The sequence below is a fragment of the Ptychodera flava genome, chromosome 4 (genome assembly GCF_041260155.1).
Source record: "Ptychodera flava strain L36383 chromosome 4, AS_Pfla_20210202, whole genome shotgun sequence".
Taxonomy (NCBI): domain Eukaryota; kingdom Metazoa; phylum Hemichordata; class Enteropneusta; family Ptychoderidae; genus Ptychodera; species Ptychodera flava.
Window position 1 is genome coordinate 2003816 of NC_091931.1, and position 249335 is coordinate 2253150.

Genomic DNA, 249335 nt, shown 5'->3' on the forward strand with positions numbered 1-249335 from the left:
TTCTCAAGATAGCATTATGGGTATTTTCGAGCCATTTATTCATAATGGTTTTATATCACTTTCTAGTGATTTTTCTTCAGCTACCCCTGTCAAAATTTTAAGAGATACCGGGGCTTCCCAGTCTCTTTTGTTGGCAGATACCCTGCCGTTTTCTGAAAAGTCATTTTCAGGTTCTAAAGTTCTTATTAAGGGGGTAGATTGTAATGACTACATTCCTGTTCCTCTCCATAATGTCTATTTGTCTTCGGACTTTGTTTCTGGACCTGTGGCTTTAGGTGTTAGGCCTTTTTTGCCTTTTGAAGGGATTCACCTTCTTCTTGGAAACGACCTTGCTGGGGACAAGGTCATTACTAATCCACTTGTGACTGATAATCCTAGTTTAGATCAGGATCCAGAGCCAATTGAACAAGAGATACCCGATTTATTTCCTTCATGTGCCATTACTCGAGCCATGTCCAAGAAAACTTCTGAGAATCAAAATACTCTCAAAAATAATGTCACAGATGTTGACTTAAATGACACCTTTCTCAGTCAGGTGTTTGACACGATCATTCCGTTATCCGTCGTGGATTTGAAACTTCCAGTAAAACTTCTGCTGACCAAAGTCAGACATTTTCTAGATCAAATCTCATTGCAGAACAACACAAAGACCCAGATGTTTTGTCTTTGTTTGACAGGGTAGATGATGAAGGTAAAACTTCAGATAGCTCTGTTTCCTATTATACAAAATCTGGTATTCTCATGCGTAAATGGAGACCTCCAGACGTTTTGGTTGATGACGATTGGGCTATAAAACATCAAATTGTGGTTCCAAAGCCCTACCGTGCTGAAATATTGCGCCTGGCCCATGAAACCCCTGGACTGGTCACTTAGGAGTCAGGAAAACTTATCATAAAATTCTCAGTCACTTTTATTGGCCTAATCTCAGGCAGGATGTAACACATTTCTGTAAAACTTGTCACACATGTCAAATGGTAGGAAAGCCGAATCAAACCATTCCAAAGGCCCCTTTACAGCCAATTCCTGCATTTCAAGAACCATTTAGTAGGATACTAATAGACTGTGTTGGGCCCCTACCAAAAACAAGATCAGGAAATGAGTACATGTTGACAATTATGTGTACATCAACTCGGTTCCCAGAAGCCATACCACTGAGAAATATAAAGACAAAGACTATAGTGAGAGCTTTAGTCAAATTTTTCACTTTATTTGGCCTACCTAAATGTGTCCAGTCCGATCAAGGCTCCAACTTTATGTCTGGTATTTTTCAACAAGTAATGGATCAGCTAGGCATTAAACAGTATAGGTCATCCGCCTATCATCCAGAAAGTCAGGGTGCTCTTGAGCGATTTCATCAAACTTTGAAAAACATGATTAGGACCTACTGTTTTGACACAGAGAAACAGTGGGATGAAGGAATTCATTTTTTGCTCTTTGCTGTTAGAGAGTCAATTCAAGAGTCTCTTGGTTTTAGCCCATTTGAGCTTGTATTTGGACATACAGTCCGTGGCCCACTTAAGCTCGTTAAGAGAAATTCCTATCAGACGATGATGATTGTCTGAATATTTTGCAATATGTGTCAGATTTTCGTACGAAACTCTCTAAAGCATGTGAATTAGCCAGAGTAAATCTTGAGTCATCTCAGCAGTCAATGAAAACCAAATATGATAAAGGCACCCCTCAAAACGGAAGTTTGAACCAGGTCAAAAAGTTCTTGTTCTACTTCCAATTCCTGGCAAACCACTCCATGCTCGTTACTTTGGGCCATACCTAATTGATAAGAAATTGAGTGATTTAAATTACATCATAATAACACCTGACAGGCGAAAACAAAAACAGCTATGTCACATAAATATGCTTAAGCCATATTTGGATAGGGATAATCCTACTATAACTCAGCCTGTCAGTGCAGTCAGTTCAAACCATTATGAAGATAGTGATACTGAAACTGACTTGAGTGAAAATACTCTAAACTCAAAGCTGGGCTCGGTCAAGCTTCAGAACTCAGAAATCCTGGAGAAGCTGGAGTCTACAAAGTTGGCACACCTCCAGCCAGAACAACAACAACAGGTGAAAGAACTGATCCACGAATATAAACACCTGTTTTGATATTTTCCAACGAGAACAAACAACATCTATCACGACGATCATGTTGGGGACAGAAAGCCTATAAAACAACATCCATACAGACTGATCCAACAAAAGCGAAATATCTCCAGGAAGAAGTCAAATACCTGCTGGACAATGACTTTATTGAACCCAGTCAAAGTAACTGGAGTTCGCCGTGCATACTTGTTCCCAAATCAGATCACAGTTATCGTATGTGCACGGACTTTAGGAAGGTCAACACTTTAACAAAGACAGACACTTTCCCAATCCCGAGGATTGATGACTGCATCGACCGAGTGGGAAAAGCCAAGTATGTGACGAAATTTGACCTACTGAAGGGATTTTGGCAAGTCCCTCTGACGGATCGTGCTCGTGAAATATCCGCCTTTGTTACACCAGACGGATTGTTCCAGTACAAGGTGATGCCATTCGGAATGAAGAACTCTCCGGCAACGTTCCAACGGATGATCAACGACGTCATATCCGGGCTAGACGGGTGTGCAGCCTACGTTGACGACGTCGTCCTGTATAGTGACACCTGGGAGGAACACATCAAGCTCATGCGGAAGTTCTTTGAGAGACTGAGCAAAGCAATGTTGACTGTCAACCTTGCCAAATCTGAGTTTGGTTGGGCAAGGGTAACTTACCTCGGACATACTGTAGGACAGGGTGAGGTAAAACCTGTTGATGCTAAAATCAGTGCCATTTCAAGTTTTCCCATACCAAACTGCAAACGACAACTGATGCGCTTTCTCGGTATGGCTGGTTACTACAGAAAATTCTGTCCAAATTTCTCCACAATTACTGAGCCTTTGACTAACTTACTTAAAAAGAAAGTAAAGTTTGTTTGGTCAGAGCAATGCCAACAGGCATTTGATACACTTAAAGCCATACTGCAAAGTGCCCCAGTGTTGTCTGCACCAGATTTCACTTTGCCATTCAAATTAGCTGTGGATGCTAGTGATACGGCTGCTGGCGCTGTGTTATTGCAAGAGGATAGTCATGGGATAGATCATCCTGTTTGCTATTTTTCACGCAAATTTAACAAATCCCAGGGAAACTACTCTACAATTGAAAAAGAGTGTTTATCTTTGATATTAGCTTTACAGCATTTTGAAGTTTATGTTACTTCTTCAAATCAGCCAATAGTGGTTTATATTGATCACAACCCTCTTGTTTTTCTGCAGAAATTTAAAGGCAAAAATCAGAGATTGCTAAGATGGAGTTTAATGTTACAGGAGTTTAATCTTGACATTAGACATATCAAGGCAGAGACAATTTAATTGCAGACTGTCTCTCTCGTATTTAGAGTTTATTGTTGTTCACTTTCAAGAAATTTTATTGTTGTTCACTTTCAAGAAACTTTACTTTAGAGTAAAACAAAATTTGAGTACTTAAATCCTTTTCAAGATTACATTTGTAAAAGAAAGATTTTTCTTTGAAAAATTTTCTTTTTTTGAAGAGGGGGTGTGTTATGTAGGTCATTCCCCCCACACTCATCATGACCTGAGTTCAATTAGTCTAGAACATTCTCAAGGTCACTGCCCTTGATGACCTCACAACCTTGAATTCAATTAGTCATGTTTGGAATGTTCTGGAAAGTTGATTAGTTGTGTAAGGGAGATAATTTTAGAACAGTAATTAGCATGTCAATAAAAGTTCTAGATTGTTCTTATATGCCTTTATAAAAGGGACGTGCTCAGCTTCCAGTCAGACTTTTGGGATCGTGTCTCTTGTGTGTTACTAAACTCCAGCAGTAGTCATTCTCAAGACTTTTCAAGACCTTCACTGCCAACGCTGGATTTATACTGTGGACTTTGTGCAACTACAAGCCTGCAAGCCGAAGGACTGTTCATTCATCCGACTGACTGTTACAACTCTGAGACTGGAGCTTTGCCGTCCCAGCTGAGATAAGTAGTCTGTACACTTTTAAAGCTTGTACTCTATCCCTGACTTAGCAATTAGTTTTATTTTCGTAATAAATTTTGTTTAAACGTTAACTGCTGAGTTTCACCCTTTTGTTCGTTTTCTCTGCACGTAACAAATGTTAAAAAATGTTCATGTATTTCATTCACTTTGAAAAAAAACCGTCAAAATATTTCCTTACAGATGTGCTAAGCAAACTATCTTGACTCGCATCAACTTTGTAAAAGACCTTGGTGTATTTTTAACAAGTAAACTTAACTGGAGTATGCACATTAACCATGTTGTTTCAAAGGCTTTTAAAATGTTTGGATTTATCAAGCGTTCTTGTAAATATTTTAATGGCATCAAAGTTTTAAAAACATTGTATGTCTCCTACGTCAGAAACCACGTTGCTCACCCGTCTGGTCCCCTCATCAATTATATTTAATAAGAAATTAGAAAGAGTCCAAATAAAATTTATCAAGTATCTTTGTTTCAGTTCATCGATGGCTTACTCAAGGGCTCTGTATAGTAACCTATGTTATGAATTTCGCCTTCCCACATTGGAGAACAGGCGAAAATTTTTAGACACTCTTTTTCTTTATAAAATCCTTCACTCAGTTTATAGTGTACCAGATGTTCTTGCACAGATTCATTTTAACGTTCCTGCTTTTACATTGCGTCGTGCTGTTCTTTTTAGACCAGTGTCAGCACGTACGAATATCTTGAAACACTCATTTTTATCACGATCTCAGACATATTTTAATTCTATCTGTAACAAGCAAAATTTAGATATTTTTAATAACTTCAGTAATTTTCGTCATGGATTATGTAAGATCCTTTTTTCTGAATAATTACTTTTATCTGGATGTATTTCTGTGTATCTTTCGCTTTATTGCTGTTTTTTGGTTTTTTCTTATGTGAATTCTCCTGTCTGTTTGTTTACGTTGTAACTGTTATATACTTTTCGTTTTTGTATTATATTTTTATTTTCAAACGAACCTGTTATTGGGGCAACCTGTTGGTTCGAGATTAAATAAATTCGAGATTAAATAAAATTTCATAATCTTAAATTGAAGGCAATGAAAGCTCTTTTCAGCCTTCGTAAGGGCCTTCAGAATAGGTCACTTTCTGTAAAAGTTGCATTATCACTCTTTGATAGTTTAATTGTTCCTATTATGACATATGGCTGTGAAATATGGGGACATGAAATTAATGACAAATGTAACTTTCTCAATGATGTTAGTATATCTTATTATAGATTTATCCTGGGAGTCTCTAAACATGCACCGTCTAATGGTGTTGTTGGAGAGCTGGGTAGATATCCAATTCACTTTATGGTGATAAAGCACATGCTCAAATACTGGCATAGATTAGTTTTATCAGATGACATCTTACTGAGATCTGCTTATACATCCAGGTTGAATTCAGATTGGTCTAATTATATACAAAGCATTTTGAACTCTTACAGTGGGAGTGATATATGGTCTTGTGTTTGCAATATCAATTCCACAGTTAATAATGTATATGATAGTTTATGTGAAATGTATGAACAAACATGGCTGAGAAACATTCATAATGATACAAGGAAGTGTGGAATGCAGAGGAATAAGCTCCGAACTTACAGACTATTTAAGACAAAATTTGAATTTGAAAGTTACTTGCTAGATATAAGATCTTTTACCTATAGGAGGTGGCTGACAAAACTAAGAATTTCGGATCACAACCTACAAATAGAACTGGGTAGAAGGTCAATTCCAAAAGTTCCTGCAAATGAAAGATTCTGCAAGCATTGTAAGTCTTTAGTTGGATCAATTTCACTTTGTAATAGAATGTCCAAAATACAGAGCTTATCGAAATAGTCTATTTTCATCCACTAGTTTGTATAATCCTGGCTTTCTTGATTTGAATGATAGAGAAAAGTTCATGTATATCTTTACTCACGAAAACAAACTACCTCTTGCCAAATTTATTTCTTGTACGTTAGTTCCTCCCCCAGCAGCAGCTTCATCAAGTGTTTGCTGAGTTTTGTAATTTTTGCCTTACCACACTCCTTGAGTGTGTTGTTGAGCAATAAAGTTAAGTAAAGTAAAGTATTAATGAGCTTATTATTTTGTTTTTCTCACTGTTTTCTCTATCAGTTCCTCTCCTTTTCTTCATCACAGTCCCTCTATGGATACAGGGACTGTGTCTTCACGCTCTGACTGATCGGAGAAGATAAGCATCTTTACTGAAGCTTACCAGGCTACCCTCGTTGAACAAGGTTTAATAAAATAAAATAAAATAAAATAAAATAGTAATAGCCTAACCTAGCCTCTTGACTCTATTTATTTTACACCCCGTGGATTTATCAGGGATTTTATGGGGTGGTCAACATCGCGAAAGATAGGAAAGGTTACTAACATCTCTATCTGGGATGTTTTCACACCAGAGTCAGGAGATCTGAATAATCATGCATCTGTTGTCACTGATTATATCAATTTTTGTACAGATTCCATAGTGTCTACAAAGTCTGTTTTAGTTTATCCCAATTCAAAACCATGGGTTACTTCAAATATCAAATTCTTACTTAAACAGAAACAATCAGCATTCCGATCAAGAGATAGACAACAAATTCTACGGGCAAATAGATCAGTACGTACAGAAATCAAGGAAGCAAAACATAAATTCAGGAAGAAGGTTGAAAGTGAGTTTAGTAACATGAATTCAAGGAAAGCTTTTCAGTATTTGAAAAAGATGTCCGGTCAAAGCGTCTAGAATCAACATCATCTTTATCTGATCCACAATCATTGGCTTCAGATCTTAATATGTTTTACACCAGGTTTGACAAAAAAGACTTTTCTGCAGAATGTAACAGAAGGTTGACCTCCTGTCCACTTCCACTTCAAATGACATAGTCATTACTGCTTGTGATGTACGGCGCCAGCTGAAAGGTACGAAACCGCGCAAAGCCCCGGGCCCAGACGGTGTTACTGGTCGGGTGCTGAGGGCGTGCGCTGATGAACTTGGTCCTGTGTTTCAGAATTTATTTCAGCGTTCCATTGACACTGGCACTATCCCTAAAATTTGGAAAACGTCGACAATCGTACCCGTTCCCAAAATTTCATCACCTTCTGAATTAAATCACTATAGACCAGTAGCCCTCACATCTCTCATTATGAAATGTTTTGAAAGGTTGATCCTGTCAAATCTCCTCCCCCATGCACGTTCAATCAAAACTGGACCCAAATCAGTTTGCATATCAACGCAAAAGAGGTACAGATGACGCAGTCGCTTGCCTTCTCCATAAATTGTTAGAACATCTTGATAAAGCTGGTAACTATGCCAAGATTTTATTCATTGATTTCAGTTCTGCTTTTAACACTATTCAGCGACATATTATGATAGATAAATTAATGAAGTTCGATGTTCCATCTTCAATCATTCACTGGGTTTATAATTTCCTAACTGACAGACCACAATGTGTAAGGGTTGGACAGTGTAAATCTACGATGATTTCTACAAACACTGGTGCCCCACAAGGATGTGTTTTACGTCCGTTCTTGTTTATTTTGTATACAAATGATTGCCAAAGTAGTTCTCCAACTAGCCCATTTTTCAAATTTTCAGATGATGCAGCTGTACTTGCTCTCCTTAGTGACTTAAACTCGAAAATTGATTACATAAAATCGGTTAAATATTTTTCTGATTGGTGTAGCTCGAATTTCCTAGAGCTAAATGTATCAAAGACGAAAGAGCCTAGGGACAGTTCAGTTTTTACGGCCGGGGGGCCGGCAAAATCCAGGGGGGGGGATCATCGTAATTTTGGAATCCGCAAAGGGGGGGTCATCACTTTTTCACTAGTAGGAAAGGGGGGGTCACCACATTTTCAAAAACATGATACCAACAATATAGTTCACTTTATGCCATGGCCATGATCGACCCTCTTTACCGGCGGGCCGCCTTTGGCGGCCCACTACAATAAATATACTTTATGTATTACTAATGACCCTCTTAATGGGCGGACGCCTTTGGCGGCCAACTCCAATTAGGTTTACTTCATGCAATGGCCATGATCGACCCTCTTTACCGGCGGCCCACCTTTGGTGGCCCACTAGAATAAAGTTGACTTTACGTAATGGCCCATGACCCTCTTAACCAGAGGGCTGCCTTTGGCGAACCACTCCAATAAAGTTTACTTTATACAATGTCCATGGACATAAGTTGTCTATGGAAATGACGTTTCAATGGATTTTGCTGAGAAGTTTGTGCACTGGCATCTCTGCTACACGAATAAAGTGCGCCGCGTACTGGAGTTCAAATCCAAACCGTGCGGGTAAATTTGACATATGGGTTTTGGTTATTTTTCAGCTGGGGGGGGGGGGGTCATCAAATTTTTCGTCTGACGAAGGGGGGGGGGTCATCTTTTTTTCACGAAAAATGTAGGGGGGTCTATATTTTTTTGAACACCGGCAACAAGATTTTGCCGGCCCCCCCCAGGCCGTAAAAACTGAACGGTCCCTTACAACGACTTTCGTCAGGTTACTGACCATGTGACCCATTTTGTATTGACGGAGAACCTGTTGAACAGGTGACCTTCTTCAAGTACTTTGGCGTAATTCTCGACAATAACTTTCATTTAGTCATCATACAACAGCCCTTCAAAAGAAATGTCAGCAGAGGTTGCACGTGCTTTGAAGGCTGCGTTCCTTTGATGTGGATTCACAACTGTTACTCTTACTATATCGGAGTATTATTGAACCACTTATGACTTCTGCTACTTTTCGTTGCTCTCTACAGTAAATCGCATTAAGTTGTTAAAAGTCTCGCAAACAGCTGTTACGATAATTGGTAGACCCACTCCGTCCCTGACAGTGCTCACGGATAGTGCAATACTGCGCAAAGCACGAGCAATCAACAGTTGCTGACGTAAAGCATCTTTTGTATTCCTCTTTTGAATTATTGCCTTCAGGAAGGAGATTTCGCTACTTGAAGTGTAATCAATTAAGGTTCAGCAAGAGCTTTGTTCCAACAGCCATCAAGAGATTCAATCTCTGAAGTGTATTTTTTCGTGTGTTTGCTGAATTAGTCTGTGTTTTGTTTTGTTTTGTTTTGTTTTTGTTTTTATGTCTGTCTGGTTGTTATTTCTCCGGGTTATTTCTATCCTCGGAGCTGTAAGGTGATTATCCTTTTTAGGACAATAAAGTATAATAATAATAATAATAATAATAATAATAATAATAATATCTTTGCAATGTTGACCAACCCTTGATAAGTCCACGGATTAACATAATTAGTCGTGTTGACTAATTAATTACAAGATGTGTATATGAGAGATAAACATCCTTGAATGGGGTGTGAAATAAATAAAGAGTCAAGAGGCTAGGTTAGTCATTTATTTTTACTACGATCAGTCAGAGCATGAAGAAAAGGAGAGGAACTTATAGAGAAAACTGAGAAAAACTCAATATTAAGCTTATTAATAGTGTGTGGGCCGCCTGTGACCACACCAAGCCCTGCTGTGTTAAGGGACCGAGCACAATTAACGACAGGGGGCGGAAGAGACAATAGGGGGGCCACGAAAAAAAAAGAGTGTTCTTGGGGTGGGCCATGAAAATTCCAGGGAAGGTAAGGGGTGGGCCACCAAATTTTTTACACCATGACAGACCGAGAATATTTTTCAGCATTTTTGTTCCTTGTTGAAGCTGGAGTTCCTTGTTAAACTTCTTGTAGCATGATGAAATACCAAGTCTTAAACCTCACAATGCAGTTATGTGTAAAATGAGCAATATTATTATTGAAAATTGACTTCATTTGTCAACAATAATAATGGTTGGTAATGATACAGAGGCTAGGTTGAAACTGGTTATTTCATCATGCTATAGGAAGAACTAGAATACGTAGTGGACAGACAGGAAAAAAATACTGAAAAAAAAGGAGAAAAAAAATGGCATTAAGGTAGAACGCACCTCAGGGACAGAAATTTGGGCCTTCAAATTTTATCAATTTTCTTCTGACCTACCACTTGTGGGGGCTCATTTTGAAGCTCTCGGGGAAAGAAAGGTTTTCATGGTCTTAGTTTTTTGAAAGTCAAAAATTTTATTTTTTCCCGTAGAGTTAATACAGGGATGGTGGCCATTTTGAATTTCAAATATCGAGAAATCGCAAGTTATTTCTCTCTCCAGTTCCAAAGTTTGCATGGTAACCCCTGATTTTTATTCTTGCTTTGGTAAGAGAATGGTTGAAAGTTTCACTGAGGAAAGTTTGAGCAAAAGTTTAAGTCTTTCACTTTCGAGGTGCATATTACCTTAATGGGTCTTTCATAGTTAGCCAATGAAGGACTATTCCAATGGCAGACTGTCATTACAGTGGAGTAACATTGAATATCTTGGGTAGTCATAGAAAGGCAGACACTGGGTTGTGGAAAGTGCATTGAAATCACAATGGTCATGTTATACATTTTTCCCCAACATCTGAAAACATCATACAGATACTCAGTTGAAGTAAAGCATAGACATACCGGTATATGAAATGCTAAACATGCATACCAGCAAACAGACTCAAAAATAATTATGCAGTTCAGTTCAGTCTTCTCAGTGACAAAATTGTCCTAAAATTCTTACTCTTTGCTTTATCATACTTTGGAAATTAAAAAGACAATGCATTCATTCTATATACCATGGGTAATATGTACATGACCCCTGTGTGACCATTTGTTCGGATGACTTTTGAGTAAAGGGTTAATTTAAAACTCTATTAAACTGAAGGGAGAAAGTTACATGGAATTTTGCTCATAAAAACACTTATCTTTAGGATTGTGCAGGAATCTGTCAAAAATGTCCTCCAAATGTCTTTTGTTTTCAGGGTATTCAAACTAAACACACAACACACCGCATAATAACTGAACATTCTTATATAGGGCTGGTTAAAGGTACAGTAGCTAAATTTCTTAATTTCCCTGGTATTTAGTCTCGGTATAAATTGACAGTTATTGTTCAACTCCCTAAAATATGTGGCATTGTCCAGTGTTCAGCATAGTGACAGCATACTATACATGTTCTTGATAGTCTAGATTAAAAGTCACAATATTTCAATCATAACAGAGCAATTTGCACACATTGTAATAACAAGCTGAACACTACGTATTTAAGCAATGTTTTGAGGAGTTGAAAAAGAAATTTAAATTTAACCCTTTCAGGCCAGATACCCTATATATAGGGAATTAAATTTTGGTACGTTCCCAGAAAGTCAGGCCTGAAAGGGTTATTAAAAAAGAGAAAAACACACTGAAAATTGTTCAAAAGATATAGCCACTGTCCCTGTAAAGGGAGCAGTGACACCAACCATTTCCAGTCCATTCTGTATGCAAAATATGTACAAAATGAATAGTTTTGTACATGTAATAGCCCAGTATTTTCCCCAGAGCAATACAGAGTGGCAGCCACCGCTCTGTAGGTGTTACAAGTAGTAAAGCTTGAACATATGTTATTTTGTTTGTTTATTATTTATATATTTATTTGTTTACTATTTATTTCAAGAATGCAAGAATGCTGTTTTCACTAAAGCATATATTAAAAGTTATAAGGATTATATATATGTGTACAACTTTGTACCTATGTAATCTTTCTTTTTTGGGGTGGGGGGCCACAAAAATTTTGTTGCCGGTGATGGGGGGGGGGCACTAAAATTTTTGCTGGTGTTAGGGGGGGCCTGTAAAAAATATATGCATCACATATTTTCGGCTGACTCGCAGCGTGTTTGCAAGGTTATATCTGATTGGTCGATTGTCACTATTCACAGCCACTTAGGGAGTCTATTTGTATTGTTTTCATTATATTGGTAAGATTCAGCCACCCAATTGGATAACAGCTTCGAAATCGCTGCGAGTCGGCCCCATAGTTTCTCTTCAAGCCCCCCCCCCCCTCCGGTCGTTAATTGTGCTCATTCCCTAATGTCGTAAAAAATCGCTGATACGCGCCGATTAAGGGTGGACCATTTGATATCAATAGAAAGTGATTGCAAACGAAAAAATACAAATACTATACATCTCATGTATCCGATATATATCAGAGATTTCATCACATTATAGGTCTGGTAAAATCTGACTTCCAAGGGCTGACTCTAACTTCAATAGTAGACAATACTAGATTTTATCAAATCGGGGTATTAAAATATCCGATATATATCGGAGATGTCCCCACCTTACAGGTCTACATAACCCAAAATCTGAAATATCTCTTAAATATTTTTCAAAACCAAACTTGGTCTTGAAGATTCTAAAGTGCGCAATTTGTTACCACTTCCATTCTTCCTTGAATCATTGAAAAGGGTTCTCTTCCAAGTTTCTAAGTATTGATTTCCATACTCATGTTTTAACTTCTTACATAACTGAGAATAAGAATTTACTCTAAATGTATTGAAAACATGACTGTGATCGTAAACTTCCGGAAAAATGATGGACATATTTTGCCCACGGAGAATTGATTTGTATATTTTCTTTGAGTGCATTTTTAAAAAAATGGTCTCATGGTAAATTATTTAATCTACACCAATATCTTATCACAGACATATTGAGCTTAATTTTACACGGGAATCTGCCTAGCTCAGATCTAATACCCTTAAAAGGGGTGCGCTTACTTACTCCTAAAATAAACTTGAAATATGATATACAAAGACTTTCAAGGCAGTTATCAACACTTGTAATTTCTGTCCCCATATTTCAGAACAATATGAAAGCATTGGGACAATCAAACAATCAAAATGTTTTAAACACAACTTTGGTTTCAGCATATTTTTCAAACAATATAGACTTTTTAATTTTGAATAAAGCTTTCATTGCCTTATTTTTAAGATTAATCTCATTTTGTTTGAACTTTCCATTAGGTGTAAAAACAACACCAACATATGTGTACTGATTCACTGCTTCAATCACACTTTTCTCAATAAAAAATTGCTGATTCCTTATGAAATGGTTAACCCTATTAAATATCATTTTTTTGTCTTATTGATATTGATTGAAAGGCCCCATATTTTACTGTAAGCATGCAACTTATCTAAACAATTTTGTAAATCATCAGCTGATTTTGACATAAGTATCAAATCATCTGCATATAATATACAATTTAACTTCTGATCTCCAATTTCGATAGGAGAATCAGAAATACCACCAAACTCGTATGTGTGGAAGATCATTTAGGAAAATATTAAACAATATTGGTGATATATTGCAACCTTGTTTCATACCACATGAGGAAATAAACCCATCTGAAATACCACTGGACAGTTTCATTTTGTACTGAGTATCATCATAAATAGACTTAACAACATTGTAAAAGCTACCAGATATACCCAACCTCTGCATTTCTCCAAACACAATCAAATGGTCTTCTAAAGTCTACAAATGCCATGTAAAGATTGTTTGATGAATTTTTCAATCTTTTCATGGAGAACATCTTATCAATGGTATTCTTTAACAGAAAACACAGTCTGACGTTCATCTGTTTTTTCAAAAACCAAACTGGAAAGGAGAAAAAAGATTATTATCCTCAAGTAATAAGCCTCCTATTCATCACTGATGTAAAAAGTTTTGAGAAAGAACTTGAAAGGGCAAATGGTCTATAGTTATTCAGATCACACTTAAACACTCTTTCTGTACATAATTTACCATAATTTTTGTTCTATTCTCAGCTGGTCGTGAGGAACTTTTTGTGACAATAAGAATAGAAACTGAATCTTTTGTTTTATTTGTGGGATTGATTGAATAGCCGGTGTGCCTTTGATGACGTTTTAATAGTTTGGGTGTACTGTCTGTAAAAACGTCTGTGGCTGCGTTTATTTTGTTGCGCTGCACAACAGAGAGTCCACGCTGACTCCGTTTTCGCTGTATGCTAACTTGACCCTCAGCCGGTTCCATTCCAGCTGTGAATCAGAAATATGTGTAAAACGTGTTGAACAGTGGACAACTTTCAACTTGATCTCTACTACATTTATCTACAAACATTATGGTAGGACCATGAGCTAGTTTATGAGCAACACCCATTTAATCATTGGCCAATCATGAGACGAACATTTGGACTGATTGACTTTCAAAGGGACACCAGTGACATCATCTCTCCTGGATTCACTTTCAAATGAGCTGCTTTTTATTCTACGGTGCTAAAAGTGGACCTCGAGGCTAAACGGAGTAAGGGACACGTTATCTTTCGAATGTAGCCAGTCGCCACATCAAATATCGACAGTTGGCATTAAAAAAAAATTGTTTTTAAAATGTTACCAAATGGGAGTGCCACTTTAAAGACTGCCCTAAAGAGGCCGCAGGTCTTTTATCAGTTTTATCTCCTGGTAAATTGACTGTGTAAGGAGAACAAGGGACTAAAATCAACAACCATTTATCCAAGAACCAGGGATTGAGGACTGCCCTTTATTGCAAATATCATAGATAAAGGATTTTATGAAATTCCTACTTCTGGTGAGCATACATGGAGCACAGAGGTATTTCTGTGAATACTACAGAACGTGAATGTATTTGCATGTGTGTAAACAATGAGGAAAACCATGGTTATGCTCCTCTCCAGATGGATGAACTGTGGTACAACTGATGTGTTGGTTTTGATTTGCGTTCATGGCATCCCAGAATATTACAAGTAGTGGATGATAATGTACTACCTCTAAAATCAATGACCTCAGTACTTTTGTGGCAGTAATATCTTATGGTCCAGTTGACTTGGGAATAAGGTGGAGGGTCCAGTTGACTTGGGAATAAGGTGGAGGGTCCAGTTGACTTGGGAATAAGGTGGAGGGTCCAGTTGACTTGGGAATAAGGTGGAGGGTCCAGTTGACTTGGGAATAAGGTGGAGGGTCCAGTTGACCTGGGAATAAGGTGGAGGGTCCAGTTGACTTACCATTGGTAATTTACCGGGAAAGCGGCTCCCACCTGAGCTATTAAATCATATGTGTTAAGTTTGTGTTGTTAGGTAATATACAGATCTGTGTAGTAAATTTTTAATGTGACTTTGTGCATGGTTTGTACAAGCATGAAAACCTGAGACGACTCAGGTCAAGCCAGGGATATCCAGACCCCTAGTCAACATGTGTACGTCCAATTTTTATACACATGCCAAACCGTTCTGGCAATTAAGATCATAATCATATTTACAGCCAATTGTTGACGAACTTTTGCCATATTTAGGGAAATACTATTAAATATTTCTTTTGTTTGTATTCATAGTTCCAGTTGTACATGTCTGCACTATGAAAGATATTTCTTGATATTGTGGACACAACCAAGCTTGCCAGTGCTTAAGGCATGGATGTTGAGTTAAACACTATTGTGGGAGGGGTGTTTGTCACTTTTGCTGAAACTGCACTTTCTTATAACTAAACTTGTTTAATTTAGAGAATGTATCTAAAATAGCTGGTATTCTGTGTCACTTGCAATTTCATGTGAACAAAGGAAAATGACACCCCTGCATGATCTCTTGAGTACGTACATGTTTGTGAAGAAGAGTTTCTTTGTCTCGTCTTTTATTTTTTGGCTTTGTCTTTTGTTGTTGTGTTTAAAGAATTGTCGTTCATTCTGTTATTTTCGTGTAATCACCTCTCCTGTATTGTCATATTAGAAGTCCACCGATAAAGAACAATACTTTCTGGTAAATGTCGATTTTGTTGTTGCACGTGTGAGCACACCTCAGGATACTTTGACTCTTGTCAAATAGTTTTATTGTAGTAAAGTTATCACAGGATAGTTAAGGGACTGGTCAGTTTCTTCAACCAGGGGGTGTGGGGTGGATAATTTTTTGCTGACATCAAATGTACATGGAAGTTATTTGACTTTGTTAAAAATTGAGAATGTTTTGTGACAGCTCTTTTAAATTGTTCTAACTTTCATAATCGTGACAAAATTTGTGAAAGTAATGATAATTTCAAGTGATATTCATGTGGGTGTTTTTTTGCAGAAGTGGTCCATTGTTGATAGTATCACTGTACTAGGGCCCATACCCACATAAATAGTGATCAGCCTATTCAAGAAATATAATTTCATTGAAGTAACTATAAATTGACAATGACTGCATAATATTGTTATACTACCATCTCACAACCAGTTTAGAAATTCACACCCTTTGAAAAGCTGGTCATTGTCAGTTTAAGTTGGTTGTAGTCCATTCAAGACTCAAATATTTCTTCTGTACCATAAAAATATGTTCTTGATTCTAACTCAATCCACATGAGAAACAACAGGCCAAAAGCTTTTCTGAGGAATAGTTGACATACCAGTTATAGTTGTGCTATGATGATTTTTTTTTGTAATGTCAGAAAAAAATTTTGGAATTTTGAAAGAAATAAAATTGCTTATATTTTGCCATATCTCTCATGAGTTACAACCATACATGTATATCACAAAAGGGCCATGAAAGTCACAGAGTTAATCAAAGAAGGTGGTCATCTGATGTCTGGCATCTGTTGTCTTAACTTTTTGCATTCAAAGATGCTTCTTGAAAACAGCCAGTCCAATTACTTTGGTTTTAGTATACAGTTCCCTAGGGATAACAAACCCCTTCAGGCCTGACTTTCTTGTAACTTGTAAGAGCTACCCCTACATATAGGGGTGTAGTTCTGCAACGGTTATTCCAGTTTTGTCTGAATATTATGATGAAATACACAGTATATTATGATGGAATCTGTAATTTTGTTTTTTTTGAGATTTTTTCAAAAACCATCTTCTGTGAAAACATTTATCCATAGTTACTTTACTTAATTTGTGCATGTTAGTGAACAAAATACCAATCCTATACATTTTCACTCTTTTAAAACACAAAAGGGAGAGGACTGGACATCTCAGTACATGATGATTACATTGGTCCTGCATGAAGGGGTATCAAGGTGATACGCATGGCAGCTTACAGTTCACAATTGTATTAATGGTAAACTGTTCACAGTGAAAGGATGATATATCCTCTATCCAAAACGTATGTCACATCTAAATATATGTTCTGAGTAAACATACACTGTATGTGGCATTAAAGATAACATTTAAATATGTGTCCACGCATACTGAGATAAATGAAACAAAGTTCTAGAGTTATACATTTTACAGCATGTTGGTTGTATTGGTTTAACATCTTCAGGTGTAAACAGCTGTTCATAATGTATCTGCATATATAAGTATAAATGAACTGAATTTACATTAAAGGAGCAAAAACACTTGGCAATTACCAGCACACAGGAAAAAGCAATCAGTTTCATTTGCTATGATGTTATCTTAATATCCCTGCAAATGGAGTGACAAGCATAAAGTATGACTGCATCATTTTGTCAGCTGGCAATCTCATCACTTAAATAGAATACAAATCTTTCTGAGATGATGTCATGGCAACTGATCCTTGTAAATGGAGTGACAGTTGCAAAATTTATTGGTTACCTCCAGTGGGAACTAATGAAACAACACGTTGGACATCATTTTCTATAAACCATCAACTGTGAGGATCTTTCAATCAGGGGTTAAAATGTAGGAGCCATTGCTGTGGAGACTTCTAAAATAAAATAAACAAAAGCACTATACCATTCAACTCAGTTTGTGATGTAAGTAGGCATTTAGTTACGTTTGTAAAAATTATCAGACTTTATTGCATTGGATCAAAAACAAATCATTCCATAAGTTATCCTTCTGCTTACTCTCAATGAGATTGGTCAAATATCACAAACACAGGCATAATGTATCAAAAGGTAACAGGAGCACGCACTCTTACATACATCAAGTTAATTGGAGATAAAATAATATGTCCCTTTGATCTATCAAATGGTTAAAAAATTCATAATGATTGTTTCACCCAAGAGATATGTACACAAGTACGCACTAACACGCGCACTTCTTTAATATAAAATAGGTATGCACTGAAAATCGAATGCAAGGATGCAGCAACTCTCAAACAAAAGAATTTACATATTTGTCACATGATCTCATTTACATTTCTTACTTCACTTTGAATGCCCCTAAAAATAGAATAAACAGTATTTTACACTGGTTTGCCAATGTGGCTAAACGGTACACATTGAACACACCAACAGAATGCATGTTAAAATGACTGTAGCAACAGCATCCATCCACAGTTGTGAGTGCTTGCAAGTGTTGTGTACACCTCGGTATCATGCACAGCTACTTTAGTGGTATACGGAGGAAACCAGAATTAAATTATTTCCAGTACTGCATGAAGTCTATGACAGGTATTTGAATGGTTTAGGTGCAATCAATGTCAACAATATTTTTGGGGATTTCACAGAATCTGTACACAAGTCTCTGTCCATCGACTTTGGAAAGGATTCCTCTCTGGTAGTAGTATCTGTGAAGAAAAGCACATACACAACAAGAAAAAGGTCTTAATTATACTTCCACAGTGATGTTTTACGAAAAACTCCCCTGGAAATGATCTCCTTCTCTTTTATTAAATGATTTACAGTTTATGTTAATAATGACATCTTGAAAACACAAATAATTGATAGCAATGAGAAACGGGAAAATAGTGTCCATGACACATGGCACAAGACCACTAATTTACTTCCGGGTTCGTTACCCACGAAGATAGTTCGGAAGAAAAATAGTGCAGACCTTGAAGTTTTGATATCTGCATGGATGCTTGTTTAGTTTGAACTTTAACGTCAAGAATTTTTGTAAAGATATTTTTTCTGCCTGAATCAAAATGCAGACTGTTGTGAATAATGGCTGAAGCATTTGTTGGTAATATGAGGAGTTCTAGGGCTAACAGAAATAACAATAAGCCTGAATTTGTCAAAAACACCACTGAGGGCGCTACTTTCATCGCTATCTCAAAATTTCCGTGGACTTGCCCACACGAAAAATTAATCAGTAGTCAAGCTGACATTGACCTAACACCTGTTAAGAGGATTCATGCCGCTGAATGTTTTAAAATAGGAAAATCGAGCTCAACGCTACTGTGGTGGCCTATGGGAAATTAATTAGTGGTCTTGTGCAACATGTGGCAAATTTACCATATACTGGTGTATAACTTCTATTGTATCAGACATCTTTGTGATCAGTTCCAAACACAAAGCGAAGCCCTGATAAGGAGCCTGTTGGTTGATGTGCACATAATGAGTTCATGACAAGTATACTGTTAATGGTTTTGCTGCAATTGCTCTACACTTCCTGCATCAGAAGCTGTGGATTCTTAAATCTCTTGCATCAAAAGAAGAAAGAAATATGGTACATCTCACCTCAGTGCCCTTCCCATGGTTTCATAGTTCATGTCCGGTTTGTTTTTGTGTTTTCCCCACAGGCGAGACACAGCTTTTGAATCAACCAGTTTAAATATACCCTTTTCTCTTTGTGTCCATTTAATATACCTTGGGCAAGTTTCTTTATTTTGGAGAAGTTCTAACAGGAATTCCCACAAATAAGTTGTGTGACCTGTAAAAGTAATTAAAGATAAATAAGTTTTAGTAAAACATTTTCAAAAATCCTTTGAATCAGTAGACAGGCTTATACTCATACACAAGAATGCCAGGTAGATTTTAAAGGGATACAGTCATCGGAACTGCGTTCAAAGGTTGTATGGCATCCATACGATCAAGGCAAACATTGTACTCAAGGTACAATGGTGATTGATGAAAGTTAAAGGGACAAAGTCAGCCGTTTTTCATGAATACTGAATAAATGGGTAACCATGCGTGTATTCGACCCCGGTTTTAGACAAGATACACGAAACCATCACCAAAATGAACTAATGGCCATGACCATTAATTCATTTTTGTGATGGTTTCATTTAATTTGTTAAAAATCAGGGTCAAATATATGCATGGTCACCCATTCATTCAGTATCTTTCAACATGTCAAACAGTATAAATAGTATCTCGTATTAAACAAAATTCACGAAAAAATGGCCGACTTTATGCGCATGCTCTATTGACTAAAAAACAATAGCAAGGGGGCTTCAATATAAACATCACTGAGCTCACCTGTACCTGCCATGGCATCGGCACTTTCCAAGCCGTGATGCTGTACATTTCCCAATGCATATTAGTTTACGCAGTTGTGATTTTTTTTACCCAAGGCATTTAAGAACTATTTGGCGTAAAATACACAGGATTTTGCATTAAGGGAAATACTGATAATTATAAAACGAAGTAACATACTCTCTTTGTTTCTCCTTCCTATCCTGACTAGTGGTGGGTCAACCGGAGACTCTGGCCTTGTTTTTGGTTTTCGGCCTGTAACAGAACATAGTACAGTGACATAACAGATATATGAACAAACCATAAATAATGGTATGTTATAATATTTAGGAATTGTGAACATAATATATAGCAGATCTATACAGAAGAAATTTACAAAAGAAAACACTACCATTTTATGAACAGATCTGGTTTGTTTTACACACTGCTACAGTGTTTCCACTGCCGCTCGCCAGACAGCACCGGATATGAACTGTAAATGCTCACGTGTTTCATTATATATTGCAGTTATGTGTAAATTTGAACCTTGGCCACATGTTTGCAACTTCATTGAAAGTATTATGATCAACATAATGAACAATATTCACCACAGATTAACTCTATAGGTCATTAAGTATTCAAATACGCAATTAGCTGAAATAGAAATAATTAATTTCTTTGTCACTGTATCACCTCTTTATATAGCAAGTGTAATTGCCTCTTGTCAAGTCCTTCAAATTATATATTCCAAACTTTGAAAGCTCATTAGATATGCAAACTATAAATTAGCTGACATGAAAACTTAAATTCGAAATGACTTCAAATATTGGTATAACCTGGTATAAACATCAATGTACATAGCATGTTATGCCAACTTTGATCAAATAAATCCAAGTATGTATCCCTAATTAGGAAAGCTCATTAAATACACAAATTAGGAATTGGCTGAAGCAAAAATGCTTAATGCCTTTCAATAATGTTAGCCTATTCATAATGGTATCTTTAATGTACATAGCAAGTTTCATCAATTTTGGTCATGTAAATTCAAATATATATCCCTTATTTCAAAAATTCATTAAATATGCAAATTAGGAGCTGCATGAAGTAAAAATGCTTAATGACTTTCAATAACATTGTATCATAGTATCTTTAATGTACATAGCCAGTTTCGTCAACTTTGGTCTAGTCAATACAGATAAATATCCCTGATTATGAAAGTTCATTAAATATGCAAATAAGGAATTGGCTAAAGTTCAAATGCTTAATGACTTTCAATAATGTTCTTTCATAGTATCTTTAATGTACACAGCCAGTTTCGTCAACTTTGGTCTAGTCAATACAGATAAATATCCCTGATTATGAAAGTTCATTAAATATGCAAATTAGGAATTGGCTGAAGTAAAATGCTTAATGACTTTCAATAATGTTCTTTCATAGTATCTTTAATGTACATAGCCAGTTTCGTCAACTTTGGTCTCGTCAATTCAGATAAATACCCCTAATTAGGAAAGTTCATAAAATATGCAAATTAGGAATTGGCTGAAGTAAAAATGCTTAATGACATTTAATAATGTTCTATCATAGTATCTTTAATGTACATAGCAAGTTTCATCAATTTTGGTTATGTAAATTCAAATATATATCCTTAATTTCGAAAGGTCATTAAATATGCAAATGACGATTTGGATGCAGTAAACATAGGGCCAAAGTCCCTGAAGCTACTATAGACATGGAAATAAAATTAAGTATTTCCTGACTGTATGAAATTATCTCACTAATGTCATCCTAGGGACTTGTAAACCAAATATTAAAGCTGTCTGACCAGCAGTTTTGAAAAAACAAGCGACTCAACAGTTGACAGAGCTCTGCTGTGTTATGTAGAGAATAACCTTTTGTGACACATGTATTGATGAAGAAGGTGGATATAAAGAATCTTAAACTGGTTATCTTTTATCAGTATTTTCATCCTATTAACCAAGCACATTTTAACTTTCAAATCAACATTGTAAGTAAGTTCTGTTGAATAAGTTGAGACTACGTACTCAGAGAAAGCACACTGAAGAGACAAATGTTTGAAACTTAAGAAGTTCAAGGTCATCGAAAGCATTATAAGGAATCATGTAACGCTTTCATTGCACTGTTTACACAGATTGCATAATTGCTATAAATAGCACATGAGGAATCTTACAGCCCAGCTTTACCATAAAAACCCTATCACTTTGACCACTCTCTTAATTGACCACTCTATTTTTTTCCTCAAAAAGTAATTTTGTTTTATCCTTACCAAGTCAACCATAAATGGAAATTAGAACTTTCTCTGTCTCTATTTATTTGACCACCCTATCATGACAAACTATTATGAGCAATTTCTTTTAGATAACATACAGGGCACAATAAATGACGGTTCAGAATATGTCAAAGTTGGGATTCAGGAAAGTTGCCTTTACATGTTTTAATCCTCCAAGATGGTAAGCATTTCACTATGAACTGTCAAAAAAGTTTAGCTTTCTGATAATTCTACAGTAAAATTATTTTGGCTATGATGATTTCCTAATTAATTCAATTATTTAAAATCATATTAATTATTTTTTTCTGGTGAATTGATAGGGTTTATACAGTACAAGAATTACATACAATGTAAGTCAAATTTTGACCAAAAATGACAAAAAATTCCTTAAAAATACACATTTGCATATTTCATCACAATTTGAACAAATCTAAATTGGGTTATCCCTAAGGACCTGTATACCAAATAACAAAGCTGTCTGACCAGCGGTTATGAAGAAGAAGATTTTTTACCAAAAATGCCTTTTTTGGCATTAATTTGCCTATTTTCAACAATATCAAAAAATTGAAAAAAACAGTTTCTCAAAATCATATTTTTCATCTACACAACAAATATCAAATCAGTAAGTACTGCGGTTCTCAAGATATTTGAGTGGACAAACGGACGGACATACATACATACATACATACAGACTGACGCCGGACGGATACCCATCCCAATAGCTTCTATAGACTATAGTCTATAGTAGCTAAAAATGCTAAATGACTTTCAATAATGTTAAATCATAGTATCTTCAATATAGATACCAAGTTTCATCAATTTTGATTGAGTAAATTCAGATATATACCCCTAATTAGCAAATTTCATTAAATATGCAAATAAGTAATTATCTTTCACGTCACCCCTTAAAAACTTTCACAGCTGATATATCTTGATGCGATCCACATGAAAAACATGTACAAGTTGTAGTTTCATTTGACATATACATTTGTCATTTCAAAATGTGGAATAAAGCAATACTCACCTCGTTTACCAGGAACTTTTTTTGATTTTGTGAAAGGTGTTAAAATATCTGTTGAGCTTTGAGTACTTGTACTGCTTGTTACAGGTACTTCTTCTGTTGAACTTTCTAGATGAACAATATGTTCCACCGTTCCATTATCAACAAGAAGTTTTGGAAGCTGAATGACATCTGCAATGAATACATTATCATAATTTTACATGACTTTACTTTAATCTTTATGACCCTGATATGGTTTAGCGGACCGAGCTTGGATGGGGGAAGGGTCCAAGCAAGAGGGGGCCTGAACACTGTATGATTAAGGTCCACAACTATCAGGGCAGTAAAGGTTTTATACCTTATGGAATGACAAATACGTAGTTAAATAATATTCTGCAAAGTTATATATCAAATATTTATTGTCATTTGTGTCAATTTTTCAGAAAAACAATAGCTGCATCCCATAGATGATGTAATTTGTTTAACTCACAACGTAATGTAAATGTACCACCCAAAGTAAGGTAAATAGTGGGTTGCACGAAGAACAACAGCAGGATGTAAATTGTTCTATTAAAATTATATTGAACACAAAGGTAATTCAGAAGTAATAAGTGACATTATAAGCTTATGAGCGTCGACACCAGCGTATATCACTGCCCTTTCCGTACACGAAGGCAAAAAGCATTACACGCCCACCCATGGTCCCACTTTGACATCGTTCAACAATATCATCCAAAATTTGGAAACAATTTATCCACGATTTTACGATTGTAGCAGCATAACCTACACAGCAGTTGGCCGGCAGCTGGAGCTTCGACGACCTGCATGGTGCTGTGCACGGTATCTATATCCTCAAGACGGTATTCTAACCACAAACCACGGTCCTTAAAAACGCGCGAGATCAATAGTTTTCACATGTCAAGCAATGTCGTAATTTACACTGAAGGGACAAAAAACTTCAAAATTGATATGGCATGGATGTTCTAACGTAAATGCACCATTCTGTGGAGGGTCTAGTTGATTGTCTATCGCGTTTTCTTGCAAACAGCTTAACGGTATGTACGCAGTCGGCAGGCCGGTGGGGCATCGACTTCCCGGTTCTACCTCCATGGTGCACGGTAACTATATCACCGAGAAGGTATTCTCATCACAAACGTACGATCAGTAGTTTTTTACACTGACAGGACAAAAAGCTTCAAAATTGATCGAGCATTGTCTATCGTATTTGCTTTGACCTCCCGGTTCAACCTGCATGGTGCACGGTATCTGTCCCCAAGAGGACTTCCTCACCACAAACGCAAGATCGATAGTTTTTACAGGTCCACTACACTGACGACAAAAACACTTCAAAATTGATCGAGCATAGAAGTTCTAATGTGAATGCATTATTGTCTATCGCATTTCCATGTAGGCCAATACACAGCACACGTACGCTCTAACTGTCATTTTATTATTATTTCATGTACACAACACTCTCGTGTTTCCTTCTCGAGGTAATTTCGTGGTGGCAGTAAATATACGTGGCACAGTGTGATCACGTGGTGTGACAAAATAGTTTTACGAAAGCTGTTGACGGAAGTGACGTCACTTCTGCCTCTCCCAACTCTATAAGCTTCCTCAGTTACATAACTTTGTCGCTAAAAATTAAAAAATATAGTTTCTCATAATCATATTTTTCATCTACACAACAAATATCAAATCAGTAAGTACTACGGTTCTCAAGATATTTGAGTGGACGGACGAATCACAAACGGACATACATACATACATACATACAGACTGACGGCGGACGGATACCCATCCCAATAGCTTAGTAGCTAAATATACACAAAACTGGTGATAATGCATTAAGCCCCATTGGAAGCCGATTAATGCACTCCCATTTCAAAAATGAAGGCAAACAGGTAAACATACCAGGTCTCATTGCAACTTGAGGTGTTGCACAGGGTGGTACAAAGGGAACATTTGTCAGTGCTGCTGCAAGATATAAAAGAAAATGATAGAAGATAATTCATAGGTAGGATATATGAATTAGCCAAAAAAATAGCACCAATGTGTGACTGACATAATAAATGAGCCTGTTGATTTGGTATGTTGTTATTCTTAGCAGATGGCTTGATGAAGTTTAGAAGTGAATAAAGGGTAGGTCTTGTTGAAATGCCGTTTATTACAACCAACGAATGAAAATGTTATCAGAGGCAAGAAAAATCATCCACAACACAATCCTGTAAATGGCATTAAGACATGAAAAGAATAGGAAAAGAACACCGGAAACCTACACACAAAATCTAAAATCTATTCAAGAGGCCGACATCACAGGCCCCCGAAATAATTGATGCAGCCAACAAGCGTGCAAATTTATATTTTTTCAAACACAGTCATGTGACATGATATGCAACTACTTATTTGGGAGCTCATATGTTAACAATTTGGTAATGGGCAAGCCACATTACAGTACTATTTTAACGTTAAAAGAAACATTTTATGGCAGCAGCAGGCTAATCCTAACTCTAACTGCCTCAACACATTACCAATCTTTTACCTGAAAAAAGGAGTTACATGTACAACACATTGTAAGCACTTCTCCAACACCATATGAATGTCTTCTACCGTACTTACCTCTTCAATTCAAAATTCACAAAATTCTCTGACAGCCTATAATCTGAGTATAAACAGTGAACTTCAAAAGTTATACAACATGGGGCCCGGGAGCACCGACATCCTGTGTAACTCCTTAGTGTTTATTATTTGCCATAAATAGGGAGTTCAGAAACCAATATGGCTTCCATACAAATTTATGCACACTGTAAAAAAATGTCAATTTTCAAAGACGTTTTATAGCAACTCTGGTCATTATTGTGCTTTCAATTTACAATATTTCTTTGAAGAAAGCAAATCTACACTGAATTCGCGCTAAAAATAGGGCGTACGTGTCGTTTTGAAGTCTCACTCCCGGTGAAAAATTGCCCAATGGCTTGCGGTGCTATACGATTGTACAGCACGGCACTGTCTGGTTGCGGGGTGCCTGATATAAAACGGGAAAAGCGGAGGGGAAGCCAATCCGCTAAGAGTTTTTAAACCATGCTTAGATGACAGCCAATGAGATAAGCTGTAAGATGATACCTGTTTAATATAGATAAGGCGGCTGTAGCTGTGGGTAAATTGAGGTCAGTTTTTTGCTGATTGATTTCAGATTCATAGGCGGTACGTACATTCATATGTACTTTTTTAAACAAACAATTTTGAAAAAATTGGCATTTTAATTATCATTTGAGTCAACTCCTGTTCATTTTAATTGACGAGTTACCCTTCTGAATCGAATTAAAAAAATTCTGCCAATGGCACTGGGACATAATGACTGCCTGGTATTATTGGCATTTATCAACAACCCCATTCACTGTGAATTAGACAGACCATGGAGTTGATGTACAACATATAGCTAAAAGACTTATTTCACATTGTGAGATGGAAATGAACTTGCTGACTTTGGAGAGGCATCACTTGAGGTGAAAATTGATCACTACGGACAGGTCAGAGAAGTAGACAATGGTGAACGCACTGACCCAGTGATACATAAATGCAAGTGTGTGCCAAATATCCACAATTCAAACTCATGCTAAATGGGCTCTGACTTCATCAATGTCTGCATTATGTTGTTTAACGAGTATCGCAAAATATTTCCAGCAATATCTGAACTTGCTGCCATAGCCCCCCATCATTCCGGTGTCATTGGTTCCATGCGAGCGCAAATTCAGCAGCAAAAATTGAATAAAGACGTCAAAACGTAGTCGGCTAGATGAAGACGTTATCGATGATCTGATGATGATAACGATCGAGGGGCCAGCTGCTGGCAATTTTGATTTTCCACGTGCAATTGATGGATTTTGATGTCAGAAACAAAGATGGAAATAAACACTTGTCATGACATTGCGCATCTACCTTTTTATCACCTGAGTGAGAGTGTTACCACGAACATTTTGATTTGCAGCGCTATACAAATTTGTTTATTTGCATGATTTATTATTAACACATTTTGTGTAGTCTCATGTGACGTTTTCAGCCTGCTTTGCCCAGTTTGTGTTTAGACAAAATGATCGGTAAAATTAACTTTAACATCCACATATACTAACATACAGATGCCACAGACTCACCATATGAGCCTTTTTGGTATTTACACATATCCCAAAAAAGAGCTAAAAATGCATTGAAACATACCTTGTATTTTGGCATCATCAATTGGACCTTGAATTATTACTGTTGTATGTTCCTCTGTTGATATTCCACTGTCAGCAGGACTTGATGCAGGTGACCCTGGAAATGACAGAAAATAGTGTTACTTACACTGGACTTCCACTTACTAAAAATTAATTTGTATTTTATATCGAGTTCATTAAGTGTCATACAAATCAGCATTCTTAACAGAACCTAGAATTCTATTAGGGGGTAATCTGTTGTATCTTTTTAGCAAAAGTCAAACTATAGGAGTTTTGTTGTGATTTGAGGGTCTTTGAGGATTTGAGGTCTCCAACTTAGGTACTGGACGTCATCTTTAGGAACATGCATATCAACTTCTATAGCAATGAGACAAGCAGATCCTAAATACATAAGCAAACGTCAACAACAAAAAATAGCCAGAGAAGGATTGATAAAAAGAAAATAGCGCCAATGGCACTTGATCACAACTGGCACATTGTGAAACTACTCATAATTAATGAGGTACAATATGTGGCGTCATGCGGTGTCCCATCATACCATATATGAAGGGTGTAGCACTTGTGGTTACTGAGTTATGGACAAATATGTATATTTCAGGTCAAATGTCACTGAGGTCATGTGCATTTTGTCAAAAAAAATTGAATTGCTAAGTCATCCCTATATACCAAAAATCAGACCTAGCTCTATTGGCTCGCTCAAAATTAGATATGCACATAATTAATGAGGTACAATAGTGGCGTCATAAGGTGTCCCATCATACCATATATGAAGGGTGTAGCACTTGTGGTTACTGAGTTATGGACAAATATGTATATTTGAGGTCAAAGGTCACCGAGGTCACGGGAGATTTTGTCAAATATTTTATATATCTGCGTGAACGGAGGGACATGACCCAATCTATAAGGCCCTGGACTTCATCCATGGGGACTAAAAACTGTGTCACTGAATCCTTTTTGCAATATGAATATGATGACAAACTAAATTTTTATTTTACTTGCCCTTATACATGGGATTCTATAGACAGCTGATTATACATGGTAGTCTATGGTGGTGTAAACTAAAAAGTCCTCTAACATGGCCAAATCGACGTGCATCTGTATGGGGTAGGGTACTATCCTTGTGCAAAGTTTGAAAGAAATTGACCTGGGCATGTCTGAGATATCTGCGTGAACAGACGGACGGATGCACACACGGACGCAGGCACGCACACACGGACATGACCAAACCTATAAGTCCCCCCGGACGGTGTCCGTGGAGACTAATTAGACAGACCACGAAGTCAATGAGCAACATACAGCTGAAAGACTATTTTTCACATTGCGATTTTAAGCCCATTTTTATGAGAAAAGGGACATGTATATGTATATGGAGAAAACAGAAGAAGACATATTTGTAAATTGTTTGTTAAGTGACAATCATATATGCATCTCTTGAAATTTTGTGGTTATAAGGTATAACAGTAGTGTAAGAATAATGAGGTTAGAATAAGTTAGTAAGCTATTAAGTTGACAGTAATTAAGATTACAAAATTATACACTAAGCTGAGGAAATCTGAATGAAATAAATGTTGAAAAGTAGCAAAGTCATGGTCATCTTTTGTCTAATACCTTGTGTAAGTTCATGAACTTTACATAAATCTTGCTATAGATTTGTTGCTAATGGGCAATAACTGTGTTTCAGATCATTTGAGAGCAATCCATCCATGACAGGTTTAAATTGTTATATACTTCTATTTAAAGGAGAGAAACATCTCAAATAATTTTTTCCCTGTAATTTCCTGTGAGAACACATGGACATGCGTAGGACTCTATGCTGGTGCTACCTTGCAACTTGTCATGGCATTGTATAACCTGTTCACCCAATTTCCTGTAGACAGGTCCACACTCACCATTGATAACAATGGGTTTGGGCCATACCATGGTAGTGAAAGACTGTAACATGTGAGGTCATGGATACTTAATCTCAGGAATGTCAAAGTCTGTATATTGACTCAAGGATGTTACATAACAAATGATTAGGGTCATCTCAAAAGTGAGAATCTAAACTATGAAATATGTTTTTTTTTATTGCTTTTGATACCCAAAAGACCATAGAAATCTCTTATACTTTGAATCAGCCATCCTGCATATTTCTAACATTCATCAAAACCTCATTTCTGTTCCACAACTCATAAAACAGTCCACAATGCAGGATTGGTGTACATTCCAAAACTACATATATGAAAGACCCCTAAAATCAATTAGTTAAAAAGGGGGTTAGAAATTTCCCAAAACTATATAACCTCCGCTCCGTTTGGCTCCATTTTTCCGAATTGGAACCTTGGAACCAGTCTATGTATCGGTACCAAATATCAACGCAGTCTGTTCAGCAGTTTTTGACTTTTTGTCGTTTACGGAAATGGACGACATCAAACACCGGTTGAAACCACCTCTATATCACAACTTCCAGTTGTGATAAAAAGGTGGGAGTAGGGGAAAAAATGTACAAGGGATCTGGTAAAAAAGTAATGCTACCTTATCAATCTTCTAGACCCTACCCCTTCCTGAATATCAAATGTTCCACCCCTTGGTATTACATAAGGCCAGATGGCAGGAAATGTATTTACAACCTTGGGTATTTTTTTAATTAATGCTATGAGTGCTATCATTTGAATGTAAATAGCACTTAAGTTAGTTACAGATAGTGAAATGCCTTCCATTGTGGGGGTGATTACGACATCTGGAATTATCCTGGGTCCAAATTTCTGAACAGTTCTTGTGTGTTTTACATGGAAAAGTTGTAAAAATTGGTCCGCAATGAATAAATACACCTCAGCTTTGTTTTCTGAATCAAATTTTCCTACAAATTGATAACAAATATAACAAAATTTTGTTCACAGCCTTCGAAACTGTGTCACAACATATCCTGGGTTGGTGTAGGTCTCTGAGCATGAGTTGGGCGTGTACGGATAGACATTGTATACCGGTGTTCTGCCATCTATACTCGTTGCCATCTACACTCCGTTTGATCTTTGACACATACACTGGAATCTCACTTAATTGTTATGCAAATAAAATGTCGCATTCAATCTATACTCTGCCCTGGACACGGCTCAAGGAAATCACGAGGAAACATCTTTTACAAGTTCAATTTGCGATCAACGGGCTGACTTGCGCAAACAGAACCTTGAAAATGGCAGGAAGATTTTGGCTAACCAACCAGAGATGCATATAGTTTCACTCAACATTAAATTCAATTGCTATCGATCTATACGCCATTGATATTTATACATTTTAATCTTGACGAGAAAGAAGTTTTGAAAGGTACACAATGAATTCTGAACTGAATTCATTTGATCTAAGGCTGACTGATTTTCATCATTCACTGTTTTGATTCAGAACAATGAAAACTTCACTGAGGTTTATTTTTATAATAAGTTAAAAAACAGATTTCTTTGTTCATTATATTTCATGAGGATTCAATTTATTTTAGACAATAAGTTTGACTATGACTCAACAAATCGAGGGCTAGTATAGTCTATGGCCAGTAGAAATGGTTGCAGGGAGTAAAGATGGCAATGGATGGAGTATAGATGGTAGAGTATAGATGGCAAGTGTGTTGCCATCTATACTCCATTACTGTCTACATGTATACTTAATTGCTATCTATACTCCATTACTATTTATATTTATTACCATGACAAGAGGGAGGTTTTTGAAAGGTACACAATGGATTCTAAACTGAATTCATTTGATCTCAGGCAAATTTTTTAAATTCACATACTGTTTTGATTCAGAACAATGAAAACTTCAATGAGGGTGTTTTTTTTTATAATAAATGAAAAAAAAACAAACTGAGAAGAGACTTCTTGGGGCTAGTACATTATTTTTTGTTCATTATCTTTCACAAGGATTCAATTCATTTTGGACAGTAAGTTTGACAATGACTCAACAAATCGAGGGCTAGTATAGTGTATGGCCAGAAATGGTTGCAGGGAGTATAAATTGCAATGGATGGAGTATAGATGGCAGGAGTATAGTGGCATGTGTACATGCCATTTATACTCCATTGCTATCTATACTCTTTTGCTGCCTATACTTTGTCATCTATACTCAATTGCTACCATATATGATAGGTTCCTAACTGAATTTCTGATACGGAGCTTCATTGTAAAAGCTGCATTGACATATTTTTAATATACCAGGGACAGAGAATAAAGACGGTCACTGCCGTGAGTTAACGGAATCATTGACAAAGTCTGTCAGTCAGCGACTTTGGTAAATGGATGCTTGGAGTACAGATGGCAATTGCTTTCTATAATCAAGATTACAGACGACTAGAAACAATGCCTTTCACCTCAGGCATTTTGCAAGAAAAAATGTTAGAAATGAATCTGAAATTCTAATCTGTATTAGTTCATTATGGAGATAAAACAAAAAACAAAAAAAACAATGAAAACATGACAACACAAAAAGACTACCAAACTTCACAATGTGATTTCACACAAAAATATCACCGATCAATCAATCGCCAGTAAGCTTATCCCTTTTCCTGCCGAGCGCCCCTGTCCGTTATCCTGCCAAGTCGGTCAAAACCGGCCCCCTTTTCGTGTCTACAGAAGATAGGCTCTCCTGCACGCTTTCCTGCCAGGCATTTGGCGGGAAAATACCGCATTTTCGGGGTACGATTACCGACCATATACGTGTTAGACTTCAAAAATTTTTGCATGCCCGTATAGAGGGGCAACCGCTGATGAGGTTGTGTCCAGAAAATGACGAGGTCACGGGCGTTGTTTGCCCCGGGGGACGTGCACTTTTATGCCCTTTTCTAGCTTACTTTCGCGGAAGTAAAGCTCGTTCGCCGGCACGCACGGCCACACCGGGGAAACGTCACCTCTCTCGTGGGTTAGTAGAAGACCCAGGGGTTAGTGCTATGGGTGCGGCAGCACGCTCAAACCTGTCCTGTTTCCCCTGGGTTGTGTCACTTGGCCACGTACTTTGAACGACTTGGAAGAGTCGCACATTGCAGTCTGCTTTGACGTAGTGTCAACGACATAGTTCCGCCATTGAAGGAAGGCGTGTGCGTAGTTTGGCCAGTTCAGTGAACACTTAGCTCGTTAGTGTTACCGTTTCCTAACACGTTAGTGGTGCAGTTGTTACTAAGGTGCAGTTTTGTACCACCTTAGCTCTGGACAGTGCAACTGCTCTATGCACTAACCCCAACGACAGATGGTTGGTACAACGTCTACGTCGCACGAGCACAGCCTCCGTTGGGCTGTGCCCCTCCCACGTGATACAACGCACGTTCATCCATTACTATAGCGTCCTTACGGATCTGCCAAAAACGAAAGTGGGGGTAAAACAAAACAAACGAAAATATGCGATCCATAGATAGTATTTTATTCGGGAATAATTTACATTATGCCGAACAATAAATCTCGGAGTCTGTCTCGACGTCCAAGTGCATGGTCCGTGTTTCAAAAATTACAATCGGGGTGGCAGATCCGTGTTTCAAAAATTATAATAGGGGGAATTGTACAAAATAATCCGTCTAAACAAAACAAAACGAAAATATGCGATCCATAGATAGTATTTTATTCGGGAATAATTTACATTATGCCGAATAATAAATCTCAGAGTCTGTCTCGACGTCCGAGTGCATGGTCCGTGTTACAAAGATTACAATCGGGGGATTGTACAAAATAATCCGTGTTTCAATTTACAATCAGCGGGATCGTAAAGCACAAACAAACGGCACAACCGTGCTCAAAATGTGATCATGGTCCGTGTTAAGAATACAGTCAAGCCACTGTTAGGCGAAGCTGTCCCCTGTCCGTTATTTACGTCGGGTTCTCTTGCTGATGGGTGTCGTCGGGGCTGTGTGAGTAGAGGTCTGCACGCCAATGCTCCTCTTACCTCGTAGCATCATGCGATGATGAAAAGCCGCAAAACACTCGCCCTCGTGAAGATGAACCCCGCACAGACTACATCCTTTGGACGTCTCAGACAGTCGTCCGCTCGCAGTGGTCTTACCCTCTCTGCTACATACTTTACAGCATTTCTGCCGCCCCTCCAAACGGCTGACAACGTGCATCGGCTGATTTTGTGGATTGATGTACGAGGCAAGAGAAACAGTGGCCTCGACCTCTCTCACACTGGGCTGCGATCGCCCACAATAACCGCCAATGAGTTGTTTCCCGACACGCAGATGAAACATCTTATGGGTCAGCTTACTATCAGGGTGTACATGCTTGAAGCATATATATGCATTTACCAGGGCAACATCAATCAGGTAACATGCCAGATATGTCCACCATCTGTGGTTCTTGCGCCCAGTGTGAAAGTACTTGCGCTTCTGGTTGGCTCGGTCGACGCCTCCCATGTACCGGCGATAATTATACAGCGACAGAGGCACTTGTCGCCGCTCGTCTCCCTCCCCCACTGGCACGCACTCCAAGGGTGGATAGACCGTATTCAAGATCAGCACCTGAGCGTTACTATCCTGATAAGCAGTGATGTTAAGACGAGAGTCCGTTCTGGTCGTGGCTTTCATATCCCCAACAGACAGAGGAAGGCGCTTCCTCTTACCCGGCGGAATTAATTGAGGGGGCATGGTGCGACGATTACGGCGGTTAAAACTCCCGACCATGTAGATCCCGGTCTCCATCAGCTCTCTAGCAGTAACGACCGTGCTAAACAGGCTATCACAGAATAGGCTGTGATTATATCCACAGAATGGCTGGACCAGCTCCATCGTAATTCTTTTTCACCACACCTCGCTCCTGCCGTCTCCCATCAGTCCGATCCCGATATTTCACACCTAGGTACGGTGCAAAGTTAGCTATGTATGCAGTGGTGGAGTCGCACAGCTGCCATATCTTGAAACCGTCTCGATCGGGCTTATGCGGTAATCTCTGCTTAAATTTAGAACGGCCCTTAAATCGCACCATGCCCTCGTCGATGGAGATCTCTCTACCCATCTTATAATTATTTACGCACCGGTCAACTATGGGCTCCATCCATGGATTGATTTTATACAGGGGATCCTCCTGACACCGACGTCGGCGGCGTGCCTCATCAGGATCACGACGTGGATCGTTCTCTGGGTCTGCCAGATGAAAGTATCGCATAAGCTGCTGAAAGCGACTGCGGGTAATCACAGTAGAAATACCCTGGTTTCTCAGAAAGGGATCGCTAGACCAATAATCCTCCACTGATGATTTACGGTCGATACCCATACAGACTAAGACGCCAATGAACGCCTGCACCTCTCGGTAGTCAGCGTTACGCCAGTATTTATCTATTTTCCTAGCGATATGTCGCTGGTGGAATTTGGCGTATTTATTAGTCTCGTCCTTGGCCAATCTGATCAGTGTAGCTGGAATAAACTTAAAAAAGTAATCGAGCTCACGGGCGTGGCTGGGCAAGGTGAAAGTCGGTCCTCTCTCATGGTCAAAATCGGTCTCCTCAAATATATTAGCATCGGTAGTCTCCGACATACGCCAGACAGGAGGTGTGTCGTCCTCCGCCAACACAGCAGCAACGTCATCATCGTCGTCAGAGCTTGCCTCACCTACATACTGCCTGTCATAAAAGTCATCGTCCTCTGCCGCATCCTCGTCAACCTCCGAGTCGGACTCAGCGGTGATATCACCGTCGTCTGGGCGTCTGGGCCTGAACTCGCCCGTAGCGGCATCAAGGATCATATCTGGCTCAAAATCAGGTGGGCTATCCTGATAACGAACCCTCCGCACTATCTTTTTCGGCGGGGACATCGCAGCACACGAAACTATGGCAGGAGCGGGCTCGGCAGCCTCTGCTGATGACGAGGACTCAAGCTCTTTCGCACTGGGCACAGGAACCTCTCCTGACGCAGGATGAGGGCTCATAGTAGCAACAGGTGGTGTCTCTCCCGGAGCAGCCGGGGGAGAACCAATGGCATCAGCCGTCTCATTACTCACTGTCTCACTAGCAGCAGCAGACGTAGTCTGTGCAGGTGAAGTATCTCCCACAAGAGCAGATGTAGTCTCTGCAGGTGAAGTAGTCTCTCCCGGAGCAGCCGGGTGAGAACCACTGGCAACCGGTGACCCGTCATCATCCTCATCGGCAGAACGATCGCTCTTACGTTTACGCTTACCACTGGGTTTTTCAGCCGGAGATGGCTTCGCCTTACGGGAGCGTTTCTTGCCCGACTTCTTAGAACGTTTACTAGGGACATCACAACGATCGCTACCACTACCGCCCGGAGACTCTGCATCTTTGAGCTTCAGTTGTCTGCTCGCCTTCAGAAAACTTTTGCGGTCCGTCAAGCTCATGTCTGGAACAGTGTCGACAGACTAGCAGGTCCCTCCCTTTTAAAGCCACAGGGAACAAAGCCCTGGACATGATTGGACGCAGGGGTGTTAATATATGCATCCACCTGTTATTATAATGGACCTACGGCAATCAGTCCACCAACCGGCGCTGACATTCCTACCCGTCATGTAAATTGCCTGTCCGCACCATTTGATATGCTAATAATACTCATTTGCGATGCAAATCCCTCGAGCACTTAGCATAACATAGTCAATGTCATTAGCATCTCAACTTGACATTCCGTCCAGCTGGGTACGTGGCATGCGCACCTGCCACCCAAGGACGTTGGCCCAAGCCCATGTTTAGTACGGGTGGGAAACCCGTATCTTTAACCTCATGTCCCTTCTAAGTACGCCTGCGCAGGGCGTATTGTCATCCAAGTCGGTGACAAGCCAACCCGACAGATTGCCCATTAAGCAGTAATGGACTGGCCGTCTCGTTCTTGTACGGCAACGAACAGTGCTTCAGCGGCTTGTTTAGGTCATAACCGTCGCCTGCCGAGCGGCTTACCCAACTAAGGCGGTCAAAGATGAAGGATGCCAAAATTGTCAACGGCTGTCTCGGCCTCGTCCGTTGGGTAAACATGGCTCCTTCAAATAACGTTGCCAGCACGTCTACGTCATCAGCGGTGATGACGACCCGTCATTGACGCCCGAGTGCGTAAAACTCGGAATATACCGACAGGTACCTCTACCTGAGTCGGTCATACTACGGTATAAACCAAACACAGGTCTGCCAACTCCCGTTAGACTCGGCCGTTAGCCGAACTTCACAGGGACAACATAGGCGTAACAAGTCGGTGAACAACGGTTCACGCACCTAACCGCAGCCGCCAAGTCGGTGAACAATGGTATCAAATTTTGAGGCCATGTTCCTGAATGGCAAGGCTGAGGCGGTGTGTTTCGTTGCACGGCTTGAACGTCTAGAGCCAAGTGCAGCCGACAACGTCCGACATCTGAGTGGGTAGTCTTTTCGAGAAGGTAACAAGTCGGTTAAAAGCGGTGGTTACCCTTCACAAATGTCGCTCAAGTCCGTTCGGATCAGTTCCATGTCAGGGACTAATCAAGCCGAGTCCGTCAAATCCGTCCGCACTTCCCGTCAATCAGGACCAGTCCGTGATTTTCGTCTCGCACCATTGGCAAAAAATTGCACCGCCAGCTGAGGCGGTCTTAGGCGGTTGCCTTCGAGAAAGCCGAGTCCGTCAAATCCGTCCGCACTTCCCGTCAATCAGGACCAAGTCCGTGATTTTCGTCTCGCACCATTGGCAAAAAATTGCACCGCCAGCTGAGGCGGTCTTAGGCGGTTGCCTTACAGATTAGCGTTGCCGAGACGGTCAATTTCGGCCGCAATCTATGTAGTGCCTCAGAGCCAAGTTACCCCAAACTCCGCTAGAATACGTCAACGTGCTAACCTGCCAAGTACGCTACTCGTCCCCCCAAAAAAAACCAGTCCCCCACCGGGGTGGGGGACTGGCTGGGTAGCTTCCGCACCTTTCCCTGTCGTTGGACTCTCTGTGAACCCATTTCGAGAGCAAACGCCGTTCCTCGCCCAAAACCTGTCCTCGAACGACCCCTAGCGCGAGCAAGGGTTTGCTACACGTAGTTCCGTCGACTAGGCAGGAAAGGGGGTACCAAAAAGTAGCCCGATTTCCACCGCCTTGGCAGGATAACGGCCGTGGCTGCTCAGATTCTAGCTACACCGAATTTCAAGCGGATTTTCACCGACTTGGCAGGAAAAGGGTTATAGCTACGGGACCCGGACCACTACTCATGCACTGTACACCCTGTGAAGTTCGTACATAGAGATCCGATCCAGAAGACTGGTGAGATTAGGTGTGCACAGTGCAGTGGGTTCTGCAATGAAATTAAATATTTTATCTATCCTGCAATGAAATCAAACATTGTATCTCCAGTTGCAATTTCTTTAACATTGGGAAAACGATCTTTTTTTCTGTAAATAAAAGTGGAGTATAGATGGCAAAAGAGCATAGATGGCACTTTACAATGCCATCAACACTCACACTGGCAGTTATTTGCATAACAATTAAGTGATATGCCAGCGTATGTGTCAAAGGTCATACAGAGTGTAGATGGCATCGAGTATAGATGGCAGAACAGAGGCATGGCGTTTTAAGGGTTAATCCCCATTGCTACTAATGATTGGGGTAATCCTGCAGGCATGGCAGTAATCTAGTATTTGTGGTAATACTTTTTCTTTTAATATATTGATTATGACATGGTGTTGTAATTGCTGTTTGCACCAACAAATCTTAGCAAATACTTACATTTTGCTGAAATTCAACTCTAACCAGTCATTGACTGACCATAGGGACTTACAACCATAAGAATGGGAAATTAAAATCACATATTTGACAATGTTTGATTGTGCCAATGAAATGAAAACGCAACAACATTTTCTTCCTTTGGCATGGACTCTATTAGCGCTGCTCATTGGTCACCTCTGTAAATGCAAATTCTTGGAAACAGAAGTGGCAAAATATCCCCTTGCCTAACTCACCATAGGTGAAACCAATTTTTATCTCGACAAAGTGGTACAACAAGGATAAAATACTTAGACATTCATAAACACCATACTGGCATGAGAGTTTTGACGTCAGCATGCATATGTGTATGGGCAGTCTCACAGGAATGACTGACTATAAATAGCATATTTCCAAACTCCACTTGTAACGTCAATGGTTGTAGTTGGACTGACTCTCTTCACAACACTAAATAGCTGAACATTGTATATAGTGAGTTCAGAACAACATTATCACACATAAAAACAAGCAAACAAGTCCTTGTAAGCAGTGTTCATACAAACCTTGATTGAGTGGAAATGGTTTTTCTTCACCATTAGTTGTTGGTGAGATGTCAAGCAAGGCTTGTGCTGCCAGAAATGTATTCCCCTTCTCATTATTGTTATCTGTCCTCTTATTGGGTTCATATCTGACATCTTTACCATCACAAGCTGATGCTGATGGGAAAGAGAAGAACACAAGAACAAAGAACACAATTAATTCATTTTCGCGATGATTTCATATATCGCGTCTAAAATCGGGGTTGAATAAGTGCATGGTCACCCATTCATTCTGTATCTTTCAACATGTCAAACAATATATATAGTATCTCGTATCAAACGAAATTTATCAAAAAATGGCCAACTTTGTCCCTTTAATGGCCAAGAATGATTAAACTTAGCTCGGTTATTTAAACAATCTTTTTGAGATTGGGGACTGGGCCGAGTCGTTTTGTCTGTGGCTTCTCCACTAGTAACCCTGGGTTCCATCGGGGCGAACTTCGAGGCCGCGTTTGTGTGTACTGTGACACTTCTAAGTTCTATGGCCTCTCTAACCGCTGCCATGGTGCCACCTGTAGAAAAAGCAGCAAACGCGCTGCTCTTTGCTGCACTCACTTTTCGAATGCGGAAGAGCACCTGAGCAGTTGAGCATATATCTACCACAAATACACAGGTAAAATGCTCAAAATTTTCACCCCTCCCCTGCAATCTCCCCCTGGGGTGTCCTATTTCATTTTCAAATAGTTTTATCTTGTTAAAACAAATTGAAATACCTCTCAGATTGTATCAGATTGCATCATTGCACACATAAACGTTTCAAAATTGTCAATGCAAGAGGGGGACATCTCGCGTTCTCCCCCTGTACTTTCAAATTCTCCCCCTGAGAGATATCCTAATGAAAACCCTGATTGATGCCAGAGTTCTCTGTTTGGTACACAGTCACTTGTGATTTTGAGAGGTCAAATGGCCCTATCTTCCGGTAGGTACAACATGACCATCCGATGTCACATCATTAAATCATGGGACTGAAATGCTAAAATCATAACCGATGTCAAACATTCTTGCGCTATATTCACCGCACATGTGGTTTTGGAGAAATCAAGAGCAATATGGGAGTGCAGATTGACAGCACAGATCAAGAGTGCAGATCAAAATGTGCAAGCACAAGATGGGGGTGCAGACTATTGATTTCTGACCTCTCACATAGCTCCCTATTGTCCCTTTTGGCCATTGTTCATCGATTACTGTCAAGTCTCCTGGTTTTCCATGTGTTGCTGCCTGGTCTGATCTTGTGTACAAGTACATAAGAGTCACATCTATCTCTGTCACTGTCACTACAGGTATGAATTGTCAGTGACACTGCCCATGGGCAGTAATAGGGTAGAAGCTATATAAATTTTGATAATTTTAACAAGATTTTTGTTCAGTTTATAAACTGTGTTCTTCTACTACTCCCAAACAGTATATTGCAGTGTCCAGTATTCAGCCTGCCAACACAGCCTGTGCACACGTACTGTGCATTTGTGTCACTGACAAATAACTTTGTCTCTGCTCTTATTCAATTATGAACAACTTGTTTTACATAAATATACAAAGGCTTTGTTGACAAATGGAATAGTGTGTGTTTCAGCATGCTGTCGGGAGACAGTAAGAAACATGTTGTAGGGAGACAGCAAGAAACTGTATTTGATACATTGCAAAGAAACGCTGAAAACAACAGATGCAGTTTCTGTCCCTTTACAAGGTCTCCTTGTTGTTCTTCTTATGAAAGTTCATCTGCACTCATACTATTTTAGATTTTTTCAAAATAGAGGTCAAGAAATGTGATAACATGGTTCCAGATTTTGTTTTAATTATTACAACGGTGACACGAAAACTGTTGGATGACAAAAAATGTTCATATTTCATTGAATTACCTACCAAAGTTATGATGGAATCTGAAAAAGTAAAAAAATAAGGGCCCAAAATATTTTCAGATCCCCATACATACGTAGAGCAAAACCTTCAAGTCCCCCCCATACCCCCAGAATTTTTAAATCCCCCTCACCAGTATTAAATTTTGTAAATGCAGTGTTAGGCAATTGTCACGTGCAGAGTCGGCTTTCAAGTTTACACTGTCATGACCATTTTATTACTGCCCGGGCAACTTCAATTCTTTTTTACGGTGACCGTTCAGTGCAACAATGTACGACACGCGTGTGCAAGACGGAGTAAATATTGCGCTTTTGCGTCACCAGTATGCTCTTTTGAGTTGTTTTGCTGTGCAATATTCACAACCTAGTTTCAATCTATTTGAATTTTATATTTTAAAAGCCAAGCACTCTTCTCCTTAATGCCATATAGAAATAGATTTTGAAGCGAAAACCAGCATTTAGTAACAGTCTTCATCACAATTCGCTCGCGTGAATACTAAATAGAGTACAACACTCTATTGGGTGCTACCGACTTGGACAGGGGACACTATTACTTCCTGGTTCAACATCTGCGGGCTTCAGCTTTCTTTTTCACTGTACAATGGCATAAGGATTTTTGTTACAATATGCCATAAGACTACGCGTTTTGCACTGCCACCACAAAGAAAAGATCTTGGTTATTTCACTGTTGAACCCACAGGTGTCCGGAGTTGCCGGTGTACATGCATAGAGAGAGATTGGAAGGTGTGACACGGTTTTGCCCTCCGGAATGAAAGTGACAATAAAAATCCATGTATATCAACACATGCAGTCAAAAAACTACCTTCCTCCGACAGATAAATACCTTTGACGTTTAATGTCCAACCCTGAGACGTGTTAATCGTTATTTAGTATCTCTTTTGGCCCTGAATTCCTGGTTTACGTACATCCTCAGGCTGTTACGTACGGCAGCCATTTGGATAACTACATTCTTTCCCATAGTGCAGTGCGGGTTCATTTGCATTCCACATGAACCCGTGACCCCGCAACCGCTAAATTTAATGAGGCGCGTTTTGCCGGTCCCTGCCTGGCCAAGAATAAAAATATTGTGGCCCTGGTCGACAGCATTGCGTATTTTGGTCTCCATCGCAAGATTTCGACACATCTGCATAGACCACGACTCCTATTCCCGCGATCACGTTTGTTTTGATCGTGCAAAGGTCACGAGTTCATCACTTTTGCGCGCTGAACCATGGGTAATTTGTCTTGTTCCAAATGGCTGCCGTACGTAACAGCCTGAGGATGTACGTAAACCAGGAATTCAGGGCCAAAAGAGATACTAAATAACGATTAACACGTCTCAGGGTTGGACATTAAACGTCAAAGGTATTTATCTGTCGGAGGAAGGTAGTTTTTTGACTGCATGTGTTGATATACATGGATTTTTATTGTCATTTTCATTCCGGAGGGCAAAACCGTGTCACACCTTCCAATCTCTCTCTATGCATGTACACCGGCAACTCCGGACACCTGTGGTTGAACCTGAGCTTCTAGAAACAAGACACATGAAAGCCCTTACCTTCGAAAGAACGCGCAAAATCACTTCCTGGTTTGAAATGAACACACACACACACACACATTTTGTGATCTGGCAGTCGAAAATTTTGTGGATAAAAACCAAAATATTGCTATGTACTAGAAATGTAAGACTACACTATATTTCTAGTGTATATCACACATACCGGCTTCAAGAAGCAGATCCAAACTCTTCTTGCCACTTTGAGGACTCGTTTCAGAAGCCATCTTTAGCAGTGCAAAATATCGTCCAGGTATTATACCGCCAGGACGGTGATAAAGCCGGAAATAATTTACATAGTTACCAACAATCATGTTAACGTGAATGTGATTGGCTACTTGCAAACCCTGCACGAAAGGCAAACCACAGTCCCTCAATGGGTGGAGGGAGGTTGAGCAACCAAAGCTTCTAAATACTTGAAAAATTGAAAGATTGTGCCAATCGAAGAAAAGTGTAATGTCTACAATCATCAACGATCATGCGACCTTTGTGAGGGTAATGCTTGAAATCTTGTCTTGCCGTCAAGACCAACACAAGCCAATCACGCAGCGTCTGACTGACGACGCAATGTTCTTTTTTATTCTTCTGGAATGTAGTCCGGTAGGAACCGACAACGAACTGGGCAAGAGTAAAGGCACGCCTGAAAATCCCAATGTTCATAATGATAGTCCCCGTTTTTAAAAAAATAATCACGGCTTTGTTGAACAACTCTTCCAATCAATGTGGAGGTTGGACACCAGGAAGCGCCTCGGAGTGATACATTTGTTATGAGGTTCGTGCAACATAACTCGCGTGGTTCATTTCAGGTCGCGTTTGACTTGTAAACACGACAGTACCGGAACCCTCGACAAAGCGATGTAACTTCGAAGTGGGATAAACTCTACAGCTAATCACGGTGGAGTGACTGTCTTTGAACGCATTGCATTTTCAAACTGAACTGACTTCAAACGCATATAAAGTCAGCTGAACGCATTATTTTGATGGATCCCATTTTCGAATGAACGGACTTCAGCTATGTGTGTGACGTCCATGCTTTAGCGTACAACTGACCATTACATCCATGAACTGACATACTAGTCTGATAGTGAAATGCATGAATGGACGGAGGATTTAATTTTGAACGTTTTCCGTTTTCGAATTGAAACTGATATCAAACGTACACTGTACGTATCACAGGCATTCGACTCAATGCAGGCAAACCGTCACTGATGCAACCAGTAAAATTGTATTCGTATTTGGTTGCATCATTCAATCAATCAATCAATCAATCAATCTTTATTATACTCAACTCACACTAGCAGAGAGTGTGGTATGGTACATTCCAAAATTGGACAAAGTACAAAACTGAACACTTTCGAGAGGACAACAAAGTATCCAAGTTGTACAATAAGCAAACTGTTTAATGGTTTGATGGTTTGCTTGCATTGAGTCGAATGCCTGTGGTACATATATACGGTATAGCTCGGTAAGATGCATGGAGGAAGGGCGATATTAAAGCTCGAGTCGAGTCAATGGGGATGTGCAGTGTAGCCAATCTGCGAAAAAAAGTTCTAGGGTGACTCAAGCTAAAAGACATGGACTTTAGGGAGTGTTCAGAATTTACTCCGGGGGGGGGGGGGGGGGGTTGGAGGATTTTCTGTTTTCCGGTGAATTTTTTCCGTGCCCCCTGCCCTGGTAAATTATGGAGAAAATTTATGCCCCCCTCATATTTCCAGGTTTTTTTTCCATGCCCGCCCACCCCCCCACCCCCAATATATGCTTGCATGCTTACATTCAAAGCCATATAAAGTCTTACAAGCTCATCACACTTGCAGGAACAATGCGCAATGGTCATTCAATGAATGATATGACAAAACATTTCAGAATTACAATTAAGTGGCCATAAAAAGCTCATGTGTTCACAAATTGTGGTACACTGTTAAGTCTGTCAAAATTCCTGTTTGATAGCTTTAAAAAGAGAGAATTTGTAACAAAATATGCAATGAATATCCCTTTTGTGTATTTTAGATGTACTGTAAATAGCCTGCATGTATTCTTTCTTTCCCAAATGATGTCTGTTGTCACTATTTGTTTTCATCAATTGTATAAAGTTAATTGTTAAATATGAATATTTCTTTCCCTGTGTCCTCTATAAATGATCCATTTTATAGCCCTTTTCTCGATTATTTTGACAATTACTTTGTCCCAGATGTTGTTATATCAGTGGTCTATATCAAACACTTCGTTTGTAAATGTTGCCAAGTACTCAGAGGAAGAAATAATACATGAATGATATACAAAGTAGGGTGTGTTCACTGACTAGACAAGTTGTCTCACTTTTTTCAGTAGTACTCTCCCATAGGTGGAAATTAATTGCAAAACTTGGCAAATGTTTGACTGTGGCAGGTACAGACTTTTAAAGGGACAAAGTCGCCCATTTTTTCGTGATTTTTTAAGCTCCCATTTGCCATACATATATGGCAATTGAGAGGTTATATGGTTGAAAAAAGTCTGTATGTGAGATGTCTGTCTGTACGTATGTATGGATGGATGTCTGTCCGTCAAACGCAAAAACTCACGAACTGCTGCACGGATTAAGCTGATTTTTGGTGTAGTGATGCCATATATGGTGTAGATGTGCCATTGTTAAAATGAACTTTTTAATCTCATAGATATGCAAATGAGGTAGAAAAACCGGCGAAAATGGTCAAAAATCAATAACTCAGGAACTACTCATCTGATCATTGTTATATTTGGTTTTTAGGTACCTTGGGCCCAACTCATTTAAACATATAGCTTTGATGTCAATATTTGATGCTTTTTATTTTTAATGAATTTTCTTTTTTGCCATTTTAGTAAAAAATCTTTTTCTCTAAAACCAATGGTCAGATTGCTTTAAAATTTAGCGTGCAGGTGCCTTGTGATAACCCAAAATAGAATTCATCAAAACTATGGCAAAATTTGCATATCTGTATTTTTGGGCAATTTTTGCCATTTTTAATAAAAAAAAACTTCTTTGAAACTGTGTATGCCATTACTTTCTAATTGGGTGAGCAGGTTCCTGAGTGACCTAAAGATGACTCGGTCAACTCAAGGCGAAATTTGCAAATTTTGAGGTACTTTTTGCCTTGCTTTCAAATTTTTTACGCATGTGAAATGTAGTAGGTCATTCATTCATTGTCAAGTACTGCCTGTGTGAATGAGCAGATTATGATTGTGCTGTTCCAGGCTGAGGTGTTATTTATAGGAATGATGCAATGTTAGACAGTCATTGATGTTTTAACTGATGTATGTTACATTGTATGTAACTCTTGTACTGTATAAACCCTATCAATTCACCCAGAAAAAAATAATTAATATGATTTTAAATACTTGAATTAGGAAATCAACAAAGCCATAATAATTTTAGCGTAGAATTATTAGAAAGATCAACTTTTTTGGCAGTTCATAGTGAAATGCTTACCATCTTGGATGATTAAGGTAGCTACATACCTTTTAGACACTTTCAGATTTTTATTTTTTTCTCAATTGAACACGTCCCAAACCCAAATAAAGTATACAAACGGTGTCTGGGATTTTCTTTATATGCCTTTGTTAATTTTTAATGCGCTCTTAAAGGTGTTAGATGAAGGTGCTTTTCAAGGAATTTTAATTATCACGCTATATTATTTGAATGGAGCCTCCGGGAAAAAATCGCAGACACGGTTTTGAGGGATATTGTCAAGGCTTGTCAATGAAGAAATTCTAACCGGAAATCTTGCAGCGTGTTTGCATAAGGCGGGAAAAACCGGTTTTTGGAAGGTTCAGCAAAACGCTTGTCACGTGACTCTTATGCAAATAATGACCGTGTACTGTGCTTAATCGGATAGCTCTATATCAGGGCTTTCAGAAAATGTATACTTTATTGGGGTTTGGGATGTGTTCAATTGAGAAAAAAAATAAACATAGGGCCAAAGTCCCTGAAGCTACTATAGACATGGATACAAAATTAAGTATTTCCTTACTGTATGAAATTATCTCACTAAGGTCATCCTACGGACAAGTAAACTAAATATTAAAGCTGTCTGACCAGCGGTTTTGAAAGAACAAGCAACTCAACAGTTGACAGAGCTCTGTTGAGTTATGTAGAGAATAACCTTTTGTGACACATGTATTGATGAAGAAGGTGGATATCTTTGATTAACATTGTAAGTTCTGTTTAATAAGTGAACTGTACATACTCAGAGAAAGCACACTGAAGAGACAAAGGTTTGAAACTTAAGAAGTTCAAGGTCATCAAAAGCATTATAAGGAATCATGTTACACTTTCATTGCACTGTTTACACAGATTGCATAATTGCTATAAATAGCACATGAGGAATCTTTATACAGCCCAGCTTTACCATAAAAACCCTATCACTTTGACCACTCTTTTAATTGACCACTCTATTTTTTTCCTCAAAAGTAATTTTATTTTATCCTTACCAAGTCAACCATAAATGGAAATTAGAACTTTCTCTATCTCTATCTCTATCTCTATTGACTATTTTGAGCAATTTCTTTTAGATAACATACAGGGCACAATAAATGACGGTTCAGAATATGTCAAAGTTGGGATTCAGAAAGTTGCCTTTACATGTTTTAATCCTCCAAGATGGTAAGCATTTCACTATGAACTGTCAAAAAAAGTTGAACTTTCTGATAATTCTACACTAAAATTATTTTGGCTTTGAAGATTTCCTAATTAATTCAATTATTTAAAATCATATTAATTATTTTTTTCTGGGTGAATTGATAGGGTTTATACAGTACAAGAATTACATACAATGTAAGTCAAATTTTGACCAAAAATGACAAAAAAATTCCTTAAAAATACAGATTTGCATATTTCATCACAATTTGAACAAGTCTAAGTTGGGTTACCCCTAGGGACCTGTATACCAAATAACAAAGCTGTCTAACCAGCGGTTATGAAGAAGAAAATTTTTTACCAAAAACACCTTTTTTGGCATTAATTTGCCTATTTTCAACAATATCAAAAAATTAAAAAAAATAGTTTCTCAAAATCGTATTTTTCATCTACACAACAAATATCAAATCAGTAAGTACTGCGGTTCTCAAGATATTTGAGTGGACGGACGCCTCACAAACGGACATACATACATACATACATACATACATACATACATACATACAGACTGACGACGGACGCCGGACGGATACCCATCCCAATAGCTTCTATAGACTATAGTCTATAGTAGCTAAAAATCTGAAAGTGTCTAAAAGGTATGTAGCTACCTTAAAACATGTAAAGGCAACTTTCCTGAATCCCAACTTTGACATATTCTGTACTCTCATGTATTGTTCTCTGTATGTGATCTAAAAGAAATAGTTTGTCATGATAGGTTGGTAAAATAAATAGAGATGGTCAACTTAGTACATGTAGTAAGGAGAAAATAAAATTACTTTTTGAGGAAGAAAATAGAGTGGTCAATTAAAAGAGTGGTCAAAGTGATTGGGTTTTTATGGTAGAGCTGGGCTATAAGATTCCTCATATTCTATTTGTAGCAATTATGCAATCTGTGTAATCAGTGTAATGAAAGTGCTTAATACATGATTCCTTATAATGCTTTTGACGACATTGAATTTCTTAAGTTGCAAACATTTGTCTCTTCAGTGTGCTTTCTCTGAGTACCTACAGGCTCAACTTATTCAACAGAACTTACTTGCAATGTTAATTTGAGAGTTAAAATGTGCTTGGTAAATAGGATGAAAATACTGAAAAAAATAACCAGCTGAAGATTCTTTATAACCGGACAGATATGCTGTTTTTTTTATGACGTAATCTTGATAAGCAAGGCATGTTTAATTAGAATGTAATTAAGTCTTGTTTATATTATTATAAGCAGTAGTATCAAGTTGAACAAGCTGATATTGATAGGTTGGTCGGCTGTTGGACGTTAAAAGCTGTAAAAATAAAATGTATGTATGTATGCATGCCTATCTGTCTGTCTGTCTGTCTGTACGTACGTATGTATGTATGTATGTATGTATGTATGTATGTATGTATGTATGTATGTATGTATGTATGTATGTATGTTAGTTAGTATGTGCGGATGTATGTCCGTCACATTAAGAACTCCTAAACGACAGCACCTACCATCTTAGTATTTGGTGGACAGTTGCATCCAGGGGTGGAGATGTGAATTTGTTGAAATGAACATGTCAAAGTCAAAAATATGCAAATGAAGGAAAAAAAGGAAAAATCCTGCAAATTGCTAAAACTCTGTAACCACCGGACAGATTTGGTTGAAACTTGGTATGCAGGCTGTTTATAGTGACTTTAGTTACATTTCTTTAAATTGTGGTGAAATTTTGAAAGTTGTATTTTTTGGGCGATTTTCCCGTTTTTTTTTTTGGTCAAAAACTCTTCTTTTCTGAAAGCACTCATCCCATTGCCTTGAAAACTTGTATGTATGATCCCAGGGGTTGACCTTTGTCAGATTTGTTCAAATTGTGGTGAAATTTTCATATTTGTATTTTTGGGGCAATTTTTGCCATTTTTTGTCAAAAAATCATTTTCTCCCAAAGTATTTGTTGGATTGCTTTAAAACATGATAGTCTTGATCCTAGGGTTGTTTTCTGTCAGATGTGTAAAAGTTATTATGAGTTGGAGCATTTCATATTGCTGGGGGATAAGATTAATTTGGACTTGCAATGGAATTTTCTTAGTAATCAACCTGTAAGAATGCAATGTCATGTGTGTACTAGTACTCAGTATCTCTGTAAAATGGGAGCACAGTGTCATTGACACTATTTTTTGATACGAGATACTACTTATATTGTTTGACATGTTGAAAGATACTGATTGAATGGGTGACCATGCATATATTTGACCCAGGTTTTAGACACGATACATGAAAGCATCACGAAAATGAATTAATGGTCATGACTATTAATTCATTTTTGCCATGGTTTCATTTAATTTGTCTAAAACCGGGGTTGAATATATGCATAGTCACCCATTAATTCAGTCAACATGTCAAACAATATAAGTAGTATCTCGAATCAAACAAAATTCATGAAAAAATGGGCGACTTTGTCCCTTTAAGGTAAACTACCCAATACGAAGAGTATTGTCATTTTCTAGAAATCACACATGTTGTAGCTTGTAAAATAGCTGTTCCCAATATACTTTTTGAGATAATTTACATTCAATTATCCATTACCTGGTATAACCCATGATTTTGAGCTCTCACATGACTTTATTGCAAATTTGGCCTGTTCAAAGAAAACAATAGCCATGGTGGGTAAAAATATTATTTCATTACACTGTTGGTTCTTAAGTAATTTCTACATGTAGTATTTCCGATAGAAACATCATGTATGAAGTTACTCATCCCATAACAAAGATGCCACCTTATTTAATGTAATGAAAATTGTGAAAAAATGCTGAGTCTGCACTTTTGCATCAGTGATTTTTCAATGAAAAACATACAATTACGATTCTCTGTAAAATTCCTGCACAGTAACTAACATGGTATTTCTTTTATATTTTTCAACAAAGCACCTTTCAGTGGATCATTTGTGAAAGTTCTATGAAATTGACAATATTCCTAGTATGTTTTCTGACATTTCTACATGTATACAATCCTATGCAATGACTAATTTTGGATAGCCCCTGGGTAATCTTCTACCTTATGCCAAGAAAAATCGCTATTTGCATCAAAACTTGAACTATTTATCTCATTGCAAGGCGAAACCAGTCATTTTATACTTTCATTCTGGGGTACCATGCAAATCCTATCTGTACTTTTGACAGTGCAACTTGTGTAAATAAACATGACTAAAAGTAAGTTTTCTCACTAATACACATGATACACACAAAAGACAAGCACATAATTCAGTTAGAAACGGTTGGCGCACATAGTAATTGGCGAAGTGATATCTATCTTTGAAGTTTAATGGTACACAATTTGCAGGTCTCCAGATATTTATGGAAAGTGAGATGTTACATGCACGAGTCCAGCATACATTTTCATCTGATGATGTTGAATAACTTGCAGACTCACGGTGAAAATTGGGGAAACCCAACTCGTATTTTCTGTTCTCTTTTTTTTTTTCAAATTTGGTTGCCATAAAACAAAGCGGCTCCCACTGAAAGCAACAATCCTGAGGAATATTTCAGAACCTTTGTTGAACAGAACACCTTATCCATAACATGAATTCAGATATTTCTGCTAGTTCCATTCACAATTCAATGTTCGTAAGTGCAGATAATCCAGGATACTTCAAAGTTCACATTTTGTCAGCAGTAAATATTTTTTCAAAGTTGATAGAGCATGCATATTTAACATTTTTTACAAACTGTAAAATATTCGTGAAGCGCATATTTTCAGATGACAGGAAACAAAATATGTTAATTTGTTTTTAGCCTTTTCTGCCAGCTGTCAATGAGAAATCCTTGATCACACAAATTAGAATGAATTGGATTTTAAAGTATGAGTATAATTACATTATGAGTGAGCCTAGCCACAATTCTCCTTGATTCATACACACTGAGAACACTTCTTGAACTACAGGGGGGAGAGCTCAAGAGGGGGGATGTGCCCCCTCTCAAAGGGGGGGTTTAGGGGGTTCCCCCTAGAAAATTTTGAGATTTTATGGCTTTTATACAGCTATTTTGTGGCTTTCCAGATGCTTTTCAATGCATTTCAGGAGCTAAATTTATTCAGCATTTTATCAAGTTAGTTATTTTTGTGTAAAATCATTGAAACACAAACAGTGAAACAAAAATCCAAGGAGAGCAAGTACCAAATAGCGACTGAGGAAGAGACCGCACACTGGTTTTTAGACTTGGTTCAAGTCGGTAAATTTTAAAAAAATAAAATCATTTATAATAGTTTCTCTTGTGTCTCTCCTATTTCGTACAAACCTATCCGGAATTTGGCAGCTCACGCCAGGTTTTCCCAGCGATTGAATGCGTCACGTTTGAGTCTGCGCAGTAGTGAGTTAGTTTCTGCCGGATTCACCGACTTGGACTTCTTGCAAAGTACAGGCGGTGAGACGGACTGTGTACACAGTGACGTAGAGCAAATACAAAATGATTGACAGTCCCCGCCGTTATTCTGGCAAATAAGAAGAACGCTTGCTAATAAACCTCTGCATGCATTAAAAAGTTTGTTGTCATCTCCGTGCAAAGCTAGACATCGAGTACGTTTTATATCTGGGCGAATAATGGCATCAAGTTCGTACATCAACCGCGTTTTACAACTGATCGGTCGACCACCGCTAATCATGCGAGATTACCAAAGAAAGCTTGTTGAGAGTTACATTGAGGGAAAAGATGTGTTCGTCTGCGCACCAACCGGCAGCGGAAAATCACTGACATACGAAGTCGCTCCACATTGTTTTGATTTCCATCGCTTTGGGCACGTAATTGCTGCAGTACAGTAGCTCGAGGTTTTGCCTGGGTATTTGGGTCGGACGGCAAAACCAGCTGGTAGCTCGAGCTACTGTACTGCAGCAAGGCACGTAAGAGAACAGGCTACAACTGTAAGGACGGTGTCTTTTTCCATCCTTGAATAACCGGCCACGATTTTCGCATTTTGTAACATGGGCCCCACAAACAACACAGATATTTTCACGCGTTTTCGATGATAGAACAGAGGTCGTGCTGACTTTTGTGGGAGTGATCGCACTCGACATTTTGTCAACGACGCCATGTGAGTTTTATGCACGTCTTGTTTGGGTCAATTGGTAACTCCTCCCAATGTGTAAAATTTAGTGATGTCATCTTATGAATAATATATGAGTAAAGAAAACGTCATCTCATGAATAATTTATAGCAACGCAAACCCTGCAAGAAAGCCAAGTCTGTGATTCCGGGTGAAACTCCGCTGTATAGCGTTCACTCCACTCATCGCGTTCACCCTACTCATCGCGTCCACTCACGCGCGCGTTTCACATGAAAGCAAAATACAAATCATTGCGTTCACTCCACTCAAACATTCAAAAATCACAGACTTGAACCAAGTCTAACTGGTTTTGAAAAGTAGCGTCAAAGGATCACGCAGTCATTTGACAGCCAAGTTATGGCTACATCTTGCCATGGCTTATATCTACATCAAGATCAACACACACAAAAACGAACATATAACACACCGAACGACACAAATAATATAGGCGATGTGTAGAGCCACTTTCCCTTTATTGCATTTAATAAAAATAATATGAATCGACCAGTAAAAATTATCTCATGTGATCAGTATAGTATACAACAACACTGGAGTAAATTTGTTGAACCAAACTTAGAGGCAAGACACTGAGGCCATGCTTGAAAGTGAACTGTACAGTCACAGTCACCATGAGCACAGCATGAAACAAATTAGAAACAGGTAAAAAGTCCAAGATTTTTTCAACTTCGTATTGAATGTTAAAAATATGAGTATTTTATGACTTATTCGACTCACTATTCAAGATAAAATGTCATTTACCAAATTAGTTGTACCCTTGGTGATTGATTGTTTCTCTCGCTGCTCGATCGCCAGAAATGACTACATACGTTCTCTACCATATACTAGCCTCATGGCATTATACGGTCGACCCATTAAGTTGACTTCTTAAATCCGAGATTGTACAGTGTACACTTGGTGTGCAAAGATCTGCATAACGTATACTCTTGATCTGCACTATATACGCTACGCAGGTCAACGTATTGAAATGTTCCATATACAAAGATATATATTAGTTACACAATCAATAGTGTGTTCCATATACGGTACATCAATATACATAAACATAGGGCCAAGGTCCCTGAAGCTACTATAGACATGGATACAAAATTAAGTATTTCCTGACTGTATGAAATTATCTCACTAAGGTCATCCTAGGGACATGTAAACCAAATATTAAAGCTGTCTGACCAGCGGTTTGGAAAAAACAAGCGACTCAATAGTTGACAGAGCTCTGCTGTGTTATGTAGAGAATAACCTTTTGTGACACATGTATTGATGAAGAAGGTGAATATCTTTGATAGCTCATTTCAGGATGGCCTGACCAAAAATGGAAAAAAATTCCGTAAAAATACAGATTTGCATATTTCATCAGACAATATTAGTCTATAATAGCAAATAAACGAGAGTTAATTACATTCTAACATTTTAACTTTCAAATTAACATTGTAATTAAGTTCTGTTGAATAAGTTGAGACTGTACGTACTCAGAGAAAGCACACTGAAGAGACAAATGTTTGAAACTTAAGAAGTTCAAGGTCATCAAAAGCATTATAAGGAATCATGTTACACTTTCATTGCACTGTTTACACAGATTGCATAATTGCTATAAATAGCACATGAGGAATCTTACAGCCCAGCTTTACCATAAAAACCCTATCACTTTGACCACTCTTTTAATTGACCACTCTATTTTTTTCCTCAAAAAGTAATCTTATTTTATCCTTACCAAGTCAACCATAAATGGAAATAAGAACTTTCTCTATCTCTATTTATTTGACCACCCTATTATGACAAACTATTATGAGCAATTTCTTTTAGATAACATAAATGGTGGTTCAGAATATATAAAAGTTGGGATTCAGGAAAGTTGCCTTTACATGTTTTAATCCTCAATTCACTATGAACTGTCAAAAAAAGTTGAACTTTCTGATAATTCCACACTAAAATTATTTTGGCTTTGATGATTTCCTAATTAATTCAATTATTTAAAATCATATTAATTATTTTTTTCTGGGTGAATTGATAGGGTTTATACAGTACAAGAATTACATACAATGTAAGTCAAACTTTGACCAAAAATGACAAAAAAATTCCTTAAAAATACACATTTGCATATTTCATCAAAATTTGAACAAATCTAAGTTGGGTTATCCCTAGGGACCTGTATACCAAATAACAAAGCTGTCTGACCAGCGGTTATGAAGAAGAAGATTTTTTACCAAAAACACCTTTTTTGGCATTAATTTGCCTATTTTCAACAATATCAAAAAATTAAAAAAAATTATTTCTCAAAATCATATTTTTCATCTACACAACAAATATCAAATCAGTAAGTACTGCAGTTCTCAAGATATTTGAGTGGACGGACGCCTCACAAACGGACATACATACATACATACATACATACATACATACATACATACATACATACAGACTGACGACGGACGCCGGACGGATACCCATCCCAATAGCTTCTATAGACTATAGTCTATAGTAGCTAAATATACTGAAAGTGCATCAAGCATTTTGTCCAGGCAATGACTGCTTATACTTTAGTATGATGCTGATTGCTGGTAATTTGTTGCTTCTCCTGAGAGTCATGTCCACTAGATTGTTTGTTTGTGAATCAGATTTCAGAAGTAATGCTATGTTTGATTTATAATATTATCATGCATATCAATTGGGACCCTGGTCAACAGTATGCAAATATCTCAGCTAGCTTCAGAGGCTCAACTGACCCAGCCTAGCCAGGTGCTTGCAGGCCTCCTGCAGAAGTAGAAAATTTTGCATATTCTTCATATTTCCCATCGATACAATACATACTGTGACAAAACAATCTCAGAGGAAAGTTTTTAAAGAATGTTGTTTTGGGCATGTCATAGACACTTTAACTTGCAAATCCTCCATCCCAGTATGTGAAAAAGAGTATATCAGTATCAGGCAAAAAAAGGCACAAGGGATTATCGATATTCTAATTCCAAGATGACAGTCAATAACACAATGGCCAGTCCATTTGTGTAAATATACCGGTAATTGAAAGTCACGGAAAAATTCAAGAGTTGTACTCAAAATATATGTCATAACAAAGTTTTAGATGGGCGAAGTCAACTGAAAGCCATGTTCGATAATAGGGACCGTGGTGCATTTGGTTGCAGGTGAATGATGGATTAGTATTTCCATTCCTTGTTTTTATAAAATAGTAGCCCGAACCCTACCGTCAATTATGTCGTATCGCTGATTTAAAATACAACAATTCACTGTGGGCAAAATGGCCTCTATTTTGTTCACTCAACGTGTGACAATTTTTTGCCACGTCATATGCTGAATGAGCGTAAAGAGAGCCAAATCAAGCTTCCGCGTAACGTTGAAAACTTCGCCGAATTTCCTAGCCGCACAGCTAAATATTCAGGAAAGAGTTGCAGATTCCATTTCCTCATATGTTCCTCTGTCCATTATGATATTTTGGCAATAATTTCATGAACAAAATAATTTCTTAAAATACCGAAGCGAAAAAACTGTCAGCAAAAATAGGTGAAAACACAGCCAACAGCAAAAATGATCGTAAACTCGTCATTTCATAAAAATAAGAGGGAAATTTAAAAAACTAAAACCATAGAGTTTTAGTTGACCTTCATGAGATGCTTTACTCTCAAATATTGTGAGAAATAACAGCGAAATGAAAAATTTGATCTGGCGGGTTTTTTCAGATGTATTTTTCATTTTACAATGTGCCGAATAAGCTCGATTCCCATAGAAAACAATGGCGTTTATGTGTGTCTAATCGACCGAACAGATTGCACACTTCTCGCCGGTTCAAATTTTTCAATTCTGAACCAATGATGATGAAAATTGGCACAGTGATCCTTTGACTTATAAGCAAAAATCGCATCATTTTAGATTTTTGAATTTCTTTGTAAAATTTGTTTTATTGCCATTCTATTTATTCTGATCACTGAAATATACTGTTACCATCAATAATATGGCGATCTGACGGCGTTTACATGTGCAGAACAAGGGTCTGAAATTGATGCAAATAAATCAGCAAGTGTCTCCTAAATTGTACAGACCAAATACCTGTCAAGTTGTTGTCTTTTATACAAAATTTGGGTGAATATGAATCATGAACATCGTAGTAAATTAGTAAAAATAACATGAAATGGAGGCGAACTGGTGTAGAGTCTCCACTGTGAACGTGTAGTGAACGTCATCGATCAATATTCTTTTGTTGGAAATTGATACAATGTTGTGTTGCATACCCGCGGATCGCATGGCGCCAAACTTGTCCAAAGAGCACCAAAATACGATGAGACATAAAAGTATCACCAATACTAAACAATCTGTCTTCGATTCAATTTGAGTGGAAGAAAACAACAGATACGTTGATTTTTATGGTACATACGTCGTACGGGCTGTCATGGAAAAATTCATGACGTAACCTGAAAATACAAGCGACAGGCGAGCAGATTTCGATCGATATTTTATTGAAATGAAATTGATACAATGTTCGCTGTCGTCACTAAAAGACTAGCAACCAGCCCCAAGCGTTGTCCTGCTGGGGGCGCTGTACTGAGCTATTTAGGGCCTTTTTTGCCCATAGTGATTATTACAACAGGTACATTGTAATAATTACACATCTGTCAAACACATTTCTGAAAATCTCCTCATTTAACTACTTGAGAACACATTAGAACTTATTAGAACAAATCTTACCATTTTGTTTGAAATCAGACCCTTTTTTGTCACTATCATCTGCTGTCACTTCCACTTCTTGTGCTACATCAACATAATTTGGAATGATTTCATCATGACGGTTTAAATCTGTAAATGGTACAGATGGACTGACTTCTACAATGACAGCTGGACCATTCTACAAACAAAACAAAGGTACGTCATGGCTTTATAAAAACAGCATCAAGGACACTATGCTCACATATTCTTTGAATTGGTCCATTTAAAGGGATATAGTTGTCGGAACTGCGCTCAAAGGTCGTATGGGACCCATACGACCCATGGCAACAATGTATCCAAGGCACAATGGTGATTGATGACAGTTAAAACATGTTTGTCATAATCTATCATCGTATAATTTAAATGTTGCAGCTATGATGATGAGATGTATCTTGATATCATGCATGAAATACATTGTTTGTAAACAAGAAACTTGCACAGGCGCAGTTCCTACAACTATGTCCCTTTAAGAGATGCAAATTAGGTCTGCAACTTGGGTACTGGAGGTCAACTTTAGCATGCATGTAAACTTCTATAGCAATGGGACAAGCAGATCCTACATACCGGTACATACCGGTAAGAAAATTTCAATAAACAAAAATTAGCCAGAGAAGGCTTGACAAAAAGAAAAGGTGGAAGAGTGGGGAAAAATAATGTACAAAGGATCAAGTAAAAAAAGATTAATGCTACCTTGTCAATCTTCTAGACCCCCCACCCAAGGTATATCAAATGTTCCATCCCTTGGTATTGACCATGTTTACATAAAGAGCTACAATGGCCAGCTGGCGGGAAATGTAAAATACGTAATCTATTTACAACCTTGATACTCTTAAACATGATGCTTGCACTAATGGCCCCATATACTGGGATTTTTTTAATTAATGCTATCTGTGCTATCATTTGAATGTAAACAGCACTTAAGTTTACGCAGTTACAGATAGTAAAATGCCTTCCACTGTGGGGGTTGATTATGATATCTGGAATTATCATAGATCCAAAGTTCTTATCAGTTCTTGTGTCTTACATGGTAAAGTTTAAAAAATACCATCAACGAGGCTTTAGTTTCTCCAATGTGTGGCGAGGTCAGGTAATTGGTTGTTGGCATGGAGTTTTTGGCAAATAGTTGATGATGCAGCTGCATGAGGTTGGATAATGGACCCAAAGAATGACTAAATATGTGAATGATCAATTAGAAAATTTTAATCTAAAGTAAACTGCCTAAAGATAGTTAAATGTGGAAATAAGTTAAATAGTGCAAAAATAAGAAATAACAATCGGGAAATACCAGTAGTAATGACGCACTTCCCTACTGACCTTAGTGCATGTGAAATGCAAAAGATGATGTTTGTAAAGGAAATGTATACCAAGTGAACATTTTAAGTCACAATTAAATTTGTTTCAAGTAATTTCAAAAGATTGCTTTAAAAATGATCAAAAATACTTATCTGGTCAAAATTGGTTCAGTCATTCAAAAGTTAAGAAGATTTTTGCGTTTGTAAAACCTCACGGCTGATAAAGGTCATAGTATTGAAAAAAAAATAAAAGTGATGCAATTACTGTTTTTAATAGGCATATTTCCTTGAAATACACAAGCCTGTAAAGATATATGCTCAAAGTGTTTTAAAGTAATTTCTTTTCAAAAAATAATTTAATCTGTGACCAAAGGAAGTTCATTCTTTGAGTTTAACATATTCAAACATTGCAGTTTGTTCAATGTTGTGCAGTGGAAAATTTAAAAAATAGTGATAATGTCACTGGTTGCTCCCATATACCGGTAGATATCAAAACAAGCTAAAAATGTATTGAACATGGAGTAAATGACACTTTGACCACAGATGATTACTTTTGACAAGCCAGAATGAGTGTACGTAAATTTTAATAGCTTCTATTGACCTTAGGTCATGATATTCATATTGAGATGCATTTGAACAAAATTTTGATACACCCTATGGACAGTGTGCGAAACTCACCAAAATCTCTCTGGCCAAGCAGGCCAGCAACTTTAAACCAGATATGGACTGAAAATGGTCACATGTTTCATTATATATAATGCAGTTTGTGTACATTTTAACTTTTGCCACATGTTTGCAACTACTTTGAAAGTGTTCATAATCAACATCATGAACAATGTTCACCACATCATCATCAGATATGCGAATTATACATTACCTGACATGGAAATGCGAAATGACTTTCAATATTGTTTTACCTGGTATGACCAAGGTACATAGCATGTTTCACCAACTTTGATCAAGTAAATCCCGGTATATATCCCCAATTAGGAAAGTTCATTTAATATGCAAATTAGGAATTGGCTGAAAAAAATGCTAAATGATTTGAATAATGTAATCATAGTGTTTTCAATGTACATAGCAAGTTTCATCAACTTTGGTCAGTCAATCAAGATATATATCCTTAATTAGAAAATTTCATTAAATATGCAAATTAGGAATTTGCTGACTTAAAAATTGTTTAACAACTTTTAATAATGTTATATCATATAATCTTTAATGTACATAGCAAGTTTCATCAACTTTGGTCCAGTAAATTCAGATAAATATCCCTAATTAGAGAAATTCATTAAACATGCAAATTCCGAATTGCCTGTGAAAGAAAAAAGCTTAATGACTTTGACTATTGTTGTATCATAGTACCGGTATCTTCAATGTACGTAGCACGTTTCGTCAACTTTGGTTGAGTCAATTCAGATAAATATCCCTAATTAGGAAAGTTCATTAAATATGCAAAATTAGGAATTGGCTGAAAAAGTGCTAAATGATTTGAATAATGTAATCATAGTGTATTTAATGTAAATAGCAAGTTTCATCAACTTTGGTGGAGTCAATCGAGATACATATCTCTAATTAGAAAAGTTCATTAAATATGCAAATTAGGAATTGCCTAAAGTAAAAATGCTGAATTACTTCCAATTATGTTATATCATAGTATCTTCAATGTACATTGCAAGTTTCATCAACTTTGGTCGAGTCGATTCAGTTAAATATCCCTAATTAGGAAACTTCATTAAATATACAAATTAGGAATTACCTAAAGAAAAAACAGTGACATTATGTTCGCTCTTATATAGTTACCAATCAAGCCAAAAATTGTATGAAACATGGACATACATTGTATTAGATACATAAAGACAGAAATAAAATACACTGCATGGTTAATTGGACGCAAAAAATATATCAGGGGTGAACCATTTGATGAAGAGGGTGTCCGGAAGATTGATAAGGTACATTATCTTTTTTATCCGATCCATTGTACATTCTTTTTTCCCCACTCTCCCACCTTTTCTTTTTGTCAAACCTTCTTTGGCTAATTTTTGTATCGACATTTGTTTGGAATTTTTTTCAAAATCTGCCAAGAACCCCCCCCCCCCCCCCCACCACTCTATAAACATTGAAAACATTTTCGAATACATTTGTTGGAACCAAACTTGCTAAAATCACCTCAGCTAAGTTTTCTAATGATTTTCTACCGCATTTCAACACCAAATACAGTTTACCATATCAAATGCTTACTAAATCACCACATTATATACTCTTAGTTCCAGTAGGTATAAAAGTACCAAAAAAAATCTTAAAAATACAAAATGAAAGATGTCCAAGTAAAATTGACAGTTTCGCAAAGTTACCCGAAAAATTCCAAATTCCAGATTTCAACCTAATTTCAATATATCAAAAACCCTAAGAACATGTTCACTAAATATCAAAGCAATAAGACTGGTAAATTTTGAGAAACAAAGTTTTTGACCAAAAATGAGAAATATTGCCCCAAAAAATACAAAATTGCAGATTTCATCCTACTTTCAATATATCTTATTAACATAAACCCTAGAAACCTGTACATTAGATATCAAAGCTACCAGATCAGTAGTTTTAGGAGAAAAATTTTTTGACCAAAAAAGGCAAACATTTCCCCCAAAAATATAAAAAATTGCCAGTTTCAACATAACTTCAATACATCATATCTACATTAATCTTAGATACCTGTATACCAAATATTCAAGCTATCAAATCAGTAGTTTTTGGATAAAAATTTGTTTTATAAAAAATTTGGAAAATTGCCCAAAAATTACAAATATGACAATATCAATACAATTTGTACAAGCGTGACTGAGGTCATCCTGAGGAAAATGAATATAAACTTTCAGAGCAATCAGAGAAGGGATTTCAAAGAACAAGATTTTTTTACTAAAAATTTTTGCACACATAATTAAGAACACCTATAGGAATCTGCATACTAAGTTTCAACCAAATCTGACCAATGCTTACTGACTAGCAATTTGCAGGATTTTTCCTTTTTTCCCCTCATTTGCATATTTTTGGCACTGACATGTTCATTTGAACAAATTCACATCTCCACCCCTACGTGCACCTGTACACCAAATACTAAGACAGTAGGTGCTACAGTTTAGGAGTTTTTGACGTGGACGGACATACATACATACATACAGACGACATTTTGCCACCTTATAAGAATACCTCCCATTTGCATACTATGCATATATGGGAGCTAAAAATGCTTAATAACTTCCAATAATGTTATATCATAGTATCTTCAATGTACATAGCAAGTTTCGTCAACTTTGGTCAAGTCAATTCAGAGAAATATCCCTCATTAGGAATGTTCTTAAATTTGCAAATTAGGAATTATATTTAATGTCATCCCATAATACCTTTCACAGCTGATATAACTTGATGTGATCAACATTTGTAGCAAATCTTATCAACTTGTGTCCAGTTGTTCTCAAAGTATATCCGTTTTTTCTGAAATCATTAATTATGCAAATGAGCAAAGAGTATTAAAGCCACACCCACCAAAAACTAATCAGTTCTTGCCATTATGATTCTGATCCAATGCGCTGTTCTTGACATATGGCATCAACAGATAGACATCGCAGTGACATTAGCTCACGTGTGTGATCACATGAGCTAAAAATAGCATCAATGACACTGTGCTAATATTTGGTTTCATGTGGCAAGCCAGAGTGAGTGTATACACGATATTTAATTTCTTTTATAGACCTTTAGCTTGTGACATTCATAGTCAAGTGCATTTTAAAACAAGTCATCGTTGATGACACAGTCCCCACTTGATAATGGGTACTTCAATTACAGATCCTCAGAGAGGATAGAGTCCTCTTCATTAGGTCTGTGATTAAAATACTTTGATACAGATGACACTCAATGGCCAAGAATGAGTTCCATGGTGATGAAAACATAAAACCAATGTAGGCCACTAGCCTAAAGGAAATGAGTCAACTGGGAATTAGTTGACAGGATGTTGCAAAACATTTTTTCATACTATCCTAACACTAATAGATTATCACCGGTACCAGATTTCATAAAGTTTAATGCAGTATTTACAACACTATGAGATCAACATCTGTGTCCAGTTTCATCAAATTTGATGTTGTATTTGTGGATATATCACTCTAATTAGGAAAGTTCATTACATATGCAATAACAAATTAATTAAAATGACACTGATAAATGTCTTTTGCACTGTAAAAGCAATGTGAGCTTTACATCTGTACAAAGTTTCATGAAATTTAATGCAGTATTTCTTGACATATCAGCCTAATTATGAAACTTCAATAATTGACATGATACTGCTACATGACGTGAAACAAATTGACGAGCATGTATGAAATATGTCAATCTCCTCGTACCAACTTTGAATGATACTGGTGGAAATATGTCTGAGTTATGGCTCAGTACATGAGAAAATCGTAACAAAATCGCCGCCACGCAGCGATATTTGATCTTACTGTTTAAAAAATCATCACATATATGTATGACATAAGTCAATGTCCAGGTACAAACTTTGAATAAAATCAGTTGAGACTTGCCAGAGTGATGGCTCTCGACATGAAAAAGACCATAACAAAATTGCCACCATGTGGCTATATCCGACCATATCGAGAAACAAATCGAAGTACATATGTATACTATAAGTCAATGTCCTTGTACCAACTTTGAATAAATTTGCTTGATACATGTCTGAGTTATGGTTCAGGACATGGAAAATCGTAAAAAGATTGCCACACGGCAGCCATATTGGATCGTATCACAAAACAAATCAAATGACATAGGTCAATGTCCTTGTACCACCTTTGAATAAAATCTTTTGAGATATGCCGGAATTATGGCTCTGTATACGAAAAAAATCGTAACAAAATGGCCTCACAGCAGCCATATTGGATCATATCACAAAACAAATTGACGCGCATATCCATGACATTGTTCAATGTCCTTGTACCAACTTTGAATAAAATCGGTTGAAACATGTCTGAGTTATGGCTCTGTACATGAAAAAATCATAACAAAATGGCCACCTGGTGGCCATATTGGATCGTATCACAAAACAAATCGACGTGCATATCTCTGACATTGGTCAATGTCCTTGTACCAACTTTGAATAAAATTGGTTGAGATATGCCTGAGTTAATTATGGCTCTGTACATGAAAAAATCGTAACAAAATGGCCGCCTGGCGGCCATATTGAATCGTATCACAAAACAAATTGACGTGCATATCTATGACATTGGTCAATGTCCTTGTACCAACTTTGAATAAAATCGGTCGAAACATGCCTGAGTTATGACTCTGTACATGAAAAAATCGTAATAAAATGGCCGCCTGGCGGCCATATTGGATTGTATCAGAAAACAAATCAACGTGCATCTGTATGACATATGAAGTAATCGTTGTACCAAGTTTGAATGAAATCTCTCCAGGCATCTCTGAGATATCTGCGTGAACGGACGGACGGACGGACGGATGGACGGACATGACCAAACCTATAAGTCCCCCCGGACGGTGTCCGTGGGGACTAAAAATGTTGATGCACTGTCCATTGAAATATGAAACAGTTGCTTTTGCAACTGTTGATCACACACACTTATGAAATCCCATGCAACCCAGAATATCATAATTACACTCAGTGTGACAGTTTTCGGACAGGGTAGTGAATTTCCCAAAGTCATTTCGTAAATCACCAGCAATACGAAATCTTATTACCATACCTTTCGAAACTTTATTGTGGTTATCCTCAAACTCAGTTGACACGACGGGAGTGGTATTTCAGGGTCAAAGTTGCCAAAGTTTTGACCCCATGTTGAAGGCGTAATAATCGGACTTCAATCCCAGAAATCGGACATCATGTTTGGAATGTGATTAGGAGCTAAGTATTGATAATTTGAAACTTCAAACCACCGATTTTTAATTTCGATGTGTTTAGAAAACTGTATATAAGAATATTTTATGATAATTAGTTATGTTTAATCCATGGACGACTCAACTATATTTCGACGTGTATAGCGCTTAGATATCGGACACGGGCGATCTCTTTGTGTGTTGCTTTCGGCACCTTGTATCGTACGGTGTGGCTAACTTCGCTAAGTTTGTTCAGTGAGTATTACTTATAATTGTTTCCATTGCATATTTTGTTTGTATTAGAATCGCACAGGCATTATTTAATAAAAATAGTGAGTATATTTCATCGTATGGAATTATTTACCTGTCAAGTTTTTACGCAGTAAGTCACTTACTACGTTTACATATGCTAAATATTGTCTGTCCGAAAACTTGTACACTTCTTACGTTCATTAAATATACTTTTTTTTCCTCGAAACAACTCCGCAGTTTTCATTAAAACTACATGCAATCGTAGCGAACAATGGAAAGAATATTTTGAAAATCATTATTCTCCCCCACATTCAAAATTCATTGCTTAATCAGGACTTCAGTCAAAATTTCAGTTACTTTGACCTGACGGCAGTATGTTGATAGTATCACTGACGCGGTGTCAGATGACAATTTGTGACCGCCACTCGTAGCGAACCCAATAGCTTCTACCAAAAAAAAACTATCGAAAACGGGACAACAGTGTCACCTGACTTAATATGAGGTCACATGACCTGTAAAACGCTATCGATGCGGAGCGAAGTGAGCGTAACTAACAGCATGTCACTAAATGTCCGAAAACTGAGGTCGTCCGAAAACTGTCACACTGAGTGTAGTGATACAATCTGCCATACCAAAGTAAAGGTGTCCTCTTATAATATTGTGTTGCATAGAATTCATGTAGACATGCAATATTTGGTCTCTCTAAGGTCTATGGTTGCACAATAGGAGATGTTAAAGGTACATGTAACAAATTACTAACATGTATTAATGTGGTAATGATGTTGCCACACCTTCATGATAATGGTATATCCGAAACTGCTACCAAGTAATAACACTAGTTTAACAGTATTATAGACAAATGAGAAACTAAGTACAAATCCATATATACTTTATATACTTATGCTTTTTATTGTCTCTCAGGGTTCCTGTTTTTTTAATGTGTGTTTGTAATCTGATTGTACTTTCTTGTAGTTTGGTTTTGTACTTTTTTTTGGTGTACTGTGTAGCTTTTTTGATTCTATGGACGGTCCTTGTACCTGTCTGAAATAAAGTTTAATAATAATAATAATAATACCAAGGAGCCTGTTACATAACAAATGGTATGTGCATCTAGGTAGACCAAATTTAAAAGCATCAAACCAGGGGTTTGTATAGAAGCCATTACTTGACTTACACCGACAAAAATTCCATAAATTATACAATATGACAATGGAAAGAAACAACCACCTTTCAAACCAAATTTCCAAGCATTTTTTTCATACAAAATCTTCATATTTACATCTACAGATGTAAGAATACGGTGTTTAGTAACCTGACCTTGTTGGATTTTAGCAGCAAAGTTTACTGTCTATAGAGATAAAAAAACATACAGTGTTATCTGCATGTCTATGACGTCACGCATTTCATGACCGACAACCATGCGTCTGCTCAAATTTGGTGTAATTGTTTTGCATCTTTGGGTCAATAAATGCACAAAAAGTCATACTTTCAACAAATTTTCCTTAGCATCGATTGCCTAGATACTTGAATCCTTCCGTGTCGCCTTAATACCCAAGGAAACAGGTATAATCATGGATGTACACAAATATTGTACAAAAAAATGTGTACATCCATGGTTTGACTGCATTTAGCTTGTCCCATAGTGACGGAGCACACATGGCATGCCAAATAGTGACTGAATTTCAGGTCCTAGGCTTTGGTAGTCCGTGTGGGCTACCATGCCATTTCATGGATTTTGGTAGCCCCAGAGAAAAGTTAGTGTTTGGACGCTGGACTACCGCTAATTTCGAACCCTGAATGACCAAACTTGTCACAATGCCAAGGGCAATCCTCAAAATATGAGAGAAAAGATTCAGTTTCTATGTCTGAAGAAAGAAATGAAATTTTGATTGCCTTCCGAATGACCTGTGAAGACTCAATGTTCATAACTTTTACAGGACCACATACAAAACGGTTCTTTTCAGGACCACCAATCACGGCAAAGAAAAAATGCTGTTTCTTGCATGTTCATTACATGTGTCTCATAGTGTACGTTGTATGTTGCTGTGTATGCATATGTTTTTGTACATAACAGTAATTTTAGTGATATTAGTCAGTACGCTTTTTGTTAGTTGTGCTCCGGAGGGATCAAGATCGCCAAGTCTGCAATTTGAATTTTAGTAATCATGATTGTCAGCATACATTTAACATTTAACATTTAGAACAGAGGTCAAATGAGCATTCTAGAACCACACTTTGTGGAAATATGCGTTCTCTGTATTAAATAACAGTGTTTTTCAACGTTTTTTTCGACATAAAGGCAGTCGCTATATATATTCATTCACAGGTGTCATGTATGAGATTGGATGGAAATTAACACTGTTCACACATTGAATATCTGGATATCTCGGAGCAAATTGAGTGCGTCTTACCCATAGCGTGGCTTTTTCACATTTGCATAGTCTTACCATAATCCCCCTTTTATAGGGGACTTTGGCATTTAAAGGTAAAAGCGAAACTACAGGCATTTTAAAGAGAATGATGACTAGCAGCGTACAAGCAGGCACGACATGATCTTAATAAAACAATTTTAAGTCCCCTAAACAACACTACCAAAACAAACTTGAGAGTCAGTTTAAAGAAAGAGACTCCTGGCGTGTGTTGCAAGGTATAGAGGCAGTAACCTCATACAGGAAGAAATCACACATGTACTCTTCCAGGTTTTCAGATAGTTAACATACAAAAGACAATGTTCAATGCACGTACCATTGACTCCGAGTCTGTCATATTGACGCTGTCTTCATGTGAAGTCTGCATGCTTACACACCTCTTCAAAAGGTCTGGGACTCAACACTCTTGTACTTTTGTCATTTAAGGTTCCAATAAACGTGAATTCAGTTCAGATAAAATATCTTGTTTCCCTTATAAAACAATAACAAAGCTAGATGAATATTGACTCAAACTAGTATTTTCTATTTAGTCAATTCAAAAACACTAATTGTACACCTGAGCATTTGTTTTAACAGGAACTTTGCATCCCCTATTAAAGCCAAATTATTGTAAATCTATGCAAATATAAAAAAGTCATCACTGATGATACAGTCCCCACTTGTTAATGGGTACTTTGATTACAAGTCCTTGGGGAGGATAGAGCCGGATTCATTAATTGGATCAGTGATTAAAGATGCGTTGCATGGTGGTGATAACGTAAAACCAATGTGGGCTGCCACCCTAATACGTCGGTTTTGAGTTGTCAGAAAATACAAGTATTTTTAATATTGGTCGCATGGGGGCGCTCGAGATTTTGCAAATGTGGGGGCTAAAATTTCAGTCATGGAGGGAAGTCGCAACATCGCGCGTGAAGACGTCTGCAAAATGAACATGAAAGAGCTACGAGAATTTTTAAAAGCAAGGAAGATAGAATTCCTCCTTCCAAAGCTAAAAACGCTGAGTTGGTAGAGCTTGCTGAGAAATCAATTGACCTTGGATTAGAAACTAATGTAAAAAAAGTGAAAGAGACTCCCCAGCTTACTATCCAAAATGTTGTTTGTGTCGAGTTTGTGTTTGATTCGTTTCGAATATGTGTTCCTACATTCTTATCCGATTGTCTGTGTTAATAAAAATGTTTGTTTCACTTCGGATATAAGTAGGGAAGTTTGGATTTGTGTGTACAGTAATGTTTTTTTTGTGTGGGGAAAGATTATGGCGAGACGCAGCTGGGCCTATCGTGTGACAAAGTTGATAGAGTGGCCCTTTGACGCTTGCGTTTCGAAACCCGAGTGTGGTTTCTCATCAGTCGCAGTGTAGATTCTTTCCTTAGTTTGTGTTTGTGAAAATTTATTTTAATGCATTTTAGTGATTGCTCTTCGAGTAGCGAGGTAATTCAAGTTCCGGTATTACTTGCGTTGGCGAGACGCCGACATCAAGACTGTTACTGTTTCGTTTAACACTAGGGGAGTACGTTGGTTGATCTGAAAGAATTATGCTTGTCGCCCCAGTTTTACTCGAATATGTCGCTCACGCTTAGGTTTTGGCGATGTGTCCATCAAATGCGGCCAAAAATCACATGAAACGAGCGTTTTTGAAGCAAATTAAGTACCAGGTATGAATTTTGAGAATGATAGGGTACTATCGACGTTTACATGATAGACAAACTTTAAAAGTAGTAGTAATACTACTACTTTTCACAGTCGAACGTCGAAGATGACATGGTGGCATATATATAGGAAATAGCCTTTTGATTTCCTGACTTTCTTTTTCTCAGGCATCTGTACACATGTCTATGGGGCGCTAGTGTGAGAGCGGAATAAATCACAAATAACTGTGGAAACGGCTAGGTACCCAGCTAAATTCACGTTGTATCATCCTTATCCATGTCGATCTCAGGCGTTTCTCTTTCTCTTTGAAGCTGCATTTGAGAATAATAGGGAACGATCGACGGTTACATGATATACGAACTTGCTTCAACAGAAGCAGATGAAAGTAGACTAAACTTAGGTTAGGGATACGGAGTCTGTGTTATCGCAATATACGCAGACTGGAGTCCAGAAAGTAGCCTTCACTTCCGGTTAAAGTAAGAGAGCCCCTAGTGGCGAAAGCTTAAAATCACTCTAATTTGGAAAGTTCATTAAATATGTGAATTAAAAATTAATTAACATATGACACTGCTAAGTGTCTTTATTCAGTGTCACTTTGATATTTTGTGTGAAGGTTTCTGGGGGCTTAGGACCTGGACAACAGTCTTTTTTCATTTCAATGATTAAGCCAAAAATATGCAAATTAGGTAAAATAAGTATTTATTAAAGACATAATCCCCACAAAATATAAATTTTGTCAGTGTAACCATAGTGAAAGTGCGGAAATGCGTTTGTAAATGAACTTTCAAGTCACAAGTCGAGTAGTGGGTGATAGTCACAAGTGTCTGTACACACTTTGTTAGGATACAAGTGTTGAAATATGCTGAAACTGCCTCGTACTCATTTGAGTAAATGAGATCGGAACAATTGGCTATGGAGGATGCTTCGACAGGAAGGGTGAGCAGTGAGACTACAGTGGACTTGAAGTTGTATAAATAGAGGTTAGTAATTAGGATGTACCAAATCAGTTATTGAAATATTTGGTATAGAGGGAACCGAAGAAAAAAATCAAATGTGGCTGCAGAAGGAGCTTGACATACTGTACAATTTTGCAGATTACTTGGACAGGAGGGGTTGGAAGTGAGACAACAGTAGACATCAAGTTATCATACATGGCATGACTGTTTTCCTACTGACGTTCCGAAATTAGCGATGAAATCAACTGAAATCGACCTTGCTTGCTCCTCGCTGTACTCGTAATAAGTTGGTTGCTAAGGAGTGGTCATAATTTCAATATATCACATTTAGTTCATCTATAGGAACCTGTATACAAAATTTCAAAGCTATCAGACCAGTACTTTTTGAGAAACCAATTTTTTGACCATTTTTGGCAAAAATAGCCCCAAAATTACAAAATTGTAGATGTCATCATAATTGAAATATATTTTGCTCGTACCTATAAACTAACCTGAATACAATATATAAAAAAGCCGTCAAGGACAGTGTGCTCACATTTGGTTTGAATTGGTCCATGCGAGAAATATTTAAACCAGGAAAAACAAGAATGTCAAAAGCAAATAAGGTCTCCAACTTAGGTACTGGAGGTCATCTTTAGGAAAATGCATATCAACTTCTATAGCAATGAGACAAGCAGATCCTAAATACATAAGCAAATGTCAACAACAAAAAATAGACAGAGAAGGCTTGATAAAAAGAAAAGGTGGGAGTGGGTAAAAAAATGTACAAGGGATCTGGTAAAAAAGTAATGCTACCATACTTCATTAATCTTCTAGACCCTACCCCCTCCTGAAAATCAAATGTTCCATCCCTCGGTATTACATAACGCCAGATGACAGGAAATATATTTACAACCTTGGGGAGTTTTTAATTAATGCCATGAGTGTTATCATTCTAATGTAAACAGCACTTAAGTTAGTTACAGATAGTGAAATGCCTTCCACTGTGGGCGGTGATTACAACATCTGGAATTATCCTGGATCCAAATTTCTCATCAGTTCTTGTATGTCTTACATAGAAAAGTTGCAAAAATTGGTCTGCAATGAAAAAATTCACCTCAGCTTTGTTTTCTGGATCAAAATTTCCTACAAATTGATACCAAATATGACAAAATTATGTTCACAGCCTTCAAAACTGTCTCACAACATATCCCGGGTTGGTGTAGGTCATTTAAGGTCACAAACTGAGAAAATTACCTTAAATATACAAATTTGGGGGTTTCCCAACACTTTGAGCAAAAAATTTGTCTACTAACATCCCTGGGGACTTTATACCAAATTACAAAGCTATCAAACAAGTAATTTTGAGAACAAGTTTTCTTGACCAAAAATGACAATATTGTCTTAAAAATACAAATTTGTATATTTCAGGACAATTTCCACATATCTAACTATTGTCATCTCTGTACGTCTGTGTACCAAATATAAAAGCTGTCAGTCCAGGGGTTTTAAAAAGAAAACACTGTTTAAGATTTTTTGACCAAAAATGACAAAATTGCACCAAAATAGTAATTTTTTCCAATTTCGTCATAATTTCAACAAATTAGAAGAGTAACACCCTCGCAAAGATCCAACTCAAATTTGAGAGCTATTGGGCTGGCGTTTCAGAGAAGAAGAATTTTTACTGAAAATGAGAAAAATCACCAAAAATTCAGCAAAAATACAAAATTAAGGATATCTTTACAATATTCATAAAACTGTATAAGGTTCACCTAAGGTACTTGCGCAAAAATTTTCAAAGCAATCAAAACAGCAGTTCTTGAGTTATTAATTCTTGACCATTTTCACATTTTGTAAGCTCATTTGCATAATTTTGGCAATGCAGACTTCATTTGAACAAAATCCCATCTATAGCCCAGGATGCATCCACACACCAAATACCAAGCTGAAATGTGCAGCGGTTTGCGTGTTTTTGATGTTGACGGACATACTGTACGTACATACATACATACATACATACATACATACATACATACACACATACATACAGACGCCATCGACTTCAGCTTATACGATAAACTCACATTGGTATAACCAAATGTGAGCTAAAAAAGCTGTCAGACAAGCGGTTTGATGAAAAAATTATTTGACCAAAAACGACAAAAAATTGCCTTAAAAATAAAAATTTGCATATTTCTGCACAATTTGAACAAATCTGCAATAGATCATCTCTGGGGACCTATGTACCAAACCGTGACAGATTTTTTTTCCATATCACTGTGCCTTCACTGTCAGGCAAAATTTCAATTCACAACAGTAGCGAATGAAGTCCAAAAACACCTTCGCCAAATATGATTCTAATTTGCATGTGCAAATGTGCCTCTCACTCAGTGTGCAAAACTCATGCAAAATCTCTACTGGCCAGGCGGGCCAGCACCTACACAACAAATATCAAATCTTGCAAGTACTGCGGCTCTCAAGATATTTGAGTGGACGGACATCCTCACAAACGGACATACATACATACATACATACCGGTACATACCGGGTACATACATACATACATAAATACATACAGACTGATGACAGATGCCGGACGGATACCCATTCCAATAGCTTCTATAGACTATAGTCTATAGTAGCTAACCAGAAAAACAAGAATGACAAAAGCAAATAAGGTCTCAAACTTATGTACTGGAAGGTCATCTTTAGGAACATTCATATCAACTTCTAACGCAAGGGGACAAGCAGATCCTACATACATTAGCAAATGTCAAAAACAAGCGACCTAGCGGCCGATATAGCTCCGCTGTGTTTATGTACAGAATAACTATTTTTGACACATGTTGATGAAGAAGGTGGAAATCTTTGATAACTCAATGCAGTGGCCAGAAAATGTGGCTAAAATAAGCTGCAAAAATACAAAATTGAAGATTTCATCATACTTTGAATATATCACATCCGATCATCCCTAAGAACATGTCAACCAAAGCTATCTGATGAGTAGTTTTTTGAGAATAAAATATTCTGACCAAAATGGCAACAATTGCCCCCCAAAAATAAAAATTGCAGATTTCATCATAATTTCAAAATATCACACTTAGTTATACAAAATTCCAAAGCTGTTAGACCAGTTCTTTTTGAGAAACGCATTTTTTTACCAAAAACGGGAAAAATTGCCCCAAAAATTCAAAATTGCAGATGTCATCATTATTTCCGTAAATATCATTTAGTTCATCTATGGAAACCTGTATACCAAATTTCAAAGCTATCAGATAAGTAGTTTTGGAAATACACATTTTTTGACCAAAAATGGCAAAAATTGCCCCAAAAATACAAAATTACAGATTTCATCAGAAATTCAATATATATTACTAAGCTTATCTGTAGAAACCTGTATACCAAATTTCAAAGCTATCAGACCAGTACTTTTTGAGAAACACATTTTTTGACCAAAAATGGCAAAAATTGCCCCAAAATTACAAAATTGCAGATTTCATCATTATTTCCACAAATATCATTTAGTTCATCTGTAGAAACCTCTATACCAAATTTCAAAGCTATCAGATGAGTAGTTTTGGAAATACACATTTTTTGACCAAAAATGGCAAAAATTGCCCCAAAAATACAAAATTACAGATTTCATCAGAAATTCAATATATATTACTTAGTTCATCTATAGAAACCTGTATACCAAATTTCAAAACTATCAGACCAGTACTTTTTGAGAAATACATTTTTTGACCAAAAATGGCAAAAATTGCCTTAAAAATGCAAATTTGCATATTTCTGCACAATTTGAAAAAATCTGAAATAGATCATCCCTAGGGACATATGTACCAAATATAAAAGCTATCTGACCAGTAGTTTTGAAGAAGAAGATTTTTAAAGATTTTTTTACCAAAAATGACAAAAATTGCCTTAAAAATACAAATATGCAAATTTCACCACCATTTGAAAAAATCCGATTTAAGTCAGCCTAAGCAAACTGCATATCAAATTTCAAAGCAATCGAACGAGCGGTTTCAGAGAAGAAGATTTTTTTACCAAAAACACAAAAAAAATGCCCCAAAAATACAAATATGCAAATATCACCATGATTTGAACAAACTGAAGTAAGGTCACCCCAAGTGAACTGCATATAAAATTTCAAAGCAATTGGACTTGTGGTTTCAGAGGAGAAGGCAATTGTTGACGGACGACGACGGACGACGGACGCCGGACGCCGGACGCCGACGGACGCCGACGGATAATCAACCTATTTGATAAGCTCCGCGTCGCTGTCAGCGGAGCTAAAAAAAACAGATATGAACTGGAAATGCTCACGTGTTTTATTATATATTGCAGTTATGTGTAAATTTGAACCTTTGCAACATGTTTTCAACTTCACTGAAAGTATTATGATCACCATAATGAACAATAATCATTGCCGATTAATTCTAAAGGTCATGAAGTATACAAATATGTAATTAGCTGAAATAAAAATATTAAAGTTCTTCGACTGCTGTCATTGTATCACCATTTTATATAGCAAGTGTAATTACCGTTGGCCAAGTCCTTCAAGCCATATATGCCGAGCTGTGAAAGCTCATTAGATATGCAAATTAAAAATGCTTAATGATTGTCAATAATGTTGTATCATGGTATCTGCAATATATGTAGCAAGTTCTGTCAACTTTGGTCAAGTCAATTCAGATATATATCTCTAATTAGGAAAGTTCATTAAATATGCAAATTAGGAATTGGCTGAAGAGAAAAGGCTAAATGACTTTCAATGATATTGTATTATAGTGTCTTTAATGTACATAGCAAGTTTCATCAATTTTGATCAAGTAAATTCAGATAAATATCCCTAATTATGAAAATTCATTTAATATGCAAATTAGGAATTGGCTGAAGTAAAAATGTCTTTTGACTTTCAATAATGTTATATCACAGCATCTTTGATGTATAAAGCAAGTTTCAACAACTACAATCAAGTCAATTCAGATATATATCCCTAATTGGGAAAGTTCATTAAATATGCAAATTCGGAATTGGCTGAAGTAAAAATGCTTAAAGACTTTCAAAAATGTTGTATTATATTAGCTCCAAATACATGTAGCAAGTTTCATCAACGTTGGTCCAGTCAATTCAAATATATATCCCTAATTAGCAAAGTTCATTAAATATGCAAATTAGGAATTGGCTAAAGTTAAAACGCTTAATGACTTTCAATAATGTTAAATAATTGTATCTTTAATATACATACAATTTGGTCAATTTTGATCGAGTCAAATCAGACATATATCTCTAATTAGGAAAGTTCATTAAATATGCAAATTGGCAACTACTAGTATCTTTCATGTCACCCCTTAATGGTTCCCAATGCTGATATATCTTGGTGTGATCAACATTTGTAGCAAATCTCATCAAATTGTGTGCAGTCGTTTTTAATGTATATCCGTTTTTTCTAAAATCATTAATTATGCAAATGAGCAAAAAGTATGCAAGCCACACCCACTAAAAACTAATCAGTTCTTGCCATTTGCTAACTGAATATATGTACCAGAATTGATTCTGATCTGACTAGCCGTTTTCGAGATATCGGACCAACAGACAGACAGACAGACAGACACACAGACAGACTGACAGACAGACAGACAGACAGACATCACTGCGACATATGCTCACGTGTGTAAACACGTGAGCAAATCAGTCAGAGAAGGCTTGACAAAAAGAAAAGGTGGGAGGGTAAAAAAATAAATTGGCAGAAAAAATGTACAAAGTATCTGCATGGTAAAAAAGTAATGCTACCTAATCAGTCTTCTAGACCTACCCCCTCCTGAACATCAAATGTTCCACCCCATGGTATTTAGCATGTTTAGGCCAAAGTACTGGTAAGTAAATTCTTTGTTTTGCATCCACTCAAAATCCTAAAAGGTACGCGGGCAAGCGGCTATAAAACACACACAGAAAATTTAACACAAAATCTGTTTGCCTTTATTGGACAATTTTTCTCAAACCACATGAATACTCCTATCAAAGTGTGACACACTGTATGATCACTGTATGCATTTTCATAACAAATGGATCAAAATAAACAGTCATTCTTTGACGTTTGCTTTTTATCTTATTAGTTTTAGATTTCTTTCTTGTGCATTCAAAGTGTCCACATGTCAATACCATTGCACAGCAACTTGACAGCCTTGACAGTTTGAGGAATGGGTACACTACAACAGTATACAGTAGCGGTCTTTTGTCCTCAAGTTCTTGTACGTTTTTTTCAAGTTTCTTGTAATGCCTATGCTCTGATGGAATGTCATATATAGTTTTGGTGAAAGGTGTCTATTTGAAAGAAAACACCAAACAGAAATGGTAACTTGTAGCCTCTGCATTCAATTTTAGAAAGATGGGGCACCAGAGAGAAGAAGAAATTGATGATATAATTGACAAAAGTATTCCCTGTAGCTTCCTCAGGACCATCCGTGAAACCAGCACTTTCCCTACCATCAAATAAAAGAAAGCATTTCGCAATTGTCAGTCTCCACACACAGACTCATCAGACCCAAATTTAGGTGGAAGCTTCACATCTATATTCCTCGCACTTTCAAATCCCAGATTGATTGAAAAGATGAAGTATCATGGCACAAATGGAAATATTCTACAGTGGGTCAAAAAGCATGATTGACAAATACAAAACAGCGAGGAGAAGTCATAAATGGAGCATCTTCTGAATGGAGCATACATCACAAGTGGTGTCCCAAAGGGCTCAGTTCTTGGACCAGTACTCTTTCTAATCTACATCAATCATACTGCCGGTGAAATTACCGGTAGCTCTGAACTAAACAATTTACTGACAATACCAAGACATATCATCCCTTGCGAAATTGCATTGATCCTGAAATTTGACAAGCTGATTTGGATAAGCTACAAAAAATGAGTGAACACTGGTGGATGCATATTGGCTACAACAACCCCTTCAATAAAATACTCTGAATGAACAATGTTTCACTGGGATGTACAACTGAAGAAAATGACATGGGCGATCTACTTCATTCTACCTTAAAACCTTCAAGCAAATGTGATCACTTTGCAAAAAAAGCAAACAGAATGTTGATCTCATCAAACAATCATTGTCGATCAAATAAAAAAAATGTCATTCTTCGTCTTTACAAGCAACTTGTGAGACTACAACTCAAACATGCAGTACAAGCTTGGTCACCATGGCTACAAAAGGACATAAAAATCTTAGCACGGCAAATAATACCTAAACTCCAACACTACAATTATCAAAATAGACTTAACCTCTTCACCCCAAATTCCCTGTAAACAGGTCCACAATCACCATTGATAACAATGGGATCGGGCCAAACCATGGTGGTGAAAGGGTTAAACAGCTTGGTTTAATAAGACTTGAACAAAGAAGAATTCGCGGCGACACTTCAATGCTAGAATTAGTTATCAAAGGCCATGATCACTGTAACCTTTCACTTGAGTTAGCAGCCGACTCTAGAACTTGAGGACACTAGCTGTCCCAAACTTCATAAACTAACCGTTCGACTTAACACAAGAAAGTACTTTTTTCACTTTACGGGAAGGCTCCATTAACTTAGCAATACCCGACTTCCCTATGAGGATCAAGTTCACAAACCTGCCTTTTCTACAATGGCACTACAATGGCACCAGCTGGATTAGATAAACATAACAATGGAACATTAACACCTTGAGGGATTAAAAGTCTTCTGTTGGTCAGGCAAGGACTCGGGTTTCAGGTACCATGCAAGTTAATGCAGTCTTCCCCTAATGAGCAAGAGTTGTGGACATCTGGAATAAATTACCAGCCGATGTCATTAATGCAGAAAGTGTGACCTCCTTCAAGAGCAGCTACGACCGCCTACTACAAGTTTGTACTTTCACAGAGTGATTCTTATATACTTTCCCATACCCAAACTGAACAAAAAAGTACGTAAAGGCCTTTCGTTTACAGGACTGATCACTGGTTTATTTTTTGTTTCAAGTTAACCTAAAAGACCAATTAACTAGGATAGCAGGGGTTTCATTAAGTTTTGAAGTAGGGGGCCAGGATGGAAAAGTAGGCGGCTTGCAGCTGCCATGACCTCGCTGGGGGAGGGTCTGGGAGGCCTAAGGCCGGAAACCCTGAAAAATGAGCTGAAATTCACTTCTTACAGCTCACAGTCACTTGAATTTCTAGTATTTTCAGGAGAATTGTCAGGAGTGTTCTGGGGCAATTTGTGTTCATATCATAAAAGCCATTTTCCTGGGAGATTAGGCCTAAATATGATAATTTATAATTAAAAATGATAAAATGTGGTAATGTTGACGATATTTTGAACAAAGGAAACTGAAGTTTTTAGAGCCTCTATGCTTTTAGGAGGTATTAAACTATAATAAATCACTATTAGTAATGATATAAATTTGATATGTAGGTGATATTAAACAAGTCATTGTTAACGACATAGTCCCCGCTCGCATTTCATGTTGTATGCAATGGGAGAGTTTATGATGGATTGGTGGCATGGTGGTGGGGTTGTTGGATGTGGGTTATATGATTCTTGGGGGAGCTTGAGCTTGGACATTTATTTGTTTGTAATGAATTGAAAATCAGATTCTCTATTGATGTCAGCATGTATAAATGATGTGGAAGTTTTGAATTCTCTACGCAAATTATGATAGTCAGGCTATGAAGAGAAACAGATGTAATTTCGAAAGGTACGGTTTCAAGTGGTTCGTCTGTTATTGTGCAAACCAAATGTTGTAAATGATTACCAAGCCCAGTCAAAGAGTCAACAATAACTAGCATCGCATGTCCATTGTAGTGTAGATAGCCTTCATCATTTCTGCTATGAGAATCAAATACATAGAAAAAAACATTCTGCTTAGATAATGACATGCCATATTCTTTGATGAGAAGGATTGCCTGTGTGGATGTCTGAAAAGCAGTGTGGAGAGCAGAGTATAATGTATAAATGATATTATTGATTGTAGAGAAGTTATCCCCAAAATAACCCAACATGGGGCAGAGGTTGGATCACAAGCCAAATACCACTGTCCAAATAAAAGCTTGTTTTCAAATCTGTTGCCTGTAAATGTGCACATGAATCTCTACAATGCCTGTGTGGATACAATTTGTCATACAATGACTTTCCTACATAAAGAATTGAAATAATACCAGTTCTGTTCCAAAAACACATGTCAAAATTTTTTAAATCGCTTTAGAAATGACTGAGAAATGGCTGGTTACAGATGATGGATGGACATGACTTCAGATTCGGATTAAGAAAATACGAGCCTGAATACCAGATGTCAAGGGTAATTTTGGATTCAGATTCAAAGGATGTAGCTCTGAATAGCCAAAAAGTGAATATTTGATGGTCAAATTTGATTTTTTGTGAAAAAAGTGGCGTGCATTGAGTGGTCATAGGGTACTATACTAAGGCCAAGTTGTTCTAAATTCGCTTTAAAAATGACTGAGATATCATTGGAGACGGATGCACGGACAGACAGACGGGACCTAATCTACTAGTCCCCTGCGCTGCGCGCACGGGGACTAATTATACAGTGTTACATCTAGGCAGGGGGATAGGGGATTCCCTCTCTGTTGAAATGTTGGCACCCCAATTAATTTTGTCAAGGGGGACCACTCCCCCGTCCCCCATGTGCCAGTCACACCTTAGAGGTACAAGTAGAACACATAAACTGGTGAAATGCCCCCCCCCCCCCATTTTCTGGTAAAGGGGGAAAATCCCCCTTGTTGATGCTACCCTGGATGAAACACTCATATTTTAAGCACAGTAAATGAGAAACTTTTCATTAATGTATAATGTTATGCTTAAAATTAAGAACCCTGATGTTTTGTATGGAAATCTGTAGATGATGAACTTTTTATACCATCGGGGAGGCAAAAGGATAATTTATATAACAACAAGTCATTGACAATGACATAGTCCCCACTTGTAATAGGAGTATTAGTCTTGAGGGGGTAGGGAAATGAGGTCATTAAGAAGTATCACTAAAGTGTATATGTTCAGATCTATGGACACATAGGTCTATGCCATTGTTCCCAATTTGAAACAAGAGGCATGTCTAAGTTATGGTTCTAAATCGGGAAAAAAGATCAAACCTCTAGCTGTATTGGCCAGCCAAGAAATACATATGTGCATAATAAATGAGGTACAAGATGTGACATCTTAAGGTCTATTATCCTATCAAAATTGAAGCGTAAAGAACTTGTGGTTACTGAGTTATGCATATATATGCATATTCAAGGTCATAGGTCATCAAGGTCACGTGACATTTGAGAAAAAAACATTGTATGCTAATTAATCCATATATGCCAAAATTCAGACCTCTAGCTCTATTGGCTTGCCCACAATTATATATGGGCATAATTAACGAGGTAAAGCATGTGTTGTCATAAGGTCTCCCATCCTACTAAATATAAAGGACATAGCACTTGTGGTTACTTATTTATTGACATAATCGTGTATTTTAGGTAAAAGGTTATCGAGGTCACATGACATTTTGTCAAAAAATTTCTATCCTATAGTCTATCCCTACATACTAAAAATCATACATTTACCTCTGTTGGCTTGCTCAAAATTAGATATGCACATAATTAATGAGGTACAATATGTGGCGTCATAAGGTGTCCAATCATGCCATATATGAAGGGTGTAGCACTTGTGGTTACTGAGTTATGGACAAATATGTATATTTGAGGTCAAAGGTCACCAAGGTCACGTGACATTTTGTCAAAAAAATTGTATTGCTAAGTTATCCCTATATACCAAAAATCAGACCTCTAGCTCTATTCGCTCACTCAAAATTAGATATGTGCATAATTAATGAGGTACAATATGTGGCTTCATAAGGTGTCCCATCATACCAAATATGAAGGGTGTAGCACTTGTGGTTACTGAGTTTTGGACAAATATGTATATTTGAGGTCAAAGGTCATTTAGGTCACATTAATTTTTTTCAAAATAATTGTATTGCTAAGTTATCCCTATATACCAAAAATCAGACCTCCAGCTCTATTGGCTCGCTCAAACTTAGATATGCGCATAATTAATGAGGTACAATATGTGGCGTCATAAGGTGTCCCATCATACCAAATATGAAGAGTGTAGCACTTGTGGTTACTGAGTTATGCACAAATATGTATATTTGAGGTCAAAGGTCATTGAGATCACTTGACATTTTGTCAAAAAAATTGTATTGCTAAGTTATCCCTACATACCAAAAATCAGACCTCTGGCTCTATTGGCTCGCTCAAAATTAGATATGCACATAATTAATGAGGTACAATATGTGGTGTCATAAGATGTCCCATCATACCAAATATGAAGGGTGTAGCATTAGTGATTACTGAGTTATGGACAAATGTGTATATTTGAGGTTAAAGGTCACCAAGGTCACGTGATATTTTGTCAAAAAAATTGTATTGCTAAGTTATTCCTATATACCAAAAATCAGACCTCCAGCTCTATTGGCTCGCTCAAAATTAGATATGCACATAATTAATGAGGTACAATATGTGGCGTCATAGGGTGTCCCATCATACCATATATGAAAGGTTTACCACTTGTGGTTACTGAGTTATGGACAAATATGTATATTCGAGGTCAAAGGTCACCGAGGTCACATGACATTTTTTCAAAGTGTCTGAGATATTTGCGTGAACGGATGGACTCACGTGGATGGACTCACGGACTGACATGACCCAATCTATGAGCCCCCTGGACTTTATCTGTGGGGACTGAAAACTGTGTCACTGCATCCTTTTTGCAATATGAATACGATGAGAAACTAAATTTTTATTTTTCTTGGCCTTATACATGGGAGTATATGTACTGCCTTATACATGGGAGTCTATGGACTTCCTTATACATGGGAGTCTATGGACTTCCTTATACATGGGAGTCTATGGACTGCCTTATACATGGGAGTCTATGGACTGCCTTATACATGGGAGTCTATGGTCTGCCTTATACATGGGAGTCTATGGTCTGCCTTATACATGGGAGTCTATGGTCTGCCTTATACATGGGAGTCTATGGAGGTGAAAACTAAAAAGTCCTCTACCACGGCCAAATTTGATCGCATTGTGAAACAAATCGACGTGCATCTGTATGAGGTATGGTACTATCCTTGTACCAAGTTTGAACGAAATCGCTCCAGGCGTCTCTGAGATATCTGCGTGAACGGACGGACGCACGGACGGACGGACGCACGGACGGACGCACGGACGCACGGACATGACCAAACCTATAAGTCCCCCCGGACGGTGTCCGTGGGGACTAATAACCATTTATTTTATTTACTCCGATCAGTAAGAGCATGAAGAAAGGAGAGAAAATGATAGAGAAACAGTGTGAAAATCTCAGTAATACTTTATGGGTCGCCTGTGCTTATACATGGGAATCTATGGACTGCCTTATACATGGGGGTCTATGGAGGTGAAAACTAGTGTGAAAATCTCAGTAATACTTTATGGGTCGCCTGTGCTTATACATGGGAGTCTATGGACTGCCTTATACATGGGGGTCTATGGAGGTGAAAACTAGTGTGAAAATCTCAGTAATACTTTATGGGTCGCCTGTGCTTATACATGGGAATCTATGGACTGCCTTATACATGGGGGTCTATGGAGGTGAAAACTGTGTGAAAATCTCAGTAATACTTTATGGGTCGCCTGTGCTTATACATGGGAGTCTATGGAGGTGAAAACTAAAAAGTCCTCTAACATGGCTAAATTTGATCGCATTGTGAAACAAATCTTCGTGCATCTGTATGAGGTAGGGTACTATCCTTGAACCAAGTTTGAACAAAATCGCTCCAGGCGTCTATGAGATATCTGGGTGAACGGACGGACGCACGCACGCACACACGGACGCACGGACATGACCAAACCTATAAGTCCCCCGGACGGTGTCCGTGGGAACTAATAATGATAAAAATTAATAATCATTACCATATTTCCCAAATAGAATCAAAGACCCTCAAGGTTATTTGACTATATGGGTATGCAAAGTAAGAACCTTGATATAGGATATGAAAATTTGTACGTTCAGAAGCTCACATTTGCATTTAACCTGACGATCGCTTTTGAAGTGAATTAAGAGGTCTGGTCGTATTTCAACCACTCTGGGCGACATTCGTATTGGCGTTGATAGATACATATCATACGTACAGCTGGTTATATACCTTTACATTTACGCCTCCCGCAGTGCAACGCATGTCGGCTTACTAAAATTCGAACTGTAATCGGGAAGTTTTTTCGTGAGAAAAAATCAGGTCATTGCATGCCTTCGAAAACAGTTTAAACCAGGTAATTATCATTCTCTTGTTTCTTGGTCCACTTCAAAACTGAAGATAGTACAGCGAAGTTTGGCCTTGCGATAGCTTCCGTCTTCATTTGTTCATCGACCATTTTGAGTTGAGCTAACGACGGCCGACAGTTGTAGTATGCACGTTTTCATAGGCGTATATAAAGGTCATCACATAGGAATCAGCAATTCAGGTAGCCAATAGCATCGTCCGTTGCAATTCCGATTTTTATTGAGGCAGTATAGCAAGATCGTGCTGCATAGTAGTACAAGGCGATCGTAGTAGTTGCTCGTCTTCTAAATTTTGTTTCACATAAAAGCAGTTGAAAAGTTTGATTACAGAGCTTGTGAAACTTGTCCGTATCATTTCAGAAGGTAAAAAATGTTCAAATTTTCCGAAAAAGTAGCCGGCGAAATCTTGAGAAGTAACCAGTCAATTTCACCGGCTGCCAGCTCTTAATGAAACCCCTGGGATAGGCCTCAACACTTTCCTATTTTTCCGTCTGCCATACTCTCTGAGTCGTGGTACCAAAGTCCAATCGGCCGACTGAATATCTCTGTTCAAGTCCAGATTGCTTGCAATGACCATGCCTTCAAGTTGCCGTGCAAAGGTTTCCTGTTTTTTGACTTTGATTATTTCCCTCCTTTCATCCATTTTTTATCATGACGACAAAGTCATAACAGGCAAAGCCACAACAGACAGCGAGAACGTGAGGCCCCGGCGTGAGGTTGAGAGTATTGACAGGTGTAAATGTAAAGAGAGTACTGTTTTACGTCACTGCATGGTCCATTAGTGAAATCTGACTGCAGTAAAGGAGTGTTTTGTCGCAAAGTTAAAGCCAAGACTTATTTTTGCGACAAAATAGCGCCATCAACAGCGAAATTTTGAAAGGAAAGTTTGTGTTTTTTTCCGAAAAATCTCCAAAAACCTAGGCTCGCGCGGACGCAAAACAAAGAATTTACTTACTTTGGCCTTACTTTAAAGAGCTACATTGCCAAGATGGCAGGAAATGGATCGATTTACAACCTTGGGGGTTTTTTAATTAATGCTGTGAGGGCATGCTACCATTGGAATGTAAACATTACTTAATTTAGTTACAGATAGTGAAATGCCTTCCATTGTGGGGGTGATTATGACATCTGGAATTATCCTGGATCCAAATTTCTCATCAGTTCTTGTGTGTCTTACATGGAAAGTTGCAAAATTCGCCTGAAATGAAAACTTTAACCTCAGCTTTGTTTTCTGGATCAAATTTCAGTACAAATTGATACCAAATATGACAAAATTATGTTCACAGCCTTAACCACAGTCTCACAACATATCCTGGGTTGGTATAGGTCATTTAAGGTCATAGACTTTGAGCAGAAGATAATATCCTTTACAGGACTTTTATACCACATTACAAAGCTATCAGACAAGTGGTTTTTTGAGAATAAGTTTTTTTGACCAATAATGACAAAATTGTTTTAAAAATGTTTTCTTGACCGAAAATGACAAAATTGTCTTAAAAATGCAAATTTGCAGATTTCTGGACAATTTCCATACATCCAACTATTGCCATCCATGGGCATCTGTACACCAAATATATAAGCTGTCTGTCCGAAACTTTTAAAGGAAAAATATTTTTTACGATATTTTTACCAAAAATGACAAAAATTTCCCCCAAAACGGTAATTTCGCCAATTTTGTCATAATTTCTACAAATAAAAAGGTTAACACCCTAACAAATATCACACCCAAATTTGAGAGCAATTGGGCCTGTGGTTTAAGAGAAGCAGAATTTTTATTTAAAATGGGAAAAATAACCAAAAAAATTCAGCAAAAATACAAAATTCAAGATATCTTCACAATATTCATACAACTGTATAAGGTCCACCTAAGGTACTTGAACACCAATTTTCAAAGCAATCAAAACAGTAGTTCTTGATTATTAATTTTTGACCTTTTCACATTTTTTAAGCTCATTTGCATAATTTGGGCAATGCAAACTTCATTTGAACAAAATCCCATCATATCCCACAATGCATCAACACACCAAATGCCAAGCTAAAAAGTGCCGCGGTTTGCGAGTTTTTGATGTTGATTGACATACTGTACGTACATGCATCCAACATACATACACACATACATACATACAGATGCCACCGACTTTAGCTTATACGATAACCTCACATTGGTATACCAAATGTGAGCTAAAAATGAGCTAAAATAAGTCAAAATGTTACTTTAAAAATTAAATTCTGCTTAACTATGCAACTCACATCCTCCAAAACCTACTCAGATCTAGTTTACATCCTAAAGATTCTGTGTACCTAATTATGTGACATTTGATGAAGACATTTGAGAGATAATATCGATGGCACAAACACACACACAGACATACCCGATATTAAAGACACGCATACTGACTAACACACCTCAACCTATGACATAGGCCCACTTTAACAGTCTACAGCAAAACGAATACAAAGTCTGAAAGAACTGGGGTTCTCAAAACACTTGAGTGGACAGATCTTCAACGGACATACATACATTTACCCCTATACATACATAGAGATAGACAACGGACAACGAATGGATACCAGTCCCACCAGCTTGTATAGATTAGAGTCTATAGTAGCTAAACAAATTAAATGTCTTCAATAATGTTATATTGTAGTATCTTCAATGTACATAGCACATTTTGTCAAGTTCAATTAAGCCAATCAAGATACCGGTACATATCCCTAATTTGGAAAGTTCATTGAATATGCAAATAAGTAATCAGATGTTCTAAAGATTTAAGTAAGGTTATTCCTTGGGACCTGCGTACCAAATATTAAAAACTTTCTGACTAGCAGATGAGATTTGTTGACCAAAAAGTCGATGAACACCCTCATCAGAAACACACATACCAGGGCTCGAAATTAGCAGTAGTCCTGCATCCACAGACTACCAACTTTTTCCTGGGGCTACCAAAATACATGAAATGGTAGCCCACACAAGACTACTAAAGCCTGCAACATGAAATTCAGTCAGTACTTGGCCTGCCATCGATCACTTTTGGATGAGCTACACACTGTAAATGCAGTAAAATCCACAGAAAGGCAAGATTTTGACTTAATACGCAAATTACAATTGTGACCTCATGGTGGTACTTTGCAACAAAGTATCAATATGTCTGAATTGATGTTCTCGGATGACAGGCACAGAAAATGACGGCCAATGAAAATGCATTTTCACTGCATTTTGACCATAATGTATCAATAACAATTACACAGATATTAGGCTTGTTCACATTGGCAACCCAACTGAATTTGGGCCGACGCAAAATAATTGTCCTTTGGGATTAAATTTGGTCCGTGTCCACACCTACCGGTACCAGAATTAGGGCCGACGTAACTTTACCTTCCTTTGTGACCTCTGACCTGTCAAAGTTCAAAAGGGCGCATTTGAATATGGTATGCTGTTTCTACTGTTCATGATTTTCCTGTGTTTTTACGCACAAGAAGGGCAAATATGACTACCACTCACCCTTTTAATCATCGGAGAGATCTTCACCATTTATTGGATGAGCATATGGTGTATATAAGACTGCGGTGGAGAAATAACCAGTGCGCGGCATTTTTGACATGCCTCTCTAGTCTATTACGTGCACTGTGGAATCGAATGACATGGTCTCGTTTGCGGAACAAAGGTTGGTGGGAAGTTCAGCGTACATGGGATGATATTAAATGTAAAGACTGGATTGAAAACTTTCGATAGGTGTAAACTTTAGTTTCAAACGTCGTTTGTTTTTTGCGAATAGGGTGACTAGTTCAACTTCGATCCATAGCGGAGGCCTGGTCAACTGGGACCAGGGCCGACGTAACGTGTCCACACTGGCGATTTGCGTCGGACCAAATTTTGCGTCGGCCCTGAGTCGGCCCTGAACCCCCCCTTCTAACCGGGACCAAACTGAGTCGGCCCAGGGCTGACTCAGCGTGTCCACATTGGTTTTTTACGTCGGCCCCGGCCCTGGTCGGGACCTGGGCCGACGCAAAGTCGTCAATCTGAACGTACCAATTATGCCTCCTCCCTAGCCCATCTGTTTTTAGCCCCACTGCAGTATGTTTCACGTGCTTGACGTGTTGACTTGACGGAGCAGAAAGATGTCTCAACCAACGGGGGTAACAACATTTTGATAGGTTATTTTTACTTACAAAATGAGGATTTTTTTCGTCAAAAATATTCAAGTGAGGGAATGAAAACTGTAAAGCTATATCTGTTTTAATTTGTGCTTTCTTGCAAGTTATATTACTGTTCCAATTATAAGGCCAACTTGAATTATAAGGATTTAAGTTAACATATACTATCACCTTGGTAATGTTTGTATTAGGCAATTATTATTATGGCAATGCTGGCGTGATTGATCAGACCACGGAGGTGTAAATCAGACTAACATTCCCCTAAGCTGGAGAACCTTACCAAAGACAACTACATATACGGTACATGCATTGTGAACCACTGATCTCACGTGGATATGGCAGAAACACACAAACCTGAAGGAGAAGATGCACTAGAATACCCATCTCAAATATGTTTCAGAGAGTTGTTGAATAGGGCCATGAATTTGCAGCAGCTTTTTTTACTAATATCATTATAACTCTGAGTGGGCAAACCTGGATTTTATCCAGCTTTTTCATCTCTACCTCCATGCTTTCATGGAGCGTTTGCTCTTAACTTATGCAGTCTGTAATTGTGTTTCTGGCTGGAATACGGCAAACTCTCTGTCGGTTCATAAGGTTTGGGTGACACACAAAAATTGGAGCATTTTTTGATATGCTATATTACGAATAATGCCCACCCTAATACATTACTTTTTAGCAACAAAATCTTCCATGGTCTTTCATATAGTTCTGCCAAACAAAGAGTTTAATTACTGTTCACTCTCTATCATGATGCCTTTCTCACTATTCTAAGTCGACTCAACAACAGATCATAGACCATTACTGCAGGTGTAAGTTCGTAATACAACAACTTAAAAGTACTACAATGCCTGGGGTAATTATCTATGTCAGCCATGATAACAGCAGAGCTCTGTTTATGGAATTACCTCATATGCCAAACCATTGCTATTGACATGTATTGCTACAGTGGTATTATCAAAAACTGAAACAGAACTAATGTTTAAGTGGAAGGTGAATTCACTAATAGGAAAACCAGGGATTGAGTCTTGCTTCTATAATCAAACTCAATAGATTCTGTTTTCTGTTTGTATAAAACATTACTTAAGTTTCATGCGTCCTGCTATCCACACACACATACACACACACACACACTCACACAATTGTTCCCAAACACTTTGTACAAAAAACACTTTGCAGCATACCACCTCATCCAATACAATTTGGCACTAAAACCATCTCGCACCAAAACAACCTTGTACCACAACCTCTTCACCCAGGAATCATGTTGCCGAAAAACCATTTCATGCCTGAAACTATCACCAACCAGTATACTAAGAGCTGAAACCACTTACTGCCATCAAAGTTTTCAAAACGTAACTTTCATCCCAGGACTTACAGTCTTGAAAGTGCACACATTTTTAGATGATGTCGTGCAATTCTGAAATTAGCACCTGAGTTGTAGCATTTGGTAGTTAATGTTTTCTTATTTCTACAATAAAAGAATAAATGGTTCGTAGTAGCCATAATGTCCTGAAACAGTAATGCTTCCAAGTTGCAGGTAAAAATAACGCCGTGCATTGTTGTTCTAGTTTGTACTAGTTCAAATGGTACCAATTACTTGGGGCAAAGTGATTTCAGTACGAGGTGGTAGTCTTGGGCCAGTGTTCTAAGTGTCTCGACCCCTGTGTGTGTGTGTGTGTGTGTGTGTATTAACTCACTTCGGAAAATAACTGTCAAAAACTGTTCTCTTACAATCAGGGATTCTCGGAGTTCAACAGTGGCTTCATGGGGGAGGGGTCGCCCTTTTTTTACTTTGGTGATCAAGGGGGGGTCACCATGTTTTTGAAATGCCCCAATGTGGGGGGGGGGGGGGGGGGAAGGGCGGACAGTGTGTTTTGAATTTCGCTCATACTTGCCTAAACTGCATCGTGCCAGCCACGAATTTCATCATTCAGCTGCATTTTTCAGTGTGCCCTTTGGGTGTGTAACTTTAATAATCATGCATTTTTTTTCAGCGTGCCCTTCAGGTTCATGACTTTAATATATCAGATATATATATATATATATATATATATATATATATATATATATATATATATCAGAGATATCAGTATGTTTAATATTTAAAATATAGCCCAAAATTATATCTATATATCTCTATATATTGAATTTATATTCCATATTCTACCTTTTGTTTTACCTTTGTCACACGCAGTTGGGGTGTCACCCTGTTTTCAAAATTTGGAATAGGGGTCAACCTGTTTTCTAAATTTGGGATGGGGGTCAGCCACCTTTTGACATCGGCAAAACATAATCCACCACCCCCTCCCCCAGGCCGAAGAGTCTGACCAGCCCTAATTCTCAATTAGAAGAATACGTACGTACTACGTGGGTCGGAGGTTTGCTCGCCGTCCGACCAACATACCCATGCAAAATGTCGAGCCATGGCACTGCAGCTATCCTTCGTGATACGTGTGCAGCGTATAATAGTTAAACAACACAAGCGACTGTGCTTGCACGTAGTCAAGTTTGTTCTGCAGCCTACAGGGTAAACCTTGGTATAAAGCCGTCATCCGTGCCGATAAAAATACTATACACACGGCACATTGTGACGGTAACGTGAAAGCACGGTATAAATTGTTGTACCCTTAGAAGTTTTGTTCGCTTTCGCTATGATCGCGCACTGTCATATCATTTGGAACGCCCATTCTCTGTGTGTACCTTGTTTATATCATCGAGGAACGGGAAGCCATGTTTATAGTAACTGAAGATTGGCAAGTTTTTTGCTGGTCAACTAAGTCGTCGAACATTATCAAAACACCAATATGGGTACAAACACGTACAACCTTATGCCGTTGGTCAATAATGCGATGATGGAAGGAGGGAATACTCGTACCTTTATGCAATGAACTCCACTCCTTTAATTCTATTATACATATACTGGGTGTTCATAAACGTAATTTATGCATGTACACTCTTCTTGAATCAGCTGATCAATATTCGCTCTGGTAGACGGTGACGCCCTGTCAGTCCTTCAAGCTCACTGGTTGTTGACATACTCAATCTACAGTGGACTTGCACAAACTCCGTTTTGCAATCGAAACTTACCGTTGAAAACCTTAGATCCGAGCCCAATTAGATGTTGTGTGCTGTCCTTAAAACATCAAAGTTAGGTGACGACGCTGCGTCAAAACTAGCTGAAATACACGGGGCAATCCTTCTGTTGTCCAATCAGAGGTGCTGATTCTCTGTTAGTCCTGAATTTCCTAGCTATAGTAGCGTCATCACACGTAAAGGACAGAACAATGTCACCATATACGAGGATCTGTCTCAGTTCGTACGTTCATTGGTCACTGTGCATGGGCGTCATTTAACCTTACGCGAGAAGGTTATCGCGTGTATCATGCTCGGCACTCAAGCGACACACCTTCGAAGAATCAAACCTACAAAAATGTTAATGTCTTTGGTAATTTCTTTATACCGTTGTTATTGCGAAATGAGCTGAATAACTCAACAACATGACATGGCGATCGCGAAGAAGAAATACTGGTGTGTAGTAGATTTGAAAGAGTATAAAATTTAATTCTTGTATTTTGTCTCCCTCGCACACAAGTGGTCCCATGGTGTAATGGTTAGCACTCTGGACTCTGAATCCAGCGATCCGAGTTCAAATCTCGGTGGGACCTCGCACCTCCTGTTTTCCCGGACTGCCTTATCAATTTTACGGCAGCCCAAAAGCTCCGTTTACATGTCATTTTTGGCTGCTATAGATCGCGATCGCACGCTATTGAAATCTGTATCCGTCTGGAATCAGTCTTTATATGTATGTCGATTGTAGATGTCCGTCTATGTTGAAAACCGCACAGAACTATATCTTCCCCTTTTCTACCGCTGGCTGCGCTACACTCACGAAACACAGGGCAGGGTCCGGGAAGCAGACTGCCAACAAGTGCCGCTGCGCGGAGGTGCGATATCACAGCTAAATTCGCTCCATGCAAGTTTTATTGTCCTGTTATGTCTTTGCCGTTTGGCATCGCACTTCACACATTCTACAGCAACATTTGTAGTCGAGCAGAACCCCTTTTTGCCGAGAATTATACCTATTGATTCATTTGACATTTGGCACCTTTCTTCACACATTCTAAGTAATCCCGAATTTTGCAGTCACGAGCAGTAATTAGTAGGACCCTCTATTACACATTTACAGCAGCACTAGTTGAACCAGTGCGTAGTTCAACTTAGGCAAACCATGGAGGAGTTTCTTTCGACCTCCATGGGCAAACGCACCGGGCAAACGCACTGTACTGTACAATGTGCATGAAGTTGAAACCGTTCCCATGCAGGCTTTCTTGAACTAGTACGTTGTTGAACTTAGTTAAGAGCGTTGAGAAGACAGAATATATGACTTTTTGAACTTGCACTTAGTTGTAATTGGCAAACGTGTTTAACGCATTCTCGCGAACCAGACCATGATTTCCGCTCCGCTGACCTTGTACCTACCACCGTCCCTCCACCCACCACCCACGCAAGAATCAAGCGTGGGCGCTAAGCTGTTGCCGTAAAGAGGCATGTGATTTACGACGATGACTTCCCTAAATGTATAATGGTATAGTCCGCTAGGTACTTCCGTAGCAGCATACACGATAATGTCCGCGTTTGCTTCTGCGATTCAGTATTGAGTCCTGCTCTCTAGCCCAGTGTGATCACGCCAAGGAAGGCAGCATCTGCAACTATGGCACGAAATTGGTGGTTGATTGCTGGACTGATATCACTTACAGGAGGTGCTCTGTATCCGATCATTATTGCCCCGATGATAAATCCAACACGATGGCGTAAGTATGCCTTTGCTCAAGCGGGCCTAGCCTAGAATCCTATTCCGAGAATCTTATTCCGTCCGCTCGCCTCCGTACCTCCGACCCAGGTACGGAGGCAAGCGGACGGAATAGGATTCTAGGCTAAAGCGGGCCGTGCGCCGGCCCGGTTTCTGTCGTTTTGGCCGTGTCATGTGTGTAGTGTATGTTGGCGCACATCCCCATGGGCTACAATTCTTGTAAGTTGTAGCTGTGTTTACATGCCTCGCCTCGTATTATCATAGGGGACCTAGACATCTGGTTGTTATTGTTGTGTGTATTGTTGTTTATGTTTATTAGTCGTGTTGTTGTTGTTGTTGACCAATAAAATTCAACGAACATAACTGTTGTGTTGTTGTTAATGTTTCAAATGTAATGTAGATGTCATAAGAAACTCTACAAGGACACTCCCCTGCCCAATATCAGAACAGCCCAGAATATGAACACAAGCTGACTTTTATGCGCTTTTCCTGTAATTAGTGAGATATCCAGTGTATTTTGCACAGCAAAATCTGCCTATGTGATCAACTACTACAGACTGGTGGGAGCTGAAAGTTGTCTGCTGGTGTCAAATCCGTTTTTTGGCAAGTTTTTTAATGATTTGATATCATAAACTCACACATTTTATGCAAATATTTGTCTTAAACTTTTTACATATAGTCATAATACTTATTAAAAGGTTATTTTATTTTGACTTTGTAATTGTCTTGAAATTGAATGTATTTGGCATTGTTGTTTTTCTGCATGCATTGGGCATTAAAAAAAAAAACATTTTTTTTGCAAAAATACAAGTATTTGTGTCCAAAAGTGTACATGCCCAATTTCAGAACAAAATTAGTGACGTAAATCTTAGAATGCAGGTACTAGGTAAGATTTTCAAATTTTCTAATAAAACATTTGTACACAACAAGAAGTGGTGATAAATTAACATTTTGAAGTAAAATAAAAACAGACACCCAATGCAACTTAGTAACTTACTGTATATCGTGCATTAATGTTTCAAGAAAATTAAAATGCGTAAGAGAGGAGGGGTCAATTGACATGAAATTCATGAATATAACTTACAGCTAATGGAGCTTTACAAATTGTCAAACATTGCCTGTCTCTTTTGTTAAATAAATATCAAATCTAGGGGGTTCGTTCCATGCTCATATTAGAATTTTATAATGAAATATCTATAAGCGAGAAAGCAGATTGGAAATGGTGCAATTTGATGTCAACTTTGCTGTGTTTCCTCTGCCACTCTCAAATTCGTAAAATTACTAATTTTTTAGATGATTTACTAATTTTTTTCATTGTTGATTCGTAAATGTACGAAAGCAAGGAAGCAGCTAGTTGATTGAGAGCTGAAGGCCCACAAACCTCAAAATAGTTCTGTCTAAGCACATGTTGTACTTAATTGGAATTTGATTGAATGATATTCCGTATTGGAACGGTTAAGTTTACTTATGAATTTCAAAATTTACGAAAAGTTTCAATACCCAATTCGTAAATTTACTAAAAAATTTCAGAAGCCAGAGGAAACACAGCTTTGGTTGCAATAAATTACCAAAACATTCTCTAGTTTTTGGTGTTCCTTTATTGGGCATCTTGTTCCATTACTGGGCAACTGTAGATGTCAGAATAATTAGGGCCCTCACTTTAACAACCTGTGAAGAAGGGTTCATACCCTACCCTCATGACAGTACATACCCTGAGTAACATTCCCAGTATGGAAAACATGTGGTTGATTGCCACAGGTAAATGATACTAGAAGGAGCATCAGTATCATTACTTGGCCCGATACAACTCTCTGCTAACGTACACTCTATGAAGAGGGAGTGTACGTTGGCAGAGAGTTGCATCAGGTCAATGATGGTGTCGTTGTAGCGTTTCTTATGACATCTACTTTACGTTTGAAACATTAACAACAACACAACAGTTATGCTTATTGGTCAACAACAACAACAACAACAACATGACTAACAAACATAAACAACAATACAAACAACAACAACAACCAGATGTCTGGGTCCCCTATGGTATTATCGACTGTCGCACTCTCCATAGGATTCAATGGTAACTCGTCAATGACGAGTATAGCATCACTTGACTGAAAGTGAACCGGAACTAATGTCAACTTGACAACTTTTGGATGTAAAACTGTTGAAATCTCATGTTTAGGAAATCCGATTTTAGGAAAATTGATAAACAGCATATCAGTAGCTTTAAAAGGCATTTCTGGCGATCCTTGGGATCGCCTTTAAGAGTCTGTAAGAAGATTATGGAGGTGTGATAGCCTTTTGTTTTCCATTGAAATTATAATCTTGTTGGTAAATTTTCTGATGAGACAATCTGGCGCCAACGAATACCTTTAAAAAGGTATACAGTCACCTGTAATCTAAATATGCCCATATATGGTCAAAGGAGCATTCCTTGGTATTCAATACGCCCATGTGAGGGCGCTGTTTTTGAAAAGCAGCCACCCACTTAAAATCTGTGATTGGTTAGACTTTTTCTTTCCATGGTAAATGTGGCAGAATTGGAACAGGTGGGAGTATACCTTTCAATGTATCACTGCGCCATTCGATGATGAAAACTTCCATTTTTAACAGATTTTTGTCAAAGATGGAAATAAAGCATTTGATGAGCATTTGCCAATAAAACTTCATATTTTTGGTGAAAACTGTGTAAAAGGAGCATGTACCGGTAATAAAAATGTTATAGCCCAAACAAGGAAGTATGTATACCCTCACAGGGCAGGAGACCACTTGCCCTCCTTACATCGCGCAAATGGTCACCTACCGTCAGGCACATAGTCCCATGTTTGGGCTATAATATATAACATCACAGCGGTGTTAGTGGCGTCTATCGAACGTGCTTGGGTCAAGGGTGACCCTTGACTTGAGTGCGTTTGATAGACATCACAAGCACTGCTGTGATATCACAGCTACAATTCTTGCAGATACTGAGCTAGCCTGTGGGCATATTATAATATGTACATCATACGTGTTTGATTGAAAATGGGGTCAGTTTGTGTCCATCAGTGTGTCCCTCCATGACAGAGCACGGTTACTCTAAATATGACAAATATGGCCAAATATGACACCTTGGTCACTCAAACGATTAGCGACAGCATTCACAGCTTTGACTTATTACAGTGATTCATATCATTTCATACAATATGTAGACAATTTTGGGACCAATCCTGACGGGTGTAGCATGCTAGCGGGGTATGTTTACCCATTCTGGTACAATTTCTATCAAACTTCACCTTTACAAGGTTCATTTAATTTTCTATTTTGTAATAGTATGTGCCATATGGCCCGCAGACTTAGAATAAATTGAAGACAAAAATAGCATATAAGACAAAACTAAATTAATTTATCATCAGCTCTTATGATTATTCATATATAGAAGACATCCAGAAGGAAACAAGAAAGAGTATTAACCAAGAAGATATTCAACCAGTTGGTAAGTTTCAGGCATCCGTCCTGTCATGTAAAGTTGCTTTTTTATCCATAAACTATTTCTTGGTGAAGTTGGTCATAGTTCCTACTGAAGGAGAATTAAGTTACATCTGATGTTTTTAGGGCTTGTTGTTTAATGATTTGTCATGTTGATCAAGACAAACTGAGATACTTGTCCTTTTTAGCTACTACTATAGACTGCAGTCTATAGAAGCTATTGGGATGGGTATCCATGTGGCATCAGTAGTCAGTCTGTATGTATGATAACTAAACAGTGTTCTCCCTGAATAAGGTAACAGAGGCGTGGCACCCCCTTGTAAATTCCGAGCGCCCCCTTACCAGAAATGAAAAAGATTTATTTTTTTGAAAAATAAAACAATAAAATGTACGGGGGGAAAAAAAGTTGACAGTGATTTACAAAATGCAAGCATGAGCGTCGATCCTGCAGGCTGCAAACGTAATTGTCATCGATCTTGCAAATCTTGTGAGTTTGTGATGTCATCTGAGATCATAAGCCCAAGTGCAACTCATCGATGGCAGCCATATTTGCATGGCAATGGCTGTAACGTTAGCCACGGTCCCTCCATAGGGACCATGCGTTAGGTAACCAACTCAGCTGAGTAAACATGCAAAGGAGCTTGAGGGTAACCAAGGACAGCAGAGTACACTGAAGTTTTTATAGGAGGTTAGAATTTCGCTTATGTATTCCTTGCCAAAGCAAAACAACCTATTTTAGACTCGGCCGGACGTGTACGTGTATCATCAGGCTGAGAATACGAAAGCTTAAGTGTTATGGTGATAATTTTGACATCAATGAATAAATGTATGTCTGTCGCTATGTTTTTGTTTTCAAAAATTGGTAATCTTCATTTAAATCAGTGAACTGGAATAAAAGTTATGGAATACTGTCTCAGATTTCTTTTCTTTCAAGTTTTTTATACGAAAAAAATCTGAAAAAATACTCCCCAAGTGTCATCAAATAACACCATTTTAATCTCTGTTTTTCAAAAGCTCCAAGAGCAGGAGGGGGGCACCCCCTCCCCTCTGCAACCGCTTACGCGGTTGCTTGTGGTGCTTGCCACCACATCTTTTGCCTCTTGTAAAACAATCCTAGGGAGAACACTGTGTATGTATGTATGTCAGTTTGTGAGGATGTCCATCCACTCAAATAGTTTGAGAACTGCAGTACTTACAGACCTGATCTGTGTTAGTCCCCACAGACACCGTCCGGGGGGACTTATAGGTTTGATCATGTCCGTGCGTGCATCTGTCCGTCCGTCCGTCTGTCCGTCCGTTCACGCAGATATCTCAGAGATGCCAGGAGCGATTTCATTCAAACTTAATACAAGGATTACTTCATATGTCATACATATGCATGTCATTTGGTTTTGTGATACAATCCAATATGGCTGCCAGGCGGCCATTTTATTACGATTTTTTCATGTACAGAGCCATAACTCAGACATGTTTCAACCCATTATATTAGCTCCGCTGTCAGCGACGCGGAGCTTATCAAATAGGTTGATTTTCCGTCGTCGTCCGTCGTCCGTCGTCGTCGTCCGTCAACAATTGCCTTCTCCTCTGAAACCGCAAGTCCAATTGCTTTGAAATTTTATATGCAGTTCACTTGGGGTGACCTCACTTAAGTTTGTTCAAATTGTGGTGATATTTGCATATTTGTGTTTTTGGGGCATTTTCTGTTGTTTTTGGTAAAAAAATCTTCTTCTCTGAAACCGCTTGTCCGATTGCTTCTAAATTCAATATGCAGTTTACTTAGGGTGACTACAGTCAGATTTGTTCAAATCGTGGTGAAATTTGCATATTTGTATTTTGAAGGTAATTTTTGTCATTTTTGGTAAAAACATCTTTAAAATCTTCTTCTTCAAAACTACAAGTCAGATAGCTTTGATATTTGGTACATATGTCCCTAGGGATGATCTATTTCAGATTTGTTCAAATTGTGCAGAAATATGCAAATTTGCATTTTTAAGACAATTTTTGCCATTTTTGGTCAAAAAATGTTTTTTTCAAAAAGTACTGGTCTGATAGTTTTGAAATTTGGTATACAGGTTTCTATAGATGAACTTAGTAATATATATTGAATTTCTGATGAAATCTGTAATTTTGTATTTTTGGGGCAATTTTTGCCATTTTTGGTCAAAAAATGTGTATTTCCAAAACTGCTCATCTGATAGCTTTGAAATTTGGTATACAGGTTCCTACAGATAAACTTAATGATATTTATTGAAATTATGATGAAATCTGCAATTTTGTAATTTTGGGTTAATTTTTTCCATTTTTGGTCAAAAAATGTGTATTTCCAAAACTACTCATCTGATAGCTTTGCAATTTGGTATACAGGTTCCTACAGATCACCTTAATGATATTTATTGAAATTATGATGAAATCAGTAATTTTGTAATTTTGGGGCAACTTTTGCCATTTTTGGTCAAAAGTGTGTACCTCAAAAAGTACTGTTCTGATAGCTTTAAATTTGGTATACAGGTTTCTACAGATGAGCTAAGTAATATATATTGAATTCTGATGAAATCTGTAATTTTGTATTTTTGGGGCAATGTTGCCATTTTTGGTCAGAAAATTTCATTCTCAAAAAACTACTCTTCGGATAGCTTTGGTTGACATGTTCTTAGGGATGATCCGATGCGATATATTCAAAGTATGATGAAATTGTGTATTTTTGCAGCTTATTTTAGCCACTTTTTTCTGGCCATTGCATTGAGCTATCAAAGATTTCAACCTTCTTCATCAACATGTGTCAAAAATAGTTACTCTCTACATAAACACAGCGGAGCTATATCGGCCGCTAGGTCGCTTGTTCAAAGTTGGTATAAGGACATTAACCAATGTCATAGATATGCATATCAATTTGTTTTGTGATCGATCCAATATGGCTGCCATGCGGCCATTTATAACATGATGACCGTAGGTCATTATGTTATTAGTCTTCACAGACACCGTCCGGGGGGACTTATAAGTTTGGTCATGTCCGTGCGTGCGTCTATGCGTGCGTCTGTCCGTCTGTCCGTCTAGGCAGATATCTCAGAGATGTCCAGAAGAATTTCATTCAAACTCGCTACAAGGATTACTTCATATGTCATACAGATGCACGTCGATTTGTTTTGTGATACGATCCAATATGGCTGCCAGGGGGCCATTTTATTACAATTTTTTTCATGTACAGAGCCATTATTCAGGCATGTTTCAACCAACTTTATTCAAAGTTGGTACAAGGACATTCACCAATGGCATAGATATGCACATCAATTTGTTTTGTGATACGATCCAAACTGGCTGCCGTACGGCCATTTCGTTTCGATTTTTTCATGTACAGAGCCATAAGTCAGGCATATCTCAACCGATTTTATTCAAACTTGGTACAAGGACATTGACCTATGTCATTCATATGCACTTCAATTTGTTTTGTGATACGATCCAATATGGGCGCCAGGCGGCCATTTTGTTACGATTTTTTCATGTAGAGAGCCATAACTCAGGCATGTTTCAAACGATTTTATTCAAAGTTGGTACAAGGACATTGACCAATGTCATAGATATGCATGTCAATTTGTTTTGTGATACGATCCAATATGGCTGTCAGGCGGCCATTTTGTTACAATTTTTTCATGTACATGTACATATACAGGCAAATGTCAACCGATTTTATTCAAACTTGGTACAAGGACAATGACCTATGTCATACATATGCACATCAATTTGTTTTGTGATACGATCCAATATGGCTGCCGTGCGGCCATTTATAACATGATGACCGTAGGTCATTATGTTATTAGTCCCCACAGACACCGTCCGGGGGGACTGATAAGTTTGGTCATGTCTGTGCGTGCGTCTATGCGTGCGTCTGTGCATCCGTCCGTCCGTCCGTTCACGCAGATATCTCAGAGATGTCCAGAGCGATTTCATTCAAACTTGGTACAAGGATTACTTCATATGTCATACAGATGCACGTTGATTTGTTTTGTGATACAATCCAATATGGCTGCCAGGGGGCCATTTTATTACAATTTTTTTCATGTACAGAGCCATTACTCAGGCATATCTCAATTGATTTTATTCAAAGTTGTTACAAGGACATTGACCAATGTCATAGATATGCATGTCAATTTGTTTTGTGATACGATCCAATATGGTTGTCAGGCGGCCATTTTGTTACAATTTTTTCCATGTACATGTACATATACAGGCAAATGTCAACCGATTTTATTCAAACTTGGTACAAGGACATTGACCTATGTCATACATATGCACATCAATTTGTTTTGTGATACGATCAAATATGGCTGCCAGGCGGCCATTTTATTACGAGTTTTTCATGTACAGAGCCATTACTCAGGCATGTTTCAACCGATTTTATTCAAAGTTGGTACAAGGACATTGACCAATGTCATAGCTATGCCTATCAATTTGTTTTGTGATACAAGCCAATATGGCCGCCATGCAGCCATTTTTTTCAATTTTTTCATGTACAAAGCCATAACTCAGGCATATCTCAACCGATTTTATTCAAAGTTGGTACAAGGAGATTGACCTATGTCATATATATGCACATCGATTGTTTTGTGATACGATCCAATATGGTCGCTGTGTGGCCATTTTATTATGATTTTTTCATGTCCTGAACCATAACTCAGACATGTATCAAGCGAATTTATTCAAAAGTATTTTTATCACAGACCTAATGAAGAGGACTCTATCCTCTCTGAGGACCTGCAATCAAAATACCCATTAACAAGTGGGGACTGTGTCATCAACGATGACTTGTTAAGATGGGGTTGAGTGGGATGTCGGACAGTGAATATTTTCCGTAAACAACAAAAAGTCAAAAACTGCTGAACAGACTGTGTTGATATTTGGTACAGATGTTTAGACTAATGTCAAGGTCCGATTCCGAAAAATGGTGCCAAACAGATCAGTGGTTAGATAGATATGGGAAATTGTTGACCCCCTTTTTCAACTAATTGATTTTAGGGGCCTTCCATATGTGTATTTTTGGAATGTACACCAATCCTGCATTTTGGACTGTTTTATGAGTTATGGAACAGAAATGTGCATTAGATGAATGCTAGAAACATGGAGGATGCACTGAATGGAAGTATCTGAGATTTCCATGCTCTTTTGGGCATCAAAAGCGATGAAAAAAAACATATTTCATACTTTAGATTCTCACATTTGAGATGACTTTAGGCATTTTTAAAGGAAACATCCTTAAGTCAATAAGCTGACTTTAACATTCCAGAGATTAAGTATCCACACCTCACATGTTACAGTCTTTACTCTTTAATATGCAACCCTTTCACCACCATGGTATGGCCCAAACGCATTGTTATCAATGGTGAGTGTGGACCTGTCTACAGGGAAATGGGGGTGAACAGGTTAGACAATGACATTACAAGTTTTAGGTTAGTATCAAGCTAGCACCAGCACAGAGTCCTGAGCATCTGTCCGTGTGTTCTCACAGGAAATTACAGGGAAAAAAAACTTATTTGAGAAGTTTCTCTCCTTTAAATAGAAGTATATTACAATTTAAATCTGTCATGGATGGATTGCTCTCAAATGATCTGAAACACAGTTATCTGTTTTTCGGTTTTTGATATTGTTGAAAATAAGCCGTTTTTGGTGAAAAACTTTCTTCACAACCGCTGGTAAGACAGTTTTGATATTTGGTCTACAGGTCCCTTGGGATGACCTTATATAGATTTATTCAAATTTTGATAACATATGCAAATTTGTATTTTTGAGGGAATTATTATTTTTGGTCATAAAATCTTTAACAATCTTCTCAACTGCTGGTCAGAAAGTTTTGATATTTGGGATATAGGTCCCTTAGGATGACTGTTTCAGACTTGTTCAAATTGTGGAGAAATATGCAAATTTGTATTTTTAAGGCAATTTTTGTCAGTTTTAGTCAAAATTTTTTTTCACAAAAGAGCTTTCTTATAGCTTTGATATTTGGTATACAGCTTCATAGGGATGATCAAAATGTGATATATTTAAACTAAATATGATGAAATCTACAATTTTGTAATCTTGGGGCAATGTTTGCCATTTTAGTCAAAAATTAGTTTCTCAAAAGCTTGTCTAACACCTTTGATGTTTGGTATACAGGTTCCTCAGGGTTACCTTAGCATGATATATTGAAATTGAGATAAACTCTTCAATTTTGTGTTTTTGGTTCAATTTTTGCCAATTTTGGTAACAATCTTTGTTTCTCAAACGTTTCTCATCTGATAGCTTTGATATTTGGTATACAGGTTTCTAGGGTTTATCTTAATGCATTATTTTGAAATTATGATGAAATCTTGATTACAGCTAGTTTTGCAATTTTTGTTCAGGCCATCCTGAAATGAGCTATGACAGATATCCACCTTCTTCATCAACATGTGTCACAAATAGTTATTATCAAAAACCCCAATTACTGAAAGATACTGCGATCAGTGTAACACCAACAGTATTGAAGATGAAACACACTTTTTATTAGTCTGTCAGCAATACAAAGTCCAAAGAAAGAACTTTTTCAGTAAAATAAATTTCCCAAACGACGATACTGAAAATCAGCTTATTTCTCTACTAACAAAACAAGAGTTATCTTTTAATGAACAACTTGCAGATTATATTTTTACTTTATATAAACAAAGAAATACCTAGTTATATTTATTATTAGCTACTGTTATTATACTGTAATACTTTATCTTTATTGAAGAAAATTTTAATTTATTCTTGTGTCACACTTTCATTGCCACAAATGTGATGTGAATCCTATATTTACAAGCAAGCAATAAAAATATTATTATTATTATACCTACATTCATGTGCCTGTGTAAAGCTATGGGAGAAAGCACCCTCAGATCTGTGCATTTTTTTTACGTATCACGCCCCAGCCTGGTGCCCAAATATGAGCAATCGCATGCATTTCTGAACTATCTGGATTCTGGTTACTATGTGCGTTGCTATCCGCAAACGTTCCACTCGTACACAAAGCCAGCGCGAGATTAGGAAAACGTCTGCTCACTCAGAGCGTAGTTTCCCGTGGTGACAGTGAAGCCGCAGAGGTGACATCGGCTTTTATTTCTAAATTCATAGTGAAATCCTGTGTATACTAAGTGCGTCCCTGTTCAGTATAAATTACCAGAAACTGACATCATGCCTTTGTCCTTCTTACACCTCAATTTCAGCCTTGATCTCTGTTGGTCACGTTATAATACGGATGTTGCTTTGCGCGTTCTAGAATTCTGCAGGTAAACAAATGACGTCATTATGTATGTCAATCCGCGATGGGAAGCGGCCATCATATTTATGAAACATAGGGCCAAAGTCCCTGAAGCTACTATAGACATGGATACAAAATTAAGTATTTCCTTACTGTATGAAATTATCTCACTAAGGTCATCCTACGGACAAGTAAACTAAATATTAAAGCTGTCTGACCAGCGGTTTTGAAAGAACAAGCAACTCAACAGTTGACAGAGCTCTGTTGAGTTATGTAGAGAATAACCTTTTGTGACACATGTATTGATGAAGAAGGTGGATATCTTTGATTAACATTGTGAGTTCTGTTTAATAAGTTGAGACTGTACATACTCAGAGAAAGCACACTGAAGAGACAAAGGTTTGAAACTTAAGAAGTTCAAGGTCATCAAAAGCATTATAAGGAATCATGTTACACTTTCATTGCACTGTTTACACAGATTGCATAATTGCTATAAATAGCACATGAGGAATCTTTATACAGCCCAGCTTTACCATAAAAACCCTATCACTTTGACCACTCTTTTAATTGACCACTCTATTTTTTTCCTCAAAAAGTAACTTTATTTTATCCTTACCAAGTCAACCATAAATGGAAATTAGAACTTTCTCTATCTCTATCTCTATCTCTATCTCTATTGACTATTTTGAGCAATTTCTTTTAGATAACATACAGGGCACAATAAATGACGGTTCAGAATATGTCAAAGTTGGGATTCAGGAAAGTTGCCTTTACATGTTTTAATCCTCCAAGATGGTAAGCATTTCACTATGAACTGTCAAAAAAAGTTGAACTTTCTGATAATTCTACACTAAAATTATTTTGGCTTTGATGATTTCCTAATTAATTCAATTATTTAAAATCATATTAATTATTTTTTTCTGGGTGAATTGATAGGGTTTATACAGTACAAGAATTACATACAATGTAAGTCAAATTTTGACCAAAATGACAAAAAAAATTCCTTAAAAATACAGATTTGCATATTTCATCACAATTTGAACAAGTCTAAGTTGGGTTACCCCTAGGGACCTGTATACCAAATAACAAAGCTGTCTGACCAGCGGTTATGAAGAAGAAGATTTTTTACCAAAAACACCTTTTTTGGCATTAATTTGCCTATTTTCAACAATATCAAAAAATTAAAAAAAATAGTTTCTCAAAATCGTATTTTTCATCTACACAACAAATATCAAATCAGTAAGTACTGCGGTTCTCAAGATATTTGAGTGGACGGACGCCTCACAAACGGACATACATACATACATACATACATACATACATACATACATACATACATACATACATACATACAGACTGACGACGGACGCCGGACGGATACCCATCCCAATAGCTTCTATAGACTATAGTCTATAGTAGCTAAAAACTGACACAAATGGTGATGAATATTTGATATTTTGATATTTTGATTTTTATCCCCTAAACAATGTTGAATATTATGTAAACTACATATTATCATTCCATAAGTTATATGATAAAACCTTTACGGCCCTGATACGGTTTTTGCGGCCCTTGGTCGTATGGCGTACAGGCCCTCGCACGCTCGGGCCCTTCCGCTGTACAACCTCGGGCCGCAAAAGCCGTATCAGGGCCTTAAAGATTATTCTCTACATAACACAATGGAGCTCTATCAGCTGTTAGGTCGCTTGTTTCTTCAAAACCGCTGGTCAGACAGCTTTATATTAGGTATACAGGTCCCGTAGGATGACCTTAGTGAGATAATTTCATGAGGTGAAAGACGTGATTTTGTCTCCACGTTTATAGCTACTTCAGAGACATTGGCCCTATATGTTAGCTCTGCTGTCAGTGACATGGATCTTGTCTAATAGGCAGATGTCTGGCGTTGTCTGTCGTTCGGCATCCGTCAACCTCAATTTTCAAAGCATCTTCAAAATGGCCTGTCCGATTTCTTTAATATTTAGAGTACAGGTCTCCAAGGATGACCTTAATTAGACTTTGATGAAATGTGCAATTTTATTTTTGAGATTAATTTTGCTAATTCGGGGCAAAAATCTTCTCCTTGATGGCTGATCCAACAGCTCCAATATTTTGTATACAGGCCCCCAGGGTGACCTTATTAGGTTTCTTCAAAATTGTGATGAAATATGCAAATTTGTATTTTAAAGCAATTTTGGTCATTTTTGGTCAAAAAATCTTCAAAATCTTCTTCAAAACTTTGGGTCAGATAGCTTTGATATTTGGGATATAGGTCCCGAGGGATGACCCCTTTCAGGTTTATTCAAATTGTGCAGAAATTTGCAAAGTTGTCAGCATGCCTGATAGTTTTTGACAAATAAATTTTTTCACGGAAAATTGCAAAAAGATTGTACCGAAGTACAAAATTGTAGATTTTACCATAATTTGAATATATCACATTTTGATCGTCCCTATGAACCTGTGTATCAAATATCAAAGCTGTCAGACAAGCCGTTTTGGTGAAATAATTTTTGACCAAAAATGACAAAAATAGCCTGTGAAAAACTATATTCATGTACCTTGCATCGTGCATGGTGGTATATTAAGACTGCACCAAGATTATGAATAGAGTTTGAATGGCTGTTTAATATTAAAGTCACCTATCCTAAAGGCTTAACAGTTCTGTTTCATGAGATACATACCATAACACAGTTAAGTACATCATCTGGTTTCTTACAAATAGCATAGACTAAGCAGACTTTTGAAACTATTTATTGTCTTATACTGTACCTTTTGTGGTTTTGCATCATTTTCAGGTCTTAAAGTGTGGTCAGATCCATTTGATCGGAAGAAGGAATAACATATGCCTCTTATCAGCTGTCCTGTCCCGAGTTACAGCAGTTGTGAAGACTTGTGAACTTGAATATGAAGTCCAATGAGATATCTCTTTTGGACGTCAGTGTCCATAGTGGAACAAGAACTGTCTGTGAGATTTCCACAAAGAACTTTGAAATTGCATTTTCAGTTTCAAGAACTTATAAAGTTTAAGGTTAGATATCACAAAAGAGATAGCCTACAAAATCAATGAGACTTTTACAGAATTAGACGTCCTCAATATGTTGGCTTGCTGTTGTCCTAACTGAATACATGGATGGTATAAAACAAGCAAACTCTCACTTTGATAAAGATGTGATTATGTAACACAGTACAATAAATTACCCACAATTCTGTTTGACTTGTACCAATGACGTTGGTTTTCTTTTAACTTTTTCAATTCTGCATGAAAGCAATAATGTTAAGCCTCTAGATAATTATATCTATAAAAGCTTAGATATATCATATAAATTTCAAAGAAACTGTTAAATAACCATAAAAGTCACATTCTGCAGGTACTATAAAGGTAACACTTTTGAGAAGTCAGTCATGACAAACTGAAGGGGTCACTCTTTTAGAAAAGTCAGCATGTAAATTTCTTTTGTCCTTTCTATTTGGAAAAAAATTCATTTCATGGGTGGGGGGGTGGTTTGGATGGGGTGGGGGGGTTGCTGGTCCCCCCTTGACAAATTAATTGGGGTGCCAACATTAGAACAGAAGGGGAATCCCCAATCATCTGACTAGATGTAACACTATCATCTACAATATCACATTTATATCATTAATAATAGTGCATTATTATAGTTTACCTCCTAAAAGCATGGAGGTTCTTAGATTCTAAGACTTTAGTTTTCTTTGTTGAAAATATCAACATTACCACATTTTATCATTTTTAATTATGAATTATCATTAGGCCTAATCTCCGAGGAAAATGGCTTTTGTGATATGAAAACAAATTGTCCTGGAACACTGCAGACAATTCTGATCCTGAAAATACTGGAAATTCAAGTGACTGAGCTGTGAAAAGTGAATTTTAGCTCATTAGGGTTTTCGGCCTTCGGCCAGGAGGGGGAACACCCTCTCTCGGACCCTCCCCCAATGACGACCGCTTTGTAGTCATGGCAGCTGCAAGCCGTGTACTTTATCATTCTGGCCCCCTATTTCAAAACTTAATGAAACCCCTGTTAGGTCAAGTTAATCCAGGTGTATCATGAATTAGGAAAGATGAAATATTCAAATTAGGAATTTGCTTAAGTAAAATGCTTAAAGCCGCAATAGCTGTGAATTTTATGTATTTTTTTCATGATTATATTTTCAAATCAAAATTGGTTCGTCTAAATATGCTTTCTGAAGGACGTGTATAGAAATATCACTGCTCGCTGATTTGAACCATGACTTCACATTTTACAGGTTAAATACAGGTTAAATAATAAACGGGTGCCACACTCATGAAATGGCGCACCCATGGAAAAGTACAAAAATGCAGTATTTCCTGCACATACACATCTTGATCATACAAAAAACAAGCATAATGCCACTTATTTGAATGCACAACACGTGATGGGCAACATTTTGTTGTTGTAATCTTTATTTTCCTTGTCATATGACTAGTTTTTGAAAACAAAGGGAAATCTAAAATGATGTTAAAACACTTGAATTTACATGCCACTTTCGACACATGACAGTCTTATACACTTTTTCAGTCTTTAATGGGTTTTATTCAAAGAAAACTCTTGGAAAAAGGATATTTTGAGATCGGTTTATTACATCTTCGCAGCTACTGTGGATATAATGACTTTCAATAATGTTTTATCATAGTGTCTTCAATGTACATAGCAAGTTTCATCAAGTTTTGTCGAGTCAATCAAGATACATAACCCTAATTAGGAAACTTCATTAAATATGCAAATTAGGAATTAGCTACAGTAAAAATCAAACATAGGGCCAAAGTCCCTGAAGCTACTATAGACATGGATACAAAATTAAGTATTTCCTGACTGTATGAAATTATCTCACTAAGGTCATCCTAGGGACTTGTAAACCAATTATTAAAGCTGTCTGACCAGCAGTTTTGAAAAAAGAAGCAACCCAACAGTCGACAGAGCTCTGCTGTGTTATGTAGAGATTAACGTTTTGTGACACATGTATTGATGAAGAAGGTGGATATCTTTGATAGCTCATTTCAGGATGGCCTGACCAAAAATGGAAAAAAAATTCCTTAAAAATACAGATTTGCATATTTCATCACAATTTTAACAAATCTAAGTTGGGTTATCCCTAGGGACCTGTATACCAAATAACAAAGCTGTCTGACCAGTGGTTATGAAGAAGAAGATTTTTTACCAAAAACGCCTTTTTGGCGCTACTTTTGAATATTTTCAACAATATCAAAAAATTAATAAAAGTAGTTTCTCAAAATCATATATTTTATCTACACAACAAATATCAAATCAGTAAGTCCTTAGGCAACTTCACTGGCTTCCGGTATCCTATCGCATTGTCTTCAAGCTTTTGCTCCTAACCTATAAAGCCCTAAATGGACTCTCCCCACTATACATCAGGAATTTAATCACACCTCATTCTTCATCACGCATTCTCCGTTCATCTGATCAATTTCTTCTGCACACACCTAGATGGAAGATGACTTCTTACGGTCGCCGCTCCTTTTCTTCAGCAGCTCGAGTTCTTTGGAATTCTCTACCCATTGACATTAAAACCTCCGCTAACATTAACATTTTCAAAAGACGCTTAAAAAGTTACATGTTTCAGAGAGCCTTTTTATGAACTCTTAGCGCCACTGAGCATTGGTATTTACCTTTGGATATTTGGCGCTTTATAAATTTGTTAGATAGATAGAGATAGATAGTAAGTACTGCTGTTCTCAAGATAATTGAGTGGATGGACGCCTCACAAACGGACATACATACATACATACATACATACAGACTGACGACAGACGCCGGACAGATACCCATCCCAATAGCTTCTATAGACTATAGTCTATAGAAGCTAAAAATGACTTTCAATAATATTGTATCATAGTATCCTCCATGAACATAGCAAGTTTGGTCAAGGCAATCCTAATTAGGAAAGTTCATCAAATATGCATATACTCTAAGCAATTAATTTTTATGTCACATCCTTATGTTTTTCACGGCGGATAAATCCTTGTGTGATCAATATTTGTAGCAAATCTCATCCAATTCTGTGCAAGCCACACCCATCAAAAACTAATCAGTTCTTGCCATTTTCAAACTGAATCTATGTACCAGATTTGATTCTGATCCAATAAGCTGTTCTTGAGATATCGCAGACAGACGTTGTTGCGACATTAGCCAATGTGAAATTTGCAATTTTGTATTTTGTGAGCAATTTTTGACCAAAAAATGTTTCTCAAAAAGTACTGGTCTGATAGCTTTAAAATTTGGTATACAGGTTCCTACAGATGAACTGAATGTGACATGTTGAAATTATGATGAAATCTGTAAGTTGGTATTTTTGGGGCAATTTTTGCCATTTTTCGTCTGGCCACTGAAATGAGCTATCAAAGATTTTCACCTTCATCAACACATGTCAAAAATTGATGTGTCAAAAATAGTTATTCTCTTACACAGCAAAGCCATGTCAGCCGCTAGGTCGCTTATTCTTAATCATGGTCCATATGCAGCCACCTATGACTGCACTGTGATGGCAAACAATGTACAAAGTAAGATTTTAAAGTTGAAGAAAACTTTGCATCATGTTAACATTTGATTAATTGAATTTGGTTTTCGAACAAGCTTAAATCATTTTTAAGCAGAAACAATTCAATATTCATATCTGAATACTTTGGACAACCATACCAAAATAAGTTATGATCAACAGTCAAACAATTAGACAAGCATACCCCAATCATGTGATGATCAACAGATAAACATTTACATAACTTTACCCAAATCATGTGATTATCAACATTCAAATAATTAGACAACCATACAGCAATCACGTAATGATCAACAATCAAATGACTGATCACTAATCGATTAGCATGCAACAAAGTTAATCATAGCATTCAAAGAAACCACAAGATAAAAGTATTATTATATGCTTTATTTCGACAAACAATGAGTTATAAAAGTTGGAGATCAGCATTTAGGAATGTGCTGCATACTGAATATCTTGTAAACAACATATTGACTGCTATAGCTGTCGTCGATCTAGGATGGTGAAGGTCATGGCATCAGTTATTCCTTCATAGAAATATTTGCTTATCGATTGTTAATTGCTCAAAAATTAGCAATTTAGATCTGATGAAAATTCAAACAAAAATCTCCTCATAGAGTGTTGCCCTCTAAGGCAGTCAATCTAGAGGGTTCAGCATGGCCTGTAGAACAAGATTGCTGTTCAAACAGCCGATCACCAAACTCCATTTTCCCATAAATATTCTCAAAAAATACCAAAATCTGTCATTTTTATAATAAAGTACGAGATAATTTCATTGTTTTCCATTTGTATTGCATACGAAAACTTTCAAAACATCTCCCACTTTGACCATGTCAGCAAGCAAACCTTATTAAATATTCAGCATAAAATTGGTAACCCGTTTCACCAAAGAGGCTGCGTAAATTACTGGAAATTTCTGCAGTTAGGCTAAATGATTTCATTATTTTAGTGCTTATATAATACTGAAATAAGTTAAAAGGGTATGGATGGATCTTTAGTGCTTACGCAACACTTTGCTCAGTCAGGCAACACAGCACTTACTTTAGGCAACTTATCACTGAGTTAAGGAATATGTTGCATAGTAAGATGACACAAAGAGGTAACTCTTGTCAATGTACCGAGTATATCCACATGGTGCTGTACGGGTTAAAGCTGATGCATGGCGTTTGTAATTAGGGGAGGGAGTAAGAGCTCATTTGATTATGCAAATGTCAAAACCAGACAAGGAGCAATATTGTTAGAAATGCAGTAGAACTGAAAGACCAGTGAGTCACTAAAATTGAGTTGTACCATAGACAGTAGAGGCAGGAAGACCAATCAACTGTCTATGGTTGTACAATAAAAGAATTTCAAAAGAAACACTTTGTGATTTTACCATTGGATTAAAATTGATGCAATACATATTTTAGCTATAAGGAGTGCAGTGGCATGTGGAATTAATTGGAACATGTATAATGACATGGACAAACTACCCTGTTCAGAACTCTAGTTACAAGTGCAAATCAAATGATCTGCATGAAACATCCACTGGCAGGTGACCACAAGCAATTTATTGACGCATATTGGTACAATCAATTTGCTCCATGATCTATGATACAAGCACAGTCAAGGGAGAATGAAGGCAGCAATTTTGAGGAATGTCCAGGATGTTTGGACAATGTTACACAAACATGGCCCCTCAACATCACAAAAGTATCTTGATGACATCATGAAGATATAAATGTGAAGAGAGAACACACTTTTACCGTTGTAACATGTCAAGCATCATTCTATGTGAAAAATATATTCTACCACGTTGCTAAGCAAATTCACTGTGAGCTGAACTCTTATTAATGAACATTCTGGGTGATGTCAACAGTATCTCGGATAATTCAGAACATATTGGTATAGGCATAATGCTGACATCATTGATTTTTCCATTTCACACAGTAACTTTTGCTTTGAGGGGGAGGGAGGGTGTCTCAACTGAATCGAAGGAAATACATTTGTCATGCTTCAGCTTTAATTATTGATGGTCCCTCGTAGCCAGGTCAACAGATCAACAGTTTACGTATGTACAAAACCTATTGACATAAATATACAACATTTCGTGGTTTTTCTGATCAAATTTGAAAAAGTACAGCAGCATAATGAAAAGGTCTTCCCTTTTTGTACAAGATCACAATAATTATAAAACTGTAGAACTTGAACCTGATACTTTCTGACATTTATCTTGATTTAGTTGTAAAGTGTGTTGTCTATTCTGGAGGACATTACATCCTGTGATATATGTCCAATCTTCATAAAACTGTGTACGGAATGCTCTGGTAGCTTGTTATTCACATCCTCTATGCCAGTGAACAGGACGAATCTTTAGGTTGGTGTTGCTGTAGAAATAACAAAAAAAACCCACATGTAACAGCTTTTTACTAATGTTATCAACTCTATTTGCCAACCAGATGTGTACTGAATGTGCTCACGTGTTTTACAACAGGTTCATTAATAAGTAGTACGCTTAACAGAACAATCAGATATCTGTTATATCATTATATGAAGCAGGTTTCATCATCAATTTTTGCCAAGTACTCTCAGAGTTAAATCACTTATTACAAAACTTTATTTAATATGTAAATGAGCTGTTCATTAACTTCACACTGCACACATGCATGGGACAATTAGTAATCTAGCAGATCAACGTACGTAGCACATTTCATCAAATTTAATGCTGTATTTTAGAGTAATACCACTAATTACAAAGTTCATTAAATATACAAATGAGCCCCTTGATGAAGTTGACACTACTCAGTGCTTCTCGCGACAATTAGATATTTATCGGATCAATATCTGTAGCTGATTTTATCAAATTTGGTGCCATAATTTCAGAGTTATATCACTAATTACAAGTTCATATGCAAAAGAACCCTCCACTAACTTCACACTACTAAATGCTTTACAACATGGTCAGATATCTGTCGGATCAGTATCCAAAAATGCACACACAGTGAAATGTTGATAATGGTTCTACTCCGGAATAAACAGGATGCGATGCGTTCTACAGACTCAGTACGCCCAAATAATCACGTGATGCCGGTACAAACAAGCTCACATGTGTACTAACGCGTATGGAAATACACGTACGTCTAAGCGCGTTTACGCACATGGCTTTGTTTGTACCGTGGTCGATTCGAATTCCAGGTTTGGCCTATTGACCAATTGCTTCCAGTGTTACCTGCCGATGTCTTTGTCTTTGCCTTTGCCTCTCTTCTTCTTCACTAGCTGCAAGTGCTTGTGCTAAGGCTAAATCTTCTTCTTCTTGCAAAGAAGAGCTGCAATAATTTACAATTTTGGTACATTATACCCAAGATCAAAAAAGTCGGTATTATTTTCACTCTTCACAGCAAGGAATCCGAACTTTGTAAATATTTTTCTCAAGTTTGTATACATATCTATGTTTGACAAGATTTTTGTAATGTGATTTCAGATTTTAGGGTTGATATCTGAATTTTCGAAGATTGTTGCAAATAGATATACTGTTTATGAGTACACTTACCTATCTGCTCTTGTTGAATTTCTTACATGGTTATTTTTTTCAGAATCAGCCAAAGACATTTGTAGGGCCCTTGACATAGCTTCATCTTCTGACTGTTTCCATAGCAGAACATCACAGAATGCAAATATTAGAAAAACAGAAAAACACATCTTGGAAAAGCTTTCTGGAGTGTGTGAACTTATTGTAAGATTGTAAATTTAAACATTGCCTTCTAAGTACTCTATGTATGCATTGTAGTGAGTTGAAGACAGAGATGGATTTTCACATGTTTGTTATATCATCAACCAACTAGATTCAAATCTGGTGTATCAGAATAGAGATCCTTTAAACCATGGACCAACAACTGAATGTGAACAAAAGTCCATCTACATTCTTACATGTCTCAACACAACAGACACAAAGGTTTAGTCTACAGGTTTTGTAATAGATGGACATACATATTCACACACATACCGGTACTGATGTACACACACACATACATGTACATGCATACAGGGTGTTAATGATGTGTTGAGGATGTTACCATAAGCTCAAACTGGTAACAAATACAGCAAAAAAATCTAATAAGAAATTCAAATTGCTAAGCAACGGTTGCTGAGGGCAATTTCCAAAATCAATCAAATGCAAAGTTTTCATGGTTTTCTTTGCATAATAAAGATTTACAGACCCATACAATTCTAAAAGATGCTGGTTTGTCGCACGATTGGTCAGTGACGTTACACATATACAAATTTTCACAGCTCTACTTTAAAACGTTTCAGCTCCTACAAATTTGCACAAAATTTTCCAAAATTTCAGAATGTAACACTTGAGATACCTGTTTAGAGCCCCTGGTATGGATTAGGTTATCTGTTCAGCTACAAACGATTTTTAAACAGGAAAATATCTACTGTGTCATTTTGTGAAATTTTGAAGGGTTTACGGCGTTATCTCATAAACAGTCCGCAATTTTTAGATATGCATGCTTATCTATATTATCATCTATGACTTCAATAATCCTACCAAAAATCGGCTTAATTGGTTTACAATTGAGAGAGTTGAAAGATTTTGTGCATTTTCAAAATACCAGGAGTCAAAAAAAAAAAATCCATAGAAAACAACTGAATGGTAAGATTTTGCACATGCAAAAGTGCACGTTTGGAATGTTGCCAGCGATAGCAACCAACGCACGCTTTGAATCCTTTGGTATCGCCTTAACCCTTTCACCCTCAGTTCTCTGTATACAGGTCCAACTTTACCATAGAAAACAATGGATTTGGGACACACCATGGTGGTGAAAGGGTTAAAGTTCCTTGTATCACAAGTATAAACTAACATGCCAATGATGGCATGTTATACTATCCTAGCATCAAATTCTAGCAAAATGGGTCACAGTGGAGCACAGTGATATGATGCATAGACAAGTCTTTGTGACACTCAATCTATAAGTGTCCACTTTGCAGGAACAGATGAGCCAATAATGTTGCTGGCTAGACTATTAGAATAGGTTTGATCAAAATGATGAAAATATTCACAATTTTGCTAAGTTTATATTATCATTTAGATTAATTTATAAGAGTACATCCCTTTCAGAAATTTGTACTGATTTTTTTATCAGACAATGCAAGAAGTTGATTCAATACATAAAGCATTGATTTTTCAAATGAGAGTGCATTAACAGTTATTCCCTCTTGTTATTCCTTGGAATTATGCCGTTACAAAACAGTTTTGTTCCCAACATGATTAACTGCTGTACCTTTAACTACAGTTTTAAGGGCTCTTGCCTTTACCTATACAGATTTTCAAGTACTGGGTAAAGGCAAGTGCTCACATAAACCACAGCTACAAGTAGTTACCAGCAATTGCCATACACTGCAAGATGACCAAAGATTTTTGCACTAAGATACTGATAGAGAACTTGCTGATACAGTATGCTGCTCTTTGTTGTAAGTAAAACCAATAAATAAACATGATTACTTACCATCCCTGCTTGTAATGAATAGACAGTATTGACTTGATGTGTACGTCTCTGTTCTCTCTCTCGTCTTTCCCTGAAAGCCATTACATGCAGAGTGATTATAAAACTTCATCTCATTGAAATTTAAAGTAGCAATATTGGTCAGAATTGACCTTTATGTTTCAGCAATTTAACGGTACAGAAAAATCCGTACCCATTTCATTTGCAAATTTGACAAAAGACTGGCCCCATTAAGTCGCCTGACTTTTCAATATCATTGGTCTGTAAACTGTGACCATGTACAGAACTTTCTGTTTTGACTAACAGATTGGTATGTGTTTATCCTATACTATGGTATACCTGTGCAATGCAACTTTTGACTTACTGGTAGGATTTTTGGATGATTGCTATTAATTAATAATAATAATAATAATAATAATAATAATAATAATAATAATAATAATTTATTTCTCATATTCTTGAAAAAGACAATAATTTGTACACATTGAAGCGTTACAATGAGAAAAGGACTGAAAAATAGTTGCTCTAGGCACTAATCGAGTTCAGCCCCAAACTCAAGAAAGATTGATGTACAGTTTTTTAAATATGGCGACTGTTCCGATATATCACAGTGACATTACAGAAAGTTAATGTACTAGGCATGAAGCCTTGGAAAAAATACATTAATTAACAAGTGCTATGTGCAGAATCTTAGAGTCAAACATTCAGTTGATATATGCATACCTGTTCTCAAGATTTTGAGGATACCAGATATTTTATCATTCAGACAGACAGAGACAGATGTACATATATACATACATAATGAACGTACACACACTTAAGGAAGTATGCACCTCGAAAGAGAAAGACTTCAATTTTTGCTCTAACTTTCCTCAGGGAATTTCAATCATTCTCTTTCAAAATCAAGAATAAAAATAGGGGGTCACCGTGCAAATTTTGGTACTAGAGAAACAAATTACCCACAATTTACCGATATTAAAAATTCAAAATGGCCGCCATCCCTGTGTGAACTCTATGGAGAAAAATAAAAATTTTCGAATTTCAAAAAACTAAGCTGGTGAAGTTTTCTTTCACCAAGAGCTTTAAAATGAACCCCACCACATGTAGTATATCAGAAGAGAATTGTAAAAGTTTGAGAGTCCGAATGTCTGTCCCTGAGGTGCATTCTACCTTAACGTCTATCTTTCTGTACGCACAGAAAGACATGACAGACATGGATCCCATGAGCTCCCGTTGGTATTTCTATGTATATCACATGGAAGCTAATAATATTCTTATTCACCTACCAGGAAAGTCCAGATGTAATGTGCATTACTTACCTGTCTAAGTCAGCAGGTTTGATCGAAGGAGACTGCTTTCCTGTATGCATTGCTAAACCAGCTTTTCTGAGTTGTCCACTGCTGTTTCCCATTTGAGCACGCTTAATTGCAGCAGCTCTATAATTTAAATCATATTAATTTTTATTAGATTGTGTAATCCAAAAAATACCATCCCTTAAGGCAGTGTGCTTCTAGTTGAACAATATGTGAAAATGCAATAAATATTGAAGTCCTTATCTCACACATTTTGCTATATCTAAACTGGAGAGCATATTGTGTAGCAATATTCATTATTTCCAAAAAGACATTTGTATTTTGATCCTATAAAGTGGTGCAAAATGAAACTCAGCCAGAAAATAACTTTTTTTTCTTGCCATGTATTCCTGACATGGCATGATGCCCCATGTGGTTCAACTCAAGAAGCACGAGCCAACACACTCACAGCCAAAGTAAAAAATCTTAAGTTTGATATCACTTCAGTGAAAATATTGCATAGCTTACGATTGTAACAACACAAACATCTAAGGATTTAGTGTCTAATGTGATTTTCTAATAGATATATGGATTTTAGTAAAAGTGGCAACACTTTACATGTTTCACATTGAAAAGATTGGCAACATGCCACCGAGTCCACAGTGATTTATTTTGTCATGCCGGCAGTACTGGAAGGTTTTAAAGGATATCAACAATGGAAAAAGGGCTTTGAAAAAACAACTGGACATGAAGAAAGGTGTTGTTCCTTCTATTTTAGGTGTAGTCCAGCCATTGTTTCTGGGAACATAACAGTCTGTCATACTATCAAGCTTTGTCCTCCATGGGGACTAAAAGTCACATGGAGCTTGTCCATACAGTATTATCCAGCATGTACACCAAACCATGTGCCTTGCATGGGTTGTAGAAAACTGCCAATTTTTTTATGCAATCGTCCACTGAGATGGATATGTGACCCAATACACCTTTATGTTGCTATGTGGCTTACCGCTGTACACCATGGACTATATTTACCTGGGCTTTGACAAACTTTTTCATGGAGCAAAGTTACGTGAGGTGCTCATGGAACAAGTGGGAGTGCACCCTGCTATAGCTGTGGAAATTCACTGTACTATAATGGTATACCATTACCAACCTTTTTGTAACATATCATGAATGAATTCTCTTGACTATATTTTTTGTGAGACTTTTTTCACTTGGCATTTTTAAAATGAGCACTTTTCGCTGAAACAGGACAAATTGGCTGTGACCAGCAACCAATGACATGATGACGATTCATTTTTCTGCTACAACAGGCAATGCATGTCAGGTCTGCTAGCAATATTTATAGTCAGTCATTCTCGTGAAAGTGCCCATAATCATATGCATGTGACATCAAAACTTGCACTGGACTAGGACCGGTCAGTGTTGTAGCCAGGATGCACCCTTGCAAAAATGTCCACAAAACAGAACTAGTTGTCCCGCAATGTATTCATTGCTTTGACTGAGTTTATGCGTGATGTAGGATTGCAAGGGTGTATGTGTGAAAGGGTTGTGGTTATTGAACCCCTCTTAAGGTAGTATGCACCCCGAAAGTGAAAGACTTAAACTTAAAATTGCTCTAACTTTCCTCAAGGAATCTTTCAATCATTCTCTTTCAAAATCAAGAATAAAAAATGGGGGGTCACCGTGCAAATTTTGGTACTAGAGAAACCAATTACCTAAGATTTACCGATGTTACAAATTCAAAATGGCCACCATCCCTGTGTTAACTCTATGGAGAAAAATAAAAAATTTTGAATTTCGAAAAACTAAGCTAGTGAAAAGTTTTCTTTCACCAAGAGTAAGTGGTATATCAAAAGAGAATTGTAAAAGTTTGAGAGTCCGATTGTCTGTCCTCGAGGTGCGTTCTACCTTAAGAGTGGAGATTCAACCACGCTGTTTTGACTGCTAGGTGACTAAGGTGCTGTACAATGTGTTTGAAACTGACTGAGATTATCCTGAATTACATATGGCAACCAGAAGCTAGGGAGTACAGACTAAGTATTGCTCCACCAGAACCTGTTAGCCTTGTAATAATTTGAATGAATGTCTTTATATGATTGAGAAATAGCCCCATTCAGAGACATGAACATGATTATGCAAAGAAAGCCAAATGCACAACTTGCCTCAGTACTATCAGCATATATACATAAATGATCAATATCTTACCCTGCACTGGATACCAGCCTACCACTGTAAGAAACAAAGACAAAGAAACGGTTACTGTACATTAAAACTTTATAATAACATTTTCTGTCCCATTGAAAGTTCATGTGAGAAAATACAGTGCACAGACTAAATATTATGTCTGAATTAGAGATATTATTGCATAAACATTGTCTTTATACAATTGTTGACAATTTAAGGTGAACTTTACACAAAATTACCAAGGAGAAGGACCTTTGATTCCTAACTAAAGATGCTTTTGCAAAAATTGATAATAATATTCTTTATATTAAAATATTGCTTATTTCAGAATGATCTGAATATATATGAATGAAAACATCTGGCAACCAAATTTCCAGTAAATTTAGCAAGTTTTTAACAATATCTGTGAAAATGATTTTTGACAAAGTAAAATTATATGGTTCATTAGAAAATATGACCAGTAGTTCCTGAGTTCCAGGGGTTTACAATTTTCAAATCTTTATACCTCATTTGCATTTTTTGGGACATTCAATATTAAAAAACTCATAATCTCAAACAAAAATGTGTCTAATCACTAAGCTCTACCAGATATGAACTGAAAATGCTCCAATGTTTCAGTATCTGTTGCACTTGTCTTTAAATTGATACTTTCATCTGACATTATTGCCATGAAGTTGTAACTTCATTAAAACTTGTTATAATCAACATCACTAGCAATATTCATTATTTATCATACACCCATGCCCATATCGCCTCATCCTAGTGACATTTACCATAAAATATCGGCCGTGATATTTCACGGTAAACGTCGAGATATGCACGATAAACGTCATCGTTTTTGAAGTATTCCCAAACTACATTTTTTGCAATTTGATGGTAAACAACGTAAACAAACAAAAATGACTGCCGCTCTCTGCCTGCAAAGCGATGTCGCGAACGTAAAAATTTGAAGGGCTTTGAGGAACACAGATATTTCGGGTTGCTAAATACAGAAATAATACGTTGAGTTTGTAATGATTTGCCATGACTTTGGTAAATGAACATTTAAATGACAAGAGTTTGGCTCAATACTTTTAACTTACCTGCCCTGGAAACCTTCACATTTATGATCTTGTTGATGACGATGTTTTAGACAGAAATTTAAACGGCAGGAGTCACAAACCACTGGAATAAGCTGAAAATAACAAAGACTATGTAAAACGAAAACCATTTCACAATGATTTAATGAAGAGTCTTTGTTTTTAGCCAAACAATTACAGGCCTGTGCCAGCATCAGATTGTCTCGCAGGGAAAGCTACTTATTAGATTACAATTTCAATGGAAAACAAAAGGCAATGACACTCCATAATCCTCTTAAAGACTAAAACAAACTTGATCCCAGGGATCAAGTCCCTGGCCTTTAAGCAACTTATCTAGTACATTTAAGTACATTGATTATGCACATATGGATTTTGTTCAGGTTTTGGAAGTAACGTGGCTTGATCAGATTGCAGGATTATTTTTCCATATCTGAGATATGCAGGCAGATATATGATCATGTAGTAAATTGAATTAAAGCTTAATGAGACTTACACTGCAGAGTTTAAAAATTACCACAATAGCAATGTTATTCAAATTGAACAATATGTGAAAACACTATCAACCATCGTATCTACCTACCTATCTGCCTAACAAATTTATATAGCACCCAATATCTAAATTTAAACAATGCTCAGTGGTGCTTTGAGTGATAATGAAAATGCTCTCTGAAATATGTACATTTTTGAGTGTCTTTACAAAGTGTTGACATTGGGAGAGCTTTTTACGTCCAAGGCTAGAGATTTCCAAAGGGCAGGAATTGAAGAGGAGAGTGAATGTAGGAAGTCAGATTCCATCTGGCTATGAAAAAGCCACTTTTCCGGTCACAAATGTGCAGGGCATAAACAACGTTGATAAGTTCTTGGGAGTAGGCTGACATGCAGATAAAGACTATGGCTTACTCTGACAGTTTTCTTAGTAAAGTTGTACTTCAAAGCTAACATTTCAGATCTGATCTTGACAATTCTTTCCCTTTCATATGCTTACCTCTCTTTGCTTGCATCCTTTTACAGAACATTTATTGGCATATGCTTTACGTTTTTTTTTAGCAGGATCAGACTGACAGTCTCTATCAATATGATCAGATACTTTTATGTCGGGTGGTTCTCCTCGTGTCACAGGAACTGGTTGATTGCAAAGAGGACAAACTGGCACCTGTACATCCTACATAAAAGAGATGAGAACCATCATACCATTAAGCCAAGAAAATAAAAAGTTTGTTTCTCATCCTTGCACGTGTCAATTCTGACCCACCATGTCAATCTTTTTTTCTGCTCATGAGGAAATAAATTTAAAAACCCACAAAAATATGCTTTGATAGTGCATAACACAGTGCTATATAAAACAGAACTGCAAACAAAATAAATGGCACTAACATTGCATTCAGAACTGTACACATATGTCACTGTTATATTAAGCTGTCAAAACTGTGCACTGCTACACTAAAAGTCAAACCACAGAACTGTTGCTATACAGAAATATTAAAGCAACACTGCTGTGCATTTATCTCTGCTTGCAGTCCTATGTCGTTGTCATGTTTTTAGCACGTTCTTGTAGGTTGAAGAATAAAAATAAATTGAGAAGGAAAAAAACCCATGTCACCGCATCATTTTTTCAATAGCTCTAGGATGAGAAACAAACTTTTTATTTTCCTAATGGCCTTAGACCTGTTTTTTATAGATATAATAGAGAGACCTACAATGAAAAATATTGCCATAAAAATACAATATCATAATGCAACATTGCAAAGACCCTGCAAACAAAATTCAAGCACACTCAGAGTGTACACTCAGACTCCCCGGCAAATGCAAAAGTAACGTTATTTCTTCTAAACTTTCTGTGCAGTTTTTCATGTGTTCTTACCTTGTGACCTTTATTTTTTTCATGAATTTAGTTTCTATCAATATAAACTGCAAAAAACTCATTATTTTCTCAAATTTTAACTGGAGCTGTAGCCATTCTAACCACCTTACGTAGAGTGTGCTAACAAATTCAAAGAGATGCTTGACAGGTTATATTTCAGTTGCACCTGTAGGTAAAAATTTATACGACAATCTATGAATGTGTCTGATTAATTTGTGTATAATGATAGATATATGCACATACCTTTCTGTAGGAAGATTCACAATTGTGAGACTTGTATGTGATATGGTCTTTACTGTAGAGGAGAAAACAAATACATTTCAGCAATGTGAAATGATGGCTCTAAAGCCAGGGGCATTTTTTCAAATATGAAAAAAATTATCACATTTGCATGTACATGTCAATATATATATATCCCACGGCCACTTTATGGCAGTTACAGTACAGTAGTACGAGTACTTGGGAGGTTAACAGGAAAAGCAGCCATTTTTTGGATCTCAGTCTGATATTAAAAAGTCTGAGGCGAGGAGTGGTGAAGACATTTACCTAACTTGGACCTCAAAAGTTGCTACTTTTCCCCATTAACCTCAAAATACTCATACCATTACAAATTGACACTGCAAATTTGGCAAGGTTTGGAAGGCATTTCAGAACAAGCCACCTAGTGCCCAATTGAGCTCTGCGGTGTTTTAAAGAGAAAAACTTTCTGACAATGACAAAGTCCCCACTTGTAATTGGGAATTAGTCAGTGAAAGTTACTAAATCGTATGATCCACTTGAAAAAAGAAATTTGGGTACCAAAGACTAATCTGTGACTGATGCCCATTCTGGATTGTTCTGTAAACAAATATAAATAGTATGAATGGCATAGTCAAGGCAAGTCCTTTTACAAAGTTGGACGGAACGTACTGGTTCTTGAAATATCAAAATTCAACTACATGTAATCTGAAAGAAACTGGTTCAGGCAGTTCTAAGTAAACAAAAAAATAGTGACAATGTCACTATTTGCTCCCATATAGTTATTAAAAAAATAGTGTCAATGACACTGTGCTCCCATTTTTCAGAGATACTTAGTACTAATACACACATGACATTGCATTCTTAAAGGTTGATTACTGAGAAAATTCCATTGCAGGTCCAAATTAATCTTATACCCCAGCAATATGAAATGCTCCATCTCATAATGACTTTTACCCATCTGACAGAAAACAACCCTAGGATCAAGACTCATGTTTAAAAGCAATCCAACAAATACTTTAGGAGAAAATTATTTTTTGACAAAAAATGGGAAAAATTGCCCCAAAAATACAAATATGAAAATTTCACCACAATTTGAACATATCTGACAAAGGCCAACCCTAGGATCATACATACAAGTTTTAAATGCGATGGGATGAGCGCTTTCAGAAAAGAAGATTTTTTGACCAAAAAAAAAGGAAAATCACCCCAAAAATACAACTTTCGACATTTCATCACAATTTGAAGAAATGTAACTAAAGTCACTATAAAGAGCCTGCATACCAAGTTTCAACCAAATCTGGCCAGTGGTTACAGAGTTTTAGCAATTTGCAGGATTTTTCCTTTTTTCCCCCTCATTTGCATATTTTTTACTTTGACATGTTCATTTCAACAAATTCACATCTCCACCCCTGGGTGCACCTGTCCACCAAATACTAAGATGGTAGATGCTGCGGTTTAGGAGTTTTTAATGTGGACGGACATACATCCACACATACTAACTAACATACATACATGCATACATACATACATACATACATACATGCATACATACATACATTTATTTTTACAACTTTAAACCTCCAACAGCCGACCAACCTATCAATATCAGTTTGTTCAACTTGATTCTACTGCTTATAATAATATAAACAAGAGTTAATTACATTCTAATTAAAGTAAACATGCCTTGCTTATCAAGATTAAGTCATAAAAAAACAGCATATCTGTCAGGTTATAGAGAATCTTCAGCTGGTTATCTTTATCAGTATTTTCATCCTATTAGGCCAAATAAAAAAATATGTGCTGTTCCGATTACATGGTTTTCAAAAATAGGGTAGGTAGGTAGGGAATTTTTTTTTTTCAATTTTTTTTTATTCCTCAATGTGCATTTTGTACGCGTTCAAACAAACTATCAGTAAATAATTTCCTCATGAAACACACTCAAATTGAATATCAAACTATTAAAATAAAATAAAATCGCGTGATTTCATGTGTTTCATGTTTTTTCATATAGTTATGTTTACTTCCTGGTTTATGAAGCTCAAAAAAGTCTAGGGTCGGAGGATAAAATTGGGGTAGGTCGGGTAATCGGAACAGCACATATTTTTTATTTTGGCCTTAACCAAGCACATTCTAACTCTCAAATTAACATTGCAAATAAGTTCTGTTGAATAAGTTGAGCCTGTGGGTACTCAGAGAAAGCACATCGAAGAGACAAATGTTTGCAACTTAAGAAGTTCAAGGTCATCAAAAGCATTATAAGGAATCCTGTAACAATTTCATTGCACTGTTTACACAGATTGCATAATTGCTATAAATAGCACATGAGGAATCTTACAGCCCAGCTTTACCATAAAAACCCTATCACTTTGACCACTCTTTTAATTGACCACTCTATTTTTTTCCTCAAAAAGTAAACTAAGTCGACCATAAATGGAAATTGGAACTTTCTCTATCTCTATTTATTTCACCAACCTATCATGACAAACTATTATGAGCAATTTCTTTTAGATAACATACAGAGAACAACACATGACAGTAGAGAATATGTCAAAGTTGGGATTCAGAAAGTTGTCTTTACATGTTTTCATCATCCAAGATGGTAAGCTTTTCACTATGAACTGTGAAAAAAGTTGAACTTTCTAATAATTCTACACTAAAATTATTTTGGCTTTGTTGATTTCCTAATTAATTCAATTATTTAAAATCATATTAATTATTTTTTCTGGGTGAATTGATAGGGTTTATATAGTACAAGAGTTACAAACAATGTAGGTCAAATTCAGTTAAAATATCAATTACCGTCTAACATTGCATCATTCCTATAAATAACACCTCAGCCTGGAACAGCACAATCATAATCTGCTCATTCACACAGGCAGTACTTGACTTTGAATGAATGACCTACTACATTTCACCTGTGTACCAAATTTGAAAGCATGGCAAAAAGTACCACAAAATTTGCAAATTTCGCCTGAGTTCACCGAGTCATCTTCAGGTCACTCCTAGGAACCTGCACATCCAATTAGAAAGTAATGGCATACACAGTTTCAAAGAAGATTTTTTAACCAAAAATGGCAAAAATTGCCCAAAAATAAAATATGCAAATTTTGCCATAATTTTGATGAATTCTATTTTGAGTTATCACAAGGCACCTGCACGCCAAATTTTAAAGCGATCCAACCATTGGTTTAAGAGAAAAAGATTTTTTACTAAAATGGCAAAAAAAGAAAGAAAAAATTCATTAAAAATAGAAAGCATCAAATATTGACATCAAATCTATATGTTTGAATGAGTTGGGCCTAAGGTACCTAAAAACAAAATATGACAATGATCAGATGAGTAGTTCCTGAGTTATTGATTTTTGACCATTTTGGCCTTTTTTCTACCTCATTTGCATATCTATGGGACTAAGAAGTTCATTTTAACAACGGCACATCTACATCATATATGGCATCATTACACCAAAAATCAGCTTAATACGTGCAGCGGTTTTTGAGTTTTTGCGTTGGACGGACAGACATCCATACATACATACATACATACATACATACATACATACAGACAGACATCTCACATACAGACTTTTTTCAACCATATAACCTCCCAATTGCCATATATGTATGGCAAATGGGAGCTAATAAAACAACAATTGTGAAACATACATGCATACAGACTGACATACACAGACTGGCACAGAGTGATGACATTGGCCCCAAAGTGTGCCTTGGCTCATGGAGAGTGATAAATATATAACAAACAGCTGAATGTAATGATAAAATGGTATTTGATTAGTTTCTTGTCCTTTTCTACATGTATAGACAAATAAGTCACAGGCACACAGCAAACTTTTCAGGGTTAGACCATTTGATATCGGGGGAGGGGGGTGTCTTGAAGATTGATGAGGTACATTATTTTTTTAATCCAATCCACATTATTTTTTCCCACACTCTCACCTTTTCGTTTTGTCAAACCTTCTCTGCCTGACTTTTTTATTGACATTTGCTTGGAATTTTTTTGAAAATCTGCCAGCACCCCCCCACCCCCCCTACCCCCCACCCCCGGCCATCAAATGTCCACCCCTTGGTATTGTTTGATCATGTTTGCATAAAGAGATACAATGACCAGATGGCAGGAAGTGTGTGAACTATTTACAACCTTGGTACTTTTAAACATTTAAATAATATTGGAATATATTTGTTGGAAATAAAACCTGCTAAAATCACCTGGCATGGAGTTGTTGGCAAATAGTTGATGATGTAGGGGCATGAGGTGGGATATGGACCCAAAGAACCCAAAAGATGATTAAATATATAAATCAGAAAAATTCTATGCTACAGTATAAACTGCCTAAAGGTAGTTCGTCATGCAAAGAAGTTAAATAATTCAGAAATAAGAAATAACAAAATGTTATATGACTTTCAATAATGTCGGATCATAGTATCTTTAATGTACAAAGCAAAGTTTGTCAACTTTGGTCAAGTCAATTCAGATAAATATCCGTAATTAGGAAAATTCATGCAAAAAAAGTAATTTGCTAAAGGGGAATGACTTTCAATAATGTTGTATCATAGTATCTTTAATGCACATAGCAAGTTTCGTCAAATTTGTGGAGTCAATACAAATAAATATCCCTACTTACGAAAGTTCATTCAATATACAAATAAGGAATTGGCTGAAGTAAAAAAGCTTAATGACATTCAATAATGTTGCTTATAGTATGTTCACTATATGTAGCAAGATTTATCAACTTTGGTCGAGTCAATTCAGATATATCACAAATTAGGAAAGTTTATTAAATATGCAAATAAGGAATTGGCTGAGGTAAAACTGCTTAATGATTTTCAATCATGTTAAATTATAGTATTTTCAATATACATACCAAGTTTCGTCAATTTCGATCCAGTCAAATCAGATATACATCCCTAATTAGGAAAATTTATTAAATATGCAAATAAGCCATTATATTTCATGTCACCCCTTAATATCTTTCACAGAAGATATAGTTTGGTGTGATCAAAATTTGTAGCAAATCTCATCAAATCATGTGAAGTCATTCTCAATTTACATCCGTTTTTTCTATAATCATTAATTATGCAAATGAGCAAAAAGCAACCATGCCATACCCACCACAAACTAATCAGTTCTTGCCATTTGCAAATTTGCAAACTGAATGTACCAAAATGTACCAGATTTGATTCTGATCTTATGAGTTGTTTTTGAGATATTAAGCACAAAGACAGACACACAGACAGGCATCGCTGCGACATTTGCTTAAGTGTGTGAACATGTGAGCTAAAAGTGATTCATTGACAAGTAGTAAGTACTAGACAGGATGTTGCAAAACATTTTTCTTCCATTAGAACACTGACAGATTATCACCTGTACCACATTTCATACAATTTGATGCAGTGCTTCTGGGCATTCACCCTAAAGACAAAAACTCACTATGTACGCAAATTAGCAATTAATTCAATTGACACTGCTAAGTGTCACCGAATTGTATTACAGCACTGTGAGATCAACATCTATACCAATTATCAAACTTAATGCAGTACATGTATTTCTGGACATATCACTAAAATCAGGAAAATTTCATTAATTATGCAAATTAAAAATGTAACATAGATCAAAATTGAACTTACCAAAATATCTGTTGGCATGAATCACATTTCATTGGAAGAAAGTCTGTTGAGAAAATACAAATTAAGATCCAATCAATATTACAAGCAATGGCAAAATCTATGCACTAAGAAGCCATGTTTATAAAACACGGTGACATCACATGTAAATAGTGAGATACAAACCTACACATAAAGGCTATCAAGATCATGCCATCTGAAATGTGCCTAAATGCACTGATTGTAAATGTTCTAACATCACCAACACAAAAATTCCATGAGTATTAATATTTTTTTATATGATTACTTGTCTTTCATGGCTATGCTAGTGCTGTTTAGTATGCTGCATTTCAGAACAAACACTGCCTTTATTAGCTTCACTGTCTGGAACCGCAGGTCCAATTACTTTGAAATTTGATCTGCACTTATGTTAGGGTGACTTCACTCAGATTTGATCAAATCGTCATGAAATTTGCATATTTGTAGTTTTAAGGCAATTTTTGTCATTTTTGGTCAAAAAAAATCTTTAAAAATCTTCTTCTTCAAAACTACAAGTCAGAGAGCTTTGATACTTGGTACAGAAGTCCCCAGGGTTAATCTATTTCAGATATATTCAAATTGTGCAGAAATACGTAAATTTGTATTTTTAAAGAAATTTTTGTCATTTTTAGTCAAAAAATTTGAACTGCTTGTCTGACAGCTTTGATATTAAGTCTGTCAGTACTGCAGTTCTCCAGACATTTGAGTGGACGGACATGCTCACAAACGGACATACATACATAGTATCCACACTTAAATACATACATACAGACTGAAGCAGGACAGATACCCATCCCAATAGCTTCTATAGACTATAGTCTAGTATAGTAGCTAGAAATTGCGACAAAATGGCTGCCCTGTGGCCATATTGGATGGTATTGCAAAATAAATTGGCATGCATAGGTATGGCACAGTACTATATCTTTACACTCAGTTTGAAAAAAAAAATCAGATCAGGGGTGACAGACAAATCGCTGCTGATGGACGGACAGTCGGGACCCAATCTATGAGTCCCCGCCGCACTGCGTCCGTGGGGACTAAAAAACCTTCAAAACTGATCCAGCATGGACATTCTTACGTAAATGCATCATTGTCTGTTGCATTTTCATGTAAGCTAAGACACATACATGTACACTCTAACTTCCACACAACACAATCTCTCCTTTCTTTCTCGAGGTATTTTCCTGGTGGTAGTCATCACGTAACATCATGTGATCACGTGGTGTGACAGATTTGTTTTACGGAAGCTGTTAACGGAAATGACGTCACTTTTGCCTTCTCCAGTCGAGTTATGTAACTTCGTCGCCAAAAATATTTAGTGAAGAGACAATGATCATCGTAGATGGGTAAATAGCTGAGTTGTGAGAAATAATGTTCCAGTTACAGAGTGTTAATCGCGATGTTCTTTTGTTTGCAAAGCTGGTTTTCGCCCAAGTGCTCATGGGTTCATAAAGGTGCGGGATTGCTGGATAGCCAAAATAGCCAGCTTTGACATATTTAGCAGCTATTCATCTACGAGGGTTTACAGCAATGACTCAAGGGATAATTAGCAGCTATTCAGCTATTATGTTTGGGACCTAATAACGGAAACTTAATAGCTGCTTGGGGGCTGTTGAGCAGCTATTCAGCTATTCTGCTATGATACCAAAATCCTTGGCTATTCAGCTATTCAAGCTAATAGCCATTTTTAGCCGCTATTAGCCAATGTTAGCTGGCTATCAGTTATTTTCTTATCAATCTTATTCATGCAAAAACACTGTCATGTTTTCCCGTATTAATTATCGCCTTGCCTGGAAACATATATTCTCATCATTACAATTTGTATGTGTATTTTCTGACTTTTTTATAACATTTTCAACATTTGCTTACGAACTTTTAAACTTGAGAAGTCTTGCAATGTCTTACAGTGCGATTACTATTGCAATGCAGCACCTGTTTGTCGATATCTTTCTTATTTACACCAATTATTCCCCCTGCCGATCCAATAAGTGATCTCGCAACTGCGCTTCCGCTTTTCCACATGAACTTACTGGTCAGCAGTTCTTTGTCTACCTGTGTAATCAGTCATTCATGTTTGTCGCCGGGATTAGTAGTTAAAACCTGTAAAGTGGGCATAAGCATTACCAATTCTCATGTACAGCGTGATCTTTTGGCGTGATTCTACCCTTCGCTTATAACTTATAGACAATAAACAAAATAATTACCATGTTCACCATTTCCTCCGTACAGCCCCACTCGACAAGAAATGCACAATGCAATTAGGTATTTCTAAAGTAACCTGACATATGATATTAATTTCTTGGTTCTACCATGGAGTAGTAGAGAGCATCTTTTATTTAATACAGAGGCCAAGCCAAAACTACAGCTTTTCGTCCAAACGGTTACGCTTGTGTAACTTCCTATGTTTACAGTAAGTACTTGTCAGTTGTGGGAAGTCTTCCACAAACAATTTTTGTGTTCAGCTGCAAACTGACATGCATATTTCATAAGTCTTTGAGCAAAACACAACGCAAAACCCGTCACGGATATTTAATAAAGCCTCTGCGTGAATGTCGGTACATGTAATCACATGAAACTTTTTCAGACACAAGCAATCGCATGAAACCTTTTCAAACCGAGACTAAACTGACTATAACTACTCTAGCGTTCAACAAGCCACATGACTTAATATATTTTCTTGGTTAGCTACAAATCGCAGGATTCGTCTGATCATTTCGTTTTACAATAAAATGTTTCATGCCAGTGAATGAAATCCTCAATACGTACAATTTGTCATTTCTTTAGCTCCAAATGCAGAAAAAATGCCATGTGCTGTGGTTAGTGGAAACTTACACCTGCATGAAAGACAATATTTTCCATAGAACTTAATACTACGTTCTTGGTTCTACAATATTTATTCAGTATATTTATGAGATGTCTAATTCTTTGTACACCTAAAGTGAAAGTCACGCTCATAACGTCCTTTGTGAGTAGTTGTCAGGCCTTTTCAGACGTGTCAACTGCTTAGCTGCTGGCCAGCTAATAGCTGGCTAATAACAGCTAATAACCGCTAAAAACGGCTAATAGCTTGAATAGCTCAATAGCCAGCCAATTCAGACCGGGGGAGTTTTTAGCTGGTAGCCAGCTAATAGCTAGCTAAGAGTGGCTATTAGTGGCTAAAAACGGCTAATAACTTGAATAGCTCAATAGCCAGCCCATTCAAACCTCGGGAGTTGTTAGCTGGTAGCCAGCTAATAGCTGGCTAAAGAGTGGCTAAAAACGGCCAATAGCTTGAATAGCTCAATAGCCAGCCCATTCTGACCTCGGGAGTTGTTAGCTGGTAGCCAGCTAATAGCTGGCTAATAACAGCTAATAACGGCTAAAAACGGCTAATAGCTTGAATAGCTCAATAGCCAGCCCATTCCAACCTCGGGGGTTGTTAGCTGGTAGCCAGCTAATAGCTGGCTAATAACAGCTAATAGCTGCTAAAAACGGCTAATAGCTTGAATAGCTCAATAGCCAGCCCATTCAGACCGCGGGAGTTTTTAGCTGGTAGCCAGCTAACAGCTAGCTAAGAGCAGCTATTAGCGGCTAAAAACGGCTAATTGCTTGAATAGCTCAATAGCCAGCCCTACAATAATCATTTATTTTTAGCTGAATAGGTACCTACTACGGTCATTAGCAGCTAAAAGTGTCCTGTGGAAATTAATAATAGCTGAAATAGCCACAAACAGCTAAATATAAGCTATTCTTATGGCTAACGTAGCTATTAGCTACCTAGCTATTTAGGGGGCTATTCAGCTATCCAGCAATCCCGCACGGTACTCCATGGATTGAATGAAATTCAAAATGGCGGTGGATACGAACGCTTCCCTTGCATATAGAGAGAAAAGTAGGCTTTGCGTAAGTTTACAAGCGCTGCTTAGCACATCGTGTACCTAGGCGAGGTGAGTGTGCTCTAAAACGAAGATTAATGTAAGTTTTGGATTCAAATTCGGCTGTTTTCGGCGGAGAAACTGCGCGCTGCCAATCCGAGGCGCTACCAGCGGTTTGTCTATAGCAGTCAGCTGGGCTGCCTGTGGTGGAAGGCCGTATAATTATTGCCCAGACCCTATCCGTCGCTTACGGCCTCCGCGTCGGAGGCTTGGAGGCCGTAAGCGACGTATAGGGTCTAGGCAAGTTCAATTTTAACGCCGGTAACACACAGCCCTGTCACGCAGAGTTACATGTACTACTGATAGTTTTCCGGCAGCCATCATGGACGCCGTACCACAACACACGTACGTCCACGATGAAAGAGTCACCAAGAGGATCTCGCTCGGGATTTTGCGGACAAAAATATTTTCTTCTTAGGTCGATTATGGAATATATTGCAACCTGTCTCTTCCGCACACTTTCACAAACAATCACATCAACTCCCATGAATGAATCTATTCTTTCGGCAGATTAAACCATTTTCTCGAGGATCTACGATTGAACTTACCAAGCTGTTTGCAAGTTGGCTCACAGCAGTGTTTTCCTAAATCTGGAAATTCCATATTTGTTCTGTCGACTATTGAATGATCGAATGTGTCGTACGAGGGTATGAGTCCTATCACACGGTACAAATAAATATGTGCTGCGGGAGCGTCGTCCGAGGTTGTCTAAAATATCTCCAGCGGAAATGACTAGCACTAATCGCAGGTTATGAGCTACAATGACGTCATAGCCTGGGCGGAGTTTGTCCATGCAAATTTTTCTGTAACTGCTAGCATGCTGTGACGACAGGCCTGCTGTGACGACACGCAACTCCAAACCTTTTTTGCAGGGTCACAGTGACATAGTCATTTTACGTGTGTAAAGGCGTCACCATTGACCTTTCAATTGCCTCTGTAAAGGGCGTCTATGACCCTTTGGCTTTCATGATCCGTGGATGTGTTTGTTGATGTCCTGTCATAGGGTATTCAGTACACTCAGTGTGACAGTTTTCGGACGACCTCAGTTTTCGGACATTTAGTGACATGCTGTTAGTTACACTCACTTCGCTCCGTATCGATAGCGTTTTACAGGTCATGTGACCTCATATTAAGTCAGGTGATACTGTTGTCCCGTTTTCGATAGTTTTTTTGGTAGAAGCTATTGAGTTCGCTACGAGCGGCGGTCACAAATTGTCGTCTGATACCGCGTCAGTGATACTGTCAACATACTGCCGTCAGGTCAAAGTAACTGAAATTTTGACTAAAGTCCTGATTTAGCATTGAATTTTGAATGTGGGGTAGAATAATTATTTGAAAATATTCTTTCCATTGTTCGCTACGATTGCATGTAGTTTTAACGAAAACTGCGCAGTTGTTTCAAGAAAAAAAGTAGATTTAATGAACGTAAGAAGTGTAGTAGTTTTCGGACAGACAATAATTAGCATGTGTAAACGTAGTAAAAACTTGGAAAACTTGACAGGTAAATAATTCCATACGATGAAATATACTCGCTATTTTTATTAAGTAATGCCTGTGCGATTCTAATACAAACAAAATATGCAACGGAAACAATTATAAGTAATACTCACTGAACAAACTTAGCGAAGTTCAAGTTAGCCACACCGTACGATACAAGGTGCCGAAAGCAACACATACAGAGACAGCTCGTGTCCGATATCTAAGCGCTATACACGTCGAAATATAGTTGAGTCGTCCATGGATTAAACATAACTAATTATCATGAAATATTCTTTTATATACAGTTTTCTAAACACATCGAAATTAAAAATCAGTGGTTTGAAGTTTCAAATTATCAATACTTAGCTCCTAATCACATTCCAAACACGACGTCCGATTTCTGGGATTGCAGTCCGATTATTACGCCTTCGACATGGGGTCAAAACTTTGGCAACTTTGACCCTGCAATACCACTCCCGTCGTGTCAACGGAGTTTGAGGATAACCACAATAAAGTTTCGAAAGGTATGGTAATAAGATTTCGTATTGCTGGTCATTTACGAAACGACTTTGGGCGAAATTCACCACCCTGTCCGAAAACTGTCACAATGAGTGTAGTCATTAATGATAATAAAGAAATACGAAAAATATTATTATGGAAAATATGAAAATAATTGAATTAATATGAAAAATATGAAAATTATTGTTGTTAATGTTGTTGTAATGTTGTTAATGTTGTATGAAAATTATTGTTGTTAATGTCATCATCATCATCATTATGAAGCACCATCGGCGATGTTGATAGACACAGCGCTGCGACATTGAAGTGCCGGCGATGCCAAACAAGCCTTATTTTGTGGGCAGGGCTGACAGTCCCCCAACTACATTTTTGAGAAACGCGATTAATTTTTTGCATCCCCGACAATTTTTTTTTTTTATCATAATGAACATAGAATGAGCATATGTGAGATAGGATAAGCAAAATGCTATAGTTTTTGCAATTTGAAAATTATTCTTTCATTTCACCTTAAGTTAGAATGCGCCTAGCTCGGGGACATATATTAAGACTCTCAAACTTTTACAATTCTTTTCTGATATACAACTTGTGGGGGCTCATTTTAAAGCTCTTGGTGTAAGAAAACTTTTTATTGGCTTAGTTTTTCCAAATTCGAAAATTTTATTTTTCTATGTAGAGTTAACACAGGGATGGCCACCATTTTGAATTTTAAATATCTGTAGATCTTGGGTTATCTAGTACCAAAATGTGCATGGTGACACCCGATTTATACTCTTGATTTTGAAAGAGAATGGTTGAAAGATTTCTTAAGGAAAGTTTGAGAAAAAGTTTAAGTGGTTCACTTTCGAGGCGCATACCACCTTAAACACACAGCGTTTGAACTAAGTGCTAAGAACTTGTAACTTAATCCTGAGAATCAGATATTAAAATGCGAGGTTACTGAATATTATGAAATACAAACGTCTCGGTGTTTTGATTATCATCTAAAGAGATTGAAACTTGGAACACATTTTTACTTATCATTCCATCAGACGCAGTCGGGAATAATCGGATCTGACGGTGGTGAAGCTGACGCTGTTAGAATCACCCTTGAAACTCATTTTTGCGTGACCCCAAGGCTGAGAACGAGGATGTGGATGACGCCAACTTTATGCTCGTTTATAGCTATCTAACGCATGACGCTAACCACAGTCTCCCCGTAGGTGGAGGAACTGGACGCTAACTTTATGCTAGTCTGGCAGAGACCCTGCGATTCGCGTTCTTCCCTGTTGGAACACGCGCGCGCCCTTCAGAGACGCGACGCGAATCCCAGGGTCTGGACGTTCTTGCAAGCGACCGGTCGGATTTCTGCCTGATCCGGGTACTTTATAGAACTCCACACATCCGTTAATCAAAACAAAAATGACAGGTAGCATAGTCAAATAAAATTAAATATGAAAAATAAAAACATACAGCGTATATAGGTCTACCAGCTACTAGTATATATTCTCTCCGCCCAGTTAGATCGGTGTTTCTTTTGAAGTCACAACCCTTATGAATATTCATATCCTACCTATCCTGGTTCCCAGACACTTCGCACCAAAACCACTTCGCACCATACCATCTCGTCCCATACCATTTCGCACCAAAACCACTTCGCATCAAAACAACCTCGTACCAAAACCACTTCGCCCCAAAAGTCATGTCCCCAAACCACTTTGCCCGAAACTTATCGCTAACTGCTAAAGCTGAAAATAACCACCTTTCTGTCATCCTGGGACTGAAATCTTGAAAGTGTACGCATTTCGCGAAATTGACATCGTGCAATTCCGCGCAAGGCACCTGAGTTGTAGCATTTGCGTGTTTCTATTTTCTTATTCTATCGTTTATGGTTTCATGCAACAATAAATGGTTCGTGATAGCCAAAATGTCCTAACACATTAATGCTTCCAAGTTGCAGGTAAAAACAACCTTGTGATACGTCGTAACATCGTTGTTTCAGGACGAGTTGACGGTACTATACTTTGGGCGAAGTGGTTTTAGTACGATGTGGTACTTGGGGCGAAGTGGGGTTGGGCGAAGTAGTACTTGGGACGAGGTGGTTTTGGTACGAAATGGTTTTGGGACGAAGTTGTGTGGGGCGAACTGGTTTTGGTGCGAAGTGTCTGGACCCCGTCGCTGTGTCTGGCAGCGCGTGCTCACAGCTGCACAGCCTTCGAATGCAGACCCATCGCGGCGCGCACAAAACAAGGCACAGCGACTGTGGAGAGTCTAACTTTATGCTTACAACAAGTACGACGATCAGAAAGACACCATGGATGTGAGCACAGTCCCTGCATGATGCATGAAGTAAATAATATTTTATTGCTTGCTTGAAAATAAAGGAGTAACATCACATTTATGGCAATAAAAATGTAATATAAAAAGAAGTTCAAACTTTAAAGATAAAGTAATACAGTATAATAATAATAGTTAACAATAAATTCAACTAGGTATTTCTTTGTTTATATTATGAAAAATACAATCTGCAAATTGTTCATTAAAGACCAGTATTTGTAACTTTTAACAATTTTTTCATATTTTTGATTAAAATGACATCCTCAGTATGTGAAAGTAGACCATAATTAATACTGAATCGCATGGTTTGCATGCCCAGCCCGCCTCACGATTAACAGTAAAAGGAGTGAAAAATGACTTCTTGTCCGGACCAGAAGTCAGCTTTGTTGACACACGAAACGAAACGTAATCACACCACCGCGCATGCTCAACCACATCTACGCAAGTTTTACTGTGGCGTCCGTAGAAACCATACGTTCTTCGAAAAGGTCTGGTCCATCGAACGGAGACTCAGCTAAAAACGCGCGAAAGTTGGGTGAAATACCGGAAAGATATAAATATGTAAGTGTTTACAGATTGTTCCGACTATAATGAGCCGTGCAAACAAACGTCTTGAACAGATAAACTAACGACGGAGGCAGTCGATTGTAAGCTTCATGCAAGGCACTGCACGTTGTGACCGATGGTACGGAGATCAAGTTTGCTGAATGAATTGAGAGAGAAAAACATATATGAATAAAAATTCAGCACTTCACCATTGTAATCATTGAACTAGTCGTTTCTTCCATTATTGAGTAATAATGAAAATTTCGTTGAAAATAAATGGCGGGACTGATTCTGCTCCGTCTACTCAAACGAAGTTTTGTGTACGGCCGGCTACGCTGCAGGCAACACAGCCTATCAACTTCGCATATCGTTGCCGTACGGCGTAATTGAAAACGCTCAGAAAGGAAAAATTATATCTTGAATGCAGTACAAAAGTCTTACTTATTAAATTTAAAAGTATTTCAAAATAATATCGAACGTAACGGGTATATAATCCTCACAAGGACTACAGTAGTACAACAAGTATCGGCTAGCTGCGATGCGATGGAAGTTCAAACCCCGTTCAAACACAAGAGAGATCCCGGCCTCACTGCAAAGTCGTCCCCTGCGCACCCGGCCCGACAGCAAACTAACCTCTTGGTTTGATTCTGTTGTTTATATTTTTGTATAAAATTCATGATACATATCTGACTTTCACAACTGTACAATTTGCTCAGGCTGTAGTCTACAGACGAGCGGAGGGAGCTAGGCAGGCCCCAAATTTGCATGGACAATGCCCGGGACAATTATAGACGCAGCTCGATGAGAAAGTCATTCACATAAACCTAAATGAAGTGATCAATACAAAACTTTTAAACATCACTGATTCTGAAAATTTATGATCAACGGTTCTGACCTACGGAATTTATACTGCGACGTTGTTTTTGTGTGTTTGGCCAGCTACTAGACCTGTAAGGCTGTACTACATGGAGGTAGTAGACTGCACAAGTGCAGCGGGGCCGGGCCGAGATTGGTGTGGGGCCTGCAGCAAGGTAAAATTGACAGCGTCCATTGCAGAATGCCCGCGTGTTATCCTTTGTCGTTTGGGAGGAAATTTACCGCTGTATTCAGAATGCCTTTTTACCAGTATAAAAGATCAGTAACTGATGCATCAAGAGCCAAGAGTCTGTAAATTTCTTAGCAGTAGCTCCATTGTTTTTTTCTAAATTTTCGCTGAGATACAGCCGTGCGTATACTGGTCCCGATCATTCTGACTCAGGCGTTCACAGCTGTTTAGGGAGCCGTCATTATTTACGATCTGGGGGTCGTAGGAATTACATTAGAAACTCCGAAATTTTGAGTCGCACCCCAGCCAACCATGATGACTTTGAGTACCCCCCCCCCTCTAACAGAAAGTTTGCTTACCTGAGCCCATGTAATAATATGTAGATATAAAAGCTCACCTAATAAGCAGTCTCCGACCATATAGTATTGTTAAATTTGGATGGGTAGCATGTCATTATGGTATGGTTAAATGTCCAAATGGTTGTTGAACTCAAGTCAAATAAAATATACATTTCTATGATAATATAAAGGATGAATTCACAACAGTTCAGTTTTGTCCTAGATCCAGTGCACTTATAGTGATATCTGTCGAGAACATTTCTCCATGACACAGCCTCTCCTTCCAACCCTGGTAACGACTGCAGAAAACTACTGTGTGACATCATCATCACCACTGTTGATCCTCATCTTTAATGTCGCTGCTGGTGCCATTGCGTACATGAACAACGATATCATTCTCATCGTCACTATCTTCTCTTTCATGATAAGTATTGCTAGTAGTAGCACCTACTTGTAGTTTTTTGCCTTGCTTCATCTAGTTGATATTTATTTGTACTGTTAGAGTATTTATTTTCTTTTTATTTAATATGTATCAGAGTAAAACATATATAATCAACTAATCATTATGTCATTGAGGACAGAGTAAGACAAAGAAAAAACATTTTGAGCACCCCCTTATAACTTTCAAATTTTGAATGACCCCCAGGTCGTAAATACTGACGGTTCCCTTACTTGCCGCCAAAGGCCATCGCGTTCACTGCATTCGACAGCCTACCATACATTGCCAAACTATGTTGCTTCGATTTCGCAATCACCTTGCCGCTAAAGCGACAATCAGCTAAAATTTATTACTTCAAGTTACTCAATTAGACAGAAGTGAGCCAAGTGTATATAGTGTCGTCTTGATTTTACATCGGTACCCGGAGTTCTAAGTGACCAACTGCAGGGTCGGTGCACTGCCGACTGCAGTTTGAATAATTCGTATATAACGCACACGGTACCAGAATAGAATGTTAGCCTCCTCTGCCAAAGTTCTGTATCCTCTGAAACACAGTAGCAGTACGTATTTGAACGGAGAAGAACAAAATAAAACCATTCGCAGGTCATTCAGCCGGCGACCATGGGCGATTACCCGGGCAGTGGCGTGGCATGGCAAGGCCCCAGGAATGTTGCAGGCTCGATGATGTCATCAGTATCGGCGTTCTCGATCACGTGCACAGCCTACAAATTGTCAACAAACCCGCGCGGCAATCCAACTCGATCGGGCAATATCTAGCGTTTGTATGTCACTACAGGAGCACAAATTTGGCTTATTTCTTTACTGAACAACATTTTACGATGGATGTAAGAGAATAATATGTAATTTCGAACATAAAAAAAGGTTAAAAGTTACAAATACTGGGGCTTTAAAAGACAACTCTTGTTTTGTTAGTAGTCAGAGTATGGTGCACCAATTCTTTCAAAATTATTTTAAATATTTGTTTAGGATCCAGAACAACAATTGCTGTGATTAATAAAAATTGAGGGGGTCATCCAAGGTAAAAACTCGCTATGGGTAAATAAAAATGGAGGGGTTCTGTGGTAAATAGAGAAAAAAATCACTGGGGTTGATAGAATAAGGAAGGGTACATCTACGGTGTGCCGATTGTTTCAAAATTATTTTAAATATTTGTGAGGATCCAGAAAAAAATCGCGGGGGGGTTAAAAAAAGAAATGGGGGGGGGGGAATCGCTAGGTGTAAATAAACAGGGAGAGGGTACTGTGGTAGATAGAGAAAAATCACAGGGGTTAATAAAAGGGGGTGCATCCTGCAAAAAAAAATATTGGGGTATTGAAAAAAACGAAGGGGGGGGGGGTAACATCCAAAGAAAAATCACTGGGACGGAGGTTATCACCATTCACTTTGGCAAAAATACGAGTGTACCGTGATGCAAAACTTTTCAGTAGCTTTACGAATGTCAGAAAAACAGAAGAGACATAAAAGGATACTTTTAGTTACTCCATCTATGTGATGTGAGAACATTATTAATATGATATTTCATATATTGTCGACCTCCACAAGTACAATATAGGTTGTGATATAACATTTTACATATAGTATAACATTATGACATTAAACCACTATAGGGTCTCCACCTCTTTAATGTCAAATAAATAAAAGTAACAGACATGAAATTTGGTAGATTTTCAATAAATTTAGATATAACTGAACCAGATTACAGTTTTCTACGATAATAAATCTGAGTGCAAAAAAACGAAATTAGCGGAGAACATGCAAAAACCCAGTAGCTTTATATTTCACCAATGTGTTCATGAGCATAATTAACATTCTCAGCATCTGTGACAGAAACAGTCTCTTTATTCATTATATGATCAACATTCCACATTTCATCCAGTACCTTCAACATTCCATTACGAATAGAAAACAATTTGGTATTAGCTTCTGCTCCAAGACGATACCTTGCTAGTTTAAAGGCAAGTGAAATTGCATGGATGGGTAGACACAGTGGATGACGCTTTGGATAGAATGGGAATACAGTCTCTCTCAATTCCTTGGTCTCAGGAAGACATATAGGAGCCTTTTGAAGTGCATTTGATATCGGTGTGCCAGGTTTCATCTAGTGGTGGACAAAAACCAAATGAAAATGTTAAGGTCTCCACGTAAATTCCAGGTGGCAAATTATTCATATTATATACAAAGTAATTCTAGTTATTTCTATTGTTTCCACACTACAGTATATCCGATTGTATATTTTTGTTATAAAATAATAATTACTGCTGTAAAGTCCTATAAAATTTCCACAAAAGGATAGCGAAGTACACATTCAATCAGATTTTAAGTTCTTCTGTTTCAAAATCAGATGTACTTGAGAATGAAAGAGGTAGCATGAATTGTGGTCCATAATATTTTTGAAGTTTAATGAAATGGAAATAGCTCACCCAGAATGGACATTGAGTATATGGGTTAAATTGGAAAGGATCATCCTCAGGTAAACACATCCTATATTCAGTTGCCATGCTACGGTTGAAATCACTCTTTTCCATCAAACAATCAACTTCACCATCTTCTTCTTCCTCTTCAACACAAAAATATGTTATTTTGAAAAAGAGAAAGTCATATATTTAATTATGATTATTAGAGAAATTGAAATATTTCTATTTTGGGAGAATTTTTCGGATTTTTGGTCAAAACAATCTTCTTCCCTGAAAACCACTAGTTCGATTGCTTTAATACTTGGTATACATGTTCCTTGGGGGTAAACTTTGAGTTTATTCAGATTGTAGTGATAGGCTTGTATATTCAAGATGCAGCAAGAGTGGTAATTCATCTGAGAAAGTATGATGGTGTTACTGACCCGCTGATCCAAGTGCACTGGCTTCCAGTAAAGGCCAGGGTTAATTTCAAAATTATCTTGCAGGTCTTTAGGGCTCTAAATGGTATGGCACCACAGTATATTTGTGACTTGGTAGAAAGAGTCAATGTTAATAAGTATAATCTGCCGATAAATTCCGGTATGAATCTTGTTGTATCAAGATCTTTCAACAAGTATAATGATCGTGCATTTGCAGTCTGTTGTCCAAGGTTATGGAACTCACTCCCACTTGAATTAAAGTGCATAACAGAAATTCAACCTTTTAAATCAAAATTGAAAACATTTTTTTTAAACAATTTTATCAACTGCACTGATTAATTTTTATTATTATTGGACATTTTATGAGATTTTTGTTTAAATCTTGTTTTGTATTTTTATTGAATGCAATACTTTTTATTGTTTTACTTGATGTAAAGCGCTTTTGAATATTTTATTGCAGAAAAAGTGCTATAGAAATATATTAAACATTAAGGTTCCAAGACAAGAAATTGACCTTTTTAATCTAACAATTCTCTGGTGGTTAATAAGCTCATAACCCTCCTAAATTATACATTTTCTGAAAGCCTAGATATAGGGGAACAATTTGGTAACTACAGTGTCACCATTGTTTACATAACTATCACATGACAGGTAATTTGCATAACTTCAAAAATCAGTTTCAAAAATCATGGGGTCACCATGCCCAAGTTGATTTTCTAAATTTTCACATTCTTATTGTAAAATAACACAAAAGTAAACCTTTTAACAGTAATGACTCTGACAAAAAAATGTGCGACTGGATGGAATTATTTATTTTCTACCAAATTTGCCATTATTACACCCAAAAGTTTTAGACGTTAAAACGTTTATTTTATGGAATATTTGAACCTTCCAGTTTTGTCATTTTTGAGCAGAATATAAGTCATATATGTCTGGTACTTTTGAAAAAAATATTTTTTGGTAGGTCACTGTATTCAGTTTTTCACAATGACAATTTGGCAAGATGTAGCCAGGAAATTTCACAATTTGCATACTCTCTCATGATCATCATTTTGTGTGCTCTTCAGCAGGTGCCATTGACCTGGCCAGAGTTGGATTAACTCAAGTCAGCTTAGACTGATTAAATCCAAAAAGTCCACTGATGCATTCGAAAATGAATCAATTTCAGAACTTGTCTTATAGGAATATTGCTCTACAAACTACTTATGACAGGAAGTGTCGACATCTGCCAGTAGAACTGTCAAACACATGTTTATTTTTTCTTTCCATGCATCCCTAATAAGTATGCAGCTATATGGTAATGGGGGGACTTGAAAAAGTTGGATTATATAAACTGGGGAGACTTGAAAATTTTTTAGGGTAGAGAGATCTGAAAAAAAAGGATTTCAATCACATTTCCTCCAGCCCCCTTACTGTTAATTGTAAACACAGCCTGTGTGGTTTCCTTAAAATATTACTGCTTGATGAATTACCAAATATTAAATATTACTGCTTGATGAATTACCAAATATTGTTTACATTAATGCTATGTAACACAATATTGCAAGAGGACACCTTTAATTTGGTAGATTTTCTCACTAATCTTGATGTATCAGGCAGACTGGTATACACACGGTGCTCATCTATTGCAACTGTTACCAAGGGACTGCTCAGTTTCTTTGGCCTAATTAAGTTGGGGAGGGGGGTGTCACTCTGTTTTTGACTTTGGTGATGGGGGTCACCATGTTTTTGAAATACCCAATGGGGGGTCTGAAATGTGTTTTGGAATTTTGACACTCGCTCATACTTTCATTTATGACTGTTAAAAATAATAGACAACAAAAGGCAGTTTTTGTCATTGCGTTTTCATGGTTTCAAATTGGTAAAAGAAAAGATCCTCTCAAACACTGGACTGCGTACATCAGATTTGGTTACGAATTATAAAAATAGATATGGCTTCTCAGGAGATGTAACTGGATAGCCGGCAAGTTTAAACACCCATCAAAGTTTTCTGTCTTTGATATTAATGATTGACATCCAGAGAGAGAGAGAGAGAGAGAGAGAGAGACAGAGAGAGACAGAGAGAGAGAGAGACACTGAATTATTGAATTTATATTCCACCTTTTGTTTTACCTTTGTTCTGGGGTCATCCTGTTTTGAAAACTTGGAATAGGGGGTCAGCCACTTTTTGACTTCAGCAAAAAAATAATCCACCCTCCCCCATGCCCCCCCAGGCAGAAGAAACTGACTTATCCCAAACCATTACATGCTTCACCTTGGTATTTGATGGATGGCCATAGGTGCATCAAAATGTGTTCAATAATGCCTGTGACTTCATGAATATTACAAGCTTGCCCATAGAATCTATTGAAAATTGTATGTACACTCACTCTGGCCTGCTATGTCTCAGCAAATGTGAGCAAAGTGTCATTGATGCCATTTTTACGAAATACACTGTCCATATACTAACAAATTTACTATTTATTTTAAATATACTGGCCATACATATACTATATGTCATTTGAGTGTATTAGTGACACAACCACAATGGCATCCAGTAATGCAAAAGTAGGATAAATACATCAATTTGTAGACTGAAAAGAGCCCCAAGCCACCATGCCAATTTTTCCCATCAAACTACGGAAGTGTTTTTCAAATAACTGGACTCAATTGCAGCAGCCCACTGGTCATGTTTGTGGTCATATCTGCAGCCTCACTTGAGCATACACTTGCGTTCAGGCGATCATCAAATAGAAAGTGTACCTGTGATTGAAGCTTCAAATAGATGACAGAGGTTCAAAACATGATCACAATATAATTTGGTGAAGAAATGAGTAAAAGTCTACATTCAATTCATACCCTGGACCTGTTTGGAATTTCCTATTAACATCTAAGTATAATTGTTAGCGAAGCTAGAACCTGCTTCTAATGTTAAAAGTCAATAAGGTCAGATGAAATTGATTATACATGAGAATACAAGCAGGATAAAAGTTTTGAATAGATTTTGAAAAGTTTTCAAATCTAAAATTTGAATCTGTTCTCACCTTCTTCAAAAGCTTTATTTATACTGGAGGTTAACCATATCAATAATATGCACAAAACGGTTGAAATTTTTGCCCTCATGTTTGAAATGATGTACAATACAGAGTTATATGGCAAACCTATGGTAAGGTAGAAAGATGGCAACAATAATGCATATTAGTAGCAAAATACATGTACACAGCTATGACAATGACAGTAAGATCGAGGTGATATTAAAGTGGTGAATATCAAGTGGGTCAGTCCAACCACAGTCCAAATGTGGAATTTGCAGCGGGTAATTGTAGATGATGGAAACATGAGGTGTGATAAATAGTTGACAAGACCATCCATCCTATAGGAATTAACAAAAAAGACTGGTAGTTAACACTTACCTCACCTGTTAAGGGGCCCCACCATTCATCTGAAACCTAGGGAGCTTTTTTCCATATAGCCTTTGATTAAGGTCGTCCGTGTACATCCGAAAGGTTAGGAAGAATAAATATCTATTGTATAGTAGCAGATGGGTCTTGTCAACTATTTTTCACGCCTCATGATATTAATGTCAATCAATTCAAGATCATCCGAAGTCAAAGTGATTTATAGTCTGATTAGGCTGGGACATATCTCTCACAGATCTTGACGATGCAACATCCCATCTATACCTTTACAAAGAAGTGTTCACTATGTGTGTGCTGTGTGTGTGTGCAAATATATATATCAGATATATATATATATATATATATATATATATATATATATATATATATATATATATATATATATATATATATATATATATATATACCTTTTACAGAGTCAGTTGTGCAACATATGGCTGAAAGACTATTTTTCAAATTGAGAAAGAAGAAAGCATAATGGTAAATGGTTTGTTGAGTGACAAAATCGTGTATGCATCTCTTGGAAAATTTGGGGTTATAAGGTAACAGTAGTGTGAGAGTAATGAGGTTACCGTTAGAGTTAGTAGCAAAGCTAAGTTGACAGTAATTAAAATAACAAAATTATACACTAAGCTAAGGAAATCTGAGAAATAAATGTTGAATGTAGCATATTGAAGCTACAATAGGAATAAACTGAAATTACAGCTAAAAGTTTGGTAGAAGGCTACCACAGGAATTGGTCAATACCATGGTGGCGGAAATTTTTGTATCCTAAAGCCAATCTTGCCTGCCACCCTCATTACAAAAGGCTTTAAATAAGTCAGTTTAATTGATGGGGTATTGCTTAACGTTTTGCATCCTATTATAACACTGACAGGCTCAGGTTATCACCTGTACCATTTTCGTAAAGTTATACAAAGTAAAATTATTGCATTGCATGTGCGATAACTTTCCCTGTAGACTGAACACTTTCGCCGTAGACTGAACATTGGTTATGGTGTCACTTGTATATTTTGGCATAGATTGTGAACTCGATAAGGGTTTCCAGAGGGTTGTTTACATAAGCAGATTTCAATGTGTAAAATATGATTTTATTAAACATAATCATAATTTATAGATAATCATAATTATAACAACAATGGGGTTTCCAGAAGGTATTTACACAAAATAGACGACGTTGTTTGTAAAAAAGCAAGATTTTATTATTCTGTAACACTCATATTTATAATTTATCAATATTCATAATTAATTTTTGATCATAACTGGAAATATCAACACAAATAATGTCTTATTAGCCTGTGGACATATATGATATAGGTATTGATGTAAGGACTTCCGATACAGCCAATGATGACAATACTGTATCTGGTTGTATCCATGACTACCAATATTATACACTGGTGAAATCTTTAAACTTAAAGCAGAAAGAAATATTCCATCATGTTCTAAAATCAGTCAAGACGAACAAAGATCCTTTACCTATATTTATCACAGGGGTGCTTGTACGGGAAAATCTGTTGTAATAAAAGCAATTTATCAAGCTTTATATCGATATCTATGTTCAACTGGCTGGAGAGAATCCTTATGACTGTAGATTATGGTTGTGTGCACCAACGGGAAAAGCAGCATATAATATCAATGGAAGTACAATACATTCAGCATTCAAAGTACCAGCGAATCAAGGTTACAAATACAAAGCACTAGACAGCTACCAACTGAACACACTAAGAGCTAAATATCGAAAACCTATCAGTTCTTATCATAGATGAAATCAGCATGGTTGGACATCAACTCTTCAATTTCATTAATTTGCGCCTTCAACAAATTAAAGGCAACAATCTATTATTTGGTGATGTTTCATTGATAACTGTTGGTGACTTTTATCAACTAAAGCCTGTCATGGATGGCTGGATATTCAGCGACTTAACAAGAGAGTATGGACCACTAGTAACAAACTTATGGCAGGAATATTTCATTATGCATGAATTATTAAACTGAAATCATGAGACAAAAGGATGATTTACAATTTGCACAACTACTCAATCGACTCAGAGAAGGAAACCACACAGATCAAGACATAGCTGAGTTGGAGCAACATTCTGTTCATCCAAGTAATCGAACATACGACAATAAATCAGCCCTCCATTTGTACACTAACAATGATAAGGTACTAGTAAATAATATTTGAAAATGCTACTACATGCAAACTTTTAAAAGATCCTTGCAATGGATACAGTTATTGGTGACGTGTCACAGAAAATAAAAGCACAAACATTTCCTCCCTATATATTTTTCAATTCAGGATATCGGAAGGACATACCAACATGGTCAGCTGAAACAATGCCATGAAGAACTATGACAATGGCAGACTTGTCTGATCAGGCTGAAGTCACTCTCTGGGGTCCACTCTGCTATGATACCGAATTAAAAACCGGACAAGTTATCATGGTATCCATTGTAAGGACATCACCAAGATATAATAGGATCAACAACAACAACCAGATGTCTGGATACCCTGTGGGTATATCGAACGACAAGTTCCTTCTACAAATCTTGTTGAAATATCCGCTGACGAGTACAGCGGTGAATATGACGTTTTCGGAAAATGCACCGAAATCGGAATACTAAGAAGACAAGATGTGTTCAAAAGTGTTGAACTGGCTGTATTTGATATTTAACTGCATGAGACAATCCAAATTAAGAAATTTAACACAATTTCACATCAATTGGATTTGTACTTGTAGAGATATTTCTCTGTGATGAAAATGTTCAGATCTTTCTCAATTGCATATTTTGGGGACACATCTCCACACCCCAGATGATAAGGTGATGCATGCAGTGGTAATACATTAATCAACATTTAAGCTCAGATCTCAAACTCAAAAAGGACTAAAGTTGTTGAAAATGAAAACAGCATATTGAATTTAACAAATAGAGAAAATCCAAAGCAATAATGAGCACAAAAATGTTTATGCCCGGAATTCTACATGTTCATTGTATCTAACGAACATAAGCTTACCCATAATAAACACATTTTGCATACATTGACATTGTGAATTCATCAAAAGAGAAATCATTATGAATTTCATGTTCGACGAGAGTATAGGAATTACAACATACATAAAAGGTTTCGAAAAAACATTAACAGGGTACGATAATTAAGCCAACTAGTGAGCGATACTTCAAAAAAAAAAAGAAAGAAAGAAAGAAAGAAAACGGACGTATCAAGGCAAAAATAGAAAGTTGGGCGAGTTGGTATCGGGTGAGTTGGAATAGGGCGAGTTGGTTCTGGGCGGGTTTGAAAAAGTGCGAGTTGGCTGGTACCCGCAAAGTTGAGGATACATTTGCAGAAATCGGCTATAGAAGGGGAGAGAGAGAGAGAGAGAGAGAGAGAGAGAGAGAGAGATTTACTGCGGAGAAAAGTGCAGGCCGTGACTGTTACTGGGAAAACGATACAGATCGAGAGTATTACGTAAAATATGTTAGAGAATATTTGTGTAGCTTGGAGGTGCACAAGTATATTTGTGTAACTTAGAGGTGCAGATATGGCGCGGAAAATTGGGAGTTCGAATATTGGCCTTATACGCGCCATAGTGCAGAAGACGAAACGCATGACTTTTACCTTTCTTCTTGATTTGAGTTCTCAAATGTCACACCATGACGTGAATTCCATGCGTTCTTCTGCCAGACCAGGCACAGCTAACGCCCCTGTGTGTGCTTTTCTGGAGCTCTTTCTTTATATTTACATCGAAGTGAGTGCGTGACAATAAATGTAATCGCGCTGAAAGTTGAAAAAGTTTATGAGCTCGTATTTGTAATGAAAACTGGCTAAGTTTTATGAAATATCCTATCTATACCGTACAAATTATATACATTGGCAGAGGCGTTCGCGTGACTCTAGTAACATTAAGTACGCATGAAAAGACTCATATCTAAAATAGGATATTTGAAGAGCGCCTGTCCAACACGATTTGTTAAATGTCAATTCTGTCTGTAATTTTTTTCTTTTTCAAACCAGTTGCACTGCGACTAATTTGCGCTTAACATACATAGTAATATAGAAGTGAGCAGTTGACATCAATTGTTTCCCCTTTCGCACCTTGATAATTTCAGTTATTTTGTATAGTTTATCCTATGAAAATGTGCCTTCATTTTAGTAGGTTGGTGTACCTTTCAACTCTATAGCTCAAACAGCACTGCCACGTAGTCATGGCAACCATAATTTTATCAATAAATCGTTCTGGGGAAGCTTTGAATTACAATAAAGGGAAATCCTCTATACAAAGATCGGCTTTAGATGAAATATTATTTGCTTGAAACTTGGGCAATATTCACAGACTTACATATTGTACTGTACAACTACCCATTTGGAATAAGTTCATCATGCTTGAAGAGGACGTTCCGTGATGAATACAAGTATACAGACAGGGTACTTAAATTCGACAGATCTGTCACTGAAATATTCATTGTAAGCTTTCCAGCTTCGATAACGAATAATTCATAGTTACAGCTTGATTTGGCAGATATTTTAATCAAAGTTGACCGGTGTTGAATGCATGCAGGGTATACTTTCACCCATTAATTTCATCAGGTGGCACTGCATGTGATGTCTATCACAGTCACTCGTGGATGGAAAGACTGTGTGTCAATATCGTTCTTTTTTAATATTCATGAGTAATTTTCATCTCATCTGTATTACGTGAGATGAACCAATCTTTTTGAGATTGGGGATTTGGCCGATCGGTTTTGTCTGTGGTTTCTCCGCTAGGTGACTGGGTACCGTATGTTGTGAGTTCAAACGATCGACATCACAGTATTTATTAATGAAATAATAAAGACTACCTTTTAAAGAATTGGCGTAACGGGTTTGATGATGTCTGTCTTCGATATCGGGTGAGTATCAAACTACAAGTTCATTTTAATCACAGGATGATTGACTTCAATAATTAACAAGACTTCCATACTCTGACTCATCGCCGGTCCCTCTTTGTCACCTTTCTCTATCATCTGCGTCTTCATATTCAGGGACCGTAGCCTGCGGAGTGGGGGTGCAGATGCCTCTCTCCCAATTTTCCACACTGTCAATATGTAAATCTATTTAAAAATCCCAAATCCTGGCCGAGCAAGGTTATGCCCCTTGGCGATTTTGTTAGGCTACGGCTCTGCAGTCCGTCGCATCGACGGACATGCTGACAATAAAAAATGCTGCCACTGTGCGGGAAAAATTGCCGCCATACCCATTTCCTCCAGTCGCCCTCCCCCCACGCAAATCAAATGGTTTCCCCCTTAGTTAGGGGCCCAAGCCTATGAACTGGGCCCCTATTGTTTTTGTAGGCGATAATTATTTAGGGCCCAAACCTTGGGCATCTATTGTATTTATTGCGATTCAACTTTCTTCTTCATTCTCTTCTTCTTCTTCTTCTTCCGTCACTTTTTTGCCATCACAGATCTCAAAAATCGTTGCGCGCAGCCTTTTCAAAATTTCATGGCTGAGGTGTCTGCCATCTTGGATTCAAACTTTGTATTCTGCCTAATTTGCTTAAACTTGAGCAATCACTAAGCTGTTAACATCTTTTTTAGGCCATAGTACTGAGATGCCATATGCCAAATTTGGCGGCACATGGCATGTACATGTACCAGTTCATGTGGGTTCTCTCGTTATTCTTCATTTGCCTGCGTTTTGTGCCCTCTGGAGCCTTTCCAGGGTCAACTATTCAATAGTGGTTATTGGTCCCCTCGTGGAATGACTAAAGTTACGGATATCTTTTTGCGAAAACAACATTGACAAGCGAAGCTCCAAATTCGGATCTAGCACTAAAACGTTTACTACCCGGACACTCGATGCTGATACGCCACCAACAACATAACGACATTCGAAGATGCCAACGTTATCAACCTCGTTGTGCACATATCAGATTATTATCTGTATATTGTTGGCTTGCGATGAGTGCAGTAAATCTGTTAGAAATAACCAAAAGGGAATCTGCTGTGACGAATGCAACAGGTGGCTTCGTCTGTCCTGCATAAACATGGAGACTGATGAAAAAAATACTTAATTCATCGCAATCTATTAACCTAAGGGAACAAAATAGACAGAATCAAAATAGTTACCTGTGATGTACTCAGGAGAGAACAGAAAAGCATGGAAACTCAGAGAAACTCATTTGGAAACTATTCAAAATATAGATAGTGACAGTAACATATTAGACTCAGAGCTTTTTGCCGAGGAAGATGATGATGATGTTGTAATCCATGAAATTGGCAATAGCATAAGTGATGAAGAACTTCTTGAACCTGCCGAGACAGTATACCGTACAATGTATGCAAGTTCTTGAAGAAGAGCAGGATCTTGGAAAAAATCTCTTTTCTACTGATGTTACATTGTATCTCTGCACCGGTAATGGCCAGCAGTCTCATTCAAAATTGGATCGATACTTACTCATGCAATGGGGGCAATGGGCAGGGGGTTCACTTATTTTGATTGATGCACAGGAAGAATATGCCAACGGCGGCATTTTTGAAAACAGAATCTTTGAAAACAGAATTATATTGTCTTTGGAACTGCTACGTACGGCGGCATTTTTGAATGGGTATCTATAGAAGCAGAAATCTCTACTCAGAAGCATGAATGAACAATGATATGCGTTTCGAAGATTAGCAAATAATTATCTATCTATCTGTGGTGGGGGCCGTGTAACGCCCGAAACACACAGCGCGGCACGCAGGACTAGATATCCACTAGCTCTACAGTTGCATGTATATCTTCGACTTGCTCAGCATGAAATTAATGAGTGTAAATTTCAGAATAGAATGATTTTCTGCAGTTTATAGAAATGTGGAAAATTGTCTTGGCATGACGTCGCTGTCAGCCAATAGCTGCAAGATTAACAATTTTTTGGCGGTGCTATATGTTTATAAATATAAATTTGTAGTTTTGCCATAAGTCAAGCAGTGCCACTCTGTGAAATTTTGTTGATTTGAACCAGTTGTTTTCCATTTCGTTTCTGTATTTATTTTCAATCAGTTTTTGTTTGTTTGTTTATATAATAAGAAATCCCGATCCATTGGCACATCTAGCATGCAAACGGGTTCAGGTTTCCAGAGGTTTCTTTCCTATTTTCCATGTAGGTTTTTTATCTCTGGTTTTTCCTGAGCGGCTATGTGCATTTAGGCTTTTTCATACTTCCTGTTTTGAGTATGTTGCTTTGTATTCAAGTTTAGTTTACTCTCAGTATTTTTTTCAACCTGTTTACAAGTCTTTCGCTGTTACAGTCTCCTCGTCTTCGGCCTTGTACAACCCTATTTATTGCGTCATATTTGTATTCATTTAGTCTAGATAGACGATTAGTTTGTTGTTCATCGATGGAGATATTCCGTACCCGTGTAATGCAGCATAACTACTCGCCTAGCTTTTTTACTCTCGTTGGGTGCGACAACCACCCCATACCGCATATTATCGCTGTTGTGTATCATCTAATTATAAATTCTCGAAGTTCAGTAGAGATTGAACAATTATATGCGTTTCGAAGATAAGCATATAATTACTATCTATTCGTTACATTAAAGAGAATTCCTTTGATTGACGCTTGTGTCACCAGGTGTTGAATGCATATATATTGGTGTAAAGGTTTTTTGTCTTCAGTCTCGGTCGAAACGCCACGATGTCCACACAAGTATTTATTTTTTATGTGTATATTCTCTAAATCTTGTGATGCAGCTTTATAGATCTTGTAAGTCAGTTGCGTTGACAATGCTGTAACTAAATATAGCTGCTAAATAAATAAATAATAAATATATATATATATATATATATATATATATATATATATATATATATATATATATAAATATAGCTGCACGCGTGCGACTTTCGGACATATATGCTGAAATTCGGACACATTTTGTTGTTGTATGCGCGGCTGTTGTTGCAGCTTGTAGTCTCAGTCATCAATTCATACGGATAAGTGTGACGCTAAATAACCATTCTAACACTCGCAGCTTTTCTTTTTGTCGTTTATACGGAAAATGCGGAGAAATGTTTATTTATGCAGATTAATGAAGAGAATAGTGATGTCATTTGCGATCAGCGCTATTTATTGATGTCCACATGGCCATATGCTATGTTGAAAAGCAAACTGCAAATTCGATCTAAAATCTTATTTTTTGAGTATTTAATTTTTATTTGCGTGGTCTATTGAGATCCCCCTAACGTAAATGATGGACATCTCGAAACAGCCAATCAGATTGAACCAAACAGTGACAAGGGGACGATTGACATATCACTTACATATTTCAACAAAGTTATACTTTTCTTTGTCAATTACAATCCATGGCACATTTAGGCCAACCAATACATCAATTTGCACCTTCAAAAAAGAAAATCGAAATGGAGTTAATTTTCAAAATGGTTTCATCATCTTGATTATTAACTTTTAGGCCCATTTTTAAATTTAAATTCTTTGGTCTGAGATTGAAATATAGAAAATAGGCGTGTACTGCGGTGAGGACGGCACTTTGAGACTGCATCAAATGTGATGAAACTTGGTACATTGATCTCATAGTGTTGTAAGTACAATTCAATGACACTTAACAGTATTGCTTACATTAATTGTTAATTCGCATTTACATGATGAATTTTTGTTTTTAGGGTGAATGTCCATAAGCATTCATTGCATTAGACTTTATGAAATATGGTAAAAGTGATAATCTGTCAGTGTTATGATAGGATGCAAAAATGTTTGGCAACATCCTGTCGATTAATTACTAATTGACTCACTAAGTGACCTTTTGGCAACATACATTGGTTTTATGTTTTCACCAACATGGAACTGTGTCATCAACGAGGACTTGTTTAACAAGGTAACATGAGAATGCCTGCATATCAGCAAGCGTGGAGTGTTTGGATCTGGTGGTGGTGTCATTTGTTCTGACTACAATGTTCAAACTTCATGAACTTTCGTAGAGTTGATTTTTTGGTGGTCGGCTGATGTTGTTCTATAACTTCATAAGATTTCTTCAGTTCACCAGGAAAAGTGGTTTCATTTTTACTATAGAAAATTTATGTATCAATAGTAAAATTTAGATGTATGATTGAACAAGGATATCAGGCCCCAACACTTTACAGTACTCTAAATGTGTGTTCAGACTTGCTGTCACAACTCTGACCTGGGAATTTTCTGAGTTTGCTGAAACAAACGTCGCTCTACCACAAATTTGTTAAAGGGACTGCAAAAGACCTGGCGAGGACGTTAAACAAATTTTATGCAGTAAAAGAGGGCAGGAGCTGAATAATTTTTTCAGTATTTGTTGCTGTATTTTAGCGTGATATGCTCAGTATTGATTCAGTTTGTCAGCCTGATGACACTTGAGAAGTAGTGCCATTTTTTGTGTCCAGTGAAGTCTTTTAACTGTTTTGTGTGGTTTGTTCCACATTTACAAGTGAGCTGACAAAATGGAAAATTGAGCATTTCATCAAACTAGTGCAGAAAGTCAAACAATGAATTAATTTAATCATAAAGTGTTTCCAATAGTGTTCCCCGGAACAATCCACCCATAGCACTCTGAAAAGAATATCAGTCAAGCTTTTAATATGCTGAACTGTGAAAGCTCATTACATATGCAAATTATAATTTGACTGATATGAAAATGCAAAATATCTTTTACTTTATAACTTTATCTTGAGATAAGAAATGGGGGTTTGCTGTCTCATTTTTTAATGGAGTGGTTGCGTCATTTTGATCACATATTTCAGGATGGCCTGACCAAAAATGGCAAAAATAGCTGCAAAATTACACAATTGAATAAAAGATCATCCGATCCCTTTGAACCTGACCCAGTGGAAGTGAGATCTCGCTTCTACTGTCTATGATTTAAAGCTATCAGACAAGTAGTTTTCGAGAATCAAATTTTTTGACCAAAAATGGCAAAATTGCCAGGCAGTGTGTCATATCTCAAAGTTCATTCTAGATTCTGCATAAATGAAAAAAAAAGAAAATACTAAAATGGCATGATGAGGTAACAATAAACTGCATTGCAATAATGGCTATGAGGAGTTCCCAAACATAACAAAGGACAAACAAAATTCAGCCTTCCTATAAGTTAGAATCTTATCGGCAATACATAGATCGACAGCTGCACAAATTGAGATTTTCTAACATGTCTATAAAATTTCAGCTCAATCCAAAATCTGTAGTTCTTGAGAAATCCTACACAAGGACCCACATACACAAAGGTAGATGGACGCTTACACCCGTATATGTAAACAAAGGAACAACAAACTGATTTTTTACCAAAAAGTGCAGATCGCGATTTCAGGTTTGTTACTAAATAAAGCTGAAAGCATGCAACATTAGACACCGCTGCCTGAAATTCTGGCAAATTTTATTATTGCATGTGTGGCTGTTGTTGCAGCTTGCAGTCTGAGCCATAGGTTCATGTGAACAAGCGTGACTTTTTAGCATCCATTGCAACACTAACAGGTTTCATTTTCGTCGTTCTTGCGGAAAATTCGGACATTTAAAATTGCACATTAGTGCAAGAAAAATGATGTTATTTGTGATCAGTGCTCACAGTGAGTTGTCTTCAGTGTAGAAACGATGAGTTACGGATCTAATTGCATGCACACACATACTACATACAAATACATGACATATGGACTTGGTAGGATTCGTTCATAGAGAACCAACTAACACAACTGCTGGTACACAGAGTTTAAGAATAGCAAAAATCAAGACAACTGCAAAGGAGAAGAGTTACACTATAAAGTCTGTATTGCAGATGTACATACGCCACATCCTCTTCCATTTCGTACAAAGTTAACTCTTCCATTTCTTATAAAGTTAACACTGATTAAAAACTCTACTGAGAAAGTTGGAAGACACATACAGTAATGGTCTTGCAGATAAGTAAAGTCACATCAAATATGGTCATCATCTGTTTTTAGTCATGATAAGAACAAACAAGGATTGAAATCATATGTGTAGCATACACTTTAGACAGCTAATACTGCACCTAGCTGTATGATCTTACAATAAAACGCAATAAAACTTATGTATTAAATTTACAAATCATGCACTCAGAATCACTGTTACAGTCTTATTAAAACAGGACAAAGATACTCCATTTTTGTATACTCTCAACATCATACAGAAGGCTGGTATACAAACAACAATGGACTATGAATTTCCTAAGGAAACAAATACTTTTACATGGAACAGAAAGGTTACAGAGAAAATGTATATCTGTACAATGTTGAGAATGCTAAGGCACTACATGAAGGCACAGTGGTTTTTCATATTTAACATTTTCTAAATATAATTCTTCCCTTATGCATAATTGCCTAAAATAACAACACGGCATATTTGAATAATACCGTCAAGGACACTATGTGCTCACATTCGGTTTGAATTGGTCCATTCAAGAAATATTTAAACCAGAAAAACAAGAATGACAAAATCAAATAAGGTCTGCAACTTAGGTACTGGAGGTCAACTTTAAAAACATGCATATCAACTTTTATAGCAAAGGGACAAGCAGACCCTACATACATAAACAAATGTCAATTAAAAAAATCAACCACAGAAAGTTTGACAAAAAGAAAAGGTGGGAGTGGGAAAAAATAATGTTTACATAAAGAGCTGCAATGGCCAGATGGCAGGAAATGTATTTACAACCTTGGGGTTTTTTTAATTAAATGCTATAAATGCTATCATTTGAATGTAAACAGCACGTAAGTTAGTTACACATGGTGAAATGCTTTCCACTGTGGGGAGGGGGGTGATTATGACATCTGGAATTATCCTGGATTGAAATTTCTTATCAGTTCATGTGTGTCTTACATGGAAAAGTTGTAAACATTGGTCCAAAATGAAAAAAATTAATCTCAGCTTTGTTTTCTGGATCAAATTTCACTACGAATTGATACCAAATATGACAAAATTATGTTCGTGGCCTTAACCACTATCTCACAACATGTCCTGGGATGGCATAGGTCATTTAAGGTCACAGACTGAGAAAATTACCTAAACTATACAAATTTAGGGTTTCCCAACACTTTGAGCAGAAGATAACATCCTTCAGGACTTTTACACCAAATTACAAAGCTATCAGACAAGTAGTTTTTGAGAACAAGTTTTCTTGACCGAAAATGACAAAATTGTTTTAAAAATGTTTTCTTGACCAAAAATGACAAAATTGTCTTAAAAATACAAATTTGCATATTTCTGGACAATTTCCACATATCCAACTATTGTCATCCCTGGGCAACTGTACACCAAATATAAAAGCTGTCTGTCCAACAGTTTTAAAGAAAAATATTTTTTACGATTTTTTGACCAAAAAGGACAAAAATTGCCCTAGAACGGTAATTTTGCCAACTCTATTGTAATTTCAACAAATTTGAAGGGTAACATTCTTGCAAATATCCACCCTAAATTTCAGAGTAATTGGGCCACGATTTCAGAGAAGAAGAATTTTTACCTAAAATCAGAAAAATAACCAAAAAATTCAGCAAAAATACAAAATTAAGGATATCTTCACAATATACATATAACTGTATAAGGTCCATCTAAGGTACTTGCCCACTAATTTTCAAAGCAATCAAATCAGTGGTTTTTGAGTTATTAATTTTTGACCATTTTCATATTTTTTAAGCTCATTTGCATAATTTTGGCAACGCAAACTTCATTTGAACAAAATTCCATCTACTGCTAAGGATGCATCCACACACCAAATACCAAGCTAAAAAGTGTAGTGGTTTGTGAGTTTTTGATGTTGACGGACAGTACTATACATACATACATACGAACATACATACATACATACATACATACATACATACGAACATACATACATACACAGACACATACATACAGACACCACCAACTTCAGCTTATATGATAAGCTCACATTGGTATAGCAAATGTGAGCTAAAAATTCACAGTATAAATGGACAATAAAATGCACAAAATTTCTTATCTTATGAGTTGTGTCTGAAATACATATTTTATGACACAAGACAAAATCTTTCTATTCTTACAACTGACTAAATTATAATGGCAACCCTCTGGTAAATTTTATGACAATTTTTTAAGCAAGAAACTTATCATAATGTAATATTGCTGATTCTTGTATCAATTATGATTTCATGAAAATGTTTTGACTTAAAAAGAACAAAGTCATTGAACCACACTTCTGTCATTTATGAACTCTGGAAGACATGATTTGCCCAAGGTTCTCACTGATGTGTAGTTATAAACACAATTTCGCTGTTCTACTATATGTTCATATGTTCAGCAGTGAGATTTTGACACCGATTGTTATCAACAGGTATTCTGTGTTATGGTACCATAAGATAAAACTGAAGTATTTATGTTGGTGTATGTATTTCAGAATTATTGACTACACAGTAAAGAAGGGATTTTTAACAGGGAACAGTTACCATCTCTTGTGAAAATACCTCAAAGTATTTGAGCTGAATTTCATCATGTAGTTTTTAATTCTATTCTGAAAAAGAGATTGTGCTTTACTGTCTTGCTATCAGATGCATGTCAAACTCTGTCAAATCATAAAATGCTCAACAAAGTTGAGAAAAAAACAGGTCTAGAAAAAGTATTTCTGACAAAGCAAAACTCATATGACATTGTCTGCACTGACTAAAAAGTCAACAATAACCTCCAAGTAAATAATGATCACAAAATATTTACGCATACGATTCCTATACACTTAATATTCTGCAACACAATAAGATTGGAACAAAAATGCAGACAGACAGACAAATTTCTACATTACAACGCTCAGACATGGTGTCATCGCGTTAAAGCCTCTGGGTGGATAATAATTAAGATAAAGTGAGATAGAAAATTTTGTTTAGAAATCAAATATGAACTACATTTACTGATGCGTATTTGGAAGTTTGTTTCTTCCAAATAATTTTTTTGCAGATGAATTCAAAACTTTCCTTTGGAAGACACTGGGAATATAAAAGGAGTTTTCCATGAGTTTTCAAAAACTTTCAAGGTAAGGAGATCCACAATGGACAATTTGTATCTTGTGGTAACATAGTCAATATGTTTTGCAAAAATGTTTTACTATGCAAAAGCGTCCAGCTGATGGTCTGAATAGTCCTCAGATAGAAGATGCTCCAATTTTTTGTGCAGGCGGCGGAATGGAGGGCGCTGTTCAGGTTTCTGTATAACAGAAGATAAAAGAATTGTAAGAGACAAGATCATTACGTAGGGGTTTGTACACAAATTACCAATCACTTTCTGTTAATATTGATATTTGTGGCTGCACCAGGGCTTTGTGCTTACTTGTATACTGTCTTCCCACATGTCATGTCTGCAATTATATTTGATTAATTCAAAGTGGAACAAGGTTTTTGACACCTGCACGTCAACAGTAAGTCTATTTAATGATATCTAATTTGTGATGCATCCCACTGCAATCATTTAAGTAAGGTGGGACACAAACACACATGGTGGGACATAAACACACATGGTGGGCACATAATTATCTTATACTTATAGGTGCCACTAAGTTTAAACTGTAGAACTTTAGGATCAATGATACAGAGTAGAAGTTCAGGGCCAATGATACAGAGTAGAAGTTCAGGGCCAATGATACAGAGTAGAACTTCAGGGCCAATGATACAGAGTAGAACTTCAGGGCCAATGATACAAACTGTAGAACTTCAGGGAATCAAGGTTGCTAGTTATTAATTTTAATAAAAAATTATGAAAATTATTAATATTACTTTAATAAAAGTATGAACATTATCATCATTACCCCCAAAATACAAAATTGCAGATTTCATCATAATTTCAATAAATATTAATTAGTTCATCTATACAAACCTGTATACCAAATTTCAAAGCTATCAGATGAGTAGTTTTGGATATACACATTTTTTGACCAAAAATGGCAAAAATTGCCCCCAAAATACAAAATTACAGATTTCATCAGAAATTCAATATATATTACTTAGCCCATCTATAGAAACCTGTATACCAAATTTCAAAGCTATCAGACCTGCACTTTTTGAGAAACACATTTTTTGACCAAAAATTGCAAAAATCGCCCCAAAATTACAAAATTGCAATTATCATCATAATTTCAAAAAATATCATTAAGTTTATCTGTAGGAATCTGTATACAAAATTGCAAAGCTATCAGATGAGCAGTTTTGGAAATACACATTTTTTGACCAAAAATGGCAAAAATTGCCCCCAAAATACAAAATTACAGATTTCATCAGAAATTCAATATTTATTACTTAGTTCATCAATACAAACCTATATACCAAATTTCAAAACTATCAGATGAGTACTTTTTGAGAAATTCATTTTTTTACCAAAAATGACAAAAATTGCCTTAAAAATACAAATATGCAAATTTCACCACAATTTGAACAAATCTGACTGAAGTCACCCTAAGTCAACTGCATATCAAATTTCAAAGCAATCGAACGAGCGATTTCAGAGAAGGGTAGATTTTTTTACCAACAAGTCATCGTTGATGACACAGTCCCCACTTGTTAATGGGTGCTTTGATTACAGGTCCTCAGAGAGGATAGAGTCCTCTTCATTAGGTCTGTGATAAAAATACTTTTGAATAAATTCGCTTGATACATGTCTGAGTTGTAGTTCAGGACATGAAAAAATCGTAATAAAATGGCCACATGGTGGCCATATTGGATCGAATCACAAAACAAATCAATGTGCATATGTATGACATAGGTCAAAGTCCTTGTACCAACTTTGATTAAAATCGGTTGAAATATGCCTGAGTTACGGCTTTGTACATGAAAAAATCATAACAAAATGGCCGCACAGCAGCCATATTGGATTGTATCACAAAACAAATTAAGATGCATATGTATGACATTGGTCAATCTCCTTGTACCAACTTTGAATAAATTTGCTTGATACATGTCTGAGTTATGGTTCTGGATATGAAAAAACGTAATAAAATGGCCACATGGCGGCCATATTGGATCGTATCACAAAATAAGTCAATGTGCATGTTTATGACATAGGTCGATGTCCTTGTACCAAGTTTGAATAAAATTGGTTGAGATATGCCTGAGTTATGGCTCTGTACATGATAAATCGTAACTAAATGGCCGCACGGCGGCCATATTGGATCTTATCACAAAACAAATTGATGTGCATAGCTATGACATTGGTCAATGTCCTTGTACCAACTTTGAAAAAAATCTGTAGAAACATGCCTGAGTAATGGCTCTGTACATGAAAAAAATCGTAATAAAATGGCTGCCTGGCGGCCATATTGGATCGTATCACAAAACAAATTGATGTGCATATGTCTGATATAGGTCAATGTCCTTGTACCAAGTTTGAATAAAATCGGTTGAGATATGCCTGAGTTATGGCTCTGTACATGAAAAAATCGTAACAAAATGGCCGCACGGCGGCCATATTGGATCGTATCACAACAAGAATTGACGTGCATATCTATGACATTGGTCAATGTCCTTGTACCAACTTTGAATAAAATCAGTTGAAACATGCCTGAATTATGGCTCCTAAGAACATGTCAACCAAAGCTATCTGATGAGTAGTTTTTTGGAGATTAAAATTTTCTTACCAAAAATGGCAACAATTGCCCCAAAAATTCAAAATTGCAGATTTCATCATAATTTCAATAAATATTATTTAGTCCATCTATAGAAACCTCTATATTAAATTTCAAAGCTATCAAATGAGTCGTTTTGGAAATACACGTTTTTTAACCAAAAATGGCAAAAATTGCCCCAAAAATACAAAATTACAGATTTCATCAGAAATTCAATATATATTACTTAGCTCATCTGTAGAAACCTGTATACCAAATTTCAAAGCTATAAGACTAGTACTTTTTGAGAAAGACATTTTTTGACCAAAAATGGCAAAAATTGCCCCAAAATTACAAAATCGCAGATTTCATCATAATTTCAATAAATAAGATTAAGGTGATCTGTAGGAACCTGTATACCAAATTGCAAAGCTATCAGATGAGTAGTTTTGGAAATACACATTAGTATTTTTATTTCAACTAATTACATATTTGTACTTAATGACCTTTTAGAATTAATCTGTGGTGAATATTGTTCATGATGTTGATCATAACACTTTCAATGAAGTTGAAAACATGTGGCAAAGGTTCAACACGTGAGCATTTACAGTTCATATCTGGTCTTTGTGATGTGTGTTGGCGTTGGATCTGGTCTGGCATGTTAATAAAGAATTGACCAAGAGACTATTCTGTGTCAGCGTTTCAATACAAACTATACATCTTGAGGTCCAATGATTCAAACTGTAGAGCACAAAGGTCAATAACCAATTCTGTAAAGCTTGAAAGACAGATGATCCAAATTGTACAGTATGAGATAATGATACCATTTGTAGAGCTAGAGGGCAAATCATTTAACTTTGACGAGTACCTTTAAGCACAGGAAGATTCTTTGTACCAAACGGGAATACTTTTACTAAACTAAAGATACTAAAATACTGAAGGAAACATTAAGTTAACATTATACAATTATACAATCAATCAGAGAATTCTATGTTCAATATTTTCATCTTGGTAAATATGGTGTAGGTAGACAAATTAAGATTTTGAAATCAAAATGATCAAAAACTTTAAAGATTGTTGCATTTCATTTGTATTATAAAGACATCATTACCCAATGAGCAAAATATAAAGGAAAGTATTTACCTCTTTCCAGCATTCACTCATTATTTGGTAAACATTTTGTGGACAAGCATTTGGTTTCTCTAAACGATATCCTCTGTGTGTCACCTGTGTCACGACTTCAACATTACTCATGCTAGGATATGGCATCTTCCCCGCTGTGAAAACCTCCCACATTAGTATACCTAAAGTGAAAGATAATTCCAAAATTGAATTCCGTGTGTGGGGGAAGATGGATTATATAACAAAATAAATTGACATGCATATGTAAGACAGAATGAATTATCCTTGTACAAAGTTTAAGGACATTAGTCCTGGCATGTCTGAGATATCTGTGTGCATGCACATACACAGAGTCAAATCTATACAATCCCCATGGATGAACTAACAAGGACACTGCAACAAGTATCCCATAGGAAGGGATCGGAATAGACCATTTCAGAGTTGTCCCATAATGCATTGCTGGGGGTGTATTTAACACTGTAATCACACTAAAACAACTAAAAACATACTGATGTTATGTTGTACAATGGATTTAACACTAGTTTGAAACATCAAAAAAATCCCTAATTAGTGTATTTTGTATCAAGTGGCGATGAAAATATAGGTCAGGGTTGGTGAAACCTACCACAATGTTCTTTAAGTGTCAGACCATGCATATATACCCTACGGCTAAAAGGTTCTACCAGTAATATGCATTTTGTACACCCTAGTGCACACTGCATCATGGAACTAGTAAAATAACTATAGGCCTACCTAGGGATTTCAATGAGATATTGGGATGCATGTGGAACTGTCTTCAACATTACCATGGAAATCCAACAGAGTCAAAGTGGAGTCACACTGCATTCCTCCTAAAGAATTGTCACTTTGAATTCCCATTGAGTATTCTCTGCAAGGAAATAATAGTTACAAACTGACTTACCAAACGCCCAAACATCCGATTTGCTGCTGAATCTTGTATAATGAAGAACTTCTGGTGGAGCCCACTTGATTGGAAACTTAGAACCTCCTGAACTTGTGTATTCATCATCTATGACATACCTATTGTAAAAAGCATGTGAATGATTTACTACTCATATCATATATTGCATTTGATGTTAGTCAAATTTGCTGCAGTATTTCTAGACATATCACCCTAATTACAAAAATTTATTAAATATACAAAGTAGCAATTAAGTGACACAGTACTGACATTTTTCATAGTGTGCTATTAGAGCTCTGTGAGACAAACATCTGTACAATGTTTCATCAAATTTGGTGAGGTTGCTCCAGAAACAGAGCTCTTTTTCAAATATCACTAATTATGCAATTTAGCACTAACTATGCATGCCACACCCTTAACAATTAATGTGCATATGTATGTCATAGTGCATTATCCTTGTCCCAAGTTTGAAAGGAATAGGCTCAGACATGTCCGAGATATCTATGTGAATGGATGGATGGACGCACACACACATGACACATGGATATGACCAAACCTAGTATAAGTCTCCTCGGGCATAGTCCGTAGGGACTAATTAAATACAATGATATGAATAGGTATAGTTTGAGCAGAGTTTGGAACAGATCAGCAAAGACATGTCTGAAATACAGCCCTGTATTGACAGATACACTGACAGAGCCATACCCATGATAGCACCCCAAAACTGAAATACAGCCCTGTATAGACAGATACACTGACAGAGCCGTACCCATGATAGCACCCCAAAACTGAAATACAGCCCTGTATTGACAGATACACTGACAGAGCCATACCCATGATAGCACCCCAAAACTGAAATACAGCCCTGTATTGACAGATACACTGACAGAGCCATACCCATGATAGCACCCCAAAACTGAAATACAGCCCTGTATAGACAGATACACTGACAGAGCCGTACCCATGATAGCACCCCAAAACTGAAATACAGCCCTGTATTGACAGATACACTGACAGAGCCATACCCATGATAGCACCCCAAAACTGAAATACAGCCCTGTATAGACAGATACACTGACAGAGCCATACCAATAATAGCACCCAAAAACTTTTTCTGTGAGGACTAATTATGACACAGTTGTGCAAGCACAGTACCTTGTAAGACCAAAATCAGCTACCTTCACAATCATTCTTTCTCCAACAAGACAATTCCGAGCAGCCTACAAGAGATAAATTATTATTATAAATTATTATTACATAAACTTCTGTTTACATTATTAGTGCTGAGGAGTTGCATGAAATAAGGTCTGACACAAAAGGAAAAATATTTAAAAAAAATGTTTGTCAAACACAAAGTCTTAAAGGTGGATTTACGTGTTGCCAACCAAAAGAGTTTTTTTCAAAGCAATATATCTCATCTAAGACGACAAGTAACCCACCTTATACTATATATTTTCAAAAAGCAGAGAATCGAAAGTTTAGTATGGTAGCAATAGCTTACTCAAATGATGAAGAGGGTGTATATTTGGGGTAAAAAACCTCAATTTTGATATTAACATTCTTGTGGATCCAAATCCCTTATCAGTATTTGGATATTCTCCATGAATATTTGCGTAAGTTTGTCCACTATGTCACAAATAACCTAAGATTTCTTTCTATGTGAACGAAATGACATTATTTTGAGACTGAAGTAACAACATTTGTAATTTAAGTTGCACACATTAAAGTGACTTAATCTGAAAATTGTGGAGATGAGTGAAACATGAATTATTTATTTACCAGATCTCTGTGTATAAAATTCTTGTGTTCCAGGTAAGTCATGGCTGAACAGACTTGTTTGCACATATCGATGAGTTGAAGTGGTTTGTCTAACAGATACTGGCGATAGCGAAGGAAATTCAAGAGACAACCTGTGTATAAAATGAACAAATGAAAAACAGAAATTCAGTTCCGGGTGCTATGAGGGTAGTAATTAATTGTGACAAAAATTATCTCTACATGGAATGGTATTCAGAGTTGGTATCAAGGAATATAAATGTAGTTTGCATGTTATGATTCGACAAGGATTTGAATAATCTGATTGATGAATGTTTAATTCTGTTGAACTTAAATCGACATTCTATGGGAAACATAATCTAAAGAAGCCACATGATAGCTGTACAAATATTCACGTTGAGCGTCGATGAGCGCGTTGGATACAAACTTACCACTACAAGTCAATTTACCAGTATGCAAAAACACAATCTGCATTGCTCGTATCTCTCAAATGTTTGGAACTATCTCTTTTCGATTACCGTGTGTGGCAAGTCACCTACATCCCAAAGTCGTAGATGAAGTATTGCCAGGGCAAGCACCCTAAATGACAGACAAGGGCCCACCTGACCCAAACACTGATGAAATCGAATGTCAGTATTGTCTCTGCCACCCCTGTGTGACAACACACTGACGGGAGTGGCTTTGCGTTGGTCATGAGCTTGGCAATGAACACGTCTGTCTGATTCCGTTCTATTGGAAGTATTGGAACATGCTAGACTAAACGCTTTGGTCTTGAGGAGCAATATTTGGCCTGAAAACAGCAACTGATGCAGGCTGATGACGTAGTTGTCTCAAGAACGGAAGTGATGCCATTGGGTGTACATAGACGCCACCATACCAAACCAAACCAAAGAACCCTTTTCAAGGCCATCAAATTTCCAAAAAAGAGAGTACCAGATAATACATTTTCTTCTTCATGGTTACTTAGATGTTATCGACTTGAATGTAGTCTGATTATGTTTTTCATCCCCAGAAATATGGCAGATAGGTAAAAAAGCTAGGGTATAGATGAACTGTGAACTAACTATTGTGCACGTCTTTCAACACCAGAAATCTTGACATATTTTATTTATTTGTAGTCACTGTTAGCAGATAAAGCAGAACCTAATGGACATTAGGTACACATCCAGCTGACTCGTGTCTTACTTTGCACAAGGTTTGATTGACAGTGATATTCAAATCCCCATTGGTGTCCCCTGGGTCGACTTTCCTGCTGGCCACACACAATTACTCACTAATATTGTCCCAAAACATCAGTTTGAAAAACATGAAGTCATTAATCACTGATAAGGTATTTACCCAGCAGTAGAGCAGTCTCATTTCATAATTTTCCATTAAAACATAGGGCCAAAGTCCCTGAAGCTACTATAGACATGGATACAAAATTAAGTATTTCTTGACTGTATGAAATTATCTCACTATAAAGGTCATCCTAGGGACTTGTAAAAATCAGAAAATCAGAAAAGGCACACAGAAGAGACAAATGTTTGAAACTTAAGGGGAAGTTCAAGATCATCAAAAGCATTATAAGGAATCATGTAACACTTTCATTGCACTGTTTACACAGATTGCATAATTGCTATAAATAGCACATGAGGAATCTTTCAGCCCAGCTTTACCATAATAACCCTATCACTTTGACCACTCTTTTAATTGACCACTCTATTTTTTTCCTCAAAAAGTAATTTAATTTCATCCTTAACAAGTCAACCCAAAATGGAAATTGGAACTTTCTGTATCTCTATTTATTTGACCACCCTATCATGACAAACTATTATGAGCAATTTCTTTTAGATAACATACAGAGCACAATAAATGACGGTTCAGAATATGTCAAAGTTGGGATTCAGGAAAGTTGCCTTTACATGTTTTAATCCTCCAAGATGGTAAGCAGTTCACTATGAACTGTCAAAAAAGTTGAGCTTTCTAATAATTCTACACTAAAATTATTTTGGCTTTGATGATTTCCTTATTAATTAAATTATTTAAAATCATATTAATTATTTCTTTCTAGGTGAATTGATACCGGTAGGGTTTATACAGTACAAGAATTAAATACTATGTAAGTCAAATTTTGACCAAAAATGGAAAAAAAATTCCTTAAAAATACACATTTGCATATTTCATCACAATTTTAACAAATCTAAGTTGGGTTATCCCTTGGGACCTGTATACCAAATAACAAAGCTGTCTGACCAGTGATTATGAAGAAGAAGATTTTTGACCAAAAACGCCTTTTTTGGCCTTAATTTGCCTATTTTCAACAATATCAAAAAATTTAAAAAAATAGTTTCTCAAAATCATATTTTTCATCTACACAACAAATATCAAATCAGTAAATACTGCGGTTCTCAAGATATTTGAGTGGACGGACGCCTCACAAACGGACATACATACATACATACATACATACATACATACAGACTGACGACAGACGCCGGATGAATACCCATCCCAATAGCTTCTATAGACTATAGTCTATAGTAGCTAAAAAACAATAAAACACCGCATCTCTGGAGCTCTCAGTTCAGGTTATTCATACGGCGTCTCTTTGCATAATGAGTGTCCTTTTGTGTAATCCGGTAATAGTTTGTATCGTGAAATACCTCTGTGTGTTATACTTTAAGTCATTAGGTCTTATCAAACCAATGGTGATGTGTCATGCAAATAAGACACAAACCACCCGTCTTTATCTCTTGTACTACCCCTTATTAATTATGACTCTACGTTCTACCCTCTTAGTGATTGTGAGCAGTACTTCATTGTTTTATGTTTTGCCCCTTATTATCTACATCATGAAAGATTACTGTTGCATCTATTTGAGTAGAAATCCTTATCAAATTTACTGCTTTGTCATTTGTACTATCACAATTGACCACCAACAAGTTCATCAAACTATGTCTTCTTATAGTTTCTTTTAGCAACATGAAAATAAATGCTTTACTGAAGGTCCAACATATTTGACCCCTTGATTACCTTGAATACCAAACAATTTTGGAACCATGGTAATTCCTTTATGGAAGCATCTTGGGATGCTGTGAGGTCCCCATGTAATTAGCTTTCACCATTGTTGCTATGTATATAGATACCAAAAAGAGCTTATATGGCGAGTCGATGGCATCTGTATGTCTGTATGTATGTATGTGGGTATGTATGTGTGGATGTATTCTGTCACACACAAAGGCTCCCATACCACCAAAGCAATTATACGGTGTCGCTCAAATTTGATCAGAATTGGTACATACAAAAGATCAACAATAAGTGTTGTTTCTCTCTGTTCAGTGCAGGAAAATTCTACGTTGATGTTATGACAATGATTTCTGCACAGTACAACCAGAAAAACAACAAAAAATATTTAAACCAGAAAAACAAGAATGACAAAAGTAAAAAGGGTCTGAAACTTTAGGTACTGGAGGTCAACTTTAGCAACATGCATAGCAGAGAATGTTTCAACCATGGATGTACAAAAATAGACATCCATGGTTTGAGCAGGTCTGTTAATATGTCACAGTTCATAAAAAATGTCAGGAAATGACTAATAAGCTGTTTCAGTTACTGCTACCACTCCCACACATAATAGGTACCCTGCATATAAATAGGTTTACAAATAGATGTGTGGGCTGTTTCAGTTACTGCCACCACTCCTGCACATTTGCAGGATTTCCCCTTTTTCTTACCTCATTTGGATATTTTTGACACTGACATGTTCATTTGAACAACGTCACATCTCAACCCCTGCATCTACCTGTACACCAAATACTGAGATGGTAGCTTTGGTGGTATGGGAGCCTTTGTGTGTGATGGACATACATCCACACATACATACATACAGACATACAGATGCCATCGACTCGCCATATAAGCTCTTTTTGGTATCTATATACATACCAAATATGAGCTAAAAATGTCACGACCGCACGGCATTGACCACGACAAATCGGTTTGTGTCGCAGCGTGCATCTATGAACTGTACCAGTGCAGAAAAAAAATCAGGTTGATGACCTGCAACAGGGGTAATATGGATTTCTTATCTGAGCTGGTCTATGTCACACAGGTGGCTATCCGGGCCAATTTATGTGATAATTAAAATATACTTGAACTCGGCACTATTGTATTCCTCATTCATCCTTGTACATTGAACTAAAAGGATGCCATTCAGTGGCATTTGAAAAGTCACACAAATCTGAAATACTTACCTTTATTCATGTACTCAGTGACAATATAGAGAGGTCTCTGTTTACTACATACGCCATACAATTGCACCAAATGGTCATGTGACAACTCTCTGAAAATGTATAAATTGTAAGCCTGTTGAATCAAAATACTTGGTATAGCATTTCATTTAATAATCATATAATACATAACCACTTTATTGTGCATTTGTAACAATGTAACAAATGATCAAAATTAGCATACATATTTTCTTGATTTTGGTGACAGTTCAGGGATAAAATCATCAGGAAAAACTACAGGTTTTGCACCTTAACAAATAAATGTGGACACGGGGCTTGTAACAAAGTCGTACTCACTACATCCATGCCTTAACTGACTAAAGAATTAATCTGGTATGCATTCAGCCACCATACAATTTTGTTGACCTTTGAAGTCAATATTTATATATAGCAAACTTACTGCATAACTTTAGCCTCATCTATAAAATCATCTTCAGACATGGCATTTTCTCTCATCATTTTCACTGCAACAAGAAGGCCATTCTTCAATTTGCCAAGCCTAACAACACCAAATTGTCCTCCACCAAGTTCCTTCATTAATGTAATTTCTGTAGGATCAATCTCAAAAATATCTGGAAAATATCAACATCAAAAATTAGCATGATTAGTTTAGTTAAAATATACTTTTTTATGATACTTTTCTGTGCAGAGATCATGATCCAGAATGTTGTGAAATTATGAGGATGTACACTTTCACCAAGTGCCTGTCAATGCGATATTGCAATAATGCAAGTTGTACAACATGACTTTATAAAATGCAAGGGACAGGAGTAGAGGTCTCACTGACAAAGTATTGTGACAAGTCATATAGGAACCACAAGCATGTCTGCCTGTCAACAATTCCATAAACAATAACAAACCAACATGGAAGTTTGAGTGTGTTGTTGTAGCTATATTCTTTTCTAAATTATGTATATGTACAAGAAGTCATCATCAATGACATAGTCCCAACTGGATCAACTGTCGTGGTCACTGTTGACCCTGCTTTTTTTATTGTAACAGTTCTCATCATTGATCATTGATTCACTGACAGTGCAGAACTGATTACAACTTGGGATCCAATCATCATTTAAAATTCTTCATTCCCTGAAACTAAAAAAGTGCACTGTTGAAATATTGAAAAGAAATCACACATAATGTTTAAATGCTGATGACCTGGTTGCACTTTTGTTATGCTTGGATATAGAAAGTCATTAGAATTTATTTAACAGAGAAACATCTCTAGATGCACGGATAGATTCACAGACTTGCAGATAGACAAACAGAGTGAGCCAAATCTGTAAGTCACCTGGCCCACTACCAAACAGAGTGAGCCCAATCTGTAAGTCCTGGACAACTACCAAACAGAGTGAGCCCAATCTGTAAGTCACCTGGACCACTACCAAACAGTAAGTCACCTGGACCACTACCAAACAGAGTGAGCCCAATCTGTAAGTCACCTGGACCACTACCAACAAGAATGTTACATTTCCATAATGTGATAATTATCTAGGTTAATTTTCATAATTTGTCAAAATTCTCACAAGTTTGGCAGTCACATGATCAAAATGATCAAATGATTAAACAGGAACTTCCAGGACCGTTGGCGCACAATAGGGGGATTACTGATGACGCAGCCATTAACATACACTGGGCGGGAGTTTTTGAATTTTCATAGCATCGCTTTGACCCTGTAATAAATTTGAATAATCATGATCGGCACTTACGTGACATATGCAAAGAGGGGTCAAATGGTCCTACAGGGAACACATTTTGAAACATATGCGTTCTCCGACAAGAGACGGAACATTTTTTCAGTTTATTTTCGACTCAAGTTTAGTCGCTATATATTCACAGACATCATATGCAAGATTCAATGACAATGACAAACCTGAAACATGACAAAATCATAGGATTCTGGGACCAAACACGGCACGTCTGATCAGTAGCGTGGCTTTTTTATATTTGCATGGATTTACGATAGGCCAGCTTTTATAGGGGAAGTTCCTGTTTAAGCATTGCTGATGTGCAATGAATTGAGAAGACATTCTGAAATATTTTTGGAAATACTAAATGTATGTCATCAACAAAACAGTTTTGTGTAATATACCCCTTATTTTCACAATACACAGTATTTTTGATTTACACTTTTCAATGAAGGTTTTGCAACATTGTGGTAAAATTAATACAAAGAAATGCAAATCACGGCTGATGCTATGGAATAAAACTGTTAATACAAAGAAATGCAAATCATGGCTGATGCTACGAAATGAAACCATTATCCCTTTTCCTGCCAAGTCCATATTTCACTACCAGGTCAAGATGGTTAAAATTAATGAAACACAACATATTCCATATGGTGTATATTTACATAATACTGTACATTTGAAGGCTGTTGAAAAAATAAATACTGTAAACTTGATTTTTTTGAACTAAAGATGCTATATTATACCAAGCCAAGTGGGTGAAAATAAGTCATGTTTTGGCTCAATACCGCTTTTTACTGACTTGACTGATGGGGAAGTGATACTGTCTGGCAGGAAAAGGGTTAATACAAAGAAATGCAAATCATGGTTGATGCTACGGAATCAAGCCATCAATACAAAGCATAAACGCATATTTAGAACACAAAATCAATATCTTTGATCAACACTGTGTATCATCACTCACCCTGACATGGACTTGTATGAATCTACAGGTATCTATTTTGTAAACACAGCATGTATTCACATGTGTTCGTTTTAATTCATATTTTTGACAGATTTTGGTGAAGCATAATGGCTGTTGAACTTACCATGGCCTAACCCAGCGGTAGCAGGTACACTAGAGTAACTCTTTGGTGGTTTACGAAGTCTTGTGGCCAAACCTGTATACATGCAGGAAATAAAACTGATTATTCTTAATCTGTAATTTGAAAGCATTTTATCTTCCTCTTTGTGCCTATTTCCTCTCCAGAAATTTGATGAGACTTTTGGAGAAACTTTTAAAGGATGCCAACGACTAAAATTATATTTGCCACATCCACAAAACCTAACAAGGTTTCTCTGTCTTTTCAATGAGTAATCAAGCAATTTTCAACCCTTTTGGCTCTCTATGTGTGCTGGCTTTGAGAACAATTTGATAAAGATATGAACCATACAACAAAGCCCATTCCATTCCAGTGACTTTTAGTGTAAAATATCAGAAATACTATTTACAGTAAACGTCAAGATAAGCACATCAAACATCATCAGTTTACAACCTTTACAACTTGCAAGTAAACAAATTAAATAAATTAAATGGCCTCTGCTCTCCAACTACAAATGCTATTTTGCTGATATGAAATTTGAAGGGCTATAAAAACTTAATTAATGTATGAGCTGTTGCTTTATTTGTGTACAACCCATATCTTTTTCTTTCCTTATATTTGCATCAACTGTCATTGCCAGTATACGTTGATCAACTGGCATTGTGATATTAAGATACATCACAATGCATTGAAATTGATTTGTATCACAATTGAAAAATACATATATTCTAGGATAAACAGACCAGCAAATCTAGTATAATAAAAATAATAATAATAATAATAGTGGGTTCTTATATAGCACACATATCCACAAGTACATGCGCTCAAGACGCTTTACAATTATTATCACCCCTGGTCACTGTACCTAACATGATACCACTCAATTCCCTGGGGAGCAAACAACAGCTTACATGTGCAGCCAATAAGCGCAGCAGAGCTAAACGCACACATTAAACCACTGTCCTACCAGGTACCCATCACTCCCGGGTGGGGAGAAGCAATGAGGAATAAAGTGCCTTGCTCAAGGACACAACACCATGGCCATGCCGGGGCTCGAACTCACAGTCTTGTGATCGTGCGTCCACTGCTCTAGCCACTGGCCCATGATACCTCTGACTGACACTCAAAAAAATGATTAAAATCATAATTAACAAAATTAAAATGCCTCTTTTTCAAAATGTAAAAACTTTATTGCCAATCAAAAATAGTCTTTTTGTTATGTAGCATTTAAAGAACATAATGTGAAAATTTCAGAAAATTTGACCCAGCCAGAGTGGAGTTAAATTCTTTGGAAATTTTGGGAACAAGGATATTTTGGGTAGCTAACTTACAAAAGGCCATTAAGTATGTCAATTAGTAATTAATCAACAGGATGTTGCCAAACATTTTTGCTTTCTATTATAACACAGACAGATTATTGTGTGTACCACATTTCATAAGCCATACCACAGTCAATATCAATGAATTGTATTACAGCACTGTTAGATCAACATCTGAACAAAGTTTAATCAAATTTGATAACATATTTCTGGACAAATCACTCTAATTAGGGAAGTTCATTAAAAATGTAAATTAACAAGTCATCGCTGATGACAAAGTCCCCGCTGGATTATGGTGTTTGAATTACAGTGATTGAATTACATGCTTTGTAGCTTCATTACAGGGGAGAGGGGTGAATTTGTTAAATGTTGGGAAATCACATGATAGTGGTCTGTGGGGATGGGGAGTCATCTTTGTGTATTTGGGACAGTAAATTTATGGCTGTTGGTGTTTTCCATGGCAAGATCAATAGTTACATTTACAAACTGCAGCAGCCATATTGGATCGAATTGCATCATTAATTGACATGCACATACACACTACAATACATGTGTGTGCCAAATTTGAATGAAATCTGTTCAGGAATAGTTGAGTTATGGTTCAAAAATATGAAAAAATCGTAATAAAATGGCCATCTGGCAGCCATATCGGATTGTATCGCAAAATAAATTGACATGCATTTGTCATAGTACTTTATCTGTGTACCAACAATGAATGGAATCGTTTTCGCAATTACTGAGTTATGGTTCAAAAACATGAAAACATATGGCCAATTTCCCTGAAGCTGCTATAGACATGGATAAAAAATTGAATATTTCCTGAATGTATGAAATTATCTCACTAAAGTCCCTAGGGACCTGCATACAAAGTATTAAAGATGTCTGACCAGTGTGTGAGCGGTTTTGAAAAATCAAGTGACCTAACAATCGACAGAGCTCTGCTGTGTTATGTAGAGAATAACTTTTTGTGACACATGTGTTGATGATAAAGGTGGATATCTTTGATAGCTCATTTCAGGAGAGCCTAACCAAAAATGGCAAAATTAGCTACAAAACTACAAAAGTTAAGATTTCATCATAATTTCAATATATTACATTAAGATAAACCTAGAAACCATCCAAATAGCTTCTATAGACAATAGTGTAAAGTAGCTAAAAATCGCAACAAAATGGCCACCCGGTGGCCATATTGGATCGTATCACGAAATAAATTGATGTGCATATATATGCAATGACGAATTAGGAAAGTTCATTAAATATGCAAATTAGCAATTAATTCCCATGACACTGCTAAGTGTCTATGTACACTAATATGAGACTGTGTGCTAAAGTTCTGAGCAAAATTTCATCAAATTTGTTGCAGTATTTCTAGACTTATCACCCTAATTACAAAAAATCATCAAATATGCAAATTAGCAATAAACGACGCAATACTTACGGTGTGCTATCAGAGCTCTGTGTGACGAACATCTTTAGAAAGCTCTTTTTCAAAAACACACTGTCAGTGACATAGTCCCTGCGACACTGCCCAATGCTTCCAAGTACAATTAGATATATATCAGATCAATGTTTGTTCCATGTATCATCAAATTTGGTGCAGGAATTTCAGAGTTATGTCACTAATTACAAAAATACCATCAAGGACAGTGTGCTCACATTCGGTTTGAATTGGTCCATTCAAGAAATATTTAAACCAGGAAAAACAAGAATGACAAAAGCAAATAAGGTCTCCAACTTAGGTACTGGAGGTCATCTTTAGGAACATGCATATCAACTTCTATAGCAATGGGACAAGCAGATCCTTAATACATATGTCAACAACAAAAAATAGACACAGTAGGTTTGATGAAAAGAAAAGGTGGGAGTGGGTAAAAAAATGTACAAGGGATCTGGTAAAAAAGTAATGCTATCTCATCAATCTTCTGGACCCTGCCCCCTCCTGAATATCAAATGTTCCATCCCTCGGTATTACATAACGCTAGATGACAGGAAATGTATTTACAACCTTGGGGAGTTTTTAGTTAATGCCATGAGTGTTATCATTAATGTAAACAGCACTTAAGTTAGGTACAGATGGTGAAATGCCTTCCACTGTGAGCGGTGATTTCAACATCTGGAATTATCCTGGATCCAAATTCCTCATCAGTTCTTGTATGTCTTACATAGAAAAGTTGCTAAAATTCGTCCGCAATGAAATAATTCACCTCAGCTACGTTTTCTGGATCAAATTGTCCTACAAATTGATACCAAATATGACAAAATTATGCACAGCCTTCAAAACTGTCTCACAACATATCCTGGGTTGGTGTAAGTCATTTAAGGTCACAAACTGAGAAAGTTACCTAAAATATACAAATTTGGGGGATTCCTAACATTTTGAGCAGAAAATTTATCTAATAACATCCCTCGGGACTTATACCAAATTACAAAGCTATCAAACAAGTAATTTTGAGAACAAGTTTTCTTGACCAAATATGACAATATTGTCTTAAAAATACAAATTTGTATATTTCAGGACAATTTCCACATATCTAACTATTGCCATCTCTGTACGTCTGTGTGCCAAATATAAAAGCTGTCTGTCCAGGGGTTTTAAAAAGAAAATACTGTTTAAGATTTTTAGACCAACATGGGGCCCGGGGGCACCGACGTCCTTTGTACCTCCTTACTGTTTATTAATTGCCATAAATGTGAAATTTGGCAAAAAGTCAAATTGTTTTGACATAAATGAAAGTTATTTGAACTGGTTGGTTACCGGTCCAGCATAAGTTCAAGTGTGGATTCTAAGTATCAACAACCTTGATATGAACCATTGACTAAAAAACATTTGCTTGTTACACTCACCACACTTGTACTTAGTATTTGGAGTGTACACCTATCTACAATACAATGATAAAAAGTTTGGACTCTGTAGGTCAACAGTGCATCTTTAATGTATGAGACTAAATAAGCTTACCCCTCAAGTATGTATAGGCCAAAAACAATATTTAATTTTGAATTATGTAGTGCAGGGAAGGACATACAATATGGTGAAAAGCAAACTAAATATAAAAACTGAATATACAATTATATGGAAATGTTGTTTTACAGTCATGAGTATCTGGTGTGTGCGGAGAGACAAATATTAAAATCTGACAGTATCATCCTGACCACAGTTTGTCTGACTGGTTGTTTCCTTCTGATTTTCTGACACGGTGATAGGTACAAAATATTATGCGATTCACGATAGTTATACAACATAGCTTGCATTTTGTTCATAGTAGAACTGAGTTTTACATGTAAGATAACTTTCTCGTAAACTGTAAATTCTGGCTTCTGGCAGCTCAAACGTCGCAATACTACATTTTTTGATATGATATGGAGTGATTTGCACACATGCAGTGACAGTCGATATATTCATAGTATGAGAGTCTACTGTACATTAAAGCATAGTGATGTTGACAACTACATGCATGCCAGCTAGTGCACGATTTCAAAGTAGCCAGGAGGAAATTCTAATGGTCTTTTAGTGGAAATATAGGTATTAAACGACAGTGAAACAAACAACATTAGTTATCGTGACCTTGCTAAAGTGCAATCTCGGATCATGTATGATCTGATGATCATGCCAAATTTAACCATGTCGGATTTAGCCCTGCGTACGATGCTGTGTTCCGCTACAGCTATTCGCCCTGCTCACCACAGCCCTGCAAAGACCCGTACGTAGGGTCGGTGACTTCAAATCCACTTTGGGACTTGACGTAAAAAGCCAAATTACTGCCGAAATTCAGCGTTCTTGGGCCCAAGTCGTATCCCTGCCCACCTCAGCTACTCGATCGCTTCCAAAAATGCCAGTCTTTTATTCACTTTTCGTAAATAACCGTCGATGTCGGCAACTCTCTCGCTAGCCCTGCGTACGTACGCAGTGTACGCAATGCATTCCCTGTGTGCGTTCCTAACACACAGCATCGTACGCAGGGCTAGCGAGAGAGTTGCCGACATCGACGGTTATTTACGAAAAGATGATGTCAAAATCAATGCACAACTGTCGAAATTACCCAAAATAAGCAACAGAAAACTAAAAGTTATCGCTGTGTCGAAAGGACAGTATATCAACATAAAAAGACGCTAGTTTGTTATGACATGGAGGCCGGAGGTAGAAGGACAGAGCATTCTCTCGCTCTCACCCAGCTATTAGTACGGGCCGCCGGTGGGATTGCCTCGCTATTAAAAGCAATGGATTCGCCGGTACTGGGGAGTACGAAGCCCATCATTCTTCAGTCTATCGAAGGAGCGGTTCGTGCCAAAAAATATATGACAGCCATCAAATATACGCTAAAACCTTTAAAACGTCAAAATCCGCAACTGACCGAGAAACATGATGGCAGGCCTTGAAAAACAACGCTAACTTGTTATGTGCGCATGCGCATATTAAGGGGAGACCCATTTGATTTCGGGGGGGGTATGCAGGAAGTGGTATGGAACTCTTTTTGTTAGAGAGACAGCATTTTTTAATTTCAACTGTCACACCTGCATCATTTTTTTTATCAAATGGAGTAGCAGTGCAATTTTTCAAATTTAAGCCAGTGTTTCACATATCACAGGATGGTTTTATATATTCATTTTACATTCCAACGAATGAAAACAAAATGGAAAGTCTAGTATATATACAACTTTAAATTATAGAACACTTTTTTGGCAAATCAACAGTGATCAGTACTATACCTGCTTTTCTTTATAACAGTCAATTCCTTTTAAGTTCTCAGGGGAGATGTTATCTTTTGTGGTCAGAGAAACAAGGCTCACACATTGTATTTCATTATATTTGTTGTTCCTCAATTTTCTTTGACAACTTGTAATCTTTCTAACATATTTATGTTGAGAGAATAATATATTGGTTTTTACACTAGTTTATTGACTCCTGTCTTGTGTTTTCAATTTTCACAATGTACAGAAGTCAAATAGTCCCATCTAGATATTGCCTGTACCATTGAGATATTGCAACAGAAATCCAGAAATATGATTTCTTGGGTCAGAAAGGGAAGGAAAACATCGAGTGCACTGAGGTGTAAAGTAGTGAATGCTTATATCATAAGTGCTGGGAAAAAAAAAACACATGAGAATTGCTTGTGGTAAAAACATTTGCGCTGCCTATGGCAGCATGCTAGCAAAGAACACATGAGAATGAATTTCCAAAATTTTGCTCATTTCAACTGCATTATGACAATTCCTTTTTTATTTATTTCTGTCTGTTATGAGAATTTTTTTTCTCAAGCCATTACAGGCTTATTTTTTTCTTTTATTTCACCTGGTGACAATTTTTTTTCTCAAAATCCTCCATACCCCCCCACAAATCAAGTGGTTCTCCCCTAAGTGAGTCCCTGACCTATGCGGGCCAGTGGATTACTTCCTCAGTAGAACTGATATGCCTGCCGGTACCATCATTCTTCAGTCGATCAAAGGCACCTTTCGTACCAAAAAATACACGACAGCCGCAAAAGTGCATCACTGTCAACGTCATAACTATAGAATATATTAAAATGCACAGTGAAACGTTCACAAAGTAAAAAATGTGCCCACACCGAGAAACAAGATGGCGTCCGATTCGATTCTCAACTCAGATTTTGTCCTAGAGTTGTGCGCATGCGCAGACGGTAGCTTTAACGAAAGCGAGTCAAAATCAAGTAAATATAAAATAAAAATGGATAAAAATATTGTTTAAAAATAATACAAGGCATGTATCACCAAATTTTGAACATTTCTGACGGCATTTCAACTATACGAACACCCATGCCAAATATCACAATAATCAAATCAGTGGTTTTGAGGAAAACTTGAAAATAGTAGTTTTCACAAAAAGCTAAAAAAGTGACTTTAAAATGATTCAATCAAAAAAAGAAAAAAGACCGTTTGAGATACATGCCAAAGTGACCACCAGACCAAATTTCAGAAAAAGTTACTGAAGCGTTTCTGAGATACCTGCGTCCACAGCATACGGCCCACTGTATGCAACAACAGAGGCCGCGTCATCACATTAGTACTTTGGAGGCCCAAAGGACTAAAAATGACAAAATTGCTCCAAAATAGTAATTTTCTCAATTTTGTCATAATTTCAACAAATTAGAAGAGTAACACCCTCACAAAGATCCAACCCAAATTTGAGAGCGATTGGGCTGACGGGTTTCAGAGAAGGAGAATTTTTACTGAAAATGAGAAAAATCACCAAAAAATTCAGTAAAAATACAAAATTAAGGATATCTTCACAATATTCATAAAACTGTATAAGGTTCACCTAAGGTACTTGCATACAAATTTTCAAAGCAATCAAAACAGCGGTTCTCGAGATATTAATTCTTGACCATTTTCACATTTTGTAAGCTTATTTGCATAATTTTGGCAATGAAGACTTCATTTGAACAAAATCCCATCTATAGCCCAGGATGCATCCACACACCAAATACCAAGCTGAAATGTGCAGCGGTTTGCGTGTTTTTGATGTTGACGGACATACTGTACGTACATACATACATACATACATACATACATACATACATACATACACACATACATACAGACGCCATCGACTTCAGCTTATACGATAAACTCACATTGGTACAACCAAATGTGAGCTAAAAATTCATTAAATATGCAAATGAGCAGATAATTGACATAACACTCACATTATCATCATAATGTTTTGAGATTGTCATCTGTGAAAAGTTTCATGAAATTTTGTGCAGTATTTCTTGATATATGTCAACACTGTCATTACTATCTCCATACCGAAACTATTATATGAAAAAAAATGATATGTCATAACTTCATTAATATGCAAGCCACACTATCCAAAATCAAATAAGTTCTTGCAATTAGCATATGGTACCTGTCTACCGAATTTGCATGAACCTGTTCAGGCGTTTTTGAGTTATCATGTAAATAAATAGACAGACAGACTGACACACGGACAGACAGACAGACATGGACAGACAGACAGACAGACATCGCTATGACATAAGCTCACGTGTGTTAACATGTGAGCTAAAAATGCATCTGTTGATAAACTGTTGTAAGATCGAAAGGGAAATTATTCTTTTGTGAGCTTTAGCATAAATGCCCCTGAATGTAAGATATATTCAGTGAAGTATAGCGTAAAATAGAAAGAGTTGTCATTACCTCCACTGTTGTGTTGGTGGTATTCAATCAGTTCAGGTATTGTTGGGTACGCATGTTTCTCTGACATGTAATACAAATTCTGACTGTTTTTCTTTATGTGATAATGCCGTGTCATGCCTTCACCACGAGGTCTACCGAAGAATTCAAAGTCATACACATGTAATAGAAATTTGCACACAGCAGAAATCAACATATATTTTTCATGATGACAAGACCATTTCATATATTTCATTTGTTCAATTTATTGTGACATCTGATAATAAGTGACGTCACCCGCCACTCACCAATACTTGTCAAAAGTTATCAAAACATACATGATAAGAAGACAAATAACAGTGCTTCCATTGAGGGACTGTGGTTTAGTCAACATGGAGAGGTGATACCAGTTACAATGGTCTCTTACTGTACTCATGACATACTTGTCCATGTATTTGCTTGCAAACAACAACAGCAACAAAACTGCACAGATTCATGTGAGGTTATGTTACATGTCTGCATTTAAATGTGATGTCATATCTGCATGAAATACACCAGTTATAATATATTGTAGGCTGGTTATCTATAATATACTGTAGGGAGGTATCTATAATATTCTGTAGGGAGATATCTATAATATTCTGTAGGTATCTACCAGGTATAATACACTGTTGGCTGGTATCTATAATATCATGTAGGGTGGTATGTATAATATTATGCAGGGTGGTATCTATAATATTATGTAGGGTGGTATCTATAATATTATGCAGGGAGGTATCTATAATATTATGCAGGCTGGTATCTATAATGTTATGTATGGTGGTATCTATAATATCATGTAGAGTGGTATCTATAATATTATGCAGGCTGGTATCCATAATATCATGCACAGTGTTGCCGCAAGGACGCGCCCTTGCGACAATGTCCCCAAAACGGAACCAGTTGTCCCGCACTCTTGCGTACTGCGGGTCACCTCGGGCGCACTCGTGAGTCGACTGTGATGGGTGTAGTCTAAAAGTAATATCTGTTACTGACGATGATCTTTGTTTTACATCATTATTTTGAGGCTTACACAACGTACTTTTGGAGCATGGTATATGATTAAAAGTAATTAAAACACTGCAGTTGATATCATAATTTGCTTGACTGTAGTCCGTCTGAGCTCTAATTTGTGGCAGGTATGGTATACTGCTTCAATTGCCTGAAATTCAAGCATAGCGACGCGGTCCCGGTAGCTTGAACTTTGTTCAGTGAAAGTAATGTGTTACGAAATAATGCAAAATTTGATTGACAATTGCTTGTTGTCCCCAAAATGTAAAAAATGTCCCCAAAAATAAATGGTATTGGGACACAGTGTCCCCTGATCTAAAATTCCTGGCCGCAACACTGCAAACAGGGTAGTACATGTACCAATAATATTACGTAGGAGGGTAGCTACAGTGTTAGTAGGGTGGTATCTATAATATCATGTAGGGTGGTATCTATAATGTTATGCAGGGTGGTATCTATAATATTATGTAGGGTGGTATCTATAATATTATGCAGGGTGGTATCTATAATATTATGCAGGGTGGTATCTATAATATCATGTAGGGTGGTATCTATAATGTTATGCAGGGTGGTATCTATAATATCATGTAGGGTGGTATCTATAATATTATGCAGGGTGGTATCTATAATATCATGTAGGGTGGTATCTATAATATTATGCAGGGTGGTATCTATAATATTATGCAGGGTGGTATCTATAATATCATGTAGGGTGGTATCTATAATATTATGCAGGGTGGTATCTATAATGTTATGTAGGGAGGTATCTATAATATTATGCAGGGTGGTATCTATAATGTTATGCAGGGAGGTATCTATAATATCATGTATGGTGGTATCGATAATATCATGAAGGGTGGTATCTATAATATCATGTAGGATGGTATCTATAATATTATGCAGGGTGGTATCTATAATATCCTGTAAGATGGTATCTATAATGTTATGTAGGGTGGTATCTATAAACATAAGGAGCTGAAGTAAAACAGCCATGTAAACGACAATTTTCATACATTATTTACCGTACTTTTTAATATGAAACTTGGTATGAAAAAACAACAGATGCATCCTATTACACAACAACTCACATTACAAAAGGCAGTCATAACACTGTTTTCCCTCTGTGCTTTCTGTTTACTCATCCTAGCATTGGAACGCCTTGCTTTCTACATGTTCTTCCAAGAAAATCATTAAAATAAGACACTGAGATTCACTGATCATTGGAAGTTTGCTAACTACTAATCTGCTGCAGGATCAGGACTTCAAAGTAACTTTGAATTTGTTGCATCCACACAACCAGCAGCTATACTTGACAAAGCATCGAAGAAAGTATTTTGCACTTATTCTATTTGGAGGTATTAAAGCAAGAAATCTTAAAACCTACCCATCTTTACTGAACACTGACAGTGTATACATCCCTTGTGTGCTTGAGTTTCTCACAATGAAACAGCCTTCTTTGTCTTCATTGTTCAAGTCCTCTTCTGCCTGTGTTCGAGACACTGTACTTGAATACCAGCTACAAAACAGTTACAAATATTCAGGCTAAAGTATTTGAATGTTCAGAAAGTTCACTCAACTGTACAGTTCTGGTATAGTTTGGGATAGTAGATTTATAGCATTGTAATGCAAAAAGATACTGCATGTGTGTGTGTGTGTGTGTGTGTGTGTGTGTGTGTGTGTGTGTGTGTGTGTGTATACATTAAAAGATGACAAGTACATGTGTGTATTGGCCAATTACTTTCAGAGTCTACAGATAACCAAATCTATATCAACTTATTTATTGACATCAAACATCTCCTGATGAGTTCCTGATGACAGTGCTTACAGAAACTGTTGTGAAAGAATTTCATTTTCTCCTTCTATTCACATTGTCAGGGGGAACAAAGGCTGGATAGTGATAGAGCAAAAATCTGTACAAATATAAATGTCAGCCCATATCCTCGTACAGTATTGCACATACTCATAATCAATTCAGGTATAGGAAGTAGATGACTTGTGGCTCAGCTCAGCTGTCAGTTGTTGCTAAAAATTGGAATCACTGACCACTGACATGGCTAACACTCAAATATCTACAGATACGCATTCCGTTATATCTAGATATGCAATCTGTTATGTGAAATAATAGTACAGGCAGACTACAGGTCAGGTTTGAACATGGACTTCACACAGCAGAAATCCATAAATTTCTATTTTCTAATGCAAAATACTAAGGTAGTTACTTTGAATATTAATGAGGGTATATCTAACAGGCTACATGTTGATTTCATAGCTGTAAGACTAATGGTATCAAAGGAAACAACATTTTGACCAAAAATGAGAAAACTAGGCCCACAAATTTACATGTGCAGTTCATCATCATTTGAACAAAGCTGATTGAGGTCATCCCTGGGAACTTACAAACCAAATGTGATTGCTATTGGGCAGACAATTTCAGAGAAAAAAGTTTTTGAAAATTTCAGCAAAACATTTTGAAAACTGTAAATATGCAATTTTAATCTTATTTTGTTAACGCTTAACACTGGCATTCCTAGAAAGATACAAAACAAATGCAAAAAAATTATGTTTGACCAAAACGGGAAATACACCTGAAAAGTTTACGTATGCAAATATTCTCATCATACTATACTCATACGGGTAGTATAACCACCTACTCATGTACCGGTATAAGCCCCTCCACTACTTAAAGAGGATCTCTGAAAATGCTGTACATCCATGTATAAGCACCTACTGTACCTTAGCTTAAATATGGAAAGGCTAAGAGAGTATACTGGGATGTTACAGTTGGTAAAATTTCTTTTCGGTTCAAAGAAACTTATAAAAGGTGTTAAATTTCTGAATCATGTTTTCTGAAAAGTAGAGCATAAGTTGATGACAGATGACAGTCAACAATCTATCTCTACAACTCTGAGTCTCTGACAATGAAGCTTAAATTATAAAATAACCAAACTCACTCATATTTCTCTAGACTATTGGTAAATTCTGTCTTCTCCTTTACAAAATTGCTCGGAATGAAGCCTTCTTGTCTGTTGTTACAGAAAAAAAATGCGTCATTAATTACAATTACATAATAAAATTCATCATGTCATAATTATCCACACAATAATGGTCACAAAATTTGAAAATTTTCATGAACACTTACATAACATGTTCAAAGATGCAGCTAGCCTAGAAGTGTGAATCTTCATGCTTAAAACCTCAGTTTTACTTTCTGTCACCCACAAAGTTGAATATAGTCAACCATTCTTGATATCTTACAATGATTTTTAGACTGTGCAAATGGCATTGATTTATGATGGTTCGGCTGTCACCTATCACACTCTGAGAATTATTTTGTCATGGAATCAATGTATCCTTTTTACATGATACTTTATTGAAGTACTGGTAAAAAACTCAGAACATTTGTATAAATGTCTCATGGGTACACTATTTGAAATGTTATGTTTGTCATTGTAAAGTTGTTCATTTATTCCTCATGTTTAATTCATATTCACATAGTGTCTGATCTGTGATGAGGAGTCAACTGCATGCTTCAGATGTGTGTTTGATGCAAGTCATAAGTACAAAGCTTTATACATGCTTACTGAAAAATTCTCAAGAAGATTAGAGCAAACATGTAAAAGAATTCAGTTCTAGTTGTTTTCAAACACTCTGGAATCTACATATGGTGTTTCTGTATCTTCTGCTGAACTGCAAACTTTGATAGTCCACCCTGAATCACTGAATTGCACACAAAGTCACATCCAATCAACCTATTCAAGAATGGTTCATGAGAGCTACTGGCATATTGTACCGTACATGAGCATTATTGCAAGATTTTTTGATCATTGATTTCTGTTTGTGTGTTTACCTTTTGCCTCAATTCATAAGACGACAAATATGTATGTGATGTTATGCCTTCACTGTAAAGGCATCATAGTCCATGTGAAGATGGCACAGCGAAAATTGTAGCAGCATTATATCAGAACTTTATAATACAATTGTGTAATGATTCAGTATAAAAATCTTAAAATTGTCAAATACTAATTATTTTGCAAATGAACATAAATATTATTTGGCAAGATCTTCATGCAAAGATTTTGCAGACTTTTCCATAATGATCTGAAATAGTTGACACATAAGGGAATGGTCATTGAAAATTGCCGAATATTATAATTTTGCAGTTAAAATAGCCTTAATGTCACAGTTTTCACAACAACACCATCATTTGTACCATGAAAATGTTATCTAACTGAGGGAAGTGATACACAAAAAGACCATTTATAGATAAGGTCAGCTGATATGATATAGCAAACATTTAAACTGTTGATAGAGTATTGTAGTCTTGCTTGGTGTACACAATACTGGTATGCCGATGAGATACTAGACTAACTCGCAGTGCTAAATTTATTCACTTACCGATATTTAACAATGAGCTTTTTCATGTGGTATAACAGTATGGCAATAAGTGTTTTACTGAATGCAAAGATGAATTGTAACTACAGGATTCTTCACAAAATGCAGTTCTGTATGAACTTGGGCTCAGTGAGTGACACGTTGGATAAGCCACAGTATATCAGATACGGGGTCAAGTCTATACAGGGACACACCAGTATTTTGTGTATACACCTTTCTCCATTGAACACCCATTTCACATTATTTACAGTTAATTTAGGGGTTTAAGACATATTGCATGACATGAATCATGATGACTGAAATAAAATTGTCAAAAAATTCACGCCCAGAACTGTAATCAATGGTACCATCTAATACTTTCTGTGTACAGGTGTCACTAAATATTCAACTTGTTTTTCATTGTTTCAGTTTTGAAATAAATTTATTCAGACACAATTTGCTGTTGATTGTATTAATTTAACATATGGAAATGAATATCTGTCAGGAAACCAAAGGATCACTACAACTTCTACAATGCACCAAATTAGTTACATTGAATACATTGACAGGTCAGAGGTCAAAAACACCTAATGCGTCACCAATGGAACTGCACTGTAGAGATATGAAAAGTTAATGAATTCTAGAACCCCATAGCATGCATAGGTTATGTCAAGAGTTGTATAATAATATAGTTTATTTGTGGCAATGAATGCAGGAAAATATAGGAAGACAGTGTAATATAATGTAATGGAGATGCTGTCAGTATATAGAAATAATATTTAATATTTCATGTTATCTTTGGCAAGTGTTATAATAATTATTCTAGTGCCTGCAATCAAATACTATCAATGTCAGAATTGTAACTTTACCAATTACTTTGGCAAAAGAAAAATAAACAAGTCATTGACAATGATATAGTCCGCCCTTGTAATTGGGAATTTGTCGGTGGAAGTGACTAAAATTGAAGTAGATATGAAGCACATGAAAAAAGAAATGAGGATACCAAAGCCCTGTCTGTGATTGGTGCCCATATTGAATTGGATTGCAAACATGTAGCCATGTCTTTTACCAAGTTGGACAGAATTAGGTATATCAACTTGTCAAGGCATGTCTGAGTAATGGCTCTTGGCATAAAAAAGAATGCCAGATGTGAACCAAAACTGCCCCCGTGTTCAGTACAGAAGAGACTTCCTACAATTAGCTATTAATACTGCTAAATCCCTTTCTTGACTAGTAAATCTTTGTATGATCAACATCTGCAGCAAGTGTCATCAAATCTAGTGCAGTCATTCAGGATATAGATCTCTTAACATTGTTTCCCTGTTTAGCCAATCTACCGGTAGGCTGCCACACTAATCACAAAAGGTAGTTAAATGAGTCAATAATTTATCAACCGGATGTCAGTATACGCTTTTACACTACTGGAAAATCAACATCTATACAACGTTTCATCAAATTTGATGTAGTATTTCTTGACATATCATACTAATCAGGAAAGTTCATTAAATATGCAAATTAGAAATTAATCAACATGATACTGCTAAACATCTTTATACACAGTTAAAGCAACATGAGCTCAGCATCTACTGTATACCAAGTTACAACAAATCTGATGAAGTATTTCTTGATATATCAGCCTAATTACGAAAATTCATTAAACATGCAAATATGCAATTAATTGACATGATACAACTAAATGTCTTTCAAGACTATAACAACACTTTGAGATCAACATCAAACTTAATCAAATTTGGTGCAGTATTTCTGGATATAGCACAATAAATTAGGAAAGTTCATTAAATATGCAAATTAACAATTAATTTACAAAATACTGCTAAATGTCTATGTTCACTATTATAAACATGTGTAAGAATTTTCATCAAATTTGAGTTAGTAATTATATAAATGTTACCGGAATTATGAAAATTCATAAAAATATGCAAATTGGTAATTAATTGATACAATACTGACAAATGTCATTGTGTGCTATTAGAGCTCTGTAAGACCACTATGTGTACAAAGGATCATAAAATCCGGGGCAGAGTCTTAAGAAACAGAGCTTTTTTCCAAATATCACTAATTATGCAAATTAGCACTAATTATGCATGCCACACCCAAAGCAATGGACATGCATATGTATCCCATAGTGTATTATCCTTGTACCAAGTTTGAAAGGAGTTGGCTCAGGCATGTCTGAGATATCTGTGTGGAAAAATGGATGGACTGAGCCCAAACCATTAGTCCTCTGGGGACTAATAAGTTGATTGACAGAGGTCATGATTGTAGCCATGATTATGATTACATAGTAATTGCATAATTATTGTTTATGTCATGCAAATACGCACAACCTGGCGTGAACTTGAGTCAGTGAATAATGCCATACCTATCAGAAGATGGTCCTAGTCATATCACATGAAGAAAGTGCCAAGATTGGCGCTTTTTCCCACGATTCAAAATACATGAATTCAATAATGAACCCTTATCTTTCATATTGTTGGTAATTTTAACAGAACCTTTCTGAATTCAGATGTGGATCTGAATGCTGATAGGCAGAGACAAAGACCATAATTTTATAAGATGTGGTAGGGTAGAGCTAAATTAGAATGCAATGAAGTTCATGATTGGCTAAGTCAAGAGAAGCGGTATCACAAGACCTTGTTTCCAGTAATTGACTGTGACACGACAAATTATTTATGCAAAATTAGGTTGGACAAAAGTGAAGGTCAAATTTATGACAGATTGAAATGTTTCCAGATAAAGAGTGGATGGTTGGAGAGTAACTGTGAATATGTTCTGAGACACAACAAATGGCCAAAGGAAACCTAATAATTGGCAAAGAATGGCCTTCAACTTAACAACAGCCTGCAAAAGTTGTATCAAAACAGAGTTACTACTCCACAAGGTGGTACCCTGACTCAAAAATTTCCAATATAATCTCTATCGAAATATCTCTCTGATATGAGAAAGTAATGAAGTAATTTGTTTGTGTTAGGCATGAAATCAATTTGATCACAGAAGTACTAAAATGAGGAAAATTGCAGTTTCATCTTGGCAGATACAATGGGTAGCAAGGTATGACGTTGAACCGGTGACGATATAGATATTGTTTCCATGACACACTGGATTTGTCTTAAGGGAGCCATCATTATTTATGGCTTGGGGGTCAGAGGAATTTCATCGGAAACTCTGAAATTGCGAGTAACCCTCCCCCTTGCTAAACATGATGGATTTGAGTAAACCCCCCTCTCTAACTCAGAAAGTTTGATTGACCCCCCCTTAGAAGAGTTAAATACCAATACGTGTATTTGTAAAATTCACAAAAAAAAGCATAGTAAAGACCTTTCAAATCCTGATGTACCTTGCTAGATTATCATCGGTTATCTCATGGCGCTTGAAAAAGGTGAAACCAACTAAATGAAATTCAAAGTGACAACAAAATACTGATATAAAAGCTCACGCTATAACCACTATCCAACCATATAACATTGTTTAATTTGGATGGGTATCATGACAGGGTAAGGGGGAGTGTCAGAGGGGGTGCCCACTATCTTGTGTGGAAAATTTTGAGAAATTGATGTGAGCAATGGTGCAGTCTGGTGCAATCTGAACGGTGTTTTCAATTTGTTTTTTTACTGGTAAAACTGTTAGAACACCCCTAGGGCAAGAGCAAGAGAGAGGTGTCCCTCCCTCTCGCATCAAAAAGTTTGAGAAATTGATATGTGCAATGATGCAATTTGAGAAGTGTTTCAATTTATTTTGCACAAAAAATCGAGTAACCCCCTTCTTCCTCTCAACATTTTGAGCAACCCCCCTCCCCCTTGAAGTTTTCAATTTTTTGAGTGACCCTCCCCTCCCCAGGTCGTAAATAATGACAACTTCCTAAGCTTACCCTCTTTGATTTCTGGCTTTCCACCAATGTTCTCTGCTTTCATCTATGATGCTGTATTCTTCTCCCTTTTCCAACTGTAAATCCCCAGCCTGGGCGGGTGTATACGGATATAAAGCAATCACAACACGTAGTTCCTTCTCTGGTGGTCTTGGTGGAGGTTGTGGCTGTAAGAGTTTATTGGATCACTGCAATATTACACTATATGAATTTGCAATGGTCATCTACCCATCCAACACTCTACATTTTCATTATAGAAAAGAAGCTGTTTCTTCCAAATGCATGGCAAAAAGTTTCAAAGCGCCAAACTTTAATACTGATTTCTTATACTACCCTATTCTTGAACTATAGAATACAGATATACAACATTATCATACATGCTATGCCTGTTTTTCCATTCTCCTATTGTTTAGACGGTACTGTTACGAACCCGTATTTTAAATTGTTAATATACGAATTATATTTTCACTGTAACCGAACTACTTACAGCAACACGTACGCGTGACCTTCACTGGTATGCGTGACCTTCGTTGATATGTTCATATATATGTAAACAGCTGAGCGAATAAGACTTGTGACACTCCGAAATGTCATTGTGATCATGGTCAAAAGTTTGTTGTTTGCAGTCAGTTCACGGGCATTGCACTTAGGTACAAGAACAGTTGTACCAAAAACATACAAACGAATTTGTATGTTTTGCTGACAGCTGTCATCGTTCGCAGCGCGTCCCATATGGTGCACTGCAGTGTTTTCATGTTGTCTACGCTGCAGAAGATTACGTTTGACAGTGCATCATGAGAGAAACGCTACACAACTAGATTCCTGTTGACGAGTTTAAGTATCTAGATGGTGAATTACATCGTTTACAGCCATAAATGGAGCCACAAAATCCAACCACACTGAAAATACTTGCGACAGACAAGGTGCACATTTTATCCGATTTGTACCTGTCAGTGAGATTCCGAGGGCTTGATAGAGTCCGGTGCAGGTTTTGGATACAATGTAAGATACTAGGGAAAGTCAAACTTTCATTTAGGTTCTTCAAAGAAGTTTAGTTCTATTTAGGCAAGCCAGTAACGAAAACATGCGAGCAGACGATGTATATACCTTTGAAATGTTTTATTCATATAGCAACAAAATCATGATCGAGTTACAGCTACAGCTTACTATACAGTGTACTCACTTCACGTTTTCCCTAATCCGCTCACAAATTCCTTTCTAAGATGGTAAATTCGGCATTTCACGTCTGAGGATTGGAGATGAACTGACTGGTATGGCTATTAAATCCACTGTGCATTCATAGATGTCGCAGAGCTGCTCGCTCTAACTCTATCATCTGTTCATACTCGATCGAGTTTGAAATCGAACGCTGGCGTGGCGCGAGTATTTTGATCTCATTTTGGCGGGCCTAATAACACACTCCAGTCTATGTTTTACATCCACCACCATTTTAAGCTCGAAATAAATCTTCTTCAAATTGTGAAAACCTGTGTCGACATCTTAATGTTTAAATTGTTGGCTTTAAAAGTGTGCCATAAACCCTCCCTTAAAGTGGAATGGCCTAACAGCGGAATAATACCAAGACGTGATACGATTGTCATCACTCCTTAGCAACCAATTTTTTTGTGAGAACAGAGAGTAGAAAGCAAGGTCGATTTCAGTTGATTTCGTCGCTAATTTCGGAACGTCAGTAGGAAAACAGTCATAACCAAAGCATGCATGTATGATAAAGGGATTATTACACAAAGTTTTAAGGGCAATACTGCGTCATATTCTCATGATGCGTCCGCATTTTGACTCGTTGCTGCGCCACTTGTCAAAATACGGACACCTCACTCTAATACAACGCGGTATTGCCCAAACTTCGTGTAATAACCCCTAATTATTTTGTTTCAGATTTTGACCATATCAACAATCCATAGCACAAAATCCTATGAAAAATCATCAGCAGAAGTGACTTGCTACAGATATATTTCTAATTTGTTCTTGGTACCAAATCCTGTGGTCCTAGGAATAAAGGAACAAACTGATATTTTTCAGAGAAATGTTACTTGGCTTTGTCACAATAACACATCTTTTCTCTCATATTCTGTCAAACGTCCATCAGAGAGCACAACTTAAAAACTGCTACAGTTTTTGGTCACTCTAAAGTTTTCTTACAATTATAAAGCTATTGTCATTGTGAAACTTCATAAAATGCAACCAGGTGGAAGAAATATTTTCCAAAATTACTTACTGGTAGTTGATCTTTAGGTGGTTGGTGAGTTGTTCTAATATTGACAGGTTCAGTTGGAATTGGTGGAAGAGTACTTCTGATTCTACCATCTGGCCTATTGTGACTTGGGGGTCCATGATTGTGGTGTCTGTGAATGAATGCATTTTTACATCCTGGTGCTTGTCTAGCTTCTTGTTCACAACATGTCCATTTTGATGATGTGAAGAATCCTGAATGATACCGATCTAATAGGCTGTCATTTTCTTTACACACTGGACAAAAAAATCAATGTGTAGTTTAAAATTACATATTGAAAAATTGAAAACCTGATTTACATGGCAAATATATTTTATATTTATGTAAAGAAATTTTACATGGGTTTTAAAGGAATCCTCAAATGAGAGCAACCATATCTCTTAAATATTACAAGCGACCTAATGGCCAATATAGCTCTGCTGTGTTATGTAGAGAATAACTATTTTTGACACACATGTTGATGAAGAAGGTGGAAATCTTTGATTGCTCATTTCAGTGGCCTGACAAAAACATGGTTAATAGAGCTGCAAAAATACACAATTGAAGATTTCATCATAATTTCAACATATCACATTCAGATCATCCCTAAAAACTTGTCAACCAAAGCTATCAGACAAGCAGTTTTTGAGAAACAAATATTTTGACCAAAATGGCAAAAATTGCCTTACAAAATTGCAGTTTCAGTATAATTTCATTACATCATATTTAGTTCATCTGTAGAAACATGTAAAACAAATGTCACAGCAATCACATGAGCAGTTTTTGAGAAATACATTTTTTGACCAAAAATTGCCCCAAAATACAAAATTGCAGATTTCATCATAATTTCAATATATGACATTTAGTTCATCTGTAGGAACCCCATATACCAAACATCAAAGCTATCAGACTAGCACTTTTTGAGAAACAAATTGTTTGACCAAAAATTGCAAAAATTGCCCCAAAATTACAAAATTGTAGATTCCATCAAAATTTGAATAAATCATATTTTGCTTATCCCTATGAACCTGTATACCAAATATCAAAGTTGTCAGACAAGCGGTTTTGGTGAAGTTTTTGACCAAAAATGAGAAAAATTGCCAAATTGCCAAAATATGCAAATTTCACCACAATTTGAACAAATCTAAGTGCGGTCACCCTAAGTAAAGTTCATATCAGATTTTAAAGCAATTGGAAATGCAGTTTCAGAGAAGAAGATATTTACCATAAAGCAAGAATAGCCCAAAAATACAAATATGCGAATTTCACCATGATTTGAACAAATCTAAGTGAGGTCACCCCAAGTGAACTGCATATCAAATTTCATAGCAATTGGGCTTGCAGTTTCAGAGAAGAAGGCAAAGTTGACTGCATGACGATGATGGAAAATCAACCTGTTTGATAAGTTCTGTGTCGCCAACAGTGGAGCTAAAACGAGGGCTAATATTTTTCACTAATACTAGGGACGACTTGTCCCAGAGTTCTGCATGAGCAGCAATACACAATTAAGTCCATTGGACCTTACAAAGCCATGGCATTAGTCACTCGGACCTTACAAAGCCATGGCATTAGTCTGTTGGACCTAACAAAACCATGACATTAGTCCATTGGACCCTAACAAAGCCATGGCATTGGTCACTTGGACATTACAAAGCCATGACATTAGTCCATTGGACCTAACAAAACCATGGCATTAGTCCATTGGACCCTAACAAAGCCATGGCATTAGTCCATTGGACATTACAAAGCCATGGCATTAGTCTGTTGGACATTACAAAGTCATGGCATTAGTCTGTTGGACCTAACAAAGCCATGACATTAGTCCATTTGACCTAACAAAGCCATGGCATTAGTCCATTGGACATTACAAAGCCATGGCATTAGTCTGTTGGACATTACAAAGCCATGGCATTAGTCTGTTGGACATTACAAAGCCATGGCATTAGTTCATTAGACCCTACGAAGTCATGGCATTTGTCCGTTGGATCATACAAAGCCATGGCATTAGTCCGTTCAGTGTTCTCAGCAGGAATTTTTTTTATAAGAGGGTGAAGATGTGGTGCAAAGCACCACAAGTGACCGCGTAAACATAACCATAACACTCATGTGTTCTTAGCCTGATACATGTCCGGCCGAGCCTAAAAATAGGTCATTTTGCTTTGGGAAGGAATACACGAGTGAAATTCTAACCTCCTATAAACACTTCAGTGTACTGCATGCTCTGCTGTCCTTGGTTAGCCTCGAGCTCCTTGGCATGTTTACTCAGCTAAGTCGGTTACCTAATGCATGGTCCCCATGGAGGGACCGTGGCTAACGTTACGGCCTGAGCCATACAAATATGGCTGCCATCGATGAGTTGCACATGGGCTTATGATCTCGGATGACATCACAAACTCGCAAGATTTGCAAGATCGATGAGAATTATGTTTGCAGCCTGCAGGATCAATGCTCACGCTTGCATTTTGCTTGTAAATCACTGTCAACTTTTTTCCCATACATTTTATTGTTTTATTTTTCGAAAAAATAAATCTTTTTCATTTCTGGCAAGGGGGCGCTCCGAATTTACAAGAGGATGCCACACCCCTGTTACCTTATTCAGGGAGATTACTGCCGTTGGACCTTACAAAACCATGGAATTAGTCTGTTGGACCCTGCAATGGCATTAGTTCATTGAACCCTACAAAGCCATGGCATTATTCCTTTGGACCTTACAAAGCCATGACATTAGTCTGTTGTATCTTACAAAGCCATGGCATAAGTCTATGGGACTTGTTCAGTCAGATCTGTTGGACCTTACAAAGCCATGGCATTTGTCCATTGGACCCTACAAAGTCATGGCATTAGTCCTTTGGACCTTACAAAGCCATGGCATTAGTCACTTGGACCTTACAAAGCCATGGCATTAGTCCATTGGACCTTACAAAGCCATGGCATTAGTCACTTGGACCTTACAAAGCCATGGCATTAGTCACTTGGACCTTACAAAGCCATGGCATTTGTACATTGGACCATTCGAAGTAATGGCGTTAGTCCTGTGGGCCTTACAAAGCCATGGCATCAGTATATTTGACCTTACGAAGCCATGGCATTAGTATATTTGACCTTTCAAAGCCATGGCATTAGTAAACTGGACCTTACAAAGCCATGGCATTAGTCGGTTGGACCTTATAAAGGCAGACTTTTATACCAAATTATAAAGCTATCAGACGAGTAGTTTTTGAGAACAAGTTTTCTTGACCAAAAATGACAAAATTGTCTTAAAAATACTGTCAAGGACACTATGTGCTCACATTCGGTTTCAATTGGTCCATTCAAGAAATATTTTAACCAGAAAAACACGAATGACAAAAGCAAATTTAAGGTCTCCAACTTAGGTACTGGAGGTCATCTTTAGGAACATGCATATCAACTTCTATAGCAATGGGACAAACAGATCCTACATACATAAGCAAATGTCAACAAAAAAAATTAGCCAGAGAAGGCTTGATAGAAAGAAAAGGTGGGAGTGGGGAAAAAATGTACAAGAGATCTGGTCATCAATCTTCAAGACCCTACCCTCTCATGAATATCAAATGTTCCACCCCATGGTATTGACCATGTTTACATAAGGCCAGATGGCAGAAAATGTATTACAGCCTTGGGAATTTTTTAATTAATGTTATGATGTGCTATCATTCGAATGTAAATAGCACTTAAGTAAGTTACAGATAGTGGAATGCCTTCCACTGTGGGGGGTGATTACGACATCTGGAATTATCCTGGATCCAAATTTCTCGTCAGTTCTTGGGTGTCTTACATAGAAAAGTTGCAAATATTGGTCCGCAATGAAAAAATTCACCTCAGCTTTGTTTTCTGGATCAAATTTTCCTACAAATTGATACCACATATGACAAAATTTTGAACAAGTTTTCTTGACCAAAAATTACAACCTTCGAAACTGTCTCAACATATCCCGGGTTGGTGTAGGTCATTTAAGGTCACAAACTGAGAAAATTACAAAAATATACAAATTTGGGGGTTTCTCAACACTCTTGAGCAGAAAATTTATGTAATAACATCCCTCGGGACTTTTACACCAAATTACAAAGCTACCAGACAAGTAATTTTCAGAACAAGTTTTCTTGACCAAAAATGACAAAATTGTCTAAAAAATATAAATTTGCATTTTTCAGGACAACTTCCACATATCTAACTATTGTCATCTCTGGACATCTGTATACCAAATACAAAGCTGTCTGTCCAACAGCTTTAATAAAAAGAAATATTTTTTACAATATTTTGACCAAAAATGACAAAACTTGCCCCAAAAGAGTAATTTTTCAAATTTTGTCATAAGGGTAACACCCTTGTAAACATCCACCCAAAATTTGAGAACAATTGGGCTGGCGGTTTCAGAGAATTTTTACTTAAAATGAGAAAAATCACCAAAAAATATCGCAATTATACGGTGTCGCTCAAATTTGATCAGAATTGGTACATCACTAGTATGGGTACCAAAGATCAACAATAAAAATTTAATGTTGGTACATCACTAGTATGGGTACCAAAGATCAACAATAAAAATTTAATGTTGCTTCTATCTGTTCAGTGCAGGAAAATTCTACGTTGATGTTATGACAATGATTTCTGCACAGTACAACCAGAAAAACAACAAGAAATATATAAACCAGAAAAATAAGAATGACAAAAGTAAATAAGGTCTGAAACTTTGGGTACTGGAGGTCAACTTTAGCAACATCCATAGCAGAAACAGCTAGCCCCTCTTAGTTTGAGCATAGACAGTCTTCCCCCCTCTACTTTCTATGGTTTCAGCAGGTCTGTTAATATGTAACAGTTCATAAACAATGACAGGAAATGACTCAAGGTCAGTGGAGTAGCCTGTTTCAGTCACTGGCATGCCAATGCACCGCTCCTGCACACTTGCAGGATTTCCCTTTTTCTTACCTCATTTGCACATTTTTGACACTGACTTGTTCATTTGAACAACGTCACATCTTAACCCCTGCATCTACCTGTACACCAAATACTGAGATGGTAGCTTTGGCGGTATGGGAGCCTTTTGTGTGTGATGGACATACATCCGCATATACATACCCACAGACATACAGACGCCACCGACTCATCATATCAGCTCTTTTTGGTATTTATACACCAAATGTGAGCTAAAAATTCAGCAAAAATACAAAATTAAACATATCTCCATTGAATAAGGTTTACCTAAGGTACTCGGACACAACTTTTCAAAGCAATCAAAACATTGGTTCTTGAGTTATTAATTTGTGACCATTTTCACAAATTGTAAGCTCATTTGCATAATTTTGGCAATGCAAACTTCATTTGAACAAAATCCCATCTATAGCCCAGGATGCATCAACACACCAAATACAAAGCTGGAAAGTGCAGCGGTTTGTGAGTTTTTGATGTTGACGGACATACTATACGTACGTACATACATACCGGTACATACATACATACATACATACACACACACACACACACATACAGATGCCACCAACTTCAGCTTATACGATAACCTCACATTGGTACACCAAATGTATGCTAAAAACAGGTTTTCTGCAACGAAAATGACAAAATTGTCTTAAATATAAAAGCTGTCTGTCTAGCAGTTTTACAGAAAAAACAACATTTTTTACAATTTTTGACCAAAAATGGCAAAACTTGCCCCAAAACTGTAATTTTTACCAATTTTGTCATATTTTCAACAGATTAGAAGGGCAACATCTTTGCAAATATCCAACCCAAGTTTGAGAGCAATTTGACTGGTGGTTTCAGAGAAGAACAATTTTAAATTAAAATGAGGAAAACAAAATAGTGACAACATCACTGTTAGCTCCCATATGGTTATCAAAACAAGTCAACAATTGTACGAAACATTGACATACATATACAGACAGACTGACATACACAGACTGGCACAGAGTGATGACATTGACCCCAAGTGTGCCTTGGCTCATGGAGATAACGAACAGCTGAATGTAATGATAAAATAGTTAAGTATAGGCCTATACAGGTTACAGCAATTTGATTAGTTTCTTTTCCTTTTCTACTTCTGTGATAATCTTTAAGACAATCAATCTGCAAGGCAGTTTATGTATTGACAAATAAGTTATCTTTTACAAGTACACAGTAAGCTGTTCTTGATTTTTCATTTACAATATTTGACAGAGACTGAAATACATAATATGCAACCAATGTTTACACTTTGCCTATACACCAGATACATGGAGAAATTACAACATACAATCATCAACTCAGAAACTCTACTGGGAAAAGTAAACATTGTTTTCTTCCAGAACAGCTGGTGCATCAACATCTGGAACAACTTACAAACTTAACCAATTACACAAGGATGATGACACAAGAGATAAAATTAAACTGTGGTGAACTTGACCATCCCTTTCAAATCCTTACCTAACTTGACATCTTAAACTAAAATACACTGCATGGTTAATTGCGCACAAAAATACATCGGGGTGGACCATTTGATAAGGGACAGTGTCTGGAAGATCGATGAGGTACATAACGGTATCTTTTTTATCTGATCCATTGTACATTCTTTTTTCCCCCACTCTCCGATCTTTTCTTTTTGTCAAACCTTCTCTGGCTGAATTTTTTATTGGCATTTGTTTGGAATTTTTTCAAAATCTGCCAGGATTTTTTTACTGCATTTCAACACCAAATACAGTTTACCATATCAAATGCTTATTAAATCACCACATTATATACTCTTAGTTCCAGTAGGTATAAAATTACCAAAAAAAATCTTAAAAATACAAAATGAAAGATATTCCAGTAAAACTGACAGTTTCGCAAAGTTGCCCCAAAAATTCAAAATTCCGGATTTCAACTTAATTTCAATAAATCTTATTAACAAAAACCCTAAGAACCTGTTTACTAAATATCAAAGCAATCAGACTGGTAAATTTTGAGAAACAAATTTTTTGACCAAAAATGAGAAAAATTGCCCCCCAAAATACAAAATTGCAGATTTCATCCTAATTTTAAATATATCAATTAACATAAACCCTAGGAACCTGTACACTAGATATCAAAGCTACCAGATCACAAGTTTTAGGAGAAAAATTTTTTGACCAAAAAAGGCAAAAATTGCCCCAAAATAAAAAAATTGCCAGTTTCAACATACCTTCAATACATTATATTGGGATTAATCTTTGATACCTGTATACCAAATATCAAGGCTATCAAATCAGTAGTTTTTGGATAAAAAATTTTTTATCAAAATTGGAAAATTGCCCCAAAATTACAAATATGACAATATCAATACAATTTGCACAAGCATGACTGAGGTCATTCTGAGGAACATGAATATGAAGTTTCATAGCAATCAGACGAGCGATTTCAGAGAACAAGATTTTTTGACTAAAAACTGAAAAAATACCCTAAAAATACAAACATGCAAATTTCATCCCAATTTTTGCACACATACTTTAGAATACCTAAAGAAATCTGCATACCAAGTTTCAACCAAATCTGACCACTGCTTACTGAGTTTTAGCCATTTGCAGGATTTTTCCTTTTTTTCCCCTCATTTGCATATTTTTGGCACTGACATGTTCATTTGAACAAATTCACATCTCCACCCCTAGGTGCACCTGTACACCAAATACTAAGACAGTAGGTGCTACAGTTTAGGAGTTTTTGATGTGGACATAGATACATACATACATACATACATACAGACGACATTTTTCCACCTTATACGAATACCTCCCATTTGCATATATACATATGCATATTATATGGGAGCTAACAAAAAACATTCAGCAAAAATAAAAAATACAACATACTGTATCTTCATGATATACACCAAACTGTTTTAGGTCCACCTGAGGTAATTTCACACTAATTTTCAAAGCAATCAAAACAGCGGTTCTCAAGTGAATTATTTTTGACCATTTTCACATTTTTTAAGCTCATTTGCATAATTTGGGCGATACACACTTCATTTGAATAAAATCAAATCTATACACCAGGATGCACGCATACACCAAATACCAAGCAAAAAAGTGCAGCAGTTTGCGAGTTTTTGATGTTGACAAACATACATACATACATACATACATACATACATACATACATACAAACAAACATACATACATACAAACATACATACATACATACATACATACATATATGCATACATACATGCATGCATACATACATACATACATACATACATGATACAGACATACAAACAGACAGACAGACAGACAGACATACAAATACATACATACATACATACATACATACATACATACATACATACATACATACATACATGCATGCACACATACACACATACATACATACATACAGTACATACATACATACAATACATACATACATACATACATACATACATACATACATACATACATATGGTACATACATGCATGCATACATGCGTGCATACATACATGCATACATACCGGTACATACATACATAAATACATACCAAAGGGGCTCATAAATGGCTATTTAAGTCAATATTACAGCGTTTTTCTTTCTTTTTCAATGTTACAAATAAACCAGCTGAAGAGCACAACACTTGTGTAGCTGTCTTTTGTGTAGCTTGTATTGGCATGTATAGTGCGTCCTCGTAAATGTGACCTTTAGTTCCATGACCTCTAGCCATGCCTATTTCCTGCCCTGCCCTCGCTATGCTTACTGTACTAATTTCCCAAGGGAAGCAGCTCTTCGCCACGCCAAGACCATCAGCGCCGCTAAGTACCTGGTTACTTAAAATGCATCATAAATATTCATATATTTATGTGGGCGAGTCTGCATTAATGAGCGTCAAAAAGCACCTCGGCTACCGGCGACCTCAAGCATGGAGCAACATGTTACGGCTCTGACGACTGTTGTTTTCGGCAAAAACGCAGAGCAAAGAAAGTCTGGTAAAGTATTCAGTGCGTTGTACGCACGATAGAGCAAACATCGTAGAAGCCGTCGACAGCTCACGGGAAAATGGTCGAAAATACTCGTTCTTATCTTCAAGAAAGTTAGCAGGCGTACAGAATGAGTCTCAGCATGGAGGTAGCAGAGACATGGTCTCAGATAGTCAATAATAAATATGATACAAGTTTATTTATTCAAAGTAGTTCATTATTTTGCAAGCTAAATCTACGATACCGGTCGGTCTCGTAGTAAACTGCCAACGAAGCCTATATGCGTTGGCTCGCAGCGGGACTGTGGCGATGACCTCAATGACCCGAGCGCTTTCAATACACGCCACAAGTGCCGCTGCGATATCACAGCTACATGAAAAGGGGATGGCCCGGTCAGATCTTCACCCAACAATACCAGCACCGACCCATTTGTGAACGCAACACTACATTGTAACCACTCTATGTATAAAACCATAAAAGTTACTAGTACTTTTATTTAGTATGCAGCTTAATCTGAACAACATATCAGGGCTCAAAGTTGCGACCATTTTAGTCGCTGCGACCAAATTTGACAAAGTTGCGCCTAAAAAATGTAGGTTACTCGCATTTTGTGACTAATTCTACGCAAGGAATAATTCCCACCGTATTTCACATAGTTTGCAAGGGTCGTGACCCTGAAATCAGACGTGCCAAAAATAGATTTTAATAAACATTTGACGTCGCCCAGCCACACAGAGGCGAGCGCGTCTCTACCGCTACTTTGTTTTGATATGACAGAGGTTACATGTTGCCAAACTGTCTGCTCTCGGTGTTCAGCTTTTCTTTTCAGCTATCAAGACATGCGATGAATTTAATCACAAATTAAATCACGACCCAATCAAATATCAGTATCATGTCAATGCTGTCATAATCAATTTAATTGGACCAATAACCATCACAGGAATTAGCAGTAACTAACGAAAAAAAATCACAAGCAAAAACTTTATCCCACGTGCACACTACCTATAGCCTATTGCAGTCCAAGATGTCGGGCCCACTAGATCGTTATTTTGGAAAGCAAGGGAAACTCAAGGTCAATCATGTTGAAACTGGGTCTGCCAGTGAAGGAGACGCAACCAAAAAAACGAAATCCCCAGCAGAACACTAGGGATATTGATAGCACCAGCGATCATACCGTTCACGGACAGTGTACCAGGTCAATCATTCGATGACGATGTTCCGTCTGTGACGTGTAAACATGACAAATGGATCCGCAGCACAGCAAGAACCAAGTCGGAAAGTCGATAGCAGCCACAAAATACAGGAAAAAACATGCCGAAAACAAGTATGGGATGAAAAGTAAAAAATAGTGACAACATCACTGTTCGCTCCCATATAGTTATCAAAACAAGTCAACAATTGTATGAAACATATATACAGACAGACTGACATACACAGACTGGCACAGAGTGATGACATTGACCCCAAGTGTGCCTTGGCTCATGGAGATAATGAACAGCTGAATGTAATTTTAAAATAGTTAAGTATAGGCCTATACAGGCACTGAGAGTGAATATGTTACAGCAATTTGATTAGTTTCTTTTCCTTTTCTACTTCTGTGATAATCTTTAAGACAATCAATCTGCAAGGCAGTTTATGTATTGACAAATATGTTATCTTTTACAAGTACATGTACACAGTAAACTGTTCTTGATTTTTCATTTACAATATTTGACAAAGACTGAAATACATAACATGCAACCAATGTTTACACTTTGCCTATACACCAGATACATGGAGAAATTTCAACATAAAATCATCAACTCAGAAACCCTACAGGAAAAAGTAAACATTGTTTTCTTCCAGAACAGCTGGTGCATCAACATCTGGAACAACTTACAAACTTAACCAATTACACAAGGATGATGACACAAGAGATAAAGTTAAGAAATGGTGAACTTGACCATCCCTTTCAAATCCTTACCTAACTTGACACTGCATGGTTAATTGCGCACAAAATTACATTGGGGTGGACCATTTGATAAGGGACGGTGTCTGGAAGATCGATGAGGTACATTACGGTATCTTTTTATCCGATCCATTGTACATTCTTTTTTCCCCACTCTCCAACCTTTTCTTTTTGTCAAACCTTCTCTGGCTGAAATTTTTATTGGCAGTTGTTTGGAATTTTTCAAAAACTGCCAGGATTTTTTCACTGCATTTCAACACCAAATACAGTTTACCATATCAAATGCTTACTAAATCACCACATTATATACTCTTAGTTCCAGTAGGTATAAATTACCAAAAAAAATCTTAAAAATACAAAATGAAAGATATCCCAGTAAAACTGACAGTTTCGCAAAGTTGCCCCAAAAATTCAAATTCCGGATTTCAACTTAATTTCAATATATCTTTATTAACAAAAACCGTAAGAACCTGTTTACTAAATATCAAAGCAATCAGACTGGTAAATTTTGAGAAACAAATTTTTTGACCAAAAATGAGAAAAATTGCCCCCCCAAAATACAAAATTGCAGATTTCATCCTAATTTTAAATATATCAAATTAACATAAACCCTAGGAACCGTACACTAGATATAAAAGCTACCAGATCACAAGTTTTAGGGGAAAAAATTTTTCACCAAAAAAGGCAAAAATTGCCCCAAAAATAAAAAATAGTGTCAATGACACTGTGCTCCCATTTTACAGAAATACTAAGTACCAGTACACACATGACATTGCATTCCTACAGGTTGATTACTAAGGAAATTCCATTGTAAGTCCAAATTAATCTTATACCCCAGCAATATGAAATGCTCCATGTCATAATGACTTTTACATATCTGACAGAAAACAACCCTAGGATCAAGACTACCATGTTTTAAAGCAATCCAACAAATACTTTGGGAGAAAATGATTTTTTTGACAAAAAATGGGAAAAATTGCCCCAACAATACAAATATGAAAATCTCACCACAATTTGAACGAATCTGACAAAGGCAAACCCTGGGATAATACATACAAGTTTTCAAGGCAATGGGATGAGCACTTTCAGAAAATAAGATTTTTTGACCAAAAATGGGAAAATCGCCCTAAAAATACAACTTTCAACATTTCACCACAATTTGAAGAAATGTAACTAAAATCACTATAAAGAGCCTAGGTGCTGCGGTTTAGGAGTTTTTAATGTGTATGGACATACATATTACATACATGCATACATGCATGCATGCATGCATGCATACATACATACATACATACATACAGACAGACAGACAACAGATAGACATGCATACATACATACATTTATTTTTACAGCTTTTAACCTTCAACAGCCGCCCAACCTATCAATATCAGCTTGTTCAACTTGATACCTGGTACTACTGCTTATAATAATATAAACAAGAGTTAATTACATTCTAATTAAAGTAAACATGCCTTGCTTGTCAATATATGTCAAAAAAACCCAGAATATCTGTCAGGTTATAAAGAATTTCAGCTTGTTAACTTTATCAGTATTTTCATCCTATTAACCAAGCACATTTTAACTCTCAAATTAACATTGCAAGTAAGTTCTGTTGAATAAGTTGAGACTGTACGTACTCAGAGAAAGCACACTGAAGAGACAAATGTTTTCAACTTAAGAAGTTCAAGGTCATCAAAAACATTATAAGGAATCATGTAACTCTTTCATTGCACTGTTTACACAGATTGCATAATTGCTCTAAATAGAACATGAGTAATATTATAGCCCAGCTTTACCATAAAAACCCTATCACTTTGACCACTCTTTTAATTGACCACTCTATTTTTTACCTCAAAATGTAATTTTATTTAATCCTTATCAAGTTGATCACAACTGGAAATAGGAGCTGTCTCTATCTCTCTTTATTTGGCCAACCTATCATGACAAACTATTATGAGCAATTTCTTTTAGATAACATACAGAGAACAATACATTACGGTACAGAATATGTCAAAGTCTGGATTCAGGAAAGTTGCCTTTACATGTTTTAATCATCAAAAATGGTAAACCTTTCACTATAAACTGTCAAAAATGTTGAACTTTCTAATAATTCTACACTAAAATTATTTTGGCTTTGTTGATTTCCTAATTAATTCAATTATTTAAGATTATATTAATTATTTTTTTCTGGGTGAATTGATAAGGTTTATACAGTACAAGAGTTACATACAATGTAAGTCAAATTCAGTTGAGTATCAATTACCGTCTAACATTGCATCATTCCTATAAATAACACCTCAGCCTGGAACAGCACAATCATAATCTGCTCATTCACACAGGCAGTACTTGACTTTAAATGAATGACCTACATTTCACCTGTGTACCAAATTTGAAAGCATGGCAAAAAGTACCACAAATTTGCAAATTTGGCCTTTAGTTCACCGAGTCATCTTCAGGTCACTCCTAGGAACCTGCACACCCAATTAGAAAGTAATGGCATACACAGTTTCAATTTGGACCAAAAATGGCAAAAATTGCCCAAAAATACAAATATGCAAATTTTGCCATAATTTCGATGAATCTTACTTTGGGTCATCACAAGAAAGCTGCAAACCAAATTTTAAAGCGAACAGACCATTGGTTTCAGAGGAAACAATTTTTTACTGATATGGCAAAAAATAGAGAAAAAAATTCATTAAAAATAGAAAGCAGCCAATATCGACACCAAATCTATATGTTTGAATGAGTGGGGCCCAAGGTACCTAAAACAACAAATATGACAACGATCAGAAGAGTAGTTCCTGAGTTATTGATTTTTGACCATTTTCGCCCTTTTTTCTACCTCATTTGCATATCCATAAAACTAACAAGTTCATTTTAACAACGGCACATCTAGACCACATATGGCATCACTACACCAAAAATCAGCTTTACACGTGCAGCAGTTTCGGAGTTTTTGCGTTGGACGGACAGACATCCATACATACATACATACATACATACATACAGACAGACATCTCACATACAGACTTTTTTCAACCATATAACCTCCCAATTGCCATATATGTATGGCAAATGGGAGCTAAAAATGCCAGTTTCAACATACCTTCAATACATTATATTGGGATTAATCTTAGATACCTGTATGCCAAATATCAAAGCTATCAAATCAGTAGTTTTTGGATAAAAAAAAAAATTTATCAAAAATTGGGAAAATTGCCCCAAAATTTCAAATATGACAATATCAATACAATTTGCACAAGCATGACTGGGGTCATTCTGAGGAACATGAATATGAAGTTTCATAGCAATCAGACGAGCGATTTCAGAGAACAAGATTTTTTGACTAAAAACTGAAAAAATACCCTAAAAATACAAACATGCAAATTTCATCACAATTTTTGCACACATACTTTAGAATACCTAAAGAAATCTGCATACCAAGTTTCAACCAAATCTGACCACTGCTTACTGAGTTTTAGCCATTTGCAGGATTTTTCCTTTTTTCCCCTCATTTGCATATTTTTGGCACTGACATGTTCATTTGAACAAATTCACATCTCAACCCCTAGGTGCACCTGTACACCAAATACTAAGACAGTAGGTGCTACGGTTTAGGAGTTTTTGATGTGGACGGACATACATACATACATACATACATACATACAGACGACATTTTTCCACCTTATACGAATACCTCCCATTTGCATATATACATATGCATATTATATGGGAGCTAAAAAATCCCTTGCAAAATATGTGACAAGTCGAGAATTTGAGATTGGTTTCGGCACGACAAAGAAACGGACTTGAACTACTGTTACTGTTACCAAATTGTATGTATGAACGCAGATTTAGAAAAAAAGTACTACGAGATAAATAATGAATGGCAACTGTTCACCTTTATTTGATATGTACCACATTGTTTGAACAGTTTCAAAAATGCTCCTAGGTTTTTTGGGTTTGCTCCTAAAATTTTGGACTTAGGAGCAAATTGCTCCTAGCTGAAAATATTAACTTTGAGCCCTGCATATATATGCATTATTGGATAAGAGGTTGAATGGGTCACAGTATGTGGAAGGACTGTAACTGGGTAAACCGTTCAGTTAATAATGTACCATGGAGGTAGTAGCGGACTACCTCCATGCATATACTATGCATACACAACGGGCAACACGACTCAATCAAATCCCGTGCACTTTTCCTAGTGTTTGACTGTTGCTGCTGTTTTAAACAGAGTTTGAGAAGTACTGGTGTTAGGTGATAACGCAATCTCGACTGGCTTTTTAACCTCCCAGCGATAAAATGGGAACAAAATAGGCATACAAACTTACCTGTTGCTGTACCACTGAGGTGATCTGCCGGCTGTGTCGCGTACGGGCCATGTGCAATACATCGTGTTTGTAAATATGTTTATTTCCTGTTTATTTCTTGCATAAGGCACGCCCCACCACTCTTGAACGAGCCGTCACTCACCAGATTACGTCCTCATTATACAGTATAATCAAGTTGCCCACACATGTACTTCACGGCGCACATGGGTCGCTTCGGACATGTTGCTGACAGCGTCCAATTTTCTTCACATTCTACATTCACGAAGGTTCATTTTTAGACTTGAATGACAATGTCAGATCGGTGTGCCAAAACAATGGCCGTGTCCGTCAAAAAAAATTACCAAGATTTCATGTTTTCGGAGATTCACCATAACACTCATACTGCGGATATGGCCGGATCTGCCTCCCTTGGGAAATATTAGTACAGTAAACACAGCGACGTCTGTACGCATGGCCAGTAAGCATAGCCAGAGGAATTGGCTAGAGGTCACGGAACTAAAGGTCGTATTTACAAATGATCACATTCCCCATTGAGGGCGCACTATACATGCCAATACAAGCTACACAAAAGACAGCTACACAACTGTTGTGCTCTTTAGCTGTGGTTTATTTGTAACATTTAAAAAGAAAGAAAAACTCCGTAATATTGACTTAAATAGCCACTTATGAGCCCCTGTGTACATACATACATACATACATACAGACATACATACAGACATACAGACAAACATACATACATACATACCATACAGACAGACAGACATACAGACAGACAGAAAGACAGATGCCATCAACTTCAGCTTATATGATAACCTCACATTGGTACAGCAACGTGAGCTAAAAATGACTACTTACTGTCCTGTAAGGTTGCAACCCAATCATTTCTCTCATCCATACTTTGTGAAAAAATATACAGTGTATACTCCTCCCAACAAATCTGCAAGAGAAATTACATCAAAATAAGTGACACTGACTGATAAATCAAAATATGACTCTGATCAATACATGCAAAGTTGTTGATATGTCAGACACAATATCAACTAACTTTTAAGACATACATAAATGACACAATAGTATATGCATCTAAATTTATCAAATCATAAATCACACGGGAGAGAAGAAGTCAATGTAAACAATGAATGATCTCACATTTTAGAACAAATTTGATTTAATGGTGACAAAATCTATATATGATGGTTCAGCAGCCCTGCACTTCAATGCATTAGTGTTCACTGGTCTGTTAGACCAGTGGATTGGCAACTGGTCTCTGCAAAATTTATGTTGTCATCACCAACCAATGTAGCATACACGAAACTGCTGAAAAACTACTACTTTATGGCAATATTACATTGATTTTAAAGTACATCACCTATGGTAGGCGATCTACCATTGGTCACATAACAACTTCCTCAACCCTTTGAAACCTAACTCCCTGGTGACTTTGACATCATGTAAAGATTTATTTACAAATAGGGTACAACAGGTCAATAGAAAAATGACATAAACGTACATAGACTCTAGAATCTCGAAGCATGGTGAAATCATATCTGTACTTTATCAAATAATATTTGTAACATCTTAAACAATTAAATGAACCTGTTGGTCTTAAAAAGGGTCTGCCATTTGCTTGAAAATGGTTTACAATAGGTCACAGCTTTTTGACAAGGGTTACACACACTATGATACCCCACCTTGCAATTTGCTCCAAAATTTATACTGTTTGAACAAATTTGAATGAGCTACGTTATACATAGGAACCTTATAAATTCAAATTTCAAAGTTATATGACACGCAGCTTTACATGAGATTTTTGAAGTAATAATAATTTCAACAAAATTCAATTACGGCATCCTTACAACATCAAAAATTTGCATTTTCTAACGTAATTTGCATACTTTTTGCATTATTATGTTAATTTGAACAAAATCATATCCACAACTCATGACTCATCTTCACTCAAATACTGATCAAGGCTAGACATGCGATGCTTTTATTAAAGTTTTGCGGGGGATAAACATACATACATACATACATACATGCATACATACATACATACATACAGAAATACATACTTAAATACAGATACATACATACATACATACATACATGTATACATACATGTATACATACATACATACATAAATACATACTTAAATACAGATACATACATACATACATACATACAGATACATACATACATACATACATACATACCGGGTACATAAATACATAAATGCAGATATGCATACATAACATACATAAACAAGTCATCGTTGATGACACAGTCCCCACTTGTTAATGGGTACTTTGATTACAGGTCCTTAGAAAGGATAGAGTCATTAAATGAGTCAACTGGCAATTAGTTGACAGGATGTTGCAAAACATTTTTTCATACTATCCTAACACTAATAGATTATCACCAGTACCATATTTCATAAAGTTTAATGCAGTATTTACAACACTATGATATCAATATCTGTATCAAGTTTCATCAAATTTGACATTGTATTTGTGGATATATCACTCTAATTAGGAAAGGTCATTACATATGCAATTACAAATTAATTAAAATGACACTGATAAATGTCTTTTTCACTGTTAAAGCAATGTGAGCTTAACATCTGTACAAAGTTTCATGAAATTTGATGCAGTATTTCTTGACATAACAGCCTAATTACGAAACTTCAATAATTGACATGATACTGCTACATGACGTGAAACAAATTGACGAGCATGTATGAAATAGGTCAATGTCCTTGTACCAACTTTGAATGATACTGATGCAAATATGTCTGAGTTATGGCTCAACACATGAGAAAATTGTAACAAAATCGCCGCCACACAGCAATATTTGATCTTACTGTTTCAAAAATCGACACGTATATGTATGACATAAGTCAATGTCCATGTACCAACTTTGAATAAAATCAGTTGAGACTTGCCAGAGTTATGGCTCTCGACATGAAAGAGACCATAACAAAATTGCTACCATGTGGCCATATCGGACCATATCGAGAAACAAATCGCCGTACATATGTATACTATAAGTCAATGTCCTTGTACCAACTTTGAATAAATTTGCTCGATACATGTCTGAGTTATGGTTTAGGACATGGAAAATCGTAAAAAAATGGCCACACGGCAGCCATATTGGATCATATCACAAAACAAATCAATGTGCATATGTATGACATAGGTCAATGTCCTTGTACCAACTTTGAATAAAATCAGTTGAGATATGCTCTGTACACGAAAAAAACCATAACAAAATGGCCGCACAGCAGCCATATTGGATCATATCACAAAACAAATTGGCATGCATATCTATGACATTGGTCAATGTCCTTGTACCAACTTTGAATAAAATCGGTTGAAACATGTCTGAGTTATGGTGCTGTACATGAAAAAAATTGTTATAAAATGTCCACCTGGCGGCCATATTTGATCGTATAACAAAATAAATCGACATGCATATATATGACATTGGTCAATGTCCTTGGACCAAGTTTGAATGAAATCGGTTGAGATATGCCTGAGTTATGGCTCTATACATGAAAACATCGTAACAAAATGGCCGCCTGGCGGCCATATTGGATCGTATCACAAAACAAATTGACGTGCAAATCTATGACATTGTTCAATGTCCTTGTACCAACTTTGAATACTAGTAAAATCGTTTGAAACATGCCTGAGTTATGGCTCTCTACATGAAAAAATCGTAATAAAATGGCCGCCTGGTGGCCATATTGGATCATATAGTAAAACCAATTGACCTACATATGTATGACATAAAAAATCAGTGTCCTGCCAACTTTGACTAAAATCAGTTGAGACTTGCCTGAGTTATGGCTCTGGACATGAAAAAAACGTAACAAAATGGCGGCCAGGAGGCCATACTGAATCACATGATGAAACAAATCCAGGTGCATATGTATGACAATAGGTCAATGTCCTTGTACCAACTTTGAACACAATTGGTTGAGATGTGCCTGAGTTATGGCTCTGGACATGAAAAAATTGTAACAAAATGGCCACGAAGCAGCCATATTGGATCATATCATAAAACAAATTGACGTGCATATTTATGACATAGGTCAATGTCCTTGTATCAACTTTGAATAAAATCAGTTGAGACGTGCCTGAGTTATGGCTCCGGACATGAAAAAATCATAACAAAATGGCCACCAGGCAGCCATTTTGATCGGATTGTGACACCAATTTACATGCATCTTTATGACATAGGTCAATATCCTTGTACCAACGATGTGCCTGATTTATGGCTAAGGACATTAAAAATTGTCACAAAATGGCCGCCATTAAATTGACGTGCAAACCGGTATGTATGACATAGATCAATGTCCTTGTACCAACTTAGAATAATATTAGTTGAGATGTGCCTGAGTTATGGCTCCGTTCATGGAAAATCGTGACAAAATGGCTGCATGGCGGCCATATTGGATGGCATCACAAAACAAATCGACGTGCCTATATGTATGACCACAGTCCCTCTATCCACCGGTCTGGAAACGTGGCTGGTTTCTTTGTGACACTCCGTGATATGAACAAACACACGATTCACACCTTAAACAAAGGATACCGACGATGTTCAACTGGATGTTATATCAATGTCGCTACCCCACGATCCTATGACAGCCGAAATGTGTTCGTTCAAAAACATGACGTTTGTGGGTTGTTATTTTCAGAATATCACAAAACATTACAACTTGTTCCCTTTAGAAACACTAAACAATTTATTTTTTCATTAAACGGGTAACGTTGCCCCTCTAGATAAAGTTTGAAAGGGATGACACACTATGGTTGCATTATGATCAAGATCGAAAAAACAAATGGCGACGCACTGTTCGCAAGTGTCATGGACTGTTGCCTGAAATCAAGAAGACAGGCAAAATCAGCCGAATATTAACATCGACAGCTGAGTAGTTCATTACCAAACTTGTTATTGTGTTGACATATAGCATTTTGTAAAAGGCATTTACTGTGCTTGAGCGCGAGCGTACGTACGAGAGTTCGCCATATTGACGCTACATGGGAAAATATGCGAATAAAATCTACGTCCATTTCTGCAGTTGTCGTTCCCATTCTGCTCAGTTAACAGACATGATTTCACAGAATATTACACAGAAAACATATTTAGATCATATTTGGAGGCACTGACTTCTAGCATTGCAAGAGAAAGGGACGACAAATTTTCCGGTGTGATTCCAGCCGTTGCCTGTGCTTTGTCAACACACTCGAAGCGATCAACCCCAGAAATTATCGCACACTATCATCATTTACGATGGGAGAAGGATCACGAAAAACACACACCGGTTTCAGGATATGGTCATTTCTGTCTTGGTGTCGAAGATAGATGCAGAGAACACTTTATAGTGCCAAAAACAGTGAAGATTCGACAGGACAAACGTCTGCCTTGACACAGAGGTCAAAACCAAGCGACTCACTGGTATCACGTGACCGTGTTGCGCTTTGGCTGTGCGGTCTAGGTGATTAACACCTTTTACAATAGGCGTTTCCAGACCGGTGGATAGAGGGACTGTGGTATGACATATGAAATAATCCTTGTACCAAGGTTTATTTGAAATCTTTCCAGGCATCTCTGAGATATCTGCGTGAATGTACGGACGCATGTCCGACGATGTCTGTTGGGACTAACAAGCATGTATGATATAAGATGCACACATAATACATATTGCCCATAAAAACCTTTCATAGCTACCTGGAAGGGATAACCTTTTGATGAAGGCTTCATATCATAGAAAGCATCATCATCTACTGCTTCAACTGCTCGTATTTCCTTCAAACTTATTCTTCCCTTTTCTTTGCCCCATTTCTGTCAATGGAAAAATATGAAAAATAAATTAGATCAAGACTCCACTTCACTATTTTGATTACTGATAAATACTGATGCATGCATAACTTGTTATATTTATACTTAATTATGCTTCTAATAAAGTCAACATGGAAAGAATCAACATACTAGTTGTCAGTGCACTTTTCATTTCTTTGCATTGTGTGATCAAATCATTACCAAGGTCAGCTTTGATACATTTTCACATCCCTTGCAACTCAACAATATATTCTATATATCTACTTGTGGTCTATCACCAACAATGATTATAATATTGAAACTTGAAGACATCTATAGTTCTTAATATAATTGCGGTCTATCCAACCATAATCATAATATTGAAACAAAGAAAACATATTCAGTTCTTGATATACCGGTACTTGTGGCCAACCATGATTACAACACCAAAACTAAAAGGACATCTACAATTCTTGATATACCGTACTTGTGGTATGTGGCCAACCAAACACACTGACACTAGGAAGGCATCTACAAATTAAGACACTACAGAAATTCAACAAAATGATTAATAATAACAGTATTCTAATGCTGACAACTATAGAATTACTTAATTGGTCAGGAGTTTTAGGCCATCCAAGGGCTTTAAAAGACTGACAGTTTGGCTCACATATATGTACCGGGGTATGACTCTGACCCAACCTCCCTCTTCCCTGTGCCGGGTTTGCAATTAACATAATTTGCGAAAACCACCACTTTTTCCATACACATCAAGATCGTTATTTTTCAGAAGTCATCTCATCTTTGTAGAATTTGCATAGAGTGTTTTTTGATGTTAACGTTCTTGGCTAAATGTATGGCTTTCCTTGGCTATTTCATCTTTCCTTAAAGCTGGCAAACAAAGCAAACCATGTGTCTGTACTGAGTAGACATAATAAATGGCCTAGATTTGCTTAAACTGTGTATTCCTTGGGCCTGAAATTAGGTCAACCATGGATGTACGGTAGTTGCAACAAGGAGGGTGCATACATCTCTTTTGAGAGATATGACAAGATAATACACCAGATATGAACTGTAAATGCTCACGTGTTTCATTGTATATTGCAGTTATGTGTAAATTTGATCCTTTGACACATGTTTGCAACTTCATTGAAAGTATTATGATCAACATAATGAACAATATTCACCACAGATTAAACTCTATAGGTCATTAAGTATTCAAATACGCAATTAGCTGAAATAGAAATAATTAATTTCTTTGACTGCTGTCATTGTATCACCACTTTATATAGCAAGTGTAATTGCCTTTGGTCAAGTCCTTCACACTATATATTCCAAGCTCATTACATATGCAAACTATTAATTAGCAGACATGAAAACTTAAGTGTGAAATGACTTCCAATATTGGTATAACCTGGTATAATCATCAATATACATAGCATGTTATGCCAACTTTGATCAAATAATCCCAAGTATATATCCCTAATTAGGAAAGTTCATTAAATACACAAATTAGGAATTGGCTGAAGCAAAAATGCTTAACGCCTTTCAATAATGTTAGCCTACATAATAGTATCTTTAATGTACATAGAAAGTTTCATCAATTTTGGTCATGTAAATTCAAATATATATCCCTAATTTCAAAAATTCATTAAATATTCAAATTAGGAGCTGGATGAAGTAAAATGCTTAATGACTTTCAATAATGTTCTATCATAGTATCTTTAATGTACCGGTACATAGCCAGTTTCGTCAACTTTGGTCTCGTCAAATCAGATAAATACCCCTAATTAGGAAAGTTCATAAAATATGCAAATTAGGCATTGGCTGAAGTAAAAATCCTTAATGACATTTAATAATGTTCTATCATAGTATCTTTAATGTACATAGCAAGTTTCATCAATTTTGGTCTTGTAAATTCAAATATATATCCTTACTTTCAAAAGGTCATTAAATATGCAAATTAGGATTTGGATGAAGTACAAATTCTTAATGACTTTCAATAATGTTAAATCATAGAATCCTCAATATGCATACCAAGTTTCGTCAATTTTGATTGAGTAAATTCAGATATATATGCCTAATTAGGAAATTTCACTAAATATGCAAATTAGTAATTATCTTTCACATCAGCCCTTTAATAACTTTCATAGCTGATATATCTTGATGTGATCAACATTTGTAGCAAATCTCATCAAATTGCGTGCAATCGTTCTCAATGTATATCCGTTTTTTCTAAAATCATTAATTATGCAAATGAGCAAAAAGTAAGCAAGCATCACCCACCAAAAACTAATCAGTTCTTACCATTTGCAAACTGAATCTATGTACCAGATTTGATTCTGATCTGATGAGCCGTTTTTGAGATATTGAGCCCACAGACAGACAGACTCACAGACAGACAGACAGACAGACAGACAGACAGACAGACAGACAGACATCGCTGCGACATATGCTCACGTGTGTCAACACGTGAGCAAATAAAACTAGTTTGCCAAGTAAACAGCAATTCTCCCAATCTTAGTTGAGTAATCCACTGTCTAAACTTGAAGTTTGGATACCTTCTACATTCTTCAAATCTAGTACAATTAAATGGCAGTGCTTCCAGTGTGTAAATAGGTTAGTGTGGGTTGGTAGGTGAAGGTATGTTGGTAGTTAAGAGTGTTGGTAGGTAAACGTGTGTTTGTATACAGAGGTGTGTTAGTTACTAGTAGCGTATATATAGTGTTGTAAGGTAGAGCTTTGTTGGTATGTAGATGTGTTGGTAGGCAGGTGTGTTGAAGGCAGATATCTACAAGTCATCGTTGATGACACAGTCCCCACTTGTTAATGGGTACTTTGATTACAAGTCCTCAGAGAGGATAGAGTCCTCTTCATTAATTAGGTCTGTGATAAAAATACTTTGATAAAGATGGGTGCTCAATGGCCAAGAATGAGTTCCATGGTGATGAAAATATAAAATCAATGTAGGCCACCATCCTAAAGTTCATTAAATGAGTCAACTAGGAATTAATCAACGGGATGTTGCAAAACATATTTGCATACTATCCTAACACTAACAGATAATCACCGGTACCATATTTCATAAAGTTGGATGCAGTATTTACAACACTATGAGATCAACACCTGTATCAAGTTTCATCAAATTTGACGTTGTATTTGTGGATATATCACTATAATTAGGAAAGTTCATTACATATTCAATTACAAATTAATGAAAATGACACTGATAAATGTCTTTTTCAATATTAAAGCAATGTGAGCCTAACATCTGAACAAAGTTTCATGAAATTTGATGCAGTATTTCTTGACATATCAGCCTAATTATGAAACTTCAATAATTGACATGATACTGCTACATGACGTGAAACAAATTGACGAGCATATGTATGAAATATGTCAATGACAACTTTGAATGATACTGGTGGAAATATGTCTGAGTTATGGCTGCACACATGAGAAAATCGTAACAAAATTGCCGCCACGCAGCGATATTTGATCTTACTGTTTAAAAATACCGTGCAGGAGAGCCAATTTTTTGCAGGCACATATTATGGGGCCGTTTTCTACTGACTTGGCAGGATAACGGACAAGTACGCTCGGCAGGAAAAGGGTTAAACAGCTACTATTACAATATTTGTCAAGAAAGTTTTGGTCTTCTGATATCAAACCTGACCACATCATGAGAAACTGTTGTTTTACCACATGGATACATTATATACACCGCAAAGCAAAGTAACCCACAGCATGACTTGTTGGAATCATTTAATGGTTTCAGGTTTCATCAAACTGTCATAATAAACTGCCAATTTATCTTTGCAGTAGACTTTAGGACAAGCTTATGTTTATGTGAAATGGTTTGAAATGAAATGTAAGCACTTTGAGACAAACATGCACTGGAAGAAAGTAAGTGGTCGGGGAAGAAAAGGTATTTGACAAGGGTTAAGACTAATTCAAGCTCCACGAGCCATGAACCACGAGCCACGTGCCACGAGCCAAAGTTCACAATGCACGATTAGCATGTTAAGCTAGAAATAGGTGCATTTTCACTCCAATTTATTTGATGGATTCATTTTCATGGATAAATCAACATTCGAGCTTCAACACTCATGCCATCTAAATGCATGAACCGGTGACCTGTGAATGTGTGTTATGAATTCTACATCAAGGGGCATATGCAGAAAGGGACTTGAGAGAAATTATAGGGAGGGAGGGCCAGTATTTGTCAAAATCACACTGCGCATAAATTGTAACATTAAAAATTGATCAATCAAAATTCTGTACATTAATTTGTATCTACCATATGGTAAGGTTGCTATATTTCAAATATCTGTGTCTTAAGCCATGATAATATTAAGAAGATTATTACAATACTATTTTTGAGAATTTATGACCTTTGACCTGCCCTATCTCCCACTCTGCAACTAAGCTGTGGCTAATCCTATGTAAGAGTCAAAGACGGCTGGTGTCTATCGAACTGTGACTGGTATGGGACACCGACCTCAGACCCTCAAATCATCTTGTACCTCACTAATTATGCACATCTATATAAATTATAGGCTAGCTAACAGAGGTAGAAGTCTGAAGTTTAGTGGACGGAGATGATTATGTTAACTAAGATTTCTGCTAAAATGTCAAGCGACCAGGATGACATTTGACCTCGATTTAACAAATATTCCGATAAATCAGTAACTACAAGTTCTACACCATTGACATTTATGGACATGAGTCAACCAATGGTGCAACATCCTGTATCTTATTAATTATGCACATGTCTAATTCACGGCTCGCCAATATGGCTAAAGGACTGATTTTTGCTGGACAGCCATCATGGAAGGAATGATTTCAGCAAAAAAATTATGTGCCAGGATGACCTTTGACCTGAATTTAACTTATTTGCCAGTATATTGGTGCAACAGCATTTATATTTGGTGGGATGAGGCATCACATTATGAATTAGTAAATATTTGTCAAATATAATATTATTGATGTTGACAATACCGTAGCACATACAGGGACGGCATAACAATTGGGGAGAGTCACTTTTCCCAGCATCATTTTGAAAAATTCACCCTCCCTCGCTATAATTTTTTTTCTAGTCCCTTACCGGCCAGCACATGTTGAATTCGAGAACACAAATATCGCAGGTCACCACTTCATGCACATACCAGGCGTCTATCAAATGTGATTTAACAGTGAAGATGAATCGACAAATGAATTAGAGTGAAAATGCACCTATTTCTAGCTTAACATGCTAATCGTGCATCGTGAACTTTGGCTCGCGGCAGGTGGCTCACGGCACGCCGCACATGGCTCATGGCGCTTGAATTAGGCTTACCCATTTGACAAAGTGGTATGCTAGCTTAATGGTTTGGGATGAAGAGACTATGAACCTATATGTGTATATATATCATGTGTATGTATGCTTATATCTCTCTATATGTACTTATTAAGTATGTATGTATGTGTGCAATATTAATACATGTATATCAATGTATTTATCTATCCGTTACCTTATTGCCAAGTAATTTTATGCAGTTGTGAAATAAACTTTTAGTTAACAGAAAATGCTTAACTTACGTCCAAATCGCCATCATGATAGCTCAGTGCATCCCTTGTCAACAGAAAGACGCGGCCCTTGTAATTTGAAGGACCCATCCTTTTTTTGTTGACCGATCTTTTGATCATGTAGGCTTTCTTGATAATACTTCTTCCTCCTTCCATATTGGCAGCCGCCATAATTCCCAGAAAAACGTTTGAAATCCACTTTTGTTCACTTTTGCGTATATCACATTCAAAGTCAAACTTAGGAGCTGTTATTGATCAGTTCTTGGTAGGCTATTACAACTACATAATTTCATCGAGATAAGTACTGAAGCAACTGCAATGCGAACTGAATATCAAAAAAGTTTTGCAAGTAGTTCCTGATCCGGGACACAATCAACCAGCTTCAATGATCATATGTTTCACAGTTCTTGATTGCAGCTTGAGAGTTTAGTAGCGTTACCTTATAACGTCAAGTACATTAATGTAAAAAGGATAAATCACTGCACGGCAAGACAAGTTGTTTAAAGCCTCTGATACACCCAACTGCAATATTGGTACACACACTTCCGGGTATGAACATTGAACAACTTTGCTGATGGCGAGCTATCGTAGCAATAACTATATACACGCCGATTACTCCGAACATGGAGCTGGTCGTGTTATTGCGAAACGTACTTCGACACTGAACATCGAAATGTGCGACTCTGTAGTGTGTTTTGGCGACGTGTTTCGTTGGGCTTGCCACTCCGTACCACCGAAACGGGCCGGGACGACTGAACTTATGAACCCACCGCGTGCATGGATTGCTGGGTAATTCATTGGATATCGCAAAAGTAATTTCTTTACATTGGAACGCAAACTCTCGTCAAATAAACCTTTCCTTCAGTATACATTCGGTCAAATTGTAAAAGTACATGGGAATATTAAAATTGTGATTACAATTTGCTGTGTTAAATCGTAATTATTTTAAACACAATTTACACAAGTGTATTAATCACCCGTTGACTGGCTGGTGGTCGCCATTTTGTATTAGATCAGACCGTAATCATCGCGCAAGAGGGAAGTATCGCTCGAAAACACATCCTGGAAGTGAGTATATTTATTGACGGAATAACTGCTAATCGTCAGGTTGATTCTGTGCACAAACGTATCTACCCTAAAGTATTTTTCACTATATCGATGTTGCTTAAGAGGGTCAAGGGTTTTAATGCAATGCACTTTCATACACAACTGACTCCAGCTTGATTTCTACCAGATCGTCCATGTAGCCGACACGAACACGAAGTGTCTGTTACCGGCTACCAAAAACTATGAAAAATAGTAAAGAATGAGCTACAAAATCACTGATTTCTACCAAACCAGTCGCAGTACACACACTGTGACACAGGTGCTCACCACCTCGTCCCATACCATTTCGCATCAAAACCAACTCTTACCGAAACCCTTCCCCCAATAGTCATTTCGCCCCCGAAGAAGTCGACTTCTCTCTCAACTGTCGCCATCATTATAACTAAAAAGCTGACGATAACCCACCGATCGTTATGCTCATCGAGATGTCACCATCTATCTATTCGAGTATTCCTGGGACCAAGGTCTTGAAAGCGAAGACATTCCGAGAAACCTCACAAATTACTTCCATGGAGAAACTAACATAACATAATGCAAACCATCAGTTGCACCTTGTATCATAATGGGGATGGGCCTATAAGCTTGCACAGCTGCACAAATAATGATTGAAAATGTAATTTCATTTGAAAGTGGCTGTTCACACTGATTATAGTAGACTAAGAAAGGTTTTTGATAAAAATTGATATTTTTTAGATATTTATAATCTTCTTCCTCACTAGCTGCAAAACTGTAGCTCTACGGTGAGGTGGTCGGTAGCATTCAAAATAAGCGCGCTGCACGTGGCGCAGCATTTTGATGTGAAATCCCACATATATAATACTGTATTTAGTGGTACCAATTTATCACTCCTGAAGACTAAATACCACACTGGTTACGACACTAACCTTGTCATTTATGGGGTATAGTATTTATTCAAACATGTCGATAGTCTTCCAAAACATTTCTGGGCACTGCCATTACCAACTTCCGGTAATGGCGGCTTCCAGAAACATGCTCAATGTTTATGGAACGCGATCAACGTGCTTGAACAAATACCAAACCCCATAAACGACAAGGTTAGTGTAGTATAGTGTTTAGTCATCAGTAGTGATAAATTGGTATGACTGAGGTGTTAGCAGTTCAAACCACACCGTCTCCTACCTACAGCGTAAGCTGAACGTCATGTGCTAAACAATATGCACGGATTGGACCGCTAATGATAGCCGCAAGGGCAGCTACATGTAACTTGAAACAGCCGCCATTGTTGACATCTCCGTACACCTTACAGGGAGAGTACCTTTGTCCAACAATAGAAAGGTATATTTCATAGCGCAAGTACACTCAGCAATGAAACCTTAGCATTATGAGCATAGACAAATATTTATGTCTAGTACAAGATTGCCGATTGGTTAAGACTGGAAGATTCCATTTAGGAGGGACTGCTAGAGGCAAAGCGAGACCCAGTAATAACTTTTGATTGATCATGCATAGCAGTTCGTTGTGAGAGTTTCGTGTACGCTGTAGAAAAACTTTGTTGTGCACCAGCAAATTGCGTCTATATCAACACCTTCGAAGTTCAAATCCTTTGAAAGTGCACTACTGTAGACTTTGCGGAGTCCCCTAGCATGCACGTAGCAGTACAGGACATTAGCAATGATTTTTTGGATTACACGTGTTTGATCAGATCAGTACTTGACAAACTCTGCTTCAAAAAAAAGGTGTGAAACGATTTCCATTTGCCATAACTAAGTGTTACCGTCAAGATTACGAAGTGTGAACGACCTACCATTTGTAATTGTACATTTTAATCACGGCAAGTACGCAAGTTGCTCGCTAACAATTGACAACTACGAGCTTCGTTTCCATCAAAAATAAAGGGGCAGCGTTTCCAATTACAGGGGTAGTACATAGCTAGAGGGGTGGTCACCAAAAACAGAGGGGCTGGCCGCCCCTCATAAAACCCCCGTGGAGAACCCTGAATGTTATGGTTGAGGATTATAGTGTTGAATTCAATAACCAGTATCAGTGTATCTTGTCTGAGATATTTCTGGTTTATAGCCCAGAAGGGGAAAACATTATTTTGCCTTGTCTGCATCCCGGCAGAAAAGTTTGAGGGACCACGGTTACCTTTGGCCTAAAAAAATTTAAAAAATTTAAAAAATTTTTGCTCGCCGCTCCTGAACCTTCAAGGTTGGTCCAAAAAATCCAGTGAACAAAAATTTTTTTTTCTCTACATGTAACATATCTTTACACAGTAGTACATTCAAGCATGGAGGTTACTGGTAAGTTACCTGTACATGTAATAACATTACACCCATGGTGATTCGGGGATGAGCTGTTACTTTGGGTGAAGTAGTTTGGTAAGAGGTGACCTTGGGGAGAAATAGCATGGGACAAGGTACCAGTAGTACTTAGGACAAAGTTGTTTTGTTAAGAAATGATTTGGGACGACATTATGTTGGGTGACTTGGTTTTGGTACAAAGTGTCTGGACCCCTGTAGACAGTTGTTTACCTGATTGTTGGTTCTCTTTCCTCAAGTAAAAATAGACATGTAAGCAGATGATGCACACATATTGATGAGTTAAGAAACTGATTTCCCTTACAAGACACAATTTATTAAATAAACCAGTATTGATAATTTCCAATTCCAGTCATACATGTACCTGCTGACCTGTTTGTATCAAAATCAATCTTCTATGCCTTTATCGGATGCAATTTCTGAGGGGAGCTATGTTGGCCACCTTTGCTGTACACTTGAAAATAGCGATGTGTTTATGAACATTTCAACTGATTACATGCTCACAATTGAAACCAATGACAGCATTGCTACTTTTAAGTGCAGTGTTTTTTTCTCGACTGCGCAATTGCAAAAAATTGCACATTTCGAGCCATTGCCTGCCCTGAAAAAGGTATTGACTGCGCGAAAAACTGCACACAGATCACAGCAAGCACAGACATCCATACATATGAGGAGGACCCAAGCATAAGTGAATCTGCTGTTGTTTCTAGTTATAATACTCTGTCAGAAAAGACAAAATATCACCTGTCATTCAGCTTTTGGGACATGCATAACTTGAAGTGTACACATAAAAAAGAACAGCCAATGACGTAGTTGCGGTTCAGTGTCCATGGATACCAGTGCAATTTTATGTTCATATTTTGATTGTGATAAAAGTTTGAAAACGGCACTTGAAAACACTATCAGTGACGGAATTATGGAAATTCCAGCTTTAGAATTGTGTAGGCACTCTGCAGGGACGATCTTGATCGCAACAAAAAGTAATTGTTTGATAACTACATATTTTCGTGGATTAAAACCCCCAAAGTTGCACCAAATCATGTCCAAGGGAACAAGTGCATCATACTCTGAGTCTGAAAAACCTGTGGATGATAAAATTAAATCAACAGAAGATCATCATGAGATGGAGTGCCGCCGACTACATCACAAGCTGACAAACATGATGTTGATGATAGTACAGGCTGCATGTGAAATAGAAGACACAACTGAATTTGGTGATGAACTGACGATCGTAATGATATTTGGGAAGCACTTCCTTGGAATGCAAAACCAAGATCAACACTTCCCCTAAAAAGGTCATGTCTGCCCCCCCAAATTTTGATGAATGGGGCAGAAAGTGCCTCTTTCAATGAACATGCAGAGAAAACACTGCAAGTGTATGGCAGATATGGCCCAAAAGTGTTTGTTTCATGTTATTCTTATAAAAAGAAAATTGATCATATATGGCATTGTTTTATACATTATTTCAGCTTGAAAGTGTTTTCATGCACTGTCACTATATTGCTTGGCTGAATGCATCATGCACTGTCACTATATTGCTTGGCTGAATGTATGATGCACTGTCACTATATTGCTTGGCTGAATGCATGATGCACTGTCACTATATTGCTTGGCTGAATGCATGATGAACTGTCACTATATTGCTTGGCTGAATGTATGATGCACTGTCACTATATTGCTTGGCTGAATGCATATGCACTGTCACTATATTGCTTGGCTGAATGCATCATGCGCTGTCACTATATTGCTTGGCTGAATGCATCATGCACTGTCACTATATTGCTTGCTGAATGTATGATGCACTGTCACTATATTGCTCTGCTGAATGCATGATGCACTGTCACTATATTGCTTGGCTGAATGCATGATGAACTGTCACTATATTGCTTGGCTGAATGCATCATGCGCTGTCACTATATTGCTTGGCTGAATGCATGATGCACTGTCACTATATTGCTTGGCTGAATGCATGATGCACTGTCACTATATTGCTTGGCTGAATGCATGATGCACTGTCACTATATTGCTTGGCTGAATGCATCATGCGCTGTCACTATATTGCTTGGCTGAATGCATGATGCACTGTCACTATATTGCTTGGCTGAATGTATGATGCACTGTCACTATATTGCTCTGCTGAATGCATCATGCACTGTCACTATATTGCTTGGCTGAATGCATCATGCACTGTCACTATATTGCTCTGCTGAATGCATCATGCACTGTCACTATATTGCTTGGCTGAATGCATCATGCACTGTCACTATATTGCTTGGCTGAATGCATCATGCACTGTCACTATATTGCTTGGCTGAATGCATGATGCACTGTCACTATATTGCTTGGCTGAATGCATGATGCACTGTCACGATATTGCTTGGCTGAATGCATCATGCACTGTCACGATATTGCTTGGCTGAATGCATGATGCACTGTCACGATATTGCTTGGCTGAATGCATGATGCACTGTCACGATATTGCTTGGCTGAATGCATGATGCACTGTCACGATATTGCTTGGCTGAATGCATGATGCACTGTCACAATATTGCTTGGCTGAATGCATCATGCGCTGTCACTATATTGCTTGGCTGAATGCATCATGCACTGTCACTATATTGCTTGGCTGAATGTATGATGCACTGTCACTATATTGCTCTGCTGAATGCATGATGCACTGTCACTATATTGCTTGGCTGAATGCATGATGAACTGTCACTATATTGCTTGGCTGAATGCATCATGCGCTGTCACTATATTGCTTGGCTGAATGCATGATGCACTGTCACTATATTGCTTGGCTGAATGCATGATGCACTGTCACTATATTGCTTGGCTGAATGCATGATGAACTGTCACTATATTGCTTGGCTGAATGCATCATGCGCTGTCACTATATTGCTTGGCTGAATGCATGATGCACTGTCACTATATTGCTTGGCTGAATGTATGATGCACTGTCACTATATTGCTCTGCTGAATGCATCATGCACTGTCACTATATTGCTTGGCTGAATGCATCATGCACTGTCACTATATTGCTCTGCTGAATGCATCATGCACTGTCACTATATTGCTTGGCTGAATGCATCATGCACTGTCACTATATTGCTTGGCTGAATGCATCATGCACTGTCACGATATTGCTTGGCTGAATGCATGATGCACTGTCACGATATTGCTTGGCTGAATGCATGATGCACTGTCACGATATTGCTTGGCTGAATGCATCATGCACTGTCACGATATTGCTTGGCTGAATGCATCATGCACTGTCACGATATTGCTTGGCTGAATGCATGATGCACTGTCACGATATTGCTTGGCTGAATGCATGATGCACTGTCACGATATTGCTTGGCTGAATGCATGATGCACTGTCACGATATTGCTTGGCTGAATGCATGATGCACTGTCACTATATTGCTTGCTGAATGCATGATGCACTGTCACTATATTGCTTGGCTGAATGCATCATGCACTGTCACTATATTGCTTGGCTGAATGCATCATGCACTGTCACTATATTGCTTGGCTGAATGCATCATGCACTGTCACTATATTGCTTGGCTGAATGCATCATGCACTGTCACTATATTGCTTGGCTGAATGTATGATGCACTGTCACTATATGCTTGGCTGAATGCATGATGCACTGTCACTATATGCTTGGCTGAATGCATGATGCACTGTCACTATATTGCTTGGCTGAATGCATGATGCACTGTCACTATATTGCTTGGCTGAATGCATCATGCACTGTCACTATATTGCTTGGCTGAATGCATGATGCACTGTCACTATATTGCTTGGTTGAATGCATCATGCACTGTCACTATATTGCTTGGCTGAATGCATCATGCACTGTCACTATATTGCTTGGCTGAATGTATGATGCACTGTCACTATATTGCTTGGCTGAATGCATGATGCACTGTCACTATATTGCTTGGCTGAATGCATCATGCACTGTCACTATATTGCTTGGCTGAATGCATGAAAATTAAAGCTCATGACTTAACCCTTTCACCCCCAGTTCCCTGTATACAGGTCCAACTTTACCATAGAAAACAATGGATTTGGGACAAACCAATGGTGGTGAAAGGGTTAAAGTATGGTAGTCTTCTGTTGGTCAGATTTTCAGAGTTTGTTGTAATTTAAAATGAACCATATGGGTTGGGCAAAAGCAGACCACCTAATTTTTCTTTTGATCTTTGGATAACACATTTTTGAAAATGGTTGTCCACTCAGACTACCACAGAAAAAAGTTAATTTTGAGCCCTGCTTGTATACAAAGTGAGTTCAGAAACTTAATTCGATAGATGACAGTGTGTTAATTCTGTTATGTGAGTGAGAGCAGTTTGATATTGCAGAAAATGCTTTCCAAGCACATTTCATCTATAAGCACAAATACAAATCTGTACAGTGATATTTCATACAGTGATATTGATTTCATTTTTTTACCCCATGTAGAACTTGTCATGTGAAGAAAGAGTTAACAATGTCTGGTACAACAGAATCTCAAGGTGTGAGCTCATTGCCATTGCCACCAATGCAGTATATCAACAAGTACACTGAAGTGAATGTGTTAAATGGAATTGCACCTTCTCCACCAGCACCTGTAGAAGATGGCAGTTATTCTATGTTTGGACAAATCTTCCACACTGATGATTTGATTATCAGGCCATTGGAAAGCCAGGGCATAAAGAGACTACATCCTCAAGTCTTTGACCATAAAAAGGAACTAAAAAAGTTGAATCACTCCATATTAGTCAATTTCTTGGACTTACTGGATATTCTCATAATGTCCCCTGGAACTGGAAAGAGAGAAGAGAAATTGTCTGATTTGAGTCTTTTGTTCATCCATATGCATCATTTGATAAATGAATATCGCCCTCACCAGGCAAGAGAAACACTGAGAGTCATGATGGAAGTACAGAAACGACAACGCTTAGAAACTGCTGAGAGGTTTCAGAAACACCTTGACAAGGTTGTAGAATTGTTACAAAACTGTATAACATCTCTGCCAGATGATATGGGACAGTTGGACAGTAAAATTGCTGCTAAGGTTGAAGCTGAAACTACAACTAAACTGCCGTCTGAAAAGAAGGACAAAGACAGAGGTGAACATGAGACATTCTCTGATAAAGATAAACTTATGTGTAATTTAGTGGATTCAATTAACTAGCAATAAGGTAGTACCGGTACTTTTATGTGCATCAAAAGTGAAAGACAAAACTTTAACTATACTCTTACAAAGTCAAGAATAAAAATCAGTGGTCACTGTGCAAAATTTGGTAGAGAAACAAATTAGACAATATTGATTTACTCATATTTGAAAACAATATGGCCACCATCCCTGTGTGTTAACTCTATGGCCATTTTTGAAAAACTAAGATGGTAAAAAATTTTCCTACACCAAGCGCTTAAAAGTGAGCCCCCAACAAGTGGTATACCAGAAAAGTACTGAAAAAAATTGAGATCCGGAAGATTTGTCCCGGAAGCACATTCTACCTTAAACTCTGTTTGTCCAATTGGTTGTGTATGATCACTTCAAAAGTAAAACATTCACATTGATCAATATAGGAACAAAGTATCAATTTAGGAACAAAATTTCTAGTGTAATTCAACAAGTAATATAAGTGTTGTCATTGTAATTTTAAACAGTTTATCCATTTGAATTAAAACAACAAACTTGTGACGCAAGTATATCTGTACATTTCAGTGGGCTGTCATTGTGTACTAACAATTTTCCCTCAGACATATCACAAATTTTGCAGTACTCATGAACATGTCTGAACAACTCTACTCTGAAATTTTGTGGCTGTGTTTGTTTGGGAAAACATTGTTTTAGGCAAGCTATTTGCACAAAATGCATGTTCAGACAATGAGTTTTAGCAGGTCTAGTTTACTATTAGCCCCCATATTTATATGATACATTGAAGTCCACCCTGGTTGACCACAAATAGACACAAGTAGTCATACAAAATTGTATGTGATAGCGCCCTCTACAGCCAATAAATAAATAAAATGATCAGACTTAATGGTGGGAAGAGGCCAGCAAGAAAATATTGTATCTATATATCCATTCCTCCACCCCAACCCTCATCAGCGAAGAATCTCCTTGAGATAAATAAATTAAGTGCTCTTGGTTAAAAATAAAGGAATTCCTGAGACACCGTATGCGGATTTCTTGAAGTTGTAATGTTACCTGAGGCAGAACATGAATATAAATGGGAAACAAAACTAATGAACCAAATCTCTTTGTGACAATCCAGTTGTTATGGCAGGAAAAACTGAAAGAAGGAGAAATATTATGATGTTCAGTGTTGCAGCCAGGACTCGCCCTTGTGACAATCTCCCCAAAGCAGAACCAGTTGTCCTGCATTCTTGCATACTGCGGGCCACCTCGGGCGCACTCATGTCAACTGTGTTGGGTGTCGGAAAGTAATATCTGTTACTGAGGATTTCCTTTGTTTTGTATGATGATTTTGAGGCTGTACGTACTTAATTGTTATTAGAACGCTGCACTTGATTATCATAACTTGCTTGTAGTGTGACTGCGCTCTGATTGGTGGCAGATATACTTACCTGAAAATTCAAGCATAGCAACAGGGTGTCGATAACTTTACTTTTTTGCGTGAAACTAATTTGTTACAAAAGGATATAAAATTTGACTGACAACTGCTGCATGTTGTCCCCAAAATGTGCAAAATGTCCCCAAAAATAAACCATAGTAGGACACGGTGTTCCCTGATTTAAAATTCCTGGCGCCTACACTGGATATCATCAATGTCCACCTTGATTAGTTTATGTAGCGTATAGTTCAAGTTGTTTACATTACTCTTACTAAAACGAAATACAATTACGTCTTCTAAGCTCCAAATTGAGCTTCTGAGTGTTATACCATTCAATAATGAACTAGATACATGTATCAGACTGCAACCCCAAACCCAATTCAAATTTGAAAATCCTACAAAATTTGGAATGGTCAGGTTACAAATCTATTACCAATAAGAGTAGTTAACAATTTCCTGAAGGTCATAACCAGACAAACATCAGAATATATGATACAGTGATTTCCACCTAAAGGAACATACGAGTTTTAATTGTTCCTCACAAGACAAAACCATGCATGTGTTAAAAGGATCTTCATGGGAAACCCAGTAGTCTTTCCACATTTGTAATAGAACTGTCAATTTGCCAGTTATTCACCTTGATAAAACAGTATGTTCCAGTTATGTTTAGTCAGTCAGGATATTGTAGACAAAAGCATTTCCATCAGATGTTTGACTATCAACTTTTAATGTGTTTTATATATATATATATATATATATATATATATATATATATATATATTATATATATATATATATATATATATATATATATTTTTTTTTATTTATAATATTCATCCACAGCGGACACGATACGTATACCGACATAGGATAGGATGACTGAAACAGGTGCGAACCACCTATACAAAGCCAGTCACCCTAATGAAATGAAATATGTACAAATGAAAAAAGCAAACAACAATAACATACAGGAGATAAAAAATGAAGAAAGTCTAAAACAAATCAAATAAAATCTACATAGGTCTACATCTGCTACACAGACAACGAGAAATCCACGTACAAGTGTTGTCTGGATCAAAACAGTTATAAAATTTATCCCAATACCATTTTGTCAATGTTACTCTAAATGTACAAAGTGAAGCAGTGGTTCTAATTGTCGCCGGTAAATTGTTCCAGAGAATGACAATTCTATTAAAGAGGTGTTGGAAAGTGACAGTTTTACAATGGTTTCTATCCAGTGCATTTATATCAGCACTATATATATATATATATATATATATATATATATATATATATATATATATATATATATATATATATATATATATATATATATATATATATATATATATATATATATATATATATATATATATATATAGTGTGTGTGTGTGTGTGGGGGGGGGTTTAATTTAATTTAATCAATAGGCACTGCAATGTACATTTGGAGAGAAAACTAGTTTGACAGAATATTTTTAAAATTGTATCGTTCACCCACTACATGAATGTTTGATGATGATGATGATGATGATGATGATGAGGGGAGGAGGAGGAGGAGAAAGGATAGGAGGAGGAAGAGGAGACGAAAGAGGAAGGAAGAAGGAGGATTATGATGATGAATATATGGTAGTAATGAAGACAGTGATAGCAGTGAATGTGATGGCGGTGGTAAGGTTTATGGTAGCCCAGTAACAGTGATGAAGATTCAGTACCATATTTTTACTAATTGTGGTATGAGTTTAATACAAATTCATTCAGTATTTTCCTGTTTGTGTGGTTGTTTTGTTTTTGTTTAATAATTAACATAACAGTGATAGCGCCTAATTCAGTAATTCCTTATTTTTGGTTTTCAATAATTACTGTAGCAGTGATAATGACCAATTCCTTTGATAATGATTAATTCCTTTTTGTTCACTAAAATATGTCCTTTTCGGTTTTTTAGCTCATATTTGGTTTTATATATAAATACCAAAAAGAGCTTATATGATGAGTCTGAGTGGCGACTGTGTCTGTATATTTGTGGGTATGTGCGGATGTATGTCCGTCACACACAAAGGCTCCCATACCGCCAAAGCTACCATCTCAGTATTTGGTGTACAGGTAGATGTAGGGGTTGAGATGTGAATTTGTTCAAATGAACACATCAGTGTGAAAAATGTGCAAATGAGGTAAGAAAAAGGGAAATACTGCAAGTGTGCAGGAGTGGTGGCAGTGAACTGAATCAGCCCACACATCTGAATAAGAGGATTTTGACCTTTAACCTATTTGTATGCAGGGTACCTATTATGTTTGGGAGTGATAGCAGTAACTGAAACAGCTAATTTGTCATTTCCTGTCATTGTTTATGAACTGTGACATATTAACAGATCTGCTGAAACCATATGGATGTCTATTTTTGTACATCCATGGTAGAAAGATTCTCTGCTATGCATGTTGCTAAAGTTGACCTTCAGTACCTAAAGTTTCAGACCTTATTTACTTTTGTCATTCTTAATTTTCTGGTTTAAATATTTCTTGTTGTTTTTCTGGTTGTATTTCTTGTTGTTTTTCTGGTTGTACTGTGCAGAAATTGTCATAAAATCAATGCATAATTTTCCTGCACTGAACAGATAGAAATAACACTTATTGTTGATCTTTAGTATGTACCAATTCTGATCAAATTTGAGCGACACCGTATAATTGCGGATTTTTTTCATATGGTATATTGTTTTTAAGTACAAAAATGTGTTCAGAGTGATTTGAGTAATGGCTTCACATAAGAAAGGTTATTTTTAGCTCATATTTGGTTTCATATATAAATACCAAAAAGAGCTTATATGATGAGTCTGAGTGGCGTCTGTATGTCTGTATATTTGTGGGTATGTATGTGCGGATGTATGTCCGTCACACACAAAGGCTCCCATACCGCCAAAGCTACCGTCTCAGTATTTGGTGTACAGGTAGATGTAGGGGTTGAGATGTGAATTTGTTCAAATGAACACATCAGTGTCAAAAATGTGCAAATGAGGTAAGAAAAAGGGAAATACTGCAAGTGTGCAGGAGTAGTGGCAGTGAACTGAATCAGCCCACACGTCTGAATAAGAGGATTTTGACCTTGAACCTATTTGTATGCAGGGTACCTATTATGTTTGGGAGTGGTAGCAGTAACTGAAACAGCTAATTGGTCATTTCCTGTCATTGTTTATGAACTGTGACATATTAGCAGATCTGCTGAAACCATGGATATCTATTTTTGTACATCGATGGTTGGAAGATTCTCTGCTATGCATGTTGATAAAGTTGACCTTCAGTACCTAAAGTTTCAGACCTTATTTACTTTTGTCATTCTTAATTTTCTGGTTTAAATATTTCTTGTTGTTTTTCTGGTTGTACTGTGTAGAAATTGTCATAACATCAACGTATAATTTTCCTGCACTGAACAGATAGAAATAACACTTATTGTTGATCTTTGGTATGTACCAATTCTGATCAAATTTGAGCGACACCGTATAATTGCGGTATTTTTCTTTACATAAGTTAATTTGTTTGAAGATTCCACATTTGGCGCTTGCATTAAAGTTGTATTTATCCTTTTAAAAGTTATGTAAAATATTGTGTACATTTGCATTTGGACTGTTAGGCATAGGATGTATTTGATAGTACGGGTCCAATCAACACTACGGCGCCCCTTCTATGCACTTTTATGGTTATGTCTTATTTTCTCATACATGTCAGCGTTTTATTCGTGATTCCTCACTGGTGTTACAGAAGGAGCAGAGGGTCTTTGGTCCATACTCCTTTTGTAGAGATTAAAAGTTTGTGTAGGGGTGACAGTTTTAATTTTTGTGTTCCTCATCTCCCGACCAACTGTAAATTTCAGCTCTGACATGAAAAAAAAAAATTATTTGCGCCGCCTCTGAGGCGATCATCTTAGGATGTACTTAAAAATTGTAGAGACTAAAATGAGAGAACACTGAAGTGAAAGACAAGAAACTGCAGTGACTGAACGGACAGAACATTGAACTGAAACAAATACATGTTTTTTTGTACTTGTTTAATATTTCAGGAGAAAAATAAGAAAATGTATATTTATTTTCCTGAAAGAATGAAAGTGTTATCAAAAGTCTCTTCAACTATCATACTGTACATTAGGCTGCGTTGACAAATAACGATTGGGGAGGGGGGGCTGGAGGAATCTGAATGAAATCTTATTTTTTTTCAGATCCCCCCCTCAATACCCTAAAATATTTTCAAATCCCCCCTTACATGTATATGATCAAATTTTTTCAAGTCCCCCCATCCCCCGCCCGACTGTCATCAGTAAAGAATGTGCGCAGAGAAAAATAAACACGTATAGCACCCTCTGCTCGCAGATGTTCAACATTACCTGTTATTAGCAGTTTGTAACTTCCTAAGGCAAGTTCTTAAATTGATTCATCTTAAAACGCATCAGTGAACTTTTTGGATTTATCAGTCTAAGCCAACTTGAGTTAATCCAACTCTGGCCAGGTCAATTGCTCCTGCCGGAGAGCACACAAAATGACGATCATGAGAGAGTAGGCAAATTGTGAATTCTGGCTAATTGTCATATTGTAAAAAAAACTGAGCACAGTGACCTACCAAAAATTTGTTTCAAAAGTACAAGACATATATGAATTAGATGCTACTCAAAATTGACAATACTGGAAGGTTAAAATATTCCATCAAATAAATGTTTTCATCTCTGAAATTTTGGGTGTAATAATGGCAAATTTGGTTAAAAAATAAATACATTCATTTAGTCACATATTTTTTCATTTAGTCTTTACTGTTTAAAGATTTGATTTTATATCATTTTATGATAAGACAATATATATATATATATATATATATATATATATATATATATATATATATATATATATATATATATATATATATATATATACTGAGAATCTAGGAACTTGTGGTTGTCACTCTACAGGCTGTTTCATCTAAGCAATCATCAGGAGTGAGGATTTGGCGGGAATAGGGCTGTTTTTATTGTAGCAGATGGGTATGCATATGCAAATGAGTGGTTACGGCCAGTGTCAGGTCAGTTATTAATGAGGACGAATTTACCGCCCTGCAGAAATGCATTGAGCACTATACTTTGCCTAGAGCAAATATATATATATATATATATATATATATATATATATATATATATAATATATATATATATATATATAATATATATATATATATATATATATATATATATATATATATATTTCCAACGACCGAAATGAATCTGACCACTGATGGCGTTTGATCACCCATTGGAGTGGAGAAGAACTTTCTGCTTTACAACCAAAGCGAGAACGTCTATGGTCAAGATCCAATTTAAAATAGTCGCGATGTCGCTCTCAGGCTTTTATTCACTTTCTGTGTCCGCAATGCCGTGTCTAGGGCCATCACTCTGCTATGTCCGAACCGATTTTGCACAGACTTAGTATGGGAACAAAGTTAGGACTAATTCCCTGTCTGTACCAGTACAATCCAATAACCTCTACACTCCAATCAAACGGATGTTTCGTGTTGTCATTCTCATACCTGTGATCTACTGTACCATTTGTGTAAGCTCTAGATCTACAATTGTCATTTTAATTTGTAATGTCCGAATGCACTCTAAATCATTACACAGACAAGTCTAAACAGATTTGATTCAAACCTCGGGATTTGGGTTTATAAAATAAAGTGCTACAAGATACCTGCAGTGTGTCTTATTTTTAACGCTATCTATTGGTCAGCCTGGCATTTGGACAGACTGTGAAAATCTTGCACCTCACCGATGAGGATTCCACATTTATATCCCAGTTGGGTGTTTTGTCAAATGTCTCTTCATAGTATGTCATGGACGCCATTGAGTCATGTTTGTTGAAAATGGTGTGGTTTAGTCAATTGTCACGCTGTAATTTACCAGCAATGATAAAACATTCATCTTAACAGGAAACTACGCCAAAGGTCGTGCTGTAAGACCGTTAGTGCAGGTGAAACCACTTTTAGACAGACCTGTTTTAAGGAAACTGAAATGGGGAGGGGAAGAAAAAGTACAGAAGACGCTCAATGATTAACGAGAAATGTGCATGCAAACCCGTATAGAAAATAAAAATAGTTGATGGCATGTCAACGAAGTTGAGATTTAATGGATAAGCATTCCATCATCTGTCAGTGTTATTAAAAGTATATTTCCCGTCACGCCAACAAGTAAATATACAGAGATGATTAGTGGCTTCAAGTTACCCTTTCCTTTGTTCTCATTCTATTATTTATTATCGAATGCCTACATTGACATTTTTGTCGGGGATGCATTTCATACAGAAATAAGTTTTTGTTTATTAGAGCTCAGTATCCACTATACACCATGATTTCGGATTTGAAGATTTCGCATAAATCAGAAAACCTTACTAAAAAGAGAAATACATTAGGGAAATGACGAAAGCAATGAATCCCTCAATGTCCAAGAGACATAAAATTCTTTTTTTTAATGAAATATGTTTTCAAACCAATAGTTTTCTTGACAATGTACTCACACAGACTAATGATATTCATATAAATACACAAATATGTACGATTAGAGATTATTTAAAGTACCAACTTCATAAAATTATCGATGTCGCTACTCATTTTGCAAGTGCCAAAAAACGAACTACAGCGACATACAGACATAGGAAAATATACCAGCAGTTACAGTGTTTGTCAGAAAGGTATAACAGAACAGTTCTCAATTATTATCTTTGGTAGTATTTCAATCCATTTACAACATTGTATCTCTAGCTTGCCTTTTTCCAGAGCAAGTAGTTATGTTTAACTTCTAGCAAATACAGAGCAAATGATAGTTCCTATTATTCATTTTCATTGTATCTATAAATCGTTTTGCTACAAGTATGAGATGAATGCAAATAACTGGAGCATTTGTGTCTCCCAAAAGTACATCATGAAGGGTAAATCTCATCACAAGAGAAAGAGACTTTTTGTAGAAATCGAAAACTTGAATATGTTTGAGGAAGCTACAGGAGTAAAACGACTGTTATCCTTACGTCTGTTGATTTAAGAGTAACTGACTAAGAAGACTTAATTTCGCTTCATAACCACAAGGCAGTGACGGCGTTAGTCTGCAACCCTGACGCTCGCCTATGAATATTTTTTTTTCAGGGGTATTTTACTTTCCTTAATTTGAACACTCTTTACTTTGATTTGTGTTTGCCAGTGTGAAAATTGGAAGGGCATCATATCCTAAAAAAATCACATGATCCTTCAAGTAATTGTAATGTTCGACGCTTGACGTATCGATAATGTATTGGATAGCTGCGAGAACTAAAATAATATACACCACTGTAATCAATCAAAAACAAACAAACCACTGGGTTTGTTCATTATCCTACTCGGCATGAATAAAAAACTTAGAAATTTCATTGATCAAGATTACGAAGGCTTATGATAATTTTCAAAAATTGCCAAGGACATAAATGAATATAAACATTATATTTTTCCACTTTCGATAAAAGTGATCATTGTAATAACATGGCCCACGAAAAGCAAACGGCAAACACTACAGGAATGAGTCAATGGGCTTATTCATTATTCCATCAAAATACATGAACAATAGTGCCATTGAATAATATGAATGTAGATAGTAACATACCCGACCAAATTGTTTTGGCCAAATCTAGAATTATTTACGAATTGCCAATACAAAGTTTCAATAAAATGCTAAAATTGTAAAATGCAAGACCACGAGATTTCTGTCAGAATCAAATAAAAAATTCCCCTCACACTGAAATGGCTGTGCTTACACAGTCGATCTGGAGGAAACTTGAAATCCACCGTTGGTGCTTCTAGTGACAACAAAAATAATCGTAAACTTTTTGTCTGAAACGAATATGAACGTGGATATTATTAAGGAATAATGGGCGACGTGCTGACCCATTAATGTTTTTTATGGATAAGGGCAAGAGTAAAGCCACAAATTAATGGGCGAGTAGGAGCCATGCACGTTAATTCTGCTCTAGTCCTAGCCCATAAATGCTAGTTTAAAAGTCAGAGCGAACTCTTTATTGAACTTGTATTATAATAGCAACAAACCAAAGAAAAGGTCAAGCTTTTCTATGAGTTTGTGTGCGAGACCTTGAACATGAACATGAACAAACCAATGTGAAAAACAATAACGTGTGTTAGAGCGTTACTAAACCACACACAAATCCGTTTCATGTGCTTGCTTCTTCATTTGCATAAGCGGTCGATGAATATCTGGTACTGCCAGGTCGGCAATTCCTCTAAAAATTGTTAACATTGAACAAGATAATTGATTCTATGATGGATATACCTTGTAGCACGTAAATTGAACTCCTCGGTGGTGTACACTGTGCAACGCTGACATGCCCGTCAGCGTCGTCTGCTTCACGTTTTGTATGGTGAATGTAAATCCAGGTACGTTTTGAAAAGAAAAACACTTTTTTACATTGACTCAAATAAGTTAAGATATTGCATGTCTTTTCACTTTATTCCTTACGTCGTCCTTTGTAAGCATTAAAGAATTTAAGTTTTATTATTACACACGTTGGAGGGCTTGGAAGTTCCTTACACAGTGTCAATGGTCAGTCATGTGACCCAAATTGATCAACAAAAGTGTATAAAATTGTTGAAGCGCGAGGCATGGTATTATGATAGACGCAAAACGTTTACTTCTAAAGAGAACTCTTTGCCAAATCACAATTAAAACTAAATGTCTTCTCAGTTTACATGGTACTTACAGTGCCTCTAAGTTTTCGAAGCATTAGTTGAATTGTTGATTTCTAGACGACTTGAATAGTTTACCAGTCAGCTCATTTTCTGATAACTATGGCAACGCCCAAATTCGAGAACGTTTCTGGGCAGTATCATGACAATTACGTTTATATACCGAATTTCGAACCTCTTTACTGCCATTATGAAGTGATTAAATCCTTGTAATTGTTACTGGGATACATGATATTACAGTTTTAACTACCTATGTGATTCAGCTGACGTCATCATGATTCTATGATTACGCAGTATACTAACCATATAAGTTTACATTTTTATGTTCTATATCTAGCTGACTCTGTCCTTTACAAGCCTATTCAAGCTTATATTTTATCTGTCACATTGATTTATGTCGATCTGTCTCTCTCAGAGTAGTGTTTGAAAAAACCTGTATTTTTTCTCGTGCGTGTACATGCTGACAATAAGAATAGTCATCACATGATCAACTGTTTGCGTCGAACTTTAGGGCAGGAAGACGTCCATTAATCCCGACAGAGTACGTCAGTGACACTTTAAAAATTAAATTGTGGGCGTAAATATTCTAAACTGAAAACAAAAAGGCGGATGACAAAGCTGAAAAATCCAATTTTCTGGACTTGTTCGTCGATAATAGCGGATCAAGAGATCAATTATTATTTCCATTGGGAGACCCTTACTTCAAATGACAAAGAATTACCATCACGTCGAGGCTGTGTCATTTTCTTACTGACATCATTCAGTGAAATACGTTTCCGCTATTTCGACTGAGCAGATACATTTTCCGAGGAGTTGTGGATTAGTGTACAGAAAAATAATATAGAAATTTCAGATCTCTATCGACTTTTGAATTTGCTTTCTTGGTTTTTTTTCGAAAAGAAGCCCCGACAGGATAACTTTACCAATAAAAGTCACGATTTCGCTAGATGACTCGAATTTTGATAGTACTGTGATAGTATAGATTTATCCACCGTGCCTCCACCCATGGTGGAGGGATGGTGATTTATCCACCGTGCCTCCACCCATGGTGGAGGGATGGTGATTTATCGTGTGTTGCATTGTTCCTGACAGTGGAGTATCTGTAACTTTGAATGTTTAATTAATCGAAATAATGTATTTATGTCATGTAAACAAGCATTTGGATGAATAAAAATTCGGAAAACATATGCTGTTTCTAATATTTTAGAAAAATAATGTAGCTACGACCGAATTCTGAAAAAGTGTTTTCCAAAATGTATTCCGGATCAATTTCCTACACACATCGGATGGGATTATTACAAGATTGTTTGCTCGCAACGAAACAACTGCCTTGTGAATCAAGGGAGAATTAGCTCAATTTGTGAGTATTTTAGACCTGAAATTAGAACACCCTGTTTAATCAACTTTGGTCAATCAATCGATCAGCAAACAAAATCATTTTTTTTCCTTTTAGTGAATCATGCATAAAAGTCAAATTAGTAACTGCCCGAATTATTTTTTTGGTTTATTGATTGTTTTTCTTGCTAGGTGCTTCACTGGCGACTGCTGGAAGACGGCGGCGTGTGTTAGACCACATAACGACCCGCTCTTCACATCATAAATGATGCGTTTGCAGCCTGTACGCCTAGATCTTGTAAGGAATATCGTTTGAACGACGAATCGGACGAATTATGTTTCAGTACTAAGAAGGTGATATATTTCTTCCTAAATTCGAATATAATAGGCCACAAAAAAATTCCAATATAAATCAAAACCTTTCGAACGATCTCATACCTTCTTTAACGCGCATATTCACAGAGATAAAACCGGGTTGATCTACATACCAGTGACAGGCCATACTCACAAAGATAAAGCTGGGTTGATCTAATGCACCAGTGACAGACATACTCACATTGATAAAACCGGGTTGATCTTTACCCCACTATTAGTGACAGGGCATACTCTCAGAGACAGAACCGACACGATCTAAACACCAATGACAAACCATACTCACAGATAAAACTGGGTTGATCTATACACCAATATCACCTGATATATGAAGTCTGAAGTCGGCCCCTTACTATTACATTACGTTCAGACAGGCTATGTAAAACTGTCAAAACACGGAAAAAAACCAGAGAATCTGTAATGTTGATCTTGGATGCCGAGGAGGCATAACTACTCTCATCAGAAGCAGTCGGCGGGGGAGGGAATGCTGAGTCGCAAATTTGGTAAAGGTGTGCCCTGGACAGATCAAACTACAGCGCAGATGAAATTTTCCGCTGAACTGGGTTAAAAAGTCTAAATTGTTGACCTATTACTAATGTCAAAACTCTGTTTTAATGCAAGATGAGAGATCAAAATTGCTTATTCCACCGTTATTTGTAAGTTTTTATGCACTGTAAAAGTGACTGTATGAATTTCCAGAATGTTTTTCACCTTTTACCACCTTGCAGATGCACAAAAGCAGAGAGTTGTGCTTTACATTCATCTGACGTGATTTCTGTGCAGGCTCATGCGACGAGAAGTGAATATACTATAAATTGTCAGCCATTTTTGTCCTGTATGATCATACCATGTACAGTATAACCAAAAGGGTTTTCTTAGGGCTGGTAGCCCTGACAACTCTCTAGTTTATTAGTATGTAGGCCTATGCAAAATTCTGTCTACGTCCGCCAATCTTTACACTTGCCAGAATATGTCTCGTTTTAGTTCCTCTCTCACCTGTCATCCAAGAAAATGATTCTATGAGCCGATGAGGCCGCGTAACGAATAAACTAGTCTGAATTGAGACGAACTCAAACTGACTAATATCCACATTTGCTGCTGTTGTTTTGGAACGCTACAGAATTGTTATCAGATGCATGGCCAGTAGGACTGAGATTGTAAGAAATAAGTGGTCAAGTAATCGCCATTTTACAATCAAAATTTGTCATCTAATAAGATTCAATTAATACGGTCGGGTAGGTACACAGTATATGTGATGGATAGTCCTATGTCAAATTTGGATCGAAAACTAACCGAACTATTTTAAGAAATGATTATTAGTAGAAACGGAAGAGTGGAGGGCTAACACAACATATCCATGTTGGATCATCTCGTACACACTCCAAAATGGAAGTCACGGTGATTCATCTTGATGAGTTAATTCACGATAAGTTCATTATATCTTCGTCAAAGAAATGACTTTCCGTAAATATTGGGAAAAAACGATTGTTTGTCACATAGGCACCATGATACCATGCTTTGGTTGTGGCAGTAGACTACAGGTATACATCGAGGTTTCATGTATTTCCTCGGAGTCAAGTTGATACATGACAGTCTAAAACAGTAGATTCGACCGTACACAGATAACTCATTACATAATATCTTCCTTAGTTTAAATGTATACTATGATAGTTGTACAATTGAAAACCACCGCGGCGATAATGGGTTATCAAATTTTGTAATACGACTGGCCATATCTTAGCCATTGTAAACTTCGATACTCTATCGGGGATTTTATTTTACAGACCCCTCTTCATGTTTTCACGATTTTCAATGTCTTTTGGCAATCGATCGCTGTAGGTCTCATTTCAGAAAATACGGGTTTTATTTTTACAATTGCTAATGAGCTGGACAAAAAAATGAGACGCCAGAACGACAATACGATAGACGTCAGGGACGTGTATTTTGTAGTGATTGACCCTTTTCCTTCGACATTGCCTTCAGCAATATATTAGTTGTTGAGTTGTAAGAAGAAAGCATATTGCCTTCCGGTTAATGGGGGCCTGCGGGAAATGTAATGTGTTTAAGTGAGTTTGATTGGATGAAAAAGTCACGAGTGCTTGTTGGCGATCAAAGGTCATTGGACACTTCCGGTAGAAACTGTTTAAACTTCTGATGGATCTGACTTTAAACAGATACTCGTTGGATGATAGTGAGTCTAACTTGAAGTCTTCTTTCGTAGCTTTCGTAAAATGTTTAAAAGTGACTTAACAATGGTACAAAGAAGCAGTATTCAAACATATATTGAGTTATGGAATTTGTGAGTTATCAATAGTGTCACATCCCCGGAATCAGGATTGTCCTTGGACTAGATCTGCTCGTAGATGTTTCAAATTGTTGCTTTGCTTACAGTAAAACAAAAATTCCGACAAATAAGTCACTGGCATATCTATTACAGCTAAAGAAAGTGTGGATTTGACTGTGACTTTGTGCTAGATGTTGTTGTATCAGCGGTAGACATAAGACACATTCGTTATAAATGTTCTCAACTTGTTTCAAAAGTTGGCAAGTACTCAGATGACTCATTATACCACTTCCTGTAATATTCTTTTATTATTGTACATATATTTTACAAGTATAATCGAACGGCATTGCTAATTACCTGATTACATCATATTTTTATAATTTTTATAGACTTTGCCTCGACTTTTGTAAGATTTTCTTCGTATTGTTGCTACAGAAAGTGAATATCAAGGGACGCCATTACAAATAGACAACAGAAAATGTGACTTGGTAAAGGCCAAACGTGCAGATTTTACAGCTCTCTACTACAGCATTTTACAGTGACATCATAGATTTTAAACATTCTCATTTGAGATTATGTTTTGATTGACTGGTTTGTCGGGTAACCGTAATAACAGTAATGTCCCTTGAATTTTTTGTGAGTGTATATGGTTTTACAGTCACTTTGCCTGAATCATGTGATGGTATCTTGAGAACGGTACACAGCTATGATTAGAAATCTTTTGAACTCGTTCACTATTTTAGAAGGGTCCATTCTCTAATCAATTTGAATAATGCCCAGGCTTTATCATTTCTTCGCAGTTAAACACATTTCGCCGAGGGCATCAATTACACGGATTCACTCGCAAAAACCAGTTATTTTATTTCGTTCACACATGTCTATCCTTCCATTATCTATCATTGCTATGGGTCATTTCAGCGATATTCATCATACATGACATAATAATAACGGAGCTAATCAAACATCTTCTAATAGCACCATCGTGTCCACTTATTAGTTGTATTTTGAAGTAAGTGACAGTGTTTGCTAAAATGCTTTCCTCTTTTCGCATTAGAATGCGAATACGCGTTATTCATAGAGGGGCATACGTGAGCATGCATTGCTTCAGTGATAATTGATTGAATACATTGTTTAACCACAATACAAAGTACTTAAGATTGCATTGTAAATGTGGTCTTTCGACATCATAAATATTCAAAGACGTCATTTCATGAATTCTACATCTCCAACATTGTTTTCTGTATCTAACATACAGGATACATTCATGCATTACATGCATGTAGTAAATATGATTCATTTGATCATATCCATATCTACATGTTTCTACGATATATATATATATATATATATATATATATATATATATATATATATATATATATATATATATATGTATATATATATTAGGTGTTTGTGTTATATATGTATGTATATATATATTAGGAGTTTGTGCTATAAGTATGTGTTAAATGTGTGTGTGTGTGTGTGTGTGTGTGTATGGGTGGGTGGGTGTTGTCAATAACATGGTCTCTTATTCCTTATGCGTCCCTAGCTGATGTCATTGCCTTGTCGCGATCAATAATAATACATCATTTGGATTGTATCAGTCGCCTTCAAAAAGAGACTCCCCCTTTGTAATAAATAATGTCTTTGAGAAAGATCCAAATAATGCACAGAGGGATTGATTTGTCGTCATTATTGGTGACTGAAGGTAATAATATCCGTGACACGATAAACTCATTCCCTGTGTCTATTTTAATTTTCAGTTCCTGTGCTTTCGTAAAGAGTCGAAATAGTTGATGAAGGAGTGTGACAAACTTTATCTCTGCCCGCCAATGTCACATGAGCAGTGCAATTTCTTTCGATTCACGCCTTGTTGAGTTGATCAGGATTGCAGTTATTTGCCGAGTTGTTGAGAAACACGTACAAAATCCAGTCTTGCATGGCGTCCTTACTTTGCCCCTAGCTTTGTCTGCAATACCCCCACTGTATCAAAAATGAATTTTGACTGCGTGAAATGTTTACTCAACGGTTTCGAGGAGCAATCTGTGAGTTCAAGTCATTAAATAAAGTAGTAGGGATTGACATTCGTGTGTGAAAGGCGTAATGCTCCAGTTCAAGGCATTAGTCAATTAAGTATCTCTAAAAATGTCACTCTGCTAAATACCACACTTCCTTGTCATCAGCCTTCTTCCTTCTATATATATATATATATATATATATATATATATATATATATATATATATATATATATATATATATATATATATATGTTTCCATATTTTAGAATTGAAAAGGGATATGTATAAATTTGTAATGTTTAAATAGCATGATGTGGTACCAATCGCCCATTGAACTAATGACAGCAAAATGAGCTTAAGGAAATTTGCGAATTAAACCGCTCAAGTTTTGATGAAACTGTGGAGCCTGGAGGGCAGATTGATTTTATCAACACCAGTGCAGTTTCATTCCGTAACCCCCCAAGAACTAATTCGTTTTCTGTATACACCTACTTCGTCGTGGGCTTGGCCCTTTTTGCTCGTCCAAATTCTAAATACAAACCTCACTGAAGTCAAAATTATATCAGTGTGTGTCTGTGTGTGTGTGTGTGTGTGTGTGTGTGTGTGTGTGTGTGTGTGTGTGTGTGTGAGAGAGAGAGAGAGAGAGAGAGAGAGAGAGAGAGAGAGAGAGAGTGTGTGTGTGTGTGTGGGGGGTTAGGGGCAGGCAGGCAGACAGAGTTCTTTTCATTGTTTGAATCAAGATTCGACTGAAAATAACCCGTTCTAATGATGCACCCCTACACTTATTCATAATACGCGTTGCTCCTAATACCGAAATGCTGGATTTGCAGTCATCAATCATACAATTCAACACAATCAGAAAATTAATAGTAAACATAGACCTACCCGATAAGGCGCATTTTTATCAACAGCATTGACAGACACCATGCTTATATGGTCTAATGTTTATCCTTTTAGGCAAAAGCGGAGGCAATTTCTATATTAAATTAGACTCGATTTTAAAGTGTTGATTCTGGTCACGACATGGCTCTTGTTGAGTTACTTGAAAAGGAAGATTGTCTCACTGAATATTTCCATAATGTTGAAATTTTGAACAACTGGCGCATAAATAGCTTTTTAGATATGAATATTGGTAAAACAAAAGAAATTGTAACTGGTCATAAAGTTTGACCGGATTTTACTTCTGCCACAATAAACGATGAATATGTTGAAGGTGTTTGATGTTTCAAATACCTAGGTTTATTTCTCGATGAAAAACCCACCTTCTATGAAGGTCCTGATTATATAGCGAAAAAGTCCCAACAAATTTTATACCTTCTCAGATAACTCTAATCGTTCAATGTGAGTCGAAATGTTTTACAAATTGGGTACAGATTCCTCCTTGAGATCGTTTTAACCTATAATATCATTTTGTATTACGGAAATTTGATTGTCAAAAACAGAGGTAAGCTTTCTCGCATTCTGAGGATGGCAGAAAAAAATCACTGGCTGTCGTCAAAATTCTCTTGTAAACCTTTACCATCTGGCAGTGAAAAGGAAAGCGCAGAACATTGTCAATGATTCTGATCACCCTCTTCATGCTTACTTCCAGATGCTCCCGTCAGGGAGACGTTATCGGGTTCCCCATGCAAAGAAAAATATCTTCAAAAAGCCATTTCTTCCATCAGCAGTTTCGATTTTAAACTCAAACTCGATGTAGCTGTTTCAAAATTTCTAGTCGGTCTTTTAGTTGCTTCTGTTTGTATGTATTTCACTTTTTGTATCTATGTTGCTATTTTGTATTGTGTTTTTAACCTTTTCACTGTATAATAGCGTCTCATCTTATTGATTGTTCTCACCAACTGTACTATTCTAATCTGTATTTGATGAGCCTGAAGGCAAATTTCTACATGTATTTGTGAACCATAAAGTATTTTATTTGAATTGAAGTCATATACTTTCTTCCAAAGTGTTGACTAACACTCAAATTTCCGATTCTCAACATGGTGCAAAAGTTGCAGGTTGTCATTAATGTAATGTCGACCATAAATACTGACAGTCTTGACCTCCATTCAATTTTTCCAATGATCGTTTTGATAATAGTTGATTTAACGTGAAGTAACAAGTGAAGAGAATATACACTGTTAGTATACAGTCGGAGTATATTTTAGAAGTTTGAATGCAATTGCAAATCTACAGCATCCAGCTGCTCTATGTAGAAAGGCGTATTACATGTATATGCGCGTGACTTACATTCTAAACATGGTGCATTGTTAACTTCAAAATACACTCACACAGTGTTTGCTCCAACTATGATAATGTCAGAGTAGCGAGGAAAATGAACAAATGGTTGTTTACGTCATGTTGCGAAGTCAATTAGATCGAAAACAATAGAAAAGTGATAAAAACAAGGATCATCAATTAGCAAATGCATAATTTGCCTTTTACATCTTATCCTTCTCTCATTAAATCCACTCAAGTTGATTACGACAGTGACTAGCAGTACGCTCACATTTCCAATCCGTAGATATTTTGGTATAAGGGAATGTTCATATTTAAAGGTATACAGTCACTTGTAATCTAAATATTCCCATATGTGGTCAAAGGGGCATTCCTTGGTATTCAAAATGCCATGTGAGGGCGCTGTTTTTAAAAAGCGGCCACCCGCTTAAAATTTGTGATTGGTTAGATTTTCTCTTTCCATGGTAACTGTGGCAAAATTGGAACAGGTGACAGTATACCTTTAAGGTGTAGGGGTTTGCTGTGTGTTTGTAGTGACTGCCTCAAAAATGTTTTGGGAAACCAAACTTTCCTGCTCTATTCACAAACTTCCCTGCTCTATTCACAGGTGTTGTCTTTGACAAGTATCTGTTCTCTTGTAATCCAATCACTTTTTATTTTGCCGAAGTTTCCAAAATAAGTCGAACTGTATTTGGTCATACCACAAGCATGTAGTTTCCTTTCTTACCCGCATTTGTATTTTTTCGGCCATCTGGTCAAACATTCGAGGACACAACAAGTTTACATTTATCAATTTGGTTTGATTCCTTCAGGATAATTCATCTCTGACTGATTTCCTGTCCTGCTTTTCAATTCTTTGCAAAAATCTGTGGTTATTGCAGTTTTGTGATTTTTTATCGTCCCATCCCCGTACTTTTGAAAAACAAATTATCTAACCCTGGAAGTTAGAAATGAACATTCCTAGTCAGATCACTCTTACCATTCGTCATGCTTGTGTTATCCGACATGCAAGGTTTTGTACACATACATATGGCAATGGCTAGATCTCGGCCGTACAGATTATCTTCTAAAATGACTTCAGTTCATGGCGATAACCAAATATATCTTACACTCTACCCTTGTACAGACATAACAAGTAATAGTAAAAAAATATTACCTGGTCATGGGGGCTATAGCGCCCGTTAATTATCCCGAGGGGCCGTGCGGTACCAGAAACACTTCGCTATGCCTCGAGGCCGTAGGGGTATTGCGATTTGTGTCTGGTAACGCAGGACCACGAGGGGTGATGAACGGACGTCGCATAGCCCGAATAAAGACCAGGCAGGTTACAGATGTTTTATGACACACCACATGCCAATGCTCTACTATGTTATTGTTTTACATGTGCTTTGATGTATAGGCACTGAAAGAAGACATTATGAGACGTTTACTAGGCGATTCTCCAAAGCGGCAACAGTGGTGCCAATTTCTTGACAGTCAAAAAGAAATTAAATATCCTTAGCATACCCTATTACGTCCTTAGGTGCACTTGAATCTTTGTTGTCAATGAGCTCTTCAAGTTAATATGCTGCTGAAATAGAATATCTTCCTGTTTTAGTCACTGGTTCGTTGCTCATCCCTGACGCTGACCAATGATCTAATCACCCGCCATTATTTCAAAGCTGCAGACGACACTAAGCGTATGGTCACGTGGAAGGGCACTCTTCCGAAAACAATTTCCCTAGGGAAATAGTATTCTGAAAAATACCCTCTAACGTTACATTTTAAGAACCAATAGTGGCTAGTCGTGTCTATTTTCTCGTCACGTGACATGTTCTGGCGAATTGTGACATGCAATATGCACGTGGCGTGTTATAGTAAATACTGGCATTCATTGTATCATATGATTTGCACAAAACTAAGTCTATTAAACCAAAGCCATCAAAATCAAGTCTGTTATACTTAAAGCTATCAAAGCTCAGTCTGTTTTACAAAAGCTTTGAACACTCAGTCAGTTATACCATTGAAAATATCTTAGTCTGTGATTTAACCTATCTATTTGTTAATTAATAAAGTGGTCTTGTAAGAAATAACAAATAAATTCATCAATTTGTCAAACTTTTCCAGTGGATATCCTCGCATTTAAGTTTACCTACCTTACACCAAGCGAACAATTGTATCTCTGGTTGTTTCGATAAGACTGAAATTATTACGAAGAAAGTCGTGAGGATAGACAATGGTGTAATGATATATTTACTTGCTAAGATTGCTCAGAACAGACGATAGGTATAACCTATCTGGAATTCCACACAGAACAGATAAGTTATGTCAAAGTTGAGCAAATGTGTAAACCAGCGTACATACACACCAATTGGCTAGCATTGTTGTACATTGTTGTACTAAAAAGGAAGTCACACTTAGAACAACATTAAAATATGTGTATCTTTAGAACACGTGTATAACGTATGCAAAAAACCATTTTGAAACTTTATTCAGTCATGACTGTAGCTAATTCGGCAGACGAAATTTGACAGGTTGACTAAATTGCAAAATGCTTATCTGCCGTAATTCAAGAAATGGCTTCCTGAAAAACTGACGAGAATACGACGAATATGTCTTACTTTAACACGTCCAATGTATAGTTACATTATCTAAAATTTTTGCGTAATTTTATTTTTACGTTTCAATGAAATTGTTAAAGCAATGCTAATGTTACTTCACTTGGACGAAACATGGTGATATACCCACATCTGCTGGTACATAGTGATATACTTATATCTACCGATACATTGTGATATACCTATATCTATTGGTAGATTGTGATTTACCTTCACCTATTGGTACATTGCGATATACCTACATCTACTGATACTTTGTGATATACTTACATCTATCGGTACATTGTGATAAACCTACATCTACTGATACACTGTGATATACCTACATTAATTGGTTCATTGTGATAAACCTACATCTACCAGAACATAGTGAAGTACCTATATCTACTGGTACAAAGTGACATATCTTCACCTACTGGTACATAGTGATATACCTACATCTACCGGTACGTTGTAATATACCCTCATCTACTGGTAGATTGTGATATACCTACATCTATTTGTAAATTGTAATATATACCTACATCTATTGGTACATTTTGACATACCTACATCTATTGGTACATCGTGATATACCTACATCTGCTGGTAATTTATGGGAAAATGTACAAATTATCTGTAAGATGCTCCCAATAAAGGCAAAGTACTTAAATTGACAGAATAATAGTGGGAAGGGGGCTGAGGGAGAGGGCTAGTGCATGTAATTGAGTGGGTGTATCTATGCTTGCAATGTAAGGATATCGTAAAAAGCATTAGTCAGTCCATGTCAGCGGAGCGAAGCGTTCATGAGTAGGAGTATTGGTTTAATGGACAGGAATGCACATTTTAAGTTTAAAATGCTCAAATATGGAGAGTGTGAATGAAAAGACACTGTGCCGAGCAGTAAAAGGTAACTACAAGAAGGGACAATGTCTCAACTTGAAATGTCAGTCAATATAATTACTATGTCTCGTTTGGGGAGTTGACGGTAAAACTGTTGACGTCATTGCAGTGACAATGCGATCGTGTGTGCAATCTGTTGATTGGTTTGGATGTGTGGGCCATCCAATAACCAATTTTAGTAATCTCTAGTCTCCTTAATTATGTTATGAACAGTCATGATATATTCATTACTATCCTTGGCAAGGAAGGACTGTTCACTGAAGTCTACTGTTTCCAATTACTCCGGTTTCCGGTCGATGAACAATGCATCAAAAGGTAAAATTTACTGAGCAATGCTAAAAGATTGCAATGTTTGAAGAAGGACAAGAAAGACGCCGAAATGCTGTCTTGTTAAAAGCTTTGATAAAACTCTACAAATAATGAATAATGTTTATAACATTCAGAGTTTGGAACTGAATTCCCGATGAAATTTCAATATTCACTAGGGAAACAGGATTTCTGTAATACACCTCGCATTAAAAGACTATCATATATTACTTTTTTTGAATTTTCGGTATGTCGATTTTGAAAATAGAAGGCTGAATAGGCTGAATCCATCATTTTGACTGTAAAACAGAAAAGGTGAATTAGTGGATAATGACAATTACATAAACCCTGAAATGGATATTTGTTCATTCTGCTTAACAAACGGGCCTAACCGTTTAGAAGTTAACATCTGCATCTGTACTCGGTACGATGGATTATATTGTAAACAACTGTATCCACATCCACATCATTAGAACGGCTGCTTAAATAAATATTTTTGTGTGAAAATGGACCGTTGCTGTCCATCATTATACGTTTCTTGGTAAATCCAGGTGAATATACTGCGTGGAGTGCACCTGTGTTAATGTAAATATGTTAACTGTAGCAAGAAACAGCTGGCTAATCATTTGATAAATCCACACTTGTTCCACTCTGCAGTGTGTCTTTCAAAGACTACGTTTCAAAAAGATGAAAACACCATTTCATTGAAAAGCCAAATCGATATGAGAGCCAACAGTCATCTAATGTAACCTATGTCGAACTAATAATCCAAAGTCATTTTTCATAAATTGGAAAAAGTTACCTGTTGGTCCACCCAAACAAGCTTATCAGCTATACAAGTAAACTATCTGATAAAGCAAGTGCCTCTTTTCTACACATGTCCTTGTGGTAAAGGTTTTGACACAGCGCACTTGGGAAATAAAATAAGTTCTCTCCATTGTACATTTCTAGGCGACTGGTCTTATCTTTCGCAATGGAGAATACAGTTATTTATTCAAGTTCGAACGAAAAGAACAATTATCTAGGATTTCTTTCGATCCAGTCGCTAGTCGTAAATTAAAATCCCGAAACGGATCATTTTACAAGTTCACGACAAATGAGTGCAGACATAATCACAGCATCTCCTCAAAACTCTAATGTGAAGCATTGGCTTCCAATGTTAGAAACATTCAAAAGAACTATAAAACTAATGACTGCCGACTTTATTATCATTTCTGCAAATCCCAAGGGTGTGATGAATGCGATTAGATATTAAAACAGCGTATTAATTAAAATGGATAATTTGAGCAATAAATATATATAATATAACCATAATATCAACACAATAGCAGTAGCTGACAAAGAGAGATCTCCAGGGAACTTAATTGCACATTGTGGTTCTAATATCATTCTGTGTAATTAAATTTTTATTAGGAACTGTATCTTCAATTAATCCAGACAGTAACTTGCAAATAAGTATGGTTGCCGGAATGAA

General features: G+C 36.9%; 5 protein-coding genes, 2 long non-coding RNA genes and 1 other non-coding gene across 13 annotated transcripts; 4 read left to right on the plus strand and 4 right to left on the minus strand.

Moving 5' to 3' along the window:
- Positions 1–17071: 17071 nt before the first annotated feature.
- Positions 17072–89889, minus strand: LOC139130650 (ETS-related transcription factor Elf-2-like). 5 transcript variants are annotated; one of them, XM_070696394.1, is made up of 10 exons: positions 89484–89889; positions 66630–66784; positions 56446–56602; positions 38597–38749; positions 27441–27536; positions 25140–25202; positions 23250–23417; positions 20140–20214; positions 19222–19414; positions 17072–18329 (listed from the first exon to the last, which is right to left on the minus strand). In XM_070696394.1, exons 2-10 carry the CDS (start codon positions 66678–66680, stop codon positions 18227–18229), a joined length of 1059 nt encoding a protein of 352 aa, XP_070552495.1. In that variant the 5' UTR covers positions 66681–66784; positions 89484–89889; the 3' UTR covers positions 17072–18226. The 5 variants fall into 5 exon arrangements, with proteins under 5 accessions (XP_070552495.1, XP_070552497.1, XP_070552496.1 ...); XM_070696396.1 differs by having other exon boundaries at positions 25140–25199; positions 89484–89712; XM_070696395.1 differs by lacking the exon at positions 89484–89889 and adding an exon at positions 89272–89432.
- Positions 89890–89989: 100 nt separating this feature from the next.
- Trnaq-cug (transfer RNA glutamine (anticodon CUG)) lies at positions 89990–90061 on the plus strand. Its single transcript has one exon. It is a non-coding gene; the product is annotated as a tRNA-Gln (tRNA).
- Positions 90062–90983: 922 nt separating this feature from the next.
- LOC139130652 (uncharacterized) lies at positions 90984–105137 on the plus strand. The gene is made up of 3 exons (XR_011551933.1): positions 90984–91207; positions 94622–94678; positions 104713–105137. It is a non-coding gene; the product is annotated as an uncharacterized lncRNA (long non-coding RNA).
- Positions 105138–108844: 3707 nt separating this feature from the next.
- On the minus strand, positions 108845–130975 carry LOC139130651 (AN1-type zinc finger protein 2B-like). Its single transcript, XM_070696397.1, has 11 exons — positions 130737–130975; positions 126260–126302; positions 120621–120672; positions 119502–119678; positions 118520–118611; positions 117459–117482; positions 115278–115394; positions 113962–114031; positions 112002–112093; positions 111681–111777; positions 108845–110838 (listed from the first exon to the last, which is right to left on the minus strand). The coding sequence occupies exons 1-11, from the start codon at positions 130789–130791 to the stop codon at positions 110800–110802; spliced, it is 858 nt and encodes a 285-aa protein (XP_070552498.1). The 5' UTR covers positions 130792–130975; the 3' UTR covers positions 108845–110799.
- A 3752-nt stretch (positions 130976–134727) lies between these two features.
- On the plus strand, positions 134728–146167 carry LOC139130648 (uncharacterized). The gene is made up of 2 exons (XR_011551932.1): positions 134728–135060; positions 145422–146167. It is a non-coding gene; the product is annotated as an uncharacterized lncRNA (long non-coding RNA).
- LOC139130647 (uncharacterized) lies at positions 137003–146857 on the minus strand. Its single transcript, XM_070696389.1, has 4 exons — positions 146742–146857; positions 142745–142861; positions 139309–139445; positions 137003–138986 (listed from the first exon to the last, which is right to left on the minus strand). The coding sequence occupies exons 2-4, from the start codon at positions 142821–142823 to the stop codon at positions 138660–138662; spliced, it is 543 nt and encodes a 180-aa protein (XP_070552490.1). The 5' UTR covers positions 142824–142861; positions 146742–146857; the 3' UTR covers positions 137003–138659.
- Positions 146858–153870: 7013 nt separating this feature from the next.
- Positions 153871–217919, minus strand: LOC139130654 (tyrosine-protein kinase Tec-like). The gene is made up of 16 exons (XM_070696398.1): positions 217153–217919; positions 211483–211596; positions 206601–206682; positions 190540–190790; positions 188307–188470; positions 182998–183069; positions 181431–181562; positions 179021–179151; positions 170556–170627; positions 168183–168354; positions 167747–167835; positions 163515–163645; positions 162891–162955; positions 161736–161854; positions 160835–160995; positions 153871–157305 (listed from the first exon to the last, which is right to left on the minus strand). Exons 1-16 carry the CDS (start codon positions 217309–217311, stop codon positions 157207–157209), a joined length of 2013 nt encoding a protein of 670 aa, XP_070552499.1. The 5' UTR covers positions 217312–217919; the 3' UTR covers positions 153871–157206.
- Positions 217920–218098: 179 nt separating this feature from the next.
- LOC139130655 (mediator of RNA polymerase II transcription subunit 7-like) lies at positions 218099–226243 on the plus strand. Of its 2 annotated transcripts, XM_070696400.1 has the most exons (3): positions 218125–218208; positions 220482–220508; positions 225000–225762. In XM_070696400.1, exon 3 carries the CDS (start codon positions 225028–225030, stop codon positions 225712–225714), a length of 687 nt encoding a protein of 228 aa, XP_070552501.1. In that variant the 5' UTR covers positions 218125–218208; positions 220482–220508; positions 225000–225027; the 3' UTR covers positions 225715–225762. The 2 variants fall into 2 exon arrangements, with proteins under 2 accessions (XP_070552500.1, XP_070552501.1); XM_070696399.1 differs by lacking the exon at positions 220482–220508 and having other exon boundaries at positions 218099–218208; positions 225000–226243.
- The last annotated feature ends 23092 nt before the right edge of the window (positions 226244–249335 follow it).

What these genes read in the sequence shown, in the direction of transcription:
- LOC139130650 (XM_070696394.1), bottom strand. Translation starts at nt 66,680, where the DNA reads ATGCAGACTTCACATGAAGACAGCGTCAATATGACAGACTCGGAGTCA. An exon ending in TGACAGACTCGGAGTCAATG is followed by an intron (nt 56,603 to 66,629) that starts GTACGTGCATTG and finishes TTTTGTTTGTAG; the next exon opens with AATGGTCCAGCTGTCATTGT. An exon ending in AAAAGTTCCTGGTAAACGAG is followed by an intron (nt 20,215 to 23,249) that starts GTGAGTATTGCT and finishes GTTCTGTTACAG; the next exon opens with GCCGAAAACCAAAAACAAGG.
- LOC139130651 (XM_070696397.1), bottom strand. Translation starts at nt 130,791, where the DNA reads ATGGAATTTCCAGATTTAGGAAAACACTGCTGTGAGCCAACTTGCAAA. An exon ending in AAACCTGCTGACTTAGACAG is followed by an intron (nt 114,032 to 115,277) that starts GTAAGTAATGCA and finishes AATGGCTTTCAG; the next exon opens with GGAAAGACGAGAGAGAGAAC. An exon ending in AAAGACAAAGACATCGGCAG is followed by an intron (nt 110,839 to 111,680) that starts GTAACACTGGAA and finishes TTATTTCTACAG; the next exon opens with CAACACCAACCTAAAGATTC.
- LOC139130647 (XM_070696389.1), bottom strand. Translation starts at nt 142,823, where the DNA reads ATGAGGGCAAAAATTTCAACCGTTTTGTGCATATTATTGATATGGTTA. An exon ending in AAATAAAGCTTTTGAAGAAG is followed by an intron (nt 139,446 to 142,744) that starts GTGAGAACAGAT and finishes TTTGTGTTGAAG; the next exon opens with AGGAAGAAGAAGATGGTGAA. An exon ending in ATACTCAATGTCCATTCTGG is followed by an intron (nt 138,987 to 139,308) that starts GTGAGCTATTTC and finishes GTCCACCACTAG; the next exon opens with ATGAAACCTGGCACACCGAT.
- LOC139130654 (XM_070696398.1), bottom strand. Translation starts at nt 217,311, where the DNA reads ATGGCGGCTGCCAATATGGAAGGAGGAAGAAGTATTATCAAGAAAGCC. An exon ending in GGTTGCAACCTTACAGGACA is followed by an intron (nt 190,791 to 206,600) that starts GTAAGTAGTCAT and finishes TTTTTTGTCCAG; the next exon opens with TGTGTAAAGAAAATGACAGC. An exon ending in TGAGTGAATGCTGGAAAGAG is followed by an intron (nt 157,306 to 160,834) that starts GTAAATACTTTC and finishes TCTGTTATACAG; the next exon opens with AAACCTGAACAGCGCCCTCC.
- LOC139130655 (XM_070696399.1), top strand. Translation starts at nt 225,028, where the DNA reads ATGTCTGGTACAACAGAATCTCAAGGTGTGAGCTCATTGCCATTGCCA.